Raw genomic sequence first — 275,492 nt, forward strand, 5'->3', positions numbered from 1 at the left:
GCCTGGAATGCGCTGCCTGGGAGGGTGGTGGAGATGAATTGCCTCACACCCTTTAAAAAGTATCTGGAATAGCACTTGGCACATCATAACATTCAAGGCTATGGGCCAAGCGCTGGCAGATGGGATTAGGTGGGAGGTCAGGCGTTTCACACATGTCGGTGCAGACTCGATGGGCTGAAGGGCCTCTTCCGCACTGTATGATTCTATGATTCTAAGAGAAAACCATAGAAATTTCAAAACACACCATGTCCAGGAAGGCTGGGGCACAATGATTGGCTGGTTGTCCCTGATGATAGTATTTTTATTTGCATAACACTAGAGTAAAGCAGTGGTGATCATAGGACTGCCACTGTTAAAGGCAGGGTGGGAGAAATTTAGTGTGAGAATTAAGAGCATCATTGAACTTTAAAGGCTGCCAGTTTGAGTGTGATTTTTCCAACATTGTATTGAGTGCCATTATTCAACATGAGCCTAGTGACAATACTGTCGATATGCTGGACTTCACAATGTCGTATTTTGGCCATTTTAATTTTTAGAAAACATAGCATTAGAGCTGGAGGTGACATTGACTCTCCAACAGGCAGATATTCAGAGTAGTGAACAAGTTGTTTGGTTTTCTCAAATAAAGGAAAGATGTGGATTTATATAGCGTCATATCACTTCCCTCAGAAGAATCGCAAAGCGTTTTATTGTTTTTTATAACGAACAAAGAATGGTACAACACAAGAACAGGCCCTTCGGCCCACCAAGCCTGAGCCGACATGTTTTTTTAAATTCAATTTGTGGGACATGGGCGTCGCTGGCTGATCAGCATTTATTGCCCATCCCTAGTTGCCCCTTGAGAAGGTGGTGGTGAGCTGCTTTCTTGAATCGCTGCAGTCCATGTGCTGTGGGTTGACGCAAAATGCCATTGGGGAGGGAAATTCCAGGATTTTGACCCAGCGACTATGAAGGAACGGCGATATATTTCCAAGTCAGGACAGTGAGTGGCTTGGAGGGGAACTTGCAGGTGGTGGTGTTCCCATGTATCTGCTGCCCTTGTCCTTCCAGATGGAAGTGGTCATGTTGTCTAAGGATCTTTGGTTAATTGTGACACCTTTCTAAATTTTGACTCTCTGCGGTCCATATCCCTCTATTCCCTGCCTATTCATGTATTTAATAAAATGTTTCTTAAACGTTGCTATTGTATCTGCATTCATTAAAGGGATATAGCCTTCAATAACTAGGCCAGCATTCCTCGTCCATCCCTAATTGCCTTTGGGAAGGTGGCAGCATCTGTGGAGAGAGCGACTAACAGGTCGATAACCTCTCATCAGAACTGGGAAAGTTAGAAATGTAACAGGCTTTGGAGCAAGTGAAAGAGGATGGGAATGGGGGAGAGATAGGTAAAGAACAAAGGGAAAAGGGGAAGTGTGATAGAGCGCAGGGCAGGAGAGATTAAATGGCAAAAGGGTGCATGGTGCCAAAGGGAATATGGTAATGGAACAAATAGAGAAATAAAAGATGTATCTATTAAAAACGTGAATGACATAATGTGACAATTAAGGCCACGTTGGATTACAGTAAATACATTCCAACAGGAGATGATAGAGTAATGATAACATGATTGGACTTGCCATCCAGAAGCCCAGGATAATGCTTTAGGAACTTGGGTTCAAATCCTCCCATGGCAGCTGGTGGCATCTTAATCAATAAAAATCTCAGCGATGGTGACCATGACAACTATTGTTGCGAAACCCCATTTAGTCCACTGATGCCCTATAGGGAAGAGAATTTACCATCCTCTGGGCTGGCCTAGTAAACCACTCAATGCAACCAATGTTGGCCTTGCCCATGATACCCAACATGAATAAAAATGAATGAATCGACCCTCAAAATCATCTAGGGAAAGGAGAGAAAGTGAGCTTGTAAAAAGTTTCAAAAGAGGCAGCAATTAGTTACTAGCCTGTGTGTAAAATAACATTCAGGGCTGAGCTGGTGCTGATCTTTCCGCTGTTCAACCCTCATTGCAATCAGATTGTAGGCCGAGGGATGAACCAGCTAGCAGGTTGGGTAAGATCTTTACTCTTGCTGCTGCTGCTGCAATGCACGTAAACCACAATCTCGCTGTGGTTTTAGTCTTTAGCTGTCAGCCGTGCCTCACTCTCGCCTGTGAGTCAGGTTGTGGGTTCAACCCGCGCTCCAAAGGCTTGGGTACAAAGTCTAATCTGACTCTTCAGTGCAGTACTGAGGTGTGATCTTTTGCATGAGCTCGTGGTATTCTTTTGAAGTAGAACAGGGGATTTCTCACTGGTGTCCTGTTCAATTTTATCCTTCAACCAACATCTCGAAAATAAAACGTTAACTGGTCATGATTGCATTATCGTTTGTGCAACTCTGCTGTGTTTCCTACATTACAACAATTCAAACGATTCAACTTGATGGAAAGCATTTGCAGGTGTCCTGAGGTTGTGAGAAGCTCTATCAATACAAGTCTTGCAATGTGGTATCCCAAAAGACTGATCGGAAGAGCAACAGAGTAAAAACTGGCAACTAAGCTTGATCATAGAATCATAGAATCCCTACAGTGCAGAAGGAGGCCATTCAGCCCAAGGAGTCTGCACTGACCATATCCCACCCAAGCCCTATTCCCGTAACCCCACCTATTTACCCTACTAGTCCCTTGAAACTAAGGTCAATTTATCATGGCCAATCAACCTAACCCACACATCTTTAGATTGTAGAAGGAAACCAGAACACCCGGAGGAAACCCATGCGGACACGGGGAGAACATGGACACTCCACACAGACAGTGACCCAAGGCCGGAATTGAACCCAGGTCCCTGGCACTGTGAGGCAGCAGTGCTAACCACCATGCCGTCTCCAAGTCTATTCCAGAAATTCCAGCAGCTGCACCTCAGCATTATCTTACAGTATGAGGACCAGATAACCGGTAGCGAAGCTTCGTAAGTTCCGATGAAATTCTCCATTATTTAGATAATAGGCATTTCTTTGATTTCTTTGACGTGTCCCTGATGTGTCACCAGTCAGGAACAGAGCAGGGAATGGAATAATAGAATCCCAACAATGCAGAAGGAGGCCAATCGGCCCATCGAGTCTGCACAACTCTCCACAGGGCATCTTACCCAGGCCCTATCCTCGTAACCCCAAGTACTTACCCCGCTAATCCCCCTAACCCACACATCGTGGACACTAAGGGAAAATTTACCATGGCCCTTCCACCTAATCTGCACATCTTTGGACTGTGAGAGGAAACCGGAGCACCCGGAGGAAACCCACGCAGACACAGGGAGAACGTGCAAGCTCCACATCCAGGGCCAGAATCAAGCCCGGGGCCCTGGTGCTGTGAATGAGATAATATGCCACCATGCCGCCCTGATGGCTTCAAGTTCTACTTCATGGCTTAAAAATATTTTGACAACTTTAAAAATATTGGTGGAAAAGGACATATAAAAGGACATATGGGGGGAGGCAATGGCCTAGTGGCCATCAGTGGATATTAATCTAGAAACTCAACTAATGCTCTGGGGACCTGGGTTCGAATCCCACCACGGCAGATGGTGGAATTTGAATTCAAATAAAAATATCTGGAATTAAGAATCTACTGATGACCATGAAACCATTGTCGATTGTCGGAAAAACCCATCTCATTCACTAATGTCCTTTAGGGAAGGAAATCTGCTGTCCTTACCTGATCTGGTCTACATGTGACTCCAGAACCACAGCAATGTGGTTGACTCTCAATTAGGGATGGGCAATAAATGCTGTAAGAAGTCTCACCACACCAGGTTAAAGTCCAACAGGTTTATTTGGTAGCAAAAGCCACACAAGCTTTCGGAGCGCTGCCCCTTCATCAGGTGAGTGGGAGTTCTGTTCACAAACAGGGCATACAGAGACACAAACTCAATTTACAAAATAATGATTGGAATGCGAGTCTTTACAGGTAATCAAGTCTTAAAGGTACTGACAATGTGAGTGGAGAGAGCGTTAAGCACAGGTTAAAGAGATGTGTATTGTCTCCAGACAGAACAGTTAGTGAGATTTTGCAAGTCCAGGCAAGTCGTGGGGGTTACAGATAGTGTGACATGAACCCAAGATCCCGGTTGAGGCCGTCCTCATGTGTGCGGAACTTGGCTATCAGTCTCTGTTCAGCGACTCTGCGCTGTCATGTGTCGTGAAGGCCGCCTTGGAGAACGCTTACCCAAAGATCAGAGGCCGAATGCCCATGACTGCTGAAGTGTCCCCCAACAGGAAGAGAACAGTCTTGCCTGGTGATTGTCGAGCGGTGTTCATTCATCTGTTGTCGTAGCGTCTGCATGGTTTCCCCAATGTGCCAGGCCTCAGGAAATCCTTTCCTGCAGCGTATCAGGTAGACAATGTTGGCTGAGTTGCAAGAGTACGTACCGTGTACTTGGTGGATGGTGTTCTCACGTGAGATGTGGCATCTGTGTCGATGATCCGGCACGTCTTGCAGAGGTTGCTGTGGCAGGGTTGTGTGGTGTCGTGGTCACTGTTCTCCTGAAGGCTGGGTAGTTTGCTGCCGACAATGGTCTGTTTGAGGTTGTGCGGTTGTTTGAAGGCAAGAAGTGGAGGTGTGGGGATGGCCTTGGCGAGATGTTCGTCTTCATCAATGACATGTTGAAGGCTCCGGAGGAGATGTCGTAGCTTCTCCGCTCCGGGAAAGTATTGGACGATGAAGGGTACTCTGTGAACTGTGTCCCGTATTTGTCTTCTGAGGAGGTCGGTGCGGTTTTTCGTTGTGGCGCATCAATAAATGCTGCACAGCCAGCGACGCCCATGTCCCACAAATGAATAAAAAAAGACAGAATTTTTGTTTGTTGCATATTATCAATCGTTTTCTAAATTTAATTTTAAATCAGCTTCTGATTTTCAACAGGTCATTTTCAACTTATTTTGGTATCAAAGTTTACTCTCCAAAGTCTGTTCACTATCTGCAAGGCACAGTCAGGTGTATGATGGAATTCTCATAGAATAATTGAATCCCTACAGAGCAGAAGGAGGCCATTCGGCCCATCGAGTCTACACTGATCACAATCCCACCCAGGCTCTATTCCCATAACCCCACATATTTACCCTGCTAATCCCCTGACACTAGGGTTAATTTAGCATGGTCAATCAACCTAACCCGCACATCTTTGGACTGTGGGAGGAAACTGGAGCACCCAGAGGAAACCCACGCAGACATGGGGAGAATGTACAAACTCCACACAGACAGTGACCCGAGGCTGGAATTGAACCCGGGTCCCTGGCGCTGTGAGGCAGCAGCACTAACCACTGTGCTACCATGCCGCCCCAAATTCTCTCCACTTGTCTCAATGAATAAACATACAAAATAAGAGCTGAAACAGGTCATTTGGCCCCTCAAGTCTGCTCCACCATTCAATAAGATCATGGCTGGTCTGTTTATTTTTCGAGTTCTACATTCCCATCTACCCCTGGTAACCTCTGATTCCCTTAGCTAACGAGGAACCATCTACCTCCACCTTAAAAATATTCAATGACCTCACTTCCACTGCCTACTGGGGCAGAGAGTTCCAAAGTCACACAACACTCTGGGATAAAATATTTCTCCTCATCTTATAGTTCATAGGTATATAGGATATAGGAGCAGAATTAGGCCATTTGGCCCATTGGGTCTGCTCCGCCATTCGATCATGGCTGATATGCTCCTCGTCCCCATTTTCCTGCCTTCTCCCCATAACCCATCAACCCATTACCAAATAAAAATCTGTCTAACTCCTCCTTAAATTTACTCACTGTCCCAGCATCCACTGCACTCTGGGGTAGCAAATTCCACAGATTCACAATGCTTTGGGAGAAGGAGTTTCTCCTCAACTCTGTTTTAAATTTGCTGCCCCTTATCCTAAGACTATGACCTCTCGTCCTAGAATGCCCCACCAGCGGAAGCATCCGCTCCACGTCTACTTTATCCATATCTTTTATTATCTTATATATCTCAATTTGATCTCCCCTCATTCTTCTAAATTCCAAAGAGTATAAGTCTAAACTGTTCAATCTCTCTTCATACGACAAACCCCTCATCTCTGGAATCAATCTAGTGAACCTCCTCTGAACTGCCTCCAATGCCATTTCTGACCTTTAAGAGTGACCCCGAATTTTAAAACAGTGCGCCCTAGATCTGGACTTACCCACCATCTCCAACAACCTCAAGAAGCTTGAGACCATCCAGGACAAAGCAGCCCACTTGACTGGCATCCTATCTGCAATCATTCAGTCCCTCCATCACCGACGCACAGTGGCGGCAGTGTATTATCTACAAGGTGCTCTACAGGAACTCACCAAGGTTCCTTAGACAGCATTGTCTAGATCCATGACTGCTACCATCAAGAAGGACAAGGTGAGCAGTCACACGATTGTTCACCATCCTGAGAACACGCCCACAGCCGTTTCACACCCAATTGAGCGTTGACTGGCAGCAGATGCGACGAGTCCCATCCTGGAGAACTGTCACCCAATCTCATTGTCTGACAGTTCTCCAGCACTTCCAAACACAGCGCTGAACTGGTCAGAAGAGGTACAGCAGCACCATGCCTGGGCCTAAGTCCTGGGGCCACACTTCAGGTCAGTACCAGTGGCAGAAGTGTAGGGGATGCTTTCGGGGGTTGGAGGCAATCTTTGTGTCGGGGATAGGCTGGTGGGGGAGGCAGAGCTCCCAGGTCCCTGAGGGGAGGAGTTCCCCAAATCAGAAGGGGCCTTCTGATTGAGATGCCCCCCACAGCTGCCTCATTTCCTCCCCAAGGAAGGGTGAGAATCTTTTCTTTTTGGCGCTCTGATCGAACTGGTGCCTGTCAACCGAACAATTGCAGCTGGGCTGGAAAGAACCTTGAGTGGCAATTAAACAGCGACTTAATTTGGATCAGGGCAAGTGGGATTTCAGAGGGAATGCCGTCCATGCAGTTCATACTCCCCTCACCACCTCAGAACCTACTGGAGCAGAGTGCAAAATTCCGGCCATGGTAACACTGAGCCATACTCCATTTTCACTTGAAAATATATCTCCATTCCTTCACTATCGCTGGGTCAAAATCCTGGAATTCCCTCCCTAACAGCACCATGGGTGTACCTACATCACACAGACTGCAGCGGTAGAAGAAGGCAGTCCATCACCACCTTCTCAAAGGCAATCAGGGATGGACGATAAAATGCTGGGCCTAGCCAGTGACACCCACCTTCCATAAATGAAGAAACGAAAATCCAAATTTTATGTGGGGGTGGGGCTGGTGGGGGGCAGGGCGGGGCGGGGGGGGGGGGGGGGGGGGGGGGGAGGGGGTGGAGTACGCTAGGCTGGCTGGCCAGCACATGTCCAGGGGACCAGTGATTGGGCCGTTGGAAGGGCAGCGGTCCAGAGATCGTGGGGCTTGACCAGCAATCGGGAAGCCGGTAGACAGGGCTAACTGCGCATATGCTGATCTCGGTGTTGACAGATCGGCGCATGCGCAGTGGCTCGCTCAGCACTATGCTGCCGGCCTCTCTATAGGCCCTGCCCAAAGATTTTTCACATGATGCATGCCAGGGCACTCTGCAGTGCACAAAGCATGGGAGATTCGTTTTGAAAATCCCGCTGGGAAAAAAAAATCAGGATTTACTCCAGTTTTTACGTGAATTCAACGCTTCGACCTTTTCTGGGGACCATAAGACATAGGAGCGGAAGTAAGGCCATTCGGCCCATCGAGTCCACTCCACCATTCAATCATGGTTGATTTCAACTCCATTTACCCGCTCTCTCCCCATAGCCCTTAATTCCTCGAGAAATCAAGAATTTATCAATTTCTGTCTTGAAGACGCTCAACGTCTCGGCCTCCACAGCCCTCTGTGGCAATGAATTCCACAGACCCACCACTCTCTGGCTGAAGAAATTTCTCCTCATCTCTGTTCTAAAGTGACTCCCTTTTATTCTAAGGCTGTGCCCCCGCGTCCTAGTCTCCCCTGCTAATGGAAACAACTTCCCTACGTCCATCCTATCTAAGCCGTTTCTCCCGGGAGAATCATACCCGGGGAGAAACGCCACACAGACAGTCGGCCAAGGCCAGAATCGAACCTGGGTCTCAAGCACTGTGAGGCAACAGTGCTAACCACTGTGCCACCAACTAGGATGGGAAAGGCCTATCACCAGATCCAAAGTTTTATTGTGATCCTGAGATTGGGCAGTCATTCAGTTCCAAATGCCTGATTATCTTTTTCCAGGGAAGGGATTTAAGAATGAATTGTGCAAGGGTTACTTTTTAACATAAAGCACAAACTAAAGATGCTGAGACAGAGGATGGTTTGAGGTGTCAAATGCAGAGGTTGCGGTAACATTTATCTCATCTCAGATAACCTAATGAGGCATTGACACGCTATTACGATGGCAATTATCTTATTCACACTAGATGAGTATGACATGCCAGTTGAGAACATACTCTTAGCAGAAGGGTAATCGCTTTGGTTGATGTGTCAGCTGATAAATCACTGAATGGTGAAGGAGTTCCAGGTACCAGCCTTCTAGTTCCTTTGAATGCAGGAAGAGAACAGGGCAAGAGATGTAGAGAAATTGATGGGCCGCCAGTCAGCCAGCTAGATTTGAAACAGAATTCTGTAGGAGCAAGAAGACCTTGTACATTGCAATGTTACAGCAAGTCTGAGTCAGGAAGATCGTCGACCTGAATGTGAGGTAAACTCAGGATGACTAGCCATCTCTTATTTTACAGATTGTCCCGTGTTTGAGGCCATTGTATCGGTCCCTGTATTTTTAAAAATTCATTCATGGGACATGGGTGTCACTGGCTGGCCAGCATTTATTGCCCATCCCTAGTTGCCTGAGGGCAGTTGAGAGTCAACCACATTGCTGTGGCTCTGGAGTCACATGTAGGCCAGACCCAGGTAAGGATGGCAGATTTCCTTTCCTAAAGGACATTAGTGAACCAGATGGGTTTTTTCCAACAATCGGCAATGGTTTCACAGTCGTTAGTAGATTCTTAATTCCAGATATTTTTTATTGAATTCAAATTTCACCATCTGCTGTGGCGAGATTTGAACCCGGGTCCCCAGAACATTACTTGAATTTCTGAATTAATAGACTAGTGATAATACCACTAGGCCATCGTCTCCCTCCCAATGTATGGTGCCAATAAGTTGATGTCCCATAATGTGGAGCATTACATTTCCTGGATGCTCAGCAGGTGATGTCCTCCTGTTTGCATACTCCCACCACAACCCCCCCCTCCCCCCAGCTTGGCAGTACCCCTAATGCCCACTCACATGGACCCCCACAGCAGGCTGTTCCTTCATCTCCTCCATGAGAATGGGTCACCCTAGGTAAACCCAATAATATGCCATGTTTTCTATTATTTTACAGGTTCTTGAGTCATGTTCTGTATGCAGTTACATTACCGGGAGATTTGATTACAAATGCAGGTCCATCTATGGGGTGAAGAAGTTTACTGATCCATTTCTAGCCTTGTTTTCGTTGTTCTATAGTCTTCCTTTTGGAAAGATTGAAGAAGTGTGTGTCTGCTTGTCCCTGGATAGTGATTGTTTCGATATTGGAAACAGATTCTCCTTATTTATTCTCGTAATCCCTCGCAATTTTGAACATCTCCTCTTAACTTCTGAGCTCCAAGGAGAAAAACCCCAGCTTCTCCAGTCTTACCATGTCCCTCATCCCAGGTACCATTCAATAGATCCTATTCAACACACGCTGAATGGCCTGTTCTGCACTGTAGGGATTCTATGATTCTAAGAATTATAAGGAGGTCCTAAAGCCTTCGATCATTGTGTGATAAATATTGGGCAGTGCATGAATGTAAAACACTAGGAGCTTTTTTAGGGTGACCAGCATCACTGTACCTAAGAAAATATCTGAAAGTATTAACAATCAGAATGTTCAGACAGAATTGAGCAATGCAGCAAGTTTCTTCATGCAGATCAAGAGATAAGATTAGAGGCTGAGGAAAGCTTTGGTTATATGGGTTAGCCTTCAATCTGAGAGTGGTTAACAATCAGGGTGAAAAGTTAGAGAGAACTGATCAAGCATGTGTTAGCTTTGGCTCTATCTATTGCTTCCAAAGCACAAGATTTTACCTGCAAGACCCACTCCAGGACGAGAGCAGAAAATCAAGGCTAACATTCCACTGTAGCACTACCGTCTTCTGGGTGAGATGCCAAACTGAACACCAACCATTCCCCTCAAGTGGACAATACTATGCCCGTGGTACTAGAGTCATAGAGGTTTACAGCACGGAAACAAGCCCTTTGGTCCAACTTGTCCATGCCGCCCTTTTTTTCAACCACTAAGCTAATCCCAATTGCCAACATTTGGCCCATATCCCTCTATACCCATCTTACCCATGTAACTCTAAATGCTTTTTAAAAGACAAAATTGTACCCGACTCCTACTACCTCTGGCAGCTCATTCCATACATTCACCACCCTGTGTATGAAAAACTTTCCCCTCTGGACCCTTTTGTATCTCTCCCCTCTTACCTTAAACCTATGCCCTCTAGTTTTAGGCTCCCCTACCTTTGGGACAAGATGTTGACTATCTAGCTGATCTATGCCCCTCATTATTTTATTGGCCTCTATAAGATCACCCGTAAGCCTCCTACGCTCCAGAGAAAAGTCTCATTCTATCCAGCCTCTCCTTATAACTCAAACCATCAAGTCCCACTACTTCTATGAAGAGTTGGGGATTTATTGTCCGAGCCAATACTTATCCCTCAATGATCTGGTCGGCATCACATTGCTGTATTGCTCCCCAAGGGAATAGGGGAGATCCTAAATGAATACTTTGCATCGGTATTCACGAAGGAGAGGGGCGTGTTAACCGGGAGTGTCTCGGAGGGAGGTGTTGACCCGTTAGAGAAAATCTCCATTATAAGAGAGGAAGTGTTAGGTTTTTCTAGGGAACATTAAAACTGACAAAGCCCCAGGGCCTGATGGCATCTATCCTCGACTGCTCAGGGAGACGAGATATGAAATTGCTGGGCCTCTGACGGAAATCTTTGTCGCTTCTTTGGACACGGGTGAGGTCCCTGAGGATTGGAGGACAGCGAATGTGGTCCCATTGTTTAAGACGGGTAGCAGGGATAACCCAGGAAATTATAGGCCGGTGAGCTTGACGTCCGTGGTAGGGAAGTTGTTGGAGAGGATTCTTAGAGACAGGATGTATGTGCATTTAGAACGGAACAATCTCATTAGTGACAGACAGCATGGTTTTGTAAGAGGGAGGTCGTGCCTTACAAATTTGGTGGAGTTTTTTGAGGAAGTGACAAAAACGGTTGATGAAGGAAGGGCCGTGGATGTTGTCTATATGGATTTCAGTAAGGCATTTGACAAAGTCCCACATGGCAGGTTGGTTAAGAAGGTTAAGGCTCATGGGATACAAGGAGAAGTGGCTAGATGGGTGGAGAACTGGCTTGGCCATAGGAGACAGAGGGTAGTGGTCGAAGGGTCTTTTTCCGGCTGGAGGTCTGTGACCAGTGGTGTTCACAGTAAGAAGTTTAACAACACCAGGTTAAAGTCCAACAGGTTTATTTGGTAGCAAAAGCCACACAAGCTTTCGAGGCTCTGAGCCCCTTCTTCAGGTGAGTGGGAATTCTGTTCACAAACAGAACTTATAAAGACACAGACTCAATTTACATGAATAATGGTTGGAATGCGAATACTTACAACTAATCCAGTCTTTAAGAAACAAAACAATGGGAGTGGAGAGAGCATCAAGACAGGCTAAAAAGATGTGTATTGTCTCCACACCAGTGGTGTTCCGCAGGGCTCTGTACTGGGACCTCTGCCATTTGTGATATATATAAATGATTTGGAAGAAGGTGTAACTGGTGTAATCCCCAAGTTTGCGGATGACACGAAGATGGCTGGACTTGCGGATAGCGAAGAGCATTGTCGGGCAATACAGCAGGATATAGATAGGCTGGAAAATTGGGCGGAGAGGTGGCAGATGGAGTTTAATCCGGATAAATGCGAAGTGATGCATTTTGGAAGAAATAATGTAGGGAGGAGTTATACAATAAATGGCAGAGTCATCAGGAGTATAGAAACACAGAGGGACCTAGGTGTGCAAGTCCACAAATCCTTGAAGGTGGCAACACAGGTGGAGAAGGTGGTGAAGAAGGCATATGGTATGCTTGCCTTTATAGGACGGGGTACAGAGTATAAAAGCTGGAGTCTGATGATGCAGCTGTATAGAACGCTGGTTAGGCCACATTTGGAGTACTGCGTCCAGTTCTGGTTGCCGCACTACCAGAAGGACGTGGAGGCGTTAGAGAGAGTGCAGAGAAGGTTTACCAGGATGTTGCCTGGTATGGAGGGTCTTAGCTATGAGGAGAGATTGGGTAAACTGGGGTTGTTCTCCCTGGAAAGACGGAGAATGAGGGGGGATCTAATAGAGGTGCACAAGATTATGAAGGGTATAGATAGGGTGAACAGTGGGAAGCTTTTTCCCAGGTCGGAGGTGACGATCACGAAGGGTCACGGGCTCAAGGTGAGAGGGGCGAAGTATAACTCAGATATCAGAGGGATGTTTTTTACACAGAGGGTGGTGGGGGCCTGGAATGCGCTGCCAAGTAGGGTGCTGGAGGCAGGCACGCTGACATCGTTTAAGACTTACCTGGATAGTCACATGAACAGCCTGGGAATGGAGGGATACAAACGATTGGTCTAGTTGGACCAAGGAGCGGCGCAGGCTTGGAGGGCCGAAGGGCCTGTTTCCTGTGCTGTACTGTTCTTTGTTCTTTGTATGTGTGGAAGTTTGCTGTGTGCAAATTAGCTGTCAAATTACATCGGCTACAACAGTGATTACACTTCAAAAGCACTTTGGGATGTCCAAATGGACATGAATGGCACTACATAAATGCAACTCTTTCTTTTTGAGAAGAAATGGGAGTTAGCAAAGCGATGGACTTCTGGAGAGCAGGGAGTCAGCAATTGACAGGTCTTTTTTAACTGATATTATGATTAGCAGTTCTTCCAGCAAATGTGTAAAAGTTGATTCAGGAAGCTTCATAAATACAAGAGACCCGGGGCAATAGAAAAAAATTGTCATGAGTATATGAGAATGGCAGAAATGATTAAACTTATCCGGCACACGTTATCAATAAGATTGAAGCAATCCAAAGACATGCTACAGGTTTCTGCATGAATCGATCTGGGACACACACCAGTCTCACATCCCTGATCAAGGATTTGAAACGGGAATCACTGCAGCGAAGGAGGGAGGGAAACAGACTGAAAAATTCTACAAAATACGGAATGGGCTGGTGGGAATCGACAAAAACAGGTATCTGGTGTCCTCCGTCAATGACAAAATATGAAGTAGTCATCACACGCAAACTACAAAGAGCATTTGTTTCCAAGACAATGTATCAACAATATTTCTTTCCAAGGCCAACCCCACAATGGAACAAGATGTCAAAGGGAATAGTCACAACCGCAACACTTGAATCTTTCAAGCATCTTGATCTTTCTCTACACCCTAGCTATGACTGTAACACTACATTCTGCACTCTCTCCTTTCCTTCTCTATGTACAGAATGCTTTGTCTGCATAGCATCCATCAATTTCAGGTCAAGCGACCTTTCATCAGAACGAGCACAGAATCAAAGAATCCTACAGTCCAGAAAGAGGCCATTTAGCCCATTGAGCCTGCAGCGGCAACAATCCCACCCAGGCCCCCTCCCTGCAACCCCACACATTTATCCTGTTAATCTCCCTGACACTAAGGGGCAATTCAGCATGGCCAATCAACCTAACCTGCACATCTTTGGTCTGTGGGAGGAAACCGGAGCACCCGGAGGAAACCCACGCAGACACAGGGAGAACATACAGATTCCGCACACACAGTTACCCAAGGCCAGAATTGAACCTGGGTCCCTGGCGCTGTGAGGCAGCAGTGCTAACCATTGCCGCCCCAGTATTATTTTAGATTTCAAACATCTTTTTGCTTTTGACATCCCCATGTCTTGCTTCTTCTTGAGTCTGAGTGGGCATTAAATTGATAGATTTCTGATTTTTTTGAGTATTAGTTGTCTTACCATCACATTATTTTACCTGTGCTGTATACTATTAAGACATGTTTCCTCCAATGATGGCACTGCCCACTTCTCGGTAGCAGACAATGGCTTTCAGAATCCCCAGATTACGCCAGCGCTTGTAGAAGTTGTAGCAATTCATAGGATGATTACAGCAGAGGAGCAGGCCATCTGGCCCATCATGTCTGCGCTCATCCTCTTCTGAAGGAGTAATTTACCTAGTGTGTACCCCATGGACCAGCATATTCTTCCTTTTTGCAGTATGGTGGCACAATGGTTACCACTGCTGCCTCACAGTGGACCCGGGTTCGATTCTTGGCTTGGGTCACTGTCTGTGTGGAGTTTGCACATTCTCCCCTTGCCTGCGTGGGTTTCCTCTGGGTGCTCACAGTCCAAGGATATGCGGGTTAGGTGGATTGGCCATGCTAAATTTCCCCTCAGTGTCAGGGGACTAGCTGGAGTAAATGTATGGGCTTTGGGGTTAGGGCCTGGGTGGGATTGTGGTCGATGCAGACTCGATGGGCCAAATGGCCTCCTTCTGCACTGTAGGGATTCTTTGATTCTATTCAAATAAAAATTCAATTCCCACTTCAGTGCCTGAATTGAACCTGCCTCCATCTCTCTCAGGCAATGCACTCCAGATCCCAACCATCTGCTGCATGAAATCTGTGCCCTTGTATCCTTCATTCCTCCACCAATGGGGACAGGCTCTATCTAATTTGCCAAGACTTCTCATGCCCCTGCTCTCCAAGGAAAATCCCTCCAATCTGTCTATGTAACTGAAGTTCCTCACCCTTTCGGGTGGCACAGTGGTTAGCATTGCTGCCTCACAGCGCCAGGGTCCTGTGTTTAAATCCCGGCTTGGGTCACTGTCTGTGTGGAGTCTGCATGTTCTCCCCGGGTCTGCGAGGGTTTCCTCCGGGTACTCCGGTTTCCTCCCACAGTCCAAAGATGTGTGGGTTAGGTGGATTGGCCTTGCTAAATTGCCCCTTAGTGTCAGGAGGACGAGCTAGGGTGAATGCATGGGGTTATGGGGGTGGGGCCTGTGTGGGATTGTGGTCGGTGCAGACTCGATGGACCTAATGGCCTCCTTCTGCACTGTAGGATTCTATGATTTAATAATTTCTGTCTGTCTTTTCCGCATTCTTTCTCGAATAACTTTACACACCCAACCCCATTTCCCTTCGAATATGGCTGAAAAACTTGGGAGTCCTGCAGGGAAAACCAGGCAAAATGGTTTCACTCAAACAGACGTCACATTCTTAATGCCACACGTTTCTTCAAAATAGACGTCAAATTAAAAAGCTGGGTCCTTCTGATCTGCACTTCTATCCTCCAGCCGGAAACTAATGGACACTTCTTAGTCACCACAGCTTCCTGACCACAGAGCACATTGGCATGCACCTGTCGCAGGTTTCAACACACAAGTACTTTTGAAAGCCAGTGCCCTACAGTTTAACAGAGATGATCAAAGAAGCTTAATTTAACCAGAATATGTTCTTTTGCTGCTTCTAGCTGCTAGAATCTCAGGGAATTGACACCCAACAAATAATTAATAAGTAAAATTAATAAAAGCAGAACAAAAATGGTTAGCAACAATCGTCTATAACAGTTTGATAAAAGACAAAGGCAGCTGCCTTTTAACATCGACTTTTAACTGGCCACTTCCCTATAGATCCTCCTGGAACATTGATCTTCAATTTTTATCTGCACCCAGTGCACCAGTTTGGTCCACAAAGAACTAGGAAGTGATCGCTCTAGACATGTCCAAAGTAAATGTTGCAGAATAGAAAAACAGATTAACCCCAGGAGATGAGAGCAAGGAATAATTAAAATAGAAACAGAATCACTGGAAATATATTTTTCAGATTTATGAAAATTACAGAAGGGTTTGAAGGTTCTGATAAACCGTGTGAAAGCATTATCCATCTTTTCTGTGTTTTAGCTGACTTTCCAGCACAGTACTGAGAGGATGAGCACTGACAGAGGTGCCGTCTTTCAGATGAGACAATAAACCGAGGCCCCACCTGCCCCCTCAAATGAATGCAAAAGATCTCTCCCACGGTAAATACTTTGAGGAGCGGCAGGGGGAATTTCTCCTGTGTCTTGACCAATATTTATTCCTCAATCAACATCACCAAATAAAACATTTCTGGTCATTTACACATTGCAATTTGTGGGAGCTTGCTCTGCAGATTGACAGCCAAGTTTTCTACTGTACAACAACCACTCCACTTGAAAAATATTTCATTGGTTGTAAAGTGTTTTGGCATGTCCTGAGGTTGCAAAAGGTGCAAGTTCTCCAGCATTTCAAATTTTAAAAACACTTAATGTTTCAGCCCATTTCAGTTCGAGTCCGTCTTTCTGGAGTTGGTTGAGAAGTGATTTAAAACAGAAATTCAAAATCATGAGGATCTAGACAGGATGGAAACTGTTCCCATTGATCGAAAGGATTGAGAACCATGGGGATACTAATTCAAGGTGATTGACAAAATAACTGATTATATTTACAGAGCATCTTTAATGTAATAAAATGCCCCAAGGTACTAATAAAACAAAATGATGTCAAGACACATTAGGTCAGATGACCAGAGGTTTGGTTAAAGAAATAGTTCTAAGGAATGTCTTAAAGGCAGAAAGCGAGATAGAGAGGCAGAGAGGTATAGGTAGGGAATTCCAGAGCTTGGAGCCCAGGCAACTGAAGACATGGAGTGCCAACATGGAGTGGTTAAAATCACAAGAGACGACACAAGGAAAACCCTTTCCATACAGTGAATGGTTAGGATCTGGAATAGAGCTGTAGAATCCTGTCGTGCAGAAGGAGGCCATTCGGCCCATCGAGTCCACACCGACCACAATCCCACCCAGGCCCTATCCCCACAACCCCATGCCTTTACCTAGCTCGTCTCCCTGACACTAAGGGCAATTTTAGCATGGCCAAACAACCTAACCCGCACATCTTTGGACTGTGGGAGGAAACTGGAGCACCCGGAGGAAACCCACGCAGACACTGGGGGAACGTGCAAACTCCACAGTGACCCGAGCCAGGAATTGAACTCGGGTCTCTGGCACTGTGAGGCAGCAGTGCTAACCACTGTGCCACCCTGGACTATTGGGTAGTGTGGCGTAGGCAGATTGGATCGTGGATTTGAAAATCGAACTGGTAAACACCTGAAGGGGAGAGATTTACAGAGAACCTGCACCAGTTTGATGGGACAAATGGCTTCTTTCTGTGCTATGACTACTGTATGCCTGAGGTTAGTTGTGTGTAGAGGCACCATTTAAAAAATAAGCAGTAAAATAAGCCTATAGATGCTGGAGTGTGTAAGAGGCAGGGTGCTATCTGGATCAGCTTTAACAGTAACTGGTGGGGCCCACCACCAGGCTGGGAGACCGGAAGCCGCTCCACGACACCAGCTGGGGCGGTGAAGCGTCCAAAGTAGTGCCGGCGCCGCCCGTTAACGTGGAAACAACACAGTGATGCGGCTCCCAGCCCGCATCTCCCTACGCCGCCGTACAAAATAGTTCCAGATTCACTTCACACCGGCCCGGCCCAAAACAACAACAACCCCGCCAAAATCAATAAACACCCCTTAGATAAAAGCCTCCAGCAGCCTCCCCTCAGATAATACCACCCCGCTGCAAACCATTGGACCTGCTCACATCCACAGTGACCTTTCCTTTCACTATAAATAATGAGGTTTGTTTGGAGAGGGAAGCAAGTTTGGTGGCACGGTGCAGTGAATGGCGCAACCTAACCCGCTGCTGGGCGGCCATAAGTCTCCGCCCCTTTTCCCGAGCGCACGCCTACGGTCACGGGGTTGCCGGTCAACCGCCGTTCCCTCCCCCACTGCCCAGGGACCGCCCCGCCCCCTCTCCCACTCAGGGACGGCCCCGCCCCCTCCCCCGCCCCGCCCCGCCCCTCCCCCACAGTAACTTCAGAGCGCTAATACAGCTCGGAGACGCACTCTCCTCTCTCCCTCAAGACGTCATGACGTCGGGCCCAATGCTCCGCGGTGGTCCCTCTCTCTCTCTCTCCTCTGACGTTATGACGTCAAGCACGCACATTCCGCAGCCCGTTCTCTCTCGCTCCATATGACGTCATTGCAGCGCCGCTTCCCTGATGTCACGCCGTCGGGCACGCACGCACGCACGGAGAGCGGTGAGGAGGAAAAAGCTAGCAAGAGTGTATGCGCGCTGGTTTGTTCGTCATTTCCGGCATCAAGTTGGGTTGCGGGCTGCTGAAGTGGACGTTGCCGCCGCCGGAGAGACCGAGCGAGAGAGAGAGAGAGGAGACGGTGCAGGCGGAGGGACTACAGCAACAACAGCCCATACATGCCGAGAGGGGGCTGATCGTAATCCGAGAGTAAAATCCCGCTGTGTGTGTGTCAGCCCGAGCGGCGCCTCCTCCCGGAGAGAGTGTGTGTGTTTGTGACTCTTCCTGAGGAGAGAGGGAGGGAGGGAGGGAGGAAAGGGGGAGGGGGAGGAGGAGGAGGAGGGGGGCCAGAGAGCAGCTCAATACCCAGGCCACAGCCAGCACAGGACAAAGCTTCAACTACTGAGTCTCCTCAGTGTCTTCCGAAGGATGGGAAACGCTGCGACAGCCAAAAAAGGCAACGAGATCGAGAGCGGTGAGTGTGCAATGGGGGAGAGGCAAGGGGGGGGGGGGAGGCTGGCTGGGCGGCCTCAGGCTCATTCATTCAATCTGGGCCTAGTGCCCCAGTGCACACAATGCTCAACATATAAACATGTGTATGTCTGACCCAAAACTAACAGTACCAACAGCTATTGGTTCCCACCATCTGTACCTCCCTGGACTTCTGTAATATGTCTCTTTGCTGTGTCTCCTCTTTACTCTTTACTGTGTCTCCTCATTACTGTGTCTCCTCTAGTATGTCCCTTTTTTTAATATGCCCCCAGGTTGTGGAAACTGCTTTTTGTTTTCTTGTTTGAAGAAACTAGTTGGGGTGTTTTCTAAGGTTGAGTTTTTGCTTAGCATTGTTCTTGTGAACTGGCATCCTTTCCTAACCGTAACCCCCACCTTACTCGGTGGCAAAAAATGCTCTTTTTAAGATGCACAAGTACTGCAGTTTGTCACCTCTCTCGCTCCCTCTCTTTCCCCTCCCCACCTAGTTGTTGTGCAGGTATAATTTTAAAAGCCTGTCCCAAGTTATTAATTGTTGCTATATACCTTTTACAAATCCACAGTAACATTTTTGTGCTCATTGTACTTGTATTGCTTAATTGTACAAGTCAGTTAGCTTGCTGCTGTTAATCTATTTTTGTCAACTTCTGCAGACAGCTCGGAAGTCGGCAGTCATTTGCAAAGTGCACAAATTGTTTGAGGTGGTAATAGCCATGTACAAAGTGTGGTCTTGTGAACAATGCTTTTACCTGAAACTTTTTGTTCTGACTGGCAATTCATAACTTTGATTGTTGCCTCTAATGGGGTATTCGACTGCTCTGGTTATGTAGTATGTTTTCATGCAATAAAGGGGCTATACCGTAGAATAGAACCGTAGAATCCCGACAGTGCATAAAGAGGCCATTGAGCCCATCAAGTCTGCACCAACTCACTGAAAGAGCATCTCACCCAGGCCCTCCACTCTGCTGTTTCCCTGTAACCCCGTGCATTTACTACGGCCAATCCCCCTAACCTGGGCACGATATTTGTCTTGAACAATAAAATGTTTCATGTACCATTTTTAGAGCGATTGTGATACAACATTTTCAGAGTTTCCTTTTGCTACATGTTATCTGTGGAGTAATCTGATTCCAGAGGCAAAAGCTTTGCTGTGAAAAGCGGTGACCTATTTTCAGAATATGGTTTTGCAACATTGGTCTTGGTATTTTGGTGAATGGCTGTGATCTTTGAAATGTTGCGCAGTAACTCATTTTATTGTTGAGATCGGAGGTTCAGTGAACTTTGTGTGTCAGCTTTGTTTATTGATTAATTACCGAATACGCTTTGTGGCATTTCTGCAAAATTCTGAATTTGGGATGTTTCATGAGTTATCAAAAAAAGTCCCAATTGTAATTCATGCCCTCCTGTTAAATTATTAAAAATGACAACTAGTTTGAATTTCAGTGATATTTATACATTAACAGCCTTTTGAGAGAATGTTTGCTTTTAAATTTATTTTTAAGCGAGTATTATTTTGCCGGGTATTTACTGCCTGACTTATGATGGCTGACTGAAAATAGCACAGTTAAACTTGCAGTAATTCTGGCTTAGCCATTGATCTGTTTCTGAGGATATTATCATGCAGCCAACACATGGTGCATGCTGGCTGTTGGTGGTCATTTCAATTTCTGTTGGTGTGACGAACAATGCAGTGAAAGCAAAATAAAACTACTGCCGCTGGACACTGCACTCTTACAGAACTAATACATTGAAGGCAGCAAGTTTGCATTGAACATTAGGTGGGGCATGGGGAAGAGAGATGCAATTCCTGTTTATCACTTCAGCGATCTGGTACTCTACCTAACGGACGGCACGGTGGCACAGTGGTTAGCATTGCTGCCTCACGGTGCCAGGGACCCGGGATCAATTCCCGGCTTGAGTCACTGTCTGTGTGGAGTTTGCACATTCTCCCCGTGTCTGTGTGGGTTTCCTCCGGGTGCTCCGGTTTCCTCCCACAGTCCAAAGATGTGCGGGTTAGGTTGATTGGCCACACTAAATTGCCTCTTAGTATCAGGGGGACTAGCCAGAGATCGGGTCTGGGTGGGATTGTGTTCGATGCACACTCGATGGGCTGAATGGCCTCCTTCTGCACTGTAGGATTCTATGAACTTGCATTTATATATTGAATCACAATTTGGTACATGCATGTATGGGTTTAAAGAGCGATATAGATCAAAACTAATCTTAGCATGGCTAAATGAATGATAGATATGTTAGTCCTGGGTGACACAAAGTGCCATAATACTGCAGGGTCGGTGCATTCATCTAAACTGAACTCATTGGTAATTTTTAATTGTAGGAACATACGGTGGGAATTTCCTTTGACGTTTTCCTGATTGGTCGCTGTAATTTTGGCAGAAACCCCATTTACACGTCTAATCAATTTCTGGAAGTTGTAGCAGCCAGGAACACTCGCAGGAAGATTCCTGGAGATTGAAATCAGAAGTTAAAAAGAAAAGTGCTAATCAATCCACCTGCGTACGATTATTCCAAGTTTGAGAAAAATCAAGTAGTAACCTGCAATTCTGCACTTTAATCTGTGCCCTTTTTCGATTGTTAAACTGGCTGAAAAGAGCCATTTAACAATCTTTGTCCACTATCCTCAGTATTTCTTGTTTTGAATTTTTGATCTTGTTCGAGTCTTTTGAAGTTTGTACTTGTCCTGTAGACTTTGGCGCATCGGCCATGTTTTACTTCACGTAAACCTTATTGATTGCTTTCATGTCATGGTTTCCCTCCATTTTCTTCAATGGAAAAGAAAGTTTAGTTGCTTGAATCCTTCTTCATAACATGACACCGTTAGCCTGGAATCACCTCTGCAGCACGCTTTCTAATAAAGTGGTATCTCTTTTGAAATAGTGCCCAAAGTCACAAAGCATTCTTTAGAATTGGTCTTGTCATTAGCCTCTGCGCCATGTATATACAGTCTGGTAATCCTCATCTCAGGAAGATACTGCTGGTGCTGTTTACCTTAAACACTGCTTTTTTACAGGTAGAAAGCACCAGGTGCTTTCAAGACCTGATTAATTGCTCCCCAATTCTTTTTATCCTCTAAATCTTAAAATAAGTGTTTTCATATTAACACGCATGTTTGCTGTTAGCTCTTCCAATGTGTATTACCTTGCACTGAAGATCAAAATCCATGTGCCATATCTCTGCTCAGTTCCATGTGTGATCCAAGACTTTCTAAGGATACTATTCATTGAAGGCTATGGGAATAACAGAAGTTAATGAGAATCTTCAGATTTGCAAATCGAGTGATCCGATAAGTTGCTCTGAAGATTCTTTCAAACACTATCCCCTGTAATCTTTCTAAGTTAGTACATTATTTCATCCCAGGTGTAATTCATGTAGATGGTATACCCAGTTGCATTTCATTACCAAGGATTGTGAGTAATCTTCCAAAGTATGTGAACTTTACACTTGAGCACCAAGCTAAGTTGTTTCCTACTTTAAAATCCTTTTTTATATTCTCCTTTATGCACCATCTTTCAGAGTGAGAGATTTGCCAGTGGAGAGTAGTTTCATATATTTGTTTAACTTCTGCTGTGACTCACCACTAGGAGGTGAGTAAGGCCTTTTTCGGAGGACAGCACAGATCAATTGGATGCAACTTTTTGATAGCAAATCCATCACCTTGTACATTCCCATTCATTTAATGAGAACGGCTCATCTATCAAAAATATACCCTTGTTACTGGAAACGTAGAATGCTCAAGTGCTAAATAGATCAAAAGCAAAATACTCTGCCGGAAATCAGAAAAAAATGTTAAATACTCACCAAGTCAGACAGCATCTGTGGATAAAGATGCAGAATTAATGTTTTAAGTCAAGGCCTTTTGACAAAACTGGAAAAGTTAGACTTTCAGCAAGAGGCAGGGAAAGTGGGGTGGGGGGAGAATAAATGAGTGCCAGAAAAGATATGATGGCAAAATAACCAAAAGAAGATAGTTATGGAACAAGTAAAGACACAAAAAATGGATTCAGAGCATTGGCTTTCAGTGAGGTCATGACCCTCTGTTGGGTTGTGGGATGTTAAAAATGGGTCGCCAAAATTGATTTTTGTCAAAACCCGTACCATTTTTCTCTGGGTAAATGAAATACATATTCACTATGCAGTATGACCCACAAGAGGCAATAAACAGGTCAGGATGCTCTGTACCTGCAATTGGTGCCAAAGGGCAGAGCAGCACTAACACTAGCTATGTACAGAGTGCCAAGACCTCCAGTCAACAGTCTGCAAGTTTATTGGGTCATTGGGTGAATCATTTGCTTAAAGTGGGTCGTCTGAAAAAAGTTTGGAAACCATTGGTCTGGAGGAGTTGTAAATGGGAGTAATAGGGATCATCCCCTATAGCAGACAGTGAGAGAAATCTTAAATCCTTTGAAAGACTTTTCCATCCATAAACAGTTTTTGTCATGCTGGAAAATGGTAAGCAATTAAGATGTTAGTAAGGAGGTTATGACTTAGTAAGGAGGTTATGACTTAGTAAGGAGGTTATGACTTGGTGGGCAAATGACTGTGTATCCCAGTAGATTATCTGATTATTGAGTTTGAGGTGGTACTCTGTAAGAGGACTAGAAAGAGAATTGCCAACCTCAAATGTTTATCTTGCAGCATCACTGGAAGCAAGCAGTGTGTGGTAAACCTGACACCACAACTAACTAGTGCCATGCTCTGTCCTAGCCCCACATAGCATCTTAGCTGTTCAATAGCACAACTCTGCATCTAGTTTATAACAGTAAGAAGTTTAACAACACCAGGTTAAAGTCCAACAGGTTTATTTGGTAGCAAAAGCCACACAAGCTTTCGGAGCTCTAGTTTATAACCCATAGCTGTTAACAGGTGCAGACAACAATGTCAAATGTGACTTATGGCATTCTAATTGGTGCAGCTAATGGGGCTTAGTTGTCAGATGAACATACTGGAATGTCATCTTTTATGTTGTGCCATTTACTGGTATGTAAATGATTGAGTTGCTTCTGAAGACCAACCAGGATGAGTTAGGCTTTCACACATTTATGTCATCGGGTCTCCCGACTTGAGCATTTTCCAAACTCAGTCTTTCTCTGTGCCCATTGTCTATTGATGCATTTTTGCCTCTGTTACCCAACTGGAGGAACCTCTAGTTTGAGGGGCCAGTTTGTGGGCATGGAGTTGCTTCATCTGCCTTATTGTCTATTTATTGTTCTCCTTTAATAGCACCACCTAATGACTCTAGTTTAAAAAAAACAATTGGCAGAAAGACTTGATGCATCAGCCAGAAGAAAACAATCAAATTTAGAAGAGGGGACTGAATTGACCTGAAGACTATTTTTAACCTCAAACCTCCTTCCATTTCATAAGAAGGTAGAACTTGTGAGCAGGAGTATTTTGTAGTGTTTATGTTGGAGCTGTACAAAACTTTGGTTAAGCCACAGCTGGAATATTGTGTGCAGTTCTGGTTGTCCCACTTTGAGAAGGGTGTGATTGCACTTGAGAGGGTGCAGAGGAGATTCACCAGGATGTTGCAGGGAATGAAGCATTTGAGCTATGAAGAGGAGCTGGATAGGTTTGGGTTGTTTTCTTGGACTTGCAGGCTGTCCTGTCTGGAGACAATACACATCTCTTTAAGCTGTGCTTAATGCTCCCTCCACCCACATTGTCTGTATCTTTAAGACCTGGCTGGTTGTAGGGATTCGCATTCTAATCAGTATTCTGTAACTTGATTTTGTGTCTCTGTGCACTGTTTGAGAGCACATTTCCATGCCATCTGACGAAGGAGCAGTGCTCCGAAAGCTTATGGTATTTGCTACCAAATAAACCTGTTGGACTTTAACCTGGTGTTGTTAAAACTCTTACTGTGTTCACCCCAGTCCAACGCCGGCATCTCCACATCATTGTTTTCTTTGGAGCAGAGAAGGCTGGAGGGGGGACCTGATTGAGATAATATAAGATTATGAGGGGTATGGGTAGGAAGCAGTTGTTCCCCTTGATAGAAGGGTCAGAAACGAGAGGGCATAATCTTAAGAAGAAGGGCAGGAGGTTCCGAGGGGATTTGAGGAAAATATTTTCTGCCCAGAGGGTGGTCGGACTCTGGAATGCACTACCTGGGAGGGTGGTAAAGGCAGGAAACCTCAACCTTTTAAAAAGTATATGGATGAGTACTTGAAATATCATAATATTCAACAGGGCCAAGTTCTGGAAAGTGGGATTAGTGTAGATTTAGTTTGGTTTTAGTGCAGACTCGATGGGCTGACCAGTCTATTCTGTACTGTATGGTTCTGAATGGGTCATTTGACGCTTCGAGCCTGCACTGCCATTTGATAAGATCATGGCTGATCTGATCGTGGCTGCACCCTCATAACCCTTGACTCCCTTGTCAATCAACATCTGTCTAACTCAACCTTGACTGCATTCAATGACCCAGGCTTCACTGCTTTCTGGGGAAGAGAATTCCACTGACTGTTGAGGAAAAAATTCTGCTCAACTCAGTTTTGGAAGGGAGACCTCTTATTTTTACATTTTCTTCCGCAAGAGGAAACATCCTCTCAGTATCCACCCTGTTGAGTCGCCTCAGGATTTTGCATGTTTCAATAAGGTCACCTCTCCTTCTATACTGCAGTGGATAAAGGCCCAACTTGTTCAATTGTATATTTTTAATTTAATCTTGATAAAATTCTATTTCCAGATCAGCATATTTGTATAGATAGTAATTTGAGGTGCTTGGACCCAGTTTAAAGCAAGGAAATTAAATGAAAGGGTTTATCACATCACATTTTGGCTGTTTCAGACACGGGATTTTGGTGTCTCGGCTTTTGACTGCTGGAAATGTCATGTGTAAACAAGGAGGCAGCAATAGGGAGATTGCCCTGTAGGCTTAACATTGAATTGGCACTTAAAAGGTTCATGAGTGCTGTTAGAGTTCATGGTGTGAGGCGATAGGAGAAAGGAATTTCATATCAGTCTGGGTCTCATTTGAACCAAGGAGCTCAGATTAAAGGTCAGTGTTGCACATGCTTAACTTTTTTTCCTGGCATATCAATAATGCAATTTTTTGATATCCTGGTCTCACCTCTCTCTCTGACCAAACAGTGATAGAAACAGATTACTGCCTTTACTGGCCTTCATTGCAAAGGCAATGGATTATAAGAGTAGGAAAGTCTTGCTACAGCTGTCCATGGCAATGGTAAGGTCATGATTTGGAGATGCCGGCGTTGGACTGGGGTAAGCACAGTAAGAAGTCTCACAACACCAGGTTAAAGTCCAACAGGTTTATTTGGCAGCACTAGCGTTCGGAGCCTCAAGCTCCTTCATCAGGTAAGACTTCACCTGATGAAGGAGCTTGAGGCTCCGAAAGCTATGCTGCCAAATAAACCTGTTGGACTTTAACCTGGTGTTGTGAGACTTCTTACTATGGTAAGTTCATACAGTTTTAGTCTCCTTAAGGAAGGGTATACTTACTTTGGAGCAGTTCAGAGAAGATTTGCTAGATTGACTTCATAGGTTGAAGGAATGATTGAACAGATTGGGCTTCTACTCATTGCAATTTAGAAGAATGAGGTGTGATCTTATTGAAACATTTAAGGATTGAAAAACGATCCATGCCAAAGCTTTTTGTTTTGCATTCATCAGGATATTTTGCAAAACTGCCTGGTATAAGGTGAAAACAACAATTTATACCATATAAGAGAGTTTGTTTGGCAAGTAGACTGATTGTTAGAGGCGTTGCCATGGTGAATGCACCAGGTGACGATGACTGATAATTGCCAGACATTGTTTGAAATTTGATCCTTGATTGGTCAAAGTATTGCCCTGGAGAATGAATCAGTGAATGGCTGTCACTTATTTTGTTTAGCTGAAACGGGTGCAATGTGTGTACCTGTTCTTTCTGTCTGCAAAGAACAGGGATTTGTGTATTAATTTATATATCTTCCAGTACAAATGCATGCACTGCACTCAGAGTCCAACTGACGATCTTAAATTGGTTGTCAGTGTAATTCGTAGCACACTAAGGATTATTAGCAAATGCTGTCCAAACACACACACACATCTAATATTAGACACTGTTTTGGGTTTTGTAAGCATGAATTGGTTGGGTGCAGTCTGTACCTTGCCCATTTCGAGCAGCGGCTGGGAAATGCTGTTGAAATGATCTGCCAGTCTTTGAGCGGCCTACGTACCTAACTTATAAGATTCTGAAGAGGGTTGACTGGGTAGATGCTGAAAAGATGTGAGGAAGCTATAACTAGGAGGCATAGTTTCAAAATAAGGGGTCTCCCATTTAAGACTGTGATGAAGAGGAATTTTTTGTATGAGGGTCGTTAATCGTTGGAATTCTGTTCCTCAGTGAGCAGTGGACGCTGGGTCATTGATTATGTTCAAAGCTGAGTTAACCAGACTTCATTGACAAGGCAGTCAAGGGTTATGGACGTTTAAGGTCATAATCAGATCAGACATGATCCTCAAGGAGCCAGTTCTCTGCCTCCTCCTGTTATGTTCTTAGTGTGCTTGGGAAAACTTGCTTCATTAATTTATTCACATAATATTTACCAATTATATTTTATTCAAGAAACACGTTTGCACCTTGAAGGCTGAATTCCAGTGTAAATTAAATTTCATGTATAGATTAAGAAGTCAGTTTAAAAACAAGCAAACATGTACCAATCATGTAACAAATTCAGCAGATAACAGGGAAGTGGTGGGTGTGATAGTAAAAGTAGGGTAAAGTCGAAATAAAACTATATTTAAATTACAAACCGATACACCATTTCTACATTACAGCCACTGAAGTACATATAAATTTCATCATTTAAGTGCTTCATTGAGGACCCAAATCATGTTTAACACTTAATTGTTCCATCTTGATATCTCATTGGCTTTCAAAGATCTACTCGAAAGCTACTGCTTTGGCGAAGACTCTTCTCGTGTTCCCAATCTCTCTCTCTTCCCATTGTCACTTTCAACTCAGGAAAGTACTTTGGGACATTTAATTGTTTTCAAGTGAAGTGGTATATTTAAGCAAGGTTTGAAAGTCATGATAAAGCACTATTAACAATGCAGGAGAAACTAACCCCCATGTGGGTTTTAATGGTTACAGTGTACAGCGGTTTGAATTCATGCTAACTGAATTACAAATGCAAAATTGGCTTTCTAGAATTAATCTATGATTGCAATTTCTGAGTGAAATGCCATTAAAATGGACTCAGGAATTGAAGACTGCCCTGCTAGAAGGATGTGAAATATTAATGTTAGCAAAATAGTGTTTTCAACTGCAACAACTTGTATTCATTAATATGCCTTCAACATAAAACATCCAAAGGCACTTCTTTAGAGTGGCTTAAAGCAGCATTTGACACCAAATCTCTCAAGGAGCTCTTGGGGTAGGTGACCAAAAACTTGGCTCAACAGCTAGATTTTGAGGTGCATCTTACAATAAAAAAGTGGAGAGGTTTGGAAAGGGAATTCCATTAATATTTTAATAATAAAGGCACTAAAAGCCTATGTACCAATAAGCTAGTCATTGTGTTCATTAAAATTTCACATTCAGAAGCACGAAAACACAAAACACTAGAAACACTCGACAGGTCTGGCAGCATCTCTGGAGAAGGAAAGAGTTAATCTTTCACGTTGATGACCTTTCATCAGACCTGCATATATTCAGTTACTGCATGTATTGACTATTGGATTTATGCTTCAGTCATGCTGTTTTGTGGTTTTTAAATATTTCACTTTATCCTTAAGCATACCAGGAACCTTAAAGTATGCTAAATCATTATATCTTCTTTTATGAAAATACATTTTGTACACCATTAAGTTGTCAAGAGACAAGAATCAAAATAGAGTATGTGGTATAATCTTTATTGACCTAACAGAAATACAGTATAGTACTCATGAATATAACAAAACAATATTTGGGTGAAAGATTCCCCAATTATGTTATATTTTGGTCCCAACAAATAATTTGAGTAGTATTTGGGGCTCCTTGAATGCCCCATTTGTAAAAGCAGATGTTACTAAGTCGTATACAGACTATAAAACCCATTGTTCAATTTCCAGATTTTGTTCAATAAATTGGGATCAGTCAGGTCAGTGGTCAGCGGGTGCTGCAGTTGGTGGCTGTGGGATGGAGTAGCCTGGGGATTGAAATAAGCCAGGCTTCCTCCGCCTGATCATTTTTCATAACTCCCATCTAACATCAGGTAGGATTAGTGGACTTGACTATGAAGCCCTATGTAGTCTATATAGCAAACACGCACTGCCTGTCTGAGGTCATGTGTGCTGAATGGCTATTTGGGTGATGGCCCAGTGGTATTATCACTAGATTATTAATCCAGAAACTCAGATATTCTGGCGACCCGGATTTGCAGATGGGGGAATTTGTATTCAGTAAAAAGTATCTGGAATTAAGAATCTGCTGATGACCACAAAACCATTGTCGATTGCCAGAAAAACCCATGTGGTTACTTAATATCCTCTGGGGAAGGAAATCTGCCGTGTCTCCAGTCTGCATGTGACTCCAGAGTCACAGCGATGTGGTTGACTCTCAACTGCCCTCCAAGGGCAACTAGGAATGGGCAAATAAATGCTAGCCCAGCCAGTGATGCTCATGTCCCACAAGGGAGCGAATAAATAAAAAAATGTGCTGGAGCCCTATTGGCACTCCTAAAGAATAAATCATCAGCTTCAGTAAAGGAGAAAATTAGATGGCAGAATATGTGGAAGCAGTAGAATTGTAGGAGTGCAAACCTTAGTAAACTAGGCAAAATATATTGATATTCTGCCTCAACACAAATAGAGAGTATAGAATCCCAGGGGTTTTATATTGATGACTGAGCACAAGTTGAAATTCCTGGTAACCAAGTTGCCAAGTACGGAATTGGCTGTTATTAGAAATTCTATGGCTCAGATTTCTAGATGAAATGCCATTAACTTGGGCTTAAGAATAATAAAACTCCCATTAAGGGAGGATGTGAGAGTACTCCATTTGTTTACGTTACAGTAATTGTGAAATGGAACCAGTGAAATACTACAGTTCAGAAGTTGTAATGTTGGCCATGAACTACTGAGACATGCTAACTATGTGTTCTGGGAGGTTAACTGTGTTCTGTGGCAGCATCATTTTTCTGGCATCAATTGCTTATTGTTGTATAGGATTTGGAACAGATGTTATGCAACATTATGTGATTATAATTACAGAATTTAATGTTATGTCATGACAATTTGGAGAGTGGCTCTGTGGACTAATAATTGCAAAGTTTGTAGAAACTTCCAAATTAATAGACCAAAGTTGATTTGATTTATTATTGTCACATGTATTAACATAGTGAAAAGTATTGTTTCTTGTGCACGATACAGACAGAGCATACCATTCATAGAGAAGGAAACGAGAGAGTGCAGAATGTGGTGTTACAGTCATAGCTAGAATGTAGAGAAAGATCAACTTAGTGCGAGGTAGGTCCATTCAAAAGTCTGACAGCAGCAGGGAAGAAGCTGTTCTTGAGTCAGTTGGTATGTGACCTCAGACTTTTGTATCCTTTTCCCAACGGAAGGAGGTGGAAGAGAGAATGTCTGGGGTGCATGGGGTCCTTAATTATGCTGGCTGCTTTGCCGAGGTAGCGGGAAGTGTAGACAGAGTCAATGGATGGGAGGCTGGTTTGCGCGATGGATTGGGCTACATTCACGGCCGTTTGTAGTTCCTTGCAGTCTTGGGCAGAGCAGGAGCCATACCAAGCTGTGATACAACTGGAAAGAATGCTTTCTATGGTGCATCTGTAAAAGTTGGTGAGAGTCGTAGCTGACATGCCAGATTTCCTTCATCTTCTGAGAAAGTAGAGGCGTTGGTGGGCATTCTTAACTATAGTGTCGGCATGGGGGGACCAGGACAGGTTGTTGATGATCTGGACACCTAAAAACTTGAAGCTCTCGACCCTTTCTACTTCATCCCCATTGAGGTAGACAGGGACATGTTCTCCTTTATGCTTCCTGAAGTCGATGACAATCTCCTTCGTTTTGTTGACATTGAGGGAGAGATTATTGTTGCCGCACCAGTTCACCAGATTCTCTATCTCATTCCTGTACTCTGTCTCGTCATTGTTTGAGATCTGACCCACTACGGTGGTGTCATCAGCAAACTTGAAAATCGAACTGGAGGGGAATTTGGCCACACAGTCATAGGTGTATAACTAGTATAGTAAGGGGCTGAGAACACAGCCTTGTGGGGCACCAGTGTTGAGGATGATTGTTGAGAAAGTGTTGTTGCCTATTGTGATTGTGCCTGATTGTGGTCTGTGAGTTAGGAAATTCAGGATCCAGTCGCAGAGGGAGGTACCGAGGCCCAGGCCACAGAGTTTGGAGATGAATTTCATGGGAATAATGGTGTTGAAGGCTGAGGTGTAGTCAATAAATAGGAGTCTGACATAGGTGTCCTTGTTATCTAGGTGTTCCAGGATTGAGTGCAGGGTTAGGGAGATGTTGTCTGCTGTGGACCTGTTGCGGCGGTAGGCAAACTGTAGTGGATCAAGGTAGTCCGGGAGGCTTGTTCCTGTTAAGGTTTTTGTGTACTTTTATGTGGGAAAAGGCATTCGAACAGCTGAATTTTTTTAAGAATAGGATTTTCAATCCCAATGTATTTTCATTTCTTGATAACTTGTGATGAAGGTGGAGAACCATATTGTACAGGAATTTACAGGACAATAATCGGCCATGTTGCCCAGAAGGTGTGTCTCCTACCACTTTGCAATCTGGGATCTGATACTACCCTTTATTTTCAGATTATGTATTACCTTTGAAAGAAAGACTTGCATATTTATGGTGCTTATGATCACCTGATGCCTCAAAACACTTTACGACTATGAAAATTCTGTATTATCACTATTGTAACTTAAGAAACATGGCAGTGAATTTGTTCAAAGCAAACTCCTATAAACAACGGTATAATATGACCTGATAGCCTGTTGTCCCTGTGATATTGTGAGGGATAAATATCGACCATTTGAAATAAGTGCCATGCAATCTTTTCTGTCTATCTAAGAGGACAGGAGGGGCTTTGATTTAACATGCCATCTGAAAGATGGCCCTTCTGACAGTGCCCAGATTTATGTGCTCAAGTCCTGGTATGGAACTTGAAACAATAGCGAGTCAGGGGCTAAAATGCAACCAACTGAACCAGAGTGACTTTTTTTTGTCTCACTTGCCAGACTTGTGTCATCTCTGATCTGTTTGGAGAACAAAGACAAAGTTTTATTCTCTGATGTTTGGGGGTGCTTCCAACTCTATTTTTGCAGTGACATCGGAGCCACAGACATTTACCCATCTTTCTTTATTCTTCCATGAGATCTGGTTGTCACTGACAAGCCTAGCATTTGTTGTCTATCCAGAATTGCCCTTGAACTGAGTGGCTTGCTAGGCCATTTCAGAGGGCAGTTGAGAATCAACCATATTCAGTTAATGATAGGGTATTGGAGAGAGTTACAGAACAAAGAGATCTAGGGGTACACGTTCATAGCTCCTTGAAAGTGGAGTCACAGCTGGACAGAGTGGTGAAGAAGGCATTCGGCATGCTTGGTTTCATCGGTCAGAACACTGAATACAGGAGTTGGAATGTCTTGTTGAAGTTGTACAAGACATTGGTAAGGCCACACTTGGAATACTGTGTGCAATTCTGGTCACCCTATTATAGAAAGGATATTATAAAACTAGAAAGAGCGCAGAAAAGATTTACTAGGATGCTACCAGGACTTGATGAATTGGGTTATAAGGAGAGGCTGGATAGACTAGGACTTTTTTCTCTGGAATGTAGGAGGCTGAGGGGTGATCTTATAGAGGTCTATAAAATAATGAGGGGCACAGATCAGCTAGATAGTCAATATCTTTTCCCAAAGGTAAGGGAGTCTAAAACTAGAGGGCATAGGTTTAAGGTGAGAGGGGAGAGATACAAAAGTGTCCAGAGTGGCAATTTTTTCACAGAGGGTGGTGAGTGTCTGGAACAAGCTGCCAGAGGTACTAGTGGAGGCGGGTACAATTTTATCTTTTAAAAAGCATTTAGATACATTTAGGTTACATGGGTACGATGGGTATAGAGGGATATGGGCCAAATGTGGGCAATTGTGATTAGCTTAGGTGTTTTTAAAAAAAAAAGGCGGCATGGACAAGTTGGGCTGAAGGGCCTATTTCCATGCTGTAAACTTCTATAACTCTATATTGCTGTGGGCCTGCAGTCACATGCAGGCCAGAGTGCTTTCAATTCTAATTGCCCAAAAGTGGGCCTCTGGATTATTGATCTAGTAATGTTGACACTAAGCCGCCATCTCCTTACACGAGGAAAAGAATGTGTGGGGGAGAGGGGGTGGAATTTTAAAAGTATTTATTTTCCAATAAAATGAAAAAGTCTTCTATTTGGTAAATTATGTCCTGACTTCATACTGTCATCATACTGTGTTCACAGCTAGCATTGCTGCCACTCTGTGGAGATTGTCTGATGAACCATGGATTCTAAAATGCAAGTCATTATCAAGGGGGGGATAATGAAACTGCTAAAAATAAGAATGTTTCCTCTGAATGAGACTTTAACATGACTTGAATGGAAAGTTATGGGGGGAGAGAGGGAAGTGCTGCTTATTAGAGACATTGGCTGTCTCTTAATTTGAAAATGACATCTACTCCGGTTGAGTTTTTTGTCTTGTTTCTTCATGTTACAGAACAGATTGATTCTTGATCCACACATCTTTGGTAACATGGGTCAGGATGTCCCATGTAGTGAGATTTGGAGTGCAGGATTTACCACCTCTTCTTTCCTTCTCTGTCGCCGCTCTGCCTCATTATTGAGGTGTTATGGCTCAGTGCAATGAAACGTGATGGACAATTGTCGCCATTCTGCATGGTTGCGAGCAAACTCTTCCCAGTAATGAAGCTCAATGCTGCCGCTCTTTAAGGAGCGCTTCAGAGTGTCTTCCTCTTGTCCAGTCCTTCAGAGTTGATTTTGCAGGAGTTTTGCCTGAATGCTTTCACCCTCCAGCATTTGTTCGGTCTTGTCACTGAATCCAGAAGGTGCGGCTGAGGCATTGCTGACAGAATGCTCGTATGTATCATTGACATACAGCCCAGGTCTCAATGCACTACAAAAGCCAAACTTAAAAGATGATGTATATCTAGGTGTTTGCAAAGGCTGCAGATCAGGAAGTTGTTCCAATGTACTACAGTGTCGTATCATGGTTAGATGTCCAGTCAGGTTTAGCAATTTGAAGCCCGATTGAAAATCCACAACCAGGTTTTCTGCAGCTCTTTGATAGAGCTCATAAAATAGGCCAGCGGGGGATGGTGTTTGAGCCATCAGGCTGCTTAACATTCACTTGAAGTTTGTATTAGAATGCACCCACGCTTAGAATCAGGGAGAGGGAAGGAGACCAACAGATGGCCCTGCTGTCCATAGTTTCTTATTTACTTAAAAGTCTACCTGCGAAGAATGGTCTCTCCACCAGGAAACACTGTGACAGGTTTGACAAAAAAGAGATACAGCACCTAATCGAGCATACGCATAAAGCTTTCATTGACAGGAAACTTTACCATGGCAAGAAAACAGCAGCAGTTCTACAGAAGGCTAAAGGCAGCAGTACAGTGTAAAACCCATGACATAACGAACAAATAGTGGGTAGAAAGAATGTGGATGATTCAACAACCTATGGATGCCAGTGCATATGAGGTTTCTTGACCACTTTCAAGGTCGCTTATGGCCCAAGTATTCATAGGCCCACCCTACCAGGTATGGAGGGATGCTCATCAAGGCCACGGAGGCAGTCAACGCTCATTGGAAAGAGCATTTTGAAGAATTTCTTCATCAAGACTCTGTCTTTGACTCGAATGTCCTCAACTCCATTCCTCAGTACCCAGCCCATGAATGTCTAAAGTGAAGCTGAAAAGCAGCAAAGCCCCTGGAGCAGAATTCTGAAACACATTGGAGGTACACTCCTGGCTTGACTGCACAATCTCATGTTCTTCATCTGGGAAGGAGAGCGCATGCTGGGATTCTCTGGGACACTGATTGCTATATTAATGATGGGAGACAAATCCTATTGCACTAATTCCTCAACAACCTCCTGAAATTTGTCACCATACTCATCTCACCATAATAGAACCATTGAATCACTCTAGTGCAAAAGTAGGCCATTTGTTCCATGATGTCTGCACTAACTCTCTGAAAGAGCACCTTAACCTAGGCCCACTCTCCTGCATTATCCCCGTAAACCCACACATTTAGCTTGGCCAATCCACCTAACCTGCACAACTTTGGACTGTAGGAGGAAACCAGAGCACCCGGAGAAAACCCAAGCAGACATGCAAGAACTTGCGACCTCCACACAGGCGGTCACCCAAGGTGGGAATTGAACCTGGGGTTTCTGATGCTGTGAGGCAGCAGTGCTAACCACTTGCCACCATAAACCTTGTCTCAGTGAAAACTGAGACAAGCAGGGCTGTCATTGCACCAACCCTTTGCGCTTTATCTCCAGTCAATTACCCACATGCTTAGAGGTAATCTACAGAACAGAAAATAAACTATTCAGCGTTCACCTCCTTAAATCCAGAGTCATCGAGCATCAGAATGCAGAGGACGTTTCTGTGTGCACTCGCTCAGAAACTGAGCTCCAGTCATTGTCGATTTCCATCTCCATAATGACAAAAAAGTTTAAAGTTTATTTATTAGTCACAAGGCTTACATTAGCACTGCAATGAAATTGATCTTTCACTGATCACCAGGAAAATGAAGGTCCTTTTCCAGCCAACCTCCACAGCAAAACATCCCCCACGTTTCCCTCGCTGATTAAGATCATTAGCATGATCCTGGAAAACATGGACCATTTTCTAGGAGGATCCCTGAAGAGGGCAGAGATGCCAGCTGACTCATTGGAGACCCTGGCTTGTGACTGACCAAAATAGAGAAGATTCATTTGGGTAAACACCAAGCACAGCGAGAGACTTCGGGCACGTGCAGTGACAAAGTTGAGGTATTGGAGAGTACACAAGCCTTTCTGGTTCCAGCATCCACAATAATTTGCTTTTACCTCCAAAAGATAAGCCGATCTACCCAATCCTTCCAAGCTCCACATGTCCCACTTGTGGCAGAGTCTGCAGACCTCACCTTGGATTGATCTCAGAACCCATTGAATCACAATGGAAACAAATCATCCTCAATCCAGAGGGACTGCTCAAGGAAAGTAAGACAACACAAGTGTAGTGATATCAGCTGCTTTGTATGCTACTATTTCTGAAACCAAATGAGAAAATGCTGGAAAATCTCAGCAGGTCTGGCAGCAATAGTAAGGAGAGAAAAGAGCTCTTCTTACGGATGCTGCCAGACCTGAGATTTTCCAGCATTTTCTCTTTCGGTTTCAGATTCCAGCATCCGCAGTAATTTACTTTGTATGCTACTATTTCTGTTGACTTACGGAGGTTTTTGTTATCAAACACTCTCTGCCGGAGGGCTGAGCTGGCACCACTGATCCGGTGTTGGATCTCGAAAGGGAAATTGTCTAATTAGAATATTTCTCACTCCACACTCTAAGATTTAATCTTCAATAATTCTTCTACCTCGGCCCGGGGATCTTGCATTCTTCATTATTGTATTAGCAAGGCATCTTGGTTATGGAAGATTTTTTGAAAATTGCATGGTCCAATACTGTAGGGGTTTGGAACTGAGCTATACACGGTGAGAACTGGTGTTTTTTTTCTGTTGAAATGTTTTATTATCTATTGGACTAGAGAAATTCTATAGAATGACATCACTTATCTGTAATCCCACTTAACATTTAGCAACCAGTAATGTATTACTTGTAATCAGTGCAAAAGACAGAAATATTTGAAGAAAATGTTTCTAACAGTTTTGAAAGAGCCACAGAATTTTAAACTTCTGTCCAGAACAAAAGAACTTGTGTGTAATTTTGGGAAAATAATTGTCTAGCGTACTGAAAATGACTCTATATGGACATATTTTGATTGAATCCACAAGGGTGGGAATTCCAGGTTTCCTCAGGAACAGTAAACTAAAACTCGTTGACACAAAACAGATGACTATGAACCTGTGCGCATCGGAAGCACAGAAAAGTAATGGCATTGGAGATGGCCATTGGGTTCATTGTGACCTTGCAAGTAAAAAGAATTGGTTAGCCTGATCCCAACTACCAGCTCTTGGTCCATGGCCTTGCAAGTTCAGGCATCTTGAGTGCAAATCCAAATACGTTTTAAATGCGTTTAGGGTTTCTGCCTCTACCATCCTTGCAGGCAGTGAATTCCAGAACCAGTAAGGCAAATAAGGTCACAGTCAGATTATTGAATGGCAGAGCAGTTTGATGGACCGAATGACCTACTCTCATTTCTTCCTGCAGCAAGTAACTCACTTCCTGACCCCCTATAGCCTGTTCACAATCGACAAGGCACAAGTCAGCAGTGTGGTGGAATAACCTCTACTTGCCTGGGTCCAACTCCAACAACACTCAAGTTCGACATCTAGGACAAAGCAGCCCACTTGATTGTTACCCCTTCCACAGATACTCAATCCCTCCACCACTGATGAACAGTGCCTGACGTGTGTACCATCTTCAAGATGCACTACAGGAACTCACCAAGGTTCCTTAGGCAGCACCTTCCAAACTCATTTCCATCTAGAAGGACAAGAGCAGCACACACATGGGGACATCACTTGGAGGTTCCCCTCCAAGTCACTCAGCATTCTGTCTTGGAAATATATTGTCGTTTCTTCGCTGTCATTGGGTCAAAATCCTGGAATTCCTTCCCTAACAGCGCTGTGGGTGTACTTATACCTCAGGCATTGCAGCAGCTCAAGAAGGCCGCTCACCACCACATTCTGAAGGGCAGCTAGGGCAATAAATGCTGGTCCAGCCAGCGACACCCACGTCCTATAAAAGAATGAAAAACCCTATGAACCTCTTGATGAAAACTAAATTCTTTCCAGGCAACATTTCATATTTTTCTAGTTTGTCTTCAATTTGCACACAACACAAACATTTTTGAATGCAGCTTCCGCTACATTATTCTTTATTGGGAATCTATTTATGTGGAATTTGGAGACTTACTTATGCATTTGCAGATTTTATGAAATATTGCTAAACTCGGTTGAGTCCAAGATAAACTTTTAAAGTGTTTGACCTGTTTCAGACCTTTGACCAACTTTTATACCCGAGTAGTATTTTCAAACTTGAAATCGAATGGCGATTTCCAAATTATTTAATAAGTTAAACCGTAATTAGTGGGCAACAAGAGAACATTTGTTTATTTCCCCCCTGTAGTTTCTGACACTGGAATTTCCAGCTGGTTTTTTAAAATGGTATTAAAAAGGACCAATTCATTCCATGCAAGATACCTCGTATATTTGACACTAATTTGTACAATCTAATATATTTTTCAGTGGTATATTTGTCCATTTCACATTCCTTATTGGATTAAAATGCACAGTGATCTTGTCGTCTTGGTTGACTTACTGAGAGGGTAGTCAATAAATATTTATAATCAAATTTAGAATTCAGGTTCAAACGGATATCCTATTCATTGTACTATGGGTTTAGATATAAATACCGGGGAAAAACAGTTTTACTGTAAATGAAATCCAGATTAAATACAGTAACTATGTTGCTTTGTATTAATGGTTAAACTACTACCTATCACTTAGCAAGTTCAGATCAGAAATGTCATGTGTGGAAAGCTGCAGCAGTGAGTCTCGGCAGTGGAAAATTAATTGCCCTGCAGAAATTAGCTGCCTGCGGTGTGGCTTTTAGCACCTGTTGATAAGTTTTCTCCAACCATTTCTTCAGGAGGTGCTGTCAAAAATATGCTCGTGCTGTCCTTTCCCTGAGAAATGCGTTTTTTAAAAAAAACCCCATCCAGACATAATCCAGCCAATTTAACGAGCTAATGTATCAAAATATTGCAGTTACAGTACTGAACCCCTCTCATACTCTGATAATCTGTGCTGTTTCCAAGGTCTATTTGGTCTCCTATTTGTCATTGAACATGGGGACTTGTCATCAGACATCCGTCAGAGGATAAGGATAATTATAAGCTTTAAAAGGTTTGACGTAATTGCTCTGGGTTTCTCTTCTAATTGACAGTGTGCATGCTTCGTGCTAATATTTGATTTGTAGGTTATTGGTCAGTTGTTCTATCCACATTGCTGCTACAGTGTACTTTTTGCGACTTCCTTTTCAGGGGCTGGTAGACTTGTGACTCTTGCATATTGACTACAAAGAATATACATGAATGAGCTATTCCAGCTGAACTGTTGTACGCTAGTGTTTATGCTCCATATGAGCCTCCCCTCATCCCTCTGTGTCTAACCCTGTCAGTGTAATCTGCTATTCCTTTCTCCATTGCTTATAGGTAGCTTCCATTTAAACACATTAAAACTGTTCTCCTCAGCCCCTCCTTATGGTAGAGTTCTAAATGAAGTAACTAGGTAATGCATTAAGCAACTTTTCTGCATGATTATTCTCAATCTGCTTTAACTTTTTCTTGTTTTGTCTCTGACTAGTTCTAATTTAGATTGATAGTGGGCCAGGATTATTGTGTGTAGCAGCTGGAAAGTAAAGCTCTGCAGTGACAGTGCTCTCAGAGCAGATAGAGCTGACTTTTGTGTCTAAAGCTGCAACAATACAAATCAGAGTTCTGCCAGTGTATTATTGCAAAAGCTTCTGTTGCATGATGATGGGTTTCTCCAGATGGTGTTTAATATGAGCCAGTGAATGCTATTAATTGTAGCATTTGAAAGCTTTAAAAAAAAACCGACTATTATTCAGATGAATGGGCCATTGCATTTTTTAAAAAAAGCTATCATTAAAGGTTGGGCCGAATGGCCTTTTCTGTGCTGTAGACCTGTGACAATGACTTGATTCTCATCGTTCTCAAAAAGCGGCGTATTAAAGATTATTTTTTGCAGTATAAGTCAATTGAGCCGCAGTGTAAACTTGGATCAGCTGGTAGCACTGGCTCTTGAGTTTGCACCTTTCAGGGCTGCAGCACATAACCTCATTGACACTTGTTAAACACAGAAGCAGTACTGGATTGTTAGAGGTGTTTATGTTTTACATGTCAAACCGTTGCCCAGTTTGTCTGTTAACGTGGGTGTAAAAGATTCTGTGGCGTAATTTGGCAAGGATCGGGAGAATTCTTGTGTTCAGGCAGAAATTCATCTCCGCCAATGCCACCAAAAATAAAATTGGATTAACTGGTCAACTCACATGGCCATCCTGTTTTACTGCAGGCTCTCTGTTTGGCCACTTCGTTGACTATGATGTCCTGAGATGCTATGTGAATGAAAGCTCTTTCGCTCCCTTTCCCAGTCATTCATCTTTTTGTGATTGTGGGATCTTGCTGTGAGCAAAATGTCTCCCATTTTTGCACTTCATCTTGTGGGCAAAATGTAGTTTATAATATGTTCAGCATCTTGGGGTATTTGAGGTATGATAAAGGCAAGTTCCATCTTTTAAATTCTGGAATTGCAACTGCACCACAGAAATTGCTTGCATGTCCTCAATCCAGTGACTCGGTTTCCTGCCTTCCAATCACTCTATGTCCAAATACAGCAAGACTTTGACAACATTTGGGCTTGGGCTGGGAATTGGCAATAATAATCACACCACACACAAGTGCCAGACAATGTCTGTCTTCAACAAGAGAGAATCTAACCATCTCACCTTAACATTCAATAGTCGTATCATCATTGAATCCCAGACTGTCAATGTCCTGAGGTTACTGTTGACTAGAAACTGAACTAGACTAGCCCAAATAAATACTATGGCTACAAGAGCAAATCAAAGTCTGGGAATACTGAGCCAAGTAACTCACCTCCTGGCTTCCCAAAGCTTGTCAACCATCTACAAGGCACAAATCAGGAGTGTGATGGAATACTCTCCACTTGCCTGAATGAGTACACTCCAACAAACACTCGAAGCTCATCCCATCCCAGACAAAGCCCGCTTGGTTGGCATCCCATTCACCACCTTAAATATTCACTCCCTCCACCAGCAAAGCATAGCAGCAGCTGTGTGTACTGCCCACAAGATGCACTGCAGAAACTCACCAAGGCAACTTGGATAGTACCTTCCAAACCCATGACTTCTACTCCCGAGAAGGACTAGGTTAGGAGGTGCATGGAACACGACCCCGCATATCCTGACTTAGTGCTATTCCTTGACTGTCCCTGCATCAAAATACTGGAACTTCCCCGCTAACTCCAGTATGGGTGTACTTAGACCAAATAAACTGCAGCAGTTTAAGAAGCAACCCACCACCACTTGAGGTCAATTAGGGGTGGCCTAGCCAGCGATGTCTGCACCCTTTGGACAAACAAAAAAAGAATTAGAGTAGTTTAAATATAAATGGCTTTTCACACTTGTTTTGCTTTATCCACCACTGCCAACTATTTATGGGAGTATGGTGCTTCTGTGTTGTTTGTGTAACAATTGGCGATCGTGTCATCTTTAGCCATGTGACTGTGACACAGCCTATTCTTTCTCCTCTTTCTTGATCTGTCTGTCCTTTGATGTGGTTGACCATACTATTGGACTCAGTTTCCACTGTCGCCCAGCTGGGTGGGACTACTCTAATCTGGTTCCATCCTTGTCTATCTCGTTGTTGCCAGAGGATCACTTGAAATGGCTTCTTTTCACAATTCCACACTGTCTGGTTCCCTCAAGGATATATCCTTGTCCTCTTTTTGTCCTACATGATGTCCCTTGGTGACATCATGTGAAAGCATAGCATTAGTTTACATGTATATGTTAACATCTCTCAATTCTACATCAACACCATTACACTCTTCCTGTACTATTGCTAAATTATCAGACTCTATCTGATTATTGGGAAAACTAAGCCTGAAACATTGTTTCAGGTCCAGTTCCGAACTCCATTCCCTGGTTAATAACTTAATTCAAGGGGAGGTGGTGGCATAGTAATCCAAAGATCCAGGGCAATGCACTGCGAAGCCAGCTTCAAATTCCACTACTGGAGATGGTGAAATTTGAATTCAATACTAATCTGAAATTGAAAGTTTAATAATGACTGTGCAACCATTGTTGATTTTTGTAAAATCCCATCTGGTTCGCGAATGTCCTTCAGGGAAGGAAATCTGCCATCCATACCTGGTCTGGCCTACGTGACTCCAGAGCCACAGCAATGTGGTTGACTCTTAATTGCAATTAGAGATGGGTAGTAAATGCAAGCTGAGTCAGTGACACACACACCCCTTGACTGAATAAAAAAAATAAATCCCCCTCCCTAGCGGCAGCATGAGTGAGACTAAACCTTGGTGTCATATTTGCGATCTCACTTCCAACACGTTCACGCCCTCACTAAGACCACTTGTTTCCACCTTTATAACATTGCCTGACTTTACCTGTGTCATATGCTGCTCCAGCATTCACTAGTACCTTACTTGTGCCTGGTTTCCCACATTCTGACCTCTGTAAACATTGCCATTTGAAACAGCGGCCTGTCTTATTTTTTTCATGTGTTGACTGTGCTGTTAGGCAACAAATGCTGATTTTGCTATCTCCAATTGTCCTTGAAATGAGTGGTTTGCTATGCCATTTTATAGGCCAGTTAAGGGTCAACTGGTGGTCACCTGTGGGCCAGACTAGGTTAAAGATGGTAGATTTCCTTCCCTATAGGGCATTAGTAAACCAGAAAGGTATTTACAATAATGAATAGAACATAGAACATAGAAAGTCACAGCACAAACAGGCCCTTCGGCCCACAAGTTGCGCCGATCACATCCCCACCTCTAGGCCTATCTATAGCCCTCAATCCCATTAAATCCCATGTACTCATCCAGAAGTCTCTTAAAAGACCCCAACGAGTTTGCCTCCACCACCACCGACGTCAGCCGATTCCACTCACCCACCACCCTCTGAGTGAAAAACTTACCCCTGACATCCCCCCTGTACCTACCCCCCAGCACCTTAAACCTGTGTCCTCTCGTAGCAACCATTTCAGCCCTTGGAAATAGCCTCTGAGAGTCCACCCTATCCAGACCCCTCAACATCTTGTAAACCTCTATCAGGTCACCTCTCATCCTTCGTCTCTCCAGGGAGAAGAGACCAAGCTCCCTCAACCTATCCTCATAAGGCATGCCCCCCAATCCAGGCAACATCCTTGTAAATCTCCTCTGCACCCTTTCAATGGCTTCAACATCTTTCCTGTAATGAGGTGACCAGAACTGCGCGCAGTACTCCAAGTGGGGTCTAACCAGGGTCCTATAAAGCTGCAGCATTATCTCCCGACTCCTAAACTCAATCCCTCGATTAATGAAGGCTAGTACGCCATACGCCTTCTTGACCGCATCCTCCACCTGCGAGGCCGATTTAAGAGTCCTATGGACCCGGACCCCAAGGTCCTTCTGATCCTCTACACTGCTAAGAATGGTACCCTTCATTTTATACTGCTGCTCCATCCCATTGGATCTGCCAAAATGGATCACTACACACTTATCCGGGTTGAAGTCCATCTGCCACTTCTCCGCCCAGTCTTGCATTCTATCTATGTCTCGCTGCAACTTCTGACATCCCTCCAAACTATCCACAACACCACCTACCTTGGTGTCGTCAGCAAACTTACCAACCCATCCCTCCACTTCCTCATCCAGGTCATTTATGAAAATGACAAACAGCAAGGGTCCCAGAACAGATCCCTGGGGCACTCCACTGGTCACTGACCTCCATGCAGAGAAAGACCCCTCCACAGCCACTCTCTGCCTTCTGCAGGCAAGCCAGTTCTGGATCCACAAGGCAACAGCCTCTTGGATCCCATGCCCTCTCACTTTCTCAAGAAGTCTTGCATGGGGGACCTTATCGAACGCTTTGCTGAAGTCCATATAGACCACATCCACCGCTCTTCCTTCGTCAATGTGCTTGGTCACATTTTCAAAGAACTCAACCAGGCTCGTAAGGCACGACCTGCCCCTGACAAAGCCGTGCTGACTACTTTTGATCATACTAAACTTCTCTAGATGATCATAAATCCTGTCTCTCAGGATCCTCTCCATCAACTTACCAACCACTGAGGTTAGACTCACCGGTCGGTAATTTCCCGGGCTGTCCCTGTTCCCTTTCTTGAATATAGGGACCACATCCGCAATCCTCCAATCCTCCGGAACCTCTCCCGTCTCCATCGACGATGCAAAGATCATCGCCAAAGGCTCCGCAATCTCCTCCCTCGCCTCCCACAGTAACCTGGGGTACATCCCATCCGGTCCCGGCGACTTACCAACCTTGATGCCATTCAATAGTTCCAACACATCCTCTTTCTTTATGTCCACATGCTCGATCCTTTCTGTCCTCCGCAATCCAGCAGTACAACCACCCAGATCCCTTTCCACCGTGAATACCGAGGTAAAGTATTCATTAAGCACCTCCGCCATTTCTAACGGTTCCGCACAAACTTTTCCCCCTTCACCTTTTAAGGGTCCTATGCCTTCACATCTCATCCTTTTACTCTTGAATAGTCCTATGCCTTTTACTCTTGAATAGTCCTATGCCTTCACATCTCATCCTTTTACTCTTGAATAGTTTCACAGTCACCATTTCTGGGAGCAGCTTTTAATTCCAGGTTTTAATTTATTGAATTCAAATTCCATCAGCTGCTTGTGGTGGGCCTTGAACCCAAGTCCCCAGGTTGTGTCTCTGGGTTAGTCCGGTTACAGTACCACTATGCCACCATCACCCCAGACTTTCACCAGATCCTGTTCTGTTATTACCCCTGTGCTCAGTGGCTCTCAGTCAAGCAATGGATGAATTTTAAAATTCTCTTATTTTCAAATCCCTCCATGGCCTTAGCCCATAATACCATAAGACGTAGGAACAGAAATAGGCCACTCGGCCCATTGAGTCTGCTCTGCCATTTGATGAGATCTTGGCTGATCTGTTATAATCCTCAACTTCGCTTTCCCACTTTATGCTCATAACCCTTGATTCCCTTACTGATTAAAAATCTGTCTAGTTGAGCCTGAACTCAGCCTTGAACACACTTAATGATCCAACCTCTACAGCCCTCTGTGGTAAAGAATTTCACAGATTCACTACCCTCTGAGTGAAGAAATTCTTCCTCATCTCTGTTTTAAATGGGTAATCCTTTATTCTGAGATTATGCCCTCTGGCCCCAGACTCTCCCACAAGGGGAAACAACCTACCCTGTCAGCTCGAATCCTACATGTCTCAATAAGGTTGCCTCTCATTCCTCCCTTCTATTTCAGCCCCCCCCCCCCCCCCCCCCCCCCCCCTCACTCTGCTGAGGTAACTGCATCACCAAATTCTGGCCTCTTGCGCATCCCTGATTTTAATTGCTCCATGATTGGTGGCCATGTTGCCATTTGCCTGTGTCCAAAGCCCTGGATTGCCTTGTTATTTTTCTCAGCTTCTCTACATCTTGGAGTAAACAGTCAGACTCTTCAATATCACTTTAATTTGATTCACTTGAGAACCTAAAACAGGTGAAAAGCTATTTTTTTAAAAACAAAGCACAATGCAAAACAGTTGAATAAAATATATCATCCTTTATCCATATATTTTATGCTATTATCTTCGCTTGGTCAAATGGAAGAAAATAATACGTTTTTTCCTGTCCCACAGAAAACATGGCTGTGGAGTATCTACATCTTTATTAGTCAGTTCATGTTGGCAAGTTTCCACAGATAACGTTTTCTTTCTCCAGCAGTATAGCAATCACAAAATAAAGATAGCAGACCAGAAATAAAGATAGCAGGTCTGCATGTTTGAAAGAGAAGGTCAGGATTACTGAAGTTTCAGACATGTAATCCTCGTTTGAGCTGCTTTCCCCCTCTCCCCGGTCAGTTGATGAACACTGGTTGCAAGTTCTTTTAACCACCACCCCTCAGCTGATTTTACCAACAGCGTGTAAAAGCTTTGTTTACTTCATTGCTTTCTGCTCTGATTTTTCTGGGACGTACCGTGATGCATTCAGTCCTGATTGAAAAGGAGGGGGGCAACTTTGTATGAGAAATTAGTACAATCGGTTATACATTAAATCTGGATCATATGGGCTTTATATATATGGGCTTTACAAGGTCACTCACCGTTGTACATCCGTGCCAAGAATAAATGTCACTGGGCAGCCTTGCATCTCAATTTCTTAATGACTTAAATTTAAGTGCACATTTTTATGTTTTTGTCGCTTCTTACACTGCTTGGAAAAAGAATCCTTTGGTCAGTTCAAGAGTAGGCTTGAAGTGGGATTCTTTGCATTCTTCAACAGTTTGAAATTTTCCAGCGTTTATAATTGGTGGATCTTCCATTTCAGGAATTCCAATAAGCCCACCTTAATAGTGGATTTTGTCCTGTTTTATTTACTACTAGTGTTTTAAATAAATTGTACATCTGCAATCTTGTACATTTTGAGTTCAGAAGTTGAAGCATTTGAACTTGTTGTTTTTTGCTAGTTGCTAGGGAACTAACTGCATGTTGAGCAAGAAGTTTCTTTGCTAGTCTGCGGCAGAAATGGACGTAAGCAGTTATGCTGTTCAAACTGTCACGATTAAAAAGAAGTGGCCACTTCTGTTTTATCATTGGATGCAAGGGGCTTCAGTGACCTTTTTAGTGAAAACTGTCAGTTTATTTATTTGCTGTTTTGCTGCGAATCCTGGGTTTCTTTCAGGACTGGGAGGTAAACTGACCGGGTGGGTCTAGGTTTTCTGTCTGTAGTGACAAGCAGGATTATTTTAGCTTCCCACATAGCCACTTACATTTTGCTACGAGTACCCAGTTGACATGTCTGAGTAGAAACCATGGCCTCTGGCTTTTCAGTATGATATTCTATTTGGAGTGATAGTTTGTAATTCATTGGGACGGAACTCGAAGTGGCATTCAGCTTTGTTTTATGAAATACAAGGTTTGTCGGGGGAAAAAAGTCATATTTTTGGGGCAACCATGCCAATATCCTTCGCAGGCTGTTTGGCCATATCTGTTGTTTTTCTTTTTGCTGCAGATTTCTTTTTTCCTCTGCCCTCAAGGCACCGACTCCTTGCCAGGATATAGTTCTGCCTTCTGTGCCTTGCCACATTCTAATGCGTGTGTTTGTATGTATAGAGTGTGGGTGTTGGCAGGCTATTCTGCTATGATGGTGCTTTACATGAGGAGCCCACCAATCAACATTCTCTCATTTTTAAAAAATATTTCATTACAAGTGGACATCGCTGACTGGTGCAGCATTTATTGCCGAACCCTAGTTGCCCTTGAGAAGGTGATGGTGAGCTGGCACCTTGAACTGCTGCAGTTCCTGTGGTGCAGGTACAAGCTCAGTGCAGTTAGGGAGTTCCAGGATTTTAACCCAGCAATAGCGATATATTTCCAAGTCAGGATTGTGTGCGACTTGGAGGGGAACTTGCAGGTGGTGGTGTTTGCATCCATTTACAACCCTTGTCCTTCTTGCTGGCAGAGGTCGTGTGTTTGGGAGGTGTTGTCGAAGAAACCTTGGTGAGTTGCTGCACTGCTTCTTGTAAATAGTACACACTACTGTCACTATGCATTGGTGGTGGAGGGAGTGAGTGTTCAAGGTGGTGGAAGGGGTGCCAATTAAGTGGGATGCTTTGCCCTGGGTGATATTGAGCTTTGTGTGTTGTCAGAGCTGCACTCACCTATGCAAGTGGAGACTATTCCATCACACTCCTGACTTGTGCCTTGTAAATGGTGAACAGGCTTTGTGGATTCAAAAACTGAGTTGCACACCACAAAATTCCCAACCTCTGATCTACTCTTGTAGGCACCGTAATTATATGACTGGCCCACTTCAGTCTCTGGTCAATGGTGCCTCTTAGGATGTTGACAGTGGGGTATTTGGCAACGGTAATACCATTGAACGTCACAGGAAGATGGTTGGATTCTCTCTAATTGGAGATCGTCAATGCCTGCCACTTGTGTGGCACGTATGCTGCCTGCTATTGAACAGTCCCAGCCTGAATGTTTCTAGGCCTTGCTACATGTGGACATGGGTTGCTTCAGTATCTAAGGAGTTGCAAATTATGCTAAACACGGTGCAGTCATCAGCGAACTTCCTCACTTCTGACAACTGATGATGAAGGGCAGGTCATTTAGCTGAAGCAGCTGAAGATGGTTGGGCCTAGGGCACTGCCCTGAAGAATTACTGCAACCATATTCTGGGACTGAAATGATTGACCTCCAACAACCGCAACTATCATTCTTTGTGCTAGGTATGTCTCCTAACATTTCCCCAATGAACTAATGGCTAATGATCAGGAGCAGAATTGCTGATTCCTTGTTTGTTTCCAATAACTAAGGGGATGTCTGGACTAATTGTAGCACCCTGCCTTTAACTCTAGGAACACCAATGGTCCAACATGGGGATACATGTCTTGTGTTATCTTCTTTCCACTGTAATCAGCTCAGTTGCTGGGAGAACCATATGTTTGCTTTTTTACAATTATGTAATTCCAAAGAATTCCATTCCTGTAATAAAAGAACATTTTACTATATTAAACTTTGGAGGAAATAATAACAAATGGGATTACTATCTCAATGGAAACAAATTAAAACATGCTACCGTGCAAAGGGACCTGGGGGTCCTTGTGCATGAGACGCAAAAGCCCAGTCTGCAGGTACAACAGGTGATCAAGAAGGCAAATGGGATGTTGGCCTATATTGCGAGGGGGATAGAATATAAAAGCAGGGATGTCTTGATGCACCTGTACAGGGCATTGGTGAGGCCGCAGCTGGAATACTGTGTGCAGTATTGGTCCTCTTATATGAGGAAGGATATATTGGCATTGGAGGGAGTGCAGAGAAGGTTCACCAGGTTGATACCGGAGATGAGGGGTTTGGATTATGAGGAGAGGCTGAGGAGATTGGGTTTGTACTCGTTGGAGTTTAGAAGGATGAGGGGGGATCTTATGGAGACTTATAAGATAATGCGGGGGCTGGATAGGGTGGAGGCGGAGAGATTCTTTCCACTTAGTAAGGAAGTTAAAACTAGAGGACACAGCCTCAAAATAAAGGGGGGTCGGTTTAAGACAGAGTTGAGGAGGAACTTCTTCTCCCAGAGGGTGGTGAATCTCTGGAATTCTCTGCCCACTGAAGTGGTGGAGGCTACCTCGCTGAATATGTTTAAAGCGCGGATGGATGGATTCCTGATCGGTAAGGGAATTAAGGGTTATGGGGATCAGGCGGGTAAGTGGTACTGATCCACGTCAGATCAGCCATGATCTTATTGAATGGCGGGGCAGGCTCGAGGGGCTAGATGGCCTACTCCTGCTCCTATTTCTTATGTTCTTATGTTCTTAAAGGTGCTATTTAGATGCATATTGTTACATTTTCAAATACCCTTGAATATCCAACACTCTTTTGTGCAAATCCACCACTTGTGATTTCTTTTAGAAAAGTAGAAGCTTTGGAAATGTAGAATGTGAAAATACAGGAACGTATGAATTGCAGATCACCTGCTTAAACTGAGTAAAGGTTCAGTAGAAAAAGTCATATTGATCAGAATATGTACTGTAAACCCAATCGCATTAAAAGGCTACAAATGGTAAATTCTTGTTCGATGAGGTGTCTGACCTTGGTCATTGGTAGTTTCGGATTCTGATAAAAGCTTTGGTGAGAACTACCTTTACTGATAAGACTATCACCAAGGTTTTTAAAATGTTGGACATTTTAGCACTAAGACAATTAGCATAAGGATAACATAATATCGCACAATTCCAGTAGTCTTGAGGATTTTTTTTTTTTGCAGAATGTGTTTTTCCCAGAAAAAGTTTAGTGAAAGAGAATGCTTTGTAGCACCATTTGCAGTATTGATTGGCATAGATTCAAAAACTAATGGAAAGAATAAATGTGATAACATTCCCCTTTCTCTACCCCTCATCACCATTTGTGGCCTTAGACATGTTGCTTTGCATAATCAGATTGAGAAATTTGACAAATTGTGTATTTGCTGTCATTATTTTATTCTGGATTTTGAGATTATTCTGTTCTTGGGGGAAAGGTATATTTGAAGAATCTTGGAAAATAATGTTTGAATGCTGCAGCAGCTTCAGTGTTCATATGATAGCTGCATGCACCACTTATTCTGTCAAGATGAGGCCTGTCTCTCCAACTGAACACAAGGTATGCCTCTGATCACCAATTTTCCACCACACTTTGTCAACCTGCGCGCTTCTCCAGAACACATGAATATTCTGGGAAAGGAGTGCTTAAATAAATATTTTACAGTGTGAGACATATGGCATCTAAGATAATGTTTTCAAATGCCCCTGAGATTAAAATTGCACTGATAAATGACTATTTCGAAGTATGCTAAGATCAAAGGAATTTGGGGCTAGAGTCAACAATTCAGCCCTGGCGCATGTTCCACCATTAAAGTAAGGTCATGGCTGATCAGATTGTAACCCACCTCCACTTCCCTGTCTGCTTACATCCCCCTCCTCCAATATAGTCAGTGGCTCCTTTGTAGATCAAAAATATTTGGAGCTCCACCCGAATATATTCAATGTGGAAAAGAATTCCAAAGACTGACAACAACCCTCTGAGAACTTCATCTCAGTTTTATTTTTGAACTGTGCCTCCTAGTTCTCCCACAAGGGGTAACACTTTCTCATCATCTGCCCCGTCAAGCCCCTTAAGAATCTTTTATGTTTCAATAAAATCCCTTCTCATCTCTAATGAGCATAGGCCCGACTTGCTCAATCTTTCCTCATAAGACAACCCCCTCGTCCCAAGTGAACCTTCTCTGGACTCCTTCCAGTGCAATAATATCCCTCCTTCGTAAGGAGACCAAACCTGTACATAGTTCTGTAGGCGCCATCTCACCAGTGCTATTATTGATTTGAGAACAATGGCTGTAGAATATAACATTTGTGGAAGATATAATGTGACAATGTAGGTGAGGATGTCTGGGAACAAGAATTCTAAAATATAATTTGTAAACTTGTAAAGGATTGAAGCATTAAATCTCTGGAAGCGATGTCTTGGCCTATGAGATGGTGACTAAGGCAGCTGGTTTAGAGTTGCAGTCAAGTCGTCATCTGCATGGCATCTGGCACCTTCTATAATGCAAGGCAGCTTCCAGAGTATGTGGTTTTACAGTGAAGGTGATACTCTGAATTGGGACTGTTTACATCATGTACTTTGGATTTGCAGCCGCAGAAATAACTGCATAGAATTGAGAGTGCCCACTTGTTCACATTGTATTAATGGCTTTCGGTTACTATTAGGAGGAGGTGTGTACGAGCTAGTGATGAAAACTGCATTTCTGCCTTGTATGCGAGTGCAGCTGACCTGGAGCCTGAAAGACTGGCCCTTGGGCAGTTATTTTCAGCAGTCAACCATGCTTCTAATTGAAGGACCCCAGAAAATGCACTTAAGTGAGGTTAATCTGGAGTCAGTGTTGAATAAATACTATTGCAGAAAAAAAAACTTACCATCGCCACGTTACGGGGGGAAAAGGAGCCGAGCAACAAGGGAGAACTAAGTGAACTGCAAGATGACTTTTGTGCCTGAAGGTTATGACTAAACTGGACCAGCCGTAAAAATACCATGGGTACAAGAGCAGGTCAGAGACTGGGAATTCTGCGGAGAATTAAGTTGGCTTCACTGCAGAGATTGTTTGATTGTGACATGACGTGTGGCCTACAGCGTTGCCTACTCGTGCATCATGTGACCTCCTTCCAACTGCCATGCTTAGTCAAATAGCTCCTTTCTCCTCCCCACCACCCAATCCCCATATTTTTCCGACTAATTAATGAAAGTGTTTTAAAAAAACATAGGATAAAAGAATTTCTGATTCCCAGAGCAACTGTCCTCAACCTGGAACGATAAGAACATTTTGGAAGCTGTTAGCAGGTCCATAAACATTTAAGATATCGATTGACCTTCTGGGTGTTACCAACATTTTGCTGCTCTTGTTTTAGTTTTCCAGTATTTGCATCTTTGAACTTTTGTTCGACTGTTTTGGCGTTCCAGTAAAATACTTTTGTCTTCAGGCTCCTCTGAAGTGAGTTGTGTGTGTTAGGGTAGGCCTTCAGGGGAGATACTGAGCAGAGGCAAATTGCTTCCTGCAGGAAAGTGAGTCAGCTCTTGAGCACCATCCAGAAGCACTGCCACAATCCAGTAGGCAGAATGCCTGTTTTCTCTGACGTGTAGAGTATAATATATTTGGTGCAGGATAAAGCACAACAAAGAGAAGAATATTGCTTGAACAGTTTCAAAACAAATAGCATAAAAAGCACTTCAGACGAGACATCTTCCTGCAAATATTCCTATTTTCTCCTTTTTCCAAAGGCAGAGTGACACGTGCTTTGCTTACAGTTCCATGGGAACTATCAACCCTTTTGGTGCAAGTGGCAATTTCTCATGTGGTCAGATCACGTTTTGGCTGGCTATTTGACCACAGGGAACTTTGCAGTTGGGTTCACTTTCACTTTGGCACTCGTATAATCATCATCTTCAGCAGAGATAACGAGCAATAATAGCAATAGTGAGGCAGAAAGTTTTGCATTTACATGATTTATTTTTGCGTCTTTTGGAGAAATCCCAAAACGTTTCATAAATGATTGTTCAGTGCAATGAAATTTGTAGGAAAATACACCTGCCAATGTCTATACAGCAAGATCCCACAAATTAGTCTCCAGTAATGAATGACCAATTTAATCTCTTAGTTGGAAGCCATAGTCATACAGCACAGAAAGAGGCCTTTTGGCACATCATGTCTGTGCCAGCCATCCTAATCCCATTTCCCAGGTCCCAATCTATGTCTCAAGTGCTCCTCCAAATGCTTAAATGTTTGCAGGTTCCTGCCTCTAACATCCTTTCAGGCAGAGTGTTCCAGGTTCCCACCACAGTCAATTGTCCAGCTGGCAGGACTGACCACTGTTGTCACCATTACTGAGACTAACTTTTTCAAAAGATTTATTGATTGAATTTAAATTCTACCAGCTGCTGTGCTGGGATATGAACCCTTGTCTCCAGATCAGAAGGTGCTGAGATGCCCCAACCGTGACAATGCCCACCCTTAGCGAGTCTGGAAACTACAAAGGGTTGTGAATGAAGCCCAGTGCATCATGCAAACCTGCCTCCCATCCATTGACTCTGTCTACACTTCCCCACTGCCTTGGAAAAGCAGCCAGCAGAATCAAGGACCCCACGCACCCCGGACATACTCTCTTCCTCCGCCTTCCATAGGGAGAAAGATGCAAAACTGTGAGGTCACGTACCAACTGACTCAAAAACAACTTCTTCCCTACTGCCATCAGACTTTTGAATGGACCTACCTTGTATTAGGTTGATCTTTCTCTACACCCTAGCTATGACTGTAACACTACATTCTGCACACTCTCCTTTCCTTCTCTATGAACAGTATGCTTTGTCTGTAAAGCACCCAAGAAACAACACTTTTCACTGTATACTAATACAAGTGACAAATCAAATCAAAGATCCTGTTCTACTATTTGAAGTAGATGACACAAGATTTTCCTGGTATGCTGACATATACTTATTCCTCAACCAACACAAGTTAAGCAGTTTATCTGGTCACTTATCTCATTTGCTTGCTTGGTGTAAATTGGTTGATATATTTTTCTACAGCAAGAACTGCACTGTATGGGGCAGCACGGTGGCAAAGGGGTTAGCAGTGCTGCCTCACAGCGCCGGGGACCCAGGTTTGATTTCCGGCTTGGGTCACTCTGTGTGGAGTTTGCACATTCTTCCTGTGTCTGCGTGGGTTTCCTCTGGGTGCTCTGGTTTCCTCCCACAGTCCGAAAGGCGTGATGGTTAGGTGGATTGATCATGCTAAATTGTCCCTTAGTGTCAGGGGACTGGCTAGGGTGAATGCATGGGGTTATGGGGATAGGGCCTGGATGGGATTGTGGTTGGTGCAGACTCAATGGGCTGAATGGCCTCCTACTGCACTGATTCTATGATTCTGTTATTGATCGTGAAGAGCTTTGGGAGCCTAGATAAATGAATGTTGTCTTTCTTTCAGAAGTGAGTAGAATCTGTATGCAGTATTGGTCCCCTTATTTGCGGAAGGATATATTGGCCTTGGAGGGAGTGCAGAGAAGGTTCACCAGGTTGATACCAGAGATGAGGGGTGTTGATTATGAGGAGAGACTGAGCAGATTGGATTTGTACTCATTGGAATTTAGAAGGCGGAGGGGGGAATCTTATCGAGACCTATAAGATAATGAAGGGGCTGGATAGGGTAGAGGTGGAGAGATTCTTTCCACTTAGAAAGGAAGCTAGAACTAGAGGGCACAGCCTCAAAATAAAGGGGGGTCAGTTTAGGACAGAGTTGAGGAGGAACTTCTTCTCTCAGAGGGTGGTGAATCTCTGGAATTCTCTGCCCACTGAAGTGGTGGAGGCTACCTCGTTGAATATGTTTAAATCACAGATAGATGGATTCCTGATCGGTAAGGGAATTAGGGGTTATAGGGATCAGGCGGGTAAGTGGAACTGATCCACTTCAGATCAGCCATGATCTTATTGAATGGCGGGGCAGGCTCGAGGGGCTAGATGGCCTACTCCTGCTCCTATTTCTTATGTTCTTATGTTAATCTATTTCTCAATCGTGTTGTCTTAGTGGATGAAACATTAATGTTGAATTGTCTCTTAATACTGCAAAATAATGAAAAGAAAAATACTGCTCCAATGTGAACATGATGTTGAAAAGAGAAGAAACTGATTAAATAGGAGGACTTCATTTTATTTGTTCTAAGCTATCAGTAGAGCAAGGTAACATAGACAAAGGAACATGTACTAAAATCTACATTCACCAGAGGAAGAGGTTAGTATAAATTCACACACGGCAGCACTCATGAATAATAAGCATACCCACAGAAACACATTGGAGAGAAACTTTCACATTGTTGGTGCTGTTTAAAAAGGACAGTCGACAGCATCAGCAATAACAGCACGGTTTGTGGGCTGAAGTTAGAGAAAAAGAGGGAAGCACGTGCAGAAAGCGAGATATGAAAATGAGAGGCTTGCAAGTTCTGGATTTCAGAAACAGTAAAACACTTTCAAAGTGAGATGATAACTGCCTCAAACTGCTGTGTGTCAATTTTTCACACCTCATCTTTTGGGATGTACTTCTAAGTGTGATACAGAGTTAGAATGATTGAAGTTGCTAAATCTTTTATTTTTAGTTAGAATGTAAGTTGAGAGACAACTCCTGCGGTCAAATCGAGAACCTTAAACAAAATTCGTATTCCACCATGCGTTGTGAACAGCTGTGATATTGATTTATTTCACTACATGTTGCAGGATAAGCTCTTTATATTGATAAAATCACATTCACAACAGGGTCTTTGCTAACATTCAAAATGATTTGTTAACGAGTTGAATTTAAAATGTATTGAGACAGTTTATTGTATACTGCTCAGTATGTCGCAACCAATGAGAAACTTGTGTTGAGCACAATAGTCGAGGATGATGTATTTCTGCATTTCGCAGAGTCCTTTCCAATTCATTTTCATTTGCTTCTCCTTTGTGAAATATATCTAACCATCCCTCCCAGAATGGACACTACTTGGTCGAGGTAAGCGGATCAGAGAAACAAGTAACTGTGTGAACCGAATGTTTTCTTTTCAATTGGTCCTGTGCATCTAGCACCATGCCCAACTCCTGAGAGGTTGAGTCCTTAACTACGCAGTCGCAGCTGCACAATAGGCAGAAAACTGCAAGTTGCTTACTGATTCTAGTTATCTGTTTTTTCACACATGTGAAAGGCAGCCGTAAATGCTAATAACACCACGACAAAGCGGTATATTCAGCTATATCCTGAAAAAATAGATTATCCCTTTTGAAAGCGATGGGTAAAACCCCCAAACTCAGCTAAACCTCAAGATCAAAATGAATCACTTAACTGATTAATCCATAGAAACAATTTTCAAAAAACTCTTGATAACCAGTGTGCAATAGGGTTAAGACTGAGCTGTTTGGAAGCTTCTTATGCATTTTTGTAGATTTTTTAACAGCATGAACTGCACTTATTTAATTATTTTTATTGGCTATGTGGTTACAATGGAAATGATCAGAGAATTAGTACAGTGCAGAAGGAGGCCAGTTGACCTGACCGATCATGCCTGCACTGGCTCTCCAGCTTAAAAATTCACCGAGTGTCATTCCCCTGTCGTCTCCCTATTACCCTGCATGTCCTTCCTTTTCAAATAATCTAATTCCTTTTTGAATGCCTCAATTGAACCCCTGTCCACCAAACTGTCAGGCAGCGCATTCCAGACCTTAACCACTTGGTGTGTGAATAAAGCTTTTCCTCGTGTCACCATTGCTTCTTTTGCAAATTACTTTAAATATGTGCTCTCTTCTTGATCCTCTCACAAGTGGGTACAGTTTCTCCCTATCTGTTCTGTTCAGACCCCCTCACGATTTTGAAAATCTCTCAAATCTCTGCAGTTTTCTTCTCCAAACTATCTTCAGAACTGAAGTTCCTCATCCCTGGAAACATTCTCATTAACCTTTTCTGCACGCTCTCCAGTGCCATCACATCCTTCGCAAAGTGCCCAGAACAGGATGCAATACTCCAGCTGAGGCTGAACCAGTGTCTTGTACAAGCTCAACATCATCTTCCTCATGTACTCTAGCCGCTATTATAAAGCCCAGGATCCTGTATGCTTTTTCAACATCCTCCACCACCTTCAGTGATCTATGAACATATTCACCGAAATTCTCTGCCGCTGCATCTCCTTTAGAATCGTACCTTTTATATTGTCTTTCCATGTTCTTCCTACCAAAATAAATAATTGTTTCATATTCCCCTACATTGAACTTCATCTGCCACTTGTCTGCCCATTCCACTAATGTGTCTATGTCCTTTTGATGCTCTACGCTATCTTCCCTTTAGTTTGCAATGCTTCCAAGCTTCGTATCATCCACAAATTTTGAAATTGTCCTGTAACACAGGGCACAATTTCAAAATTTGCAGATAAAATGAAACTTGGGAACATTGTGACCTATGAAGAAGATAATGTAGAACTTGTTTGATTCTGTCCATAAATGTCTCAGCACAACCCTTCCGACTTTCTTTTGGAGCGGTACAAGTTTATTTGGTGTGACTCATTGCTTGATCCTTGGTTCCCTCCTGTTTATCAAATGCTGGTGTTTCTCCGGGCAGCTTCCTCAATTGTTCAATAGTTGCTGTCAATTTCTCCAGGCAGGGCGAGGTACTAAGCTCCAAGTGTGACACAGATGGAACAGAAATGGAACGCACAACTGGCATTATTTTGAACCACATGTCTAGCCAACTAAGATAACAGTACCACCCCTAAGGTATCAGGCTAAGTTCAGTGGAACTTTGTTTTTGCATTTTCTCTGATCCTGAGCTGAACACATTTTGCACGTGGCTAAGGTGCTTTTATAGCCTTTTCTACCTGCATCTCTAGAACCATAGTATCCCTACAATGCAGAAGGAGGCCATTTGGCCCATCAAGTCTGAACCGCCTCACCCAGGCCCACCCTATCCCTATAACCCTGCGCATTTACCACGGCCAATCCACCTAACCTGCATATTTTTGGACTGTGGAAGGAAAGCTGAGCACCCGGAAATACTGTTTCCTGTGAGCCCAGAGTCTAGAATCAGAAGTGGTAATCCACTTTTCCAAGAGCACTGACTTCCACGATGGGCGGAGCACGTAGAGATGGTTCGGTCTGGTACAGAAGTTCAGATGCTTCAATGAAAATAGTGTAGATGAGGGCCAGGGCAGAGTTGTAGTTCTGCTGCTGTTTTGTTGATGGAAGATGGCAGGCTTAATTTGAAATGGCAATAGTATTGGTTCTAACAGCTTGGGGGTCATATGACAAAACTCCCACTTCTTCACTGTGGTTTGAATAAAGGATGTATATTCCTGCTCTGAATTCTTGAGATGGTTGATGTTTCAACCATTAAGTTTACCAGAGGTTTCAGGGTCCTTTCTCCTTGCAGATAGTTCATCTCCTATTGGCCAGGGTTTTGCCTCAAAGCTTTCTGAAGGTGAGAAATTCCTTTTGTGAGAGTCGTGGCCAGTCATGGCTTCAGTCACGCTTTTTGTCCACGCTTAAAAAAAAGTTTTTTTGACATCTTGGCATGATGATAGAAAATATAAGGACATACTGGCACTGGAGCGGGTCCAGCGGAGATTCACACGGATGATCCCAGGAATGGTAGGCCTGACATACGATGAACGTCTGAGGATCGTGGGATTATATTCATTGGAGTTTAGGAGGTTGAGGGGAGATCTGATAGAAACTTACAAGATAATGAACGGCTTAGATAGGATGGACGTAGGGAAGTTGTTTCCATTAACAGGGGAGACTAGGACACGGGGGCACAGCCTTAGAATAAAAGGGAGTCACTTTAGAACAGAGATGAGGAGAAATTTCTTCAGCCAGAGAGTGGTGGGTCTGTGGAATTCATTGCCACAGAGGGCTGTGGAGGCCGAGACGTTGAGCGTCTTCAAGACAGAAATTGATAAATTGATAAATTCTTGATTTCTCGAAGAATTAAGGGCTATGGGGAGAGAGCGGGTAAATGGAGTTGAAATCAACCATGATTGAATGGTGGAGTGGACTCGATGGGCCGAATGGCCTTACTTCCGCTCCTATGTCTTATGGTCTTATGGTCTTATAAATTTAATGAAAATAAAATCGAATCTTTACAGTGCAGAAGGAGGCCATTCAGCCCATCGAGTCTGCACCAACCAGAATCCCACCCAGGCTCACATTTGCCCTACTAATCCCCTGACACTAGGGTCAATTTAACATGTCAATCAACCTAACCCGCACATCTTTGGACTTTGGGAGGAAACCAGAGCACCCAGAGGAAACCCACGCAGACACGGGGAGAGTGTGCAGACTCCACACAGGCAGTGACCCGAAGCTGGAATTGAACCTGGGTCCTTGGCGCTGTGAGGCAGCAGTGCTAACCACTGTGCCACCCCAAAATCTTGTCTGAAATGGCGTATGAAGGTTGTAATGGCATAAATGAAGAATCATCCAGATTTGAAACGCGAGTTCAGTTCTCTCCACAGATGCTGTCAGACTTGCGGAGTTTTTCCAGCATTTTCTGTTTCAGAATCCAGCTGTTTGTTTTCTCTCCCCTGTGACCGATTCAATATACTCTGTATTATAGTACATCTGTTGAAAGATGTCTTTGTTTAAAATGGTGCAGTAACTTGGAGAAATTATGCAAAATAATTTTCATACAATTCAATGGGTGTATTGATGCCCTTGCTTCATTCTGCACCACCTTTGTACAGTTTTAAACTCTCACGGCAGTGAATCATGAGTAGCTTGCTGCCTGTTTAACACTATTGGCCAACTGCTAAAGGATATCTTAAGTTTCAAGTATAGTTTTTGAAACTTATTTCTGTTGAATTGTCTTATAGTTGTTGTTTTACAGTTGTATGATACTTTAATTTCTGAGGACTTTTATCGCTTAAGTGCTGATAAATTATGCAGTTGGTAACTCCAAATAGGCTTAATGTTAAAAAAATTGGAGCAGAAATTCAGCTTAAGAGAAAATTGCAGACCAAGAAAAATATGGTAACATTTATGACCAGTGCTATTTCGATGTTTACTTTGAATGGAAGTGGCAGATGCCTTCTATGGACACCCATTGCTTCCAGCTGTGTGCACTCCTCCAACTTCAAGCCAGGCTAAGCTTACAGTAGCATATGTTGCAATGCAAATTCAGTTGTTGGCCTGAAGACAATAGGAGTGATTCCAAGTTTAACTTCAGGAAACAAGAGGTAGGGCTAAGGCTGGAATACTTTCTGAAACACAAAGGACAGTCGAGCTCTGATAAGGCGATGCCGAGCTTGGGTTTGAGAAACCTGACAATAGTGGGGGGAAGAACAAGGAAGGTAAATTCGTTAGTTTTTGAGAGCTGGAGAAAAGACATTCCGAGTGGGAGATTACGCAATGAGTCTTGATTTCAACATTGATATTACTGGGGATGTGGATGAGGAAGTGCGTGCAAGTGGCTTGCAGGAACAGAAATTTTGAAGGAGAATTATTGTATCAGTAATTGGCAGGCCACCATGAGGGCAAAGTTATCTATAAAGTTACTTTTATTTTCCTTGAATCCTGCCTGTTTTTATGCGCAAGATGTTTGAATTTCCCCAACTGTAAGAGGTCAGCATTTAAAAAAAGTTTTCAGAATAAAGGAGCCTGATTTGCATGGGATTTTACTGCTCCTTTTGTGGTAATGGACATTGCTGACAATGGGTGATTGTTGTAACCTTTATGGAAAATTCAGATCATAGAATCATAGATTCCCTACAGTGCAAAAGGAGGCCATTCGGCCCATCGAGTCTGTACCGACCACAATCCCACCCAGAACCTATTCCCATAACCCCCACACTTATCCTGCTAATCCCCCTGACACTAGGGTCAATTTAGCATGGCCAATCAACCTAACCCGCACATCTTTGGACTGTGGGAAGAAACCGGCGCACCCAGAGGAAACCCATGCAGGTACGGGAGAATGTGCAAACCCCACACACAGACAGTGACCCGAGGCTGGAATTGAACCTGGGTCCCTGGCGCTGTGAGGCAGCAGTGCTAACCACTGGGCCACCGTACTGCCCATTTGGCACATATATTTTATTTTGTGTTTGGCATTGCAGTTGGACTTTAGCAGTTTTACATTTCGGCATTTTCTTGGTCAGCTCGGATTCTCCTGGCACAGTTGAAGCTAATCTGAGGTGGAAGCTCCACACAGTGGGATAGTGTGAAGAAACACAGCATGGTTTGGAAATCATCAATATTTTACAGCTCAATATACCACATGCAGACATTTTGGTTTTCCTTGCACTTTCTCCAAGCCTTCTAATTTGTAGCTTAATTATGCTGTATCCCTTTATTTTAAATGGGAACTATTTTTAAATGGATTTTAGGCAACATTAGCATGCTGGTTACTAATCTTTAGGCTTGCTTGCTTGTTTAATTATTTTTCCATTATATCTAGATTACAGAATATTTTACATTACCAGCAAACATTGTCCTTCTGTGGCCTGTGACTATTTCTGCATACTAGAACTGGATTGTTCTGTAATATCCATTTCAAGGTATTATTTGCAAACTTTGGGTCCAAGGCACTCAACCCTGAAGACCTAGATAACAAGGACACCTATGTTGGACTCCTATTTATTGACTACAGCTCAGCCTTCAACACGATTATTCCCACAAAGTTCATCTCCAAACTCCGTGTCCTGGACCTCAGCACCTCCCTCTGCGACTGGATCCTGAACTTCCTAACTCACAGACCACAATCAGTAAGGATAGGCAGCACCTCCACGCTAATCCTCAACACCGGTGCCCCAAAAGGCTGTGTTCTCAACCCCATATTATACTCCTTGTACACCTATGACAGTGCGGCCAAATTCCCCTCCAATTTGATTTTCAAGTTTGCTGATGACACCACCGTAGTGGGTCCGATCTCAAACAATGACGAGACAGAGTACAGGAATGAGATAGAGAATCTGGTGAACTAGTGTGGGAACAATAATCTCTCCCTCAATGTCCACAAAACAAAGGAGATTGTCATCGACTTCAGGAAGCATAAAGGAGAACATGCCACTTGTCTACATCAATAGGGATGCAATAGAAAGGGTCGAGAGCTTCAAGTTTTTAGGTGTCCAGATCACCACCAACCTGCCCTGGTCCCCCCATGTCGACACTATAGCTAAGAAAGCCCACCAATGCCTCTACTTTCTCAGAAGCCTAAGGAAATTTGGCATGTCAGCTATGACTCTCATCCAACTTTTACAGATGCACCATAGAAGCATTCTTTCTGGTTGTATCACAGTTTAGTATGGCTCCTGCTCTACCCAAGACCGCAAGGAATTACAAAAGGTCGTGAATGTAGCCCAATCCATCACGCAAACCTGCCTCCCATCCATTGAATCTATCTACACTTCCCGCTGCCACGGCAAAGCAGCCAGCATAATTAAGGACCCCACGCACCCCGGACATTCTCTCTCCCACCATCTTCCGTCGGGAAAAAGATACATAAGTCTGAGGTCACGTACCAACCGACACAAGAACAGCTTCTTCCTTTCTGCTGTAAGAGTTTTGAATGGACTTACCTTGCATTAAGTTGATCTTTCTCTACACTCTAGCTATGGCTGTAACACTACATTCTGCACTCTCTCGTTTCCTTCTCTATGAACGGTATGTTTTATCTGTATAGCTAGCAAGAAGCAATACTTTTCACTGTGTGTTAATACATGTGGCAATAATAAATCAAATCTAAGGTGGCTGCTGAAAGCAGTAACAGTTTATATTTATATCTGTATTTAACATAATCAAAGATCCCAAGACACTTCAAATCATAGAACTGTCATGGGGTAGCAATTCAGCCCACTGGTGCTCCAAATGAATGTACAGGGTTGTATAAAACAAATTGTGACAAACCACACGAGGCGGTATGACCAAAATCTTTGGTCAAAGAGGTAGGTTTTAAGGAATGTCTTAAAGGAGGAAAGTGAGATGGAGAGGTTGAAGCCTAGACAGGCGCAGTCCCTAAATGGGAGAACAACTAAATTTGGGGATGCTCAAGAGGCTCAAATTAAACAAGCGCAGATGTCTTGGAAGGTTATGGGGCTGTTTGAGATTACAGAGAGAGGAAGGAACAGGCTATGGAAGGATTTGAAAACAAGAATGAGAATTTTAAATCAAGCTATGCTGTGTGGGGCAAGGTAGTCCCAAATCACATTATCACAAAGCAGTGAATGAGAAAGTGAGACTGTTATTTCTGGGATGCAAATAGCCAATTTTGAGTTGTGGCAAGCAAAGGGAATAGCTACTTAATTTTCACAAACTAGTTTTCTTTTTTCATTTACGGGAGTTGGGCATTGCTGGCTAGGCCAGCATTTATTGCCTATGCCTAACCTTCCTCCATTTTCAGAGAGTATTTGAGTAAACCACATTGTTGTGGGTCTGGAGGTCACATGTAGGCCAGACCGGGTAAGGTCAGTGGATTTCATACCCTAAAGAAAATTAGTGAACCAGATGGGTTTTTAACAACCATCAACAGTGGTTTCATGATCATCATTGGGGTTGTAATTCCAGATTTTCTTTTATCGGATACTAACTGTGGGTGGCACAGTGGTTAGCACTGCTGCCTTGCAGCACCAGGGACCTATGTTCGATTCCCGGCTTGGGTCACTGTCTGTGTGGAGTTTGCATGTTCTCCCTGTGTCTGCGTGGGTTTCCTCCCACAGTCTGAAAGTCGTGCTGGTTAGGTGCATTGACCCGAACAGGTGCCAGAATGTGGTGACTGGGGAAATTTCACAGTAACTTCATTGCAGTGTTAATGTAAGCCTTACTTGTGACTAATAAACTTTAACTTAACTATCTGCTGTGTGGGATTTGAACCTGGGTCCTCAGATCTTGCCCAGTGTCGCTGGGTTGCTAGTCGAGTGACAATACCACTACGCCACTGCCTCCCCAGTTGATAAGTATCCCCTTCCTGGTCTCAGCACTATTTCAATCAACAGTGCAAATAGAATGCAAGGTCTCGATAACTTCCGTTATCATAAATCTAGACTTGGAATTTTCCACATTGTTGTCCAAAAATGTCTTTTTATATTATAAATCATCTTTAATAAAAGTCTAGATCACATGGTATTGTTAGCCCTGCTAAAGGCCGTTGAAAGATTTGGTATGAGAACAGTGTTTTTGGCCCCCAGACTCTACCAGCACAGCTTTCCACAGTAGGTTAACTTGAGCAGATGTTTAGGTAATCTGCAAAGATTGATTTATCTCTTTTTGAGATGACACCTCATTTGACTGTTATTCAGGGGAACACTTCAGTCATTAGGATTAGTTGTTTTTGGAAAGTTTGGTGTAAAATATTGAAACCAGGGCGGAGGAAGTTTTGAGCTGGTTTTGGCATTCCAGCAGCAATGGTGTTTCCCTTAGTCCCAAAGTTGTAGTGTAAAATCAGCTTTGCACATCCTCAGTCCAGGGTGATGTGGAGTGAAAATTTATCACTTCGTGGCCTTTTGGCTAAGAGTAAATGTCAAATCAAGCCCAAGGTGGGGTGCAGTGCTTTATCCTGTCAGTTTGGATCTTATTTGTCTCTTGTGGGGACCATGAATTGGATTCAATTGGATTTTGAATTTGTTTTGTCAGAGCACGCAAGGAGATGGATTTGGGTTTGCCCAATCCACTCTGAACATTGGCTTTGTAACTTTAAGGATAGAGTTTAAAAAAAACTTCTGGTTGCCTTTGAATATGCTTTGTGCCTTTATAATGACTGTAATTTAGAAAGGATTAAATCTGTCTATTTTTATGCTTCCAATGTGGCTGAGTCAATTCTGACACCTGAGGATAATAATTCCAAGTAAGGTCTGGTGGTGTTCAGATTATGGATTCCAAAGACATGCTGGTATAAATGGACATGAAAGATATTGGTCTCAGATTCTGATCTAAATGGAGAGATTACCCGGGACATCTGATTGCTTCATTGTCCCAGAGTTCAGGGTGAGGGGCCTGCTTTGCATGGCAACGGTAGGGCAGGCTCCTGCACCACTAGTAGTTTACCTACAGACCCTGCCATGAAAAATCCGATTGAAGCACGAGTGGTCTTCTCTGCCCAATTATTATCCCCAGATAGTGTTTGCTTAGGAGCTATACCCAGAAAGTACTTAACACGGTGCAGTAGGCAATGATGGGCTGTGCCTGCAACACCACGTTCGCTGGAGAGCAATAAATATTGAAATAAGAGCAAAATACTGCAGATGCTGGAGATCTGAAATAAAAACAAAGTGCTGGACAAACTCAGCATCTGTGGAGAGCAAGATGACCTAGTGGAGAAATTGAAAGGACAGCCTGCCATGGAAGTCTGTACTTTAAAGGTCCGTATGATGGGACAAGCAGTGTCCTCAACCAGTGCCTAATTGGTTGAGTACCTCACATGGGATAGTTGACTCGTATGTGGGACAGTCCAATGAAATAAAGGGACAGGTGGTCACTATGTTGGAGAGAGAAACCAAGTTAATGTTTTGAGTCCAATATGCTTCCTCTTTGGAATTGGAAGAGCAGAACCGGGAGCTAGAAAGGCTGGGGGGAAGGGAAGGTCCGGTATAGTTTAGAGGTCGGAGTGGTTGGACAACAAGATGTCATGGAACAAAAGGTGAAGAAAATGGTAATAGCCATGGTAAAGAAACAAAATATAAGAAGTCTCACTACACCAGGTTAAAGTCCAACAGGTTTATTTGGTAGCACAAGCTTTCGGAGTGTTGCTTCTTCAGGTTGCTCCTTCTTCAGATGAAGAAGGAGCAACACTCAGAGCTAGTGCTACCAAATAAACCTGCTGGAGTTTAACCTGGTGTTGTGAGACTTCTTGCTGTGCTTACCCCAGTCCAATGCCGGCATCTCTACATCAAAGAAACAAAAAGCATTGGTTGAGGATAGACGTTAATAGCAGAATAAAGAAAACTTTGTCTGAAAGCTAAAACATAAGAACAAAATAAAAACTGGCTTGGGAAGGGTGGGGTTTCAAAATGGAGGACAAAATGTATGGTCTGAACTTGATTCTAGAAAGCTGTTTAGTGCCTAATTGGAAGATGAGGTGCTGTTCCTGAAGCTTGTATTGGACTTAACTGGAACATTGCAGTCAGCCGAGGACAGCAATGTGAGCAAGGTGGTGAATTGAAATGGCAAGTGATCATTAATATTGCTTCTTGCAATAAGTGGGTGGGCTTTTAATGAACGCTCTGAGATGGATGGAAAAGCAGCTTTGCTGAGGGCCATAGGTGAAATAATAGCATCACAGTAGGTAGGGCACACAGGATTGAAATGGACCGATGCAACTTAATGCATAAAAGTGTGAAGAAATGTGCTTCAATTGGAAGAATGAGAGGCAATACAAACTGCTTGGTACAATTTTAAAGGGGATGCCAGAGCTTGGTATATAAATCTTTGAAAGTGGCAGGATAGGTGGAGCCTGTTTTGTAAAAAATAAACATATGGGTTCCTTGGCATTAAGAGGATTAAAATACAAAAAGCAGCAAAGGTGTACAAATCTTTAAATCAGTTTTTTCATCCCAGCTGCAATATTGAGTGCAGTTCTGGGCATGGCACTTTAGAAAGGATGTCAAGGTGTTAGTGAGGGTATAGAGGAGATTTGCTAGACCGCACCAAAGATGTTGGACTTCAGTTGCATGGAGAGGGAAGAAAAACTGGGCTGCTCTTAGAACGCTGGAGATCAAAATTTAAGAGGCATTCAACATCTTAAAGCATTTGGACAGAATAAATAGAGAAATATTTTGCAGTGGTAGAAGAGTCAGTAACAAATAATAATGGTCATACAAATTTAAGATAATTGGCAAAAGAAGCAGCGATGAGAAGAATTTTTTTAATGCCACTAGTTTTCATTTTCTGGAATTCGCTGTCAGAATGGGAGAAACTGATTGGGTAGTAACTTTCAAAAGAGAATTGGATAAAGTTTATTAGTCACAAGTAGGTTTACATTAACACTGCAATGAAGTTACTATGTAAATCCCCTAGTCGCCACATTCCGTCGCCTGTTCGGGTACACTGAGGGAGAATTTAGCGTGGCCAATGCATCTAAGCTGCACATCTTTGGACTGTGGGAGGAAACCGGAGCACCCGGAGGAAACCCACTCAGACACGGGAAAAACTTGCAGACTCCATACAGACAGTGACCCAAGCCGGGAATTGAACCCGGGTCCCTGGTGCTGTGAGGCAGCGGTGTTAACCAGTGTGCCGCCCATGCATTACCATAATACTTGAAGGGAAATATTTGTAGGATTATGGGAATAGGCCGGGAAATTGGAATAATTGGATAGATCTTTGAGAATCATCACATCACATGAACTGAATGGCTCCTTGTGCTGCCTAGTTCTGAGATGTATGGGGTGGCATAGTGGTTAACACTGCTGCCTCACAGCGCCAGGCACCCGGGTTCAATTCCCGGCTTGGGTCACTGTGTGGAGTTTGCACGTTCTCCCTGTGTCTGCGTTGGTTTCCTCCTCCAGTCCGAAAGACGTACTGGTTAGGTACATTGGCCATGCTAAATTTTCCCTCAGTGTACCCAAACAGGAGCCAGAGTGTGGCGACTAGGGGATTTTCACAGTAACTTCATTGCAGTGTTAATGTAAATTTACTTGTGACACTAATAAAAAAATAAACTATTGTAAAGCATCTCTGTGATTAATCACATGACGTGCTGTGACATCACCACAGGCATTTGTGGTTATCTCTCTTCCATGTTGGACTTCAATCAGGCAACATCTTGTAAATTTGCATTGGTAAGTAACCCACGGTGTGGCACCTCAGAAATCCTTTTTCCTTGTTGCCAAGTAGGAAGCCTAGTTTTATGTATATGCACTGCCTTTATTTCAATGTTTGAAATCCAATATCTCCTCGCATTGTTATCCAGTCTCATTCTTTTACTACCCTTGGCATTTGAGATATTTTAGACAAGTTCTTCACTAATTTGTACTTTAGCTTTATCCAGAACATCAGTGAAGGGAAATTGTTTTTGGCTGACATTTTGATGATTGAGAAGGAACTGACTGAGGGAATAGGCATTGTAGCAGGATGATTTTTTTTTCCATGGGATATGGGTGTTGCCAGCATTTGTTGCCCATCCATAATTCCCTTGAAAAGGTGGTCGTGAGCTGCTGCTTTGAACTGTTGCAGTCCGTGATCCTACTGAATGTCGGAGCAGGGTCAAGGGGCTGAATGGCCTACTCCTGTTCTTATTTCTTATGGTCTTGTGGTCCATGTTATGAAAGTACACAGTAAGAGTTTTAACAACACCAGGTTAAAGTCCAACAGGTTTATTTGGGAGCAAATACCATTAGCTTTTGGAGCGCTGCTCCTTCCAACAGGGATGAAGTTCCAGAATTTTGACCCAGCAACAGTGAAATGGTGATATAATTCCAAGTCAGGGTGATGTATGGCTTGGAGGGATACTTGTAGGTAGTGTCATTCCCATTCATCTGCTGCCCTTTTCCTTTGAGCTGATGGAGGTCATGGGTTTGGAAGATGCTGTCAAAGGAGCCTTGGTGAGATGCTGCACTGCATCTTGTAGACGGTACACATTGCTGCCTCCGTGCATCAGTGGTGGAGAGGGTGAATGTTGAAAGTGGTGGATTGGGTGCCAATCAAGTGGGCTTTTTCCTGGATGGTGTTGTGTTTCATGTGTTTCATGAGTTTTAGGAGCTGCATTCATCCTATTACACTCCTGACTTGTCCCTTGCAGATGGTGGACAGGCTTTGGGAGTCAAAAGGTGAGTCAGCACAGATTTCCAAACCTCTGACCTGCTTTTTAGCTGCAGTATTTATATGACTGGTGCAGTTCAGTTTCTGGTCAATTGTAATCTCCAGGTGCAGATTGTGGGGGATTCAGAGATGGTAATGCAATTGTGTATTACAGACAAATTAAAATACAGTGGCTACAAGAGCAGGTCAGAAACTAGGAATCCTGTGGGGAGTAGCTCACCACCTGATCACTGAAGCCTCTCCACCATCTACAAGGCACAAATCAGGAGTGTGATGCAATGCTCTTAACTTACCTGGATGAGTGCCATCTCCAACTTCCAATACTGTCCAGGAAAAAGCAGTTTGCTTGACTGGCACCACTCCTACAGACAATCAATCATCTACCATTGAAAATCCATCTCCAAGATGCCAAGGTTCTTTGGGCAGCAGCTTCCAACCCCATGACAGCTACCATCTAGAAGTATAAGGGCAGCAGATGCACTGGAACACCACCAGCCGCAAGTTTGCCTCGAAGTCTCGCACCATCCTGACTTGGAAATATATCGCTGTTTCTTCACTGTGGCTGGGTTAAAATTCTGCAAGCGTTTTAACACCACCAGGTTAAAGTCCAGCAGGTTTATTTGGTAGCAAATGGCATTAGCTTTCGGAGCACTGCTCCTTTGAAGGAGCAGCGCTCCGAAAGCTAATGCCATTTGCTACCAAATAAACCTGTTGGACTTTAACCTGGTGGTGTTAAAACTCATACTGTGTTTACCCCAGTCCAACGCCGGCATCTCCACATTAAAATTCTGCAACATCGACTGCAGTGATTCACCACCTTCTCAAGGGCAACTGGGAAGGGCAATAAATGCTGGCCAGCCAGAGACACCCATGTCCCACGAATGAATTTTAAAAAAAGCAGCGCTGTAGGTAGGTGTACCTACACCATTTGGTCTGCCGAGGTTGAAGAAGAAAACTCACCACCTTCTCAAGGGGACAGTAAGAAATCTCACAACACCAGGGTAAAAGTCCAACAGATTTATTTGGAATCACCTACAAGCTCGTGATTCCAAATAAACCTGTTGGACTTTAACCTGGTGTTGTGAGATGACTTGCTTTGCCCACCCCAGTCCAACACCATCTCCAGATCATGGCTTCTCGAGGGCAGTTGGGGATGAGCAATAAATGCTGGCCTAGCCAGCAATGTCCACATCCCGTAAATTAATTTAAAAAAACAAGTTTGGTGGGGTGACACGAATGATACCAATACATTGTTACCCTGAACAACCTGCCACCTCATTCCTTATTAAACTTCAGCTTACCCAATGCTTGCTGCCATTATCCTATCCTGTTGCAAGTCCCTATTGCACATCATCTCTGTATGGGTTTCCTCCGGGTGCTCTGGTTTCCTCCTACAGTCCAAAAGACTTGCTGGTTAAGTGCTAAATTCTCCCTCGGTGTACCCGAACAGGCGCAGGAGTGTGGCAACTAGGGGATTTTCACAGCAACTTCATTGCAGTGTTAATGTAAGCCTACTTTTGATGCTAATGAATAAACTTTTAAACTTTAAACTGTCTTACAGTCTAGCTTAGTGCCTCCAGTTTTGAATTCCTGTCTGCCTAATGGCCTAACCCTCTCCATATTTGTGACTACTTCCAGGGCTACAAAAAATAGTGTGGCCCCTTTAGCCTGGCACCATTCTTCATTGCTCTGACTCTGTCTTTCTGTGTCCTTTGTCAGCTTTTAATCCTCAGCTCACATGTTATGGAATTCCCTCCTAAAATCCCTCTGCCTCTTTCCTTTCCTCCTTGCAGGCCCTCCAAAACCAAAACTCCTTTCTTGATGATTTTGCTCACCCCTCCCAATGGCTGCCTCAGCACCCATTTTTACCCGATTAGGCTTCTCTGAACCACCTGGACCATTTTTCTATATTATCAGGCGCTTTGATCACAGGTGGTGACACAGCTGAGCCTGCACATTTTCCTTCCCAACATAAAATTGTGTGTTTCAAGCGCGGTTGCTAGGCAGCAGTCAAGAGTGTGCACTTGCTTTCTTCCTCTATTCTAAACTTAGGAGTATTTGGGGTTATTTGTAGTGCAGCCGCCATCACCCTGGACAACAGAAATACTTACATTTGGACCTGCGATGATTTGGGTTGTGTGTCTGAGCTGATTGCCTGCTTAACATCTGTAGCCTCTGGTGGGGTTTTCCTGAATTTTAAACTGCAATTCGGAAAAGAGCATTTTAATGGGCGGCACGGTAGCACAGTGGTTAGCACTGCTGCTTCACAGCTCCAAGGTCCCGGGTTCGATTCCCGGCTCGGGTCACTGTCTGTGTGGAGTTTGCACATTCTCCTCGTGTCTGCGTGGGTTTCCTCCGGGTGCTCCGGTTTCCTCCCACAGTCCAAAGATGTGCGGGTTAGGTTGATTGGCCAGGTTAAAAAAAATTGCCCCTTAGAGTCCTGGGATGCGTAGGTTAGTGGGATTAGTGGGTAAAATATGTGGGGGTAGGGCCTGGGTGGGATTGTGGTCGGTGCAGACTCGATGGGCCGAATGGCCTCCTTCTGCACTGTAGGGTTTCTATGATTTCTATGAATAGCTGCACTTTATGAAATGTCTGATTTGTTTTTGAGCAAGCAGAGATGAGTGATATTGTATATGAAATGGAAGATCTGGTGCTTAGAAATTGGATTATTTTTCCAGCATTGTACTTTGAATTTATTTTTCCGATATCTATAGTTTGAGCTGTTTGTGTGGCTCTCGAGCAACTGGTGTTTATGCTGTATTTGCAAAGGGCAGATGAGAAAAAAATGGACCTGTCAACCTGAGCAAATAAGGCACATTTATTGTAATACTGCCACCAGCTGTTTGAAAACCGCTCAGCAGAGACGAGAGATAACCACCAGGACAATGTGGAAGCAACTTTGCTTTTGAATGTTGTTGTAAACTGAGTGCAGGGCTCTGTCAAGGAAGAATGAGGAGGCAATCAATCAGCTGCTCCCAATTTAATTATTGTACACTACTGAACATGCAAGACAAAAACCCTTGTGCATATGGAAGTGACTTCGATTTTTACAAGAGGGATACTTCAGGCTTGCGATTTAAGGTATGCCAGTAGAGTTAAAATCCAAAAGAGTGTGAGATGCGAGGTAGCCTCCGCTTAATGCTAATGTGAGTTATATTTAGAAACACTTTAAAGTTGCTTAACTTTAATAATTCAATAGTTTTTTGCTCTGCCAAGCCAAAATAATTACAGCTACATCCCTGGGTTTTTATAAATGACCTTCCTCCGGAATAGTATAATTTATTAATACAAGTAGACTGTGGCCCAATGGTCAGGAGTGTGTACCTTATGCTCAACTCTTTCAGAGATACATAACCAATACATAACGGTTGCTTGTAATGGTCCGCTCAACGATTTAATGCAGGATCCTGCTTTACTACCAATGTTCCTTCAGAAAGGGGTGTATCGCAACAGAGATTACAGGGTTACAATCTGAAGCGTATTGTGTGATGTGCAGATAGTTTATAATGTTTTGATCATTTCAAACACACAAAATAACAAAATGAGAAGTATGAGAAAGTTTAAAGTCAATCCATTACCCTTGGTGGTGCTATTTTATTGGCAGTTTAATTAAGAACATAAGAAATAGGAGCAGGAGTAGGCCATCTAGCCCCTCGAGCCGGCCCCGCCATTCAATAAGATCATGGCTGATCCGATAGTGGGTTCAGTTCCACTTACCTGCCCGCTCCCCATAACCCTTAATTTCCTTATTGATCAGAAATCTATCTACCTGTGACTTAAACATATTTAACGAGGTAGCCTCCACTGCTTCAATGGGCAGAGAATTCCAGAGATTCACTACCCTCTGAGAGAAGAAGTTCCTCCTCAACTGTCCTAAACTGACTCCCCCTTATTTTGAGGCTATGTCCTCTAGTTCTTGTTTCCTTTCTAAGTAGAAAGAATCTCTCTGCCTCTACCCTATCTAGCCCCTTCATTATCTTATATGTCTCTATAAGATCTCCCCTTGGCCTTCTAAACTCCAACGAGTACAGGCCCAATCTACTCGATCTCTCCTCATAAGCTAACCCCCTCATCTCCGGTATCAACCTGGTGAACCTTCTCTGTACTCCCTCCAAGGCCAATATATCCTTCCGCAAATGAGGAAATAATTGAAGTGATTCTAGTTTCTGATATCACAAGTTAAGTCAGTTTCTTCAGTTCATAAGGCTCTTTTTCTTTCAGCATTTCAGGTCTCTTGAGCAGAGTGGAAGCAGCCCTTTTTGTTCTGAGCAAAGTCCCAGATTTTGGACCAATTCCATTTTGAGCGTCTGCTTTTAGCACCTTAGAGATCGAATCCAATTCTTAACACTCTTGCATGCAATTTATCAGACAAACAATATGTTGTACTTGCTTGCACTTAACCATAGAAAATCAGGATCAGATACAAAAATTTAAACATTGTAAGTGTTGATATACAAATATACCTCCAATCAAATAAATCTGTGCAATGGAACAAATCATTTAAAGTGTAAAGAGTGTGTGCAGGGAATCCTCAGGTCTGGCAGCGTCTGTGGAGAGATGAAACCGAATTAAAATTTTGAGTCGGATATATTTTGGGCGGCATGGTAGCACAGTGGTTAGCGCTGCTGCTTCACAGCTCCAGGGACCTGGGTTCGATTCCCGGCTTGGGTCACTGTCTGTGTGGAGTTTGCACATTCTCTTCGTGTCTGCATGGGTTTCCCCCGGGTACTCCGGATTCCTCCCACAGTCCAAAGATGTGCGGGTTAGGTTGATTGGCCATGCTAAAATTGCCCCTAGTGTCCTGAGATGCGTAGGTTAGAGGGATTAGTGGGTAAATATGTAGGGATATGGGGATAGGGCCTGGGTGGGATTGTGGTCAGTGCAGACTCAATGGGCCAAATGGCCTCTTTCTGCACTGTAGGGTTTCTATGATTCTATGATAACTTCAGAACTGGAACAAATTTATTTTACTTGAATGCACCAGTGCCATTCTGAAGGGCAAAGTGCAGGGCAGAATGAGGAGTTAATCTAGGTGTAGTTGGATGACGGATGTCTTAGAGCAGTTGCAGACAAGCTACAGTACATGTGTGAGGATAGCACAAGACAGACAAGTGTGATATACCATGACAGCAATTCTATAAGAAGTAGCTACAAGCAGAGGCAGAGAGAGCAATACTGCTATTGGTTTTGATCAAAAAGCACAGTCTGATCTTTATATAAAACCAGTTAAATATTGCTGCAGCTGTCTGAAGACTAATGTTACGGCATACTGAATTTAGTTGAGAATTGTAATTGGTTATTGGACTTGTTGCCTGTATGTGATTGTGGAAATTCAGAATTGATGGATCTGCTGGTCTTTTATTTGCCTGTCAGTTTTGTAAAACTAGCCTTCAAGTAGGAATTCATAATTGCAAATGTAATCTGTCACTGTGAATTCTTATCAATAGTGCATCATCTTTCAACCACTCTGTTTCAGTGTGAACTATTGTTTTCAAAGTTGTCACAATCAATTGAGTTTTCCACTGTCTCTTCAAAAAGTAGGGAAATAAAATTTCCTATTCAGTCGCTGTTAAGTACAGCAGTACATCGCTTCAAAATCTATGATCACTTTCAGTCATCCTTGCACTAAATAAAATACGGCAGATGGAATACAACCATTCCCAAACATTATTGTCTAACAGCATGGATGGGTATGGTTTAACATTTTCTTTCAAGGGCACAACTTAGCCAGGGTCAGGCAATATTGTTAAACAACCAAAGGGTTATCTAGACCTCTTGATGAATCATTTACAGCACGCATGGCGTTTTGTGTATTCTTTATTACAGAAAATTCTAGCATGTGCTGTACCATGGGCAGCACGGTGACACAGTGCTTAGCACTGCTGCCTCACAGTGCCAGGGACCCAGGTTTGATTCCTGGCTTGGTTCGCTGTCTGTGTGGAGTCTGCACGTTCTCCCCGTGTCTGCGTGGGTTTCCTCTGGGTGCTCTGGTTTCCTCCCACATTCTGAAAGACGTGCTGGTTCGGGTGCATTGACCCGAACAGGCGCCGGAGTGTGGCGACTCGGGGAATTTCACAGTAATTTCATTGCGGTGTTAATGTAAGCCTTACTTGTGACTAATAAATAAACTTTTACTTTAATATTTGCATGAAGAATCAATCATGGCCTTCAAAAAATATACATTTATAACAGTTTTGTGGATTCTTGCGTGGTGCGGTTAAGGGTTATCAACCAAACTCTTTTGAACACTGCAGCTATCCACACTGAACGGACAAGGTGACCTCTAATGGTCGGAAAGTGGAGGTGTTGCCAAGTTAATTTAAATAGTTTTTAACTCATTATTGCAGGAAGCTCTAGTCTGTTAAACTGTTCAAAAATATGTTCATAAGCATGATACTCTGCTGAATATTCTTAACCATATACTGCGGCAATAATACCTAGCCTGTGATTACATTTCAACTGTGTTTTAATGAAAAATGTTCATTATTTGCTGCTGTTCATGTCAGTGAGTTCACCTCCCTCCTTTCATGAAATGCAAAGCACCAGTCAATATTCCCTCCCATTTTACAAAGGAAACAAATCAGCATTTATAATCTTAGCTACTAACTTATCACAATTATCTCTCATAACCTTTCTGGCAATTAGGATTTATTTATTGCTACCCAAGCAGAGAAGTGTTTCATGACGATTTCACCCGAGCCTTTCTGAATGAAGTCCAAGCGTTTAAAGCTGTAAACTTCTCTTGCCTCCGACTTGAGCCTCTCTCTGACCACTGGCATTGCTTGGAACTATAGTCTTATTTGACCCTCAGCTGAGTTCACAATGCTGTATCTTCTCCTTCGCAAATACCACCTCCTTTCGCATCTTTTAACATTGTCAGCTGAGGCCAATGCTCCTAACTCAGGTCATCCGCTGAAAGCCTCACCCATGTAGTGATAACCTCCATATTCAACTACAGTCTCCTGGCTTTGTTGCTGAACCAAATGAATAACTTAAAATGCTCCGGAAAAGGGCAGTTCTTTTGTAGCCTCGATCTGATATCTTATGGAAGGATATTGATTGTAATTTTTGAACTGTAAGATTGAGCATGTCCCTAGTCCCAGTTGATTGAAATCAACTCGTAAGATGGCCATTTTTTTGTAAGGTTGCAACATGTATTTCCAGTTGTTACTGCTCTGTACTTTGGCACACAAATCGAAAAGGTGAATTAAGGTCGTAACTTGTTTTGTGTAGCAATGAATTTCAGCGCCTAAACCACTCCATTGCTCTGTATCCAAAAATCTGTATGTCACCTCTGGAGCAACAGAGATGGAAACACAATTTTCAGATAGCCTGTGGCTTTAGCAGTTTCTTATCCTACAGTTTTTTTGTAAATGTGTATAGTATAATTGGATTTAAGCATTTATCCTGAATTAATATATTCTGCATTCTTGTCCCAGTCCATTCCATTCTTAACATAGGTTAACAATTAGCATTGAATATAACCTGCAAGTCAAAACAATTTACAACTACGGTTTAAGTGATCTTACAAAAATAGATTATAATATACCAATGAAGATAGAGGCCATGCAATTTAAATCAAAGTCTAGGTAATTATTTACGAATGCATGCTATTAGTGCCAAAGTGTTAAAAGCTAACCTTGTATAATTTTAACCGGGTTAGATATCTGTAAAGTCTTAAATCATTTCTTAATTTTTCCTGTGAATGTTGTGATGAAGGCTGAAGAATGGAACGTTTTCCGTTGTGCGCACATATTGTTCAAAACAAGCATCCCAGGTAAAAAGAATAGGGCGAGTGGAATCGGCTGCCGTCAGTGGTGGTGGAGGCAAACTCAATAGGGTCTTTTAAGAGGCCCCTGGATGAGTACATGGGACTTAATAGGATGGAGGGTTATAGGTAGGCCTAAAAGGTAGGGATATGTTCGGCACAACTTATGGGGCCGTAGGGCCTGTTTTGTGCTGTAGTTTTCTATGTTTCTAATATGGCTAGGTGAAGAATAAAGTTACCAAACCTAGCTGGAACTTGAATTGGAGAGGAGCAGAGTTGGGAGTCAGGAGCGCGCCATCTCAGTTGCTGAAGAAACTGAGTGGGAAAGAAACAGCTGTGACCACAGGAAACTAGGAAGTTGATTAGCTGGGAAGTGCTTGGCCTAGGGGACAGTGTGTTAATAGCCAAGTTTGCACACACGAGTTACTGTATGTCTATCGATAACAACTCCATCTTAAAATAAAGTAAAATTGCTAAAATAATTAAAATATATACCTAAAACACATGCCTGTATACTTGAGCAACATATAATCTTTGCCAGCACTTAATAAACACAATAAATTGCAGTATACATAGGAATTATTCTGAACTTAAATTAACTAAATGTAACTTATGTTGAAGCTGTGGAATGAATCATAGAATCATAACCTGCGCATCTTAGGACACTAAGGGGCAATTTTAGCATGGCCAATCAACCTAACCCGCACATCTTTGGATGTGGGAGGAAACCGGAGCACCCGGAGGAAACCCATGCAGACACAAGGAGAATGTGCAAACTCCACACAGACAGTGACCCAAGCCGGGAATCGAACCCAGGTCCCTGGAGCTGTGAAGCAGCAGTGCTAACCACTGTGCTACCTTGCTGCCCACAGTATACAGTTTAAAAACGAGGCAACCATTCATTTCACTTGCCACTCAATTTTGCAGTTATACACTTTTGTGGGAGCTTTTGGACACGTGGGTGATCCAGGGCAAACACATCTGCAGAATGTGTAAGCATCCAGAGGAATTCCGGATCTGGAGCATGAACTGCAGACAATATGTGACATAAGGGAAGGGGAGAAATACCAGCAGTCAGGGACAGCAAGATGTGACCTTGAGTGAAGCAGGTAAAGGAACCAAAGTAACAAGAGTGGAGGGGCCTCAGAGTTTGCAATTATTAAAGAGGTTTGAGGTGCTCAAAACTTGTGTGGACAAAAGCGAGGTCTGCAAGATGAATGAACAGACTGGTCGTGGCATCATGGTACAGGAAGCCATTCAAGCGGGGGAGGGGGAACAAACAGGAATGTAGTGCTGTTACGGGGCAGTATAGTGAGGCGGATTGACACTGCAACAAAGGGCAAGGGCCCAGACGGCTGTGTTGTTTGCCTGATGCCAGGATTTAGGACATCTGTTCAGGGCTGGAGAGGAACTGGAAGGAGGAAGAATCAAGTTGCTATGGTCCACGTAGGTACCAGTGACATGGCAGGATAAGGAAAGAGGTTCTGCATAATTACTATGATGAGCAAGGCACCAAAATAAGAAACCGAACCTTCAAGGTGGCAATCTGAGGAGGGAGAGAGGGATCAAGCTTGGGTCGGTGTTGCAAATCCAGGAGAGAATCAAGGTAAAAGAGCAAAATACTAACGTGGGAAATGGTACCAGTGAATGGCAGGAAGGGAGAGAGAGGAAAAAAAACCTAAAAATGAACCAACATTCAAGACTATATGTTGCAAAGATAACAAAAAGGCAAAATGATAAATATTGGGTGTCAATAATTGTGTGATTTTAATCTTCACGTAAACTGAAAAAATCAGCTTGGCAGTCATTACCTGGATGAGAAGTTCATAGACCTTTTCTGAGATAAATGGTTTCTTAATGTGTTTAATTTAAGGGGATATTTTTGAATGTTCAGAATGAGTATATTATTGTTATGAAGAACAATTCTAATGAGAGGACTATACATCGTTAACTAAAGCTGAGGAAATCATCAGACTTGAGGAAAAAGTGTATAACTACAAAATTGAGTGGCAAGTGAAATGAATGGTCACCTTGTTTATAGACTGTATACTGGCTCCTATTTAGGATAGCTTGCAGAGGAACAAATGTACATTAAATCCAATTACACTCAGAATCATATAGCTTCAGATCAAAACTTGTCTGAAAACTTTGTCAGATGGAAACGGTCATTTAGATGGGCATGTAGACCATTGCCAGTAATCATTTTTAAACTTGAAGATTGTTTTTATATGCTCATGTTTTTTAAAGCTATGTAAAATACTGTAAAAAGACCTCACTTTGCAAATTTGCCCAATCGTGTACAATCTGTTCTATTATTGTGCTGTATGATGTGAGCTCCAACTATTTTGGAACTGCCCTTAATGTTGACTTAAATATGTCCTGCTAAATTCTTCTCAATTATCTTAGTAGAATTAATTTTACACTACATCACTGGTTGACCTGGTTTTCCCATAATGTTCTTTCAGGGGTTAATCTTTCATTTTTCTAACCTTGTTTGGTGCCCTCATGTAATTTCTATCAGGCCAATTTAAAGAATTGATTGTTTATTTTCCAGTTCTGATTACCTGAAAATTGCGGTTAACTGTGTTCCTTCCTCCATAGATGCTGCCCAACCACCTGAGTGTTTCCAGTGCCTGTATTTTTATTTTGCGTTTATATTGGGCAGGATATCCACCCCCCCCCCCTCTCCAGTAGTGGAGGCAGCTCGCCATTGGCCTACGGCAGGATCTTCCAGTCCCGCCGATGTCACCAGCGCCTTACATTGTTGACTGGCACACTGCCAGGAACCCGCAGCAGGCAGGGGTCACCGTCAGCAGGTTAGGGCCCAAGGAGTAACAGTTTGGAGAGGATTCAAAAACCCCACATGAGCGGATGTTTACCTTCCCTAGGAAGTCTTCCTCTGGGACCTCACTGCTGTTAAAAATACAATTCTTCTGAAATGCAGTCAGTATTTTTAACAAGGAATTATATAATCTGGACTCTACCTCATGGCCAGCATGGGAACAATAATATCACACTCAATAATCTTTATAAAATTCCCATGATTATACCTGGTTCAAAGGCTTCTTCCCAATCTGCCTCTGGGGCTTTCCTATTATTTTTTCCAGTTGTGTAAATTTATTGGAGGGAAAGAACCTGGCAAAGCTAAATACCTTGTACTGTCTGATAAAGTGTTCAGAGGGAGTGGTGATGTATAAGAACATAAAGTATGGAACAAGAGGAGATTGTTTCATTGCCTACCCAAAGAACGTGTTTCAATCTCCAACTTGCCACATCAAGGAATCCAGCTAATCTATTAAATCCCTCAAGAAGACGACCAACTACAGTTGAAAGCTTGAAGAAAATGACACTAAATAAGTCCCTGGCCTTGAAGCGCTGTTTCATTTCAGTCAGACTTGCTGAAGTGAAGATGCTTCATTGATCAGGAACTATTTTGAGTGCAGCATTTCACTGTAAAACAGCAATCCAAATTGGCTCATTTAGCCATGTCCTTCTTGGCACTCTGTAATCGTAGGTGTGTGGCTGCCTTTATATGAAGCCAAGAGCCATGTTCGTAGTGCCAAATTCTGGCACAGTCTGTCAGCCAGTGGCAAATGGATCTTTTCCATCTTAGAAAATACGCGAAAGTTTACATTTGTGTTGCAGCTGACCACGCATCAGAAGGTGCTGTTACCAGCACGAGTCTTGTTCAGTGTAAAAGTAGCTTGTGTTTAAATGTTGACGCTCCAGAAAACCTGTCATGACAATGTGGCCACCTGTTGATATAAATTCACACTTCTGGAATAGACTTCTCTTGCTTATCTGTTTAAAAATATTTGTCTCACGAGTCCAGCTTTCCACAGTTAGCAACATGGGGACAGGAGTAGGCCATCCATCCTGTCTAGCCTGCTCTGCCATTTATTGCGATCATGACTGATTGGACCCTACATTACTCCTGCTATCCCCATAACCCTTCTTTGTTAATCAGAAATCTGTCAATCTCTGCTTTAAACATACGCAATGAGAGCTTCCACAGCTCTCTGGGGTAGAGAATTCCAAAGATTTGCATACCTCTGTGTAAAGAAATTATAAAATTGAGTCCCCTGGTTCTCGACTCCCCAACCAAGGATAGCATCTTACCTACATCTACCCTGTCTATTCCTTTAAGTATTTTGTAGGTTTCAATGAGATCTCCTGTCACTCTTCTAAATTCTAGAGAATACATGCCCAGTTTGCCCAAACTCTCTCCATAAGACAGTCCTAAATCACTGCAACAAGTCTGGTGAACCTTTGTTGTACTCTCCCTATGGCAATGATATCCTCACTGAGGTAAGGGGACCAAAACTGCATGCACTACTCCAGGTGCTGTTTAGCCCAAGCTTCTATACAACTGAAGTGAGACTTCACAATTCCTGTACTCAGATCCTCTTGTGATAAAGGCTAGCATGCCATTAGCTTTCCTAATAGTTTGCTGCACATGCAGGTTTGTCTTCAGTGACTTATGTTGTCTCATGGGGACACAGGTCATGTGAATGTATGCCCAGTTTGAAAAATTGAGGTGGTCTGAACTTGCAGGTTACTTTATGGAGATAGTCCATGACACTGGAGCCCAATGTAAGAAAGCTATTGCAACCTCTGGCGTTTTCTCTCTAAGGACCCTCTTTAAAACCTATATTTTTCATCAGGCTATTTATTACTCGTCCTGATACCTCCTTATGTCACTTGGATACCCATTTCTGTTTAATTACTCCTCTAGTTCCCCATGCGCTCTATAAATGCAAGTTGTTGTAAGGAATAGAGAAGTAATTTTTTAATACGCCACTTGTTCACTTTGGATTTCAGGAGCATTGTGGGCTGGCTGAGCAGGCTTAACACTGAGTGCAGTTTCCTTATACAGTGCCAGAATTGTAGACCAGAAAGAAAACCTTTATATTTATGCCATTGGGATGAGGGAGATGGATTTTGACATCTAAATGCTGGGAATTGACTCATGGAATCTGCCCGAAAGAAGTGTTGGTGTAAAAGAGGCTTTTAAGGCAATCCTTATTTGGCATCGTTCTATTGGGCTCTCCGAGTTTAAAGTCAGCACCTGGATTCAAAAGCTGTACAGTGACATGGAACGTTTGTCTCTGTTGCTGCCAAATATGCTGGTTTTGGATGCCTTCCATTCAGCAGTAAAATTTTAATCCTTGTCAGCCAACTCAGAAATTGGCCACAGAAAAGCTCATGCCGTAAGTAAGCAGGTCATTTGGTCCAAGCAAGGCGATTTCTCCCAATGTCACTGACTGATGTCAGTATACCAGCAAGTGTTAGGGTGCTGCAATTAGGTTGAATTGCTGGAGGGAGCTGCCCCATCCCTCCATAGCACCCTAGTCCTCTTCTCCATCGCCCAACTCCCCATACCCTTCCCACGGCACCTTACCTTCCAATCATAGAAGGTGCAACATCTGCCCTTTTACCAACTTCCTTCCTCCGGGATCTCCGGTTTCCCCCCCACAGTCTGAAAGACGTGCTGGTTAGGTGGATTGGCTATGCTAAATTCTCCCTCAGTGTACCCGAACAGGTGCTGGAGTGTGGCGACTTGGGGATTTTCACAGTAACTTCATTGCAGTGTTAATGTAAACCTACTCGTGACTAATAAATAATCTTTACTTTAAACATTCAAAGCCCCAAACACTCCTTACAGATTAAGTTCCTTCAGTTTGGTCTATTGTGTTTGCTGCACCCAATCCAATCTCCTCGACACTGGGGAGACCAAAAGCAGGCTGGGTGACTGCTTTGTAGAACACCTTTGTTCAGTCCGCAAGCATAACCCTGACCTTGTTGCTTGCCATATTAACTCAGCACGTGGCTCTTGTGTCCACATTTCCATCCTTGGCCTACAGCAATGTTCCAGTGACGCCCAACACAAACCGATTAGGCAAGTTAGAGTCCTCAGGACTCAACATTGAGTACAAGAATTTTAGATTGTGATCTTTCTCCTCCGTCTTAAACCCCTCCCTTTTTAAAAATATCCCAGGCATGTATTGTCTCAATGCAAATGCTCCCCCTCCCGCCATATGTCTTTTGTTTCTAAAGTTGCTACACCTTTGTTGCAAATTCTCCCAGCTACACTTTGATATCGAACACATTTCTCCCTCTTTTCGGCTCTGATGAGCTGGACGTTAACTCTGCTTTCTCTCCTTACAGTTGCTGCCAGCCCTGCTGAGTGTTTCCAGCATTCTCTATTGTAGTTTTATTGACTTCAGTTTCACAACTTGCCACTCTGAAATTTAAAATCTTACGCCTGAGTTGCCAGTTCAGTGCTGTAACGACAAAGCTTCCTGTTCCTGTACTGCATGAGGCATCAGCGAGCCACAACGCTGGATCTAAGCATGGTCACTCTGATGGAAGCAGGAATGTGGTTAGCTGCTACCCACCTGAAGGGGATGAGATTAAATAATGGCTTCAACTCTGGTTGATTGAGCCAGCTGTACAAAAACGGTGCATTTTTAGGCCTGGCATCAATATCATGGTGAACATCAAATACAGTGTATCTGAGGCAAGCAAACTTTCACAGAGATCCTTATTTAAATGACAACAAGAGCAACTTGCATTTATGTAATGCTTTTGACACCATAAAACTCCAGCTTCGTAAGTTCTAAGCTGGGAAAGTAGCAGGAAGATGTCAACATATTCAAAACCCTTGGGGAGAGCAGTGGTGTTACAGGTAAGTTCGTCAGGACAAAGTGTTTCAGGGATTTTGAGACCTGGGTGATTAGGGACCAGAAAGGGGATTTATGCATGAGAGGGCATGTCTGAGGTAATAAACAAATTGTCTTCTTGGACAGTCCCTTGTATTAAGGGCTGATTTGCTTCCACTCTGGTCAATGGGCTCCGAGGTGGCTGGTAAATCCAGTGCGAGATCTGCAGATTGCGCCGCATGCGGGGCAGGTGGTTCTTGAAGGGTTGGATAGATGGATTGCTTGGATGTGTGTGTGTGTACTCCCTCAAATGCCTCAATTTCACTTTTGCGAGTCCCTCATGGAGTCTGTGTATTTGATGCCTTCCTCACTGTATTGGGTACCTTCTTGAATGAACCATCTCCATCTTGGTTGGTAACAAGCCAAGGACTCCTTGGCTGGGCCTTTCGCTTAACATCTGGAAACTAACACCCAGAATCTAAATGCATGTTCTGCATCTGCCTTTACTTGCCCTCCCCTATTTCTGATCTACATGCTGCTCTTTGATAACACCTGAAGGCATGATGTTCGTTCTCACATATACATTAACAACACCCAGTTCTACTCCTCCACTTCTCCACTCTTGCTAAATTATTAGATTGCTTATCCCACATCCAGGATTGGATGAGCAGAAATTTACTGCTATTAAGTATTGGCGAGACTGAAGCTATTGGTTTTCGGTCCCAATCAGACTTTGTTCCCTGGCAACTGACTCAATTCCTGTGAGATTAAACTAGTCTATTCGCAATCTTGGTGTCAAACTTGACCCAGAGATGAGATTCTTGGCTCACATTGGTGTCACCTACATGACCGTCTATAACCACCTCAGCAATACCCCACAGTTTTGCTACTGTCTCAGCTCCTCTGCTGCTGAAGACCTTATCCATTTCTTCACTTCCAGACTTGACTGTTCCAGCACATTCCTACCTGATCTCCTACTCTCCACCCTCTGTAAACTTGATATCATCCAAAGTTCTGCTGTCTACGTCTTAACTCGCAACAAGTCTCTTTCCTGTGTTACCCGTGTTCATTGCTTGAACAGGAGCAGATGTAGGTCAATGTCTTGATTTTAAAATTCTCCCCTTTGCTTTCAAATTGATCCATGGACTTGCCCTTTCCCATTTCTGCAATCTCATCCAATCCCACAACCTTCTGAGGTATATTGGGGGCGGTGGTAGAGTGGTAATGTCACTGGACTAGTAATCTATAGACCCAGAGTAATGCTCTCATAATTCCACCATGGCAGATGGTGGAATTTAAATACAGTAAAAATCTGAAATTGTCTAGTCATTCTCTGGTCTGCACGATTAGATTTGACCTAGGCATTGAAAATGACACCAAACTTATCCCTGGTGACCCTGCAATGTCCTCTTTACTAGCATCTGGGAACTTATGTAAAGGTTGAGAGAACTGTCTCCGACCAGTCAAACAGCAGCCTGACATTGTCATAGTCATGGAATCATACCTTAAATAATATCCCATCACCATCACTATCACACCAGGGCAAAACCCAACAGAGGTGGCAGCACACTGGTCTACAGTCAGGAGGGAGCCCTCAACTCCTAATGGCAACATATCCAACATGTGACCTCATCTGCACACAACAGATGTGTCGGTCTATGACAGTTATGGTAGGAGTGACCACTATAGAGCCCTTATGGAAATTAAGTTCCCGTCTTCACACTGAGGATACCCTCCATCATGTTGTGTGACAGTACCACCAGGCTAAACTGGATAGATTTTGCACAGATCTAGCAACTCAAGATTGGGCAACCATGAGGTTCTTCAGCAGAATAGAGCTCAACTATCATCCGTGCCCTCTTGGTCCAGCATATGCCCCAGTCTGCCATTACCACCAAGCCAGAAAATCAACCCAGGTTCATTGAAGATTGTAGGAGTGCATGCCAGGCGCAGCATCTAACACACCTCAAAGTGGTGTCAACCTGGTGAAGCAACAACATTGCTCTACCAGTATGCCAAACGGCATAAGCAGCAAGCGATAGACAGAGCTAAGTGACGAGCAGCAGATCAGATCTCAGTGCTGTAATCCTACGACATCCAGTCATGAATGGTGGTGGACAATTAAACAATTCACTGGAGGAGTCTCCACAAATATCCCCACCCTCAATGATGGGGGAGCCTAGCACATCAGTGCAAACGATAAGGCTGAAACATTCGCAACAAACTTCAGCCAGAGTGGATGCTCCATCTCGGCCTCCTCTGGTCCCAAGCATCATCAGGTGCCAGTCTTAAGCCAATTCAGTTCACTCCATGTAATGTCAAGAAATGGCTGAAGGCACTGGATACTGCAAAGGCTCTGGCCCTAATAATATTCTGACAACAGTACTGCTCGAGGACTTGCCGCACCCTTGGCCAAGCTGTTCCAGTACAGCTACAACATGGTCATCTCCCCAGCAACAGGGAAAATTGCCCAGATATGTCCTGTACACAAAGCCAGGCAAATCTAACCAGCTAATCACTACTTCAGTGTCTGTTTTCATCAGTAAAGTGATGGAAGCGGTCAACAACAGTGCTATCAAGAAGCACTCGCTTAACCTCGTTTACTGTTGCATTCTTCCAGGGTCATTCAGCATCTGACATTATTACAGCCTTCGTTCAAACTCCAGAGGTGAGAATGACTGCCTTTGACATCAAGGCATTATTTGATGGAGTATGGCATTGAGGAGCCCTAGAAAAACTGGAGTCAGTGGGAAAACTCTCCACTGGTTGCAATCATACGTCACATAAAGGAAGGTAGTTGTGATTGGTAGAAGTCAATCATCTCCGTTCCGGACACAACTGCAGGAGTTGGTCACGGTCGTCCCCACTCAGTCTGACCACCTTCAGCTGTTTCATCAATAACCTTCCTGCCATTATAAGGTCAGAAGTGGAGATTTTCGAGGATGATTACACAACGTTCAGCACCATTCACAATTCTTCAGATACTGAAGCAGTCCATATCTAACAAGACCTGGACAATATCTAAGCTTGGGTTGACAAAAGGGTAAGTAATATTCTTGCCACACCAGTGCCAGGCAATGACCATCTCCAACAAGAGGCAATCTCGCCATCACCACTTAACATTCAATGGCATTACCATTACCATCGACCAGAAACTGAAGCCATGTTAACAGTAGACAACTAGGGCAGGTCAGGGGTTATGGGGAGTAACTCACCCCCTGATTCACCCAAAGCCTGTCCACTACCCACAGGTGCAAGTCGCAAGTGTGGTTGAATAATCTCCCCTTGCCTGGATGAGTGCCGCTGCAACAACAGTCAAGAAGCTCGGCACCATCCAGGACAAAGCAGCCTGCTTGATTGGCACCTCATCCACCATCTTAAACATTTACTTTCTCCACCATCAACTCTCAAGGTGAACTACAGGAATTCACAAAGACTGCACCTTCCAAATCCACAACCGCTACCATCTAGAAAATCTCATCAGTCATGCAGTGAGCCTACACTTAGTATTAATGTTCATAGAATCCTACAGTGCAGAAGGAGGCCATTCAGCCCATTGAATCTACACCAACCACAATCCCACCCAGGTTCTGTCCCCCATAACCATAGCTAGTCCCCCTGACACCAATCCACCTAACCTGCACATCTTTGGACTGTTAGCAGCAGTTGTTAAAGCAACTGCTTTATGAAGAGTTGGTTGGTGGAAGAAAAGGAGATAATAAAGATGCTCCACGAGCGTATCAAAGATTTGTTTGAAACAGTGCACTGCAATTGGTAACTCCTAGAGAAAATCTGCTTGAATACATAGTACCTGTTGTACTCCAAAGCTTGTGGTTCATGATTTGCATTATAAAAACACCAATGTTCATACTGCCTCTCTGGCTGATTGAGTTGAAAGGAGATTTGAGAACCTGGAAGCCAGCAGTTGGGACTGCAGAGCACAATTTCAAAATTTACAGATGACCCCAAAATTTAGAAGTATTGTGAACTATGACAGGGTGGTGGAATGGGCAAGCAAGTGGCAGACCTGATTAAAACAGAGCAGTATAAAGCTTCTTGGCTTTTTTAGCTAAGATCAAATGTCAGATGAAGCTCAAGATGGGTGCCAATGCCTTATCTTGTCAGCTTGGATCTTGTTTCTCTCTCTTGTAGAGAGTATGAATTGGATGCATTTGGATGTTGAATTTGTTTCTTGGAGCAAGCAAGGAATGGGATTTGGGTTTGCCTGGTGCACTCTGAGCATTGGCTTTGTAACTTTAAGGATGGAGCTTTAAAAAATTTAGAAGGTATAAAGTGTTTTATTTTGGTAACAAGAACCAGGAAAGACAATGTAAATCAAATGGGCAATTCTAAAGGGGATGTAGGAGCAGTGGGACCTGGGGTACATGAAACAAAAACAAACCATCAAAGGTGGCCAATGGGGTTAAGAAGTGGTTAATAAGGCTTTGGTTTCCTTCTGAATATTCAAGCTTCTGGTTTAAAACAGTCCGTTTCATGATTCATTATTTTTTCATAGACTTGTATGAATTTCCTGATCACATAGTGCAAGTGTGAGCTCAAGGAACAGCTTGTGTGGATAGAGCAAAGTAAAGTATAAAATAGAACCAGAAAATGTTAGAAATACTCAACAGATCAGGCAGCATCTATGCAGTGAAAAGGTTCAAACATTTCATGTCAGTGGTTCTGAAAGGATCATTAGCCTGAAATATTTGATTTATTGTCACATGTATACAGTGAGAAGTATTGTTTCTTGCACGCCATACAAAGCATACCGTCCATAGAGAAGGAAAGGAGAGAGTGCAGAATGTAGTGTTACAGTCATAGCTAGGGTGTAGAGAATTGTCAACTTAGTGCGAGGTAGGTCCATTTAAAAGTCTGATGGCAGCAGGAAAGAAGTTGTTCTTCAGCTCAGACTTTTGTATCTTTTCCCCGACAGAAGAAGGTGGAAGAGAGAATGTCCAGGGTGCATGGGGTCCTTGATTATGCTGGCTGCTTTTCCGAGGCAGCGGGAAGTGTAGACAGAGTCAATGGGTGGGAGGCTGGTTTGCGTGATGGATTGGGCTACATTCACAATCCTTTGTAGTTTCCTGCGGTCTTGGACAGAGCAGGAGCCATACCAAGCATTAACTCTGTTTCTCTCCACAGATGCTGTTTGACTTGCTGAGTATTTCCGCATGTTTGATTTCTATTTTTATTTTTAATTTCCAATATGTGCAGTACTTTGCTTTTGCCAAATGAAATATAACATGAATAGCTGGAGTTGATCAATGAAAATGGACGCCTTTTTCCTGTGCCTAAGATTTATTTTCTACTTTCGTAAAGTTAAATAAAGTCTTTGAAGTGCTCGCACTTATTCACTAAAAAAAAATCAAATGACATGATGTAATTGTTTGAAATTCTCTCATGCCTAATTCTGGTTTAATATTTATATATTTTCTGCTCAGTCTCTTCCACTCCTCCTCACTTTTATAAAGGTTTTGATTTGATAAATAGTAAATATTTTGTTACAACTGGTATGGGAGGAGTTTATCTAGCCCCGTTTCCCACAGATTGCACCATACGTTTAATTCCTTCTCCAGAATAGCCACTCGTTTATCTACACCATTGTTAAACCCAGAATAAACGAGACTTTAACCAAGTTTCTTTCAATAAACTCATTGATTTATTATAAAACAAAACTTCTTTAAAATGAGTTGCAAGAACTGGTTAACACACAACCTGCAGTGTGAAAGTATAACTATCTCTTTAAAGCATGCACGCGCACAAACACACAGACAAGAAGAACAAATAGATTTGCATCACTGCAAAAACTTTATAAAAGAAAGATGAAATTTTCAATGATTCATACTGTCGATCTGGAACTCCCTTGTATGAAGACCGATCATGAGCCCAAGTAGATGCCTGGAGGTTTTTGCTGATGGAGTTTCGAATGTTGAGGAAAATATAGCCTGATCAAACGTGCCTCTCCCGTTTCCAAAGGCAGATGCGTCCCACTGAGCTGAGGATTCCTTGCTGGATACTGATAACCACTTACTTCAGACAAGGCAAAGATCATGCGACTTGGGCAACTTTTCACTTTCACAGTTCATTCCCAACTGAGTTTTAAAAGAAAAAACTCACAGCTTAAAGCTCATCTCTGCGCGGTGGCTTCCAGTAAATCACTAGGTCTTTGTCATTAAACAGTACCCCCCCCCCGTCATCAATTAAAGTAACTGCAATGCAAACAGGAACCCCCCCCCTCACCTTCCAAAGGCCAAGCTGGTCAGCTAGCTGAGGTTACGTGATTTCCTAGAAAAGCTATGCTTATTGACAGCCCTGCATGACCTTCATGGCCCTTTTTAAAAGAAATCCAGGTTTGCTTCCTCGATCTTAAACTCCTCCCATAAAGTCCTCCCATAAACTCCTCCCATAAACTGGTTGTCCAAATAATGCAGTATCCCTATTTTAAAATACTGTCCTGGAAGTTATGGTTTTAGCACAAAGTATGTATGTAAAAGTGACTATGTAAAGCAAACACTTGTAAAGTGATCACATGGCATTCAGACTGGTGTAAAGCAGGCGTAATCAGGAGTTAACAAAATAAACATCAGATTCCAGAAAGCTGATTTAAAAGATAAAAATATTTCATTTGTTGCTTAGGGTAGTTTGATATTTGGCACTTAACCCACTTGTCCTGATCATATTTTAAATCTGTTGCGATGAACACTTTACATGTGTTTGCTTTACATGCTTGCTTACTTTTTTTTCTTCATTTTAAACTGGTGCAGAATATTAAATCTAGCCAACCATTTTTCCCAGTCCTCTATTTTGGAAAAGATTTTGTCCCACTCCACTAAAATTCTTGTAAAAGTTTTGAAGTGGTGCCAATCTTCCACTCTTAACCAAATGTCCAAGTCAGTAATATCCACCTTTTGTTACGATTGTCTATCAAGTTTTCTTTTAAATCTTCTTGTTTGAGTTCTTCATACTGATGGATGCCAAAAGTGAATGTTTCATTCTTATAAATTGGCATCCTCCATCAAAACATTGCTAGAAAATAACTAGAATTTGGAGTGGTATTGGCAATTAATCATGGATGTGAAAGATCGCCATATCGAAAGACATACAGCGAAATAGGTGAACTCAGCAAGAGTGGACATGGCTTTTAATGCTTATTCCTGAGAAGTGAATCTGCTGCAAGTTTTTGATGAAGGTTCTTGGTCATGTGGAGTGACATTTCAGTGGTCAAATGCACTCCCACCTATAGGAACCCCTCACCCAGTACACAATTTAAAAAGAAAGCCTTCTTTGATATTTGCCTGTCCTTGCCACAGTACTTCTGGTGATGGAGCACTTCCAATTCTGCGGAAGTGCTCCAGCAGGGAGCCACTTTAATTCTGCTTTACCAAATGCTGATCATAAGTTGCTGGAAATAATTTAACCCTTCAAAACGGGTGAGTTTAAGTCAGGTGTTAACATTTAAAGAAGATATGACATTCGCCCTGCTTGCTTGTGGCTTTAGTGGTAGTGGGGTGGTAGGGGAAGGGGAGGGAAAGGCTTTCAAACTGCTCGTAGGAGACTTGTTTTAAATATTTCGGTGTAGCTGTGTAATGTGATGTGAGGAGAGGAGAATATTTTCACCCGGCGGGTGGTTAGAGTCTGGAATTAACTTTGAGAGGGTGGTGAAGGCAGGTTTAATCGAGGTATTCAAAAGGGAATTGGATTGCTATCTGGAAGGAAACAATAAGGTTACAGGAATAAGGCAGGGGGGGAGTGGGTTGGGTAGAATGTTTTCAGAGAGCCAGTGCATACTCAGTGAGCCGAATGGCCTCCTTTGTGCTGTAAAGCTGCTGCGTGCCTAATACTTCGAGGCCTACTGCTGGGAGGCTGGCTCTTTCACACTATTTTCCTTTTCAAGTAATCATCCAGTTTGCTTTGGGAAGTTACCATTGAATCTGGTGCCACCACCCTGTCAAAATCTCTCCATAACCTTTTCTAAGCACAATCACAACCTCTGTAGTCTTTCCACGTAACTGAAGCCCCTTATTCCTGGAACCTTTCTAGTACATATCCTCTGCAGCGTCTCCAACAGCTTTTTGGCACCTTTTAATTGAGCATAACATTCCAGCTGAGGCCAAATCAGTAATGTATAAAGTTTTAATATAATTTTTTTTTGCACTCCATCAATTTATACAGCCACAGATCCCAAGTAGTTTTGTTTTTGTCACAATCTTATCAACTTGACCTGCGATTTTCAGATTTGTTTGTGAAATCCTGGATGTGTGTTCCTTCACCCCCTGTAAATTTGCACCATTTGGTTTATATTGCCAATCACAAAACCCCTATCATGCAGGAGGAGGCCAGTTGGTCCATTGAGTCTGCATCGACAACAATCTCAACCAGGCCCCCTCAACGTAACCCTACGTTTATCCAGCTAGTCCCCTTGACACTAAGGGGCAATTTAGCATGGCCAATCAGCCTAACCCACACATCTTTGGAGTGTGGGAGGAAACCACGCAGAAACGGAAAGGATGTGAAAACTCCCCACAGTCACCCGAGGCTGGAATCGAACCTGAGTCCTGGTGCTGTGAGGCAGTAGTGCTACCCACTGTGCTACTGTCACCTTTATCAAAATTAAACTGTATTTATTTAATTTTTGTTCAGATATTTAAATATAACTTTCAATTATAACAGAGGTCAATTGTAGTTAATTGTCTTTTAATTACTTCCTGACTCATTGCTATATTCCACTATCTCCTAAAACTTGTGCCAGGCCCAGGAAGGCATGTATTCATCCAGGGCTCTAGGTGGCCCTGCTGCATTCTGTTTTCCATTTTGCTGCTGCATAGGATGATATTAACAAATTATTTAACAGGGCGTCATTTTGACTGCAGCTGTGTTATTAATGTAAAAAGCTGAAGCACCAATCTAAAATTGGAGAAACTTGGAAAACCTGCAGCATCTGTTCCAAATGCATAAACTGAGTACTGTAAAGCAAACTCTAGTGGGCAGCATGAAGGAGCTACATGGGTTCTTGTCAACAAATGAAATTTTTGCAGTTCAAAATGCACAAACTTTGGAGTGGCAGAGTGGATGGATCGAAGCCCTTTTGTTTGAAATTAAATGTTACTACATTCATAAGTTCATAAGTTATAGGAGCAGAATTAGGCCATTCGGCCCATTGAGTTTGCTCCACCATTTGATCATGATGGCTATGCTCCTCATCCCCATTTTCCTGCCTTCTCCCCATAACCCTTCAACCCATTACCAGTTAAAAATCTGTTTAACTCCTCAAATTTACTCACTATCCCAGCATCCACCGCACTTTGGGGTAGCGAATTCCACTGATTCACGACTCTTTTGAGAAGTAGTTTCTCCTCAACTCTGTTTTAAATTAGCTATCCTTTATCCTAAGACAATGACCTGTTATCCTAGAATGCCCCACCAGCAGAAGCATCTGCTCCACGTATACTTTATCCATACCTTTTATCATGTATACCTCAATTTCATCTCCCCTCATTCTTCTAAATTCCAGAGAGTGTAGTCCTAAACTGTTCAATCTCTCTTCATACGACATTCTCTCTTCTTACATTATTGAAAGCTAAGAGAGAATGAGGGGAAATCAGAAGCAATAACTATTATAGTTTACCAAATAGCAAGAGCAGCAAGAGGGTGAATTAGTAAGAGTTAGTTTTTTTTAAAAAGCATTGCACCACAGGCTGAACAAACTGTGCTGCATATAATTCTAAATAATGGTAAATGAAGTCCAAAGAACAAGACAATGGTATTCTGCATGTGGAAAGTGGAAGTGTTAAGGGTTTTGTCTCAGTTTTTAAAAAAAGTTGGATACTTTCTTCTCAGACATATAAATAATTGTGTAATGTAATCTTGTTAGTCATGATACTAGGCAGTAAAACGGCAAAAGTATTTATTGTAATACATCTGGATGCAAGGAAACACTCAAAAGCTGTCAACCATTCTCCATTCCTTAGTGAAACATCATAACGCATCACCCGCTGGATTGTAATAAAAAGAGTTGTTGAAACCTCGAGACTTTGTTTCTATGGGGAAGAAGCAAACAATGTCATGGCTGGGAACAATTAGAATTAAGAATGCTAGGAAGCAAACAGGAGTCCTGTTGTATTTAGTGGTATTGGATAAATGTGGTGAAAGAAGGCTAATGTACCATAAAAATGAGACTATATTTTTTAAAAGAGATTTTAATTTTGTGAATCTACTTTACTTGATCGCTTTTGAAGATTTCCAGTATTCAATTTAAGTATTACTTTTAAAAGAGAGGCTCCCCAACATAACCCTCTTTTCTCAAGCCTTCTAGTGATATCTGGTGTACATGTATGGGTCTATAGGTGGCAGAAGTCTTCTGGTTCTTTGAGGTAGTTGTTCTTGTGTGAATGTAGACGGGTGATTGCCTTGTGGATGAGCTTCTATTCTTATCCTCCCAAGGCATTCATATGCACCAAGTTTAAGGACCATTTGTGAGGAATCTTAACTGTTTATCTCCCTACTTGCACGGATGTTGTTGAGAGTTGTAGCGCAGGCTTGAACTGTCCTCTTGCATGCATTTTGAACAGTGTCTCAGGCTGGATCGGATTCTTCTCAATCTTTGTACAATCTCTGTAGGGGTGACATGGTGGCACAGTGGTTAGCACTGCTGTCTCACAGTGCCAGGGAGTGTGGCGACTAGGGGAATTTCACAGCAACTTCATCGCAGTGTTAATGTAAGCCTTACTTGTGACCAATAAATAAACTTTACTTTAAACTTTGCTTTTAAAAGTTGACTCAAAACTGAGCTCCCATATACTCTCCATCGCAAAAAGCACTTATTCCACTTCCAAAACATCAGCTATCTCTGTCTTACTGCAATCCACCTGTCGTTGATACTCACATTTAGGCTTTGGTCATAGAACAGTACAGCACAGTACAGGCCCTTCAGCCCTCGATGTTATGCTGAGCTTTGTCTGAAACCAAGATCAAGCTATCCCACTCCCTATCATCCTGGTGTGCTCCACAAACCTATCCAATAACCGCTTGAAAGTTCCAAGTGTCCGACTCCACTATCACAGCAGGCAGTCCATTCCACACCCCAACCACTCTGAGTAAAAAATCTACCTCGGACATCCTTCCTATATCTCCCACTATGAACCTTATAGTTATGCCCCATCGTAACAGTTACATCCAGCCGAGGAAATAGTCTCTGAACGTCCACTCTATCTATCCCCCTCATCATCTTATAAACCTCTATTAAGTCGCCCCTCACCCTCCTCCGCTCCAAAGAGAAAAGCCCCATCACCCTCCACTTTTCCTCATAAGACCTACCCTCCAAACCAGGCAGCATCCTGGTAAATCTCCTCTGCACTCCCTCCAATGCTTCCACATCCTTCCCATAGTGAGGCGACCAGAACTGCACACAATATTCCAAATATGGTCTCTCAAAGGTCCTGTATAGTTGCAGCATAACCCCATGGCTCTTAAACTCAAACCCCCTGTTAATAAACGCTAACACAATATAGGCCTCCTTCACGGCTCTATCCACTTGAGTGGCAACCTTCAGAGATCAGTGGATATGAAGTCCAAGATCTCTCTGTTCCTCCACATCTTTGTTCTTTAGTTGGACTTTAGTTCATTAAATATTTTACTCTGCTGTAACATATCCTGCAGACTTCTTCACCCTTGTCCTTGCTGATTTACCACATCTCCAGTTTAAAACTTCATAGAAACCATAGAAAGGTTTGGCATTCTTGTGCTTAAATCTCCTGATGCCACTCCCCACCCATTGCCTCTTGATTGTCTGTGTGTGTGGAGTTTGCACATTCTCCTCGTGTCTGCGTGGGTTTCCTCCGGGTGCTCCGGTTTCCTCCCACAGGCCAAAGATGTGCGGGTTAGGTTGATTGGCCATGCTAAAATTACCCTTAGTGTCCTGAGATGCGTAGGTTAGAGGGATTAGTGGATACATATGTAGGGATATGGGGGTAGGGCTTGGGTGGGATTGTGGTCGGTGCAGACTCGATGGGCCAAATGGCCTCTTTCTGCACTTATATTGGTTTCTATGATTTCTATGATTTTCTCAACTTGCACCACTTCAGATATTCTCAGGATTTGCTCAGCATCCCTATTATTTCAGGGCAAATAAGATAAGCCAATGAGTGGAAACAATGCTACTGGTAGTTAGATGAGAAAGGATTGGAGCATGAACGCTGTATGGACTGGTTGGGCCAAATGACCTGCTTCTCTGCTGCGAATTCTATGTAATGCTCTGCATTTAATTTGAAACCTCATAATATCCATGAAATTCACAGGATCACAGATGTCAGCAGTGGGCCTTGCACTCATCTAGCCTGTTTTCCGCTGTGAATCCATCACTGAAGTTTTATGTGTGTGCCAAAAATCAGCAGCATACCTTCCAGTTTGCTCATTTGCTGGGCTGGCGTGCCAGTTTAAACTCACTGTGGCCTCAATCTGAACTAATTCTGGCTTAAAAGAAAACCCACCCCTGCAGTAAGTTCTATGGCAGGATCAAATCAGAGAAGAGGAAATGCAAATCACACATTGGCTGTGAAATTTGCTCCGTCTGTTAAAAGCAACAGAAAAAAGGGTATGTAGTTATACAAAAACATTCCGACATGCATTCAAATGCTTCCTTGGACAGTTTAGATAGCAGAATCAATGAGAATTCAACTGGCTCTAATACACAATACCAGAAAGGCTACATCGCTCCTTTCTTGGTAGGGTAGTACCTATGTATGTCGATTATCTGCAATCCAATAAACTAAGTAACCCTAAATCTGAAGCATAATTATGTTAGAATGGGCCTTTTAGCTACGCAGACTAACTTCAAGATAAGCCCCTGTTCTCTGGCCGCAGCTCAGATAATAATTCAACTGTGTGCTCGAGACGGTCCACCGTTTAAAAATAATTAACACCTTGCGCAACCCTCCTACACCCCCACTCAAGCGATACAAAATACATTACATTTTTTTTAAAAATCAAAATATATTTCCCATTGTGGAAATTGTTATAGAATGACTGCATGCAGCTAACAAGAGGCCTAATTTTCATCATCTTCCGACAACACAGGTGGATTGCACACCTAACCTGTGGAAAAAGTCATAGGAATGTTTGTCCACTTCAGGCTTTTCCGGCCAAACTAAATTAAACACAGGCTTATGTGTGTGGACAGTTCTAATTCGTTTACAGAGTATTTGTTGGAGCACTCTATGCAGTAGGTGTGTGAAGTAGTTTGGGATCACCTGATGGCGCACACGGTACGATTTAAATGCAAGCACTTTGAAGTTTCACTTTTTTTGCAAAGCTATTGAGTTCCATGTTGCCTTTACACTTGTGGTAAAGGAACTAAATATATCCTTTACAAGTATTATGTAAAGCAAGGAAGGGGAGGTTACATTGTTTTGCTTCAAGTAATAGGCTGCATGTTTTTTTTCAAGATGTGTCTCGCCCTGTGCTGGCCTGGTTTTTCAGTGCAGCAATATAATCTGTTTTCCCATTTCATCCTATATTGCTTTTAAGGGAAGTTTAATTATTTGGGACACAGCTGTGATAAAGTATAGTATTTGTTTTCTGCCATCTCCTTGTTCCCAACAAATCCAGCAACCACTTGCATTGATGTGGAACTCTTAACATAATGAAATGTCCTAAGATGCTTCAGGAATTTAATAAAGAAAAACTCGACAGTCAAGTAAAGCAGTATTAGGGCAGGTGGCCAAAAGCTTAGTCCAGGGTGGGTTTTAAACTGTGTCTTAAAGGAGGAAAGAAAGACTGAGCTTTAGAGAGGGAATTCCAGAGCTGAGGGCCTAGGAAACTGAATGACAGGTTGATGTAAACAGAGGGATGTTCGGGGCCAGAATTAGACAAGTGCAGATATCTCGTGGTAGTGGGAGTATGAGAGATTACAGAGGTATTTATGGGGAGGGGGGGTGCGAGGTTATGTCGGAGTGAGTGTATGTCAGCGAGCAAGGGGACAATGAATGGCAGAGGAGTTAATTCATTCTTACCGAACAGTCTCTCCTTAACAAAAAAAAGGGGCTATTGCTGAAATTAAACAAAAGTTTGTTGGAGCTGCACAGAGTAGGCAGCCCCTGCAAAGAGAGGCAATTTATGACATACATAGACATCAATTTATCTGAGTGAAAGCAGCCAGGGTTCTTGGTGCACATTACTTTCCAGTGACCTCCACTTTCACCTGCATGCTGGAAGTCTCAGATTAAGCTAGGATTGGGTTCTGCTTTGAAGCCCCCTGCTGATCCAGTCCCCACAGGGTCACATTAAGATTGGGAAAAGCACGAAAGGTTACAGAAGCACACATCCAGGAGTCAGTGCCTTTGGAGAGGAGAATATTGGCAAAAAAAACCTAGCAGTTTACAACCTTTGACTAGTGAAAATATGTGGGCTATGAATGTTTCTCAAGTATTTTGAGAGTTTTGTGGTTTCTCACAGGCTTGCTTACAGGAAATACTATTTTTGTTTAAACTTCTCCACATTTGAGCTGACTTTTTTTTTAAAAAGCATTTGAACTGCACAGGATAAGATTATCAAGAATAGTTTTAAAATTAAAAAATATTAACATTCTGTAAAATTACTGGTTTTCAAATGATCTTGAAATTGAAGATTGTGAAATGTGCTGTTTCATGTCGACAGGAAACTGCAGTAGTAGCTCACAATCCGTGGTCAAACTGCTGATTGGGGTGGCAGCCTTTTTTTTGGTTGCAAACAGGAAGTTTGCTCAACCTACAGACCCTAGCTACTCTCAAGAAGATCAGTGTGCTACATGTTTGCAACACACTTTAATTACTATAAGAGTATTTAATGTGACCCAAGGCAGTAGATGGCCCAACAAAAGGATCTAATCGGTTACCAGTTCACAGGGCCAGAATCCTCAAAAACCTCTTCAGCTCTGGTTAAACTGGAAGTCTTAGCGAACAGAATTTTGCACAGACAACCAAAGGTTGCTGCTCATGAGCAAAGTCTGCCTGTGGAAATTGAAGGTGTCCTGGTCTCTGGATACACTCTCATTTGGGATGATTGTAGTAAGTTTACTGTACATTTCAGTCCACTGTTTTATTTTTGTTTAAGATTTGCCAGATATATGCCACCTAGCAGTAGCTAAATCTCATTCTTGCTAAATTATCCTCTGGATTTGTTTTGTGAGCAGTTATTCAGAACAATTTTACTGTACTAAACTCAATAGATTTATCCTGACGGGGAAGGAACAGTATCTACACTAGAAATCTCTCAAAGCCCATTTTCTCCTAATAACTATTCCCTTGCCCTGCCTCCAATTTTAGTCTCTTCTCCTCTTAGTCTTAGCCATTGCAGTATGTCCGTTTTGACGAGATACAAGTACGTTTGATAATTGGGAGGCTGATCATCAGTGAGAAGCATCACAAAAGTCGGTAAACTGTTTCCTCTCCCGTGTCAGTCTTGGCTTAGTTGGGAGCACACTTGCCGCTGTGTCAGGAGGCTATGGATTCAAGTCAGAAGGCTTACAGGTTCAAGTCCCACTCTGGGACTCCAGCACACAGATTTAGGCTGATGAACGCTCTAGTGCAGTACCAAAGGAATGCTGCGCAGTCGGTGTTTTTTTTTTATGAGTTATTAAGCCGGGACCCTGTTTGTCCTCTGTTGTGATGTGGAGATGTCCTCTGTTGGACAGTCATTTATGACACAGAAGGAGACCATTCGTCCCATTAAGTTGATGTTGGCTCCCCGCGGAGCAATCCAGTCAATCCCATTGCCCCATTCGATCCTTGCTTCCCTGCAAATGCCCATCCAATTTCCTTGTGCAATTACTGATTGTTTTCACTTCATCATCCTTGTGGGCAGGTCATTACCACTCTGTCAAAAAAAAATCCTTCCCTCATTCCTCTTGTATCTCTTACCCAAGATCTTCTATCAGTATCACCTCGCTCTTGTATTGTTAGCGAATGGGAAAGTTTTTCCTCATCCAGCTTATCTAAGCCTGTCATATCTTTTACACCTCTGTCAAATCTCCTCTCCATCTTCTTTGCATTAAGACACCAACTCCAAGCCTTTCCAACATGGCCTTGTGACTTCAACTCCTTCATCACTGGAACCATTCTGGTAAATCACCTCTGCACCCTCTCAAGGACCTTCACACCTTTCCTAGGGTGTGTTGACAAGAACTGGGCACAATACTATATTTGGAGCCTAACCAGAGCTTTATGAAGGTGTAGCATAACTTCCCTGTTTCGTACGTGGTACCTATGTTTATAAAGCCCAAGATTCCATGTGCTTTGCAACCACATTCTCAATATCTACTGCTATCTTCAAAGGTTGATGCGCATGCATGCCCAGGTTCCTCTGTTTCTGCACACACTTCAGAATTGTGCCATGAAGTCTATATTGCCTTTCCCTATCACTTTTGCCAAATGCATCACTTCACATTTCCCCGTATTTAATTCCATCTGCCATTTGTTTGCCCATTTTGCTAACCTATCTACGGTCCTGTTGTAGACAATTTGTATCATCGCATCAGCCAATTCTACCGTCTTAGCAAGGTCCAAGTTACCTTGCTCTAGCAGCCGCAGGCGAATATAGGATGAGCCGATTCCCGCCACGAACGCATCTCGGATCAGATCCTTAGTGTATTGAGTAGCCGACACTGGCACCGTGGACCATAATGTCACTGCCACTCCATGTTTGTTATCAAATTTTGAGATTATGCTCAGTATGTCAAGATCCAAGTCATTTATATTGGAAAAAAATCAGTGATCCTAGCACTCGCCCTTGGAGAATCACGACTGCCTAGCACTCTCCAGTCTGGAAAACACCTAACGTTGCTTGCTAGTTAAACTAATTTTATATCCAATTGAGCACTGGCAATCCTATATCATAAGCCTTAATTTTGGTAATCATCCTTTTATGTGGTATTTTGTCAAATGCTTTCTTAAAACCCATATCAACAGCATCTGCTGCATTCCCTTCTTCCTTCTGTTACTTCATTAAAGCAAATCAGTCAAGCATGATCTTCCTTTTACAAATCCATCATGGTTCTCTTTGACTAACTAAACTCTCCAAGTTCCTACTGATTTTGTTCCCTAGATTCTAAAACATTACCCGCCAGTGATGTTAAACTAGCTTACCTGTAGTTACAAGGACTATTCTTGCACCTTTTCTTGAATAAGGTGTCACATTTGCCACACTCCAATCCTCTGACACCTACTCCATATCTGAGAAGGATCTTTCACTATTTCATCGTAGAATCCCAACAATCCAGCATGAGGCCATTTGGCCAATTGATTCTGCACCGACTCTCTGACAGAGGAGCCTACCCAAGCCTTGTCCCCGTAACCCCAAGTTCTTGCCTTTAGCAACCTGGGATGTTAGCCATCCAGACCAGGTGACTTATCTACCATAACCATAGCCAATCTCTCCAGTATATCCTTCCTTTCAATTTTCACAGCCTCTCCTATCTCTGCTTCTGCCAATATTTCTTTAGGTTCCTCTTTCTTAGGAATCATCTACCCAAAAGATATCATTGCATCATTTGAACAAGAGGAGGGTAGGTCAACACTTATCCCTCAAGCAGCATGACAAGAAATAACAAAGTCTGCAACATCTTAGCCTCCTGTAGGGCACCTCATGAACAAAGTACATTTCTAAACACCTCCAACATGGGAGCATAAAATTTTATTTTGCATTAATTTCAATGGGGAAACAGCTGCTGTGATGTTGGTGGAACCTGGCTTTTCAATCTTCAGTGGGGTTAATGCACAATAGTTCTGCTAATATTTTTGGTTCGAGGGAAGTTCACTCAACCACTTAACTGCTTCAGGGATTTACATAGTGTGTGAGGAGATGGGGAGGAAGGTGCAACAATATGCTACCTTTGGAGAATGTTTCATATTTGTTTTGGTTTTGGAAATATATTTTAAGAGCACCTAAAATTTCTTCCTCTATGTCCCTAGTGCTAAATATTAAATTCAGAATTAGTGTTGAGCTGAAGAACTTTTAAGGTTACATTTTTTTCCAAGAAATGTAAAGTTAAATCAGTACTTGCATTTAATCGGTTATTACAAAGAAGTTGGACACTAACCTTGTAGTTTTTCACAGCCTGACCAAGTCCATGATTGTTAACTCTGATCTGACTGGTATACAGTTAATTTAACAATTTTTTTTGGTACCGCGATGTAGTTTAAAACAAAACAGCCATATTCCACCTTTTCTTGTCTTTGATCCCAAAGTGATTTGTTGCATTTTGTAAATATAGATGGGTGATCACACATGAAGATAGTCCAGCTGTTCAAAGTAGTCAAAGTGCATCTGGTCAGGTGCCCAGTAATTGAGCAGGGTGCTTCGAATCACTCAGGGCTAAGAAAGCAAAGCAGAAACACTGGAATTACTATCCCAACGTGAAGAGGTTAAACAGAAAAATCCCGAGACTCAGAATTTGTGTGCTACGTACTAAGCAACTGACTGATTAAAGCAGGGTAAAACTGGGAGGGTCAATCATGGGAACGGAAGAACACCCATCTCAAGGGATGGATGAAAGGCACAACAGCAACTGCTTGTGTTTACATAGCATGTTCAAAGTGGGAAAAGAAACTTCCCAAGAAGTTTCACAAAAACTAAACAGAAACAGGCACTGAATGTGATCAAAAGTTTGTTCTAAAAGCTGGGTTTTAAGGCACGTAGAGAGAAGATAGCAAAGGGTAGTAATTTTAAAAAGTGAGGTCAGGGTGATTGAAGAGTTTTCCACCAATAGTGGTGAAGGTTGCACAAAAGGACAAGATTGAAGAACCAAAGTGTCAGTTTGGCTCAGTTCTGGCGTCTTTGAGGCAGAAAATTGAACACATTTTCTATCTAACATTTTATGTAATGTACCAAGGGAGTTTTGCATTGTTGGAGGTGCTACCTTTAAGATGGAACGTTATACCAAGGACCCACTTGCCTTTTCAAGATTGATGTAAAGGATATTTTGGCGATCTTTTAAAGAAATGTTGTGGATTTATCAATGTCCTTGCTAAATGTATTGTTCAGCACAATCAAAAACAGACCAACTGGTCATTTGTTGTTGTTGCTGTGTGTAGAATTTTGTGTGCAAATTGACTGCCATGTTTGCTTAACGACAACTGTACTTCAAAAGTAATTTATTGTAGTGAAGTGTTTTGTAATACACTAAGAATTTGAAAGCTTTACGTAAAATGTAAGTTCTTTACTTCTAATGAATGTTCGTATATGTTCCCCATGGAGAAGATCCTCTATGGACATCTGACTTTCTGACAAATTTCAAGATAGTCAGTGATGCTTTAATGGACTTTTAAAGATTATTTCTTGGAAAAGAATTACGTTCTTAAACCTAATGAAGACCATTTCTGTTGATGGTGCTGGTTACTTGGTGATTTGCTGAATGTTGATATTGATGTTGCTACTTGGGTGTGGCTAATGGATTTTCTCTTGAGTATAGCAAAACAAAATGACTTTATGTTGTGCCTCATATTTCTCGAGCAATATCTCGAATGTCAGTAGGCTTTTTAACTTTGTCATATGGTGAACATGAAAGAAGCCACCTCAGTATGTTTCCGGAGAGTCAGCCTGGACTGTTCGCTCCTGCATTGAGACTTGAACCCACAAACCTCCTGACTTGGAAACAACAGTTCTACCACTGAGTGCAGCTGAGAAAAGAGGATTTGTGACTTCAAAGCATTCACTGAGAAACCATTCTGGAATATATGAATATCTTCCTTTTCACTGTGTAGTGATATGAACAAAAGTGAAAAGACATTTTTAAATTCTAAATTCTCTGGTCAGTTCAGTACTGTTAACAAAACTGTAATGGAAAATATTCTTACATTTGTTTACGATGTTGCTGCTTATGGCAAGCAGGAGAAATCATTCCCACGGTGAAATGCCAGGGTACTCCAGCATTGATTTAGTGCAGCATTGCAACAAAGTGTATTTTTAGTTTTAAAAAGAGTCATGATTTATGAAATTACTGGAATGTACTTGGGACAAGCATTCCAATGACCCATCAGTTTAAAATGTACGGAGATATGTTGGAGGAATGGAGATACTCCTTTTAAGTGTCAAATTGGTAGAGTTTAAACAGCAGCCTGAATGTGATCAGGTGTGGAAAGAATAGATTGCAGGTGGACCCAGTTATCTTGTAACTTTTTTTACACTTCCTGATGTCTGCGGTATATGGCATTCTGTTGTGATCACTAAAATGCTGGTTTGTGTTTGGTCAGAGGGCAGTATTTGAGGTTGTGATTAAGCTTTCTTCGAGTTTTGTGGGTGGACGGTGACAGTGATGAAATTTAGCCTAAGTTCATGCTGCTGGCAACCAGGGTCTGGCAATAACAGTGATGGCAAAACTGAGGATGTTTGCAGTGATTATTCTTCTGAAACTGACAGCACTTTTTGGAGTTGAAATGTGCAGTTAAACGCTGAAATCCAAAAATTGCCATCAGACACTTCCCCATTGGGTGTGCTGTTGAAATTCCACCTTCCCCCTAGTCTGATCACTTAGAAATCACTGAACTGATACGATCTTGCCTTTCTACGCTGTTAATCTTGCTGTAAAAACATTGCACCTTGTTGAATGGGGTATAACTTGATTTTTGTGATGTCCTAAGTCAGAACTGCCATGGAGCAGCCTCACAGCGTTGAAAAGCTAATTTCATATTTGTGGAATGTCAATAACTCAATTTTTTAACATATCTTTTACCTCGATTCCATGTGTATATCCCAATCGTATATTTTCTGTATGGAAGTTAATTAGGATTGGCGGGTAATCTGTGCATTTACTACAATGGCATAGTGGTTAGTACTGCTGCCTCACAGCGCCAGGGACCCAGGTTCAATTCTCTGCTTGGGTCACTGTCTGCGCGAAGTCTGCATATTCTCCCCGTGTCTGCGTGGGTTTCTTCCGGGAGCTCCGGTTTCCCCCCACAATCTGAAAGATGTGCTGGTTAGGTGCATTGGCCATGCTAAATTCTCCCTCAGTGTACCCGAACAGGTGCCGGGGTGTGGCAACTAGGGGATTTTCACAGTAGCAGCTTTGCAGTGTTAATGTAAGGCTACTTGTCACACTAATAAATAAACTTTAAACTTAACCCTTCACGTGGCACCAGATTCAAACTGACCCCAGGAAAGGAGAAATCCGCAACACAGGAGTTGCTGGATCTTTGCAGGCAGCTTTCTTTGACTGTAGAATCTGGACCAGTCTAACGGAGAAGTGCATGGTGGACATGGAGTGAAATCGGGATCAGACTCTGCTCAATTGCACCTGACAAGTCAAAATAGGCTTCCAACGCTTGCTGCCTACACACAAAGAAATGGACATTTGTGCAAGTTACTGGCTTTTGGCACTTGTGGAACTGTATGCTTGTAGGATTTTAAACAGCGCTTAAACAAAACTGCCAATTTGTTCTCCTCCATTCCAGAATGTATAATGATTTGGGACGGAGAATTCCATACATTAAGCACTCATTGTAACCTGTAGCTTATAAAGCAACAAGGTTCCTGTGATTTGAACCAGAAGCTACAAACTCCTACAAAACCCATTTCCAGACTCCATGGGCTGGGACTCAGCTCCTCTCTCTGCAACTAGATCCTAGGCTTCCTAACCCACAGAGCGCCATCAGTAAAGATAGGCAAGAACACCTCTGCGGTATCAACACCGGTACCCCACAAGGCTGTGTCCTCAGCCCCTTACTATACTCCTGATACACCTAAGACTGTGTGGCCAAATTCCGCTCCAACTCCATTTTCAAGTTTGCTGATGACACCACTGTCGTGGGTCAAATCTCAAACAATGATGAGACGAAGTACAGTTAAGAGAGAATCTGGTGAGCTAGTGCGATGACAATCTCTCCTTCAATGTCAACAAAATGCAGGAGATAGTCATCGACTTCAGGAAGCATAGTGGGCGACATGTCTTTGTCTACATCAACGGGGACGAAGTGGAAATGGTCAAGAGCTTCAAGTTTCTAGGTGTCCAGATCACCAACAACCTGTCCTGGTCCCTCAATGCCTACGCTATAGTTAAGAAAGCCCATCAACACCTCTACTTTCTCAGGAGGCTAAGAAAATTTGGCATGTCTGCTACAACTCTCACCAACTTTTACACGTGCACCATAGAAAGCATTCGTTCTGGTTATATCACAGCTTGGTAAAGCTCCTGATCTGTCCAAGACCGCAAGAAACCACAAAGGGTCGTGAACAAAACCCAGTCCATCACACAAACCAACCTCCCATCCATTGACTCTGTCTACATTTCCCGCTGCCTTGGAAAAGCAGCCAGCATAATCAAGGACCCCATGCACTCTGGACATACTCTCTTCCATCATCTTCTGTCGGGAAAAAGATACAAAAGTCATATACCAACCAACTCGAGAACAACTACTTCCCTGCTGCTATCAGACTTTTGAATGGACCTACCTTGCATTAAATTGTTCTTTACACCCTAGCCATGACTGTAACACATTCTGCACTCTCTCCTATGTACAGTATGCTTTGTCTGTACAGCGTGCAAGAAACAATACTTTTCGCTGTATACTAACACAGGTAACAAATCAAATCTAATCAAATCAAAGAAGCAGCATGTGTTAGCCTGTGGACGATAATCTTTTTTTTTGCTGGGTAAAATTTGGGAGGTGTAGACTTATTTTTAGTTCTTGCAGAAGGTAGTTTTCTCCACTTGACCAATTCTCTTGACGACAGGAGATTGTTACTGGGAAATGATTCACTGATTTCTGGCACTTACTCGTTATCACCCCTTTGATAACGAGTTGCCCACGTGACCACTCTGATCCCATCCACGGCAGTGTGTTATCAACAGTATTTTTTTATATCATTCCCAATCTTTGTTCCTCAAGTCATCTCCACATACACTTCTGGCAGAGATTGAGAATGCTGACCAATTTGCCCCTGCAAAATCAATGAGCCAACAAATGTATCTATGTCTGTCCCAAATTAGATCAATTAACTTAGTACGCACAAGAGTTGAACTTGGGACTTTCTAGTCTGTTTGGCCCTATTGTTTATTCGGACCAAAAGCAGTGAACCGTTGAACAGACGTGCTCTGTTAATTTGTGTATTATTTGTCACCAGTAATTTGAAATTGACGTGCTGAGTGTGAAATGTAAAGCTGATTTAATTAGATATTTTGCAGAATGCAACATGCAATTTTCCTTGTTATTTTTTGGATCTATCACTCTGGTTTTCCATTGTGAAATGTTGGATTGCCACGTGTCTTTTAATTGCCTTGAGGGGCACTTCCCTATCAGCCCTTAGGACCCTCCTCAAAACTCAATTTTCTAGTCTAAAATGCAAATTTGAAATGTTGAAAATACTCAGCACGTCAGGCAGCATCTGTGGAGCAAACAACAGTTTAGTATTTTAGATCTGTGACCCGAATGAAGCATTAATTTTGTTTTTTATTCCACAGACTCTGCCTGACATGTTGCGTATTTCCAGCATTTAGTATTTATATTTGATTGCCAACACCCCCCTCAGTTTCTTTGTTCATCCAATTTCACAGTAACTTCATTGCAGTGTTAGTGTAAGCTTTACTTGTGACTAAACTTAATAAATAAATTTAACTATTCTCTTTGTGTGCCACTGTGGTGTGCGCCACTGAGTTGCTTTGGATCGTTTTTCCACATATAAGGTCCCATATAAATGCATGTAATGTCACTAAAACAAGATTATTTTGTATTGATAAAGTAAATACAAATTTAGGATTTAAATCTTGTGCAAAAATTAAATCCATGTTAAAAAGGTATGCTTTGTTATGCATTAGCACGACTACTCTTGCTACTATCAACATAATTCTATTTTAAAAATCTTGGCAGTGGAATCTTTTTAGTAAAGCTAAAAACCAAATTGTACTGGTTAAGCCATTTTCGCAACTCGGTAAAATCTGCCAGTCAGTGTATCTATTGATCTGAAAAGTGTGATAATTTAAAAAAAACCTTTGGTTTGGATACTAATGCAGCATAGTGTGAAAAAATATCAGCAGGGATTGTTGATTGTGCAGAAAGACATGCATCCAGGATAAAGGCAAAATACTGCGGGTGCTGGAGTCTGAAACAAAAACAAAAAATGCTCAGAAGAAACTCAGTAGGTCTGACAGCATCTGTGGAGAGAGAGTCCAGCCAATGTTTTGCGTCTGGATGACCCTTCATCAGAGCTGGATGTGCATTTAACTGCTTAGGTTTGAAGATGGCAACATTCAAATTCAAGTAAAATCCTATTAATTTTAAAATAAATTGAGATATTACTCAATGGCTGTTCCCCTTTTCACCAGACCTGCTTTCAGTTGTGACCTTGTTACTCAACAAACACGAGTTAGCAGACAAATAAACGTTAATTGACTACGTATTCGAATATTATTGAAAAAGAGACATGCTGTTGAAGCTTTCCATTTTGCACTCATCAAGACAGATTTGCAAGAATACCAAATTTCAAAGCAAACAACAATTTATAATGCATGAGAAGAAGATGCTGATTGGTTGGCAAATGGACCCTGGTAGAGGCGTTGCCATGGAGAATGCACCAGGGAATAGTTAATTGCCAAGCTTTTGTTCAAATTCAAACCAGACAGGTGACTTTGGTTGGTCAAGGTATTGCCATGGGGAATGAATCAGGGAATGGCTATTTTCCATAACTAGTTTTAATTTGAATATGACTGCGTGAAATGTTCCTACAATTGAACAAGAGCTGACAAGTCTAAGGAGTCAAGAACTTGAACATGTGGTATATCTAGAAGAGAGCCATGGTGGATGGAATAAATCAGTGTGAATTGACAACATAATTTGTCTGAATGACTGTTAATTTTTTCCCTGGGTCTAGTCAATAAAAATGTCTAGGAGTTATTGCATAGGGATGGTAACCTTGGAGGGGCGTAGGGTTGGATGTGCCTTACATACAATGCATTGTGGTACTTGGATGAGTATCTGTCAGTTTAATATGTGGGGAGCAAGCCCATATGGGAATACACCTGAGTAACAAAAGCCTGAGAGCACATATGTAAAGTGGAAATATTTGCTCCACAGTTATGCTAGAACGTTTAGTAATTCGATTTTCAGATTGTAACTTTCTCAACAATGTTCAGTAGATTTTTGTCAGTTATTAATGTTGAGGTTGGTGCCTGAGTAAACTGAGCATCCTATTTGAGTCATTGTTTATTTAAGATGAAAATACCTCACATTAACTCAAATGACTGTAAACCAGAGTCGGAGGAGATGCTCTTGATGGTGCTTCACTGTAGATACCATTTCGGACAGAGGTGAGCGTGGATTCCAGGCTGGAAATGTCACTAATTTGGGTAATCAAGACTCTGTCATCAGGATAGTTGAACTTCCACGATCTGATTATAAACAGATTGTTTATACGCAAATGAAAAGGGAGTGGTGCTGGAACCATTCTATAACAGAGGACATTGATTTGGGGTGTCCACAAAATAGTCAGCCGTGCGTAATCCCAAATGTTGTCGTATTAATTCAACCAAGCACGGTCAGTGTGATTGAGCTGAACAAGTGAACTCATTTCAGTAATTTTGGACATGACTGGCATTAAAATAAATGTCTTTTGGAGTTTTACAGGCCAATTCTTTTTTTGTACAACTTTCACAGTGTTGAAATTTGTGTTTGGCGCATAATGTTTTTTTGAATTAGTTGATCTCTTCATAGACACAGGTGGTGCTAGTTAGGATTGGGAGCAGAATTACTAATCGCCCTGAGGCTGAGAGCGAAAACATTGCCTTTAGCCTCCAAACCACTACTGACCATGTTAGATGAATTTAAAAGTTTATTAGTGTGACAAGTCGGCTTAAATTAACACTGCCATGAAGTTACTGTGAAAATCCCCGAGACTTGAGTTAGAATTTCTGACTGCTCTGTTTGATAGCACTTCTAAGTTTCTCAGAAGCCCTCATTAGCAACGGAAGGTTGTTCAGTACACCATTTAGTAGATAATTTATGCAGACTTGTCGCTCACACATATGAAAATAGGAAGTACGGTTTTGTGAACAGGAAATGTAAGGAACACGTCTATGCTATAAATAAACCTGTCGTATAAATGGAACTGCAGCACAAGGTGATACTTGGGAGGAGTGCTTATGATAGCCTGGTTAATATTGGCCAAAGGTGTACAGTGTGGCCCACAATGGATGGCCTTGGTACGAGTTAGAAAAAACGGCCACAGACCCACAGATCTTAGTTTCCTGTCATCCTCCAAAATAAATCCTTTGAATTAAGCTTAACTACTTTTCATAGTGAAATAGCATAAAGAAATGGTTTTTTTAAAAATTGTGCCTTCCCTCAGGATATTGCAAAGCACTTTGCTGCTCGTGCTTTGAAGTGAAGTAACCTGCTATATTATCAAACATCAGAGCCAATTTGAGCACAGAATTGCTAATCCCAACCTCAGCAAATTGGGTAAATGACCAATGAATTGGCTTTGATATTGTAGGTTGAGGGAGGAATGTTGACCAAGACACTGGGATGGCTGCCTGCTCTTCTGCTATTGCCACAGGATATTTTACACCCAATTAAATAGCAGCAGGAGGTCTGTTTAAATTTATATCACAGGATCACAGCAACAATAGCGCATTCCCTCAATACTGCATTAAATGCTAGCGTAGGTTTTGTATTTGAGTTTATAGTGAACATCAAACCCATAATTTGATCTGATTTGTGAGAGACTGCACCCAACCAAGACAAACGTGACACTGAAGAGGACATTTTTATTTGACAGGATGTATGCCATGTTGCTGCATGTAAAGATGTCCTATTTCCTTATGGGCCTGACCCTGAAATCCCAAAGGGAAACCTAAAGAATCATAAACGCATTAACACTGTTTAGGCAAACACAACATTCGCTAAGATCAGTCATTATCCCGCATTCTCAATATTTGAGCTGCCTGTTGCCCAGATAAGTTAGCACTGTGTAAAAAAAATAGCTCAATTTTAACTAGACCCGTACAAGAAACTTGATCAAATACATCTCTTAAAGGCATAGTGCCATCACAAATGGAAAAGAAAGATGATGGAGCCTGGTGAAGTAGGAGGCTAAACTCCCATATACTGCATCAGGTTTCTTACACTGGACCAAAATCTGCATCAATAATCTAATTCATTTTATGGTCATGACAAATAACACACACGATTTTGTAATGATAAGTAACAAAGCTTGTTGTGTACACCCTTCGGAGTCTTGTGTATTTTTGTAAATGCATCTTATTTTGTATCAGTAATGAGAATGTAATCGAATTGGGCAATAAGACCACATAATGCTACTTTGGTGCTGGTATTCAAGTCCTGTCAGAAAGAACAGTGGGAAAATTAAGGTTTGATTGAAAAGATTCCGATTTGTTTGCTCCAACCCTCACCTCCAAAGGGTTTGCCTTACTGGAATTTACTGGATACAGTAAATTTCTATTATTTTTTAGAAGAACAGTATCAGAGAGCACCTGTGGTGAATAAACCATCATCAGTGATGTTGCTGTGGTAACACCATGCCTGATGTTTGAAAAATCTTCCACTGTATCCTGGGGACCCCAGGGTATTCTCGAGTCTTTTTGCCTTGGGAATCATAGCTCCAAGAAAATCATCATCTGGGTAGCTTAAAGAATGGTGAGATTGAAATGCACCAAATTTTACTTCATGATGGCATTCATTTAGATACTTTCCAAAACATAGGGTGGCAGTTATAGAACTTGACTTTCCAAAATCTAATTAGCTGCCCATTTGCATCTTGCCCTTCCTTGTCGATCTTTAGCCATTGTTTCTGGGAGAAGTATGCATCTGTGAAGGGCTGTGATTGAGCATGGGGGGTGAGTACGGCTTTAGGCATTATAAACAACATTTGAAACCGTGCTTAAATATTGTTTAATAAGAATACCAAGGATAACTTTTCCTAGCTAAATTGCATTTAAGTATTTATGCCTATGTTATTTCATTAGTGTAACTGAAAAGGAGCTTTTGGTATTATTTCATTTTGACAAAGCTGATTATAAAAAGAGTTTTTTTTACACTAGTTTATGCCAAGGTGATGGTAGCACTTATTTCAATCAGTACCTTGACTGGAGACTCTAAGCAATCTCAACTGAGGTCTGGATCTTCACAATTTCCTTAAATATTTATCTAGAATTAAAAAGTCTGTTTAGAATACTGATATGTTTCAGCAGTTTAATTTTTTATTCTTTCATGGGGTGTGGGCATTGCTGGCAAAGTCAACATTTGTTGCACATCCTGAATTGGTTTGCTAGGCCATTTCAGAAGGCAATTAAGGTCAACCACATTGCCCTAGGTCTGGAGTCACATGTAGGCCAGACTGGGTAAAGATGGCAGATTTCTTCCACAAAGGACATTTGTATGTAAATTATGATAAGGTACTCAATGATACTTGTTTAATGACTGACAAGCCTCTTCCTATGGTACATTGATTCATGGCATGGAAAATGTGGTTTGACTATGAAAGAATGTTTTTGGTCTGAGATATTACTGAGCTGGTCAGCCTTTTCAGTTACTCTGGTTTCAGTTTACAGAGAAATCAAAAGAACTATTAGGTATTAATGCTGGTCACTAGAAAAGTTATTGAAATGGAAACTGCAACCTGAGAGACTTCTATTTTTCCTGGTTTTTAGGTTTTGTGAATCGGAGTTGCTTCTTGCAACAGATGGAATTAATCAAAAAATGTTGTGAGGTGCCAAAATCATAAATGAAATCTATTAACACATCCTTGCCTTATAAAATGGAGTTTTATGCACTTGAGTTACAATTAGATTGTGTAGGAGCATTCCTTGTTTGATTTGATTTATTATTGTCACATGTATTAACATACAGTGAAAAGTATTGTTTCTTGCCCGCTATACAGACAAAGCATACCGTTCATAAAGAAGGAAAGGAAAGAATGCAGAATGTAGTGTTACAGTCATAGCTAGGGTGTAGAGAAAGATCAATTTAATGCAAGGTAGATCCATTCAAAATCTGATGGCAGCAGGGAAGAAGCTGTTCGTGAGTCGGTTGGTACGTGACCTCAGACTTTTGTATCTTTTCCCGATGGAAGAAGGTGGACGAGAGTATGTCCGGGGAGTGTGGGGTCCTTAATTATGCTGGCTGCTTTGCCGAGGCAGTGGGAAGTGTAGACAGAATCAATGGATGGGAGGCTGGTTTGCGTGATGGATTGGGCTACATTCACGACCTTTTGTAGTTCCTTGCCTCCTTTTGTTTCAACAAAGCCATCGTGGCTTTGTGCTAGTTAGCTATTTTTGCATGGTGTGAGGAATACAAAGAATTTATGAGGAATTACTATAGCAACGACTGCTCACACAGCACTTATTCCAGAGGACATCCAGCTGCTTGTTAACCACTTGCCTAAACCTCAGAATACTTCAGCTTTACAATTAGTCTGATAAAGATCTTGTAACAACATACCCCTGGCCACAAATTCCAAGACCACATAGTTGCAATCAGCAGCAGCACCATGTTTCAGAAGCTCTGCTATCTTGGGAATATCTTCTCCAAGAACAGCGCTTCAGATGCTAAATTTACCCATGGTCTGGCAAAAGTAGGCTTAGTATTCAGTAGTGCTCACATACAGAGTGTGGATTTGTCTCAGAACAAAGATCAAAGTCCATCCGGCAATGGTTCTATGAGTACCTGCAGTATAACTGTATCAATTTATCTCTGTATCACAACTAATAAATCTCACTTAGAGAAATACAATTGCATTTAAGGACTTGTAGTTTTAGATTCAGGCAGTCTTGGTTTGAAGAGTTTGGCCCTTTTCTCTTGGCTGAGGATGTACCAAGACCAGTCAATTACACTGGAAACTTGTGGTTTTATAAGGAATTGATCAGTTATATGATTGCTTATTGATATTGCAGTCATTGCGACCTATTTGAGTCACTGACTTCACACGTGAACGTTGACAGTGTGTTAGCATGCTTTTTGATCATGGAGGCTGTCACAGTCAAATCTGATCCTGTGCTTATCTGTCCACCCAATATTCTTTGAGTGGGAATAGGAAGTCTTTTGTCTCTTCCTCCCTCAGCTGTAGAGGTATTCAAAGGATCATCCTCTGCCAATTCTAGCCACCACAACACCCCCCACCCCCAACCCCCCCGTCAGCATTCCGCAGGGACTGTGACACTCTGGTCCACTCCTCCATCCCCCAACTATTCTCTTTCCCATGCACTTTCCTTTGCGATTGCAGCAGGTGTAACCCCTTGCCCTTTACCACCTTGTCCCTCACCATTCAAGGCCACAAGCACCTGTTTCAGGTGAAGCGACATTTCACTTGTACCTCCTTCAATTTAGTCTGCTGTATTCACTGCTCCCAATATGGTGGTCATTTGAGGAGACTAAGCAGGACCGGGTGACCGCTTTGCAGAACACCTTCACTTAGCACGCAAGCATGATCCCAATCTTCCTGTCGCTTGCCATTTCAACTCAGCATCTTGCTCTCGTGCCCACATGACTGTCCTTAGCCTGTTGCAATGCACAAGTGAAGTGCAACGCAAACTGAAGACGCAACACCTCATCTTGAGATTAGACACATCACATCCCTTGGGGCTCAACATTGAGTTCAACAATTTCAGCCTCTTTCTCCTCCACCGTGACCATTTTTTATTATTTTATATGTAAGCATTTTTTGTCCCAATGCAACCCTCCACTGGGCCACCTGTTACTTGTTCTAAAGTTTTATTTCCACTGAGCACTGACCTTTTTTCTCCCATTAACACATTCTGATATTTTATCTTAATGTAACTACTAGCTCCTTCTCCTGCCATTAACATTACCTCTGTCTCGTGACCTACACATCTTTGTTGCAATCTCTCCTAGCTCCCACCAATCACTGACCTTCCACCCTGCTCCAGCTGCTACACCCCCCTCTTATACATTTATAACCATCACTATTTCATCTCCTTAGCTCTGAAGAAGAATCATACTGACTCAATGTTAAGTCTGTTTTCTCTCCTCAGATGCTGCCAGACCTGCTGAGTTTTTCCAGCACTTTCTGTTTCTGTTATTGTGGAAATGATTTTATAGTGGAGCATAATAAATTGTATAGATGCTTCTTAAAAGATGTATTAAGTAGAAATCAATTAGGCACCCAAGCAATCTGTAGTAATATATTACTGTGCCGCTTTTAAATTAAATAGTGTCAAGATTTGAAAGGTGATTTTTCTGTTCCCGGAGTTGATTGTCAAGTTTGCGGCTTAATATATCCAGCATTATCACTTTTCAAATAGATGTGCTACTATTGTAGAGAACAATCCCTTAATCTTCTGATCTCTGCTTAATTCATCAATTCAAATTGCACCCATCTGTACAATTACTGTGACACACCTTGAACAAGCAGTACTTCAACCTAGTGTTAAAGGGCCCCAAATTGTTCAGGGGTGTGTGTTTGTGATGCTAGAGATGGCCTTGTTGGCACCCACACAGCATCGTTCTATGTAGAGTTCTCTTAATTTTTAAAAACATAAATTCTCATTGTGCCGTAAGATTATGAAACTGGCACTAAATAAAGTGAAAACTGAAAGCGCTAGAAATTCTTTTTCCAGCAGAGAGAGACACCTCCCTTGAAGGAGTTGCTGCTGAATAATAACTAGCATTAAAGTTACCTACAGTCTTTTCCTGCCTCCTTAGCTCCAGGATGATATTGCATTATTTCGCTAATACTGTGACTTGGGTCAGTAAGCTATAAGTAAAGTATCAAGTGTCACCTTGTCTGTGTGGCTCGGTACCACATCACAATTGCTTACTAAGTCACCTGGTTCCAGGAATCCGTTTTCTCATGCCAATGTCAGCCTTATTTTCAGAGTAAATTGCCATTAGTTTACAAATACTTTTAACAAGGTAGGCACCATATCCAAATCATCTCATAAGCGTTTATAATTGTGATTTATTTTGTTGCTGAAGCCCTGATGGCTGGCTGAGAGGAACATACAGTAAGGAGTCTAACAACACCAGGTTAAAGTCCAACAGGTTTATTTGGTAGCAAACGCCACTAGCTTTCGGAGCGCTGCTCCTTCGTCAGGTGAGTGGGAGATCTGCTAACAAACAGCAAACAGGGCATATAAAGACACAAACTCAAGTTAGAATAATGATTGGAATGTGAGTCTTTACAGCTAATCAAGTCTTAAAGGTACAGACAATGTGAGTGGAGAGAGCATTTAGCACAGGTTAGAGATGTGTATTGTCTCCAGCCAGTGAGATTTTGCAAGTCCAGGCATGTTGTGGGGGTTACAGATAGTGTGACATGAACCCAAGATCCCGGGTGAGGCCTTCCTCATGTGTGCGGAGCCTGACTATCAGTCTCTGCTCAGCGACTCTGCGCTGTCGTGCGTCGTGAAGGCCGCCTTGGAGAACGCTTACCTGAATATATAATACCTTTAACCTGTGCTAAATGCTCTCTCCACTCACATTGTCTGTACCTTTAAGACTTGATTAGCTGTAAAGACTCGCATTCCAATCATTATTCATTATTCTGTAACTTGAGTTTGTGTCTTTATATGCCCTGTTTGTTAGCAGATCTCCCACTCACCTGACGAAGGAGCAGTGCTCCGAAAGCTAGTGGCTTTTGCTACCAAATAAACCTGTTGGACTTTTGGTGTTGTTCGACTCCTTACTGTGTTTACCCCAGTCCAACGCAGGCATCTCCACATCGAGAGGAACATATCCAGATCAGTGACTGGGAAACAAGAGTAGCTTGACCATGAGGGCATGCTCAAACAACTGTTGGCAGGAGAAGTTGAAGGAATGCCTCTCCAGTTCCAGTGCTTATACATGCTGTTGTGGATGCTGCCACTGCCTCTTTGACGGTGTCTTTAGATGAGCAAAGGATGGTGAATTAAGCCTGGGTGAATTCAATGTCAAATCTGTGACACAAATCAAAAAGGAGAGATCATAATTAGGAAGAAATTAATAGATCTTAAAATTTTCACGGAATCATAGAATCCCGACAGTGCGGAAGGAGGCCATTGAGCCCATCAAGCCTGCACTGACAACAATCCCACCCAGGCCCTATCCCTGTAAGCCCTACATTTTTGTCCTGCTAGTGCCCTTGACATTAAGGGGCAATTTTGCATGCCCAGTCAACCCAACCCACACGTCTTTGGACTGTGGGAGGAAACCGGAATACCCGGGGGAAACCCACGCAGACATGGGGAGAATGTGCAAACTCTGCACAAATAGTCACCCAAGGCTGGAATTGAACCCAGGTCCCTGGCGTTGAGGCAGCAGTGCTAACCACTGTGCTACCCATGCGTTTTATATTTCTTAAATGTGTGACCCAAGTTTGTGAGGATTTAAATTAGACTGCAAGATTTGCCTAGTTTTGGCTAGTGGGAAGAATGTCCAGGGTAACCCTCATTGTGGAAGTCAGACCTAGGGTAGAGGTTACCTGTTGGGACGGGGGGGGGGGGGGGGGAATGAAACAGGCCATCAGGAGCACAAAATAACATTGGACGAATTCCAAGAGAATAAAATGTCTACTTAAGGGACAGAGTAAAGTATATCCCTGGATTGGGATTGTCGGACATGTTAAAAGTTAATCGGGGAAAACGTTCTATAGTATAAGTTACCTACTGAATTGTGTTTAAGCAATGTTGCTTTTAGTTTGTTTGTTACAATAAAAGTCTTAAAACTTGAAACCTTGTGTGAACCTTCCAGTCAGTCACTGGAAATTCAAATGTGTTTTTAAAGCACATCAATCTTCACTGATTTAGTAACTCAAGTGCATGAATGTGAAAGTAAGTGGACTATTGAAAGCTATGAAGAGATGTTGAGCTTTCATTCCTGGTTTGGGGTTTGCATTCTGTTTTTGGTGCATTTCTGATTTAAAGGAGTTTGTCTGTCTGCTATTATTAGCAACTTTCAGATATGGCCACCTCATTAAATTTAATTATTAGAATCACAGAGTCTCTGCAATGTGGAAGGAGGCCGTTCGGCCCATCGAATCTGCACCGACATTAATCCCAGCCAGACCCTATCCCCATAACCCCACTGACACTAAGGAGCAATTCTTCATGGCCAATCAACCTAACCTGCACAACTTATAAAGATATTTTCTTTAACGTTATATTGGAGATGCATAATCATGATGGGTTTTGCTAAATAAAAAACATCTTGCACACATGATTCCAATGGCCAGGGGGTCAGTCACCAAAGGACACAGTTTTAAAGTATCTGGAGGGGAAATTAGGTGTTTTTTTTAATGTAGCAATGATTTGGAATGCAACCTGAATGGATGATGGAAGCAGATACAGTTGTCGCCTTGAAAAGGAAAATGGATATATTCTTGAAGTGGGGGGGAAGGGATGGATTCTTTTGAGAAGTAAGAAGTCTCACAACACCAGGTTAAAGTCCAACAGGTTTATTTGGTAGCAAATACCATAAGCTTTCGGAGCAATGCTCCTTCGTCAGATGGAGTGGTCTCTGTTCTCAAACAGGGCACAGACACAGAAATCAAATTACAGAATGCTGATTAGAATGCAAATCTCTACAGCCAGCCAGGTCTTAAATGCACAGACAATGTGGGTGGAGGGAGCATTCAACACAGGTTAAAGAGATGTGTATTGTCTCCAGACAGTACAGCTTGTGAAATTGTGCAAGTCCAGGAGTCAAGCTGCGGGGGTTACTGATAATGTGACATAAATCCAACATCCCGGTTTAGACCGTCCTCATGTGTGCGAAACTTGGCTATCAGTTTCTGCTCAGTGACTCTGCGCTGTCGTGTGTCGTGAAGGCCGCCTTGGAGAACGCTTACCTGAAGATCCAAGGCTGAATGCCCGTGACTGCTGAAGTGCTCCCCCACAGGAAGAGAACAGTCTTGTCTGGTGATTGTCGAGCGGTGTTCATTCATCCGTTGTCGTAGCGTCTGCATGGTTTCCCCAATGTACCATGCCTCGGGACATCCTTTCTTGCAGCGTATCAGGTAGACAACGTTGGCCGAGTTGCAAGAGTAGGTACCATGTACCTGGTAGATGGTGTTCTCACGTGAGATGATGGCATCCGTGTTGATGATCCGGCACGTCTTGCAGAGGTTGCTGTGGCACGGTTGTGTGGTGTCGTGGTCACTGTTCTCCTGAAGGCTGGGTAGTTTGCTGCGGACAATGGTCTGTTTGAGGTTGCGTGGTTGTTTGAAGGCAAGAAGTGGGGGTGTGGGGATGGCCTTGGCGAGATGTTCGTCTTCATCAATGACATGTTGAAGGCTCCGGAGGAGATGCCGTAGCTTCTCCACTCCGGGGAAGTACTGGACGACGAAGGGTACTCTGTCCACCGTGTCCCGTCTTTGTCTTCTGAGGAGGTCGGTGCGGTTTTTCGCTGTGGCGGGAATAATTGAATAATGTCATTCAAAGAACATGCATGAGGAGCCAAGCCTGTGATTTTACTAACCTATCATTTAGTTAGATAATTGTAACTTATGACTTTACGTACTTCCATAGAAAGATTAAGAGGCTAAGTTGTCAGAAATATAAATGATCAAGTAAACCGTTAACATGAAGCACAAGGACAATTTCTAAACCTTAACAAAACAAAACTTAGTCAAGTCGAACTGTCAGTATTTCGTCAATAGCTTCATGTTACTGAGCTCTAAGCAAATGCAAGTTTCATTGTTGGCTGGTTGACTAAAGGCTTAAAACATCAAGAAAAGATTTCATTTCAAATTGTAACGCCTCCAAAATCTTCTGTTGCTTAATATTGTCACTGCAAGATGCTTGCTCAAATGCATCTTGACTGAGCAGCTATGCTGTTATCACATTATGTGAAGTCAAATGCTGAACATCCATCTTCAGAGGATGCCAGCTACATCACAGCCTAACCAATGTTGTAATAGAAACATAGAAAAACGACAGCACAATACAGGCCCTTCAGCGCACAAAGTTGTGCTGAACATGTCCCGACCTTAGCGATTACTAGGCTTACCTATAACCCTCTATCTTACTAAATTCCATGTACTTATCTAAAAGTCTCTTAAAAGACCCTATCGAATCCGCCTCCACCACCGTTGCTGGCAGCCCATTCCACGTACTCACCACCCTCTGAGTGAAAAACTTACCCCTGATATCTCCTCTGTACCTACTCCCCAGCACCTTAAACCTGTGTCCTCTTGTGGCAACCATTTAAACCGTGGGAAAAAGCCTCTGACTATCCACTCGATCAATACCCCTCAACATCTTATACACCTCTATCAGGTCACCCCTCATCCTTTGTCTCTCCAAGGAGAAAAGGCCGAGCTCACTCAACCTATCCTCATAAGGCATGCTCCCCAACCCAGGCGACATCCTTGTAAATCTCCTCTGCACCCTTTCTATGGCTTCCACATCCTTCCTGTAATGAGGCGACCAGAACTGAGCACAGTACTCCAAGTGTGGTCTGACCAGGGTCTTGTATAGCTGCAACATTAATGATTAGTGTGTTCAGAAAACCCAGTGGAAAAATGTTTGAATAGCTTACCAAGCAGCCCCAAGGAATATCCAAGCTTTCTTAATGCAAGATCATCTCAGGTAGCCTGATTAGGCAATCAGATAATTACATAAAATTCAACACGCAACTCAGCCAATGAATTTAATTTGACTTGCCATCAACTCTACAGATAATTTATTCAGTGTCTGGGTTTGCCCTATGAAAAATGGTACAAAAGAAAAGTGATGAATGGTAATAACAGGTTATTGAAATGCACAGACCCAAAATACATAAACTTCTATTCAAAGATTTTGATATTTTACCTGAAATGTTCTAATACAGTATAATGAATGTATTTCTATTTCAGCTGATGTACTCCAATGTTGCTTAGTTTTATAATTTAAAAAATATATACCTTTCATTGTTAAACCTTCAGTCAATTGTGTCTATATTTTTTTTAGTGATTATTTAAATTTAAGTGTAGTTGATGTTTGCATCCTTCCACTTGTCGAAACAAATCTCACCACATTTACAGCTGTGGTGCATTGTTTGGAGGGAGAGTTGATGGAACGAAAACTTTGAATTTGAGTATTCCTGAAAAAAAGAGACATGCTGTTAAAGCTTTTGTCTTGCACACATCAGGACGTATGCAAGAATACCAGATTTCAAAAGGAACAACAATTTATACTGCATGAGAAAAGGATACTAATTGGTTGGCGAGTTTTGCCATGGAGAAAGCATCCAGGGAACAATTATTCCCCCAAGCTTTTGTTTACATTTTTTTAAAAGTAAGTTGACACTGGTTGACATAGTCATCGGGCTGCATTGCTGCTCGCTCACACTTGAGTGGCTACATATATTCACATGCAGCGCCCTGTCCTCTAAGTAGCATGTGTCCAGGCATTGTGCCTTTTTCAAATTAAACAAAAGCACGGGTGACCAGAGTAAGCCTACCTTTTGACTTAAATGAAAGCGTGGGGATAACTGTCCGCTGGTGCATTCTCCGTGGTGACCCCTCAATCAATGAATCCACTTGCCGACCAACTCCTGCAGTAAATTGTTGTTCCCTCTGAGATTTGGTATTCTTGTGTCTGTTCTGATGAGTGCAAAATGAAAAGCCATGTCTCTCCTTTTTCAGCAATACTTCAGTTCAGTCCTAAGCGGCTACTCATTTTTTTAGGAAAAAACCTGCTCTGAACCCAAATATAGATTTATGCTTGATAAGTTAAAGAAAATGAGACATAGGCAAATGCACGCTTTTGCCTTGATCAGCATGTAAAAATTGAAAATGCAACACAACTATTTCAAATTTGTTGTACCGCTGTGAATTAAAGTATCAGTCTGCTTCTGCTGCTGAATCTGCCGTGAAAGTACCCTGCAAAGGTCTTGTGTTTGGTGTTGTATAAGTTATCTTATTTTTGTGTTTATTTGTGCAGGTGCTATTTTTCTGGAGTTCCATTTGTAATTTGTTTAGTGCAGGAGTGGAAAAAATGTTCTCCTGGGAATTAACTCTGTGGAGCCATCTTTATTTGGTTCACTCCTTTAGGTGGAACTTCTGAGAGCTGGGTGATAGGTGAGGCAGGAGAGCTGTAAATTTGTAACCTCAACACGACTTTTATTCTAACTGACCTGGCCACTTCTCCCCGTTACTCTTCCGATTCAGATTTGAGGCCATTCCACTTGTGTGTCACGTCCTTGCAATTGCAGGTTTGAACACGTGGGGCACGCAAATTTTCTAGCCTGAAATGTATTTGTTCAGGATCAGATACTTTTCAGCAGCACAGGTTCTCTTTTCCTCGGAGTGCAACTGGTTTATTCCTCCACCTTGCAGCAACCACAACTGTTGGCTAAATGAGTTAATTGAATTAGCCAGCCAATGTGCCATCCAGCCACTCATAAGGTGGAGGTGGTTGTTACCCTGAGAACATCAAGGGCAGAAAAACAAAAGCAAAAAACCCTTAAAAACTAGGGAGTTCCCTTTCAGGGACCATAATAGGATAGTTCACCGGAAATTAATTAACGCGAGTTAGGGAAGGTTGAATTGTATTCCGCAATTCTACTCTGGCCAAGAATAAAGTACAGCACAGGAACAGGCCCTCCAGCCAACCAAGCCTGTGCTGACACACAACTTTCTAAACTTTTTGCCTCTGTGGTCCATATCCTTCTATTCTCTACCTATTCATGTTACATTCACGAACTTTTTTTCCACTCCCTTGTTGGCTATGGTGATTTTACTAATTTAAGTGTAGACAAAGTTTAAATGATGGTCTTAATTTTGGTAGTGTGAAATGTACTATATGTTGTATCTGTATTTCATCCTTTCTACTCTGGTTAAATTCATGAACTTTTTTCTCTCCTTTTCTTCTCGTCATCTCATCCCTTTGGTTACTTGGGGTGAATTGTCCTGAAAACCTTTGATGAACTGTAGAGACCTTTGGTATGCGCGTTATTTCATAAGAAGCCCAAAGTCACAGAAAGTCAATTTTTTCCGGGGGGAAAAGAATTCAAATTGTGGCACAGGACGCAATTAGTTTCAAATGAAATGTCCTTTGAAAATAATAGCAATTAGAATTAAATGGAAGACAAGCAATGATATTGAGGAGCATAAAACAGTTTTTCATTTACATGATGCATTTTATCTAATATTAATATTTGAAAATCATTCATCTAGTTTTTGGAAAGTTTAGGATCTCATATTAGCATGTAAACTTCTGATTTTAGAAATACGCACACAGGAAAAAAATTGCATCAATATATATATTCCGCTAAATATTTATTGTCATTATTATAAAAGTAGTTTTCTTTCAGGAAATTGGTACAAGCAAAAAGTAAGGATTCTTGACCAAAACAGATCATTTCCAAATGGTGATTTGATTGACAGCGTCAAAGTTTGAACAGATCAGTCGGAGGTCCAGTTGACCTTTTTTTTCCAAATATTTTAAAGAAGTCAAAAATTCAGCCTTCTGTGACTATGAGCAGCTTTGGTTTGCATTGTTTCATAGCTATTGTGTGTCTTTGCCTGTGGTCGTTTTGCATTTCCAATCCATTTGCTTTGTAGCTGTTAACATTAAAACTTGCTTGCCTAGCTGCTGCTTTGGATTTTGTTTTACTTTTTTTTAAGTTGTGTGTTGCAAACTAGTAGCAATTGCTACAAGTTCTGATTAAAATACTCCACTGAGAAGCTTAAAATTTGTGCAACAGAAATATTGGAAAATGTAGTTTGATATCTTGTGTATAAGTAGTTTCACATGTCTTGTAATCTTTAAGCAGGTTTGATTTTAAATATTTATTTTTTGCAATGATGTGCTACTTATACACTTGATAATGTAATTAATGTCATCTTCACAAACCATGCTTCTCACCGATCCAGTATTTTGTTTTAACCACATTATCTATCTTTGTTTTATAGTGAAAGAGTTCTTAGCCAAAGCCAAAGAAGATTTCTTAAGAAAATGGGAAAGTCCACCACAGGTATGTGTTGGATTACTATGCTTGTAGATCACTGATGCAGAAAGATAATGTGCAGATGGTTTCAAAGACCATTCTTGTAGGGGAGAGGGAAATGAGAGAGCTTTGGGTCTTTCAACGTTATTCACTATTCTTCCACTTTAAGACATGGGATCAAATCATTCTCCAATCATGTTTGGATGAAGGTATCTCCGGCAGTAGCTCACTTCACACATGAAGTGAGTTTGGGGCAATATCAGCCCTCTTATCTGTCATCCCTGCCATTTAATAAGCAGTTCTGCTCACCGGATAAAGAGACAGCAGTACAGATAATGGAAAATATTACCTGATTGGCCATGCTAAAAATTGCCCCTTAGTGTCCTGAGATACGTAGGTTAGAGGGATTAGCGGGTAAATATGTAGGGATATGGGGGTAGGGCCTGGGTGGGATTGTGGTCGGTGCAGACTCGATGGGCCAAACGGCCTCCTTCTGCATTGTAGGGTTTCTATGATTCTGTGATGCAGGAAGGAGTTTTCGACTGAGACTAAAGCAAAGTGACGGGGTCAAGTTTACTTGCAACTGGCTACAGTACTATCTATAAGCTTGCCTGTAAGTGATTGATGCTCACACCAAACACTTGTTTCCCTAGCATCAATCATCAGGCGCACTCTTCATCTTGAGCAAATGAATTAAAAATTGTGCGTCCATTGTATTTATTACATATCCCAGCAGCTGGATTGGCCTTGGGACCTGTCTTGTGTGACCCACTAAAATCAGTACCAAAAATATGGTCAGGTTTTTACTTTGGTTTCTTCAGTTTAACAATTGGCCTGTGTTAATAACAGGATCAGAATTTACAGCTGTTTAAGTTCTTCTTTGGGTACGATACAAGCAGATTTGTCAGGGCATTTGCTCACATCTAATCATGCGATCTTTCACAGTGCTCAGCAAAAGTATATACCAGTAATAAGAAAGGACTGTAGAAAAAGAGATAATCAGCCATGGATACCTAAGGAAATAAAGGAGGGGATCAAATTGTAAGAAAATGCATACAAAGTGGCAAAGATTAGTGGGAAACTAGAGGATTGGGAGATCTTTAAAGGTCAGCAGAAAGCCACAAAAAAAGCTATAAAGAAAAGTAAGATGGATTATGAGAGTAAACTAGCTCTGCAAATATATAAAACGAAAAAGAGTGGCTAAAGTAAACATATTGGTCCTTTAGAGGATGAGAAGGGGGATATAATAACTGGAAATGAGAAAATGGCTGAGGCATTGAACAGGTATTTTGTGTTGGTCTTCACAGTGGAAGACACAAGTAACATGCCAAAAGTTGACGACAGGATGGCTATGGCAAGTGAGAACCTAGAAACGATCATTATCACGAAAGAGGTAGTGTTGGGCAAATTAATGGGGCTAAAGGTAGACAAGCCTCCTGGTCCTGATGGAATGTATCCCAGGGTACTAAAAGAGATGGCGGGAGAAATAGCAAATGCACTAGTGGTAATTTACCAAAATTCGCTGGGTGGTTCCCACAGATTGGAAAACAGCAAATGTGACGCCACTGTTTAAAAAAGGAGGTAGACAAAAGGCAGGTAACTATAGGCCGGTTAGCTTAACTTCTGTAGTAGATTCAAGCATTTTCCCTATCATCAAGGAAGAAATAGCAAGACATCTGGATATAAATTGTCCCATTAGTAAGACACAGCATGGGTTCATGAAGGGAAGGTCATGTTTGACTAATTTGGTGGAATCCTTTGAGAACATTACATGTGCAGTGGACAATGGGGAACCTGTGGATGTGGTGTATCTGGATTTCCAGAAGGCATTTGACAAGATGCCGCACCAAAGACTGCTACATAAGATAAAGGTGCACGGTGTTACGGGTAATGTATTAGCATGGATAGAGGATTGGTTAACTGACAGAAAGCAAAGAGTGGGGGTAAATGGGTGTTTTTCTGGTTGACGATCAGTGGCTAGTGGTGTGCCTCAGAGATCAGTGTTGGGACCGCAATTGTTTATGATTTACATAGATGATTTGGAGTTGGGGAACAAGTGTAGTGTGTCAAAACTGGCAGATGACACTAAGGTGGGTGGAAGAGCAAAGTGTGCAGAGGACGCTGAAAGTCTGCAAAGAGATCTAGATAGTCTAAGTGAGTGGGCGAGGGTCTGGCAGATGGAGTACAATGTCGGTAAATGTGAGGTCATCCATTTTGGTAGGAATAACAGCAAAATGGACTATTATTGAAATGGTAAAAAATTGCAGCATGCTGCTGTGCAGAGGGCCCTGGATGTCCTTGTGCAGGAATCTCAAAGAGTTGGTTTGCAGATGCAGCAGGTAATTAAGAAGGCAAATGGAATTTTGTCCTTTATTGCTAGAGGAATGGAGTTTAAAAACAGCGAGGTTATGTTGCAGCTGTATAAGGTGCTGGTGAGGCCACACCTGGAGTACTGTGCACAGTTTTGGTCTCCTTACTTGAGAAAGGATGTACTGGCACTGGAGGGGGTGCAGAGGGGATTCACTGGGTTGATTCCAGAGTTAAGAGGGTTGGCTTATGAAGAGAGACTGAGTAGACTGGGGCTATACTCATTGGAATTCAGAAGAATGAGGGGAGATCTTATAGAAAAATATAATATTATGAAGGGAATAGAAAAGATAGAAGCAGGGAAGTTGTTTCCACTGGGAGGTGAAACTAGAACTAAGGGGCGTAGCCTCAAAATAAGGGGAAGCAGATTTAGGACTGAGTTGAGGAGGAACTTCTTCACCCAAAGAGTTGTGAATCTGTGGAGTTCCCTGCCCAGTGAAGCAGTTGAGGCTACCTCATTGAATGTTTTTAAGGCAAGGATAGATACATTTTTGAACAGTAAAGGAACTAAGGGTTATGGTGAGCGGGTGGGTAAGTGGAGCCGAGTCCCAGAAAAGATCAGCCATGATCTTTTTGTATGGCGGAGCAGGCTCGAGGGGCCAGATGGCCTACTCCTGCTCCTAGTTTTTATGTTCTTATTAATATCTGGGTTTTTAAAGTCCAATTCAAAATATTGAGTTATGACTTTAATTTATCAAATCCTTCAATGCGAAAGTTTTTATTCCTCCTCTTCGATCCCTGACAATGTTGATTGTTGTTGGGGTGTGATTCCACTGGCTGCCGGGGCGGGGGGGAACATTCCACTGGCTGCAGGAGGGGTGCCATTGCACTAGCCGTTGGGGGGGGGGGGGGGGGGTGCCATTCCACTGGCTGCGGTGGGGGGGGGGGGTGCCATTCCACTGGCTGCGGTGGGGGGGGGGTGCCATTCCACTGGCTGCGGTTGGGGGGAGGGTGGTGCCATTCCACTGGCTGCGGGGCGAGGGGGGAGGGGGTGCCATTCCACTGGCTGCCGGGGGGGGAGGGGGTGCCATTCCACTGGCTGCGGGGGAGGGAGGGGGTGCCATTCCGCTGGCTGCGGGGGAGGGAGGGGGTGCCATTCCGCTGGGGGGGAGGGGTGCCAATCCACTGGCTGCGGGGGAGGGGGTGCCATTCCACTGGGGGTGGGGGGGGGGGTGCCATTCCACTTGTATTAGTTGCTGCCTTGTTAAAGTAACTTTTTCATGTATGCCTGGGCAAAAGCACACTTTGCATCGGTTGATCCACAAAATGAGAGCATCAAAGCCAAATCCAGCTCTGTGATTGATCAGTGCCCACACTTGCCTAGTTTTCAGCAGAATGGACCAAAAGCAATTAGGATCAGAAATCTGAATATTTCCCCCTTAGAATGGTGCTGTGAGCTAATTACTGCCACTGTAGCTGTAATTGGCTTGGCTTAGCGGTGGCACAGTGAATGTGGGTTCAAGCCCCTTTTAGAACTTAAATATGTTGGTCTGGAATCTTCTGAAAGCCACTCATACTGATTTTTTGAAGTTGTGATGTTGATATTGCCTGGATTGGGGGGCATGCCTTATGAGGATAGGTTGAGGGAGCTTGGTCTCTTCTCCCTGGAGAGACGAAGGATGAGAGGTGACCTGATAGAGGTTTACAAGATGTTGAGGGGTCTGGATAGGGTGGACTCTCAGAGGCTATTTCCAAGGGCTGAAATGGTTGCTACGAGAGGACACAGGTTTAAGGTGCTGGGGGGTAGGTACAGGGGGGATGTCAGAGGTAAGTTTTTCACTCAGAGGGTGGTGGGTGAGTGGAATCGGCTGACGTCGGTGGTGGTGGAGGCAAACTCGTTGGGGTCTTTTAAGAGACTTCTGGATGAGTACATGGGATTTAATGGGATTGAGGGCTATAGATAGGCCTAGAGGTGGGGATGTGATCGGCGCAACTTGTGGGCCGAAGGGCCTGTTTGTGCTGTGGCTTTCTATGTTCTATGTTCTATGATATTAGAGTCGCTGATTTATTGTTTTAGTCCATACGTACTGCCTGAAGCACTGGTGATCAAAATATTCCATCATTGATAATTAATCATCGCTTTGTAGTGGCATTTCTTCATGTATTTTGTTCATGGTTTCTATGAAATTTTGAATATCCTCTGCCTTGTTGCTTCTGGTGTTGTTTGTGTTTAGTTTGAATGCAGAGCTGGTGAAATCCATTTGCAAAGGTAGCTGTTTAGAAAGAGCGATGTTTACTGTGTTCATAACTTTATGACTGTACTGTTAATTTATTTTGCACCTTGTCATCTTGAAACAGTGCAGGACTGCTTTTACCACTGCCCGGAGTCCAAGCCACATTTGCAACTCTTAGCTTTCTTGTGTTAGCCCTCTGTATCCTAACGTGTATAAATTATCCTGTCATCTTCTAGTAATAAACCGGAGAAGGAGACTGCTTGCACCATAGATCAGAATTATATTTTTTGATTTCTGGATTCTGCATGTAATTCCAACTTGATATGAAACTCTCTTCACTACAGTTGAGTTTGGGATCACTGCTGCTTCATGGATGTTGATCCACAGAGTACAGTCTACAGCACAGAACTACTCCCTAATAGAATAAATTAAAATCTCCTGTAGACCTTGAGGAATACTGAATGTAAACTCAAAATATTAGTGCTGGCAGTAGAAGGAACTTTATTTGGCATCTTATACAGAATATATTAGGTGCCGTCAGTACTGGTACACTCAAATATGGCGAGCAAAGAAACATACAGCAAAGTTTGGTGCAGGCTTGGAGGGCCAAAGGGCCTGTTCTTGTGCTGTAATTTTCTTTGTTCTTTGTTCAAAGGCAAAGCTGTCATGAAGGAGATTTTAATTTTTGCATACACTGAGATGCAACACAGCTTTGCTAACCTGGATGGTAGCGAGGGTGCGAAAACGACCTTCATGCACCTGGGTTAGAGAGGAGAAATTGTTTCTTTTTGCTGATGGGATCACTATTGGAAAAGTTTTGAAGGCCATCTTGGAACTGTTTTTGGGTGTTGGGCAAGACTACTTTTCTGATTGTCCTGCAGAGTAGCAATCCAATTCCTGGCTGCATCTACTGGCATGGCATGTAGATGTTAAATGAGGTCCCCTCTCCTAATTATGAACACCAGGCAGAGACTGGATCAGATACGTTTCTGATGCCTTGTGCAAACAAATATATGACAACACTGAGAGTTTATATGTGAATAACATGCTAGGAAAAGGTAAAGGTTCATGCACCGTGAGTTATAGAAATCATAGAATCCCGACTGTATGGAAGGAGGCCATTTGTCCCATCAAGCCTGCACCAACACTCTCTGGCAAAGTACTATATATTCCGGCAAGGAATTAAGTGACTTTGTGAGCAAGAGTGGCTTGTGATGAAAATTGTGGAGGTGTAATGATCTGGGCGAAGTTGTGTTTTGGCAGTGGGCCATGTATCTTTTCTGTTCCTCTGCCTCTGCTGCCCACCCCTCTATTTTTTTCTCTTCCGCCCCCCTCCCCCAGTGCACTTTTGGAGGATCAACAAGGCAGTCCCTGGTGAGAGTTGCAAGTAGGGCCTGGACTGGGTGGCGTGGATGTGGAAGGGTAATTACAGTGTGGAGTGATATCAACACTGAAAAAAACACTAAAATTGCTCTTTTGTATCTTTCAGAACACTGCAGGCCTAGATGATTTTGAAAGGCAAAAAACACTTGGAACGGGTTCTTTCGGGAGGGTTATGTTGGTGAAACATAAAGGCACAGACCAGTACTATGCCATGAAAATACTGGATAAACAGAAAGTGAGTATGCAACCCCATCTTAAATAACACAGAGATATAACATTACATTGAGGCTGTTTTTAAAATGCTAGTCATCAACTTTGAGCATGTCAGTGCGAAAACTCTTTCTGACGGACATGTGGTTGTAGATCTGTTTGCACCAAATTGGGTAACAGTATGATAGCTTTGCTGTGTTCCTGCTGTACTGAGCAGTATTCCTTTCGGAAACTGGTGTGTCCCACTGATTTTCACAAAGGAGAAACGATACTGATTAGTTAATGCGGAAGTGCTTTTTCAGAGTTCTGGCTTTTGGCCTTTTGCCTACTTTAACCACAGAGTGATGCTGAAAAGGTCAGCTGGAGATGCGTCAGAAATACAGCAAAGCTTCAAAGACCATTTCCTTTTCAAGTTTGAACCAGCACAGATGTCTTAGATGCGCGGTATGACAATATCAAACAATTAACTTCAGATTTATAAACTAAGCACTTTTGAATTAACTTTGTGAATCGATGCTGTTTGAATTATTTGCTAGTAAAACTTGCGGCTTGTTTCAGCAAGTAGTGTTTATATGCTTCGGTCTCCCAAGGTTGTGGAATTCGCCCCGCGATGAAACAGAATGGACTCCACCCCAGAACAACCCTGAAACAAGTAGAATATGCAGTTAAAATCACAAGCTGCAACTTCACTAATCTAGCTCCCCACACCCATCGTTTCCCCACCCCCAGCTGGAAACAAGCCAGCAGACAGAAAACCAGCTTTGCCCTATAGGAGAGCACAGAGCTGGTACATTGTGGGTCTCTGAAGGCAGCAATGCTTTGTCATATTATGAATCCAGGATTATGATCCAGTTAGGGACTTTGAAAATAAATTCAATTATCTTATTTTAACTAAGATTTCACTTTTTAACCAAAAAAAACTTTATACGAAAGAATTAAACAAAGCGAATATGATTGAATTCGTGCTATAGTTTGTATGCACTCAGATTTATAGAATCATAGAATCCTACAGTGCAGAAGGAGGCCATTTGGCCCATTGAGTCTGCACCAACCACAATCCCACCCAGGCCCTATCCCCATAACCCCATGCATTTATCCTAGCTAGACCCCCTGACACTAAGGGGCAATTTAGCATGGGCAATCCACCTAACTCATCTTTGGATGTGGGGGGAAACCGGAGCACCCGGAGGAAACCCATGCAGACACGGGGAGAACATGCAAACTCCACACAGACAGTGACCCAAGCCGGGAATCAAACCTGGGTCCCTGGCGCTGAGACAGCACTGTGCTGCCCACTTCATTCGCCCTCAAGAATTCTCTTGTAAGACACACAAATCTTAAAAATTATTTGCATCTGTAGGGACCACTCATAAGTATCCTCTGGCGAATTCTTCTCAGCTTCAGCTATTCCCAGGGGTAAGGCTACCATTTACCATCTCCTGACTGTAGATGGCTTTGTTCTGGTTACTCTCCAGTACTTCCAAGCTAATGCAGCTGATTATTTTCCTTTGTGATAAGACACTGTGAGCAACACTGTACATTTACCCATAAGCTTCAGACTCGTCAACCATCCAGCTTCCACTACCTCACAAGGTTCTTTGATGTGGAGATGCCGGCATTCGACTAGGGTGGGCACAGTAAGAAGTCTCACAACACCAGGTTAAAGTCCAACAGGTTTATTTGGTGTCACGAGCTCTTGGGTGCTGCTCCTTCATCAGATGAGACTCACTCAAGCTCGTGATACCAAATAAACCTGTTGGACTTTAACCTGGTGTTGTGAGACGACTTACTGTACTCTCAAGATTCTAACTGAGATTACGCCACATCTGCATTCCGCATGATCACTGATGACGTTTTTCTAAACTCTGTTTCCAGTGCAGACCTATCAAACTGCACATGCCAGTTCTAAGCTGTAACTAACTCTGCAAACACCAACATGAATTGAAACCCAGAACCGCGCTAAGCTCCACCCGTCCCCACAATGCGATGACCTATTCTGGACTGTCCTCAAAACAATCTTTCAGCTAGTTATCCCTCAGTTACAATCTGATGAAGTGAATGCATTTCACAGTCTTTCATCATTTACTGAATGCTTTAAAACGCATTTGGCTCTACCTCCCAAAATAGTCGCTCAGAACTGCCATTATTGCAAGCTTTATAGGCTTGACGTCTCCAGCTCTTTAGCTAAGTAAGCCCCATCTGCTTTATAGCTCTATCTCTTGTATTCTGACTGAATTAAACACACTTGGGTTCACCTTTCGAACTACCATTTCTTGTGGCATTCTGGCAATCTCTAAAGCCTGACATTTTAATTACTTTATCTTTCCTGCTGTTAACCTCTTACGGCAATATGCCCCAGGCTTTTTGTTGTAAAGGATTCCTAAGCTTGCTTTAATTGCATCTATCCCATTTTCTACAGTTGCACTTTAATTCTTGAAACAAAAATTATTTACTAAAACACATGAACCATGAACTCTATATTCGTAGTAAGAAGTCTCACAACACCAGGTTAAAGTCCAACAGGTTTATTTGGCAGCACTAGCTTTCGGAGTCTCAAGCTCTTTCAGCAGGTGAGTGAGGACTTGTGTTGAGGACACAAGTCCTCACTCACCTGATGAAGGAGCTTGAGACTCCGAAAGCTAGTGCTGCCAATAAACCTGTTGGACTTTAACCTGGTGTTGCGAGACTTCTTACTGTGCTTATCCCAGTCCAACGCCGGCATCTCCACATCATCTCTATATTCGTAACAGCTGTGAACAATAGTGATTCCTTGCTTACATTGGAGTTGTATTCCTGAGAAGTGCAGCTTCAAGTGAAACAATGTTAACCAGATCAGATTTTCCCATTGAAACCATTATAAAAGGTTCTGTAGGACCTTTTTCAGAAAAATAGCAATGAAATAGCATATGTTGAAACAACCTGCATTTCAAAATTCCGATGTTCAACATAGAATCCCCGGGAGAAGGAGGCCATTCGGCCCATCGAGACTGCACCCCAACAGAGCATCTTACCTAGGCCTTATAACCCAATGTATTTACCCTGCTAATCCCACTAACCTACACTTGAGGGACAATTTAGCATGGCCAATCCACCTAATCTGCACATCTCTGGACAGGGGGAGGAAACCGGAGCACCCGGAGGAACCACACAGATACTGGGAGAGCGTGCATACTCCACACAGACAGTCACCCAACACTAGAATCGAATCATGATCCCTGGCACTGAGGCAACAGTGCTAACCACTGTCCCATTGGGCTATTAATGAAGTAACTTTTAAAATAAAGTTTTAAAATAAATTTGCTAGCTCTTTCTACTTGGCTTTCTTTTCCTGCTCAATGACCCTCCATTCGCCGACCCTCCCACTCACCTGCTTTCCTCTCCTGAGTCCTCACTGTGACCAAGTGCTTGGAAGAGGGATGACAAGAGGGAGGATGTGAGCAAAGGGAGTTGGAAAGCTGCAAGTGGGAGGATCAGGGAGGGTGGGTGATGGAAACAGTGAGTGGGAAAGAGGCATGAGGCAGGAGGGGGGTGGCGAGTGATAATCTTCGCACAAAATTGCATTGCAGGATTTTAAGAAGTAACTGGCTTCCTTGTACTCGCTCCAAAATGGTGTAGATTGGGTCACTTGGTGTCACCTAGGTCCCAGAAAGAACAGCACCAACGCAGAAATACTGACCAACCCCATTATATCCACCATGTTAAAGTGGAACAAATTTGTCTGGGGGAATCTAAAATGGGAATTTACTTTTTTAAAATTTTCCTGAATAAAATCACCTTCGTCGGGATTAACTGCATTTATCAGGGATAGATAATCAAATACCGATTGTGTTTTGAGGATCTTGTTTTGCAAATATTGAATGCTCTTGAATTTTATGAGTTTGGTGCCTTTAAAATATTTTATGTTTTGCAGATCAAAGACATTTGCAATCTCAAATCTGAGGCATGTCTTTATGGTTCTAGTTGTCTGAAGAAATTAAAAATACAAATGTGACATGTAGAAATCAGTGATATTCAGAGTAGATTTACTATGTTTTAAAAATTAAGACAATTGCCAGAACTGATGAAGAATTATTCTCCCTGAAAATGCCTCTTTCAGATACTGGTGACCATTTTATTGCATAATTTGGTGTGATTTACAACAGTAGCCTCAATTAAACAAATGGTGAATGCATACCAAAGTGCACAGAACAGATTAGAGTTTAACATTTCGAGATTGAATTGTACATCTCAATCACAGGCACTAAAAAAAGAAATCCAAGCAACAGGAATATTTACACAAGGAATTTCAGAAAGGTGTGTCTCACTTTTCAAGCACAGCAGATATCGGGAATTACAGCATTTAATTGCAAACAAACAGTGGCAGCAAGACCTTGAACTAAATCTCCACTTGCAATTTATATATAGGGACAGTTACGTTCTGAGAGGTGGGCTTAAGAGTCGAGTTATGAAATGGAATGATGTCGCTGTTTTCAGTACAGTGCAGTGGTGGGTGTGTGAAGTTTTTCTGCTGAGAAGCACCTAACTGTGCAGTCACACATTTTTGTCCTTGCAAATTTGGATTATGTCTGGAAAAGATATTTTCATTTACTCATCATACTGCTGGATGTAAGCCTGCCATTTTAACCAGTGCAATTTGAGGTGATACACTAAGGGAATACACGCTGATTATATTGGTGCGTTTAAAATACTTTGCTCAAATACAACTATTTTCCGTATGTATCTCAGCACCAATGTGCTATTTAAGCCTAGCGGCAGCAATAAAATTGGGAGATAGCAGGGGAGACCATGGGTGAAACTATTACAGTGAAAGACCAAGTATTTCCACGTTAATCAAGGTGAATGCAACTTGCTTTCTTATAAATAGGTTTGTTAATGCTAGAGGGATTAAAGTGGAAAAATATATCTGTAGAAAATGAACGGTGATTTTACTAACATTATCCTTGCCCTGTCCTGTTGGCAATGGCTGATTAGCACTATCTAGCATTCTAAAGACAAAGGAAGGAAAGTAGGAGGAGGCACTTTGTGACCTGGTGTAGAGCATCCCAACTACTGACTGCTAGGTTCACTGCAGTGGTTTCTAGCTGGGCTAAAAGTGGAATTCTTTTCCTTAAAACTTTCTATTGCATGTGAAATCTTGCCACGGGGCTGAGCTTATTATAAATATCTGTTCTGAATGTAGTTTTAGTTTTCCTCCAGTTGCCAGGAAGTGCTAATACATGCTGGGATGATGATCTAATCAAAATTAATCCTTTCATGCTCATCCAGTTTTGCCCCTTTTTCACATACCGGATCAATTTATAGGAGCTATCGTGGCCACAGTCAATCCCATTCCCACACAGGCAATTCCTAACACTAATTGCTGGAATGGGACTTCCTGCTTAGTATCTCCCACCAGCAAAATCGGCAGGTGCCGACACTCTTCAGCACTTCCAGTGACTTTTGTGAAGAGTGACCAACACGGGATTTTTAAAAAACTTTAATAATGACTGCTGTGTGCACGTTGTCCATCTGGTATCTTTAGTATTAATGTTTGTCTGCTTAATATTCTTATTAATTTCTTGTCTTTTTTATTGAGAAACTTAGGTGAAATGTGAAAAGCCAGGGCCCATAGGGCAGGACACTATGCAGGAACCAAAGTTGAAAAGAGTAGTAGAGAAGACGAGATAACTCATCACGCAGTGGTTAGGTGATGCCAGGATCACGTTTTTAAAAGCCTGTAGATTATAGAAGGAAGGGAAGACTGAGAGGTAAGAATTCCAGTGTTGAGGCCCTGTGAAAGAGTAAGTTAGAATGGAATAGTGTGATGAGCCTTGTTTTTAACATTGTGCAGCAGCAGGAAAGCAGAAAGTAATGAACTTTAAACTTTACCACATTTTCATCATCTGTTCATACTAATTTGACTCAAATTGGAACTCATTTGACAAGACTCATTTCTCTTCTCCTGCCCTAAAGGAGGCAGATCAAATTTAAAGCAGAGTTCTTATTGTTAGACAATGATTGTTGAGTTGAGATTCACTCATTATCCTGAATTCGATTTGGTGTTTAAGTTGTTGAGACTTAACTATGTTGTTCCAATGAAGTAAAAGATTGCTATACAAATTAACATGGTGATCCCTTCAACAGGAACGGTGTTGAGTAATGTCATCTTTCTTTAGGTTGTCAAACTGAAGCAAATCGAACACACACTCAATGAGAAGAGAATATTGCAGGCGGTTAATTTCCCATTTCTGGTGAAATTGGAGTATTCCTTCAAGGTAAATATTCATATCGGACTTTAGAAGGACAGTGGTGCACATCTACCCTCATTCTCTTTCCTCTTAAGTTTTTTTAAAAAATTTTAATCTTTGCTGTTGATATCAGTCAGCTCATCTGGGAGAATTGCAAGTCTGCAATTTGCTGAAAGGGGTTAAATAAAATTGTTCTTTGGAATTACGCTGCCAACACGGAGTGTTTTCCCACCGGTTGCCAGGTGATAAATTGAAGAAACTCCATGTGGTTATTGCTGTCGAGTTGTAAACTTGTAATCGATTGTATGAAACCTGATTTTAAATGCTATGGGGTGGAGGATGGTGTGATATTCGAAAGTCTTGTACCATTCATTTTTTTACGTTATTGGAATTTGAAGCATTTCTAATGAAATATCTGGAAACGTATTGTTCCAGTTATGTAGCAAATGTGTTGCCACTGTTGATACTTCATGACGGCTTTAGAATTTAGGCATTTGCTTTTATTGCATATTGCCTCCCCTCCATTGCTAAGTATGTGAATTGCATTTCAATACAGGTTGTGACTATAACCATTAACCAATCCCTTTATTACCCTTTGATCGGTTGCTTACAGGGTATTAACTTAATCCCTCTCATGCACAACTCAGTTCCTTTCTGTTTTGAAGTGTACTTTAATAACAGCATAAGGTACAGATGAAACCGAATAAAGGTGTTGCATTCCAAATGAATTGATGTGTGACACAATTCATAAATGATCGGTTACCTTCTTGCAAACTGAAACCATGTTAATTTGCGTGGAATTAAATGGCATTGTTCATTCTATGGAAGACATGATATGACTTGCCCAGTTATGTTTTAACAGTACAGCAAGGTGTGTTTTCTATAGTAGGTGGCTGCATTTATAATTTCATTTATTCCGGGCATCATCCACATGGTTCTTAATGCCAGCATTGTCCGGTAATTTTTTTTGTGCAGTAGAGAAGCATCAATGCCTAAATGCCCCAATGGCAGTGCATTGATAACACTGGATATGTTGCCAGTGTAACCCTTCACATTATTGTGCAGTATGTGAAAACTAACCCACTGCAAGGGCAATCTACCTATTCCTCGTTAGTTAAATGAGTGTTCACTCTTTTTTTTTTTATTTGTTCATGTGGTATGAGTGCTGCTGGCAAGGGTGGCATTTGTTGCCCATCCCCTAATTACTCTTCAGAATTAGTGTGGCCTCTCAAGGTTTTCACTCCAATTACTTTCAGCATTTCTTCAGTACACATGTATAATTTTTTGTGATTTTCATTGTTGGTCCACAGTATCCAAATTCATCAACTGTGGCAGATTTTTAATGTGGTTGACAGTGCAGATTTGTCTCATACAGTTTTTAAAATTCCGATAAATGTAATTGTGCCTTTATAGCCGTTAGCATTTCCTTACGATGCCATGAATGAAAATGTGTCTGCCCAGAACCAAAGGATGCAGGTCCATGTTGAGAAGATCAGGCAGAGTCCCCCTCTTCTGATGTGGGTTGGTTCCATGGGCAACCATTGCCAACGCACCAAATGGTCCCACGCTAAAAATTTCAATATTCACCATGCTTCATCGATATTGAAGATCCTGAGGGACAGGATTTATGAACCTTTAGAGAAGTTTAGTATGCTCAAAAGTAATCAGCACGGCTTTGTCAAAGGCAAATCGTGCCTTATGAGCCTGGTGGAGTTCTTTGAAAATGTGACTAAACACGTTGACGAAGGAAAAGCGGTAGATGTGGTTTACATGGAGTTCAGCAAGGCGTTCGATAAGGTCCCCCATGCAAGACTTCTCGAGAAAGTGAGAGGGCATGGGATCCAAGGGGTTGTTGCCTTGTGGATCCAGAACTGGCTTGCCTGCAGAAGGCAGAGTGTGGTTGTTGGGTCTTTTTCTGAATGGAGGTTGATCACCAGTGGAGTGCCCCAGGGATCTGTTCTGGGACCCTTGCTGTTTGTCATTTTCATAAATGACCTGGATGAGGAAGTGGAGGGATGGGTTGGTAAGTTTGCCGACGACACGAAGGTTGATGGTGTTGTGGATAGTTTGGAGGGATGTCAGAAGCTGCAGCGTGACATAGATAGGATGCAAGACTGGGCGGAGAAGTGGCAGATGGACTTCAACCCGGATAAATGTGTAGTGGTCCATTTTGGCAGGTCAAATGGGATGGAGGAGTATAATATCAAGGGTAAGACTCTTAGCAGTGTAGAGGATCAGAAGAACCTTGGGGTCCGGGTCGATAGGACTCTTAAATCGGCCTTGCAGGTAGAGGAGGTGGTTAAGAAGGCATATGGTGTGCTAGCCTTCATCAATTGAGGGATTGAGTTTAGGAGTCGGGAGATAATGATGCAGCTATATAAGACCCTCGTCAGACCCCACTTGTGCTCAGTTCTGGTCGCCTCATTACAGGAAGGATGTAGAAATTATTGAAAGGGTGCAGAGAAGATTTACAAGGATGTTGCCTGGATTGGGTGGCATGCCTTATGAGGATAGGTTGAGGGAGCTCGGTCTTTTCTCCTTGGAGAAACGAAGGATGAGAGGTGACCTGATAGAGGTGTACAAGATGTTGAGAGGTATAGATCAGGTGGATTCTCAGAGGCTTTTTCCCAGGGCTGAAATGGCTGCTATGAGAGGACACAGGTTGAAGGTGCTGGAGAGTAGGTACAGAGGAGATGTCAGGGGTAAGTTTTTCACTCAGAGGGTGGTGGGTGAGTGGAATCGGCTGCCGTCAATGGTGGTGGAGGCAAACTCGATGGGGTCTTTTAAGATGGGACTTAATAGGATTGAGGGTTATAGGTAAGCCTATATATAGGCCTAGGTAGGTAGGGACATGACCGGTGCAACTTGTGGGCCCAAGGGCCTGTTTGTGCTGTAGTTTTTCTATGTTCTATGTTCATGAAGCATCTTGAGACTTTGAAGACTGCACGTGTCTGCAATCCATGTTCTCAGTGGGTACCCATTGGGTTGGATAAAATTTAACCCCAGGTTGCTGACTGGTACCAAGTCTGTCTTTGTTGATTGGTCTGTTAATTCCCAGTTCCCATCAGCACTCAGGAGCATGCACCAAAAAGCCTCCAATTGGATTGGTGACATCTCCTGTGCTGTAAATGGGTGTTAGTGAAATCCATGTAACTTCGAGAAATCTTTCACCATGATTTGTTCGAGTTCCAGGGTCTGCCATGAGTGCGTTGCCTCTTTCAACACACTGCAGTTTTGTTGCATCCTGCTCAGATATACCTAAAACCAGTTGACTTGATCTGTCAGAGTGTCTGATATTATTTCCAGGACGTTGAATTTTATTTTCTGCAGTTCTTGTTTGTCCCCACTTAGTGTACACTTTCCTTCATTTTATAAAATCGCAACTCATTCTCTTAAAAGGTGACTCCTTTCCTATACCACTGCAACCCCTTAAGGCACGTAATTTTTGGATTTCCATTCAAAAATTGACAGCAGTCCCTACAAAGAACAATACAGCACAGGAACAGGCCCTTCGGCCCTCCAAGCCCACGCCGCTCCCCGGTCCAGGATTGAATCCTGAATCCAGGATCCCCGCCCAATTTTCCAGCCTATCTACATACTAATATCCTATCCACCGAGCTGTCCCTCACAGCTACGATGCTTTGTTCATCACAACCTATTAGCTCACCCCCACCCCCCCATTCCAGACCATGTGATCTCCAGGGAGAGGCGAAAACCCAGAGTGAAAACCCCAGGGCCAATATGGGGAAAAAAAAATCTGGGAAATTCCTCTCCGACCCCCTGAGGCGATCGAAACGAGTCCAGGAGATCACACTGGCCCTGATCGGAAAATGCTTCCCAACCCTATTCATTTCCACTTCCACGAACACCATATGAATTCCCTGCCCCCGAGACAGGTTCCCAACTATCCGCAGTCTCGCTCTGTCCTGGCACCAGCAAGTTGATCATAGAATGAAGCCTTGAAACGAGAAACAAAGAACAATTAGCCCGCGCCGCTCCCTGGTCCAAACTAAACCACTCTTTTGTATCCCTCCATTCCCACTCCGTTCATATAGCTGTCTAGATAAGTCTTAAACGTTCCCAGTGTGTCCGCCTCCACCACCTTGCCCGGCAACACATTCCAGGCCCCCACGACCCTCTGTGTAAAATATGTCCTTCTGATATCTGTGTTAAACCTCCCCCCCTTCACCTTGAACCTATGACCCCTCGTGAACGTCACCACCGACCCGGGGAAAAGCTTCCCACCGTTCACCCTATCTATGCCTTTCATAATTTTATACACCTCTATTAAGTCTCCCCTCATCCTCCGTCTTTCCAAGGAGAACAACCCCAGTTTCCCCAATCTCTCCTCATAACCAAGCCCCTCCATACCAGGCAACATCCTGGTAAACCTCCTCTGTACTCTCTCCAAAGCCTCCACGTCCTTCTGGTAGTGTGGCGACCAGAACTGGACGCAGTATTCCAAATGCGGCCGAACCAACGTTCTATACATCTGCAACATCAGACCCCAACTTTTATACTCTATGCCCCGTCCTATAAAGGCAAGCATGCCATATGCCTTCTTCACCACCTTCTCCACCTGTGACGTCACCTTCAAAGATCTGTGGACTTGCACACCCAGGTCCCTCTGCGTCTCTACACCCTTTATGGTTCTTCCATTTATCGTGTAGCTCCTCCCTACATTATTCCCACCAAAATGCATCACTTCGCATTTATCAGGATTGAACTCCATCTGCCATTTCCTTGCCCAAATTTCCAGCCTATCTATATCCTTCTGTAGCCTCTGACAATGTTCCTCACTATCTGCAAGTCCTGCCAGTTTTGTGTCGTCCGCAAACTTACTGATCACCCCAGTTACTCCTTCTTCCAGATCATTTATATAAATCACAAACAGCAGAGGTCCCAATACAGATCCCTGCGGTACACCACTAGTCACAGGCCTCCAGCCGGAAAAAGACCCTTCCACTACCACCCTCTGTCTTCTATGACCAAGCCAGTTCTCCACCCATCTAGCCACCTCCCCCTTTATCCCATGAGATCCAACCTTTTTCACTAGCCTACCATGAGGGACTTTGTCAAACGCTTTACTAAAGTCCATATAGACAACATCCACGGCCCTTCCTTCGTCAACCATTTTGGTCACTTCTTCAAAAAACACCACCAGGTTAGTGAGGCATGACCTCCCTCTCACAAAACCATGCTGACTATCGTTAATGAGTTTATTCCTTTCTAAATGCGCATACATCCTATCTCTAAGAATCTTCTCCAACAACTTCCCCACCACGGACGTCAAGCTCACCGGCCTATAATTACCCGGGTTATCCTTCCTACCCTTCTTAAATAACGGGACCATATTGGCTATCCTCCAATCCTCTGGGACCTCACCTGCATCCAGTGACGAGACAAAGATTTGCGTCAGAGGCCCAACGATTTCACCTCTCGTCTCCCTGAGCAGCCTTGGATAGATTCCATCAGGCCCTGGGGATTTGTCAGTCTTTATATTCTCTAACAAACCTAACACTTCCTCCTTTGTAATGGAGATTTTCTCCAACGGTTCAACACTCCCCTCAGAGACACTCCCAGTCAACACATCCCTCTCCTTTGTGAATACCGACGCAAAGTATTCATTTAGGATCTCCCCTACTTCTTTGGGCTCCAAGCATAAGTCCCCACTTTTGTCCCTGAGAGGTCCGATTTTTTTCCCTAACAACCCTTTTGTTCCTAACGTATGAATAAAATGCCTTGGGATTCTCCTTAATCCTGTCTGCCAAGAACATTTCGTGACCCCTTTTTGCTCTTCTAATTCCCCGTTTGAGTACTTTCCTACTTTCTTTGTACTCCTCCAGAGCTCCCTCCGTTTTTAGCTGCTTGGACCTAACATACACCTCTCTTTTCTTTTTGACCAGTCCCTCAATTTCCCTGGTTATCCACGGTTCTCTAATCCTACCCTTCCTATCCTTCTTTTTTACAGGCACATGCTTGTCCTGTAGCCCTAACAACCGTTCCTTAAAAGACTGCCACATACCAGATGTGGATTTACCCTCAAACAGCCTCTCCCAATCAAGAGCTGCCAATTTCTGCCTGATCCCAATAAAGTTAGCCTTCCCCCAATCCAACACCTTACCCTTGGGACACCACTCATCCTTTTCCATCACTATCCTAAAGCTAACAGAATTGTGGTCACTATTTGCCACATGTTCCCCGACCAAAACTTTGAAGACCTGACCGGGCTCATTCCCCAGTACCAGGTCCAGTATAGCCCCCTCTCTAGTCGGGCTGTCTACATATTGTTCCAACGAACCCTCCTGTACACATTTTACAAATTCCTCCCCATCCAGAGTCCCTGCCCTCAGCGATTTCCAGTCTATACCAGGGAAATTGAAGTCTCCCACTACAACAACCCTATATTTCCTGCACCTATCCAGTATCTCCTGACATATCCATTCTTCCACTTCCCTTGGGCTGTTGGGGGGCCTGTAGTACACCCCCAACATAGTGACTGCGCCTTTCCTGTTTCTAAGCTCCACCCAGAGTGACTCGTTACACGACCCCTCTGAATTGTCCTCCCTCTGCACCGCTGTAATATGCTCTCCAACTAATACCGCTACTCCCCCACCTCTTTTGGCCCCTCCTCTGTCTCGCCTAAAACACTTGTACCCTGGAATATTCAGCTGCCAGTCCTGTCCCTCTTTCAACCAAGTCAAAGTGAGTACTAGTGAGATATTTCTTGCAATAAAGGCTAAGCTTATGCATGTGTTATGGACCATGAAGCTAGCTTTTGAATTCTAAACTGTCTGACATTACATTGGAGCCTCTCCAAGATTACTGGGTGCTCCATCTGACGCAGCACTCGATAAAATTGGAGTAACAAGCAGGTGCAAAGGAAAATCATTCGACCATACTTCACTATTTCACGTCAGCCTGCTGCAGAGCAGTACTGGGAGAAACCGGGGAACTGTCCACAGTTGCCTGCCAGCCTTCAACTTGGGTCAGAAACGTGTCTTCAATAGAATGACACTTAACCTCCTACCCCTTTGCACATTTCTGATATGTGGATGATATAGCTGCTATATTTGCATCTGCAGCTGCGTGGAAGAATTTCCTTACACAGCTTAATGGGCTCCATCCTGTGCTCAAATTCACCTTGAAACGATGAAGTCAAATGAGCTCCCTTTCCTTGAAATACTGAGAAATCTTGTCAGGTGGTACTCTACTACCATCCACCACAAGCCTGCCTTTGCTGGTCAGTATACGTATTGGGATTCCTATAGTTCCATGCACTATAAGATTGGCCTTATTTGCAACCTCGTAAATAGGGTCCAAGCTGTTTGCTGAGCATGCAAGCATGATGCTGAACTAAGGCACATCAAAGCCATCCTGCGAGACAATGGCTACCCAGATCAGACCCTGAAAAGTACCCAGTCTACCTCGATTATCCTGGAAGGTGGAGTTGAGACCACAAGCAGATCAGTCCTGATCTTATTAATTGGCTCAAAGGGCTGAATGACCCACTCCTGCTCCTCAGTCCTCTTCCTATTATGGGCGCTGATTTTGTACGCTGTTGCCTGAGCTTAGTGGGTGTTTCTGGTTATTTATTGCAATTTATTTGTGCTATTGTTAAACTCGTATAACCTATATGCTGTTTAAGATTGCAAATGTTTATACAAAATGTTATTGTGACACTTGCTATTTAAGAAGTGGGAATAATTGTCTCTTGGTGTTCATGTCTACTACCTAGCTTATGAACTATGTTTTTTCATGTGTTTTAGGACAACTCTAATTTATATATGGTGATGGAGTATGTGCCAGGTGGTGAAATGTTTTCACATCTTAGAAGAATCGGAAGGTTCAGGTAAGGTTTAGATCATGTGCCCTGATGGATGAATCATCTTGATTTTGAAAATGGCCAAAAAAATGTGCTTTTTAAGTCTCCACTGTGAGGGAGGAGTGTGTGGAATAATTAGTTCATCTCATTTTGGTCTGATAACCCAAGTTATATGGATAAATGTTTAGTATATTAATTTATGACCTTTAATTTATTTATTTTGATTGCCAGCACTCTACTAATCTGTACAAGTAGTACCCTGTGGGAAGAATTTTCTGTGTAAACTACGGAGCAGATGGTAGTAAACTGCTTTACAAAAGTTTTGGTGTTAGTATACTGGACGCAATAAAACTTGATAAACTTAATTAAGTTTGAACCTACAAGACAATTTAGTTTCTATCATCACTGAGATCCTACTATTAACATGCTATCATTGGCCAGAAAAAGAACTGCACCAACCTTGTAACTACTGTGACTACAAGAGCATGTCAGAGGCTGGAAATTCTGCTCAGAATAACTCCCTGCCTGACTCCCCAAAGCCTGTCCACCATCTACAAAGCACAAGTCAGAAGTGTGATGGAATATTCTCCAAATGCCAGCATAAGTGCAGCCCCAACAACATTCAAAAAGTTCAACATCTTTCAGGATAAAGCTAATTGAAACCTTATCCACCACATTAAACATTCACTCCCTTCCATCAGGATAGTGGCAGCAGTGTGTGTCCTCTAGAAAATGCGCTGCAACTACTCACCAAGGTTCCTCCAACAGCACCTTCCAAACCCACAACTTCTACCACCTAGGACGTGAGCAACAGATGCATGAAAGCACCACCATCTGCAAGTACCCCACCACGTCGTCCACCATCCTAATTTGGAACTACACCACTATTGCTTCACTGTCAATTGGGTCAAACTCTGGAACTCCCTTCCTAACAGTGCTGTGGGTGTACTGTTACAAGCAGAGCAGATGTTATTTGCTGAGCATGCCAAATCCCAGATTTGTACTTGTTGTACTTTGAAAACTAGGAGAAAATACTACTGACCCCAGAAGCATAGAATTCCAGGAACACTACTGGAATTTCGAAAATTCTAACACTTATTAGCGAGAAGAAAAAATAACGTAAGCACACAAGATTAAATTTACACCTTACAAAAATCCCCCGAAAAACCCCACTTGGTTGAAACCCACAATTAAACTACTTGCCAGCAAATCCTCAGACTACAAAATCCAGTAATGTTACCCAAGGCAAAAACTGCTGTTACCTCAGTTAAGGTATGTGGCATGATTCCTCATGGTGGCACAGTGGTTAGCGCTGCTGCCTCACAGCGCCAGGGAAATCCAAGAAAAGTTCAGAAAGCAAACTGCTTTCTGGAAACAAGACTTTTCTGATCTCACTGGATGGCTGCTTCAGATTTCACACCACCCCTCAGCACAGAGCTGGTCTCAGGCCCCCCCCCCCACATAACCACACCACAACTCCGCTATCTTTCCTTAAATATTCTTTTTTTCCCTTTAATCTCCCATTCCATTGTTCTCCAGACCTCTTTGAACTCTGCTTTTGAAAATATAAAAATATATCATGTTTTCCTATTACCTCTATTTTCTGGTCAAATAAAATTTACTAACCTTCCCTTATGCAAACTTTGAGTTGTAAGAGTCCCTTAAACCCCTTTAAAATTTAGCAGCTGAAAAGCCAAATCTGTCTGTCCTATGCAAATTTTAAAACCCACCCTATTTCATCACAGCCTTTATCTTTTCATCTCTCAACTCTCCCAGACAAGCAGTTGCTATTAACCTTTCCCCAGCCTAATTAAATCATGTACACACACCCATACAGACACACCGCCTTCTTTACCAAACCACCATATTCCAAAAAAATATTTAAGAAAATAACATCTATCGTCACAGTACCTACACCACGTGGATTGCAGGGTCAAAGGTAGGGTTCTGAAGACTGTGGAGGAACAGAGAGATCTTGGGGTTCATATCCACAGATCTCTAAAGGTTGCCACTCAAGTGGATAGAGCTGTGAAGAAGGCCTATAGTGTGTTAGCTTTTATTAACAGGGGGTTGGAGTTTAAGAGCCGTGGGCTTATGCTGCAACTGTACAGGACCTTGGTGAGACCACATTTGGAATATTGTGTGCAGTTCTGGTCACCTCACTATAAGAAGGATGTGGAAGCGCTGGAAAGAGTGCAGAGGAGATTTACCAGGATGCTGCCTGGTTTGGAGGGTAGGTCTTATGAGGAAAGGTTGAGGGAGCTCGGGCTGTTCTCTCTGGAGCGGAGGAGGCTGAGGGGAGACTTAATAGAGGTTTATAAAATGATGAAGGGGATAGATAGAGTGAACGTTCAAAGACTATTTCCTCGGGTGGATGGAGCTATTACAAGGGGACATAACTATAGGGTTCGTGGTGGGAGATATAGGAAGGATATCAGAGGTAGGTTCTTTACGCAGAGAGTGGTTGGGGTGTGGAATGGACTGCCTGCAGTGATAGTGGAGTCAGACACTTTAGGAACATTTAAGCGGTTATTGGATAGGCACATGGAGCTCACCAGGATGATAGGGAGTGGGATAGCTTGATCTTGGTTTCAGATAAAGCTCGGCACAACATCGTGGGCCGAAGGGCCTGTTCTGTGCTGTACTGTTCTATGTTCTATGGATCAAGAAGGCGGCTCATCACCACCGTTACATGGGCAGTTGGGGATGGGCAATAAGTGTTGGCCTAGCCAGCAACACCCACATCCCATGAAGAAATGAGTTTAAAAAAAGACTTCTGATGGTGCAGTCTTAGAGGTTGAAGATTGAATCCTCAATTAATTTGGCTGTGCTTTGAGTTTAGGAAAATTATGGGGTTATGTAGTGTGATTTTATTTACAGTGCTACAATTCCCTTAAGTACTGAAGAGCTATAAGTGCTGGTGGTATTTTCAAACTATTCATAGTGTAAATGCTCACTGTTGAATTCCATGGAGGAGCTCTGTATCTGTCACTTTCAAGGCCAGAATAGGGTGATAGAGAAGCAAAAGGAGCTTTTGTATTCAAGCATTGATGTCACTCAAGTGGCAGATTTGCTGTTTGGCTACAGATGTCCAGGTTGATGGAGGGAGGGCTTCAGGAAGAAATGCATCCTCACCAAACTTTTGCTAAAACAGTCTTCACAATTGGTCTTCACAATCAGCCCTTCTTTATCCAGGGTGTCATGGTGGCACAGTGGTTAGCACTCACGGCGCCAGAGATCCGGGTTTGATTCCCAGCTTGGGTCACTGTTGGTGCAGAGTCTGCTCGTTCTCCCCATGTCTGTGTGGGTCTCCTCCGGGTGTTCCGGTTTCCTCCCACAGTCCAAAAGACATGCTGGTTGGGTGAATTGGCCATGCTAAATTCTCCCTCTGTACTCGAACGGGTGCCGGAGCGTGGCGACTAGAGGATTTTCCCAGTAACTTCATTGCAGTGTTAATGTAAGCCCACTTGTGACAGTAATAAATAAACTTGGGGAGAAAAACAGAAGGGACCTAACGTTCTGTCAAGCAGACCTTTAACGGAAGTTTAAATAATGACTCTTAACAGAATTGTCAACACTTACGCACTTATTAATATTTGACCCTTTACAATGGTTGTTCTTGAGGCATTCAAGAACACTAATCCATCTGAACCCAAAAAATATTAAATGCAGAATTGTTTGCCTGTTACATAAAGGAGGATATTGACAATGCAGAGGTTTATATCAAAAGTGTCTGAATTGCCATCTCCTGTCATACACTTGTGCAATTCTGTGAAAAGCATTTAAAGTGAAATCAATCTCATAGTCAGAAAAATTGTTAAAATTTACAACTCCTTTGGTTGGTGAATTTTGTAATGTAGTCGATGATTGCAAGTGCTTTGACCTTTATGTAATGATGCGTGTAATCATGAACAACATTTTTGGTATCCGCTGACTAATTGCGATATTAGGTTTTTCTGTTCAGTGAATTATTGAATATTATACATTAAACTAACTCATCTTTCTTTGTAGTGAACCTCACGCCCGGTTTTACGCAGCTCAGATAGTCCTGACCTTTGAGTACCTCCATTCGCTAGACCTCATCTACAGAGACCTGAAACCTGAAAACCTTTTAATTGACCAGCAAGGGTATATCCAGGTATGTAGCGAGGTACAATCTCTGAATGTTTTGTAATTAATTCAAAACTCAAATCAGCAAATTCAAAGTGACCTTGGATAATCTTTAACATGTTGCAGAAGTGGGGAAAATAGTTTTGGTAATCAGACTTTCCATTTGGTATTTTCCACAATTGCAACTTATTTTTCTTACAGTAATTTTCTTTGTGAAAATCTAATTAGTTTTATTGTCTCTGGTTGGGATCACATTGCAGGTTGACTGTAGCAGCCTCTGAACTACCCTCTTCCCAACATCCTGAAGGAAAGATTTTTTTTAGTGAACCCATCTTTATGCAGTTTATTAGATCCATTCAGTTGAGAATGTGTGAAATTTGTTTTGCAATATCTGCTGACTCTGAAGTAAGGTCACAACCTTTGGGACGGAACGGTGACAGATTGGTTAGCACTGCTGCCTCTCAGTTTCAGGGACCTGGGTTCAATTCCCGGCTTGGATCACTGTCTGTGTGGAGTTCGCACGTTCTCCCCGTGTCTGCGTGGGTTCCCTCCGGGTGCTCCAGTTTCCTCCCACAGTCCAAAGATGTGCGGGTTAGGGTGCATTGGGCATGCTAAATTACCCCTTGGTGTCCCGGGATGCATAGGTTAGAGGGATTAGTGGGGAAATATATGGGATTACGGGTATAGGGCCTAAGTGAGATTGTTGTCTGTGCAGACTCGATGGGCCGAATGGCCTCCTTCTGCACTGTCGGGTTTCTAAGAAACCGTAACTTAGATTAACTTTTTAAAAAACATAACATTTATTTGGGGCATTGTCCACGATCTATTGATGAACACAAGAGTTTTGTGTTGGGGCTGGGAGCAACTGCATTGTTATAACCAACTGTTTACATAGAGATTTCAAGTTAAATAAGCAAAATACTGTGGATGCTGGAATCTGAAACGAGAACAGAGGATGCTGGAAAAACTCAGCAGCACCTCTAGGCTGAGCACACGGAGTTCATGCTTCGAGTCGTTTGACTCTTCATCAGAACTAACGAGAGGGTTGATGTGTTAAATATTAAACTACAGCTGTGTGAGATTCAAACCTGGGTCCCTGTCACTGAGAGGCAGCGGTCAGCAGTTAGTGCCACCTTGCTGCCCGACTACACACCCCCCACCACAACTGTGCGCCCTATCCCCCAACTGCACATTCATACCCCTGACCGCTTGTGCTTTAAAAAAAGGGGTGTGGCCTCCTTGCACCCAACTCTGCCACCCTTGACTGAAGACCTTCAGCGCCGCACTACACAAAGTATCAAAAGGATTTTGAGGTAGGAAACTAGGTGCCGAGTGGCAGTCCAGCTCTGATTACTGCTCCGTGGAAGTTCAGACAGGTTATATTTAATTGCTCATTTTTGATGTTCCACAAGACTGATTTTATTCAAATCAAAGGTTTGATTTAAATTAGAACTCTGGCTTTTATTCCTGAGCCGATGCTAATTGCACCAATTATTTCAGCGTAAAGTAAAATTGCTCTCAGCCTGACGGTGTTCTTTTGTGATGTGTCCTGCGCAACAAAATCAATTCCATAAGTCTGAACCTCAAACAGATTTTTACGACGTCTTCCTAGGAATGTGATTTGTGCACCAACTTGCTCTTTCCTCCCTGCCCCCCTCCCCCCGGCCCCCTTTCCTTCCTGAATGGACCATCTCATGCTGGAGTACAATTTCAGGAATTGTTACCAAATGCCTTCAGGATCCTGTTCCATTTCCCATTCTAATTTGCTGTAAGACCTATGAATGCAGCAGCCCAGCTGTTATGGTATTAGACCAGAAGTCCACTGTGGCAAGCTGGGAGATTGAATAACTATCTGGCAATCAGTGAGCTGGCACAAGATAACCACAAAAGCTGCCAGATCATCATCGTAATCGCAACTGGTTCACTCGTATCCTTCAAGAATGAGGGCAAGCTGTCCCTATCCACTTAGCTTATATGTATCCCCTAACGCCCTCAGGTAGCTAGGGATAGGCTTTCCAACAACACCCACAAAAACCTTGTCTATAATGTGCAAAGATCCTGGTATTTTATGATTGGTGCCTGTTTTGATGTAGCTTTCTAAAATAGAAACCACGCTGAGAAGTTTGTTTCAATAGTTAATTTAGTGTTACTCTAATATTTTTGTAGGTCACAGATTTTGGTTTCGCAAAAAGGGTAAAGGGCAGAACTTGGACACTTTGTGGAACTCCAGAATACTTGGCTCCAGAGATTATTCTGAGCAAGGTAGGCTCAAGGCGGGAGTGGGCCTTGAAGTACTCGAGATGTCTGAAAGGCAGGTTTCTTAAGTTGTCGCACAACATTATAACTTGTCCAAATATCTGCCAATGAATTTCAAAAGGGGTTGTATGTGAGGCACTTGAACAAATGCCTGAGCGATGTGATAAGACTGTGTGGTTTAGTCATTATAAGTTTCCATTCAGATGATATGTTTTTCTGCTTGATAATTTTCCGTAACTTAAACAGGAAACTGGCACAGTGTGGTAATCAAAGTCAGACACTCAAAGCAAGGTTCCAACTTGTCTTTGAGTGAAATGAAATGGATGCAATGGACTACACCCTTTGTGCAGTATACCTCAATGTGTATATGTTTTCATTTGTAGGGCTATAACAAAGCAGTGGATTGGTGGGCACTGGGTGTTCTAATCTATGAAATGGCAGCTGGATACCCTCCATTCTTCGCAGACCAGCCAATACAGATTTACGAAAAGATTGTCTCTGGAAAGGTGAAATGTGTTCATTTTAACAATTTTATCCAAGAGTGCATATTTGAATAGGCAATTCTCCCATTCTTTGTTTTGTTAGGTTGGGTTGGTGAGGTTTCCTTACCTGCAGCACCATTGTTAAACTTTAGAGGTGTTCTCTTATGCATGCTGAGTTTTTGGATGGGAATACTGCAATGGATGCAATAATTGGAGAATGGACTTCCACGCCTAATGTCTATTCAGTGATTCCCACTGGGAAGTGTTCAAGTGAAGAAAGCTTCTTCCTCTTCACAGACACTAACCTGTTGTTATCAACACACTGTCAGGATTACATGTGGAGGGGAAAAAAAGTTTATTCATCCTGTCTTTGTGCCTCCACCCAAATCCTGCCGATTGCTGCACCCACTGTTCCCTGTCCACTGAGATCAGTTAATTCATCGTGCTATATGTGGGACAATGATGACTTTATAACTTAATGGTCTCAGCAGCTTAAGAGATTTGCTTAGAAAATTATTTCTTTTTCTTCTCCAGGTCCTTTTTGAAAACTGTTTCAAACTCGTGGATCATAATTCCCATGTAATGTCAAACCCGTTTTCTTTTTAAAAAGTACTGGAGTTCATAGCGAGTCAGCTTACCTCATTTGGTTCCACTGTTGCCTCTGGTTTAGATGTCGGTGGGATCCAACCCCACTGCTCAACATCATGATGCTACTGAGCATTTGGTGCAATTGTCCCAGGTTATAGTCTTTCAAATAAAGTCTGAAACCAAGTCCCGTTCCCCTGTTCAAGAGGACATAAGATCCCATGACACCACTTAAAGAGTAAGCAAATTTTCCTGGTGCCCTGGCTGGCCTAGTGTTCATCCTTCAAGAAACACCATCTAAATAGATTCATTGGCCATTTTCTGTTTGTGGGACCATGCTGTGTGCAAACTGCTGACACTTTTGTAAATTCACATTAATTCATTTGAAATCATAGAATCCTGACAGCACAGAAGGAGGCCGTTTGCTCTGTCTTATCCATGCTAGCTTTGCCAGAGACATTCAGCGCTCGCTCTCGCGCGCGCTCGTCCAGTCATGTTTGTTTTTGAAGTCTCTCATACACCACATTGGCCCCCTCTTTTTACCTAAAAATATACTCAAGCCAGTTAGTTAAACATGACTTTCCCTTAGCAAATCTGTGCTGGCTTTTCTTCCTTAATCTGCATTTTCCCAAGTGACTATTAATAATGCTTTGAGATATGAAGAAACTTTGGAATCTCAGGCCCCGCAGTACTGCTGGCTGCCTGTTGGTGGTGTAAGTCCTGATGTGAGGTCAGTGCTGGAATGCTGCACTCGCGTAAAGTTGTGTTTTGGCACTCTCTAACGCAGGGAGTCTCTGCTACCACCTATGGGTGGAGAGTTAAAGACACACCCAGGACCAATCCTTGTACTGTACACTGGGAGCGAGGCAATGTTGTTTGACTTCGCAAAGGTGCAAATTTCTGACGGGCACCACATCCCAGCTGGAATTTTCCACTGTGGGATGTGTGGAAGTTGAATTCCCTGAATTAGAGAAAAATGCAATGTAACTGGCAATCTCCAATTCCAAGATGTGTTTTGTGAGGAGTGCTGCTTAAACATGTTTCAACTTTAATCCTCAAAAGACTGACTGGCATGTTACTGTTTTGCAGGTACGGTTCCCTTCTCACTTCAGTTCAGACCTGAAGGACCTGCTGCGAAACTTACTTCAGGTAGATCTGACCAAACGATATGGGAATCTGAAAAATGGTGTGAATGACATTAAGAATCACAAGTGGTTTGCCACTACGGATTGGATTGCCATTTACCAGAGGAAGGTGCGTGCTTTGTTCTTATCCTTAAAAGGAAGTAGATGTTTTGAAATTATTTACTGGGGTTAGAAATTTTAGCAAAAGATATTTGTGAGTGTTAAGAATTTTACGTTGATTCTCATTATGCGACCCGTCTCTTACTGGGGCGATGTGAGTTCAAGTCCAATGAGAGGAGAAACTAAACTGAATAGGAAAACCTAAAACAGGAATGCATGAGAGCACCCCAGTCAATGGAAAAAGAAAGGCCACTTAACTGTTCAAGTCTTTTTCCTCCCATTGGAATCTCAACCTCACATTGCCCCGGTCAGCACCAGGCTGTTCATTGTATGGCGCAACGTCCAAAGTGACTCTAACTGAACCAGCTATAGGATTTTGTATAGATGTATTTCAATAAATATTCACATTTTTGGCATTATCACAATGAAAAACATCGTCCTGCATTAACAGTCATGAAGTTATTGCAGCTCAGGAGGTGGCTTTTCAGCCCATCGAGTTCATGCCAGCTCTCTGTAAAGCAAATCTAATCAGTCCCATTCACCACTCGACCCCTGGAGCCCTGCATGCTCGTTTCCCGCAAGTGCTGATCAGGTTTCTGTTTTGTTATCATGAATTTTCACCACACTCGTAGGAAGTGTGTCTCCAGTCGTTACCACTCGCTCCATAAAAGAGAACTTCTTCCTCTCACCACCCCACCCGCACCTCTTGATTACACACCTTCTGTAACGGATAATAAATAGCTTCCAGGGAATCTAGTCTATCCCTGCCTCCATAATTATTTTTTACTGAACACTTAACTAGCAGGGACAGTACATTTTACTAGGGACGTCTGCCAGTTGAAATACAATTCCAGGAGTTGGAGGGAACCATAAATTTGTCATGTGGAAGATCTGACACTTAAGTTCATAAGATATAGGAGCAGAATTAGGCCATTCAGCCCATCGAGTCTGCTCCGTCATTCGATCATGGCTGATATGCTCCTCATCCCCATTTTCCTGCCTTCTCCCCATAACCCTTCAACCCATTTCCAATTAAAAATCTGTCTAACTCCTCCTTAAATTTACTCACTGTCCCAGCATCCACCACACTTTGGGGTTGCGAATTCCACAGATTCACAACCCTTTGGGAGAAGTAGTTTCTCCTCAACTCAGTCTTAGGATAAGGGGTATTAAATTTAAAACAATGACCTCTCGTCCTAGAATGCCCCACAAGAGGAAGCATCTGCTCCACGTCTGCCTTATCTGTACCTTTTATCATCTTGTAGACCTCAATTTGATCTCCCCTCATTCTTCTCAATTGCAGAGAGTATCGGCCTAAACTGTTCAATCTCTCTTCATACGACGTGCCTCTCATCTCTGGAATCAATCTGGTGAACCTCCTCTGAACTGCCTCCAATGCCACTACATCTTTCCCCAAATAAAGGGACCATTGTTGGATTCATTGTTGGTTACTTGTTTTTGATCTGATTCCACAAAGAACTTTCTGAATTCAGTTGCCCAAACCCGAGCTGCTTTTGTATCTGCATTTGGAGTCCAGGAGCTGGCACCCAGTGTTTCTCTTTATTCCGTGGTCTGGCATCCAATGACGTAACTTTGTAAGTCCAGTTTTATTGTGCGCACCATGGAAGACCGATCTTACAACATGTACCGGGAGCCAGTTCCTGAATGCAGAAATCTGCAAATCTAAATTTAAAAGAACTAAAAGCAGCCTCTAGGTATTTTGTTCACCACCTGAGCCATAGTGAAGGTTGGGAAATGCCTGACCACCTCGACAACACATTTGATTTCTTCCCTTTCTGCTTGCTAGGATTTGTCTATCATGGCTGGTGTTATGATTTTTTTGTGGAATGATTTTGGACTGTCCCAGTCCACAGAATAAAACTGCCCTTAACTTACAAAAATCCAGGTAGCCGCACTAGTTTGTTCAGGAAATGAAGGTCACAATGACTGCACTGATGTGCACTGTAATTGAGGCATATTGTTTGGAGTCAGGTGGAAGGAGTTTCAACTATTTCGCAGTACAGAACTTGAATATTGCTGGAAAAAAAGGGCATGTCAATGACATACACACAATGACATTCATCTTGCACTCATCAGGATACTTCAAATACAAGGGGAAAGCTACAACTTGTACTGTAGGCGAAGAGAATGCAGGTTGGTTGGCAAATGGACTCTGGTGGAGGCATTGCCATGGAGAATACGCCAGTTGATGGTGACTGACAGATAACTGCCGAGCATTGTTTGAAATTTAAACCAGGCAGCTGGACACTGATTGTTCAAGGCACTGCCCTGGGGAATGAATCGGTGAATGGCTGTCGCCATGCATACTAACCTTTTGCATTTCCTGCATGAGGACACCAGACCCCACTGCATCTCGGAGCTCTGCAATCTCTCGCCAATGAGATAAAATGTTTTTTTAACTTCCTCCAGCCAAAATGGACATCCTCACGTTCTCCCACGCCATACTCCATTTGCTACACCTTTGCCTATCCATATCCTTTTGTAGGATGTCCTAGACCTTAGTTTCCTATCTATCTTTGTTTCATTAGCAAATTTAGCAACCATACCATTGGTCCTATCATCCAAATCATTTCTATAAATTAAAACGGTTGAGGCTCCAGCACTGATCCTTGAGACACACCACTCCTCTTTGTGTGTGCGTACGTTAGGAAATTTCCCTCTCCAGCGCTCTTTGAGTGCATGTGTGTATGTCTATGACGTGCGTGCATGCATGTATGTAAATTTCCCTCTTGCCGCTTTGTGCGTGCGTGTTTGTGCGCATGCATGTGTGTGTAAATCACCCCCTCCTGTGCTGTGTTTGTGTGATTAGCCTTTTATGCCTACCTTTTTTCGTTAGCTAGCCAATCTTCAGTTCGCGCCAATATGTTATTCCCTACACCATGAGCTTTTATCTTCTGTAATAACCTTTCATGAGGTACCTTATCAAACTCCTTCTGGAAATAAGTGTAGTGCATCCACCGGTTCCCCTTTATCCACAGCACGCAACTCCTTCAAATAACTTCAACAGTAGAACTGTTGCCCCAGAGATATCATTTCAATGACTTTTTTTCTGTCTCACCCTCTTACATTTTGATGTTGTTTTCAGGTGGAAGCTCCATTCATACCAAAGTGCAGAGGCCCAGGTGACACCAGCAATTTTGATGACTATGAAGAGGAGGACATCCGTGTCTCTTTAACCGAAAAATGTGCTAAAGAGTTTGCTGATTTTTAGAGAGAAAGAGACCGTCAGGGCTTGTATTGGGATCTTTGCACTCTGCTAACAGATGGGGTGGAGCGGAAACCATCTTATTCGTTGAAACAATTACTTAGTTTCTTCATTCCACAAGGCTGAGATCCTTCTTGCCATAATTCATGTGTGCAGTTAGCACAGCCCTCATACACAGGCACATTTACGCAAAGCACTACCTGTGCTATGACACAAAAACTAGACCACTTTCTTATTGTTTCCTTCCTTCCTTTGTTCTCCAGCAGTTGCCTTTGTGTCATGTAGTTTGTTTTCTCCCCCCCTTTAAAAATGGCAGTTTGCAGAGAGTGAAACATTTTGTTTAAGTGTAAAGTTAGAGCAAGTGTTTCAGGATTTTTTTGCACTTGGTGTGACTTAGCCCAAAGTGAAAGCTGAACGTTGCTTCTAGTGTTCGCCAGCCACAATTCCTGTCTGTCGTGTCTGAGAGGTCACAGTTGTAGAACACCTTACCTTGTAGAAATTAAGAATCAGACTCCTAGAACCTAGACAGCATTTTTGGCATTTTTTTTTTTGGAAGTCGTACTTGTTCTCTGTGTATTTATAAATAGACTGAACAAAAGCAAGTTCTCCTGGACATGACCAAAATGAAGTAGAATTAATTGGATGGTTGGAGCAGGGTATGCAGAGCCTGTGCCTTGAATACTCCTGTACTATCAAATTCAGCTGCCCTTCCCGAGTCTTTTTTTTTTGTATTCATCTGGGAAGGATCCAGGCCTACCATTCACCAGATGCTGCAGTCTACTGAGCACCACCAGAGTAAAGCTGCCAGCAGGTAATCTTCAGACTCGCTTTGTCTCCCTATCATTTGTAGCTGTGTTGCACCCAGCATGTCAAAAGCATAGCCAGTTGGTGGGGTTGCCCTCCCGCGCAACTCAAATTCCAATGTGCGTTCCTTTTAGAACGATGAACAGGGGAGGGAGGGATTCCTGTTACAGGTGGAATACTTCGAAAGGATTAAAAAAAAAGAAAGCAGCATCAGGTACTATCAGGGAATAGAGACGCAAAATTGTTTTAATCGTAATGATTTGACCTCGGGAATCCTAAAAGGCGTGGTAAATGGTTTTGCGCACGGATTCGGTCGCTGGTCGTGTACAACATAGTGAACAAGTGCACTATTTGTGCAAGCTGTGGGCTGCAGTCCTCCGTTTATGTTTTAAGATGCTGCAAAAGTAAGGAAGGTCACTGCCAGGATTGTGTTTGATTCCGAGGCACAGTGTTGTGATGCTGAAATGATGTTTGGGCAAATGCTAAAAGATTAATCACTCCATAACTAGCTTTCCCGGCTATTAATTTTTAGAATGCTTTGTTTCATGCATTGCAAAATACTTAACACAGGTAACAACTGCCATGTTTCCACTATCTCTACCATTTTTTTATATATATATATAAGTTTGTCTCCCTGGGAACAGAACTTAGAGTTTGCAGGTGTTAGGCTCAGCTACTAGGTAGATGCATTGTCATATAATGACATAATCTGTTGCTACAGGAAAGGGCTAGTGCTTTCATGTGCTAGTTGAAGCACTTTCCTCGTGTATTTCAGTGTTGTTAAATCATGGGTTATGGATTCAGTGGATCTGTACACGCTAACATTTTTTTTAAGCAATTCATTTTAATCAGATTAGTTTTATTTGTACACTTATGGCACACTTTTTCTCTCGCGCATATATATATATATATATATATATATATATATTTATATATTTATGTATGTATATGAAATAAACCTCTCTAACGGTTTAAATGGAAATGGTTTCTTATGTACAGAAGCAGGCTGAATTCAGATTGGTTCAAATAGATGCAGGAGTGGAAAGCAATGAGTTTTAACAAACCAACTTGATTTGGCATAGAACCAGTGTATTTGCTTGAGTTAGCACTAAAGAAACATTGACACAATGTCCTCTTAACCTGAAGGGAACTCATGGAAGTAAGGCCTTTGTAGACATTTGCATTACCAGTATGAGCTGTAATATCAAACATTCTGTTTGTTGTCTTGGCTGTCAAAACATTTGCACAACAATGTCCATTATGAGGCTGACACCGACAGCAGTTTTTTCATCCACCCGTATTTACCTGTATGTGCAAGGGAAGTATAAGATACTTTGCTGTAGCAGATTTTATGTAACTAAAGAAATGTAAGGTCACATTAATAAATTTAAAAGTTCCTTTGTATGAAAATGTTAAAATCTTTTTGTATTTCATTTAGACTGAGGACATGCTGTTGTATGCTAGCTGTATGCGATAAATTCTACAGTAACTTTGTTGTCGTTTATGGACTTTAAGGTTTTAATAAACGCTGAAGATCACATTTCTGACTGGCTTATGTATTATTAAAGCTTTGACAATCTGATGCTGTGTTTCAAGTGTTACAGCCTTTTTTGGGAGCCCTTTGTACGTGGGAAGAATTCTAAAATCAGCATGTTTTTATTTGTGACGTATGTGCCGCCTTGTGTGGTGGTACATGTTTTTATGTCATGGGTCAGTTTTGATCAATAAGGTGTGCACGGCAGGTGGATGCCTGTTTACATCGGCTTCCATTTGCTACTTGTATTAAAATAATTGGAGATTACCATGTAAAGGCCCTGTTTATGAATAATCCAGAAAAAATAGACATGAGAGCACATTTGTCATGGTACTGATTTCCCCGAGTCTGGATTTTCTTCAGTGTGTTAACATGTGTCTTTCACAAATTTGTGTGCTTTCCATCACTGGAAAATAGTTCGACAAGGTAATCTTTTATTTTGTCAATCGTCCCACCTTCCTTAACTAATGAGAGTGTGTGTATGTATGTGTGTGTGTCGATGCCCCTCTGTACCTTGGCCCGGTGGCCATTATTTCCGCAAAGACCCTTGACAGATAGTTCAGCTGAACCTAGACCTACTGATCCGTTTTTCCTCCCCATTCTCTTTAAGTCAAGTCCTATTGTCACTGTCCAATTTGCAATCACCTAATTCAGTATAAACTGGATTTGGAACCAGCATTCAGAAACAACGATTCAAAATTATATGCAAGGATTGTGTGTCGACCACTTTGTGTTATAATTCAAAAGTATCAAGGTTAAAGCCTAATATTTAATTGTTCAGTCTCTTTCTCGTCCTTGACTTTGGCCCTGGATTTCATGTCAAATGACATGGATGGATTTAAATGTGACACTGCCATTTTCAACCATTCAGTCCTGTATGGGATTTGGTTCCCCCATCAACAGGATTGACTTTTGACTGTCCTCTAAACTGGCTTAACATTCTCCACAGTGGTATCAGATGGCAAGAAGGACATTAGTTGCCACGCCAGCAGCACCTACATGCTGAGTAGAAGCACGGTGGCACAGTGCTTAGCGCTGCTGCCTCAGCGCCAGGGACCTGGGTTGGATTCCCAGCTTGGGTCACTGTCTGTGTGGAAGTTTGCACGTTCTCCCCGTGTCTACGTGGGTTTCCTCTGGGTGCTCCAATTTTCTCCCACAGTCCAAAGATGTGCGGGTTAGGTGGCTTGGCCATGCTAAATTGCCCCTTAGTGTCAGGGGGATTGGCTTGGGTAAATGCATGGGGTTATGAGGATAGGGCCTGGGTGGGATTGTAGTTGGTGCAGATTCGATGGACCGAATGGCCGCCTCCTGCACTGTAGGATTCAATTTCTGAGAATGAAGATATCAAAATAAAAACATGCATTCTATTTAATAATGGTTAATTCTTCTAAAATTTCAGAAGTGCAAGGGATTTTAAATCTCTAGTTATAATTTCTCATGTTGTTGGTGATGAAGTTTGCTGCTCTTGAAGTTGGTCTTTGACTAAATGAGCATTTGTGGCACCAAAGTTCTCTCTTTGCTGCAGTGCCAGCTCTGGCAGAATGGAATAATTTAGCTATTTACAAGTTTTCAACTTATTTTGGAATATTTTTCCTTTGCCTTTAGAACTTTTGTACTTTCTGGTCAGCTCCTAGTACTGAGTTGTATTTGCCATCTTGTTAATCGATGAAGAAGTATCTAATTTCCTCTGAAAAGGTAACTTTTTGTTAAACACTCTTCACTGGAGGCTTGCTTGCCCTGTGTTTAATAAGCAAATGTGTGGGCGTGCTGAGGTAATGTCAAGGGTTTAATACCATGTTGCTTTATGTGGTGTCCCCTTTGAATAAGGTGGAGACCAATGGCATTTTTAAAAATTACATGGTGTACCTGTTATTTATTTTGGATTGGAGCAAATTCGCATCCGACTGATGGACACAAGCTGCAATACAGGTAATTACTTTACTTTCACCTTCGCAAACAGTAGTTCACAACCTTTTATGTATCACAACCCACAGTACGCCTCAGCAGGTTAATGCAGAACCAGGTTTTAATGTTACACATCTGACATTTAATGGATTTATAACACTCAACTCGCCGTTCACAACTGGGACAATGGGGAACTTGAGAAGGGTCACTTGTCAATGTGACCTCGTGAAAAGATCTTACTTGTCTGTAAATGACACGTGATTTGAGGTCAGTTGAGCTACTTTTTTCTCCCTGGTGTCATAATGAATGACGATTCATACAAATAAGAAATTTCAAGTCTTGACACTGATTACTGTCTGTGCAAGCTGGTGGGATATTTATGAACAGTGATGTTGTTTGCTTTCTGACAAATGTCAAAGGGCAGTCCATTGCCCTCTGTGACAGTGGTAAATAGTTTCCAAGCAGTTTCAGTCATTGAGTATGTCGATCTCCAGATACCAATGATATTTAGGAATATGGAGATAGTGGGGGAAAATGGTGTTGAGTTAGAAGATTGGCCATTATCTAGTTAAATGATGGAGCAAGCTCAAGGGTTCTATGTATCTGTCAATGTTCAACGATCTCTGGCTAGTCTGCCAAGGCTGTGGGCAGCACAGTGGTTAGCACTGCTGTCTCACAGTGCCAGGGACCCGGGTTCAATCCTTGGGTGACTGTGTGGAGTTTTCACGTTCACCCTGTGTCTGTGTGGGTTTCCTCCGGTTTCTTCCCACAGTCCAAAGATGTGTAGGTTAGATGGATTGGCCATGCTAAATTGCCCCTTAGTGTCCAAAGATGTGTAGGTTAGGTGGATTAGCAGGGTAAATACATGGGGATACACGGATAGGATTTGGGTAAAATGCTCTTGGACAGTTGGTACGCACTCAATGGGCTGAATGGCCTCCTCCTGCACTGTAGGGATTCTATAATATTTCTGTTACATGGGAATAGACCATTTAGTCGCTCGCGCTTGTTCCACCATTCAAATAAATCATTGAGTTCTGCAACTTCATTCAAATTTTCCTATGTCTCCCAAGATGACCTTTTTTTGGAAGAAAGCTTAATCCCCTGCACTTAAATACGTGTGGTTATCTGCTGAAGCTCAAGATATAAGGTACTGTGACATGCAACAGTACAGACCAGGTGCTGGAAAATGGGATTAAAATGAGCAGCTAATTTATTTTTTGGACTGAATGGCCTCTTCCTGCGCTGTAACTTTTATTTGGTTCTAAAATGCGTCCATCGGACAAATGAACAAAGATAAAAGCAAAAGTCTGCGGATGCTAGAATAAAAACAACGTGCTAGAAAATCACGTCAGGTTTGGCAGCATCTGTGGAGAGAGAAACGGTTTACATTTCAAGTTGAATGTGACTTCCTCAGACCTGAAGCCAGTGATAGTTTCTGCTGAAGGAGATGTGGCTGTGAAAATGAGTTTTGGTAAACGCCTTATCAAACCCCCAGAAGGGAAATGGAAAGTAATGAAGGAGAACGACATGAGCGACAAACGGAAGTCCAGTCAGACGCAAGGACGGAATTCCTTCACAAAGTAGACATTCCTGTAAGAGAAGTGGCAACAAATTAAAGGCCGAAATAAAAGCAAAATACCACAGATGCTGGAGATGTGAAATACAAAACAAAAACTCAGCAGAACTGGTGATGTCTGGGGAGAGAAGCAAGTTAATGTCTCGATTGAATATGACTCGGAACTGAAGAATCATATTCAACTCGATGTTAATTCTTTCTCCACAGATGCTGTCAAATCCACTGGATATTCCCAGCGCTTTGCTTTTAAGCCAAGTGTGCTACACGAGTAGCCTATTTATTGGCGGGCATGATTGTTTCTCTTTTAGGATTCAAAGTAGTTTATTCAGCTACTCAAAAGATATGCACCAGTTTTCCCTGCTTGAAAGCCACTAACCACTTATTGAAAAAGCCTTGAGATGTGATTTAGAATCAGCTCACGTTCAAATGGAAGTTTTGAAAGATGTGGGTTATTTTCTAGGTTACAGACCTCGCTGCGTGTCACAGCCTTGTTGGTATTATCACAATTTGCTTACTTAAATGCTTGAGGCAGTAAACCCATTCGGCAACTGCAAATCTTGCTGCGAAGTTGATCATGCTTTAATTTTTTTTACTCATTTGTGGGACATGGGTGTCGCTGGCTGGCCAGTATTTATTGCCCATCCCTAGTTGCCCTTGAGAAGTGATGGTGAGCTGCCGCCCTGAATCGCTGCAGTCCATATTCTGTGGGTTGACCCACAATACCGTTAGGGAGGGAATTCCAGGATTTTGACCCAGCGACTGTGAAGGAACGGCGATTATACTTAATGAAATGTAAGCACCTGAATGGGAATGCTTGCAGACACAATTTTAGCTGAATCCAGCACAGTCGTCTTGAAAACTGCTTGACCACCACCGTCTTGAGGGCAATTGGGAATGGGCAACAAATGCTGGCCTTGCCAACGACACCCACATTCCATGAAAGAATAAAACAAACTTGGCTGGTTGAAGTCAACACATTCATTTAAGTTGGTACGTACAGGATAGGTATTGAACAGCCCAAAATAGAATCATCGCAACCTACAGTGCAGAAGGAGGCCGTTTGGCCCACCAAGTCTGCACCGACCACAATCCCACCCAGGCCCTATCCCCATAACCCCATGCATTTACCCTAGCTAGTCCCCCTGACACTAGGGCAATTCAGCATGGCCAATCCACCTAACCCGCACATCATTGGAGTGTGGGAGGAAAGCAGAACACTCGGAGGAAACCTGCGCAGACACAGGGAGAACGTGCAAACTCCACACAGTGACCCAATCTGGGAATCAAACCCAGGTCCCTGGCACTGAGGCAGCAGTGCTAACCACTGTGCCACCCTGGTCCCTTTGCATTTGACTCCGATGCTACAGCAATTGGTGAGCAACACTTGCTCAGTATAAGCTGCTGGGTGTGCTCGATGAGGCTGTATAAGTGATGGGGTCTGTACCCTCCCATTTAACAAAGGAAGGAACTTTTCAAAATCTAATTTTTAACCAATTATTGTCCCTGCTGGGAGGGAGACAAGATGGCATGAAGAATGTCTGAACACGATTTCAGTTGATCTCAAACTCCTGTATCAAAAGTTTTGTATCTTCTGTTCTTTAAATCATGTAACATGGAGTTAAATGAATCTAACCTTGTCAACCACAATTTAGGTTTCATAGCGTCTTCAACGTAATAAAGCATCCCGAGGCACGTTGGGAATGCTAGCGAGCAAAATCTGGCAAGGAGCCACATGAGATGTTGAGACAAATGATCAAAAAGTTGGTCAAAGAAGTGGAATGCTAAAGTATTGTATGTTGCCTGACTTTTACTCACTGGAATCTGGATGATTATATTTACATGTCATTTGGAGCAAGGAATCTGCCTACTGAGGTTTTGTGTATTTTATTATCCTAACCACCGGCTTTGGTTCATGCATTTTGGTACAAAATCTGACTGTTGGTATCTGGGTAACGTAAGCACAGCTTGAGAGCAGATTCAAAAAGATGCATAGTCCTCCCTACCCTTCACGTAACCCATCAATCATTGAACTATTTTGGGTCGGAACCTCACTGATACTGCTAAATTTGTTCATGAGATTCCTTTGTTCATGATTCAGCTGATTAGCAGTTTGATTAACATAGCAATGAGAGGCACTTCATTAGACAGATTTTGGCATGATTTGCACAACTTAATTTCAGCACCTTGCCTTTGGGATTGTATCGTATTGGGTAGAAAGATCTCTACTAACTGATAGCAGCACTTGCAGCAATCATAAGTACAAGTTAAGTCGGTCAGTGATGACCATACAACCCCCATGGTGCAGGAAGAGGCCATTCAGCCCATCGAGTCTACACTGACTCTCAAACAGCATCCCATCCAGGCCTTCCCCTCTACCCTATTCCCGTGCATTTACCATGGCCAATCCACCAACCCTGCACATCTATGAACGCCAAGGGACAATTTAGCCTGGCCAATCTACCTAACCTGCACATCTTTAGACACTAAGGGTCAATCGATCTAACCTGCACATCTCTGGACTGTGGGAGGAAACTGGAGCATCTGGAGGAAACCCACGCAGACAGGGGGAAAACATGCAAGCTCCACACAGTCACCCGAGGCCAGAATCGAACCCGGGTCCCTGGCGCTGTGAGGCAGCAGTGCTAACCGCCGTGCCGCTCTGGCAGTAAACGAAGATGAGAGGTAATGAAAGAATTAAGTGGTTGGTGCAGACTCGATGGGCCAAATGGCCTCTTTCTGCACTGTAGGGTTTCAATGATTCTATGATTAAGGATTAAACATGCTTCTTACTGGTGCCATTGGGGTGCATGCACTGCCAGTTTTCAAATGCACACCACTCTCAGCCAGCTGCAATATGCAGCTGACAGAACCTTCCACTCTGAAAGCCCCAGTGAAAGCAAGTCTTCCAAACCACTAACCTCAGAAAATGCTGACAATTTTGTGTTCAGTTTACAGAAAGCAGTGTGAAAACGCATGCTTCTGGCAGTTGGCAACACAACTGCCCCCCAATGCCAACATAAAAGAGCCTTGGCAAGAGCAATAAGGCCCCATGTTAGCATGCTTGGCTGTAAGACTTGAACAAAATTTCACGTCATTTACAACAGGGGAAGGTCTTGTCCTTGTTTAGTTATTGCTATAAAATCAGACTCATTGGAATTATTTGACATGCCATAAAGCTGTAGAACTCTACAGCACAGAATGAGCCAATGGTCCACCATCTCTCTAGAGAAAGGGCATAAGTTTCTTTGAATTTCAGCTTCTTTTGCATGTATAAAGTGTATGAAATAAGATGCATCAAAAAATGAGAGCTTGATTTTAAGCCTGAATTTTTTTGAAAAGTTGTTTGAAATGTGTGGAGTCGGTGTTCATTGGCAACTGAGACACCAGTCGCTGGTGAACAATACCCCTCGATGCTTACTGTTGGAAGCCTCACAACACCAGGTTAAAGTCCAGCAGGTTTATTTGGAATCCTGAGCTTTCGGAGTGCTGCTCCAAAAAGCGATCTGGAAGCTCATGATTCCGAATAAACTTGTTGGACTTTAACCTAGTATTGTGAGACTTCTTACCGTGCCCACCCTAGTCCAACGCCGGCACCTTCACATACAGTTGGAAGGGCACTGGACAAGGCAGGTAGAAATGGAATCATAGAATTCCTACAGTGCAGAAGGGGGCCATCGAGTCTGCATTGATGACAATCCCACCCCAGGCCCTATCCCGACAACCCCACACATTTACCCCGCTAATCCCTCTAACCTACACGTTCCGGGACACTAAGGATCAATTTAGCATGGCCAATGCACCTAACCCGCACATCTTCGGACTGTGGGAGGAAACCAGAGCATCTGGAGGAAACCCACACAGACACGGGGAGAATGTCTGTGTGGAGTTTGCACATTGACCCAAGCCGGGAATTAAACCCAGGTCCCCGGAGCTGTGAGGCAGCAGTGCTAACCACTGTGCCACCGTGCCGCCCTAATGACTAAGTGAATCCAAACAAAACACACACTCGTGCAGCCCGCACCACTTCAGCCCACTGCCTTCCACAGAGACTGCCATGGGGTACACCTGAGCCACACCAGGCAATAACCACCCAGTCGCAAAGCATCATCACACAACACACAGAGTTTGACAAAAGCTGACATTGGATTTTACTGTAGAAAATGTGCAACGTGCTTTCAAAAGATTTCATCAAGGTGGAGAAAAGAGCATTTATTAATTCCAGTACAAAGATTCGCACCCCCCAGTGCTGTGATATACTGAAGGAAATTAATGACTGTAAACTGTAAACTTTGCCTGAGTAATTAGCCCGTATGAACACTTCAACACTGTGTGAAATCGTAGGTGCTTTTATTGGCACCTGTTTACTACAGTTTTACAATGCGAAGTGACATCCTAAGCTGTTATCAATGTCCCGTGTGTTTGATCCAGAAATTAACTCCATTGCAAGGATTTGTAACTTTATTGGCTTATTAACGCTGGCATTTTAAAAAATGAGATTAGGATGAGAAGGAAAGGTTGGGCGTGTTTTTCTATGATTAAGGGCTTTTTAAGTGTTAGGAGGAGCTTTTAACCATCTTGCATTTGGAACCAGAGGCAGAATCACAGTTAGTGGGACTCACGCTCACCTTCATTCCTGGCCCCCACAGAAGGCCTCAAACCAGGATGAATGTTCAATACTTCGAGCTTTTTAAAATGACAAACTGTCTTTTTTTCTCGCTTCACCCTCTTGCCTCGCCTTCCAGTTTCTGTGTTTTTGGCTGCCAGATTGTTAGTGTTGCTTCATTTCGCTGAAGAGACTGATTTTGATTTTAATGAAGTGTCTGAAAGAGTGGCCGTTTGCACAGCCAATCCCACATTTTTATCAGTTTTAATTCCAGTTCTGCAAGAATTGGATCAATCTTTTAATCATGAAGCTGAGATTCTGGATTTCAAACAGCACTTACATAGGTTCATAAGATATAGGAGCAGGATTAGGCCATTCGGCCCATTGGGTCCGCTCCGCCATTCGATCATGGCTGATATGCTCCTCATCCCCATTTTCCTGCCTTCTCCCCATAACCCTTCAACCCATTACCAATTAAAAATCTGTCTAACTCCTCAAATTTACTCACTGTCCCAGCATCCACCGCACCTTGGGGTAGTGAATTCCACAGATTCACAGCCCTTTGGGAGAAGTAGTTTCTCCTCAACTCTGTTTTAAATTTGTTACGCCTTATCCTAAGACTATGGCCTCTTGGCCTAGAATGCCCCACAAGAGGAAGCATCTGCTCCACATCTAGCCATACCTTTTATCATCTTGTATACCTCTATTTGATAAATTCCAGAGAGTATAGGCCTAAACTGTTCAATCTTTTACTCTACTCTTCTCCTGCCCAGTCACCCCTCAGAAATTCTCCTTCCCCATGGAACCCCCCAACCCCATCACAAACTCTCCCTCAGTAATGCAACCCGGCCCTCACACACTCCCTCCCTGCAAGCCTGCAACCCCAGTTAATTCCCTCGCGCATTCTCCTCCGCCACACCTTCACACTCTACCCCCCCCCCCCACCCCCCCCCCCCCCATCTTCTTGCAGTCTCCCGCCACCCGTCACACTCTCCCATATTCTCAGTCTCACTTGCCTCTCTCGGTTGGGGTCATTAAGACAGCCTACCACCTCATTAGTTATCTCCTCGTGGCTGAGGCTTGGTTTGAGGTGTCACCTGACCCAGTTTCCGGCCTGCCCTGGATGGAGTCACAAACCTGCTCTCAGTGACTGACTCCACCTCGTGGTGGTTTGATTTTGGCTCCTTGCTGTTGCTGGGCTGCCCTCAGCCCTGGGTCAAGTCGCCTACTCGCCTGTTGCTCTGCCTGGTAGCTGACCTCATCCTGTGGTGTCTCCCACCACCCCCCCCCCCCCCCCCCCCCCCCCACAAATCTCTTGCTCTCTCCCATTCTCGCTCACCTGGGGGAATTCAAGGCAGGACCCTGCCTCGTTTGTCACATCCTCATGGCTAATGCTTGATTTAGCGCCTCGTGCCTCGTTCTTGCTGCCCTCAGCCCTGGGTCGCCTTTCACAGAGATCTCAGCAGCCCCTGCCTCTCCCTCCTCAGCTAGCCGCCTCTCTCCATTCCTCCCACATGTGCCTCAAGTTAACCGTTTGTACGGTTCAGAACAGTGTCTTCCCGCTCTCTCAAACTCAGCAATCAGAATCAAATTTTGCTCTGCATTATCTGCTGATAGGCTCATCGAGCCCGTGCAGATTGATCAGGCTCTGATTGGCTGACTGGTGCACCTGCCCCATTGGTCGGCGCCCTGTGTTGAGTGTTATAATTCAGGTGAGAAACTCCAAAGTGTTTTATGAAGTCTGCCTGGATCATAAGTTTTGCATCTTGAATTTGGCTAGGATAAGCATGATCGGCTTCACTTCAGGTTTGATTCAAGTGACCCACTAGGGAGCTTTTATCAAACAAAGTTTATTTAAGTATACAGTTAACATGTATAGTAAGAAAATTAGCAAGAACTTTTATCAATTACGAACAAGAAAAAGAACAATCATGATATTATATCAATCCTTAGGACGTTTTGCCCCATTAAAGGTTCTATATAAATCCAAGTACACTTACGGTACACTTAATGTGTACAGTTCTGGTCACTCTACTATAATAAGGATATGATTAAACCAGAAAGAGTGCAGAAAAGATTTACTAGGATGCTACCGGGACTTGATGGTTTGAGTTATAAGGAGAGGCTGGATAGACTGAGACTTTTTTCTCTGGAGCGTAGAAGGCTGAGAGATGATCTTGTAGAGGTCTATAAAATAATGAGGGGCACAGATCAGATAGATAGTCAATATCTTTTCCCAAAGGTAGGGGAGTCTAAAACTAGAGGGCATAGTTTAAGGTGAGAGGGGGGAGATACAAAAGGGTCCAAAAGGGCAATTTTTTCACACATGTTGGTGAGTGTCTGGAACAAGCTGCCAGAGGTAGTAATAAGGCGGGTACAATTTTGTCTTTTAAAAAGCATTTAGACAGTTACATGGGTAAGATAGGTATAGAGGGATATGGGCCAAATGTGGGCAATTGGGATTAGCTTAGGGGTTTTTAAAAAAAAGGCGGCATGGACAAGTTGGGCTGAAGGGCCTCTTTACATGCTGTAAACCTCAATGACTCTGTGTGTTTGTGTTTCTGCACTGTATCTTGTAGTTGGTATGAATGTTTAAGGTGCTGCATGGGGTGCTGATCTTGGGTAGCATTGAGATTCTTGTGTTGTGTTGTTGGAGCTGCATTCCTGCAGGTAAGTGAAAGGTATCCCATCACACTTGTGACTTATGCCTTGTTGATGGGGACAGGCTTGGAGATGAGGAACATGGTTACAAGTGAGTTGCTACTTTCATGGGATGTCGGCATCCCATGGAAGTACACAGTCCGTGTAAGCCAGTAGGTGAGATGTGGTCAGACACACCACACTCTGAAACCAAGTGACAAATGCCACCCAATATAACTTCTGTGGATTTCTCCATCAAATCCCCCCAGATGCTTGTCACATTAAGCCATTTGGTCTCTCACTGACTTCCACACCAGTGTTTCCAAATTCCACTCTCAAAAAACAAGCTTGAAATCGTGCTACAAACAAAGCTTTCTCTTGGATGGCTTCACCAAGGATCCACCTCCAGGATTTCAATCTCTCCTTTTGATATTCTTCTGCCTTGAATTGCCACATGCAATCAAGCATCCACACATTTTCTCAGGTACCCAGCTATGCAAATAGAATCACTGCCTCACAGGCTGTATGTTCGTGCATGTGTTCAAATTAAGATGTCACCAAACTTTTGATTTACCTTGACTGTCTGACTTCTCATCTAGCTGACTTTAAATTTGATTCTTGGAGCTGTCTCTTTAACTTAGAGTTCTTTCTCTGCTTTTATACTTCAGCTGAACAGGGCCTTGTTTAATTTCTAGTTCTTTGTCCCTTTAATTTAACTGTCTTCCTGAGATATACTTTTCATCCACACGCCCTGGTTTTTGGGAATTTTTTGTTTCTCCTTTTGGAAGGTCTACTTTCCGCAGCTCCCTTATGCTGTCCAGTTTCTTCTGGTTGTAGCTTGCAACTAATTCAAAAGCTCCTTCCTTCCTAGGGTGGTCCCTGGTTGCTAGGCAACAACCTAATTTTCCTTTAAAACCCTGTTTGCTTTCACGTTGTAGGCACTCATTGCCACGTGCGTCTAAACCAGACTAAAGTCATTAACCCTTTCGAATACAGAAACAAAGAATTAAATTTACTTAAAGTTCTACCCTATTTCTAATTCCCACAAAGGCAAATATTAATTATTTAAAACTACTGTTTCTTGACAGTGGGAAGCTTATCTTTGAAGCGGCTGCAGATGGTCGGGCCTAGGCCACAATCCTGAGGAAATCCTGCATCAATATCCTGAGGGTGAGGTGAGCACAACAATCTTCCTTTGTGCTCGGTAGTACACCAACCAGTGGAGAATTTTCCACCTGTCTCTCACTTCAATTAGTGCTTAAAAATAGACTTGCAAACATGTACATATGTTTCTAAGTAAACAGTTTGACCTCAAGATAGTCACAAGTGCCCTGGACAATAATCACCCTCAACCCAACTGTTGACTGTTCATTTAACTAATTGCAGTTTGTGGGATTTTGTTACATGTCAAGGTAATTGCAGGGGAGTTGCTATGAGATGAGGTTCATTGTTAAGCCAGCCTTTTCTGAATCTTGTCTAATCATAAAATTGACCTCTGCCCTGAACTTGCTCAAGCAATTAGCCTTTATTTTACAGCTGATCTTTAACCGGGAATAACTGTCCATCTCTTCCCCATTTCAAACACATCAGATATTAATGGGTGGCACAGTGGTTAGCACTGCTGCCTCTCAGCGCCAAGGGCCTGGGTTCAATTCCGGCCTCGGGCCAATGTTTGTGTGGAGTTTACACGTTCTCCCCGTGTCTGCGTGGGTTTCCTCCAGATGCTCCGGTTTCCTCCCACAGTCTGAAAGACATGCTGGTTAGGTGCATTGGCCATGCTGAATTCTCCCTCGGTGTACCCGAACAGGTGTCGGAGTGTGGTGACTGGGGGATTTTCACAGTAACTTCATTGCAGTGTTAATGTAAGCCTACTTGTGACACTAAAAAATAAATAAAATAAACTTAAAAAGAGTGCAGTACAAATGGTTTTGTTGGAGGAAGGTGCGAGATATAAAGCAGGCTGATTCTAAGAGTTGTTTGCAGTGTTTTACAAAAAATTGATTTAGTCTAATATTAGCAAGCTCCAGCCCCAAGGGGGTCAGTTTAGCACAGTTAGCTGGATGGCTGGTTCGTGATGCAGAGCGATGCCAACAGCGCAGGTTCAATTCCCGTACCGGCTGAGGTTATTCACGACGGTCCCCCCTTCTCAACCTTGCCCCTCACATGAGATCCTCAGCTTAAACCACTACCAGTCGCTGACTAGAGACATCTGGAACTGTGGTAAAGTACCTTACCAAGCTTCACTGCAAAGCTCTTGACTTTGAAAGAAGTCAAGTTGGCAATTATCTGAGTCATGGATGCTGCTATATTTCAAGTATTAGTTGTTCACCTGGCCAAATGTTTATGTATTTGAGGTTTAACCAAAATCCTGAGAAAATACTTGAGCGTGTATTTGTTTCTCGAGTATTGCACTGCAGCAACTCACCAAAGATCCTCAGACGGCACCTTTCAAACCTACGACCACTTCCATCTAGAAGGACAAAGGCAGCAGATACACGGGAACATCACCACCTGCAAGTTCCCCTCCAAGCCACTCATCGTCCTGACTTGGAAATATATCACCGTCCCTTCGCAGTTTCTGGGTCAAAATCCTGGAATTCCCTCCCTAATGGCATTGTGGGTCAACCCACAGCACGTGGACTGCAGCGAGTCAAGAAGGCAGCTCACCACCACCTCGAGAGCAACTAAAGATGGGCAATAAATGCTGGCCAGCCAGCGACGCCCATGTCCCACGAATGAATAATAAAGTAACCGTGACAATCTTATTTATGCCTTGCATTAATATCACTATTGTTAATGAAAGTTCAGTGATCTGATGATAGGTGTGTGATATTCTATGTCCACTGAGCTGTGATAAATCCCGAGGTACAATTATATTCATTCGAAAGACAGAAGTGCCCCATGAAAAATTTTGGAGCAACACCGTATCTTTGGAGAATGGTTTATTGCTAGGAATTTGGAGTTTAATGAGGGTAATGGTGAACTGGAGATGCAAACAAAAATAACTGACAGGTACAGAACAGCTAATGAGGTCCCACTATTTATGAAAGGTTGTAGAGACAAGCCAGGGAATTACAGACTAGTGAGTCTCACATCTGTGGTTGGGAAATTACTGGAGAAGATTCTGAAGGAGAAAAGCTATCTCTCTTTGGAGAGGCAAGGTTTGATCAGGGATAATCAGCATGGTTTTGTCAGAGGGAGGTCATGGCTAACAAACTTGATTGAATTTTTTGAGCATGTAACCAAATGTGTGGATGAGGATAGTGCGGTTGATGTAGTTTACATAGATTCACCAAAGCCTTCGACAAAATCCCACATCGGAGACTTATTAAGAAGGCTAATGCACATGGGATACAGGATGATCTGACAAGGTGGATTCATAATTGGCTTAGCGGTAGGAGACAGAGGGTGGTGACAGATGGCTGCTTTAGTGACTGGAGGCCAGTGACCAGTGGCGCACCACAGGGATCCGTGCTGGGCCCCCTATTGTTCGGCATTTACATAAATGACATAGATGACTATGTGGGGTGTAGGATTAGTATGTTTGCCGATGACACAAAGATTGGCCGGGTGGTTAACAGTGAGTGTCTTGGGTTACAGGATGATACAGATGAGATGGTCAAATAGGAGGTGATGCACTTTAGAAGGAGTAATTTAACAAGGAAGTATGCTATGAAAGGTCTGACACCGGGAAGTTCCGAAGAACAAAGGGACTTTGGTGTGTTTGTCCATAGATCTCTGAAGGCAGAAAGGCAGGTTAATAGGGTGGTGAAAAAGGCATGTGGCACACTCGCCTTTGTCAATCTGGATATAGATTACAAAAGCAGAGGGGTCTTGATGGAGTTGTATAGAACTTTGGTGAGGCCACAGCTGGAGCACTGTGTGCAGTTCTGGTCACCACGTTATAGGAAGGACGTGAAAGCACTGGAAGGGGTTCAAAGGAGATTTACCAGGATGCTGCCTGGGATGGAGCATTTAAGTAATGAAGAGTTTGGATAGGCTTGGGTTGTTTTCTCTGGAGCAGAGAAGACTGAGGGGTGACCTGATCGAGGTGTTCAAGGTTATGAGGGGCATGGACAGAGTGGATAGGGAGCAGCTGTTCCCCTTAGTTGAAGGGTCAGTTATGAGGGGCACAAGTTAAAAGTGAGGGGTGGGAGATTTAGGGGTGACTAGAGGAAAAACCTTTTTACTCAGAGAGTGGTGACAGTCTGGAATGTGCTGCCTGGGAGGGTGGTGGAGGTGGGATGCCTCACATCCTTTGAAAAGTACCTGGATGAGTACTTGGCACATTCAGGGCAATGGGCCAAGTGCTGGAAAGTGGGATTGGGTGGGCAGGTCAGGACATTTCATGCATCGGTGCAGACTCGATGGGCCGAAAGGTCTCTTCTGCACTATAGTATTCTCTGATTCTGTAACATGATTAGCAGGTGTCTAGAGGAATACTGAAGCAGGCGTCTAGAAGAATTGAGGTGCAAATTGTCATATCAGAAACATTGTTTCTCAGAGGTCAGTAGGGCTATACAAAATTGATAACTTCTAAAGGCAATGAGTTTGAGAGATAGGTAACCACAGCGTGGCATTTCAAAGTGTATATCAAACAATATAACTGCTAGCACCCTCTTTGGGAAGGAGATTAAATTTACATCCAACAGCCAGACGCGCCAAAATCTTCAAAGAGGCCAGTCCCATCTATGATCAGAAACACAGAAGCCTGTTGCATTTAGCATTAGAACCAAGACAGGTTGCAGATATTCTCCTCTTAAAGACATAGTTTTGTACCTTCGCTGAACTAGCAAACGATGGTTTCCCAGACCTGGTCATTTAAGCTGTATTGTGTGGTAACTATGAGCTGGATTTGACTTGTAGGGCAGGATTTTACAGCTGCACTCATCCCAAAATCGTAAAATCCCACCCGAGGTCAACAGACCTTTCCATATCCTGCCCCTCATCTGCTCCGATTGCCATGGTGGGCAGGACGGTAAAATTCACCCCATAGAGTTATGTTGTTTGGTAAAAGGGATGCCTTAGTGAGTTCAGGGAACATGGGTATATATTGGAAACAAGGTGTAATTTAGGATATACTTAGGACTGAGTTGAGGAGGAACTTCTTCTCCCAAAGGGTTGAGAATCTTTGGAATTCCCTGCCCAGTGAAGCAGTTGAGGCTACCTCATTGAATGTTTTTAAGGCAAGGATAGAAAGATTTTTGAATATTAAAGGAATAAAGGATTATGGTGAGCGGGCGGGTAAGTGGAGCTGAATCCACAAAAAGATCAGCTATGATCTAATTGAATGGCGGAGCAGGCTCGAGGGGCCAGATGGCCTACTCCTGTTCCGAGTTCTTATGTTCTTATTGATTTGTTTTTAGTTGCTGCTACTTTAAATGGCTCTAGCTGTACGGTTCACAAAGAGATCTGGACATATTTAAGTGGGGTGGTCTCCCAACCTCACACCTTATTTCCATGTTATTGTTGGCACCTTTCCATCTGTGTGAGATGACGGATATCCAGCAAATGTGTTCGAGTAGCTTCATGTTGCATTGTTTGCTGATGGCTGATGCAACCAATCCGTGAGAAGCAGGTTCTGCTTTAAGCTCTGCCTTTAGACTAGTTATTGGGTGTCATTGTGTGTTATTGGTTTCAGCACTAGGGCCTGTTTTCTGTCCCCTGCAGCCTCCGATCATCACGGTGACGCACACAGGCCCACAGTTCATATCGCCATTTCACTCCGTTGTGAAAATCAACATTCATGGCACGCTTGCGAGTATCCGTGAAGCCTAGCGTTGAGCATCCCACTGTACCCCAGTCTTCACCCATCTCACCACACACAAAATCCATGGATATTCATCTATCTGCAGTGGTTCTAGATAACAGTTCACCCACCATGTTCTGAAGGGCAACTAGGGCTGGGCAATAAATGTTAGCCTAGCCTAGCCAGTGATGCCCACATCCCATAAATTAATTTTAAATAAAATCTCCTATCCTGCCAACATGGAGATTATTTTTTAAGAGCTGGACTGTTACATGTGTGAGGATTAGCCTCTGAGAGCTGGTCTGTTATATGCATGAATTTGTCCTTTCATGAGATGCCAAGAATCTGACACATACACACCGAACGTGAAAATTGTTGGGCTTCTTTTCTTGACAGCTGTTGCTCATGTCTCTCAGTCGCATACAGCAAGAGGCTGAGAACACAAACTCCGTACCCCAGGAGCTTGGTCCTAAGAGTCAGTTTGATGTTTTGCAATGCACGTTTTGTGAGTCAGCCAGTAATGGTAGCCATGTTCTCTATGCGTGCATCTGGTTCCGCACCATTTCAAGGCCTTGCTCTTTCCTATCTCTGTGACAACTTCCAATCCGAGGAACCCTACAGCCTTCCGCCAATTCTGCTCTGCTGCATCCTTGATTCCCATCCCCGTCAGTAATCGTCCCTTCAGACACCTGCTCACTAAATTCTGCAATTCTTTCCCAGAAACTCTCTGCATCATCCTTTCTTTAACATCTTAAACTTTTCCCCGTTGCACTATTCACTTTGTGGCTTCTGTGTCAAATTTTGATTGTGACCGACATGAAGCAGGTCGACAATCTTAAAATTGCAACGTTAAATTAAGTTGTCCTATTTAGTTCTCAATAGATTGGGTGGCACAGTGGTTAGCACTGTTGCCTCACAGCGTCAGGGACCCGGGTTCGATTCTAGCGTCGGGTGTCTGTGTGGAGTTTGCACCTTCTCCCCATGTCTGCGTGGGATTCCTTCGGGTGCTCCGGTTTCCTCCCACGTTCCAAAGAGTGCAGATTAGGCTGATCGACCATGCTAAATTGCCCCTGAGTATCCAAACATGTGCAGGTTAGGTGGATTGGCTGTGCTAAATTGCCTTAATGTGTCCCACAGTGTGTAGGTTAGAGGAATAGCAGGGTAAGTATGTGGGTTACTGGGTTAGGGCCTGGGTAAGCTGCTCTGTTGGAGAGTCAGTGCAGACTTGATGGCCGAATGGCCTCCTTCTGCACCGTAGGGATTCTATATTATGTTCAATGTAAGTCACATCTATTGTGGTTCATTCCTCTCATATGCTACCTTAGATAATCACTGCCCAATGTAGCACTGAAAAGAAAGTCACAGGTTAGATATCTAGTTTTGAGTTAGCTGATCTGGCCCAGGCAGCAGTTGGGGGTGAGGGGGGAGGGGTGCACCTTAATTAATCTATGACTCTGGACTTGGAAGAGGAAATAAAAATCACCTTGATTTGTTGCTCTGACCTATAGCCAGTGATCCACTCCACCCCACCTCTCTACCGGAAAGCACGTGTGCGAACACAAGATAAGGGACCGAATCTCACTTTGTCCCAGAGGGCAAAGCAGAGAACAATAACCCATTAACAATCTCCGTCCACACATGAAGAGTAACCTCCTAGACAGGGCAAGGTCAGTAACCCAGGCAGATTGAGTGATTTCAGGAGATAAAGGGACAAGGGGCGCTCAGGAGATGAGGAAACATTTCTCTCTGTTCTCTGGTAATGTGACACTGTTGAATTTGCAGCTATTTATAGAAAGGCCTTGTGTTGAGAGTCTTCATATGGAGGCTGTTGAAATGATTTCTGAACACACTGGTGAAATCATTAAATCAGCACAAACGGAATTGGTGCTGTTCCTTAACCTCTCTGATGGTATGGTGCAGGAATGATTAATACATTCCCAGCACTTAATTCTACAGTGCGTAAAGAGCAGAACAGATTTTTGAAAGATTTTTAGCGTCACTGAACAGGAACTGAGTGAAGACTGGTGTCTTGGTCTGCATGGAGATAAGTAGAGGAAAATAATAACGCTAGCGATTTTAAATTCCAGCGCCAGTAACTTGTACTGCTGATGTTTTCATAGCTGCGCGATGATCTTTCTTGATGGTAAGTTTATCATTTTCAAGTCAATTAAACTCAGGAATAAATTAGTCATTCAGCAATCCACAAAGGCAACTTGACTTAGACGGGAGACTTCCCGGTGTGTTTTATCAATCACAGTCGCTCCACATCAGTGAGGGGTTATTCTTCCTGCCGGGAGACATAGGCCTTGGAATGTGGAGTCCAGGGGTGCCAATCCTCCAGGAATTGAAGATTCATCTCCCTGACACAGCTCTGTGCAATCCTGGCAAAATATTATCCAGACATTAAAAAAAATTGGGGGGTTTTTCTTGTCATTTTCTTTTCTCTTAAGCAGTTGTAAGAAATATTGGAAGTAGGCAAAAAAAATGGAGTTTGTTTGACAGGCATCGTTCAATTGGATAGTGAGTTCTTTCTTTCCCATTGGTGTGGTGGTGGGTCACAAGGAAGGATGGGTTGGCCAACTCATGGCTGGAGCATGGGGGCAACTCATGTGACACAACCTCCAGCAGTGCAGTTTATCAATAATCTCTCCCTCAATGTCAACAAAACGAAGGAGATTGTCATCGACTTCAGGAAGCGTAAAGGAGAACGTGTCTCTGTCTACATCAACAGGTACAAAGTAAAAAGGGTCGAGAGCTTCAGGTTTTTAGGTGTCCAGATCACCAACAACCTGTCCTGGTCCCCCCATGCCGACACTATAGTTAAGAAAGCCCACCAGCGCCTCTACTTTCTCAGAAGATGAAGGAAATTTGGCATGTCAGCTACGACTCTCACCAACCTTTACAGATGCACCATAGAAAGCATTCTTTCTGGTTGTATCACAGCTTGGTATGGGCTCCTGCTCTGCCCAAGACTGCAAGGAATTACAAAAGGTTGTGAATGTAGCCCAATCCATCACGCAAACCAGCCTCCCATCCATTAATTCTGTCTACACTTCCCGCTGCCTCGGCAAAGCAGCCAGCATAATTAAGGACCCCACGCACCCCGGACATTCTCTCTTCCACCTTCTTCCGTTGGGAAAAAGATACAAAAGTCTGAGGTCACGTACCAACCAACTCAAGAACAGCTTTTTCCCTGCTGCTGTCAGACTTTTGAATGGACTTACCTTGCATTAAGTTGATCTTTCTCTACACCCTAGCTATGAATGTAACACTACACTCTGCACTCTCTCATTTCCTTCTCTATAAATGGTATGCTTTGTCTGTATAGCGCGCAAGAAACAATACTTTTCACTATGTTAATACATATGACAATAATAAATCAAATCAAAATCAAATCAAATTAGAGCCTCATTCTTGACCTCCTCACTTTCTAAGTGTCGTCTGAATGTGGCCCTCACAGCAGCCCTGGTCCTGTTGTGATGTTCAGCCACTTAGTACAGCACATAGCTGAGAAGAGAATTCAGATAGGGTAACTGTTCACTTCCTTGGGTTAGTGTGAGGGACAATCAGCTGGGACACTGCTGAAGGATATAAAAACAGTTCTGAGCACCACACTCTAGGAAGAATGTGAACGCATTGGAGAGAGTCCAGAAGGGGTTCATAAGAATGGTTCTAGCCATGAGAAACTTCAGTGATGAGGATAGATTGGAGAGGTTGGGACTGTTTTCCTTGGAGAGAATGAGGCGAAGAGGAGATTTGATAGAGATGTTCAAAAATCACGAGGGGGCTGGACAGAGTAGACGGGGAGAAACTGTCCCCGCTCGGAAAAGAATCAAGAGAGGGCACAGATTTAAAGTGATTTGAAAAACAAGCAATGTGATGTGAGAAAAAAGCTTTTTCACACAGCCAGTGGCTGGGGTCTGGAATGCACTGCCAGGAAGTGGAGGCTGAATTGGGAGAGCTACCTAACTGACAGTCAGACTCTCACCTCACAGACAGTGACTCGGGCACGACCCTCACCAAGCCTGGGTATGTCCTGTCCCACTGGAAGAGCAGACCCAGAGCTGGGTGGCACAGTGAAGTACAGTTGAGAGGGAGTCCTTAACATTGACTCCAGATCACATGAAGTTTCATGGCACCAGGTCAAACACGGCCAAGGAAACTTTCTGCTGATTACCATTTACTGTGCCCCCCCTGAGCTGATGAATCAGTATTCATTCATGTTGAACACAACCTGGGAGAAGCACCGAGTGTGGCAACATGCAGAACGTATTGTGGGTGGGAGACTTCAATGTCCATCGCCAAGAGTGGCTCTGTAATGCCACCACTGACTGAGCTGCCCAAGTCCTGAAGGACATCGCTGCCAGACTGGGTCTGCGGCAGGTGATGAGGGAACCAAGAAAGAAAAACACACTTGATCTCATCCTCACCAATCTGCCTGTTGCAAATGCATTTGTGCATGACAATATCAGTAGGAGTGACCATCGCACAGTCCTTGTGGAGACAAAATCCCATCTTCACATTCATATTCACCATCGTGTTGTGTGGCACTATCACCGTGCTAAATGGGATAAACTTCAAACAGATCTAGCGACTCAAGACTGGGCATCCATGAGGTCCTGTGAGGCATCAACAGCAGCAGAATTGTACTCCAGCACAATCTGTAACCTCATGACCCAGCATATCCCCAACTCAACCATTCCCACCAAACCAGTGGATCAACTCCGGTTCAATGAAGAGTGCCAAGAGCAGCACCAAGTACTCCCCCTTTAAGGGTGTGGGTCATGTGACTCTGAGGTTGGGCTTGCTCCTCCCAAGGTGGAACTTCGTTAAGGAGTCCAGGTCCTGACTGTGGGGCAGTGCACACTGATAATAAAGTGTTTCCTACTGTTCAAGTTAAGAAACCTACTTTGTGGTTCTTCTGTACCTTACCTCGATAAGTACATCTACAACATGCGTACGGTCAGATTTGCTGAGAAAGTTGCAATGAAACCTGCCCTTTAAGACATCGCTCTTCAAACTGATGTTTGCAGACTCTCCCCGGACAGTCAAACAGACGATCAGATTCTGATTATTGGAATTTCTTTTTTTATTCATTTGTGGAACATGGGTGTCGCTGGCTGGGCCAGCATTTATTGCCCATCCCTAGTTGCCCTTGGATTGCAGTTGAGAGTCAGCCACATTGCTGTGGCTCTGGAGTCACATGTAGGCCAGACCGGGTAAGGACGGCAAGTTTCCTTCCCTTAAGGGCATTAGTGAACCAAATGGGTTTTTCTGACAGTCGGCAGTGGTTTCATGGTCATCAGTAGATTCTTAATTCCAGATGTTTTTTATTGAATTCAAATTCCACCATCTGCTGTGGCGGGATTTGAACCCGGGTCCCCAGAACATTAGCCGAGATTTCTGGATTAATAGTCCAGCAATAATACCACTAGGCCATCGCCGCCCCCTAATGGGCATACTGTTCGCAGTCTTGGAATGCCGCTGTCTATATTTTCCTGTTCTTATCAGTGCAGCGTTGCTATTCATTATTTTTCAATCCACAATGATCACAGTTTTACTTTGATGGTGAGTTCAAAGTACAGGGTCATGACCTTAGAACAGGAGCCTGGCCATTCTGGGGTGATGTCAGAAGCACTTCCTGATGCAAAGGGCAGTGGGAATCTGAAACACTCTGCCAGGGCTGAGGACTTCAATGAAAAATGTAAAACTGAGAACGATCGATCGATTTTTCTTAGGCAAGGGTGGAAAGGATAAAATTGTTTCTCTTGGTGGAGAATTCTAGACAGTAAGAAGTTTAACAACACCAGGTTAAAGTCCAACAGGTTTATTTGGTAGCAAAAGCCACACAAGCTTTCAGAGCCCCAAGCCCCTTCTTCAGGTGAGTGGGAATTCTGTTCATAATTGTGAATTGTCTGGAATTGTGAATTGTCTGGAATTCACTGCCCGAGTTGGTGGTGGAGGCAGAGACCCTAAACTCTTTTAAAAAGAGTTGGGAAAAAGATACAAAAGTCTGAGGTCATGTACCAACCAACTCAAGAACAGCTTCTGCCCTGCTGCTGTCAGACCTTTGAATGGACCTACCTCACACTAAGTTGATCTTTCTTTCCACCATAGCTATGACTGTAATACTACATTCTGCACTCTCTCCTTCTCTATGAACGGTATTTTTTGTCTGTAGAGCGTGCAAGAATTGATACTTTTCACGGTATACTCATACATAGTGTGTATGAGTATACCGTGCGGAGAAGTGTGAGGTAATTCACTTTGGTAGGAATAACAGATGTGTTGAGTATAGGGCTAACGGGAGGACTTTGAATAGTGTGGAGGAGCAGAGGGATCTAGGTGTATGTGTGCATAGATCCCTGAAAGTTGGGAATCAAGTAGATAAGGTTGTTAAGAAGGCATATGGTGTCTTGGCGTTTATTGGTAGGGGGATTGAATTTAGGAGTCGTAGCGTTATGTTGCAACTGTACACAACTCTGGTGCGGCCGCACTTGGAGTACTGTGTGCAGTTCTGGTCCCCACATAACAGGAAGGATGTGGAGGCTTTGGAGAGGGTGCAGAGGAGGTTTACCAGGATGTTGCCTGGTATGGAGGGGAGATCCTATGAGGAGAGGCTGAGGGATTTGGGATTGTTTTCGCTGGAAAGGCGGCGGCTAAGAGGGGATCTTATTGAAACATATAAGATGATTAGAGGTTTAGATAGGGTGGATAGTGATAGCCTTTTTCCTCTGATGGAGAAATCCAGCACGAGGGGGCATGGCTTTAAATTGAGGGGGGGTAGTTATAGAACCGATGTCAGGGGTAGGTTCTTTACCCAGAGGGTGGTGAGGGATTGGAATGCCCTGCCAGCATCAGTAGTAAATGCGCCTAGTTTGGGGGCGTTTAAGAGATCCGTAGATAGGTTCATGGACGAAAAGAAATTGGTTTAGGTTGGAGGGTCACAGTTTTTTTTTTAACTGGTCGGTGCAACATCGTGGGCCGAAGGGCCTGTTCTGCGCTGTAATGTTCTATGTTCTATGTTCTATAGACCATAGAACCATAGAAAATTACAGCTCAGAAACAGGCCTTTTGGCCCTTCTTGTCTGTGCCGAACCATTTTTTGCCTAGTCCCACTGACCTGCACTTGGACCATATCCCTCCTCACCCCTCTCATCCATGAACCCGTCCAAGTTTTTCTTAAATGTTACAATAATGTGACAATAATAAACAAATCAAATCAAAAAGTACCTGGATCTGCACCATAAGAGCTGTAAGCTATAGGGCTGTGGGCCGGGTGCAGGAAGGTTTGATTAGAAAGAGCACCGGGGAGTACTCGGGCTGGCATTGACAAGATGGGCCAAATGGCCTTCTATACTGTAACTTTTCTATGGTTCTATAGGTATTAAGTGCTTCGGCCAAGGTGAGTGAATTGAGATACACATCAGCCAGGATCTAATTGAATAGAAGAACAGCCTTGAATAGCTGTCTGTTTGTGTGTTCCTATTGCTAACTGGCACCAGCGTGTAGCATTATTAACAGATGTTTCGCAGGTGTTTGTCAATGTTTTTTGGGCCTTCCCTTGTGGTGTTGACAAAACTATGTGACTTGTGTTAACAAATTTCTTTCTTTGTCCTCCTATCAATTTCTGTAGTAACATGGGCCTGTCCTCTCTCATCGCTTGTACCTACATTTAAATTGGAAACTTTGACAAAGCCACGGTCTACGGACATGGTCATTTCTATCTAAAAGACTGATTAGCAAGAAACCCTTTTATTTGGTGACGCTGATACAATATTGATCTCTTCAAATGTTTGCCACTAACCTTGACTCAATCATACTCCCCTACTTGTTGGGATAGTTGTGGTAGCATGGCCCCTTTAAGGGGGCAAGCCCCAAGGGTCACATGTTTGTGCTGGAGCATATGGAGCAACTGCATGGAAAGCCAAGCCAATCGGGTGCAAAGGCCCGGGTCAGGGAGGAACCTCAGTTGAAGCCAGGGATTTGATTTGATTTGATTTATTATTGTCACATGTATTGGGATACATAAGAACATAAGAACTAGGAGCAGGAGTAGGCCATCTGGCCCCTCGAGCCTGCTCTGCCATTCAATAAGATCATGGCTGATCTTTTCGTGGACTCAGCTTCACTTACCCGCCTGCTCACCATAACCCTTAATTCCTTTACTGTTCAAAAATCTATCTTTCCTTGCCTTAAAACCATTCAATGAGCTAGCCTCAACTGCTTCACTGGGCAGGGAATTCCACAGATTCACAACCCTTTGGGTGAAGAAGTTCCTCCTCAACTCAGTCCTAAATCTGCTCCCCCTTATTTTGAGGCCATGACCCCAAGTGCTAGTTTCATCTGCCAGTGGAAACAACATTGCTGCTTCTTTCTTAACTATTCCCTTCATAATTTTATATGTTTTTATAAGAACCCCCTTCATTCTTCTAAATTGCAGTGAGTATATACATAGAACATAGAACATAGAACATTACAGCACAGAACAGGCCCTTCGGCCCATGATGTTGTGCCGACCTTCATCTGAAACCAAGATCAAGCTATCCCACTCCCTACCATCCTGGTGTGCTCCATGTGCCTATCCAATAACCGCTTAAATGTTCCTAAAGTGTCTGACTCCACTATCACTGCAGGCAGTCCATTCCACACCCCAACCACTCTCTGCGTGAAGAACCTACCTCTGATATCCTTCCTATATCTCCCACCATGAACCCTATAGTTATGCCCCCTTGTAATAGCTCCATCCACCCGAGGAAATAGTCTTTGAACGTTCACTCGATCTATCCCCTTCATCATTTTATAAACCTCTATTAAGTCTCCCCTCAATCTCCTCCGCTCCAGAGAGAACAGCCCCAGCTCCCTCAACCTTTCCTCATAAGACCGACACTCCAAACCAGGCAGCATCCTGGTAAATCTCCTCTGCACTCTTTCCAGCGCTTCCACATCCTTCTTATAGTGAGGTGACCAGAACTGCACGCAATATTCCAAATGCGGTCTCACCAAGGTCCTGTACAGTTGCAGCATAACCCCACGGCTCTTAAACTCCAACCCCCTGTTAATAAAAGCTAACACACTATATGCCTTCTTCACAGCTCTATCCACTTGAGTGGCAACCTTTAGAGATCTGTGGATATGGACCCCAAGATCTCTCTGTTCCTCCACAGTCTTCAGAACCCTACCTTTGACCCTGTAATCCACATTTAAATTAGTCCTACCAAAATGAATCACCTCACATTTATCAGGGTTAAACTCCATTTGCCATTTTTCAGCCCAGCTTTGCATCCTATCTATGTCTCTTTGCAGCCTACAACAGCCCTCCACCTCATCCACTACTCCACCAATCTTGGTGTCATCAGCAAATTTACTGATCCACCCTTCAGCCCCCTCCTCTAAGTCATTAATAAAAATCACAAAGAGCAGAGGACCAAGCACCGATCCCTGCGGCACTCCGCTAGCAACCTGCCTCCAGTCCGAAAATTTTCCATCCACCACCACCCTCTGTCTTCGATCAGATAGCCAGTTACCTATCCAATTGGCCAACTTTCCCTCTATCCCACACCTCCTTACTTTCATCATAAGCCGACCATGGGGGACCTTATCAAACGCCTTGCTAAAATCCATGTATATGACATCAACCGCCCTACCTTCATCAACACACCTAGTTACCTCCTCAAAAAATTCTATCAAATTTGTGAGGCACGATTTGCCCTTCACAAATCCGTGCTGACTATCCCGGATTAATCCGCATCTTTCTAAATGGTCGTAAATCCCATCCCTAAGGACCTTTTCCATCAATTTACCAACCACCGAAGTCAGACTAACCGGTCTATAATTACCAGGGTCATTTCTATTCCCTTTCTTAAACAGAGGAACAACATTTGCCACTCTCCAGTCCTCTGGCACCATCCCCGTGGACAGCGAGGACCCAAAGATCAAAGCCAAAGGCTCTGCAATCTCATCCCTCGCCTCCCAAAGAATCCTAGGATACATTTCATCAGGCCCAGGGGACTTATCGACCTTCAGTTTATTCAAAACTGCCAGGACATCCTCCCTCCGAACATCTATTTCCTCCAGCCTATTAGCCTGTAACACCTTCTCTTCCTGAAAAACATGGCCCCTCTCCTTGGTGAACACTGAAGAAAAGTATTCATTCATCACCTCGCCTATCTCTACTGATTCCATACACAAGTTCCCACCACTGTCCTTGACCGGCCCTAACCTCACCCTGGTCATTCTTTTATTCCTCACATAAGAGTAAAAAGCCTTGGGGTTTTCCTTGATCCGACCCGCCAAGGACTTCTCATGTCCCCTCCTAGCTCTCCTCAGCCCCTTTTTCAGCTCATTCCTTGCTAACTTGTAACCCTCAATCGAGCCATCTGAACCTTGTTTCCGCATCCCTACATAAGCTTCCCTCTTCCTTTTCACAAGACATTCCACCTCTTTTGTGAACCACGGTTCCCTCACTCGGCCATTTCCTCCCTGCCTGACAGGACACCCAGTATTTGTTCCTTGAAAAATACCTATCAAGGACACCCAGTATTTGTTCCTTGAAAAAGTTCCACTTTTCATCAGTGCCTTTCCCTGACAGTTTCTGTTCCCATCTTATGCCCCCTAATTCTTGCCTAATCGCATCATAATTACCTCTCCCCCAATTGTAAGCCTTGCCCTGCCGTCCGGCCCTATCCCTCTCCATTGCAATAACAAAGTATAGTCCCAATCTACTCAGTCTGTCCTCATTAGCCAACCATCTCAACTCTGGAATCAACCTAGTGAATCTCCTCTGCACACCCTCCAGTGCCAGTATATCCTTTCTCAAGTAAGGAGACCAAAACTGTACACAGTACTCCAGGTGTGGCCTCACCAGCACCTTATACAGCTGCAACATAACCTCCCTGTTTTTAAACTCCATCCCTCTAGCAATGAAGGACAAAATTGCATTTGCCTTCTTAATCACCTGCTGCACCTGCAAACCAAGTCCTTGAGATCCTTGCACAAGGACATCCAGGTCCCTCTGCACAGCAGCATGCTGCAATTTTTTACCATTTAAGTAATAGTCCATTTTGCTGTTATTCCTACCAAAATGGATTATTTCGCATTTACAGTGAAAAGTATTGTTTCTTGCGTGTGGACAAAGGATACCATTCATCAAGAAGTAAAGAATCATAGAATCCCTACAGTGCAGGAGGAAGTCATTCGGCCCATCGAGTCTGCACCAACAACAATCCTACCCAGGCCCTATCCCCCCCAACCCCACACATTTACCCTACTAAACCCCCTGACATCCCCCTAACACTAAGGAGCAATTTAGCATGGCCAATCAACCTAACCCATACATTTTTGGACTGTGGAAGAAAATTGCAGCACCCGGAGGAAACCCACACAGACACGGGGAGAATGTGCAAACTCCACACAGACAGTGACCCAAGCCGGGAATTGAACCCGGGTCCCTAGCGTTGTGAGGCAGCAGTGCTAACCACTATGACACCATGCATGAGAGAATGCAAAATGTAGTGTTACAGTCATAGTTACGGGAAGAGAAAGATCAATTTAGTATAAGGTAGGTCCACTCAGAAGTCTGACGGCAGCAGGGAAGAAGCTGTTCTTGAGTCGGCTGGAACATGACCTCAGACTTTTGTATCTTTTTCCCGACAGATGAAGGTGGAAGAGAGAATGTCCGGGGTGCGTGGGGTCCTTGATTATGCTAGCTGCTTTTCCAAGACAGTGGGAAGTGTTAACAGTGTCAATGGATGGGAGGCTGGTTGGCATGATGGACTGGTCTTCATTCACGACCCTTTGTAGTTTCTTGCAGTCTTGGACAGAGCAGGAGTCGTACCAAGCTGTGATACAACCAGAAAGAATGCTTTCTACGGTGCATCTGTAAAAGTTGGTGAGAGTCGCAGCGGACATGCCAAATTTTCTTAGTTTTCTGAGCAAGTAGAGGTGTTGGTGGCTTTCTTATCAATAGTGTCGGCATGAGGGGACCAGGACAGGTTGTTGGTGATCTGGACACCTAAAAACTTGAAGCTCTTGACCCTTTCTACTTCATCCCCATTGATGTAGACAAGAGCCTGTTCTCCCCTATGCTTCCTGAAGTCGATGACAATCTCCTTCATTTTGTTGACATTGAGGGATAGATTATTGTTGCCGCACCAGTTCACCAGATTCTCTATCTCATTCTATGAGGATAGGTTGAGGGAGCTTGGTCTCTTCTCCCTGGAGAGACGAAGGATGAGAGGTGACCTGATAGAGGTTTACAAGATGTTGAGAGGTCTGGATAGGGTAGACTCTCAGAGGCTATTTCCAAGGGCTGAAATGGTTGCTACGAGAGGACACAGGTTTAAGGTGCTGGGGGGTAGGTACAGAGGAGATGTCAGGGGTAAGTTTTTCACTCAGAGGGTGGTGGGTGAGTGGAATCGGCTGACGTCGGTGGTGGTGGAGGCAAACTCGTTGGGGTCTTTTAAGAGACTTCTGGATGAGTACATGGGATTTAATGGGATTGAGGGCTATAGATAGGCCTAGAGGTGGGGATGTGATCGGCGCAACCTGTGGGCCGAAGGGCCTGTTTGTGCTGTGGCTTTCCTGTTCTATTCCTGTACTCTGTCTCGTCATTGTTTGAGATCCGACCCACTATGGTGGTGTCGTCAGCAAACTTGAAAATCGAGTTGGAGAAGAGAGTGGACGTGTGTTTAGTTCTGTCAGACCCTTATTTGTACGCACATATATATAATATTGTCACTAATAAACCCTTTCTAACTTTGAAGCCACAATGAGTTGCCCTCAAAGTTATTACACTATTTTTTTTGTTTTTGTCCATTTTTGATCCCATCTGTCTGTGTGAAACAATGGAAGTTGATTGCATGGCGGGGGTGGGGTGGGGTGGGGAGTCATTTAACTCCTCAGTAATTATATCTGGAGCAATCTGAAAGCGATCCCACTGTATCGCACTCCCAACATCTCGTCCTCAGTTTCAAATCCAATTTCCCTTACAATGATACAGTGCTCTCACCCTGTGGCAAAACATTCAATGCTTCAACAACTCTGTAAATAAATCTCTTCCAGCCTCAATCCTCACTTTTGCTCTCTTATTGACTCCCCAGCCACAGGAAGTTGTATTTTCCGATTCACCTGTCAAAACATTCTGTAATTTAAAAAAATATACACTAAAACTGTTAAATCTGAGAGACCCGGTGGAATTACAGTAAACTTTGTGTTATCTGGCAATCAACAAACATGAATTCTCTACAAAGCACAATTTCTGATGTTCCCTGAATATAAATCATCATTTACCCAACCAGAAGCAATTCGGAGGTTACCCAGAACCTACTTTGTGAGTACATTCCTTAAGACTTCGGTTTGTGTCTTAACGTACTGTTTCCTTACTTTCTGAGTACCTCCATATTAGTTCATGGTGTAAATATTGTGCAATATCCCATTGATAAATGGAACTCTGGACTTGCGGATAGCGAAGAGCATTGTCGGGCAATACAGCAGGATATAGATAGGCTGGAAAATTGGGCGGAGAGGTGGCAGATGGAGTTTAATCCGGATAAATGCGAAGTGATGCATTTTGGAAGAAATAATGTAGGGAGGAGTTATACAATAAATGGCAGAGTCATCAGGAGTATAGAAACACAGAGGGACCTAGGTGTGCAAGTCCACAAATCCTTGAAGGTGGCAACACAGGTGGAGAAGGTGGTGAAGAAGGCATATGGTATGCTTGCCTTTATAGGACGGGGTATAGAGTATAAAAGCTGGAGTCTGATGATGCAGCTGTATAGAACGCTGGTTAGGCCACATTTGGAGTACTGCGTCCAGTTCTGGTCGCCGCACTACCAGAAGGACGTGGAGGCGTTAGAGAGAGTGCAGAGAAGGTTTACCAGGATGTTGCCTGGTATGGAGGGTCTTAGCTATGAGGAGAGATTGGGTAGACTGGGGTTGTTCTCCTTGGAAAGACGGAGAATGAGGGGAGATCTAATAGAGGTGTACAAGATTATGAAGGGTATAGATAGGGTGAACAGTGGGAAGCTTTTTCCCAGGTCGGAGGTGACGATCACGAGGGGTCATGGGCTCAAGTTGAGAGGGGCGAAGTATAACTCAGATATCAGAGGGACGTTTTTTACACAGAGGGTGGTGGGGGCCTGGAATGCGCTGCCAAGTAGGGTGGTGGAGGCAGGCACGCTGACATCATTTAAGACTTACCTGGATAGTCACATGAGCAGCCTGGGAATGGAGGGATACAAACGATTGGTCTAGTTGGACCAAGGAGCGGCACAGGCTTGGAGGGCCGAAGGGCCTGTTTCCTGTGCTGTACTGTTCTTTGTTCTTTGTTCTCTCCGGGTGCACCGGTTTCCTCCCACAGTCCAAAGATGTGTAGGTTAGATGGATTGGCCATGCTAAAGTGTCTCTTAGAGTCCAAAGATGTGTAGGTTAGATGGATTGGCCGTGCTAAATTGTCCCTTAGAGTCCAAAGATGTGCAGGTTAGGTGATTGGCCATGGTAAATTGTCCATTAGTGTCCCAAGATGTGCAGGTTAGGTGGATTGGCCATGGTAAATTGCCCCTTAGTGTCCCTAGATGTATAGGGCAGGTGGATTAGCTATGATGAATGTGTGGTGTTACAGGGATAGGGAAGGGGAGAGGTAATACAGGTAATTTAATTACCTGTAAATTAATTACAGGTGATTACCTGTAAAGACTCGCATTCCAACCATTATCTTGTAAATTGAGTCTGTGTCTATTTATGCCCTGTTTGTGAACACAACTCTTCACTCACCTGAAGAAGGAGCGACACTCCGAAAGCTTGTGTTACCAAATAAACCTGTTGGACTTTAACCTGGTGTTGTGAGACTTCTTACTGTGCTTACCCCAGTCCAATGCTGGCATCTCCACATCATAGAGACTAGAACCAGGGCACACAGTTTAAAACTAAAGGGATCTTCCGTTTAAGGCAAGAGAATTGTGTTTTTCTCAATGTGTTGAGTGTGTGGAACTCTCTTCCCCAGAGATGGTAGAGGCAGGGTTATTGAATAGTTCCAAGGCAGAGGTAGACAGGTTCTTTGACTAACAAGAGAATCAAAGGGTATCAAAATGGTATTGAGGCCACATCAGATCAGCCAGTTTCCTACTGAATACTTGAGTAGGCTTGAGGGGCCAAATGGCCTACTCCTACTTTGCATGTATGTATGGAAAGATGCCAGTGGGATGCAGGAGGCATTAAATTTGCATCTTCAGCTTCTGGCAATGGGAGCACAGGGTGGCTGGAATAAGGTGCACAACCCTCCGTCGGGGCTGGGTTAAGACAGATATTTCAGTACAGCGGAGTTCAACCCAAATTTCCTTTCTCTCCTTTTTGTTATTTGTTCATAGGATGTGGGCATCACCGGCTGGGCCAGTATTTATTGTCCATTCCTGAGGGCATTTAAGAGTCAACCACATTGCTGAGGGTTTGGAGTCACATGTAGGCCGGACCATGTAAGGACGTCATATTTCCTTCCCTAAAGGGCATTAATGAACCAGATGGGTTTTTAACGACAATTGACAATGATTTCATGGTCATCATTAGACTTTTAATTCTAGATTTTTATTGAATTCAAATTCCACCATCTGCCACGGTGGGATTCGAACCCGGGTTCCCAGAGCATTAGCCTGGGTCTCTGGATTACCAGTCCAGTGACAATGCCACTACACCACCACCTCCCATCACCAGGACACCTCTTCAGCCCGAAAGAATTAGGACCTCACTCTCTCTCTCTCTTCACACATGAAGAGTGTCCTTATTGTTGGGGTACTGAAGGGCTATTTGTCACATTGAATCCAACCCAATCTTGTACCAATATTTTCCCTCAAGTTTCAGTTGGTTTCATCTTGGTCTTTCTCCTGTTTCTCTGTGGAGCGTACAGCTACAGAGAGTAATCTAAGACTCTGTTTCAAGCTTGTTTATTGTTTAGAAAATGTGAAACAATACCGAGAGGCCGGTACATTAACGCATTGATGCTCTGTAGGAATAGGAATAAGTTTAAGTTGAAACAGTCAACCTTGCAGTGATTCAGAATGAAAATGAGCAAATATGGCAGGATGGTGAGAGTTTCTGGTCTGTCCTGTCTTTTAGATCACTGCAGGTGGGTATCAAAAATAGTCAATGTTTTAACAACATCACCGACCAAAGGCCCATTAAATCGCAAAACTAAAAATGATTAACTTGATTCAATTTAATTTACTCTGGACAATGTCACAGCTCCCAAAGCCTTTCACTCCTGATGCAAGATAAACTCTGAGGTAAACCAAATCTTTCTGTTCAATACCAAAACTTGACATCTGCCTGGTCACATGGGCATGGTTTGTGGTCGGTTGAAGTCTGTTGGGCAAGTTGAAAAATTAACCTGCCCATGGGGTTAAAATGGGAGGTCAACTGTCTGATCACAACTCTCATCGACCTAGGCAAGACTTCTACTAAAGGAGAAAAGGGTCAGTGCTGACTCTATTAACTTGCCGTTTCCGTGGCAACAACTAACTTTTGCCGCATCACGTCTGTCAGAGCTAAGTCTCGGTAATGGAGGCCAAAATCACTCAGAGCTAAATTTGGACCTGGGGTACATCTAATTGATTGCAGATTCTGAACCACTTTGTTCTGTGTGTAGCTGGACGCAGTCCTGCCATTGTAAGGTTACAATTTCTGTCTGCCTGTAATGTTGGGGTGTCTGGAGAGAACAAGCCTCCAAAAATTGCAGAGGGCAAATACAAAATGCCAACACAAGTTAGCAACATTTGTATTTTCTGCATTTGGGATGAAGCGATTGTTTTGTACGACTGATTAGAATGTGTTAAGTGGCTACGCAAGGAGCAACACAGTGGCAGATTTAGCACTGCTGCCTCACAGCTCTCACTGATTCCCGGCTTGGGTCACTGTCTGTGCGGAGTTTGCACGTTCTCCCCTGTGTCTGCTTGGGTTTCCTCCGGGTGCTCCGGTTTCCTCCCACAGTCCAAAAGATGTGCCGGTTAGGTGTATTGGCCGTGCTAAATTCTCCCTCAGTGTAACCCGAACAGGCGCCAGAGTGTGGCGACTAGGGGATTTTCACAGTAACTTCATTGCAGTGTTAATGTAAGCCTACTTGTGACTAATAAATAAACTTTACTTTAAGGGTACCACCTAAATTAGTCTCAGAAATGATCTTTACTGTTTCTAACTGTTCAATGTTTATTTTATCTCTCATTTCCTGTACAGATTTAAACCAGTAATATGTGAATGAAATTCTTAGACCATTGTTACTCACTCTGTCAGTAGGATAGAATTAATGGTGTAATGTAGTCACGGAGCTCCCAATATTTTTCATTTCCACAGCTAAAAATGAACTTGGAAAGGCCTACCCAGGCCCATTTCTGCCTTAATATCACATTTTAGTAGCCTTATTTCACTCCATTTAGTTTTGGCATGACTCCAATGACACTCCATTACAGTCCTACACCTCATCCAGGGATTCATTTATTTTCTCACTGAAAACCACGTTGGTTGGAAGATTAAAATTGTTTGTCCGTAATCATGGACTGAAACATTTGAAATGAAAAACTTTTGCCCAGAACAACTTCAAACAGGAACTCATTCAATTAAAATAAAAGCACAATACTGCAGGTGGTGGAAATCTGAAATAAAAACAGAAAGTGCTGGAAAAACTCAGCAGGTCTGGCAGCGAATATGGAGAGAGAAAATAGAGTTAACATAAGAACATAAGAAATAGGAGCAGGAGTAGGCCATCTAGCCCCTCGAGCCTGCCCCGCCATTCAATAAGATCATGGCTGATCTGACGTGGATCAGTACCACTTACCCGCCTGATCCCCATAACCCTTAATTCCCTTACCGATCAGGAATCCATCCATCCGCGCTTTAAACATATTCAGCGAGGTAGCCTCCACCACCTCAGTGGGCAGAGAATTCCAGAGATTCACCACCCTCTGGGAGAAGAAGTTCCTCCTCAACTCTGTCTTAAACCGACCCCCCTTTATTTTGAGGCTGTGTCCTCTAGTTTTAACTTCCTTACTAAGTGGAAAGAATCTCTCCGCCTCCACCCTATCCAGCCCCCGCATTATCTTATAAGTCTCCATAAGATCCCCCCTCATCCTTCTAAACTCCAACGAGTACAAACCCAATCTCCTCAGCCTCTCCTCATAATCCAAACCCCTCATCTCCGGTATCAACCTGGTGAACCTTCTCTGCACTCCCTCCAATGCCAATATATCCTTCCTCATATAAGGGGACCAATACTGCACACAGTATTCCAGCTGCGGCCTCACCAATGCCCTGTACAGGTGCATCAAGACATCCCTGCTTTTATATTCTATCCCCCTCGCGATATAGGCCAACATCCCATTTGCCTTCTTGATCACCTGTTGTACCTGCAGACTGGGCTTTTGCGTCTCATGCACAAGGACCCCCAGGTCCCTTTGCACGGTAGCATGTTTTAATTTGTTTCCATTGAGATAGTAATCCCATTTGTTATTATTTCCTCCAAAGTGTATAACCTCGCATTTATCAACGTTATACTCCATTTGCCATATCCTCGCCCACTCACTCAGCCTGTCCAAATCTCTCTGCAGATCTTCTCCGTCCTCCACACGATTCACTTTTCCACTTATCTTTGTGTCGTCTGCAAACTTCGTTACCCTACACTCCGTCCCCTCCTCCAGATCATCTATATAAATGGTAAATAGTTGCGGCCTGAGTACCGATCCCTGCGGCACGCCACTAGTTACCTTCCTCCAACCGGAAAAACACCCATTTATTCCGACTCTTTGCTTCCTGTCGGATAGCCAGTCCCCAATCCACTTTAACACACTACCCCCAACTCCGTGTGCCCTTATCTTCTTCAGCAGCCTTTTATGGGGCACCTTATTAAACGCCTTTTGGAAATCCAAAAACACCGCATCCACCGGTTCTCCTCCATCAACCGCCCTAGTCACAACCAGAATTCTCTGACCTCATCCGCGGTTTGGATTCTCCGGTCCTGCTGCAGTGAATGAAGTTTTGGCTGAGCGCCAAATTCTCCATTCTCGCCATCAGAAGTGGCGAGGCGACAGAGATCGGAGAACTCTGGCTGTAGTTTCGAGTCCAATATGACTAATTGAAGTTCCAAAGAAGAAGTTATGTTGGACTCAAAATATTGGCCGGAATTTTACCGTCCTGCCTGCCACGGGAATCGGAGCGGGCGAGGGGTGGAGCATGGAAAGGTCCGTTGACCTTGGGTGGGATTCTCTGGTTTCAGGACGACCGAGGCTGGAAAATCTGTCCCATTAACTCTGTTTCTCTCTCCATAGATGCTGAGTTTTTCTAGCATTTTCTGATTTTATTTCGACTCAATTCATTTAATTTTTTTTTCTGGAAACTTACAATGTGAAGATTGGAGTGAAAGTGAAGCTCTCGCCAGACGTGCTTTTTACTCCTGGGGGTTTCCTTACTAAATGTTTTAGTGCAGCTGTAATTTCTAGGCTGTGAGTGCAATTTTTTTTATTCATTCGTGGGACATGGGCGTCGCTGGCTGGCCAGCGTTTATTGCCCATCCCTAGGTGCCTTTGAGAAGGTGGTGGTGAGCTGCCCTCTTGAATCGCTGCAGTCCATGTTCTGTGGGTTGACCCACAATGCTGTGAGGGAGGGAGTTCCAGGATTTTGACCCAGCGACTGCGAAGGTCCGTCCGGTTTCATTTCTTTGTTGAGATTTTGTAGTGATTGTTACAACTGAGTGGCTTGCTAGGCCATTTCAGAGGGCAGTTTAGTCAACCACATTGCTGTGGCTCTGGAGTCACATGTAGGCCAGACAAGGTAAGGATGGCAGATTTCCTTCCCTAAAGGACATTAATGAACCAGATGGGTTTTTCCGACAATCGACAATGGTTTCATGGTCATCAGTAGACTCTTAATTCCAGATAATTTTTATTGAAGTCAAATTCCACCAGCTGCTGTGGCGGGCTTCGAACCCAGGTCCGCAGAATATTATCTGGGTTTCTGGATCATAGTCGAGCGATAATACCACTCGGGCATCGTCTCCCCTTTTGCATTCCCGTAATTTGGGATCCGAACTTCCCATCTGCAATTTCTGTGCTCTCCAGAATATTTTTAACTTTCTCTATATCCTCGTTTTCCCACAGAAGACTACAGCTGGATGGGAAGAGTTTGTGTTAATGTAACATGAATCACATCCTCCAACCAGTCTCCACACACTTCCCAGTGAATGGTTGTTGAGTCCAGAGTTTGATTGACAATTTCAGAACAAGGATTGATAGATTTTCGCTGAGTAAGGATTTTAAGGGTTATGGCGGGTGGATTTTGAGCAGTGACAATGGAATCGAACGGTGGTACAGGTTCGAGGGCTGAATGGCCTCTTGCTGTTTCGATGTTTCAGGGTAGAAATCTGGAATTGTCCTCTCCTCCCAGGATGCTGAGTCACTGAGGCTTTAAGCTTTCTCTCCCATCACCCTCTCTCCCTGCTACACTGAGCTTTCTCACTGCAATACCTCGCTCTTATTTCTTCTCTCTTCCAAACTGTTTCTGCTTTCTGTCTGTTTCTGAATATTTGAATGCTGTATCAGCCACGTTAACTTGTGTTTTCTCGCCGCACTCCCCACTTGCCTCCACCCTAACAAAATACAATTTTCAAACTAGCACAAACACGCACACGTAATAGCTACAGAAATTAAAACACTCTAAGATATCCAATCAGGGATTTTCTTTAAAAAAAGAAAGACCTACATTCATATAGCACCTTTTACAGCCACCAGGCATCTCAAAGTGCTTTATGGCCAATGAGTTATCATAGAATCCCTGCAGTGCAGAAGGAGGCCCATTCACCGTATTGAGTCTGCACCCACTCTCCGACTGAGCATCTTACCCAAAACCAACCCCCCCACCCTATCCCTGTAACCCCACTCATTTAGCATGGCCAATCCATCTAATCTGCACATCTTTGGACTGTGGGAGGAAACCGGAGCAGTCGGAGGAAACCCACCTGCAGACTCCACACAGTCACCCAAGACCGGAATTAAACCTGGCTCCCTGGCACTAACCGCTGTGCCACCCATATTTATGCGTGAAGTGAAGGTACAGCTGTAATGTAGGAGACGTGGCAGTCAATGTGTGCATAGCAAGATCCCACACACAGTGCCGTCAAAATGAATCTGTTTTTATGATGTTGCTCCTGGGGTAAATGTTGACTGGGAAACAACGAAACTCTCCAATGCTTTTGCTGGAATATGGTGCCAGGGGATCTTTCACCCCCAGCTGGGAGGGCAGATGGGGCACTGGTCTAACGTCTCATCTGAAAGATGGCACCTCCCTCGGTACCGCACTGTCAGCTTAGTTCTGTGCTCAGGTTCTGGAGTGACATTTGTACCCATGACCCTGTACCTCAGAGAGGAAAGTGCGACCGAATTGATCCATGCTGACACATAAATTCTGAAGAGATGCCTGTGCCTTTAAGTCTTCTTGGCTGAAACGTACTGGAACTTGCTTCCTTTTTCAATTAGCCTTGTCCCCTGTCACCTCCCACTCTCAATTCTACTGCAGCTGACTTAAACTCTGAACAAAAGGTTGCATCTTTCTAATTTCTTCCTGCCCCTTTCTCTCCATTTCTGAAAGTGATTTCCAAAGCCCAGGTGGAACAGACCCACTGATATCCTTGTGGACTTTATTAGACCCAAGTACCACACATTCTGGGCCAATTAGCTAGCACTCCTGAAACCTTGACACTTCTCCTCATTCCCACAAAGCACACACTTCCTCTCCCAATAATGAGGGGATTCCTGGCTGCTAGCCAGCACCACGCCATGGCTGACTGCGTGACTATTCGGAGGATTAAATTAATTCCTCGTTGGTTACCGTCCGAAAGACACTGATTGATGGCGCGTGAGAAAATGATCAGGCTGTGGTGTCAAGGTCGGGGGTTCCACCTGACTGGGTGTAAAATGGAAATACATATTTCACTGCTGGCCAAAGGTGTGTCCTACCTCACAAGCGGAGAGGATGAATCATAGCTCCAAGAGATTGTGCCCATGGATCTGTCCGCTTATAGAGGCGGAGAGAAGAGCAACTCAGCATTTCCCCTTTTGTGAAAAGTATCATAGAATCCCTACAGTGCAGAAGGAGACCACTCGGCCCAGCGGGTCTGCACCGACCACAATCCCACCCAGCCCCAATCCCTGTAGCCCCACGTATTTACCCTGCGAATCCCCCCACGCTAAGGGGCAATTTAGCATGTCCAATCAACCTGACCCGCCCGCACATCTTTGGACTGTGGGAGGAAACCGGAGCACCCGGAGGAAACCCACGCAGACACGGCAAAGAATGGGCAGACTCCGCGCAGGCAGTGACCCAAGCCGGGAATTGGACCCAGGTCCCTGGCGCTGTGAGGCAGCAGTGCTAACCACTGTCTGCACTTGTCTACAAGATTATGGGAGGCATGGGACAGAGTGGATAGTCAGAAGCTTTTTCCCAAGGTGGAAGAGTCAATTACTAAGGGGCATAAGATTAAGGGGCAAGGTTTAAAGGAGATGTACGAGGCAGATTTTTTACACAGAGGGTGGTGGGTGCCTGGAACTCGCTGCCGGGGGAGGTAGTGGAAGCAGATACGGTAGTGGCTTTTAAGGGGCGTCTTGACAAATACACGAATAGGATGGGAATAGAGGGATATGGTCCCTGGAAGGGTAGGGGGTTTTAGTTAAGTCGGGCAGCATGGTCGGTGCAGGCTTGGAGGGCCGAAGGGCCTGTTCCTGTGCTGTAATTTTCTTTGTTCTTTGTCCTTTATTGACTGTGCCGCCCATGTTGGTCTTTTCAAATCTACCCACAAAGTGCACAACGCACACTCTCAATAAACCAACAGAAATTTCCTTTGGAGCCTCTGGCCATCTGAGACTTTCACATCGTTATCCTAGATTCCTCCAGCAGTTCACAGATCCCGGGGGCATTCTTACCTTCTTGACCCGCCGGTCGATGGGAGGAGCCAGCTGATAAGATCACACAAGAGGCGAAAAATTGGGTAATTTCTCACCTCTCGCGATCTTACTGGCACCGGATATCCAGTGAGATCCGAGGCCCCGCCCCTCCCCCTGCTGGTAGGAAACTGATCTTGCTTCAGTTTTTGCTCAGAGTGTGGTAAGGTTGGATTTTTAACGCGCTCAAAAAATGGGCGCAATTCTTTCCCGTTTTCGCGCTCGTACGGCACTTAGAATTGTTTCGGTAAGATTGTCCCCGGTCCCCCCCCCCCGCCGTGTTTTCAGTGACTGTTCATGGGATGCGGGCATCGCTGGCCAGGCCCCGCATTTATTGCCTATCCCTCATTGCCCCTTGAGAGGACGGCGGTGAGCTCTCTTCTTGAACCACTGCAGTCATTGTGGTGCAGTTACATCCACAGTTCTGTTAGGGAGAATGTTCCAGGATTTTCATCCAGTAGCAGTGAAGGAACGGTGATATATTTCCAAGTCAGGGTTTGTGATTTACTTGGGCGGACCTCCAGGTGGTGGTGTTAATCCTGTGTCGCAAGACCGCAAGGAACTACAAAAGGTTGTGAATGTAGCCCAATCCATCACACAAACCAGTCTCCCATCCATTGACTCTGTTTACACTTCCTGCTGCCTCGGCAAAGCAGCCAGCATAATTAAGGACCCCACACATCCTGGACTTACTCTCTTCCACCTTCTTCCATCGGGAAAAAGATACAAAAGTCTGAGGTCACGCACCAACCGATTCGAGAACAGCTTCTTCCCTGCTGCTGTCAGACTTTTGAATGGACCTACCTTGCATTAAGTTGATCTTTCTCTACACCCTAGCTATGACTGTAACACTACATTCTGCACTCTCTCATTTCCTTCTCTATGAACGGTATGCTTTGTCGGTTTTGCGTGCAAGAAACAATACTTTTCACTGTATGTTAATATATGTGACAATGATAAATCAAATCAAATCAATATGAAAGTGACCTTATTTCTCTAAAATTAAGATTGAGGAGAGGTCCAGTTATAATTTGAGTTCCTATCTGGAGGCGGGAACTCTGAATTCTATGAGCTTGGTTTCCACCCATCCACACCAATCCAGCAAATGATGTGAATCTGCTTTGTGGTTGCTGCACAATCATTCCCAAACTGTACTGGCAGGAAGAGTGGATCATTGCTCCTTGCAAACGAGATTATGAACCTAAACATCCAGAGGCAGCCTCTTTATTTGATTGTTCTTAGAGTCTGATTAGTCTTGTATGTGTTTTAATGATACAAAGGCATCAATCTCTCATTAGGAATTGTGCAAGTATGTTGTGGGTGGAATAACTTCAGTCAGGCCATTGAGGTTGGCCCATTGGAGTAAAAGCTCCCTGATTAAGGATCCAAATTGATGGGCCAATCAGGGGGTCTTTGCCTTGTACTTAATCCGGAGTGTCAGTTCCTCTGACACCCCCGGAGGTAGACTGCTGACTGCCAGCACTCTGTGTACTGCTGTTAGAGTTTGTAAATAAAGGGATTTTGGTGAAGGGACTTCTGCCTCTGCAGTCTTATTACAGTGGGTTCATTTATTGAGACTCGGGACTTGGGGGGATATTTATACAGAGGCGCACAGCTTGAGGACATTAGCAGCAGAGCTCTACATTGCGCTTAGAAGCAAAAATGAAACTAAAACTGGATTGCGTGACACACTTCCTTTTTAGTGATGACATGCTGCTATTCCTAAAAGGAGCATTACGACAAGTCTGATCGGCCCAGGAGACATCAGCCTTCATGAGATTGGTTTTGGACAACGCTGGTTAGTGTGATCCTGAACTGCTGGGGTCGAACTAGGAGATGGCCTTTTGACCTGTTTCCCCCATTCAATGTGACCTAACTTCATTTACCTGCCATTGCGCTTTATTTCTTTAATTCCTTTGGCTAATGAAAATCCATCAATTTCAGTTTGAAAATTATTATTTTAAATTCAATGATTATCATTTGTGGAAGTGAGTTCCAAACATCTACCGCCCTTTGTGCATGGATGGAAGCATTTTCTCTTCCTCAGAGGGGTGAATTTTCCCATTCCACCTGCCAAGGGAATCGGAGCCGGTGAGAGACGGACCATGGAAAGTTCCATTGAACTCGGGCAGGATTTTCCGGTTTCGGGGTGAGCGTGGCCGGAAAACCCCGCCCACAATATCTTGAAAATCTCAAAAGTACCTTCTCAATCCCTTCTAAATTGTTTTGAGTTGTGAAGGGAACTCCAAAACAAGGGACTAGAAATATTTAACGTTGCCAGCATCTGCAGTATTTTGCTTTAATTTATTATTATAAATAAGAGTTAGTCAATGATAAATCCAGAAAGGAATTCAGAAGAACCTTCTTTACTCACAAAATGGTTAACTCACCAACACAGAGAGGAGTTGAGTGAAATAGCACAGATCTGTTTAAAGATAAGCGCAAGGAAAGATAAAAAGGAAAGATTTATATAGCCACTGGATATCTCAAAGTGTTTTCCATCCCATGAGGGTTTTTTTGAAGTGAAGTCACTGTTGGATTGTGGGAGATGTGGCAGCCCATTGATATTTAGCAAATTCTTACAAACAAATGACCAGATACATTGTTTCCCTGACATTGATCGAGGGATAAATATTGATTAGGACACTGTGGAGAACTCTCCTACTCTTTTCCGAAATAGTGGCACGGGATCTTTAACATCCACCAGATTAGCTAGGGCCTCAATTTAGTGTCTTGTTCTAAAGACAGCACCTTCAACTGTGCAGCACTCTCTCAGTACTGCACTAGAGTGACAACTTCGGTATTTGTGCTCAAGCCCTGGAGCAGGACTTGAACCCAGAACCTTGTGGCTCAGAGGTGAGGGTGCTGCCAACTGAGACATATTGGCTGGAATTTTACCGCCCTGCCTGCCATGGGAATCGTAGTAGGCAAGGGGCAGATCATGGAAAGGTCCGTTGACCTCGGGCGGGATTTTACGGTTTCAGGACATGCGAATTCGTAAAATCCTGCCCACCGAGAGGGAGGACAGAAGAATGATAGGATAGGATGAAGCAAACATAAGAAAGAAGTAGGAGCAGGAACATACCAACAGGTCCTTGAGCCTTCTCCACCATTCAAGGCTGACTGTCATCTTTCCCATTCCCAATTTTATTCATTATTTCAAGGGAATGTGGGCATCGCTGCCATGGCCAGCACTTATTGCCCATCCCTAATTGCCCTTGCAACTGAATGGTTTGTTCAACCATTTCGGAGGGCAGTTAAGAGTCAACCGCATATTGTTGTGGATCTGGAGTCACATATAGACCAGACCGGGTAAGGATGGCAGATTTCCTTCATTAAAGGGTTATTATTATTATTATTATTGTTATGTCCACAGCAGAAATTAATTGCTGAGCCAACCAATTCCCAGAGGGAAACTTGGCTTATGGACCATTCCTTTCTTTTGATATTCTGAGAACGAGAAGAAAGTGTACTAAACTCAGCAGCAAGGGGTCCAGGAACACTTCAGGGATTTTAAAAATCAAAAGGTTTATTAAGAAGAAGAAATGAAAACTTAAGCTCACAAGATTACAGTTACACATTTAAGATTAGTCTTATAAAACATTCGCCCCCCCAAAAGACTCCCTACTTGGTCAGACCCACAGGTAAACACCTTCCAGGTAACACTCCCTTATAGATATTTAACAATAAAAAACAGTAATATTACCCAAGACAAAGTTGCTGTCACTTTAATACAATATCCCACATGATTTCTGAAACCCACTTCCCCTCTGCTGTGGAAATCCAAGAAATCTTAGAACATAAGAACATAAGAAATAGGAGCAGGAGTAGGCCATCTAGCCCCTCGAGCCTGCCCCGCCATTCAATAAGATCATGGCTGATCTGAAGTGGATCAGTTCCACTTACCCGCCTGATCCCCATAACCCCTAATTCCCTTACCGATCAGGAATCCATCTATCCGTCATTTAAACATATTCAACGAGGTAGCCTCCACCACTTCAGTGGGCAGAGAATTCCAGAGATTCACCACCCTCTGAGAGAAGAAGTTCCTCCTCAACTCTGTCCTAAACTGACCCCCCTTTATTTTGAGGTTGTGCCCTCTAGTTCTAGCTTCCTTTCTAAGTGGAAAGAATCTCTCCACCTCTACCCTATCCAGCCCCTTCATTATCTTATAGGGCTTATAAGATCCCCCCTCAGCCTTCTAAATTCCAACGAGTACAAACCCAATCTGCTCAGTCTCTCCTCATAATCAACACCCCTCATCTCCGGTATCAACCTGGTGAACCTTCTCTGCACTCCCTCCAAGGGCAATATATCCTTCCGCAAATAAGGGGACCAATACTGCACACAGTATTCCAGCTGCGGCCTCACCAATGCCCTGTACAGATGCGGCAAGACATCTCTGCTTTTATATTCTAACCCCCTCGCGATATAGGCCAACATCCCATTTGCCTTCTTGATCACCTGTTGCACCTGCAGACTGGGTTTTTGCGTCTCATGCACAAGGACCCCCAGGTCCCTTTGCACAGTAGCATGTGGAAATTTTTTTCCATTTAGATAATAATCCAATTTGCTATTATTTCCTCCAAAGTGAATAACCTCGCATTTGTTAACGTTATACTCCATCTGCCAGATCCTCGCCCACTCACTCAGCCTGTCCAAATCTCTCTGCAGACCTTCTACGCCCTCCACACGATTCACTTTTCCACTTATCTTTGTGTCGTCTGCAAACTTTGTTACCCTACACTCAGTCTCCTCCTCCAGGTCGTCTATATAAATGGTAAATAGTTGAGGCCCCAGTACCGATCCCTGCGGCACGTCACTAGTTACCATCTGCCAACCAGAAAAGCACCTATTTATTCCGACTTTCTGCTTCCTGTCGGATAGCCAATCCCCAATCCACGCTAACACCCTACCCCCAACTCCGTGTGACCCAATCTTCTTCAGCAACCTTTTGTGAGGCACCTTATCAAACACCTTTTGGAAATCCAAAAACACCGCATCCACCATCCATTTCGAACAAGACTTTTTCTTGCAGCCCAAGACTTTCCTCACTTCATCTGATGGTTGATTCAAACTTCAGCCTCTCCCAGCCTAGAGCTGTTTCCAAGAGGCCTTCTTGAAGCAGCCAACAACAATTCAATCGCCTTCGATTCGACTGCCCTCAGCAATTATTTGAACTCAATTCTTCCAAAATATAAAAATCTTTCATGTTTCTATTTTGTCTCTGCTTTTAGGTCAATAAAATGTAAACTTGCCCTGAAGAAGATGCCCAAACCAACTGCACCAACAGGACAAACGCAAAGCACTGGCCTGACCTTGAGAAGCATGCATCAGAATGGGCCCTCGAAAACCATTGGAGTGCTCACATTGTCACCAGAAATGCAACACACTTAAATGGGTGAAATCAAACACTGAGCCCAGCAAAGGTTTCAGAGCAACAGCTAGTTTGTGCAGCCAACTTATAGAACATAAATGTCTCACATTGCGGCAAAAGACCAAGATTACTCAACGTGAACCAAAAGACCATTTTAGAAACATAGAAACTAGAAGCAGGAGGAGGCCATTCGGCTCTTCGAGCCTGCTCCACCATTCATTTTGGTCATGACTGATCCTTAAATTCAATATCCTGATCCCCCCTTCCCCTCCATATCCCTTGATCCCTTTAGCCCCAAGAGCTATCTCTAATTTCTTTTTGAAATCAGACAATGGGGGGAATTTTACCATTTTGAGCCTAAGTGCCGAATCTGGGCGTCAAATAGATCTGCGCCTGGAATCCTCTTTGCAGCGCGTCCATACGCGTTTTGCCCGATCTGCGCAGTGGGCGGGGCTTAGCGCTGGCGGAACGATCGGAGCTCTGAACTGCGCATGCGCAGTTTGAAAAAAATCTGACAGAGCGCACCCGGGCTCGAAAAAAAAAGCAGAAAGCAGAGAGAGCGGCTCTCTGACGGTCATCCTCTGGTCGGGCTTTTAAAAACATCTTGATTGTTGTTTCAGGAAAGCTTGTTAAATTAATTCATTCAATAAAATGCGTCACATTGATTTAATTCGAATTGCCAATGTTACGTTTTCTTTTCACATTTCAAGATATGACCATCAGCGGATCACATATTATACTCAGTGTATAAGTTGACCTTTTTTTTTGGAAGGCATCAAAGATCGACTTACACACCGTGATCTCTGGTACTTTAATCTTTGTTAATATTTAAATTAATTAGTCATTGATCAGCCTGTTGCACCTTGTAATGTCTATGAATAGTTGCTTGGTAGTACAGAACTTGAGCATTGCTGAAAAAAGGGACCTGCTGTCAAAGTTTTTCATCTTGCACTCATCAGTTCATATGTAAGAACACCAAATTTCAAAAGAAGCAACAATATATACTGCATGAGAAAAGGATGCGGATTAGCTGGCAAATCAACCCTGATTGGTTGAGGCATTGCCATGGTGAATTCACCTGGGAACTATGGGTCGGAATTCTCGAATCTCGTTTCCCCCACCCCCGCTGTCAGTGAGAATTTGATGCTCAGCCAAAACTCCATTCACTGCAGCGGGACTGGAGAATTCCAGCCGCAGGCAAGGTCAGAGAATTCCAGCCGTTTCCCCCCATGCTTTTGAAAAGACACAATGCCTGGACATGTTCCTTTTTTTTCTGCAGAGGAAAAGTTGTTTTTAATTCATTCACGGGGTGTGGGTGTCACGGGATGTGGGTGTTGCCGGCTGGGCCAGCATTTATTGCCCATTCCTGAGGGCATTTAAGAGTTAACCACATTGCTGTGAATCTGGAGTCACACATAGGCCAGACCAGGTAAAGATTAAAGATTCCTGGCACATTCGTGAACCAGGTGGATTTTACTACAATAGATTCATTGTCATCATTAGACTTTTAATTCCAGATTTTTATTGAATTCAAATTTCACCATCTGCCGTGGTAGGATTCGAACCTAAGTATCCAGAGCATTACCCTGGGGCTCTGGATTAGTAGTCTAGCGACAATACCACTACGCCACCGTCTCCCCCAAATGATGATAACTTGTAATCTCAACTCCATGATCCCACCTATCCTCGATAACGCACCCGCCCCCCCGCTTATCAAGGATCTATGTGTCCCCGCCCCCCCCGCTTATCAAGGATCTATGTACTTCTAATCTATCTCTGCCTTAAAAATATTCAAGGACTCTGCTTCCACCACGCTTTGAGGAAGAGAGTTCTACAGACTCACAATCCTTTCTAACTAAAATTTCTCATCTCTCATCCCTGTATTAAATGGGCGACCACTTACTTTTAAACAATGGCCCTTGGTTATAGATTCTCTGACAAGAGGAAACATTCTCTCCACATGTACCCTCTCAATACCGCTCAGGATCTCATATGTTTCAATCAAGTCACCTCTTGGATGGGTCCTCCACTCGGCACTTCTGGCTGAAGCTGGTTACAAATGCTTCATCCTTGTATTTTGCACTGCTCTGCTGGGCTCCTCCATCACTGAGGATACATAAGAACTTAAGAACTAGGAGCAGGAGAAAGAAATTGAGCCCCTCGAGCCTGCTCCGCCATTCAATATGATCATGGCTGATCTTGTATCAGTCTCAATTCCACTTTCTTGTCTATTCAACCGCATTACTACTTAAAAATCTGTCTATCTCCTCCTTAAATTAACTCAATGTTCCGGCATCCACCGCACTCAGGGGTTGTGAATTCCACAGACTCATGACCCTTTGAGAGAAGTAATTTATCCTCATTAAATCTGCCGCCCCTTATCCAAAAACTATGACCTTTTGTTCTAGATTGCCCTACAAGAAGAAACATCCTCATAGAATAGAATCATAGAATCCTACAGTGCAGAAGGAGGCCATTTGGCCAATCGAGTCTGCACTGACCACAATCCCACCCAGGCCCTATTCCCATAGCCCCATGCATTTACCCTATCTAGTCCCCCTGACACTAAGGGGCAATTCAGCATGGCCAATCCACATAGCCCAGACATCTTTGGACTGTGGGTGGAAACCAGAGCACCCGGAGGAAACTCCTGCAAACACAGGGAGAACGTGCAGACTCCACACAGACAGTGACCCAAGCCGGGATTCGAACCTGGGTCCCTGGCGCTGTGAGGCAGCAGTGCTAACCACTGTGCCACCTTGCCACCCTAACTGACTCCACCTACTTTGTCAATACCTTTTATCACCTTATACACCTCAATTAGATCTCCTCTCGTTCTTCTAAACTCGAGAGAATATAGGCCTAAACTGCCCAATCTCTCTTCATAAGACAAGGCCCTCTAGTGAACCTCCTCTGAACTGCCTTTAGTGCCACTACATCATTTTTCAAATAAGGGGACAAAAACTGTACACAGATGCGTTCTCACTAATGTCTTGTACAGTTCATAGAATCCTACAGTATAGACAGAGGCCATTCAGCCCATCAAGTCTGCACTGATCACAATCTCACGCAGACCCTATCCCCATAATCCCATGCTAGTCCTCCTGACACTAAGGGGCAATTTAGCACGGCCAATCCACCTAACCCGCAAATCTTTGGACTGTGGGAGGAAACCAGGGCACCTGGAGGAAAACCATGCAGATACAGAGAATACATGCAAACTCCTCACAGACAGTGACCCAAGCTGGGATTTGAACCTGGGTCCCTGGCGCTGTGAGGCAGCAGTGCTAACCACTGTGCCACAGTTGTAGTAACACTTTCTTATTTTTATACTCTATTCTTTTAGATATACATATTGAAATTCCATTTGCTTTCCTTATGACCTGCTGTACCTGCATACCAGTTTTCTGGGACTAATGCATGAGGACACCCAGATCCCTCTGCACCAAAGCACTGTGAAGTCTCTCTCCATTTAGATAATAGGTTGCCTGACAATATTTCCTCACATTTGTCGACGTTAAGCTCCATCTGCCACATGGTGGCACAGTGGTTAGCACTGCTACCTCACAGCACCAGGAACCCAGGTTCAATTCCTGGCTCTGGTCCCTGTCTGTGTGGTGTTTGCACATTCTCCCCGTGTCTGTGTGGGTTTCCTCTGGGTGCTCCGGTTTCCTCCCACAATCTGAAAGATGTGCTGGTTAGGTGCATTGACCTGAACAGGTGCCGGACTGTGGCAGCTAGGGGAATTTCACAGTAACTTCATTGCAGTGTTAATTCAAGCCTTACTTGTGACTAATGAATAAACTTTAACTTTATCTGCCGCATTTTGGCCCACTCACCGAATCTATCTATATCCATTTGGAAATTGCTTATTTCTTTATCACAACTTTAGTATCATCTGCAAAGTTGGCTTTAGTACCTAGAAATCATAGAAATCCTACAGTACAGAAAGAGGCCATTCGGCCCATCGAGTCTGCACCGACCACAATCCCACCCAGGCCCTACCCCCATATCCCTACATATTTTACCCGCTAATCCCTCTAATCTACGCATCCCAGGACACTAAGGGGCAATTTTTAGTATGGCCAATCAACCTAACCCGCACATCTTTGGACTGTGGGAGGAAACCGGAGCACCCAGAGGAAACCCATGCAGACACGAGGAGAATGTGCAAACTCCACACAGACAGTGACCCAAGCCGGGAATCGAACCCAGGACCCTGGAGCTGTGAAGCAGCAGTGCTAACCACTGTGCTACCGTGCCGCCCTCCTATTCCTGTATCCAAGTCATAAATATAGATTGTTAATAGTTGGGGCCCGAGGACCGAACACTGTGGCACTCCACTAGTTACATCTTGCCAACCAGAAAAAGACCCATTTATCCCAACTCTCTGCCTTCTGTCAGTTAGCCAGTCTTCTATCCAAGCTAATAAATTACCCCTAACCTCATGTGTATTAGTGCCTTCCTGAAGTCCGGATATACCATATCTATAGGATCCCCATTATCTACTTGCTTTGTTACATCTTGAAAGAACTCTAGCAAATTAGTCAAACACCACTTACCTTTCATAAAACCACACTGACTCTGATGGATTGCGTTTTGACTTTCCAAATGTCTTGTTATTACTTCCTTAAAAATGGATTCTAACAATTTCCCAATAACAGATGTCAAACTAACTGGTTTGTAGTTTCCTACTTTCTGCCTTCCTCCTTTTTTGATGCAGATATTTGTGGAGCTTCTCTTCCAGTGAGTTGTTTAATCCTCCACCGTCATTTACGACTGGATCTGATGTGTTTTTGTGGGATCACTTGGCTATCTATCATTTGCTGCTCCCATTGTTTGACATGCAAGTTGTGTTGTGCTTCACCAGGTTGACACCTCATTTTATGCTTGGTGCTGCTCCTGGCGTGCCCTCCTGCACTCTCCATTGAACCAGGGTTAACCCCTGGCTTGGTAATGGTAGAGTGGGGGATATGGCGGGCCATGAGGTTACAGATTGTGCTGGAGTTACAGATTCTGCTGCTGTTGATGGCCCACAGAGCCTCATGGATGCCCAATCTGGAACTACTAGATCTGTACAAAGTCTATCCCATTTATCATGGTGATAGTGCCACACATGATGGAGATTATCCTCAATGCGAAGATGGGACTTTGTCTCCACAAGGACTGTGCGGTGGTCACTCCTATCGATACTGTCCTGGACAGATGCATCTGCAGCCGGCAGGTTGGTGAGGATTAGGTCAAGTAAGTTTCTCCCCTGGTTGGTTCCCTCACCCTCTGCGGCAGTCCCAGTCTAGCAGCAAACAGTCCTTCAGGACTGGGCCAGTTTGGGTCAGTAGTGGTGCTACCCTGGCCACTCTTGGTGATGGACAGTGAAGTCCCCCACCCAGAGTACATCCTGCAAGTTCTGCAATTACGAGTTCTTTCGCACCTCCTGCAACCCCCTCCTGTGAACTGAGTTTATACTTGCGTTATTAAAAACTGTGACCACCTTATTCTGTGATCACACACACTGATTTTGTGCAGGTTTCCCGAAGCACTGAACTATAACCAGCGGTTGCAGGATGGAGACTCCGGCAAGGGCGGAAATGAGTGAAACACGTTTCGATTTCACAACAAACTGAGGCTGGGGGAGAGAGAGAGAGAGAGAGACAGAGTTGAGTTCACATCTTCCCCCATTGCAATGAAGAAGGTAAGTGGGAAAGGTTGCGAAACTGCGGCTCCTTCAGCCGCTGAGAAAGAAAGGCAAAAAAAATAATTTAACAAAAAAAAAACCCACCCCTAGCCTTACCTCTCCCTCTTTTAGCTTTACAAAAAAAAACCCTCGGCGCGGAAATCGCAGCGGCATTTTCAGCGTGAAAACTAGAATGAGAGAGAAAAATAAAAGCATGAGACGGGGAGATTATTAAAGTGGGAGATGCTTTACATTAACAGGAGCGGGGAGGGAGGGGGAGAGCTTTGCTAGAAAATCTGAAACCCACTCCCCCCACCCAAAAAAAATGAAACTGGGAGGGAAGAAAAGAGCTGGAAAATGTTTGCAAATTTTCCACTGAAGGAGAGGCAGGGAAGGAAGGGAGGGAGGGGGATTTTTGTAGGGGGTTGTTTGGAGCTGGGGTGGGTGGGTGAATGAAATGTATTTGTATGTGTTGGGGGGTTCTTTTCCCTGATATTTGAACGTGCTGCAGCCTCTGTGGGTGAGGTTCCACTGTCTCTGCCACAGAGAGAGAGCGAGAATTGGCTGCGCTTTTTTGTGAGAGCCGCTTCATTCTCACTCGCAGCGGATCCAGCTTGTGCGTGTTTGCATCTTTCATTCATTTAACCAGCTACTTCTTATTTTGGGAGGTAGGGAACAAAAAAAAACAGGAATGGAGACTTTAGAAAGAGAAAGAGAGAGAAATGATAATAATAAAGGCTTTGCAAGTTTGCAAACCAGAAATTAATAATATATAGATATGAGGGGGAAGAAAAAGCACATTTCTCTCTCACTCCCCCCTCCTTTCTCTCTCTCTCCCTTCCAAGTCAGTCTCGCTGCGCCCATTGTTCCCTGGGCTTGGAAAAGGGGCGCAGTTTTTTTAAAAAAAGAATTGAAATAATCTTTTTTTGGGACAAAAAAAAACCCCCTTTGGATTAATTTCTTGGGGGTTGGGAAGGGGGTCGGAAATAACGCAAGCGTACAACTCATCTTCCGCCTTTCTCTCTTTTTTTGAGTTATTTTGGAAGAGAGAGGAAAGAAATAATAAATCAGTTTGCTTTTTTTGGGAGAAGCAACACGTTTTGGAAGGGGAATCTTTTTGTGTGTGTGTATTGGAGCAGAAGTTGTCCTGTTGGTTTTATTTTTTTTTGTGTGCGTTTCTTGTTTCCCTCCCCATTAGGAAATGGAGATAAAATACAAAGAGTGGATTTTGGAGACCATTGACTCTCTGCGTTCCCGCAAAGCCCGGCCGGACGTGGAGCGGATCTGCCGGATGATCGAGCGCAGACACGGGTTGTCTCCGGCGGAGACCCAGCAGCAGCTGGAGAAGCTGGTCCGAGCCGAGCTGGTGGTCAAGGTGGCTTACAAAGGCTCCAACAGCTACCGCAACGCGGCCAAGTGGTACAAGAACAAGCAGCGGAAGCGCTGCGGCAGCGCCGCCGGCTCCGAGGTGCAGGGAGCCGGCAGCGGGCTGCTGCTGCAGGCGGTGGAGAGCCTCCTGCTGCAGAGACGGAGCCAGCAGCAGCCCGGGGACCGGGAGCCCGGGGACAGGGAGCCCGCTCTGCCCCCCGCCAGGAGCGGAGTCAGCCTGCGGGACATTGAGAAGTACATCAGCGGCTGCCAGCCCCCCGGCAGGAAGCTGGCCAAAGGCCGCCTCCAGCTCGCCCTCCGCCGGGAGGTGCACCGGGGCCGCCTGCTGCAGAGCGCCTCCGGCACCCACTACCTGCTGCCGCCGCCGCCCCGCGGCCGCGACGAGGCCAGAGCGCCGGCAGCCGGAGCTGCAGCCCGGCCCCTGGGCGGCCACACGGTTTGTAACTGCTGCCGCTGCCTTTGTGTTGTCCCACCGCGGGGAGAGTGACTGCTTACCCTGGGGGGAGTGTGTGTGGGGGTGGATATGGGGGGAGGAAGGGTGGGAGCCTGTCTGTGTGGGGGAGTATGTCTCTGTGTGTCTGTGTATGGAAGTGGGGGAGTGTCTCTGGGTGTGTTTGTGTCAGGCAGGGTGTGTGCATATGGGAATGAGGGGTGTGTACCTCTGTGTGGAGGGGCATGTGTGGGTGTATATGTCAGGGAAGGTGTGTGTGCGTCACTATGGGAATGGGAGAGTTTGTCTGAGGGGGGTGTATGGGAATGGGGAAATGTGTCTGAGAGAATGGGAGTGTGTATCTCTGTGTGGAGGGGCAGTATGGGTGTATATGTCAGGGAGGGTGTGTCTCTATCTCTGGGGAGTGTGTCTGTGCATGTCTTTGTATGGGAATGGGAGAATGTGTGTGGAAGTGGGGGAGTTCTCTGGGTGTGTTTGTGTCAGGGAGGGTGTGTGTGTGTGAATGTATGTATCTGTGTGGAGGGGCAGTATGGGTGTATATGTCAGAGTGGATCTGTGTCTGGGTATGGGAATGGGGAAGTGTGTATCTGTGTGTGTGGGGGCGTGTCTGTGCATGTCTTTGTATGGGAATGGGGGAATGTGTGTGTGAATGGAAGTGGAGGGAGTGTGTGTGTGTCACTATGGGAATGGGGAAAGTGTGTCTGTGGAGGGGGTGTGTGTGTGTATGGGAATGGGGGTGTATATCTCTGTGTGGGGTGGGAGTGTGTCTGTTTGAGTATGTGTGAAAGATTGTGGGATTGTGTTGTGTATAGGTTGGTTGGGGGTTACTGTCCCTATTTTGACCCTTGCTGAGGGACGGATGCCAGTGAAAGGGACTGGAAATTGAAAAAATTAGTCACATTCTGCACACAACATATTAACTCCAGATGCTGTATATATGGAAATGTAAATGTTCATTTAGAAGAATGGCTATTTTACGTGTAAATTTGTATTGAATGTTTCTAGTTGCAGCAATCATAGAATCATAGAAATCATAGAAACCCTACAGTGCAGAAGGAGGCCATTCGGCCCATCGAGTCTGCACCGACCACAATCCCACCCAGGCCCTACCCCCACATATTTACCCGCTAATCCCTCTAACCTACACATCTCAGGGGCAATTTTAACCTGGCCAATCAACCTAACCCGCACATCTTTGGACTGTGGGAGGAAACCGGAGCACCCGGAGGAAACCCACGCAAACACGAGGAGAATGTGCAAACTCCACACGGACAGTGACCCAAGCCGGGAATCGAACTCGGGACCCTGGAGCTGTGAAGCAGCAGTGCTAACCCACTGTGCTACCGTGCCGCAATAATAAGATTGCATTCAGGAAGAGCAGACAGTGTAGCCCAGACAGTCATTGTGAGGTTGCCTGTGTCCAGGGTGCTGGGTGTTTGGTTGGTGACTGGGGGTTTGGTTCATCTTGTGGCAGCTCCACTTTGCTGAGCCAATTTCCAGGTCCACATTTTGGCCCAAGAGAACCTGCCCCAGAAACAATCCAACTTCTGTTTTTTTTGGGGGGTGGAGGGGGTGGCTTTGCAATCCAAGGTCAGCAAGTTAAAGATAAGGTCAGGAGCACTTTGCAAATCATCTTCACTGCCACCCTTGACCCTCTTGAAGGAGTTGCTTTAACCTCACACTCTAGTTGCTACCTGCAGGACTTTGGACTACAAGTTCCAGAATTCCTCCCTGCTGCAGATGTTGAGGGATATTGAGATCCAGATGTGCATTAGATCGGATCCAGGATTTGATCCCCATCTTACCTAATAAAGTGTGCATTTGAAAGGTTTTTTAAAAATTCACACCTTTTTAATAGGAATGTTTGCAGCCAAATGAATGCCGTGTGTAGCCTTTGCAATTGCTATATGGAGGGGGGAGGGGGGGGCTGGAGCGGTGCAGGCTGGGAGTTGTAGTCTTTTCCTGCGCCTGTGACTCTGGGCCAAAGGAGGAGCAGGACTACAACTCCCAGAGTGCAGCGCGCCGCCCAGGTGCCCTTGATTGACAGCTGGCTGGACAGGAGGGAGAGCTGTAGGACTGAGACAAGGTAGGTGTTCAGGGCATCTGACAGGTTGGAGGGAGGCATTGTTTTAATTGCATTTATTTATTTTTTATTCACTGTCGCCAGTAATGGGTTGCAGTTATAGGCCAAAATTGTTTATATCCAGTTTTTTTAAAAATCCATACATTTAGTCCATTATTGTATCTACATTGCAAGCAATATTGACATTCTAGCATTTTGCAGAGTGTAAGTGAGGTTTCAATCTGAAATAAGATCCAGCAATGGGAATCCTCCTTGTTTTCATTTTGTTTTTGCTGCATTTTTGTATAATGGACATTCGTGGCCTGTGTTTTTGTAGCATTTACTGCAGTCTTCCTCTCTCTCTCTCTCTGCTTTCCTTTACTGCTATGTTGTGGCAGTTGTGACTGTTTTGAGTTAGCTTTTATTCGTGTCTGCATTTTTTTTTGCTTAGGCTTGTGCTTGGAGCTGCTGTGAGTGTTGCAATTTGCATGCATGATCTGCTGTCAGGAATATTTTGGTTCAGGGGGAGGGGGCACTAATTAAATTGAGTCCTAGCCCTCCAGAGTGTCTCTCTCTGATTGTATTATAAATCCATGCTCCGTTATCTGAAGCCCTCTCGTGCCGAGGTGTGTATTGGGCCTGAGTATTTTTCGAGCATGGAGTGTATGTCTCCTGTTAATAGTTTAATTTCTGATGCGGATAAAATGTAGACAGACTTGTTGTCATGTGCGTGGAGTAACCAACTCATCCCTGGCCATATCTACTGAAAATAGGCAGCGTTAGTATTGGAAATAGATTAGTTTAAACATTTTCATAATATTGGAGTTGCCTGTCCTTGATTTATGTTTGTTTTTGCCACAATTTTCTGCCCTTTGTAAATTTATTCTTGCTCTATTTTTTAAAAAGCTTTGTCCTGCAAGTTGGTGTATGGTTGCTTAGCCTTTTGTTTTGTGTTAAATCATTTATCTTGCACCTTAAAACCCCAATGTGTAACCTTAAATTAGATCTGGCCCATTTGAAGGTGATGTCATAGAATCATTGCATCTCTACAGTGCAGAAGGAGGCCATTTGGCCCACCAAGTCCCACCCAGGTCCTATCCCGTAACCCCATATATTTACCCTGCTAATCCCCTTGATGCTAAGGGGCAATTTAGCAGGGGCAATTTAGCATGGCCAATCAGCGTAACCCACACAAATGTGAGGTAATGCATTTTGGAAGGTCTAATACAGATAGGAAATATACAGTAAATGGCAGAACCCTTAAGAATATTGATAGGCAGAGGGATCTGGGTGTACAGGTACACAGGTCACTGAAAGTGGCAATGCAGGTGGAGAAGGTAGCCAAGAAGGCATATGGCATGCTTGCCTTCATCGGCCGGGGCATTGAGTTTAACAATTGGCAAGTCATGCTGCAGCTTTATACAACCTTAGTTAGGCCACACTCGGAATATAGTGTTCAATTCTGGTCGCCTTTGGAGAGGGTACAGAAAAGATTTACCAGGATATTGCCTGGTATGTAGGGCATTAGTTTTGAGGAGAGATTGGAGAAACTTGGTTTCTTCTCATTGGAATGACGGTGGTTAAGGGGAGACCTGATAGAAGTCTACAAGATTATGAGAGGCATGGACAGAGTGGATAGTCAGAAGCTTTTTCCCAGGGTGGAAGAGTCAATTACTAGGGGGCACAGGTTTAAGGTGCGAGGGGCAAGGTTTAAAGGAGATGTACGAGGCAGATCTTTTACACAGAGAGTGGTGGGTGCCTGGAACTCGTTGCCGGGGGAGGTAGTGGAAGCGGATACGGTAGTGACTTTTAAGGGGCGTCTTGACAACTACATGAATAGGATGGGAATAGAGGAATATGGTCCCCGGAAAGGTAGGGGGCTTTAGTTAAGTCGGGCAGCATGGTCGGTGCAGGCTTGGAGGGCCGAATGGCCTGTTCCTGTGCTGTAATTTTCTTTGTTCTTTGTCTTTCGGATGTGGGAAGAAACCGGAGCGCCCGGAGGAAACCCACGCATACACAGGGAGAAGGTGCAAACTCCACACAGACAGTGACCCAAGCCGGGAATCGAACCCAGGTCTCTAGTGCTGTGAGGCAGCAGTGCTAAGCACTGTGCCACCTTGAAGCACTCACATGAGGGATAGTAGAAACCTGGAATTTTTTTCTGTTGCAAAGCTGGTGAATCCAGGAAATGATCAAAACATTTCAAACTGAGATTGATAGGTTTTTGTTTAGGAAAGATTATTAAGGGTTACGGAACCAAGGTGGGCAGGTGGAGTCAAAATACAGTCCTGTGCAATCTAACTGAATGGCAGGACAGACTTGAGGGGCTGAATGGCCTCCTCCTCTTTCTAATGTAGACCACTGGCAGCAGGTTTGATTGTGACTGACGCAATCTGAGCCCAAATTCTATCATTCTCGGGCATCCACGCATTGCCCTTTTCGAGCGCAATTAGGAATGGGCAACAAATGCTGGTGTAGCCGGCATCGCCCAGATCACATGCATGAATATTTTAAATAAACCTTTAACCCAGATCACTGGCTAGCAGCTTGGAGAGGAAATGCTGATTGAAATTCCCGAACAACAGCAACTTTGGCACAGTGGTTAGCACCGCTGCCTCACAGCGCCAAGGACCCGGGTTCGATTCCCAGCTTGGGTCACTGTCTGTGTGGAGTCTGTGTGCAGGACTGTGTCTGGAACGGACTGTGTCTGGAACGGACTGTAACGACTAGGGGATTTTCACTTCATTGCAGTGTTGATGTTCGCCTACTGTGACTAGTAATAAATAAACTTAAAAACTTAAACTTTTTTTCATTTAGCATTTTGAAAGGATGTGATCGCACTGGAAGGGGTGCAAAGGAGTGGATTCACCAGGATGTTGCCTGGGATGGAACATTTAAGTTATAAAGAGAGGTTGGATAGGCTTAGGTTGTTTTCTCTGGAGCAGAGAAGACTGAGGGGTGACCTGATTGAGGTGTTCAAGATTATGAGGGGCATGGACAGAGTGGATAGAGAGCAGCTGTTCCCCTTAGTTGAAAGGTCAGTTACAAGGGAAACACAAGTTGAAAGTGAGGAGTGGGAGGTTTAGAGGGGATTTGAGGAAAAACCTTTTTACCCAGAGGGTGGTGACAGTCTGGAACGCACTGCCTGGGAGGGTGGTGGAGGCGGGATGCCTCACATCCTTGAAAAAGTACCTGGATGAGTACTTGGCACGTCATAACATCCAAGGCTATGGGCCAAGTGCTGGCAAGTGGGATTAGGTGGGCAGGTCAGGGATTTTCACATGTCGGTGCAGACTCGATGGGCTGAAGGGCCTCTTCTGCACTGTAGGATTCTGAGTAAAACATCCCCTGAGAGTTCACAGGAGCATTATTAAATAATTTTGACATGGCAACATAAGGAGATGATGGATCAGATGACCAAAGAGCTCAGTCAGAGGTAGGTTCGAAGGAATGTCTTAAATGAGGAAGATGAGGTGAAAAGGTGCAGCGAGGGCATTCCAGAACATGGGGGCCAGGCCAGCCGAAGACAGGGCCACCCAATGGTGTAGTGATTGAAATCAGGGATGCTCAAGAGGCCGGAATTAGAGGGGTGCAGAGGATTGTGAGATTGGAGGAAATTATAGTAATTACAGAGATAGGGATGGGGGTTGGCAAGTTCTTGGGAGGGATTTGAAAATAGGCGTGCCAATGTTAAAATGAATGCATTGTCCATGTGGGTCAGCGAGCACGGGGATTGATCGGGGAAAGAGACTTTCTGTGGATGAAAACACAGGCAGCGCAGTGTTGGGCAACCTCAAGCTCCCAGACCAGAGGATAGAATGTGGGAGAGACAGGAGTGCATTGGAATTGTCAAGTCTACAGGTAAAACAGAGGCTTGGATGGGGGTTTCAGAGGTTGAGTGACATTATGGAGATGGAAATAAGCGGTTTAATGAGGGCAATAGTGTTTGGTTGGAAGCTCAACTTGGGATCAGTTAGAGTTATAGAGCATTACGGTGCGGAAAGAGGCCATTCGGCCCATTGTGTCTGCACTGGCCATCAAGCACCTATCTATTCTAATCCTATTTTCCAGCATTGGTCCATAGCCTTGTATGCTACGGTGTTTCGAGTGCTTATCTAAATGCTTTTTCAATGTTTTGAGGGTTCCCACCTCTCCCACCTTTTCAGGCAGTGAGTTCCAGATTCCCACTACCCTCTGGGTAAAAAGGTTTTTCTCCATGTCCTGCAACTCTCTATGTCCCCTGATTATTAACCCCTCTACCCAGGGGAAAGTATTTTCCCATCTACCCTATCCATGTCCCTCATAATTTTATACACGTCGACCAGGTCTCCCCCCAGACTTGAGGCAGCAAGGTTGAGAGCAATCTGGTTCCGCCTCTAAAGCAGTTGCCACGGAGAGGGATGGAGTTGCTTTCTAGGGAAAGTGAAGAAAAACAATTTCAGTCTTCTCGGTATTTAATAGGAGGAGATTTTTGCTGATCCAATTTTGGATGTTGGATATGCGGCTGAGAACTTAGCAACAGTGCAGGAGCTAAGAGAGGTGGCACTGAGGTAGAGAGCTGGGTGTTGTCAATGTACATGTGAAAACTAACACTGTGCTTTCAGGCAATGTCGCCAAGGGACAGCGTGTAGATGAGAAACACGAGGGATCTGAGGATCGATCCTCGGGCCGGTGGGGGGAGAGAGAAATAAAGGCATTTGAGAGGAAAGAAAAATAACGATGATTCTGTGCCCAGCGCTGGATAAATAAGGCCAGCACCTGCCGAGTGTGATAGCAATCAGCTGGGCGACAGTGGAGAGGTGTTGGAGGAGGATGGTCTTGGGAACCATGTCAGAGGTCAAGGATGATAAGGGAATGTTTGCCTATTTATATATTTGATGAGTTATTTCCTTTAGTTGAACAGTCAGTAACGAGGGGACATCGTTTTAAGGTGAGGGACAAGAGGTTTAAAGGGGACTTGAGGGAAAGTATTTTCACTCAGAGGGTGGTGGGAGTCTGGAGTGCGCTGTCTGGGAGGGTGGTAGAGGCGGGAAACCTCACAACCTTTTAAAAGTATGTGGATGAGCACTTGAAATGTCACAACATTCAAGTTATGGGCCAGGTACGGGAAAGTGGGCTTCGTGTTGTTATATCAGTGCTGACCTGATAGGTCGAAGGGCCTTCTGTGCTGTATAACTCTGCTTTGGTTCTCTGGCACGGGTGGAAACCTGGTTCAGACATGGGAAAGAGGGGCCCGGATTTGGAAGGTGACAACACATTCAAAGACTTTGGAGAACAAAGGGAAGTTGGAGGTGGGATGGTAATTTGAAAGGACGCTGAGAGTGGTGATGGCAACAGATTTAAAGATTAGAGACAGCACCTGAATAGATATTGGCCAATGGGGGGACAGCCAAGAGAACATTGGGTGGTCTGTTTAGTGAGAAAAGGGTCAAGGGAACGGGAGGTGGTCAAGGTGAACTCGAGGGGAGGTCAGGAGTGGGGTAGACTGGAGAACGATGCGAGTTTAGGACTAGGGTAGGGTCGAGCTTCAGAGGAGGTGGGTTAGTAGAAGGGAGGGAAACAACAGCGCAATAGATGGTCTCGACCTTAGTGACAAGAAGAAGCAGAGAGATTTCTAGACCAGAAAATACCAAAGCTTCATCTAGTTTCCTTGTGCCATAGTTTGATACGATGATAATGGAGCTCCTCTTTAATCAGAGCAATCAGTCAGGTAACCCCCAGTGTTGGAGAACATTACAGCGCAGTACAGGCCCTTCGGCCTCGATGTTGCGCCGACCAGTGAAACCAATCTAAAGCCCATCGAACCTACACTATTCCAATATCATCCATATGTTTATCCAATGACCATTTAAATGCCCTTAATGTTGGCGAGTCCACTACTGCTGCAGGCAGGGCATTCCACGCCCTTACTACTCTCTGAGTAAAGAACCTACCTCTAACATCTGTCCTATATCTCTCACCCCTCAATTTAAAGCTATGTCCCCTCGTGCTAGCTATCACTATCTGAGGAAAAAGGCTCTCACTATCCACCCTATCTAATCCTCTGATCATCTTTATGTCTCTATTAAGTCACCTCTTAATCTTCTTCTCTCTAACGACAACAACCTCAAGTCCCTCAGCCTTTCCTCACAAGACCTTCCCACCATACCAGGCAACATCCTAGTAAATCTCCTCTGCACCCTTTCCAATGCTTCCGCATCCTTCCTATAATGCGGTGACCAGAACTGTACGCAATACTCCAAGTGCGGCCGCACCAGAGTTTTGTACAGCTGCAACATGACCTCCTGGCTCCGAAACTCAATCCCTCTACCAATAAAAGCTAACACTCCGTACGCCTTCTTAACAACCCTATCAACCTGGGTGCCAACTTTCAGGGATCTATGCACATGGACACCGAGATCTCTCTGTTCATCCACACTACCAAGTATCTTACCATTAGCCCAGTACTCTGTAATCCTGTTACTCCTTCCAAAGTGAATCACCTCACACTTTTCCGCATTGAACTCCATTTGCCACCTCTCAGCCCAGCCCTGCAGCTTATCTATGTTCCCCTGTAACCTGCAACAACCTTCCGCACTGTCCACAACTCCACCGACTTTAGTGTAATCCGCAAATTTACTAACCCATCCTTCTACGCCCTCATCCAGGTCATTTATAAAAATGACAAACGGCAGTGGCCCCAAAACAGAACCTTTCGGTACACCACTAGTAACTGAACTCCAGGATGAACATTTCCCATCAACCACCACCCTCTGTCTTCTTACAGCTAGCCAATTTCTGATCCAAACCGCTAAATCACCCTCAATCCCATGCCTCCATATCTTCTGCAATAGCTTACCGTGGGGAACCTTATCAAACGCTTTACTGAAATCCATATACACCACATCAACTGCTTTACCCTCATCAACCTCTTTGATCACCTTCTCAAAGAACTCAATAAGGTTTGTGAGGCACACCTACCCTTCACAAAACCGTTTTGACTATCCCTAATCAAATTATTCCTTTCTAGATGATTATAAATCCTATCTCTTATAATCCTTTCCAAAACTTTGCCCACAACAGAAGTAAGGCTCACTGGTCTATAATTACCAGGGTTGTCTCTACTTCCCTTCTTGAACAAGGGGACAATATTTGCTATCCTCCAATCTTCGGGCACTATTCCTGTAGGCAATGGTGACCTAAAGACCAAAGCCAAAGGCTCTGCACTCTCCTCCCTAGCCTCCCAGAGAATCCTAGGATAAATCCCATCCGGCCCAGGGGACTTATCTATTTTCACACTTTCCAGAATTACTAACACCTCCTCCTTATTAACCTCAGTCCCATCTAGTCCATTAGCCTGTATCTCAGTATTCTCCTCGACAACATTGTCTTTTTCCTGCGTGAATACTGACGAACAATATTCATTTAGTGCCTCTCCTATCTCTTCAGGCTCCACGCACAACTTCCCACTACTGTCCTTGACTGGCCCGAATCTTACCCTAGTCATTCGTTTATTCCTGACATACCTGTAGAAAGCTTTGGGGAATAATCAGCCCCAGGTTGCTCCTCCCCCTCACACTCACCTAAGTAGGCGTGCGTGGTACACGAAAGCATGCATGGTACACATCATGACTCAAATTACTCATGTTCTGTATCCTAATATTTTTTTCTCTTCCTCTGCCCCCCCTCTCCCACTATCTGGAGAACTGAGTGCAGTTGTAGAAATGCATTGATGTAAGATATTGTAATTGTATTTGAACTGATCATGGCTGCTCCTCGAGTGTTGGGCAATACCTAATGGGTGACAGGGCTGGATAGCAAATCCACCTTCCCTTGCCAAAGATCGCAGGCCAGAATGTCACAACACAAATGGAAGGCTTCCATTCTGAAGCAGCAATTTTTTTTCTACTTAAATCGTCTTGGATATTCAATCCCAGTTTTCTGCGTGCTACCCAACCATCCTTAGATAAGATATTTATCCCTGGTAACCATCCTAGTGAACGTGCGGTTGATTGCTTTTACCACCAGCTGTAAAACTGTGCAAGATGCAGTGAGCTCTGGCCTAATTAAGGCCTTGTACAGATGCCTGGTCCGTCCCTCTGTTCTATGCTTCGATGCAACTGACAGCTGCAGTATTTTGATTTAGTGCTTTTGCACGTTTTTCTCTCTGTATCTGAACTGAATCAATGCTGAGAATTTTAATTATCTTACCTGTTTCCAAGCTGTCTAAATTTTGTGAATTTGAGACCCATTTAGGCGAGGTATTGGATAGATGGTGCAAGTCATTACTCATCCCCCTCTGACCTATAACACTAACTGTTTTTCATAAAATACATTTTCTAATTGGAGGTCACAGATCCTGTTTCTCTCATTCTCAATTTGAAATGGAAGCTTCGGCCTGTGGCCTTGTCTCTGGTGCCTGTGGCATCCCACAGTGCATTTTTAAATTCATTTGTGGGACACGGGCGTCGCTGGCTGGCCAACATTTATTGATGTGGAGATGCCGGCGTTGGACTGGGGTAAACACAGTAAGAAGTCTCACAACACCAGGTTAAAGTCCAACAGGTTTATTTGGTAGCAAATACCATAAGCTTTCGGAGCACTGCTCCTTCGTCAGATGGAGTGGAAATGTGCTCTCAAACAGTGCACAGACACAGAAATCAAGTTACAGAATACTGATTAGAATGCGAATCCCTACAGCCAACCAGGTCTTAAAGGTACAGACAATGTGGGTGGAGGGAGCATTCAACACAGGTTAAAGAGATGTGTATTGTCTCCAGACAGAACAGCTAGTGAGATTCTGCAAGACATGGGGGGAAGCTGTGGGGGTTACTGATAATGTGACATAAATCCAACATCCCGGTTTAGGTATGTGCTACCAAATAAACCTGTTGGACTTTAACCTGGTGTTGTGAGACTTCTTACAACATTTATTGCCCATCCCTAGTTGTCCTTGAGAAGGTGGTGGTGAGCTCCTGATTGATACAACTGAGTGGCTTGCTAGATTATTTCAGAGGACAGTTGAGAGTCATAGAGTCATAAAGGTTTACGGCATGGAAACAGGCCCTTCGGCCCAACATGTCCATGCCGCCCTTTTTTTTTAAACCACTAAGCTAATCCCAATTGCAGCATTTGGCCCATATCCCTCTATACCCATCTTACCCATGTAACTATCTAAATGCTTTTTAAAAGACAAAATTGTACCCGCCTCTACTCCTACCTCTGGCAGCTTGTTCCAGACACTCAGCACCTTCTGTGTGAAAAAATTGCCCCTCTGGGCACTTTTGTATCTCTCCCCCTCATCTTAAACCTATGCCTTCTAGTTTTAGACTCCCCTACCTTTGGGAAAATATATTGACTATCTAGCTAATCTATGCCCCTCATTATTTTATAGACCTCTATAAGATCACCCCTCAGCCTTCTACACTCCAGAGAAAAAAGTCCCAATCTATCCAGCATCTCCTTTATAACTCAAACCATCAAGTCCCGGTAGCATCCTAGTAAATCTTTTCTGCACTCTTTCTAGTTTAATAATATCCTTATTACCACATTGCTGTGGGTCTGGAGTCACATGTCGGCCAGACCAGGTAAGGACGGCATATTTCCTTCCCTAAAGGACATTAGGTTTAAGCTTATTTATTAGTGTCACAAGTAGGCTTACATTAACACTGCAATGAAGTTACTGTGAAAGTCCCCTTATAAACCAGATGGGTTTTTCCGACAATTGACAATGGTTTCATGATCGTTGGTAGATTCGTAATTCCAGATTTTTTTTTATTGAATTCAAATTCCACCGTCTGCCGTGGCAGGATTTGAACCTGGGTCCCCAGAACGCTAGCTGAGTTACTGGATTAATAGTCTAGCGATAATACCACTAGGCCATCCTCATGTTTAATAGTTGTCCCCACCCAGAAGGTGTCAAGGCCTCAGCCCTGTCCCTGAGGTACCGATAAGGAGTTGCTTTCACCTAAAGAATAACTGTCAAAGTCCACATTGTAGTGAGCCTTCCTCTTTTACAAATACAAGAAAACTGGAATAAAACTTGGAAATATGTTAAGAATATGAGATAGGAAATAAGAGCAGGTCGAATAGGATGAAAGAATATAATATTAAGGGTAAGACGCTTGGCAGTGTGGAAGATCAGAAGGATCTTGGGGTCCGGGTTCATAGGACGCTCAAAACAACGTCGCAGGTAGAGGCTGTGGTTAAGAAGGCGTATGGAATACTGGCCTTCATCAATAGAGGAATTGAGTTTAGAAATCGGGAGATAATGCTGCAGCTGTATAGGACCTTGGTCAGACCCCACCTGGAGTACTGTGCCCAGTTCTGGTCGCCTCATTACAGAAAGGATGTGGAAGCCATGGAAAGGGTGCAGAGGAGATTTACAAGGATGTTGCCTGGATTAGGTGGCATGCCTTATGAGGATAGGTTGAGCGAGCTAGGTCTTTTCTCCTTGGAGAGACGAAGGATAAGAGGCGACCTGATAGAGGTGAATAAGATGTTGAGAGGTATTGATAGAGTTGATTCTCAGAGGCTTTTACCCAGGGCTGAAATGGTTGCCACAAGAGGTCACAGGTTTAGAGTGCTGGGGTGTAGGTACAGAGGAGATGTTAGGGGTAAGTTTTTCACTCAGAGGGTGGTGGGTGCGTGGAATCGGCTGCCGGTAGTGGTGGTGGAGGCGGATTCGATCGGGTCTTTTAAGAGACTTTTGGATAAGTTCATGGAAGTTAGTAAGATAGAGGGTTATAGGTAAGCCTAGTAGGTAGGGACATGTTCGGCGCAACTTGTGGGCCGAAGGGCCTGTTTGTGCTGTAGCTTTTCTATGTTCTATTTAGTAGCTCGAGCCTGCTCCACCATTCAATAATGTCTGATCTGATTGCAACCTCAACTCCACGCCCGGCTTCCCTCACCCTTGTAGATTAAAAATCTGGCCAATCCAGCCCTGAATAAATTCAACGACCCAGCCTCCATTACTTTCTTGGGAAGAGAATTCCAAAGACGAACAGAAAGTGCTAGAAAAACTCAGCAGGTCTGGCAGCATCTGTGGAGAGAGAAAACAGAGGTAACATTTCGAGTCCGTATGACTTCAGAGCTAAAGAGATAGAAATGTAGCAGCTGGAACAGGGTGGAAGGTCGGTGCTTGGTGGGAGTTGGGAGAGATTGTAAAGATGTCGAGGTCACGAGACAGAGGCAATGTTAATGGCAGGAGAAGGAGCTAGTAGTTCCATAAGGGTAAGATATCAGAATGTGTTAATGGGAGAATAAAGGTCAGTGCTTAGTGGAAACAGAACTTGAGAACAAGTAACAGATGGCCCAGTGGGGGAGGGGAGGGTTACGCTGGGACGAAAAAAGGTTAAGACAGAGGAGAACTCAATGGTGAGTTTTTAGGGCTGTAATGAGCCCAATCGGAAGATGAGGTGCTGCTAGTCCAGTTTGTGTTGGGCTTCACCTAGAGCATCGCAGCAGGTCAAGGACGGACACGTGGATGTGAGAGTAAGGTGCTGAGTTAAAAAGGCAAGTGACAGGAAGGTCGGGGTCGTGTTTGCAGACGGAGCGAAGGTGTTCCACAAACCAGTCACCTTGTCTGCGTTTATTCCTCCCCAGTGTAGAGAAGACTGGATTGAGAGCAGCGAATACAACAGACCAAATTGACAGAGGTGCGAGTGAAACATTAATTAATCTGAAATGAGTGTTTGGGGGCCTTGAACACTGAGGAGGGCGGTGGCTAACATCTCGAAACTGGATAACGTAGAACTCTGATGGAGTCTCTGTGGGATTGTGCTGGTTCTGATGGAGTCTCGATGTGGGATTGTGCTGCCTCTGATGGAGTCTCTGTGGGATTGTGCTGGTTCTGATGGAGTCTCGATGTGGGGTTGTGCTGGTTCTGATGGAGTCTCTGTAGGATTGTTCAGGCTCTGATGGAGTCTCTGTGGGATTGTGCTGGTTCTGATGGAGTCTCGATGATGGATTGTTCAGGCTCTGATGGAGTCTCTGTGGGATTGTGCTGGCTCTGATGGAGTCTCTGTGGGATTGTGCTGGTTCTGATGGAGTCTCTGTGGGATTGTTCAGGCTCTGATGGAGTCTGTATGTGGGACTGTGCTGGTTCTGATGGAGTCTCGATGCTGGATTGTGCTGCCTCTGAGGAGCTTCTGATGAAGGGCTGTACAGTACACGGATTAAACTGCTTTGGCTAGACAGCCGCATGTACAATTCCTGTCTTTGTATTGAACTTGCTGGGATTACTCTGATCTCAGAACGGAGTCAGTGCCGCAAAAGGTGATAAAAGAAACCTTGCCGAGTTCCTAATTCAGTGACCTGACCCCCTGTGTGAACAGGGTTAGAGTTCAGGTACAACTGCTCCCTCGACATTGTGAACCCACAAACACGGCTGTACCAACAGGAGACAGTGCCTTCAGGAAACCAAGAACAAGATTTTTGAAAATGTAGATCTGTGTGCATCTCACTCCCTCTCTCACCCATTCTCCCTCCCCTCCCGCTCTCTCCCTCTTTCTCCTCTCTTTTCTCTCCCTCTCCTCTCTCTCTCTCCTCTCCCTTCTCTCCCTCTCCTGTCTCTCTCTCTCTCTCTCACATGCTCGAAAAGCAGCCTTTCTTATTCTGGCAGAACAACCAGTTTCTGTTTAACTGGTCTCACTCCAATTTACATTACCGTGGCAAATTGGTACGGCAGGGATCCGATGGCATATATTAATCTGAAAAGTCGCCAATCTAACTGAGCAATTGCTCTTAATCCTCACAATGGGCACACATGAATGTTAACATGTTTGTTTTTGTCACAGTACCAGCTCTGCGCTTCGTGCTGCATTGTAGCTGCCTCCAGTCCCACAGAAGCAGGAGTGCTGCAAACAGCATCTTCCTGCACTATTCCTGTAATTAAGCTATGCTGGGGTAATTGCTGCCACTGCACATGGAGGTTGCTGCATTCACACCATGCTGACAGCAGCTAACTGGGCAAAAACAGCAGAGAAATGCCGACCACCATTTTCCCAATATCATTTACCCCCTGCCCCCCCAATGCTTGCTCACAAGCATTTACTTTGCTGAATTTCAGTGCCCTGGACTGTTTATTGTGATGTGGAGATGCCGGCGTTGGACTGGGGTCTTCTGACTCTGTTTATTGTGGCCAGTTGGGCGGCACAGTGGTTAGCGCTGCTGCCTCGCAGCGCCAGGGACCCAGGTTCGATTCCTGGCTTTGGTCACTGTCTGTGCGGAGTCTGCACCGTCTCCCCGTGTCTGCGTGGGTTTCCTCCAGATGTTCCGGTTTCCTCCCACAGTCTGAAAGACGTGCTGGTTAGGGTGCATTGACCATGCTAAATACTCCCTCAGTGTAACCGAACAGGCACGAGTGTGGCGATTAGGGGATTTTCACAGTAACTTCATTGCAGTGTTAATGTAAGCCGTTAATGTCAGTGTTAATGTAAGTGACACTAATAAATAAACTTCATTTTAAAACTGAGATGGTTTGCTCCTTGAGTTAGGCCAGGGATGAAATCCAATGTTAACTGGAATCGCGATGCAGATCAGTCATAATCTGATTGGGCAGATAATTATCTGGATGGTCATGGTTCAGGAGAGGGGAATGTGCAACGAGACCGGAGTGTCCTCTTACACCAGTCACTGAAGGTAAGCGTGCAGGTGCAGCAGGTGGTAAAGAAGGCAAATGGCATGTTGGCCTTCATTAGCAAGCGGATCTGAGGAAGGGAGCAGGGATGTGTTGTTGCAATTATACAGGGCCTTAGTGAAGCCTGACTATTGTGTGCAGTTTTGGTCTCCTTATCTGAGGAAGGATTTTCTTGCTCCAGAGGGAATGAAGAGAAGGTTTACCAGACTGATTCTTGGCATGGCGGGACTGATATATGAGGAGAGATTGAGTCGATTAGGATTATATTCGCTGGAGTTCAGAAGAATGAGAGGGGATATCACAGAAACTTATGAAATTCTAACGGGATTAGACAGAATAAATGCCGGAATGATGTTCCTGATGGCAGGGGAGTCCAGAGCCAAGTGTCACAGTCTGAGGATACAGGGTAATCCATTTAGGACTGAGATGAAGAGACATTTCTTCATCCAGAGGATGATGAGTCTGTGGAATTAGCTACCACGGAAAGCAGGTGAAGCCAAAACGTTGTATGTTTTCAATAAGCAGCTGGATATAGCACTTGGGTCTAAAGGGATCAGAGGATATGGGGGGGAAGGTGGGGGCAGGTTATTGAGTTGGATGATTAGCCATGATCATAATGAATGGCAGTGCCGGTTCAAGGGGCCAAATGACTTATACCTGCTCCTATTTCATAGAAATGATAGAAACCCTACAGTACAGAAAGAGGCCATTCGGCCCATCGAGTCTGCACCGACCACAATCCCACCCAGGCCCTACCCCCATACCCCTACATATTTTACCCACTAATCCCTCTAACCTCCGCATCTCAGGATACTAAGGGGCAATTTTAGCATGGCCAATCAACCTAACCCGCACATCTTTGGAATGTGGGAGGAAACCGGAGCACCCGGAGGAAACCCACACAGACACGAGGAGAATGTGCAAACTCCACACAGACAGTGACCTAAGCTGGGAATCGAACCCAGGTCCCTGGAGCTGTGAAGCAGCAGTGCTAGCCACTGTGCTACCGTGCCGCCCATTTCTGTGTTTCTGTGACGGTGTCATTGGGCTAAATAACCTACCCATGTTCCAATGTGAAGTCAGTAGAAAGAGAATTTATTGCTGTGATCAGGGCTGTCCCAGCAACTGAGCTGCACAGACTACAGGGTTCCAGATGCAGCTGGGGATCTGCATTGAATTCATTGAGGTAGCTCAGTTGGTACCTTTCCCCCCTCCCTATTTGCTGCCGGACTTTGCTGAGATTTTTCAGCATTTTCTGTTTTTGTTTCATAAAAACAAATGATCTGGTGGTAATCCCTTTGTTGCTTCTGGGTGTTTGCTGTGCCCAATTTGGTTGTGTTTCCCACATTACCATAGTGACTACATTTCAAAGAAAGAACTTAATTGGTTGTTAAGTGTTGTGGAATCTCCTGAATTTGTGGATGGCGTGACGTAAATTTATTATTTTTTTTGTAAACTCAATCTGGCTGTTGGCGGTTTCTGCCCAGCCTCGGAACGCTTTTGTGAGATTGGGTAAAAGTTAGTCAATGTTCCTGCACCCAGAAACATAGAAAATAGGAGCAGGAGGAGGCCATTCGGCCCTTTGAGCCTGCTCCACCGTTCATTATGATCCTGGCTGATCATCCAACTTACTATCTTGATCCTGCCTTTCCCCCACATCCTTTGATCCCTTTGGCCCCAAGAGCTATATCTAACTCCTCCTTGAAAACATACAATGTTTGGGCCTCAACTACTTCCTGTGGTAGTGAATTCCAAAGGCTCACAACTGCATGTCAGGGAATGCTGGCCGACTGCGCATCAGGGATTATAGACAGCTCATAGGCAAGGGTGCGCTTGGCAGTGATGACCCCTCCACTGCTTATTGTCTGCAGTATCTTCTGAATGTGGGGAAGGGTGGGTGGGGGGGGTTACCCTCCCAGAAGTCATTACCTCGAAGAGTGGTAAAAATATGTGACTCATCCAGAATAAAACACTGCAAAGGCCTCGTCAGTTCAGTCAGGGTCTGAATGTCAAAGGCATCTGACCTGAGACAGTCTCTTCCCCTTTCCAATGTTGACCAAGCTGTGCCTTTTCCAGCACATTGACTCTCACTAAAGAACAAAGAACAATACAGCACAGGAACAGGCCCTTCGGCCCTCCAAGCCTGCGCCGCTCATGTGCCCAACTACACCATTTGTTTGTGTTCCTCTATTCCCAGTCTGTTCAAGTGGTGATCTAGATGAGTCTTAAACGATCCCAGGGTGTCCGCCTCAATCACCTTGCTTGGCAGTGCCCCCGCCACCCTCTGTGTAAAATACGTCCCCCTGACATCTGTGTTGAACCTTGCCCCCCTCACATTGAACCCGTGACCTCTTGTGTTCGTCACCTCCGACCTGGGAAAAAGCTTCCCACTTTTTCAGTTAACTCTAGTTAACCTGAATCCTGGTCCAATCTCTGTAACCACGGTTGCCAAGTGAACCAGTTGGCTTTGTCATTGGACGGTGTGTTTATCTCCCAGATCCCCAAATGAGGTCCCCAGACTCTAGAGCAGGTTTAAGGGGGGAACCCAGGGATTCCGCAGGGATGTGATATTGCTACATTTACTGAGTTAATGATGTATGATTTTTTTCCCCCTGTTTTGTAGAAATGTGGAATGTTTTGCTGATGTTTTCCACAGGGAGTTGGGACAGGGCTGGGTTGATGCTTTCAGAAAGAATTCCTACACTGGAGTTTACCAACAGCTGCTTAACTTGGAATTTTAATAAGCCAACTGGCAACTATTGCTGGAATTAGGCCTTAAAATATAATTTATAAATCTGTGATCGTAGTTTGAAATATTTCTGAAAAGGGCTTATTCTCCTTAGAGCAGAGAGGATTAAGAGGTGACCTTATTGAGGTCTTCAGAATGATGAACAAGTTTGACAGAATAAAGGAGGATATCGTGTTTCCACTGGTCTGTATGTCAGTGACTAGAATTTCAAGATGGTCAGCAAGAGAGTTAAGAGTGAGATGAGAAATATTTTCACTCGGAGAGTTGTTGGGATTTGGAATGCGCTGCCTGGGAGAGTGGTGGAGGCAGATTCCATCGGAGGTTTCAAAAGAGAGCTGGATACATATTTGAAAGTGATGTATTTAGAAGGCTATGGATATCGGGCTGGAGAATGGGACCAGCTGGGTAGCTCCCTTTGGGAGTCAGTGTAGACATGATGGAGTCTATTTTATTTTTAATTATTGTACTTTGAGAAGCAGTTTGGGAAGTCAAAGGCGCTAAGTAAATATAAACGGTTGATCATAATATCCTTTTCTGGCCCTTGCCTGGGTGTCCGCATTGGAACAGATGCCAAAGTCGGCACAGTGGTTAGCACTGCTGCCTCTCAGCTCCATGGACCTGGGTTCGATTCCTGGCTCGGGTCACTGTCTGTGCGGAGTCTGCACATTCTCCCCGTGTCTGCATGGGTTTCCTCCGGGTGCTCCGGTTTCCTCCCACAGTCCAAAGATGTGTGGGTCAGGTGCTTTGACCATGCTAAATTGCCCTTTAGAGTCCTGGGATGCGTACGTTAGAGAGATTAGCGAGATAAATATGTGGGGTTGTGAGGATAGGGCCTGGTTGGGATTGTTGTCGGTGAAGACTCGATGGGCCAAATGGCCTCCTTCTGCACTGTAGGGATTCTGTGATTTCTATGAAAGTAGGGCTTTGCGTTTTGGTGAGGGAAATCCACAGATTACTCGACTAGTACTAATTCCAGACTGTAGGTCAAAACAGACTAACTGAAGATGATTGGCTTTCTGTTGTCAATCCCTTTACGCTTGAAACAAAAACTGGAGAAGATGAATCAGGAAAGAAGCAACAGGTCCATTAAAAAAACCCTCAAATGCGGGGTGAGGGGGGATTGATTTTCCACTCCCGTTTTCAGTGGATAGGATTGGCCCAATCCCAATTCATTCAATGTGGGGATTCCCATTGGAATAAATTAGCATCTGATTATCAGGCCTCTATGCAGACCCCACCAGAACAACTGAGGTGAACGCATTGCTCAGGGCAGGAGGGCGTGCCTGGGCACTGCCCCTTGGTGCTGCCCATCGAGTAGGGGTGGTCCTCAAACAGTGCTCATTCCTCCAATGTGGGGCTGGCACCATCACAATGGGCCGAATGGCTTTCTTGTGGGTTAAAGCTTCTATGGTTGTGTAATGCTTAGCACCCACTAACATTTGATGTACACGGCAGGATATTGACCCAACTGTGGGGGTGGGAGCGGAACTGGGCGGGCAGAAAGTTTCCCGACACCAGCTAGAGTTTGGTTTTCCTCCACGGTGCTCACTCCTGGCCATTTTCCCGGAGGCCAGAATGAACGAGGAATGGCGGCTTTCCGGCGAGCGTTAGGGAACCTGTTGAGTCAATTAAAAGGCCAATGAGGTTTCATGGTCACCAAAGCCTCCTGATTTATTCATTGAATTTAAATGCTGCTGGTTTCTGTGGTGAGATTTGATCGTGCGATCCCTATCGTTAAGCCTCGGCCTCTAGATTACTAATCCAGTGATGTTACCATGACACCACCAGCTCCCAATGAAGAAAATATATTTGCATACACAGCAGGAGACAAAAAAGCTGGTAACATTGGTTCAAAGGATTCATTAATCCATAAAACCATAAGATATAGGAGTAGAATTAGGCCATTCGGCCCATCAAGTCTGCTCAGAAATTCAATCATGGCTGATATGATTCTCATCCCTATTCTCCCGCCTTCTCCCCATAACCCGTGATCCGCTTATTGATCAAGAACCTATCTATCTCTGTCTTAAAGACACCCAATGACCTGGCCTCCACAGCCCTCTGTGGCAATGAGTTCCACAGATTCACCACCCTCTGGCTGAAGAAATTCCTCCTCATCTCTGTTTTAAAGGATCGTCCCATCACTCTGAGGTTGTAGCCTCGAGTTCTAGTCTCTCCCACTAATGGAAACATCCTCTCCACGCCCACTCTATCCAGGCCCCTCAGTTCTGTAAGTTTCAATTAGACCCCCCCCTCATCCTTCTAAACTCCATCGCGTACGGACCCAGACTCCTCAACCGCTCCTCACACGACAAGCTCTTCATTCCTGGGATTGTTTGGCCCTCACCTTCTCTGGAAGTTGGTGGATTTTTGCAGTTGGGTGATGTGCTTTGTTTTATTTCTCGCTCACCTGGTATTTAGGTTTGGTGCTTTGGGACGGGGCTTTTAGCTCCGAATTCATGGATGGCGTTAGTTCCTTTCACTTGAAGCAATGCTCAGTTTGTGCCCATTCGCCAGTCTGTGTCAGAGGGTTTGGAGATGCGGAGCGTGCTCCGCTGAGCTGAGGCAGTATAGAATTAGAGGATAACCGTCATCCCAGACTTCCCCTGATTCTTTGCCTTTGTGGATCTCGTGTTTTGTTTCTAGGGATATGCAAGGACACGGAAAGAGAAAACTATTGAAGCGAATGCCTCGTTAATGAACCCTCCGGCAGCTGCAACCTCTCCAGACAGCGAGTGTATGGAAGCAGAACTGAAAGAGATTGAAGAATGGAGAAATCCAGGTTTGTGAGTCTCGGTGCGAGTGTGGGTGCTTTTTTAAGGAACGGTTTGAATGGAGATTGGTTGGGTGCTTCCTGAAATTGCAAATCGCTCAGCCGATAGTTCTTCTGCCTCTATCTTGTGTTCAAATCTCACTTCCCCAATAGAACCGTGAGCATTTAATCGAAGTCGACGCTTCAGCGCAGCAGTGAGAGGATGCAGCTTTGTTGGGAATGCTAGTTTTCAGTGGAGATATTAAACTAAGGGCTGTGCTCTGGTTTAAGTGGATGTAAAAGAATCTAACTCGAGGACCGTGAGTTCTGCCTCTTCCCAGGCCTCACTCGGGTAAGAACATCAGAAATAGAGCTGATTGCTCATTGCTTTGCTGTTGTCGATGTTGCCATTCCCAGGTCAGTTGCCACATTTTTCTCACCCCCTCCCTCCTGTCCCTAGCCCTGAACTTGCATCTTTCTCCTGTGTCTCTCTTGATGTCCTGTCCAAGCTCATCTCGATGTGGAGATGCCGGCGTTGGACTGGGGTGGGCACAGTAAGAAGTCTCACATCACCAGGTTAAAGTCCAATAGGTTTACGCACAAGGCTTATCTCCCCCTCCCTCGATTTTGGTTATTTGACCTTGTGTGGCTTTGTGGCTGGGTGTCATACCATGTTTAATAATTCTCCTAAGTGTTTTGGAATGTTTTATTATGTTAAAGGCGCCAGATAAATGTAAGTTGTTGTTTTAACAATCACTGCACGTGTCCTAGAATAGTTGTAAGGCACTTTGTGATGTCTCCTTTTAATTCATGTGGAATGTGGCTGTCGCTGGCCTGGCTGGCATTAGTTGTCCATTCCTAATTGCCCTTGAGAAGATGGCGGTGAGCTGCCTTCCTGAATCGCTGCGGTCTGTGTGGTGTAGGTGCACCCACAATGCTGTTAGAGAGGGAGTTCCAGGATTTTGACCCAGCGACAGTGATATATTTCCAAGTCAGGAGGGTGGGCGAGGATAAGACGAGGTATAAATTCCAATTCATTCTTTCTTTCCTAATGCTTCTTAAGGTATCATCAGGTGGTCACACCAGGGCAACGGGAGGAGGCCAAGTGGGTGATGGCCAGGAAGGGTAAGGCTAGGGTGGTTGAGAGCACCCCAGTGGATTTGCCCCTGCACAACAAGTACTCCTGCTTGAGTACTGCTGGGGGGGACAGCCCGCCTGGGGGAAGCAGCAGTGGCCGTGTCTCCGCAGTGGAGTCCAGCCCTGTAACTCAGAGGGCTAAAGAAAAGAGGAGGAAGGCGGTATTAATCGGGGACTCGATGGTGAAGGGGACAGACAGGCGTTTCTGCGGAGGTAGGCGGGATTCTCGCATGGTGGTCTGCCTCCCTGGGGCCGGGATCCAGGATGTCGCTAGTCGCGTCCCGGAAATCCTGAGGTGGGAGGGAGAGGAGCCTGAGGTAGCGGTACATATTGGTACCGCTGATGTGGGTAGGAAGGGAGAAGGGGTCATGAAAAGGGAGTACAGGGAATTAGGGAGACAGCTGAGAAAGAGGAAAGCAAAGGTAGTAATCTCAGGATTACTGCCTGTGCCACGGGAAGGTGAGGGCAGGAATGGAGTGAGGTGGAAGATGAATGTGTGGCTGAGGGACTGGTGCAGGGGGCAGGGATTCAGGTTCCTGGACCATTGGGACCTCTTTAGGGGCAGGGGTGATCTGTATACAAAAAACGGGTGGAACTTGAATCACACGGGGACCAATATCCTGGCCGGTAGGTTGGCTAAAGTTACTGGGGAGAATTTAAACTAGATAGGTTGGGGGGAGGGGAGCTAGAAGAGTTGACTAGGATCAAGGAACTAATTGATGGGGTGGAGGATGCAGGGGTAAGGGGAATTACAAAATTAATGGTAGAGGAGAGGGTGCAAGTGAATGAAGGCGGTAATTTAGATAAGGGAGTAGAGGGAGAGGGTGTTCGCGACTCATCAAAGCGGGTCCAGATAAAAGCTGGAATAAGGACACTTTGCCTGAATGCACGAAGCATTCGGAACAAGGTATATGAGTTGATGGTGCAAATCAGCACGAGTGGGTACGATCTAGTGGCCATTACAGAAACGTGGCTGAAAGGTGACCAGGACTGGGAGATGAATATCCAGGGGTATCAGGCGTTTAGGAAGAATAGACAGGAAGGAAAAGGTGGTGGGGTCGCGCTATTAATAAGAGATAATATCAGGGTAGTACTGAGGGATGACATAGGCTCTGAGGAACAAAACGTGGAATCGTTATGGGTAGAGATGAGGAATAGTAGAGGGAGAAAGACACTAGTAGGTGTGGTATATAGGCCCCCAAATAATAATGTTGAGGTGGGGAGGGCTATAAACAAGCAGATAAGGGATGCGTGTAAAAACGGAACGGCAATAATCATGGGGGACTTCAACATGCACATTGACTGGCAGACTCAAGTCGGTAAGGGTGGAATGGAGGAAGAGTTCTTAGAATGCTGTCGGGATAGTTTCCTTGAACAGCATGTTACGGAACCGACGAGGGAACGAGCTATTTTGGATCTGGTATTGTGTAACGAGGTAGGTAGAATTAAGGATCTTATTGTGAAGGACCCTCTTGGGTCTAGTGACCACAATATGGTCGAATTTCTGATTCAGATGGAAGAGGAGAAAGTTTGGTCCCAAACCAGTGTCCTCTGTTTGAACAGAGGGAAATATGATAGGATGAGGGATGAATTGGCTAAGGTAGACTGGGAGAGCAGGCTGGCAGGTAGGATAGCTGAGGAACAGTGGAGGATTTTTAAGGAGATCCTTTTCAGTTCTCAGCAAAAATATATTCCAGCAAAAAACAAGGATTGTAAGAAAAGGGAGAACCAGCCGTGGATAACGAAGGAAATAAAGGAGAGTATTAAAATAAAAACAGCTGCGTACAGAGTGGCCAAAAATAGTGGAGAAACAAGTGATTGGGAAAAATTTAAGAAACAACAAAGAGAGACTAAGAAAGCGATAAAGAAAGGAAGGATAGACTATGAAGCTAGGCTAGCAATTAATATAAAAAATGATAGTAAAAGTTTTTATAAATATATAAAAAGGAATAGAGTGGCTAGAGTGAATGTTGGACCCTTGGAGGACGAGAGGGGGGAGTTAATAGTGGGAAATGAGGATATGGCTGAGTCTTTAAATAAGTTTTTTGTGTCGGTCTTCACGGTGGAGGACACAAATAGTTTGCCAAATATTAACGATAGAGGGTTGGCAGCAGGAGAAATACTTAATACAATTAATGTAACCAGAGAGGCAGTGCTGGGTAGACTAATGGGACTGAAGGTGGACAAGTCCCCGGGTCCGGATGGAATGCATCCCAGGGTATTGAAAGAAATGTCAGAGGTAATAGTGGATGCGTTAGTGATTATTTATCAAAACTCGTTGCATTCTGGGGTAGTGCCGGTTGATTGGAAAACGGCTAATGTTACGCCGCTGTTTAAAAAAGGAAGGAGACAAAAGGCGGGTAACTATAGGCCGGTCAGCTTAACGTCTGTAGTAGGGAAAATGCTGGAATCCATTATTAAAGAGGAGATAGCAGGGCATCTGGATAGAAATGGTTCGATCAATCAGACGCAGCATGGATTCATGAGGGGAAAGTCGTGCTTGACGAACATGTTGGATTTTTATGAAGATGTGACTAGGGCGGTTGATGGAGGAGAACCGGTGGATGCGGTGTTTTTGGATTTCCAAAAGGCGTTTGATAAGGTGCCCCATAAAAGGCTACTGAAGGAAATTAGGGCAGACGGAGTTGGGTGTAGTGTGTTAAAGTGGATTGGGGACTGGCTATCCGACAGGAAGCAAAGAGTCGGAATAAATGGGTGTTTTTCCGGTTGGTGGAAGGTAACTAGTGGCGTGCCGCAGGGATCGGTACTCGGGCCGCAACTATTTACCATTTATATAGATGATCTGGAGGAGGGGACGGAGTGTAGGGTAACGAAGTTTGCAGACGACACAAAGATAAGTGGAAAAGTGAATCGTGTGGAGGACGGAGAAGATCTGCAGAGAGATTTGGACAGGCTGAGTGAGTGGGCGAGGATATGGCAAATGGAGTATAACGTTGAGAAATGCGAGGTTATACACTTTGGAGGAAATAATAACAAATGGGATTACTATCTCAATGGAAACAAATTAAAACATGCTACCGTGCAAAGGGACCTGGGGGTCCTTGTGCATGAGACGCAAAAGCCCAGTCTGCAGGTACAACAGGTGATCAAGAAGGCAAATGGGATGTTGGCCTATATTGCGAAGGGGATAGAATATAAAAGCAGGGATGTCTTGATGCACCTGTACAGGGCATTGGTGAGGCCGCAGCTGGAATACTGTGTGCAGTATTGGTCCCCTTATATGAGGAAGGATATATTGGCATTGGAGGGAGTGCAGAGAAGGTTCACCAGGTTGATACCGGAGATGAGGGGTTTGGATTATGAGGAGAGGCTGAGGAGATTGGGTTTGTACTCGTTGGAGTTTAGAAGGATGAGGGGGGATCTTATGGAGACTTATAAGATAATGCGGGGGCTGGATAGGGTGGAGGCGGAGAGATTCTTTCCACTTAGTAAGGAAGTTAAAACTAGAGGACACAGCCTCAAAATAAAGGGGGGTCGGTTTAAGACAGAGTTGAGGAGGAACTTCTTCTCCCAGAGGGTGGTGAATCTCTGGAATTCTCTGCCCACTGAGGTGGTGGAGGCTACCTCGCTGAATATGTTTAAAGCGCGGATGGATGGATTCCTGATCGGTAAGGGAATTAAGGGTTATGGGGATCAGGCGGGTAAGTGGTACTGATCCACGTCAGATCAGCCATGATCTTATTGAATGGCGGGGCAGGCTCGAGGGGCTAGATGGCCTACTCCTGCTCCTATTTCTTATGTTCTTATGTTCTTATTTACAAAGAGATCTATTCTTGCTATAGAGGGAGTGCAGAGAAGGTATACCAGACTGATTCCTGGAATGGTGAGACTGGCGTATGAGGAGCGATTGAGTGGGTTAGGATTCTATTCGCTTAAATTCAGAAGAATGAGGGGGTAAATCTCATGGAAACCTGTAAAATTTGAACAGGACTAAACCGGGGTAGATGCAAGAAGGCTGTTCCTAATGGTGGAGGAGTCCAGAACCACGGGTCACAGTCTGAGGGTAAAGGATAAATAACTTCGGACTGAAATCAGGAGAAATTTCTCCAGAGTGGTGAGCCTGTGGAATTCACTACCACAGAAAGCACTTGTGGCCAAAATGTTGCAGTATTCACGAAGGAGTTAGATATGGAAATATATTTTTGCCATTTATTGCTAAAGGAATTCAATATAAAAGTAGTGAAATGTTGCAGCAACTGAACAAAGCATTAGTGAGAATGCAGCTGCAGTACTGTGTACAGTTTTGGTCCCCTTACTTGAGGTGGGATCTAGTGTCATTGGAGACGGTTCAGAGGCGGTTCACTAGATTGATTCCAGAGATGAGGGGTTTGACTTACGAAGAGAGATTGGGCAGTTTAGGCCCATATTCCCTGGAGTTTAGAAGACTGAGGGGAGATCTAATTGAGATACATAAGATAATAAAGAGGATTTACAGGGTAGATGTGAAGAGGATGTTTCCTCATGTGGGGCAATCTAGAACAAGAGTTGCTAGTTTTCGGATAAGGGGTGGTAGAACAGAGATGAGGAGAAATTCCTTCTTTCAAAGGGGTGGTGAGTCGGTGGAATTCTCAGTCCCAGAGTGCGGTGGTTGCCAGGACATTGTGTCAATTTAAGGAAGAGGTGGGCAGATTTTTAATCAATAAGGGTTATGGTGAACGGGCAGGAAAGTGGTGATGAGACTGAGATGCTTTGATCGTATTGGATGGTGGAGTTGGCTCGCCCACTCCTAGTCCTAGTTCTGACATTCTTGTATAGGTCTTGAGGGCAAGGCAATCAAAGGATATGGGGGGGTGGAGGGGATCAGGCTATTGAGTTGGATGATTAGCCATGATCGTGATAAATGGTGGAGCAAGCTCGAAGGGCTGAATGGCCTCCCACTCCTATTTTCTCTGTTTTAATATGTGTAACACAGGCCAGTGGATGATTGGAGTCATACTGGCGACTGTGTGATGCAGTGGGCTAGGGACTAAGCTTTCAACCTTTGGATTGAGTGTAGCATGGATTGTCAATGTGGCTTAAAGCTGTCTGTAACAATGCAGTTTGAAATAGCTTTTGCCAAGGGGCCTGAGTTCTACACTGATTAGAACATAAGAACTAGGAGCGGGAGTAGGCCATCTGGCCCCTCGAGCCTGCTCTATCATTCAATAAGATCATGGCTGATCTTTTCGTGGACTCAGCTCCACTTACCCACCCGCTCACCATAACCCTTAATTCCTTTACTGTTCAAAAATTTATCTGTCCTTGCCTTAAAAACATTCAATGAGGTAGCCTCAACTGCTTCACTGGGCAGGGAATTCCACAGATTCACAACCCTTTGGGTGAAGAAGTTCCTCCTCAACTCAATCCTAAGTTTGCTCCCCCTTATTCTGAAGCTGTGCCCCCTAGTTCTAGTTTCACCTGCCAGTGGAAACAACTTCCCTGCTTCTGTCTTATCTATTCCCTTCATAATTTTCGATAAGATTCCCCCCTCATTCTTCTAAATTCCAATGAGTATAGCCCCAGTCTATTCAGTCTCTCCTCATAAGCCAACCCTCTCAACTCTGGAATCAACCTCGTGAATCTCCTCTGCACCCCCTCCAGTGCCAGTACATCCTTTCTCAAATAAGGAGACCAAAACTGTACACAGTACTCCAGGTGTGGCCTCACCAGCACCTTATACAGCTGCAGCATAACCTCTCTGCTTTTAACCTCCATCCCTCGTGAATGAAAGACAAAATTCCATTTGCCTTCTTAATCACCTGCTGCACCTGCAAACCAACTCCTTGAGATTCTTGCACAAGGACACCCAGGTCCCTCCACACAGCAGCATGCTGCAATTTTTTACCATTTAAATAATAGTCCATTTTGCTGTTATTCCTACCAAAATGGTTGACCTCACGTTTACCAACATTGTACTCCATCTGCCAGACCCTCGCCCGCTCACTTAGACTATCTATATCCCTTTGCAGACTTTCAGCGTCCTCCGCACACTTTACTCTGCCACCCATCTTAGTGTCATCTGCGAATTTTGACATACTATTGATGGCAAGTTAATCAGGGAGGCTGAGAGCTTGGCTTTGTGCGTGACATTGAGTGTGTTTCGATGGCGTGGCAGGTTTTATCTTTCTGTGTATCTCTGCGTGAAATCAATATGGGAATAGGAATGGGAATTTCCTGTAGCCAGCATTTGGATTCCTTCAGAGAGAGAGAGAGTATGTTTGCTTTTCCATGCTAGATCAGATTAGACCCACCAACTTTACTCCAGTAGATTGAAGCCCACGTTTTGCCTGTCAGACATTGCTCACTCCACTGACACACTTGGAAAGGTCATTCCTTTGTGCCCACAGCTGAGCACTCCAAACTCACTGAGAGGAATTAATGAAGTGAAGCTTTTGTTATTGAGTAAACAGATGATTCTTGTCTCTCTTGATTTACCACCTCCCTGCCATGGTTATTTAGGGAAGTGGATTTTGAAAACCGTGCTGTCAAATTCTTGACTGCAAAATGGTGAATCCATTGGTAAGCAATGACCAAGGAGCAGTCTGAACGATATCTGGTATCTCAGCCCCTTTACCGGGTCTGGTCTACATGTGACTCCAGAACCACAGCAATGTGGTTGATTCTTAACTTGCCCTCTGAAATGGCCGATCTATCACCTGGTAGATATCCATCATTATGAAGTGTTTCGAAAGGTTACTTATGGCATGGATCAAATGCGACTTCGCAGATTGCCTGGATCCACTACAGTTTGCCTACCGCCGCAACAGGTCCACAGCAGCCGCCATCTCCCTGGGCCGACACTGAGCCCTGGAACGCCTGGAAAACAAAGACACTTGCGTCAAACTCCTATTTATTGACTACAGCTCAGCCTTCAACACCATTATTCCGACAAAACTCATCTCCAAACTCTGTGGCCTGGGCCTCGGCTCCTCCCTCTGCAACTGGATCCTGAACTTCCTAACTCTCGGACCACAGTCAGTAAGGATAGGCAACAACACCACCTCCATGATCATCCTCAACACCAGTGCCCCACAAGGTGGTGGTCTCAGCCCCCTGCTATACTCCTTGTACACCTATGACTGTGCAGCCCCTCCAACTCGATTTTCAAGTTTGCTGACGACACCATTGTAGTGGGTCGGATCTCAAACAATGATGAGACAGAGTACAGGAATGAGATAGAGAATCTGGTGAACTGGTGCGGCAACAATAATCTCTCCCTCAATGTCAGCAATGATGGAGATTGTTATTGACTCCAGGAGGGCGTAGTGGAGGACACTCCCCTGTCTACATCAATGGGGATGAAGTGGAAGTGGTCGAGAGCTTCAAATTTTTAGGTGTCCAGATCACCAACAACCTGTCCTGGTCCCCCCATGCCGACACTATAGTTAAGGAAGCCCACGAACAACTCTACTTTCTCAGATACGCGAAGGAGCTTTGGCATGTCCGTTACAACTCTCTCCAACTTTTACACAGATGCACTATTGAAAGCCTTCTTTCTGGTTGTATCACAGCTTGGTATGGCTCCTGCTCTGCCCAAGACCGCAAGGAACTACAAAGCTCCGTGAACAAAGCCCAGTCCATCACGCAAACCGGCCTACCATCCATTGACTCTGTCTACACTTCCCGCTGCCTCGGCAAAGCAGCCAGCATAATTAAGGACCCCATGCACCCCGGACATTCTCTCCTCCACCTTCTTCCTTCGGGAAAAAGATTCAAACGTCTGAGGTCACGTACCAACCGACTCAAGAACAGCTTCTTCCCTGAACAAAGAACAAAGAAAATTACAGCACAGGAACAGGCCCTTCGGCCCTCCAAGCCTGCACCGACCATGCTGCCCGACTTAACTAAAACCCCCTACCCTTCCGGGGACCATATCCCTCTATTCCCATCCTATTCATGTATTTGTCCAGACGCCCCTTAAAAGTCACTTCCGTATCCGCTTCCACTACCTCCCCCGGCAACGAGTTCCAGGCACCCACCACTCTCTGTGTAAAAAATCTGCCTCATACATCTCCTTTAAACCTTGCCCCTCGCACCTTAAACCTATAACCCCTCGTAATTGACTCTTCCACTCAGGGGGAAAAAGCTTCTGACTATCCACTCTGTCCATGCCTCTCATAATCTTGTAGACTTCAACCTCCGTCGCTCCAGTGAGAACAAACCAAGTTTCTCCAACCTCTCCTCATAGCTAATGCCCTCCATACCAGGCAACATCCTGGTAAATCTTTTCCGTACCCTCTCCAAAGCCTCCACATCCTTCTGGTAGCGTGGCGACCAGAATTGAACACTATATTCCAAGTGCGGCCGAACTCAGGTTCTATAAAGCTGCAACATGACTTGTCAATTTTTAAACTCGATACCCTGGCTGATGAAGGCAAGCATGCCGTATGCCTTCTTGACTACCTTCTCCACCTGCATTGCCACTTTGAGTGACCTGTGTACCTGTACACCCAGATCCCTTTGCCTATCAATACTCTTAAGGGTTCTGCCATTTACTGTATATTTCCTATCTGTATTAGACCTTCCAAAATGCATTACCTCACATTTATCAGGTAATGCATTTACCTGCTGCCATCAGACTTTTGAACGGACCTCCCTTAAATTAAGCTGATGTTTCTCTACACCCTAGCTATGACTGTAACATTACATTCTGCATCCTCATCTTCCCTTCTCCCCTGTACACTCTATGAATGGTATGTTTTGCCTGCATAGTGCTTTTCACTGTATCCCAATACATGTGACAATAAATCAAATCGAGCCACTCAGTTCAGTAATTGGGGATGGGTAATAAATGCTGGCCCAGCCAACAGCACTCTCATACCGTGAAAGAATACATTTTAAAAATGGTTTAATATATCTCCCTTTAATAAATAATAAGGAAAGGCAATAACACCTCCTCCCCGATCATCCTCAACACCGGTGCCCCACGAGGCTGTGTTCTCAGCACCCTACTATACTCCTTACCAGGGCCAAATTCCCCTCCAACTCGATTTTCAAGTTCGCTGACGACACCACCGTAGTGGGACAGATCTCAAACAATGATGAAACAGAGTACAGGAATGAGATAGAGAATCTGGTGAACTGGTGTAGCAACAATAATCTGTTCCTCAATGTCAACAAAACGAAGGAGATTGTCATCTACTTCAGGAGAACAGGCCCCTGTCTACATCAACGGGGACGAAGTAGAAAGGGTCGAGAGCTTCAAACCTTTAGGTCTCCAGATCACCAACAACCTGTCCTGGTACCCATGCTGACATCATTCAGAAAGCCCACCAACGCCTCTACTTTCTCAGAAGACTAAGGAAATTTGGAATGTCAGCTATGACTCTCACCAACTTTTACAGATGCATCATAGAATGCATTATTTCTGGTTGTATCACAGCTTGGTATGGCTCCTGCTCTGCCCAGGACCGCAAGGATCTACAAAAGGTCGTGAATGTAGCCCAATCCATCATGCAAACCAGCCTCCTTTCCATTGACTCTGTCTACACTTCCCGCTGCCTCGGCAAAGCGGCCAGCATAATTAAGGACCTCACGCACCCCGGACATTCTCTCTTCCACCTTCTTCCGTCGGGAAAAAGATACAAAAGTTTGAAGATACGTACCAACCAACTCGAGGACAGCTTCTTCCCTGCTGCTGTCAGACTTTTGAATGGATCAACCTCTTTCTCTACACTCTAGCTATGATTGTAACACTACATTCTGCACTCTCTCCTTTCTTTCTCTATGAACGGTATGCTTTGTGTAGTGTGCAAGAAACAATATTTTTCACTGTATACTAATACATTTGACAAGAAATCAAATAATACATAACCGTTTCCCAGGATAAAACCATAAGACCACTGGGGCAGAATTAGGCCACTCGGCCCATCGAGTCTGTCATTCAATCATGGCTGATATTTTTCTCATCCCAATTTTCCTGCCTTCTCCCCATAACCCCTGATCCCCTTATTAATCAAGAACCTATCTGTCTCTGTCTTAAAGACACTCAATGACTTGTCTCCACAGCCTTCTGCGCCAAAGAGTTCCGTAGATTCACCACTCTCTGGCTGAAGAAATTCCTCCTCATCTCTGTTTTAAAGGATCGTCCCTTTAGCCTGAGGTTGTGCCCTCTAGTTCCAGTTTTCCTACTAGTGGAAACATCCTCTCCATGTCCACTCTATCCAGGCCTTGCAGTATCCTCTCTCTCTCTCTCTCCCCCCCCCCCCCCCCCACCCCCTATTCGACTATCCTGTAAGTTTCAATAAGATCCCCCTCATCCTTCTAAACTCCAACAAGTACAGTCCCAGAGTCCTCAACCATTCCTCAATACCCAAGCTCTTCATCCCAGGGATCATTCTTATGAACCTCCTCTGGACCCTTTCCAAGGCCAGCACATCCTTCCTTAGGTATGGGGCCCAAAACTGCTCACAATGCTCCAAATGGGGTCTGACCAGAGCCTTATACAGCCTCAGAAGTACATCCCTGCTCTTGTATTCTAGCCCTCTCGACATGAATGCATTTGCCGCCTTAATTGCCGAATGAACCTGCGTGACAGCCTTATGAGAATCTTGAACAAGGACTCCCGAGTCCCTTTGTGTTTCTGATTTCCTAAGCATTTCCCCATTTAGAGAATAGTCTATGCCTCCATTCCTCCTTCCAAAGTGCATAACCTCACACTTTTCCACATTGTATTCCATCTGCCACTTCTTTGCCCACTCTCCTAACCTGTCCAAGTCCTTCTGCAGCCCCCCTGCTTCCTCAATACTACCTTTCCTTCTACATATCGTTGTATCATCTGCAAACTTAGCAACAATGACTTCAGTTCCTTCCAAATCGTTAATGTATATTGTGAAAAATTGTGGTCCCAGCACCGACCCCTGAGGCACACCACTAGTCACCGACTGCCATCCTGAGAAAGATCCCTTTATCCCCACTCTCTGCCTTCTGCCAGGATATCAGGAGATCCATTAGTACAGAGGTGTCCACACACCTTGTCTTTGTGTAAATGGAAGCCACAGTCCGCAAGGTTTCAATAGAATTGTAGAAAGTTTACAATACAGAAAGAGGCCACTAGGCCCAACATGTCTGCCCTGGCTGTAAAGCAAGTCACCAGCCAGCCTAATCTCCTTTCCAGAATTTGGTCTGGAGCTCTGCAGGTTACCATACTTCTGATACACATCCTTTCAAAATGAGATGTGGTTTTCAGTCTCTGAGCCCCAGAGGACCTTCTGGATGATATTTTCTCATTCTCTCTCTCCTCTTCTCCCCCCACCCCCATTCGACAGGCAAAGCCCAGTGAATAATCAGTACAAAACGGAGTGCTGTTCCAGGGCTGAATCCCCAGCTCCTCTCTGCTGCTGTCTGTAGATGGAGCGATAGAAAAGATAATGATCTTTGTGAGGAAATATTCCCATTAATGCAGACAGAGAAGACTTCAAAGCAAGGATCGAGAAATTTATGGCTTACGGATGTAGGAGAAACGAGGTCATTTTGTCCCTACTCTGGAGTTCTTGATTATTGATGGTTGGAGCTGCACATTATACAGTCAGCTGCAGGGAAGATACTTCCTCAATCTTCCTGCAGAGCTCGACACACTTATACTTTGGGTTAATTTGCTCTGTTTAGAAATCTTGCAATCTATTCTTTTTATATTTTATATGGCTGCAAATGGTTTATTGCATTTTCAAATGGTATCTCAGCATGGTCAAGGTGAACTGATCAATTTGTCTGGGGATGGGGGGAATGTGCAGGAACAGTAGCAGCAGTGTGTACCATCGACAAGATGCACTGCAGCAACTCCCTTTGACAGCATCTTCCGAGCCCACATCCCCTACCATCTGGAGGGACAAGGACAACAGACACACAGGAACAACATTCACTTGATTTGATTTGATTTATTGTTATCACATATATCTGGTTTCAGATAAAGCTCGGCACAACATCGTGGGCCGAAGGGCCTGTTCTGTGCTGCACTGTTCTATGTTCTATTAGTATACCGTGAAAAGTATTGTTTCTTGCATGCTCTACAGACAAAGCATACCGTTCAGAGAGAAGGAAAGGAGAGAGTGCAGAATGTAGTGTTACAGTCATTGCTAGGGTGTAGAGAAAGATCAACTTAATGCAAGGTAGGTCCATTCAAAAGTCTGACAGCAGCAGGGAAGAAGCTGTTCTTGAGTCGGTTGGTACGTGACCTCAGACTTTTGTATCTTTTTCCCGACGGGGGAAGGTGGAAGAGAGAATGTCCGGGGTGCGTGGGGTCCTTAATTATGCTGGCTGCTTTGCCGAGGCAGCGGGAAGTGTAGACAGAGTCAATGGATGGGAGGCTGGTTTGAGTGATGGACTGGGCTTCGTTCATGACCCTTTGTAGTTTCTTGCAAGTTCCCCTCCAAACCACTCACCACCCTGACTGTCTCTGAGTCAAAGTCCTGGAAATCCCTCCCTAACAGCTCTGTGGGTGTACCTACACCACATGGACTGCAATGATTCAAGAAGGCAGCTGACCACCACCACCTTAAGAAGGGCAATTGGGGATGGACAGTAAGTGCTGGGCTGGTCAGCGATGCCGATGGGATATAAATGAACAAAATAAAGAAACGCAGGCCGTTAGCAGTTTGAGTCGGTCTTGCGAAAACCTGTCTCCTCTTCTGCTCTCTGTACAGTAGATGACGCACCGTGTGTAACCCGAGAGTCCTGACAGTCCATTCACACACACACACAGGAGGGAGTGTCGAGCAAATACACAAACAAAAGAATGGAAATGTTAAAGTAATACTGAATGAGAAAAAACACTGACGAAAGGAGAAAAGGACAAAGTCAGGTCGCAGTGGGAAGGGAATCTGAAGGATCCGCACGAAGGAGTGCTGGTGTGAGAGAAACCGGGAAAATCGGGGTGAAAACACAACAGGGGTAAAACCAGCAAGTGGACTGCGGTTAACATTAAGATTCATTTTGACACGGGCTTCATTGCTCGCGGTCTTCCTCTTCCCTACTTTCCCACTCCTTGGCCAAATTTTCCAGTTCCCCCCCACTGGAGGGATCCTCCAGTCCGGCCGGAGGGCATCGTCGTTTGAATGGCCTGCCATGTTCGCCACGCGGTCTGGGACCTGCTGCAACCGCTCCGGAAAATCCCAGTGCTCCTGTCCACATCCGGGCTCTTCCTCTCTCAATGTTCGAACAGACAGATTCGGAGCAGGAATAGGCCACTCGGCCCTTCGAGGCTGCACCACCATTCAACAAGATCATTGCTTTTCTGAACCTTATCCTCACATTCCCACCTACCCTTCACTCCCAAGAATCTATCCAGCGCTGCGTTAAAATATTCAGAGATTCTGTTTTCACTACCTTTTTAGATGAAGTGAGTTCCAAAGACTGAGAACCCTCTTGAGAGAAAAAAAATTCTCCTCCTCTCCTTCAGTAGACGACCCCTTATTTTTAGACCGTGACCCCCTAATGCTGGATTCTCTCACAAGGGGAACACATACTCAGGATTTTATACACTTCTCTCTTTCACTTTATTTTTCTTTAGATGCATTTAAGAATTTAGAAGTATTAGAGGTGATCTTACTGAGATAGAGTCATAGAGGTTTACAGCATGGAAACGGACCCTTTGGCCCAACTTGTCCATGCCGCTCTTTTAAACCCCTGAGCTAATCCCAATTCCCGCGTTTGGCCCATATCCCTCTCTGCCCATCCTACCCATGTAATTGTCTAAACACTTTTTAAAAGACAAAATTGTACCCGCCTCTATTACTACCTCTGGCAGCTTGTTCCAGACACTCAGCACCCTCTGAAATAATTGCCCCTCTGGACACTTTTGTATCTCTCCCTTCTCACCTTAAAGATATGCCCTCTAGTTTTAGACTCCCCTACCTTTGGGAAAGGATATTGACCATCTAGCTGATCTGTGCCCCTCATTATTTTATAGATCTCTATAAGATCACCCCTCAGCCTCCTACGCTCCAGAGAAAAAAGTCCCAGTCTATCCAGCCTCTCCTTATAACTCAAACCATCAAGTCCCGGTAGCATCCTAGTAAATCGTTTTTGCACTCTTTCTAGTTTAATAATATCCTTTCTATAATAGGGTGACCAGACTGTACACAGTATTCCAAGTGTGGCCTTACCAATGTCTTGTACAACTTCAACAAGATGTCCCAACTCCTGTATTCAATGTTATGACCAATGAAACCAAGCATGCTGAATGCCTTCTTCACCACTCTGTCCACCGGTGACTCCACTTTCAAGGAGCTCTGAACATATACCCCGAGATCTCTTTGTTCTGAGCTGTATCGGATTTCTCAGGGGGTTTGACAGGCTAGATGATGAGAGGCTGTTTCCCCCTGTGGGAGAGTCTAGGACCAGAGGGCATAATCTCAGTAAGGGGTTACCCATTTAAAACAGAGACGAGGAGGAATTTCTCCTCCTGGGGGAATCTGGAATTTTTCTTTTGATCACAGAGGGCTGTCGAGGCTGGGTGGGTAACTATATTCAAGGCTAAGATAGACGGATTTTTAATTAGTAAGGGAATCGCAGGTTATTGGGATAAGGCGGGAATGTGGAGTTGAGGATTATCATTAATGATTTGAAGGAAGAAATTGAATGCAATATCTCCAAATTTGCAGACGACACTAAGCTGGGTGGCAGTGTGTGCTGTGAGGAGGATGCTGAGAGGTTGCAGGGTGACTTGGACAGGCTGACTGAGTGGGCAAAAACTTGGCAAATGCAACATAATGTGGATAAATGTGAGGTTATCCATTTTGGCAAAAACAGGAAGGAAAATTATTATCTGAACGGTGGCAGTTTAGGAAAAGGGGAAGTGACGTGGGTGCCATGGTGGAACAGAAGGTTGGCATGCAGGTACAGCAAGCGGTGAGGAAAGCTAATGGCATGCTGCCCTTCATAGCAAGAGGATTTGAGTATAGGAGTAAGGATGTCTTGCTACAGTTATACAGGGTCTTGGTGAGGCCACACCTTGAGTATCGTGTGCAGGTTTGACCTAGTCTGAGGAAGGACATTCTTGCTATTGAGGCAGTCCAGCGAAGGTTCACTGACTTCTGGAATGGCAAGACTGACATATGAAACGAGACTGGGTCGACTGGGCTTGTACTCACTGGAATTTAGAAGTGGGGTGACATGGTGGCACAGTGGTTAGCACTGCTGCCTCACAGTGCCAAGGACCCGGGTTCGATTCCCGGCTTGGATCACTGTGTTGAGTCTGCACGTTCTCCCTGCATGCGCGTGGCTTTCCTCCGGGTGCTCCGGTTTCCTCCCAAACTCCGAAAGGCTATGCTAAATTCTCCCTCAGTGTACCCGAACAGGCGCCGGAGTGTGGCGACTAGAGGATTTTCACAGTAACAGTTAATGTAAGCCTACTTGTGACACTAATAAATCAACTTTAAACGAGAGGGGATCTCATAGAAAGATATAAAATCCTGATGGGACTGGACAGGCTAGATTCGGGAAGAATGTTCCTGATGTTGGGGAAGTCCAGAACTGGGGTCACAGTCTAAGAATACGGGGTAAGCCATTCAGGACTGAGATGAGGAAGAACTTCTTCACAGAGAGTTGTGAACCTGTGGAATTCTCTACCACAGAAAGCTGTTGGGGCCAGTTGGTTAGATATCTTCGAGAGGGAGTTGGACGTGGCCCTTGTGGCTAAAGGGATCAAGGGGTATGGAGAGAAAGCGGGACTGGGATACTGAAAGTACATGATCAACCATGATCATATTGAATGGTGGTGCAGGGTCGAATGGTCTTCTGCACCTATTTTCTGTGTTTCTATATTAGATCAGTCATGATCTCATTGATGGCAGAGTGGACTTGATGGGCCAAAAGGGAGAAAAGATTTGAAGGTAAATTGGCAGGGTGAGATGATGAAGTGTGGGAGGAAGCTTGTGTGACCAGTTAGGTTGAATGTCTGGTTTCAGTGTTGTAATGAAATGTAATACATAAGGGTACCTGCTGTCCAGCTGGAGCTAGACTTTACAGTCTTTAACCTAGTAAAATGTCCCCAAGGTCACTCATAAGAGAAACAATTGAGTCACATAGAGGTTTGGCCAAAGGGTTGGGATTTCAAAGCATGGAGAGGTACAGAAGATGCTGGAGTGAATTCCAGAGCAGAGGATCTCGGCAACAAGGCTGGACTGGGAGCCTGTGTATTTCAGCAAGCACCTGGGCAATGTGTGAATGGGATTTTACTGGCACTGGAGTTTTAGATGAATTGAAGATTATGGATGCTGCAAAGTGTCATTAACTTTGTTGAATTTGCAGAGTTGGAGCAAGATGCCCACGAGACTGAGTCAGTGGAGCTCATTTCCAAACAGAACAACTGCAAGAGTAATAAGGTTGCTGATTATAAACACCCTACTGAATCAGTAAGTACTACAGTCAGCCCGGGGAATTGTCCAGTGATGGCTTGTTTAATGTTCTTCAACTCACAACACCAGGGTTAAAGTCCAACAGGTTTATTTGGTAGCACGAGCTTTCAGAGCGCTGCCCCTTCATTAGGTGGGAGGAAACCGGAGCACCTGGAGGAAACCCGCACTGACATGGGGAGAACGTGCAAACTCCACACAGCAGTGACCCAAGCCGGGAATGGAACCCAGATCCCTGGCGCTGAGACACAGCAGTGCTAACCACTGTGTCACTGTGCCACCCTTTTCTCTTTTAGTATTTATCCCATTCCCTTTTCGGAAGTAACTATTGAATCTGCTACCTTGACTTTATCGAGCAGTGCATTCCGTTTCCCAACAACTTGTGTAAGATAAACAATTTTCCTTTATTTCCCTCGTATCTCTGCCCAGTGATTATCAATTCTTCTGCCACTCGGAATAGTTTTTCCATAGTCACCATGTTATAGTTTACTGAACTTGCGTTTTGTTTTGTCAGCCTGATGTGCTGTGAAATAATTTTCTGTCTTTTCCGTATTTGAATTGTTTGATATATTGAAACTGGGCGGCATGGACAAGTTGGGCCGAAGGGCCTGTTTCCATGCTCTAAACCTCTATAACTCTATGAATACCCACTCTTGCTCAACCCTTTCCTCTCTCTAAGGCAGGAATCTTCTCTAATTTTCCCTTTGCCTTTTACCTTTGTGCTTGCAGTCAGTATTTTTGAACTGCGACACGTATAAGAAGTCCCGTGGCATGAATGGTCACACTCAAGATGTGTCGGGACATTCGACAGGTAGGAATCACACCCCTTGGATGAATGATGAATTGGTCAGAACTTTCGGTCTGGTGTGAATGGCTTGCAATGCCGAGGCCTGACTCCAGGTGGCAGCATTTCACTGGAAATTGGTGGAGCTCCAGTTTTCATGATGAAGACTGAACGAGCCCCGGCCTCTCTCCTGAGACAAGATTCAGGGGCTGGGGACCCAATGGAGGTTTTTTAAACTGTGAAGGGTTTCAATAGGGTTTTGGTTGTCTTATCTAAGGAAAGGTATATTGGCATTGGAGGCAGCCTTGAGAAGGTTTGCCAGGTTGGAGAGATTGTCTTACGAGGAGAGGTTGAGTAGGTTGGGTCTGTACTCATTGGAGTTTGGAAGAATGAGAGGTGACCTTATTGAGACATATCGGATTCTCCGAGGGATTGACAGGGGAGATACTGAGAGGTCCTTTGCCCTTGTGGGAGAGTCTAGGACCTGAGGGCATCATCTCAGAGTAAGGAGGTTGCCCACTTAAGACAGATGAGGAGGAATTTCTTCACTGAGGGATTCTGTGGAATTCTTTACCGGAGGGGGCTGTAGAGACTGGGTCATTAACTACGTTCAAAGCTGAGATAGACATTTTTGATCGGTAAGGGAATCAATTAGAAGGGGGATGAGGCAGGAAAGCGGAGCTGTCATAGAATCTACAGTGCAGAAGGAGGCCATTCGGCCCATCGAGTCTGCAGCAACAACAATCCCACCCAGGTCCCATCCCTGTAACCCCACATATTTATCCTCCTCGTCCCCCTGACACTAAGGGGCAATTTCTCATCCAATAAATCTAACCTGCACACCTTTGGACTGTGGGAGGGAACTGGAGCACCCGAAGGAAACCCACGCAGACACGGGGAGAACGTGCAGACTCCGCACAGACAGTGACCCGAGCTGGGAATCGAACCCGGGTCCTTGGTGCTGTGAGGCAGCAGTGCTAACTACTGTGCCACCGTGCTAGTTTTGACTACAGGCTCATCCTGTCCTCATGCTCTCCGTCTGTGAGTGTGTGTGTGTGTGTGTTGGGAGTGTGTGTGTGTTTTGTTAGGACAAAAACCTGGGATGTTTGGCACTAATGCTCAGGCAGATATGCAGGGTTGAGTTAGTGGTTGGGTCTGTTTTGTGCTGAATCATACGATCTGATTCTAAAGCTTGATTTGCTTCAGAGAATCTGGATGCTGCAAATTAGATTTAGTTTTAAATTTAATTTTCTCTCTGGGTCTCCGCTGCCGTTGAATTCACATTGAAAGGTGAGACTCCACTTTGTTTAATTTGACAGTCCCGTGTGTTTGGAGTTTGAGATCTAATTAATGTCTGACCGACACGAGGGAGAGTTAAAAATCACTGGCGGTTGGTTATTAAGAAGGTGCTGGAATTCTGCACACGAGTGCGGAATGGTATTGTAAGCTGCCTCGGTGTATGTGGGTACAAGTGAAGGCTGCAGGGACGGGGGATCACAGCTAAATAACTGCTAAGTGTTGGGATTTTCCTCAGATCAGTGGCTGTACGGGGAGTGCGTGACCAGCTCCCGGGAAGAGGCTGCCAAAAGGATGTTACTCGTTCGACTTCCCTCTCCTGATCCTGCCCTGAAGAATGACACTGCCAAGGAGGAAGCTGAACAGCGAGCAGCAGGTAGTGGGATGGTCTGTCGACTTCGTGTGCAGTTAATGTTCAGGGGGGAACGGGTACTCTCCCGCGTTTGGCTGGGAGTTAGCCTAGTTTCTGCGCGAATGCTTGTCGTATTTGTTCCTCGCTGAGTTGACTTCAATTCATAGAAAGAAAGAATCATAGAAACCCTACAGTGCAGAAGGAGGCCATTCGGCCCATCGAGTCTGCACTGACCACAATCCCACCCAGTCCCTACCCCCACATATTTTTTTTTCATTCTCTCAGTTGTACAAGGGACAGTGCTTTGACTGACAGAAGGAGGCCATTCGGTACATTGTGTCTATACTGGCACTTTGAAAGAGTTATACAAATACATATTCTTTCATGGGATATGGGTGGCGCTGGCAAGGCCAACTTTTGTTGCCCATCCCTAATTGCCCTTGAATTGAGCGTCTCACTTGGCCGCATGAGTCAACCACATCACTGTAGGTCTGGAGTCACATGTAGGCCAGACCAGGTAAGGATGGCAGATTTCCTTCCCTGAGGTACATTCATGGACCAGATGGGTTTTTACAAAAATTGAGAATGTTACTGAGACTAGTTTTCAATTCTAGACTTTGGAGGGTGGCACGGTGGCACAGTGGGTTAGCACTGCTGTCTCACAGCGCCAGAGACCCGGGTTCAATTCTGGCCTCGGGTCATTGTCTGTGTGGAGTTTGCACGTTCTCCCCGTGTCTGCATGGGTTTCCTCCCACAGTGCTAGGATGTGTGGTTTAGGTGGATTGGCCGTGCTAAATTGCCCCTTAGTGTCAGGGGGACTAGCTAGGGTGAATGCATGGGGTTATGGAATTGGGCCTGGGTGGGATTGTGGTCGATGTAGACTCAATGGGCCAAATGGCCTCATTCTGCGCTGTTGGCTTCTATGACTGCACGGGGAGTAACCTGGTTTCCTCCAGCCTCCTCAGGAAATGGAACTCCCGTAGCCCTCATACAGCTCCAAGAAGTCTTTGCACCGTTTTTATAACTTTGACAGGTTGACTAAAGTGTGGTGCTGAGAGTTAGACCCCGCGCTCTGCCAGAGTTAGACCCAGCGCTCTGCCAGAGTTAGACCCCGCGCTCTGCCAGAGTTAGACCCCGCGCTCTGCCAGAGTTAGACCCAGCGCTCTGCCAGAGTTAGACCCAGCGCTCTGCCAGAGTTAGACCCAGCGCTCTGCCAGAGTTAGACCCAGCGCTCTGCCAGAGTTAGACCCAGCGCTCTGCCAGAGTTAGACCCAGCGCTCTGCCAGAGTTAGACCCAGCGCTCTGCCAGAGTTAGACCCAGCGCTCTGCCAGAGTTAGACCCAGCGCTCTGCCAGAGTTAGACCCAGCGCTCTGCCAGAGTTAGGCCCAGCGCACACTGCTTCTTACTGTCTGTGTGACAGTATACACACACTGCTTCTCACTGTCTGTGTGACGGTATACACACACTGCTTCTTACTGTCTCTGTGACGGTATACACACACTGCTTCTTACTGTCTGTGTGACAGTATACACACACTGCTTCTCACTGTCTGTGTGACGGTATACACACACTGCTTCTTACTGTCTCTGTGACGGTATACACACACTGCTTCTTACTGTCTGTGTGACGGTATACACACACTGCTTCTTACTGTCTGTGTGACAGTATACACACACTGCTTCTTACTGTCTGTGTGACAGTATACACACACTGCTTCTCACTGTCTGTGTGACGGTATACACACACTGCTTCTTACTGTCTGTGTGACGGTATACACACACTGCTTCTCACTGTCTGTGTGACGGTATACACAAACTGCTTCTTACTGTCTCTGTGACGGTATACACACACTGCTTCTTACTGTCTGTGTGACAGTATACACACACTGCTTCTTACTGTCTGTGTGACAGTACACACACTGCTTCTTACTGTCTGTGTGTCTGTATACACACTGCTTCTTACTGTCTGTGTGACAGTATACACACACTGCTTCTTACTGTCTGTGTGACGGTATACACACTGCTTACTGTCTGTGTGACGGTATACACACTGCTTCTTACTGTCTGTGTGACGGTATACACACTGCTTCTTACTGTCTGCGTGACGGTATACACACACTGCTTCTTACTGTCTGTGTGACGGTATACACACACTGCTTCTTACTGTCTGTGTGACGGTATACACACACTGCTTCTTACTGTCTGTGTGACGGTATACACACACTGCTTCTTACTGTCTGTGTGACGGTATACACACTGCTTCTTACTGTCTGCGTGACAGTATACACACACTGCTTCTTACTGTCTGTGTGACGGTATACACACTGCTTCTTACTGTCTGTGTGACGGTATACACACACTGCTTCTTACTGTCTGTGTGACGGTATACACACACTGCTTCTTACTGTCTGTGTGACAGTATACACACACTGCTTCTTACTGTCTGTGTGACGGTATACACACACTGCTTCTTACTGTCTGTGTGACGGTATACACACACTGCTTCTTACTGTCTGTGTGACAGTATACACACACTGCTTCTTACTGTCTGTGTGACAGTATACACACACTGCTTCTTACTGTCTGTGTGACAGTATACACACACTGCTTCTTACTGTCTGTGTGACAGTATACACACACTGCTTCTTACTGTCTGTGTGACGGTATACACACACTGCTTCTTACTGTCTGTGTGACGGTATACACACACTGCTTCTTACTGTCTGTGTGACAGTATACACACACTGCTTCTTACTGTCTGTGTGACAGTATACACACACTGCTTCTTACTGTCTGTGTGACGGTATACACACACTGCTTCTTACTGTCTGTGTGACAGTATACACACACTGCTTCTTACTGTCTGTGTGACGGTATACACACTGCTTCTTACTGTCTGTGTGACAGTATACACACACTGCTTCTTACTGTCTGTGTGACGGTATACACACACTGCTTCTTACTGTCTGTGACGGTATACACACACTGCTTCTTACTGTCTGTGTGACAGTATACACACACTGCTTCTTACTGTCTGTGTGACAGTATACACACCCTGCTTCTTACTGTCTGTGTGACGGTATACACACACTGCTTCTTACTGTCTGTGTGACAGTATACACACACTGCTTCTTACTGTCTGTGTGACGGTATACACACTGCTTCTCACTGTCTCTGTGACAGTATACACACTGCTTCTTACTGTCTGTGTGACGGTATACACACCCTGCTTCTTACTGTCTGTCTGACGGTATACACACTGCTTCTTACTGTCTGTGTGACAGTATACACACACTGCTTCTTACTGTCTGTGTGACGGTATACACACTGCTTCTTACTGTCTGTGTGACGGTATACACACTGCTGCTTACTGTCTGTGTGACGGTATACACACACTGCTTCTTACTGTCTGTGTGACGGTGTACACACACTGCTTCTTACTGTCTGTGTGACGGTATACACACACTGCTTCTTACTGTCTGTGTGACGGTATACACACACTGCTTCTTACTGTCTGTGTGACGGTATACACACACTGCTTCTTACTGTCTGTGTGACGGTATACACACTGCTTCTTACTGTCTGTGTGACGGTATACACACACTGCTTCTTACTGTCTGTGTGACAGTATACACACACTGCTTCTTACTGTCTGTGTGACGGTATACACACTGCTTCTTACTGTCTGTGTGACGGTATACACACCCTGCTTCTTACTGTCTGTGTGACAGTATACACACACTGCTTCTTACTGTCTGTGTGACGGTATACACACACTGCTTCTTACTGTCTGTGTGACGGTATACACACACTGCTTCTTACTGTCTCTGTGACGGTATACACACACTGCTTCTTACTGTCTGTGTGACAGTATAACACACACTGCTTCTTACTGTCTGTGTGACGGTATACACACACTGCTTCTTACTGTCTGTGTGACAGTATAACACACACTGCTTCTTACTGTCTGTGTGACAGTATACACACACTGCTTCTTACTGTCTGTGTGACGGTATACACACACTGCTTACTGTCTGTGTGACAGTATACACACACTGCTTCTTACTGTCTGTGTGACGGTATACACGCACTGCTTACTGTCTGTGTGACGGTATACACACACTGCTTCTTACTGTCTGTGTGACGGTATACACACACTGCTTACTGTCTGTGTGACGGTATACACACACTGCTTCTTACTGTCTGTGTGACGGTATACACACACTGCTTCTCACTGTCTGTGTGACAGTATACACACACTGCTTCTTACTGTCTGTGTGACGGTATACACACACTGCTTCTTACTGTCTGTGTGACGGTATACACACACTGCTTCTTACTGTCTGTGTGACAGTATACACACACTGCTTCTTACTGTCTGTGTGACGGTGTACACACTGCTCCTTACTGTCTGTGTGACGGTATACACACTGCTTCTTACTGTCTGTGTGACAGTATACACACACTGCTTCTTACTGTCTGTGTGACAGTATGCACACACTGCTTCTTACTGTCTGTGTGACAGTATACACACACTGCTTCTTACTGTCTGTGTGACAGTATACACACACTGCTTCTTACTGTCTGTGTGACGGTATACACACACTGCTTCTTACTGTCTGTGTGACGGTATACACACACTGCTTCTTACTGTCTGTGTGACGGTATACACACTGCTTCTTACTGTCTGTGTGACGGTATACACACTGCTTCTTACTGTCTGTGTGACGGTATACACACACTGCTTCTTACTGTCTGTGTGACGGTATACACACACTGCTTCTTACTGTCTGTGTGACAGTATACACACGCTGCTTCTTACTGTCTGTGTGACGGTATACACACGCTGCTTCTACCCAGTGGTGCTCCTGCTGTTTTTTTAATGGATTATTTTGCTTCACTGAGCACTCCTGTGATATCTGATGTGCAAAATTGTTGCGTTGTCACCTCTGAGATTGCAGTCCCTGCTGTAATTGTTCCACTCTGTACAACAATTTAGCGTTGAAAATGCAACAAGTGAGGGACAACCTCGGCGAGTGAGTGGGCTGCGTGAGTGACCCTCCTTCAACCCAATGGGCTGCGAAGTTGAAATCGGGCTTGTTCGCTAACCGCGACCCCATGAATAAGATTAAACACGTTTAAAACACGCTGAATATTTCATCATGAGTTAGAGAAAACGCTGAATCATTTGTGTATTAATAGAACTGTGAACTTTGGTAAAAACAAAAGAAATATTGACACAGAGGGAGCGCGCGGCTCTCACAGTCAGTGTTGTGAGCAATCAGCACCCACCTCACTTCACTTGCCCTTGCTTTACCTGCGAATCGCTTCAGTCACTAATACTGACAATAATAAATCAAATCAAAATTATGAACCAGATGTGTTTTTACCGGAATTGAAGATGTTTGTCAGAGTCATAACAGTTTACAGCATGGAAGCAGGCCCTTCGGCCCAACTTGTCCATGCCGCCCTTTTTTTTAAAAATCCCTAAACTAGTCCCAATTACATTTGGTCCATATTCCTCTATACCCATCAGTCACCATGAGGTAGAGTTGGTTGGACCTGTACTCATTGGAATTTGGAAGAATGAGAGGCGACCTTACTGAGACAGACAGGATTCTCAGGCGAGCTGACAGGGTAGGTGCTGAGAGATTGTTTCCCCTTGTGGGAGAGTCTAAGACCAGAGGGCATCATCTCAGAGTAAGGGGGGCACCCATTGAAGAAGAGATGAGGAGAAAGTTCCTCTCTCTGAGACTAGTGAATGTGTAGAGTTCATTACCGCAGAGGACTGTCGAGGCTGGGTTGTTTAATATGTTCAAGGCTGAGATGGACAGATTTTTACTCAATAAGGGAATCAAGAGTTATGGGGGTAAGGCGGGAAAATGGAGTTGAGGATTATATCAGATCAGCCACGATCTCATTGAATGGCACAGCAAAGTCGATGGGCCGAATGGCCTACTTCTGTTCCTACGTCTAATGGACTGGATGTTATTAATTGAATTTAAAATCCACCAGCTGCCGTGGTGGAATTTGAACCCATGTCCCCCAAGCCCCCCAGAGTATTAGTCTGCGGCCTTTAGGTCATTATTCCAGTGGCATCACCACTACTCCGCCATCTTCACTGGCTTGCACACTTTGCACTTTATGTGTTGCAGTTTGACCACTGATGAGTGGGTTGATTTCTGTGGGGGTGGAGTGGGGCTATTTTTGGATTGATTATCTGGGTTGGGGGTGCGGGCTCAGGTCCAAAAAATCTGTCCAGGAAACTCCAATTTCTTATCCATTAAGATTTTACCTCCACCTGTGAGGCATCTCACTTCCACCACCCTCCCAGGCAGTGCATTCCAGACTGTCACCACCCTCCGGGTAAAAAAGGTTTTTCCTCAAATCCCCCCTAAACCTCCCACCCCTCACTTTTAACTTGTGTCCCCTCGTAACCAACCCTTCAACGAAGGGGAACAGCTGCTCCCTATCCACCCTGTCCATGTGTCTCATAATCTTGAACACCTCGATCAGGTCGCCCCTCAGTCTTCTCTGCTCCAGAGAAAACAACCCAAGCCTATCCAACCTCTCTTTATAACTTCAATGCTTCATCCCAGGCAACATCCTGGTGAATCTCCTCTGCGCCCCCTCCAGGGCAATCACATCCTTCCCATAATGTGGCGACATTAGGTTCTCTGATCGGACAGCTGGTTGTGAAGCTGAGGTTTGGGGACCCGAATGGTTTCCAGTTTCGCTACCTGGGCTTTGTGAGGTTAGCTGATCTCTGCCAGACTGTCTGTGCCATTTGTTTACAAAATATTTTTAAAAGTTTATTTATTATTATCACAAGTAGTCTTACATTAAACACTGCAGTGAAGTTACTGTGAAAATCCCCTAGTTGCCACACTCTGGCACCTGTTCGGGTACACTGAGGGAGAATTTAGCACGGCCAATGCACCTAAACAGCACGTCTTTTGGATTGTGGTAGGAAACTGGAGCACCCGGAGGAAACCCACGCTGACACGGGGAGAACGTGCAGACTCCACACAGACTGTGGCCCAAGCTGGAAATCGAACCCGGGTCCCTGGCGCTGTGAGGCAGCAGTGCTAACCACTGTGCTACTGATAGTCAGAGGCTTTTCCAAGGGTGGAAGTGTCAGTTACAAGGGGGCACAGGTTCAAGATGAGCAGGGGAATGTATAAGAGAGATGTGCGGGGCAAGTTTTTCACGCAGAGAGTGGTGGAAGCAGACACATTAGCAACATTTAAGAGGCACCTGGATGGGTACATGAATAGGGAGGGAATAGAGGGATACGGACTGAGTGAGGGCAGAAGGTTTTTTCTTTAGTTTAGTTAGGGCATCATGATCAGCACAGGATTGGAGGGCTGAAGGGCCTGTTCCTTTGTTCATTAGAGTTGCGGCTGAATTCTCAGGTCACATCAGGGGTGGTCACTGGAAGAACGTGTGGGCAATGCCCCGTATTCCTAATGCCATTTCCGGGCGCCAGTGTGTTTCACCAGACTGGCGGGGGATGGGTGAAACGCCAGTTCACCGAGGAGTATTGGTGCCTCAGCATTGCGCAAGGCTGGGGCAAAGCAAGAACTGAGATCCTGTCCAATCACATTCTCATTGAGAGCTCATTACGAGGCAGGTTTAGGTTTGATGGGCGCCTGGGCTGTGTGCACTGTTTGGGGCAGACCCGGGGGGGGGGGTGAAGGGACACAGTGTGGGGCCTACCTTGGCCACCCCAGGAATTAGGTGGACCCCCATTAAGGGAGTGAAGTGCGCAATGTGGGGATCCAGCCACTGGCACTCTGGCGGGGACTCGACCATTTATACATTGGCACCATCAGGAGGGTGGAGGTTTGCAGGGAGATTGGTCAATTAGGGATTGGATCATCACCCTCCTGGCATCACGGGGGGGGGGGGGGGGGGGCAGGGGCACCTGAGCACACACAAGGCAGCAGCTGGCAGTCGGGGCAAGACTCTCAGATTTTGGGTCCAGTGGTGATGAGGACAACACCCTCCACAGGAAGGGCAGAGCTCGGAGTCCCTGGAATACTCTGCCTCAGAAAGAAGTGGAAACAGAATCTATGAATATTTTTAAGTCAGGGCTAAATAGGTACGGGATGGAAGGTTATCGGGGGTGAGGGGGACTGCGGGGTTGAGGTGAGAATCAGATCAGTCATGATCTTGTTGGATAGCAGAGCAGGCTCGAGGGGCCGAGTGGCCTACTCCATCTAGTGTAGGTACACCCACCATGCTGGTAGGGAGGGAGTGCCAGGATTTTGACCCAGCCCCAGTGAAAGAATGACAATAACATTCCCAGTCAGGATGGTGAGTGACTTGGAAGGAAACTTAGGTGGTGGTGTTCCCATGCGTCTGCTGCCCTTGTCCTTCTGGATGGTAGAGGTGATGGGTTTGGAAGGTATTGCCAGAGTTTCCTTGGCAAATCTGGCTACTCTTGCCCCTGTGCTGATGCAGGAGTCAGTTGCTGCTCCTGGACATCCAGGTTTATTGAAGGCACAAGCAGGGATTTTTGCAGAGCAGAGGTCTCTGAATGCCGAGGCTTCCCAATGCAGCCTGGCTTGGGTCGCTGTCAGTGTGGAGTTTGCACATTCTCCCCATGTCTGCGTGGGTTTCCTTCGGGTGTTCCGGTTTCCACCCATAGTCCAAAGATGTGCAGGTTAAGTGGATTGGCCATGCTAAATTGGCCCTTAGTCTTAGGGGGACTTGCTAGGGTAAATGCATGGGGATAGGGCCTGGGTGGGATTGTGGTCGGTGCAGACTCGATGGGCCGAATGACGACCTCCTGCACTGTAGGATTCTATGAGCCGTGTCGTTGCAGTGCTGTTGGACAGAGTGGGAGTGCATTGCACCTCTTTCAGTGTACTTGCCGTGACCACCCAGAATGTCCATCTCATTCTGTCCTGCCTCAGAGCGCCAGGAACCCGGGTTCGATTCCAAGCTTGGGTCACTGTCTGTGCGGAGTCTGCATGTTCTCCCCGTGTCTGCGTGGGTTTCCTCCCACAGTCCAAAAGACGTGCTGGTTAGGTGCATTGGCCTTGCTAAATTCTCTCTCCATGTATCCGAGCAGGTGCCAGAGTGTGGTGACTAGGAGATTTTCACAGTAACTTCATTGCAGTGTTAATGTAAGCCTACTCGTCACACTAATAAATAAAAACTAATGGCTTTCGGTTTTATTGTCTGGGCTTTGTGAGGTTAGCTGATCTCTGCCAGACTGTCTGGGTCATTTGTTTACAAAATATTTTTTAAAGTTTCTTTATTAGCGTCACATGTAGGCTCCAGTGTGCAGTGGCTGGGTCCTCATGTTGTGCACTTCATTTCCTTAATGGGGGTCCACCTAATTCCTGGGGTGGCCAAGGTTGATTCCGCACTGTGTGTCTGCCCCCCAAACACCTGGTCTGCCCCAGACAGTGCGCACAACCCAGGCGCCCATCAAACCTAAACCTGCCCCGTAACAAGCTCTAAGTGATTGGACAGGATCTCGGATGTATAATTCTTGCTTTGTCCCAGCCTTGCACAATGGTGAGGCGCCAAAGATGTGGAGGTTAGGTGGATCGGCCATGCTAAATTGCCCCTTAGTGTCAGGGGGACTAGCTGGGGTAAATGCACTGGATTATGGGGATAGGGCCTGGGTGGGATTGTGGTTGGTGCAGACTCAATGGGCCAAATGGCCTCCTCCTGCCCTGTAGGATTCCATGATTCTGTCTCGTTCTGTGGCAGCAACAGTCTGATCTTTTATTCATTCTTGGGACCAGTGGCCAATGCTAGCATTTGTTGCCAATCCCTCATTGCCCTCAAGAAGGCGCTGGTGAGCTACCTTTATCAACCGCTGCAGTCCAGGTGACACAGAGGCACCCTCGGCGCTATTGCCCTCCGTGGTTGCTCAGCCACTTGAGGGGGTACTTTAGGGTCTTATTGCTGAAGGTCTGGAGTCGCAAAGGGGCAAATAGGATAAGGATGGTATAAGGGTCGAGAGCTTCAAGTTTTTAGGTGTCCAGATCACCAACAATCTGTCCTGGTCCCCCCATGCTGACACTATAGTTAAGAAAGCCCACCAACGCCTCTACTTTCTCAGAAGACTAAGGAAATTTGGCATGTCAGCTACGACTCTCACCAACTTTTACAGATGCACCATAGAAAGTATTATTTCTGGTTGGATCACAGCTTGGTATGGCTCCTGCTCTGCCCAAGACTGCAAGGAACTACAAAGGGTCGTGAATGTAGCCCAATCCATCACACAAACCAGCCTCCCATCCATTAACTCTGTCTACACTTCCCGCTGCCTTGGCAAAGCAGCCAGCATAATTAAGAACCCCACGCACCCCGGACATTCTCTCTTCCACCTTCTTCCATCGGGGAAAAAGACACAAAAGTCTGAGATCACATACCAACTAACTAAAGAACAGCTTCTTCCCTGCTGCTGTCAGACTTTTGAATGGACCTACCTTGCATTAAGTTGATCTTTCTCTACACCATAGCGATGACTGTAACATTCTGCACTCTTGTTTCCTTCTCTATGAACGGTATGCTTTGTCTGTATAGTGCACATGAGTGAATCGGATGGATTTTTATGTCAGTCAGCTAATTCCAGGATCACTAATTCCGGAGGTTAGCTATTACGTTGAATATGTTTAACCTTGTTGAATATGTTTAAATCACGGATAGATGGATTCCTGATCGGTAAGGGAATTAGGGGTTATGGGGATCAGGCAGGAAAGTGGAACTGATCCACTTCAGATCAGCCATGATCTTATTGAATGGTGGGGCAGGCTCAAGGGGCTAGATGGCCGACTCCTGCTCCTATTTCTTATGTTATTATTATTTATTAATTCCATTTAAATTGTCTCCCTCTGGATTACAGTTCCCCCCCCTCCCCCCACACAACTAAAATACAAATGCCAAGTGTTTGAATGTAACCGATGCCTCCAGAGAAGGTTGCAGCTTGAAAGCAGAGCCTCAGACTGCTGAGCCCTGGCTCCATGGCACTAATGAGTATTAGAAAACCCCTCTCGTGGGGCATCGTAAACTCGTACCTCCTGCCAGGACTGAAAAGAAAGCGAGATCAGGAACCGCTAACCTCGCCGTTGCCACAGTTATTGTTTCTGCACATGAATGTTTCTGTGCTATAATACTGCGGATGCTGGAGCGTGAAACATAAGGAGATGCTTGAAAATCTCAGCAGGTCCGGCAGCGTCTGGAAGAAGAGTTAACTCTTGTTTCTGCCTCCCGGCAGATGCTGCCAGACCTGAGTTTTTTTATTATTCATTTGAGGGACATGGGCATCGCTGGCTGGGCAGCATTAACTGCCCATCCCTAGTTGCCCTTGTTGAGAGTCAACCACATTTTTGTGACTCTGGAGTCCCATGTAGGCCAGACCAGGTAAGGGCGGCAGATTTCCTTTCCGAAAGGACATTAGTGAACCAGATGGGTTTTTTCGACAATGGTTTCATGGTCATCAGTAGATTCTTAATTCCAGATTGAATTCAAATTTCACCATCTGCCCGGGTGCCCAGAACATGAGCTGAGTTTCTGGATTAATAGTCTGGCGATAATACCACGAGACCATCACTGGATTTTTTTTTCCAGCACTCTGTGTTGTGATTGACAGGTCCTCCAGCAGCATATTCTGAGGGGTGAGTAAGTGCTCGGTGCGCACTCCTCTCCCGCTGAGCGGCACGTACCCTAAGACACCTTGGCTGGAGTGTCTGCCGGAGGGCCAATAACCCTCCCCTTCCTCCCTCCTCGTGTCTGCCAGAGGGCCAATAACCCCCCCCCCCTCCCCGTGTCTGCCGGAGGGCCAGTGTCTGCCCCCCATATGCTGGAAGGCCAGTTTCCTCCCCACCCTGGTGTCTGCTGGGAGGCCACTAACCCTTCCCTCCCCCTCCCCCGGTGTCTGCTGGAGGGCCAGTATCCCCGTGTCCTGAGGGCCAGGATTAACATACCACATTGAGTGGATAAGGTCAGTGAACCTCCTTGTGCAGACCCAACAGTTTCTGTCACCATGGTAACAATCTCGATTCGGGCCTGTTTGGTCTGGCTGTTGAGAGGGTGGCTTCTCGTGCCACCGTCTGGAAGGAGGATCTCAGACAACGCCTTGGCCAAGTTGCCCAGGTCTCCTCCTGTGGAGGAGGCCTCTGCCTCTCCTTTCCCATGACTAGTGCAGCGCGCAATTCACTGGCTAAGACAGCAGCCACAGTAATGGCTGCTGTGTGGGTTTAAATTGGAACCCCCCTCTGTCTCTTTCGGCCCTGTCTCCATTCCTGCCCCCACAGCCATTAATTGGCTGCCAAATCTTTCCACGCGCCGTTTAACGGAGCGCCCTCATCAAAACAGTGGCCGGTTCCTCTTTCCCACCCCTCCCCCTCTCACCCCGACCTCTGCCCATTAATCAGGGAGGGGCAGATTGACCCAGAATGTTCGTCCATCATTGGACAGCAACTGGTGGCAATGTTTACATGGCAGCGCGATTGATTTTAGCAGCTAGGCCTCTCGTTATTGGAGCCACGTGCTGACTGTTTGTTAGCAGTTGCCTGGGTAAGTTGCTGGACCGAGGTGCTCTCTGATTTCTGGCAAGTCTTTAAGGAGCGAAGTGGGTAACAATATTGGTGAGGGGAAAGTTGTGGGGGCGGGAGCGAGGGAGAGGAGGGTGGGATTGCTTTGTAATTGTTCAGATTGGTGTTAGTTTGAAGGGAAATGGAAGCTCATTAACTCTATTTGGATCTCATTAGAGATGCTAATTAGTGCAAGTGTATTAATTGCTTTTGGAAGTTGATTGTAATTGATCGTTACAGTACGTTACAGCGATGAGCTCAGCGACGAGGTTATGCTGAATTCGATTTGGTTTGATGAATGCAGCGCGAGTCAGTCAGAATGTGCGATTGTAGGTGGGAAAGCAATATTGTTTAATGGAAATCTCACTGCGCTAACTCCTTTTGTTTAATAAAAAAAGCAAGCAATTCCAAATTGTGAACAGCACTGTGGTTTGGTTTTTGAGGTAAGTATCCAACCCTGGGGAAGGGGGAGGAGGCATAATGAAGAATATTTAGCCCATAAATGGATGTAGTAATTCTGTACCAAGCTTCATCAGGGACTGAAGCCCGTGCCTGTGAAAGCACCAGGCTTGATTGATAGTGCATTATAAATCCAGTGAAGCTTCCAGAGAAAGGGGGATATTAATTCCTGGACCAAAGTCTAATCGCATTCCATCTTTGCGATTGATTTTAAACATCGGATTTACTGTTTGTTACCGGGAATGAGCTGAAGGTTTGATTTGCGCTTTTGACTGCAGATAGCAGGGAATGATTCTTGAAGCCACCCCAACGCGAACCTAAATGATGGAACTTGTTCCCCCTTTCCTAGTTCCTGAACTGCGAGGCGCCTCGTGCCTCCCCACGCCCTCCGCGTCGCCTGTCGAGATGGAGAGTATCGAAAGTGGATCGAATAAAAGGTACGTGTGCATGTTCCCTCTGCTCAGCGAAGACGCAACTCTGTAAATCGCTTTTTAATTTTCTAAGTACGTGCCGGCCCTTAAGCAAATATAAATGTCTGGGCTCTGGTGTCGGTGTGGTGGATATGTTTTATATCATTGAATGTGGGTCTGCTGGAAAACCGTACACCGATTGCAACTGCATCGCTGACCCAGTAGTGGTTTATTTTGACATTGCTCACATTGCGCAGTGTCCAGAACTAGATTTAAATTTTTAAAAATTGATTTATTAGTCGCAAGTAAGGCTGCAATGAAGTTACTGTGAAATTCCCCTAGTCGTCACACTCCAGCGCCTGTTCGGGTCAATGCACCCTAACCTGCACATCTTTCAGACTGTGGGAGGAAACCCACGCAGACACGGGGAGAACGTGCAAACTCCACACAGACAGTGACCCAAGCCGGGAATCGAACCTGGGGTCCCTGGCACTGTGAGGCAGCAGCGCTAACCACTGTGCCACCGTGCCGCCCATGGGGGTCATAGTTTGAGGATAAGGGATAAACCTTTTGGGACTGAGGTGAGGAGAAATGTTTTCACCCAGAAGGTGGTGAATGTGTGGAATTCACTACCACAGAAAGTAGTTGAGGTCAAAACATTGTGTGATTTCAATATGAAATTCAATATAGTTCTTGTGGTTAAAGGGTCCAAGGGATATGGGGGGGAAGGGGGGGATCAGGATATTGAATTTGATGATCAGCCATGATCATAATGAATGGCGGAGCAGGCTCGAAGGGCCAAATGGCCTCCTCCTGCTTCTAGTTTCTATGTATTGGGAATGTGGGTTGAGCAATTGCAATTAACTTAAATTTTTTCTTCTCAAGTTCTGGAACGAGTTGCTAGATGCAGTAGTAGAGGCGGGTACAATTTTGTCTTTTAAAAATTTAGACAGTTACATGGGTAAGGCGGGTATGGAGGGATATGGACCAAATGTGGGCAATTGGGACTAACTTAGTGGTTAAAAACTGGGCGGCATGGACAAGTTGGGCCGAAGGGCCTGTTTCCATGCTGTAAACCTCTATGACCTCTAAGTTTTTCCCCTCATCTCCTGAAGGCACTGACTCCTGTGGGTATACTTCATCAGTACCTCCAAGAGAGTGTCTTAATTGCTCCCTCTTTCTAACTCAAAGGCACTGAGGCCAATTAGTATCCCCAGCTGAGGTTAGCTAGTGCACGGGGGGGGGGGAATCTATTTCCCCATTGAGGTGCTAAATCACAATAGCACAGTGGTTAGCACTGCTGCCTCACAGTGGCAGGGGCCTGGGTTCAATTCCCAGCTTGGGTCACTGTCTGTGCGGAGTCTGCACATTCTCCCCGTGTCTGCGTGGGTTTCCTCCGGGTGCTCCAGTTTCCTCCCGCAGTCCGGTTAGATGCATTGGCCGTGCTAAATTCTCCCTTTGTGTCCCCGAACAGGCGCTGGAGTGTGGCGACTCGGGGATTTTTCACAGTAACTTCATTGCGGTGTTAATGTAAGCCTTACTCGTGACTAATAAATAAATAAACTTTACTTAAAACTTGGATGAATCCAAGACAGACGGGAAGGTATGGGACAAAATGCAGATCCTTTTCTTGATAGTAGGTTTATTCACAGAATGCAGCATTAAGTACCTCTGGCTACCAACACGCAATGTTCCTGCCGCCCCTTTCTCTATTCCTTTCATAGAAGCAAAACAATAAAGAATGACGGGTGACAGCTCCTGGCTGGGCACTGTAACTAAAACAAAATGACAGAAGGAAATTATTAAACCAAAGTGTCATTATCAGGGGATGATGATGATTCACTCCAATCCCCCCAGCGCTCACTGGTCACGGAATTGTCCTCCTTTATATGTGCTCAAGGCATTTAATCAATCAATACCCACCACCTGTTCATCCAGCGACTCACACCCTCTGAGAGAAGAAATTCCTCCTTCTCTCAGGCTTAAATTTAACACCCCTTTATTCTGAGACTCGGCCCTCTGGTCCGAGACTCTCCCATGAGGGGAAACATTCTCTCAGCATTTACCCTGTCAAGCCCCTTAAGAATCTGATACGTTTCAATGAGGTCACCTCTCGTTCTTCTAAATTCCAATGAAGTCCCAACCTGTTTAACCTTTCCTCATCAGACAATCCGTCCATACCGGGGGATCATCCTGGTGAACCTTCTCTGAACTGCCTCCAATGAAATAAGGGGAACAAAGCGGCTCCCAGTGCTCCAGGTGTGGTCACACCAGTACCTTGTACAGTTGCAGCAAGACTTCCCGACCCTTATACGCCAACCCTCGAAATAAGGGCCAACATTCCATTACCCTTCCTGATTCCCTGCTGTACCTGTCCGTTAGCTTTCCGTGATTTGTGCACAGGTTCCCCCAAGTCCCTTTGTGCTGCAGCTTTCTGCAGTTTTTCTCCAATTAAATAATTCTCTGTTCTTTTGTTCTCTGCCTTCCAAAATGAACAACTTCACAATTTTCCACATTATACCCCATTTGCCAACTTTGTGTAACCACTTACATAACCTGTCAATATCTCTTTGTAATCTGTTTGTATCCCTCTCGCAACTTGCCTTTCCACCTATTTTTGTGTTGTCTGCACATTTGGCTCCAGTACATTCACTTCCTTCCTCGCTCTGTTTTACGTTTTGCTCACCTCTCCTCTGATTCTGAATCAATGAGGGTGAATCTGATCCTCTGGCTACCAACCCCCCCCCCGTCTGTGGAAAGGTTTCTCTGAGTGATAACGGGCATTTGCTCTCATCTTCCAATTCTAATGCACTTGCATGTTGGTTTACTAACCTGTTGCGATCTGTCCCCAGAATATTGCTGACTATTTAGTCTAGTATTTCTATCTCCACAGCCCGACAGAAAACAGTAAGCAGCTGGATCCCGCCGAGTGGACAATTTTAGATGTTTTCAATTATTTTAAGACAGCTGGATTTGAAGACCAGGCGGTGGCTTTCCAGGAACAGGTGGGTTGAATGTGTCACCCACTTTTGATTAATCGCAGTGGGTGAATTCTCAGTCCATGTTCCCCCAAGTGTTCAAGGTGCTTCTTTCTTTGCACTGAGCAGTTGGTTCCACCTCCAGACGGTGACCTTTCTGTTCTGTACCTCCCGGGCAGTCCGGTCTCCACACAGACCAGCTTTCCGCATCTCCACTGGGAGTCGATGCACAGAGCTAACCGCCCACCCCATTTAAAACCAGTGATCACATCCCAAATGCAGGATAGTCACAGTTTGAAGGTTAGAACATAGAACATAGAACATTACAGCGCAGAACAGGCCCTTCGGCCCACGATGTTGCACCGACCAGAAAACTGTGACCCTCCAACCTAAACCAATTTCTTTTCGTCCATGAACCTATCTACGGATCTCTTAAACGCCCCCAAACTAGGCGCATTTACAACTGATGCTGGCAGGGCATTCCAATCCCTCACCACCCTCTGGGTAAAGAACCTACCCCTGACATCGGTTCTATAACTACCCCCCCTCAATTTAAAGCCATGCCCCCTCGTGCTGGATTTCTCCATCAGAGGAAAAAGGCTATCACTATCCACCCTATCTAAACCTCTAATCATCTTATATGTTTCAATAAGATCCCCTCTTAGCCGCCACCTTTCCAGCGAAAACAATCCCAAATCCCTCAGCCTCTCCTCATAGGATCTCCCCTCCATACCAGGCAACATCCTGGTAAACCTCCTCTGCACCCTCTCCAAAGCCTCCACATCCTTCCTGTAATGTGGGGACCAGAACTGCACACAGTACTCCAAGTGCGGCCGCACCAGAGTTCCTGCAGCCTAGACTTGGTTTGCACCGCAGAGATGAGTGTTTGGAGTTAGCTGCAATCCTGCTATTGGATCGATTAGACTGAACTGATTGAAATAGATTCGGAGAAAGATGGACACAGACGTGTGTCAGCAGTCGGAGAGATTCCAAATGAATTAAAGCACACATTGAGCAACATTGGCCATTGTGACCGATTCACAAATACTGCCTGTCTTCACCTCTGCCTCAGACATGAATATAGATTCTGAGCAGGAAGAGGCCATTCGGCCTCTCCAAACTCCTCCTCCATTCAATAAGACTTTGATTTGATTTATTAAAGTTAAAGTTTATTTATTAGTCACAAGTAAGGCTTACATTAACACTGCAGTGAAGTTACTGTGAAATTCCCCTAGTCGCCACAGTCCGGCGCCTGTTCGGGTCAATGCACCCTAACCAGCACGTCTTCCAGACTGTGGGAGGAAACCGGAGCACCCGGAGGAAACCCACGCAGACACGGGGAGAACATGCAAACGCCACACAGACAGTGACCCGAGCCAGGAATTGAACCCGGGTCCCTGGTGCTGTGAAGCAGCAGTGCTAACCGTGCCGCATAGAATCCTACAGTGCATTGGTATACAGTGAAAAGTATTGTTTCTTGAGCGCTATACAGACAAAGCATACCGTTCATAGAGAAGGAAACGAGAGAGCACAGAATGTAGTGTTATAGTCACAGCTAGGGTGTAGAGAAAGATCAATTTAATGTGAGGAAGGTCCATTCAAAAGTCTGATGGCAGCAGGGATGACCATGGCTAATCTGATTTTAGCCTCAACTCCACATTCCATCTACCCCCAATTAACCTCCGACTCTCTTCTCAATCAAGGATTTGTCTAACCCAGCCATCAAAATATTTGATGAACCCACCTCCAGCATTTTCTGGGCAGGATGGGATGGGGGAACGAAAGAGTTCCAGCCTCGAGACCCCCTGAGAGAGAGAAACCCGTCTCTATGGGAGAGAGGGCTGGGGTGTGCAGCAAATGCACAAGGAGAAGGAAGCAAGTGTTGAAGCAGCATTGAGTAAATAAGGAAAAACTCTGGCAAAGGAGAAAGGGACATTAGACAGATTGGACAAGACAAGGACAAAAACCAGGTCGCAGTGAAGTGAGGGAATTGGAGGGATCCACACAGCAAGTGAAGGAATGCTGCTGTGAGCGGAATGTGAGAAGCTGAGATAAAGAGGATGCAAACGCAACAGAAATAAAGCCAGCAAGTGGCTGACTTTGGGGCTGTGGTTAACATTAAGATGCATTTCAACACAGACTTCATCCCTTACTTTCCTTGTGCTTGCATCTAAAGTCTTTGTTTCTTTATTTCTATAAATACGTTTAAGGGGAAACTAGACAAATAAATCAGGGAGTAAGGAATAGAAAGAAATATTTATTGAATAAGATGAAGTAGGTTGAATGGGTGTTGGAGTATTCTACACTGACATAACGGTGGGAGGGGTGGATGGTGGGAATGTCACTGTGCTAGTAACCCAGAGGCCCAAGCTAATGACCTGTGGGTGTGGGTTCAAATCCCACTGAAGCAGTGGAATGAAAATCAGTTAATAAATCTGGAATTGAAAACGAATCTCATTGATAGTGACTCTTTCATTGTTGTCTTTGGCCTAGTATATGGTAGTCGTGGTGCTGGACTTGCAGAGGGGCGGCACGGTGACGCAGTAGTTAGCATTGTTGCCTCACCGCCAGGGACCTGGGTTCAATACCCGGTTTGGGTCACTGTCTGTGTAGAGTTTGCACGTTCTCCCCATGTCTACGTGGGTTTCCTCCCACAGTCCAAAGATGTGCAGGTTAGGTGGATTGGCCATGCTAAATTGCTCCTTTGGTCTCAGGGGAACTAGCTAGGGTAAGTACATGGGGTTATGGGAACAGGGTCTGGGTGGGATTGTGGTCGGTGCAGACTTGATGGGCCAAATGGTCGTCTTCTGCACTGTAGGGATTCTATGATACTAATTCTTTGTAGAAAGCGAGATTGTTAGCAATCTCTATCTTTTATCGAATGTTAGGCTAACAATTTATGTGGTAAACTCTGTATAATGCTCGGAATGGAACTATCTCTCTCCCTGCTCTGTTTATCATGTGATTTTATATCACTTATGATGTAGACTATATATTCACATTTTTAACATTAACACCTCCCACTGCAGTGACCATGAAACAATTGTCAATTGTGTCTGGGTGGCAGGGTGGCACAGTGGTTAGCACTGCTGCCTCACAGCACCAGGGACCCACATTTGTTTCCCGGCTTGGATCACTGTGTGGCGTTTGCACGTTCTCCCCGTGTCTGCGTGGGTTTCCTCCGGGTGCTCCGGTTTCCTCCCACAGTCCAAAAGACATGCTGGTTAGAAGCATTGGCCATGCTAAATTCTCTCTCGGTGTACCCGAACAGACACTGGAATGTGGCGACTAGGGGACTTTCACAGTAACTTCATTGCAGTGTTAACGTAAGCCTACTTGTCACACTAATAAATAAGCTTACAAACCCATCTGGTTCACTAATGTCCTTTTAAGGAAGGAAATCTGCCGTCCTTACCTGGCCTGGCCTACATGTGACTCCAGACCCACAGCCATGTGGTTGACTCTGAAATGGAGTGAGTGAGTCGCTCAGTTCAAGGGCAATTAGGGTTGGGCAACAAATGGCGGACTTGCCAGCGACACCCATATTCCATAAAAGAATGTTTTAAAAGTCTGAATTGGCTACTGAGTTGTCTGGTGTTGTAAATAGCTTCTCATTATTATAAATGCGAGTTGTTTTTCTGTCTGCTTATCCGACTGTCAAAACATGATCACGTTTGGCGTTGGTTCTTCTTGATTCTCCTCCAGGAAATAGACGGAAAGTCTTTGCTTCTGATGAAGAGGAGCGATGTCCTGACTGGACTGTCTATCAAGCTGGGCCCAGCACTCAAGATTTATGAATACCACGTAAAAGCGCTGCAGATACGGCATCTAAAAAGCAGTTCCTCGTAGTGGCAGCAGTGGCCCGCGAACTCTCTGTAGGGGACAGTGCGTTGAAATCTGCCGACTGTTGCCCCCTCCCTGTCTCCCCTCCCCCGCAGTGCAGCCCCCCCTCCTCTTCCTGACGATTGCATGTAGGATATTGCCTGTTCCGTAGCGTGGGGTGCAGAAATTTTGTGTTGTAGGAAATTGTTTGGGTGCTTCTCGAACCTCTGAGGGAGGGAGCTCGACCCTCTTCAAGGCAAAGTGGCCATTTGCAGTGACTTGGATGGAACCTCTACTCAATTTTGTGAGCAGTTGTGTGTTTCCTTTAATCATTAATGACGCGTGTTTACTTTAGGTACATGTCAGTGATCTGAGGGTCGCTCAGATCAAACAAGCCCGTGACTGTACGGTAATGGAACTCCAGCAATAATATATTGCTTACCTGTGGATTTTGCCCTGGATGTTTTCCCAAGAGGCACCTTGCTGTGTTTGTAAAGTACTCCATTTTATATTGTAGCTGTTCAGTTGGTGCAAGTGAGTCTTTGGAAGAGTTTCCCTGGCGTCGCTGTTGTGTGCTTAGCTGTTTACCATGTGGCCGATGTTTGTGTGCTCAGTGTTAGCGTGGGGAGGAGGTGCGTGTATCGGAATGTGGCTTTGGTCTGTGTAGGTACCTGCTTCTGTGCGTCTTTTTTTAACCAAAGAGAGTGGGATCATCTGTTCCAATCCTTAAAAGATCTTTGGATCGAGCTCTGCCATTTCCTAACCCAACGGTGATCTCCCGAGGGCCCCAGCGCATCAATCTCAGACGTTGTCACAATCTCATTCTCCCTCTGGCCCATTTGCCTCTGTTCTGTTGACAATAATTGGAAGCTACGTCCCCGCCAAATGTACACTGCACAAGAGAGAATTAAACATCAAACCTAGGCTTTGTGGGAGGCGGCGGAGAGGGATGGAAAGATAATTTATTCCATTCACACCCACTGGCAGCTCAGAACACATCGTTGGTGAAGTTAGTTCTGTATATTTTGAGTAGGGGCTGTCTGTAGAACCAGCTTGCACAATCACTAACTCTCTATTCCTGAGTCAGATAGCTGTGGATTCAATCCCACGCTCAGGATTTGGTCTAAACTGATGATTGTGCGTACAGGATACATGATGGGCATCACCAGTAAATGGTCTGATTTTCTTTATCAGTAAGAAGTTTAACAACACCAGGTTAAAGTCCAACAGGTTTATTTGGTAGCAAAAGCCACACAAGCTTTCGAAGCTCTAAGCCCCTTCTTCAGGTGAGTGGGAATTCTGTTCACAAACAGAGCTTATAAAGACACAGACTCAATTTACATGAATAATGGTTGGAATGCGAATACTTACAACTAATCAAGTCTTTAAGAAACAAAACAATGGGAGTGGAGAGAGCATCAAGACAGGCTAAAAAGATGTGTATTGTCTCCAGACAAGACAGCCAGTGAAACTCTGCAGGTCTTGTCTGGAGACAATACACATCTTTTTAGCCTGTCTTGATGCTCTCTCCACTCCCATTGTTTTGTTTCTTAAAGACTTGATTAGTTGTAAGTATTCGCATTCCAACCATTATTCATGTAAATTGAGTCTGTGTCTTTATAAGCTCTGTTTGTGAACAGAATTCCCACTCACCTGAAGAAGGGGCTTAGAGCTTCGAAAGCTTGTGTGGCTTTTGCTACCAAATAAACCTGTTGGACTTTAACCTGGTGTTGTTAAACTTCTTACTGTGTTTACCCCAGTCATACGCCGGCATCTCCACATCATTTCTTTATCAGCCCAGTTTCCTTCCATTCCATGTGTGCTGAATGCAAAGGCAGCTCTGTGGTTCATTGTCTGTAAGTGGCTGCAGTTTGCCACTGCCTTCCACTCTTATGGGTGGAGGGTCAGGTTGAGAAGGAAGATACCAGGTCTCCCCTCAGCTGGAATGGGAATCAAACTGTACTGAACCACACACGCGAGCCCCCCTGAGCTAACCAGACCCAGTAAGAAGTTTAACAACACCAGGTTAAAGTCCAACAGGTTTATTTGGTAGCAAAAGCCACACAAGCTTTCGGAGCTCCAAGCCCCTTATTCAGGTGAGTGGGAATTCTGTTCACAAACAGGGCATATAAAGACACAAACTCAATTTACAGAATAATGGTTGGAATGCGAATACTTACAGCTAATCAAGTCTTTAAGAAACAAACAACGTGAGTGGAGAGAGCATCAAGACAGGCTAAAAAGATGTGTATTGTCTCCAGACAAGACAGCCAGTGAAACTCTGCAGGTCCAGGCAAGCTGTGGGGGTTACAAATAGTGTGACATGAACCCAATATCCCGGTTGAGGCCGTCCTCGTGTGTGCGGAACTTGGCTATCAGTTTCTGCTCATGCCCTGTTTGTGAACAGAATTCCCACTCACCTGAAGAAGGGGCTTGGAGCTCCAAAAGCTTGTGTGGCTTTTGCTACCAAATAAACCTGTTGGACTTTAACCTGGTGTTGTTAAACTTCTTACTGTGTTTACCCCAGTCCAACGCCGGCATCTCCACATCATGACTAACCAGACCCCTCAGCATCCCAGTATCGGAGTGGCAAGGTGACAATGCACCTTATTTTATATCTTCAGATTGAGAAAACCGTTAACCCTGATCATTTTTGCAGGATGTAAATGCTGAGACGAGCCAGCATTCTAGCCCAACATTTCCTTGTGTTGGTATCTAGTTGTCACTAATGTGACAGTAATCTCCTTGAATATCTACACTGGCCTTGAGTTTCCACTTGCTCTCACCCAGCATACAAAGTACTAAATTCTGAAAGGATCCGTCAAAAGACTTTACCGGGTCCCTTTATTTCCCCCAAGGTGAGGAGGTTGCGTGTAGGCATGGGGGCCTGTGTTAGATACCAGGCCATACGGCTTCTATCGACACTTGCCTTTAAGCAGACATTTACATAAACACGAGTAAAACCTGCTTTATTCAGTGCTTCCTCCAGGGAAGCAGCTGTGCTCTACTGAGTGTCACTCTCTCTGTGGCAGCGAGCCGAGATTGGAAACTCACCACATGCTGAGATATATCAAGATCGTACAGTTCAGGGATTTCCCCCACCCCCTCCACCCTCACAAACCAAAGGGTAATTTACATTAGCAGCTGCAATGGCCAATCAACTGAAACCTGTGTTGTTCTGAGGCATGACCGTGTGTGGGGGGGTCACGCCCAGCATGGCAGTGCGTGGGGGGAATCATACGCCCAGCATGGCGGTGCGTGGGGGGATCGCACGCCCAGCGTGGCGGTGCGTGGGGGGATCGCACGCCCAGCGTGGCGGTGCGTGGGATGGATCGCACGCCCAGCATGGGGGGGATCGCACGCCCAGCGTGGTGGTGCGTGGGGGGGATCGCACGCCCAGCGTGGCGGTGCCTGGGGGGGGTGTCACATACCCAATGTTAACCATGAGCCCCATTATCATCCTCACACTGTCTCTGCAGAATGTATCCTGTCTGCCACATTCCCCAGCCTATCAGAGAGGGGCCAAATAACCCGCCGCCAAACCTAAAGCAGGCTAAGGCCAAATGGTCAGATTTATTTCCGCTTTAGTAACGCACAAAAAACAAACAAAGACAAGATGCTGAAACCCCACGATAGCTTTTCCCTTCGCAAAGAAACCTTCACAATTGCAGGAGGATTATTAATCCTCTTTCAAGGAGTGAGGATTAGGGTAGGATGAGCAACTGGAATGTCTTTGAAAAACTAGCCTCCCGGGCAGATTTTGAAATAAATTTTTGGTGCCCTTTGTCACGGAGGATGGCGAGAGTGGTGAGACGCCCCATGTGATTTCCAGTAAAAGGATTTCTTGATCAGTACATGAAGCTATTTGGCGCAGAGACTTCGAACGTCCAGACCCAGAAGCCACAGCTGTGATTTTTAAGCCTCGCCACCTCTTGCCATTTCCTCCCCTGTCTTAAGAAGTTGATGCTTCGATATTGGAACCTCCCGCGTTACTTTGTGTCAGATAGAGTCTTGCCTCTTTAACTCAAGGGTTGATGATATTCACAAAAGCACAAATTCACCTTTTGCCAAAGCAACAGTTGACTTCATTAATTTGCAAGCAAGGATGTTGGCTGCTTTTGCAGACAGAGTATCTGTGGTTCTTCTGAGTTTTGGTGTGGTTATATGGCTTCAATATTAATTCTCACTGTTTAGTTTTATAAACTGAATCCTTGTTTAGCACATCCTCAATCGATATTATGATAGCTGCCTGTGTTTCTGGCCTGCTCGAGAAGAGGGAGCCAGGGACACTGTCTTATGTTCATTATTTACGCACTACACTTGGTTTACACTCTTCCGTTTTGATGGTCAATTTTTAAAAATTTATTATTTGGTCTGTTTTTTTGTCAGTTGATTACATTTTCATTCCTGTTCACTCATGAACAATTATAGACAAGGAAGTCAAATGGGCTAGATAAAGACAAATGTGGGCAACTAGCGCTCCACCATATTGTCGCACTGCAATACTGTAGCACAAAGTTAGTAAAGATGCAACTTTACACACTACACCCTCCCACCACCTTCCCCGTGCCAACTCCCTGCAGGGGTGCTAAGATAGGAGACCCTTTAAAGAGGAAAACTGGTGATCTAGAGACAGTCCAGGGTACTCTTATTCATGAATAGACAATCCCAAGTGGGACTCGAGACTTTTTATTAAGAACTTGCAATGAAATGTCCAAAGATGTGTAGGTTAGGTGAAGTGGCCATGCTAAATTTTCCCTTAGTGTCCAGAGATGTATAGGTTAGGAGGATTATCAGAGTAAGTATGTGGGGTTATGGAAAACGGGCCTGGGTGGGATGCTCTGACTTAGAGTCGGTACAGACTCGATGGGCAAAATGGCCTCCTTTTAGGGATTCAATGATTCTAAGAGAAAAGATTGAACAAAAACGATCACTACAAAGAGATGCACAGAATGGTTTGAAACGGAGTTATCTGTCTGTTGTGCTGAGCCTGGATAGTAGCTTGTGCTTGCACCGATCTAAGTGTTTTTCAAACTTGTATTGCCTTTTCTTAAAACTTGAAACAAGTGATGGTATCACCATCATTTCCATTGCTCCCTGAATCGGGAGCATTTGAACACAGAGCCCG

General features: G+C 44.3%; 2 protein-coding genes across 3 annotated transcripts; both read left to right on the plus strand.

Moving 5' to 3' along the window:
* Nucleotides 1–18,284: 18,284 nt before the first annotated feature.
* Nucleotides 18,285–156,702, plus strand: LOC144497559 (cAMP-dependent protein kinase catalytic subunit beta). 2 transcript variants are annotated; one of them, XM_078218985.1, is made up of 10 exons: nucleotides 18,285–18,691; nucleotides 122,235–122,296; nucleotides 128,300–128,428; nucleotides 134,559–134,657; nucleotides 142,400–142,482; nucleotides 146,467–146,593; nucleotides 148,732–148,827; nucleotides 149,205–149,327; nucleotides 150,978–151,142; nucleotides 154,239–156,702. In XM_078218985.1, the coding sequence occupies exons 1-10, from the start codon at nucleotides 18,646–18,648 to the stop codon at nucleotides 154,362–154,364; spliced, it is 1,056 nt and encodes a 351-aa protein (XP_078075111.1). In that variant the 5' UTR covers nucleotides 18,285–18,645; the 3' UTR covers nucleotides 154,365–156,702. The 2 variants fall into 2 exon arrangements, with proteins under 2 accessions (XP_078075111.1, XP_078075110.1); XM_078218984.1 differs by lacking the exon at nucleotides 18,285–18,691 and adding an exon at nucleotides 97,195–97,468.
* A 50,451-nt stretch (nucleotides 156,703–207,153) lies between these two features.
* LOC144497561 (sterile alpha motif domain-containing protein 1-like) lies at nucleotides 207,154–271,599 on the plus strand. The gene is made up of 9 exons (XM_078218987.1): nucleotides 207,154–207,211; nucleotides 208,392–209,018; nucleotides 230,109–230,244; nucleotides 247,600–247,703; nucleotides 248,433–248,514; nucleotides 250,022–250,159; nucleotides 263,504–263,591; nucleotides 266,458–266,569; nucleotides 270,248–271,599. The coding sequence occupies exons 1-9, from the start codon at nucleotides 207,203–207,205 to the stop codon at nucleotides 270,389–270,391; spliced, it is 1,440 nt and encodes a 479-aa protein (XP_078075113.1). The 5' UTR covers nucleotides 207,154–207,202; the 3' UTR covers nucleotides 270,392–271,599.
* Nucleotides 271,600–275,492: the final 3,893 nt, after the last annotated feature.

Source organism: Mustelus asterias, chromosome 8, assembly GCF_964213995.1.
Source record: "Mustelus asterias chromosome 8, sMusAst1.hap1.1, whole genome shotgun sequence".
Classification (NCBI taxonomy): Eukaryota; Metazoa; Chordata; class Chondrichthyes; order Carcharhiniformes; family Triakidae; genus Mustelus; species Mustelus asterias.

What these genes read in the sequence shown, in the direction of transcription:
- LOC144497559 (XM_078218984.1), top strand. Translation starts at nt 97,267, where the DNA reads ATGGCCCAACAAAAGGATCTAATCGGTTACCAGTTCACAGGGCCAGAA. An exon ending in TCTCATTTGGGATGATTGTA is followed by an intron (nt 97,469 to 122,234) that starts GTAAGTTTACTG and finishes TTTGTTTTATAG; the next exon opens with TGAAAGAGTTCTTAGCCAAA. An exon ending in AGAAGAATCGGAAGGTTCAG is followed by an intron (nt 142,483 to 146,466) that starts GTAAGGTTTAGA and finishes CTTTCTTTGTAG; the next exon opens with TGAACCTCACGCCCGGTTTT.
- LOC144497561 (XM_078218987.1), top strand. An exon ending in TGAAGAATGGAGAAATCCAG is followed by an intron (nt 230,245 to 247,599) that starts GTTTGTGAGTCT and finishes TTGAATTTGCAG; the next exon opens with AGTTGGAGCAAGATGCCCAC. An exon ending in GAAAGTGGATCGAATAAAAG is followed by an intron (nt 263,592 to 266,457) that starts GTACGTGTGCAT and finishes CTATCTCCACAG; the next exon opens with CCCGACAGAAAACAGTAAGC.